At 46.7% G+C, this 288358-nt stretch overlaps 1 protein-coding gene across 1 annotated transcript; it reads right to left on the bottom strand.

The window, feature by feature from the left end:
- Positions 1-52848: 52848 nt before the first annotated feature.
- On the bottom strand, positions 52849-202871 carry EVPL (envoplakin). Its single transcript, XM_086930714.1, has 22 exons — positions 202509-202871; positions 142769-142871; positions 141832-141986; positions 130006-130129; positions 129612-129737; positions 128958-128996; positions 127586-127747; positions 123727-123834; positions 122919-123014; positions 107966-108079; positions 98374-98520; positions 82535-82692; positions 82000-82097; positions 80198-80397; positions 79730-79908; positions 74754-74892; positions 72090-72283; positions 71523-71673; positions 64321-64404; positions 64092-64202; positions 61386-61478; positions 52849-57082 (listed from the first exon to the last, which is right to left on the bottom strand). The coding sequence occupies exons 1-22, from the start codon at positions 202568-202570 to the stop codon at positions 53636-53638; spliced, it is 6090 nt and encodes a 2029-aa protein (XP_086786840.1). The 5' UTR covers positions 202571-202871; the 3' UTR covers positions 52849-53635.
- Between the last annotated feature and the right edge of the window lie 85487 nt (positions 202872-288358).

Genomic DNA, 288358 nt, shown 5'->3' with positions numbered 1-288358 from the left:
AACTCCTCCAGGAGTGCGTCTCAACACTACGCCCTGACAAGGACAAGGACGGGGGCTGGGAGCACAGCTCACACCAACCTCCGTTACTTGGTCTTCGAATGAGACCTTGGGACCGGGCTGGGAGCAGCCGCTCCAACCAGCCACAACTCGGGATCCTGAGCCGGCCTTGCTGACTCGGCCGAGTCAGAGAACGCTTGCTCGCAGCATACCACAGTTCCTTAGTAAATGAGACACGGGGCGTTCCTGCTCACCGTTCTTCCGAAGATCAAGGTTTGGCACACTGGTCGCTGCTCACGGATCGCTCGGCGTCGGGATGCGTCGGCTTAGGATTCTGAATATCCGACACAGCTTCCTTTCCGTTTCCGCCTTATATAGGCGGACCTTCAAGTTACAACACGTGTTACGGGTGTCCCATCATCTCGCCTACTAGGCATCCTGGGATTCGTAGTCCGCTCTGCCAGCGGTGCTTGTTAACGGCGAAGGCAGGACACGGGGAGGAATTCATGACAACTTTTCTCCTTTTTTCTCATATGCTGTAATTGTACTATGCTTTTTTAAATAATCTTCCTTTTATCATTAAATGTTCTTGTATTTTATGTTTTCAGTAGAATCCGATTGGTTCCATACTGAAATTTTAATCATATATTTTAAAATAAAAAAGACTGTCAACGTTATAATCTAGTTTGTGACCAGTGATTTGAGTAATAGATTGAATACATGCGCTGAGTGAGTGAGATATAATTACTGGTAGTTGGGGACCAGTATTCTGTGAGACGAACCTTTCCAGGGATAGTCTTCTGACCTTATAGTGTTTCAAGTACCCTGTTCCCTGGAACAAGTGGGGTCTTCTCTCATACCTTTACTCTCGGTCCTTTTCCACCAGCAGCTCGGCTTTGCTCCGTTCTCCTCCCGGCTCCCGTCCCGCTGGTTTCACTCCTTCCTCTTGCGTATTCTCCGGCTCACTACTTCCCTCGCACTCCGCCTCGACACCCCGCACAGCTGAGGCAGATACCTTATCAGGGGTGGAGCACCGCCCCGCATCAGAGAGTAGAGTCCCCACCAGGTGGAGTTGAGGAGTGCCCCCCGGGGCACTCAGGTGCATCGCCCTCACCGATCCGAGCCGTCGAACTGTCACACCACCTTTGGTTATTTGGGTATGTGCTTCTGGTTTGAAAATTGTGCTATTGCTCCGCATGTTTGAGCTGAGGAGGGGGGTAGATATTTGTTTTTTTTGTACGAAACGGGCAGTGGGAGGATTACAGAGCATTTGGGGGAGAAGATGTTTGTCCTTTGCAAGAAAAGATGCAAAGGCATTGCGAGAGAAGTAATATTTATGTTTTATTTTCTAATGTTTGCCAAGTAGTGCATAATAGTTTCTACTGCACTGGCCTACATTTTTCTTCTGTTTATGTTATATGTGTGAAATCTTATATTAGATGCCAGTGTAATGATGACCCTATATGCAGGATCATTGGAATTATACAAAAATAGAGCACCAAATTAGCTCCGGGTTAACTAAATCATGGGCAAAAAAAATAAATTATGCAGCAGTATGGTGGCCATCGCAAATGAGCTTCGTTAACTGATGAAAAATCACTTTGTTTGGAGTGGTGTGGCTCACTGGTTAGAGGCGGCAGACCTGGAAGCAGAGGACGGCCCGGGATCAGGGTTCAATTCCCGACGCGGCAGGGTTGTGGACCAGGGTCAGCGGACTCGATAATTCTCGCCTCGGTGCCTACTCTAACCAGGGATCACACTCGGCAACTCTGGGCATTAGCTTACAACGGCCCCCCACATACGCCGGGGATGCCTGGTTTCACCTTGGAGATACCCAGTAGGGACCATCTCACAGGGAAAGCCAGGACGGGTTCCCCAGTGGTCTACAGCGCGGAGATACCCCATGTGGGGTGATTCATGCACTTTACAAGACATCATTACAATACATTACATTTATTTTAAATTAAATTGTTGACTGTCAAAAGTAAACACGATGATATATGTTTTTTAATTGATTTGACAGAAACTGTTTGCGTGACAACTACGTTTTCTGTTAAAAGGGAGCATTTAACTTCTCTTGTAAGTTGTGTACGTTTTGGGAGTGTTGGAAACCTCCCATCCTGCTGTCAGCTACACTTGCTGTGTGTTTGAGGAACGAGGGTTGGGGTTTGAGCTGCGCCTCTATATGAAGGAGGCATTCCCTGCTGTTTGTTCCCACGGCCACTGCACCTGATGCTTTTATCAGAGAAGGGCTTAGGGCTAATGCAGAACTTGTCTCTTTATGAAGGAGATATGCACTGCTGGTTGTTCCTACATGCACTGCACCTGATGCTCTTATCAGTGAAGGGCTTAGGGCTGAGGTTTGAGCTGTGCATGCAGGGGCTGCTCCTCCGCTATGGCGGTAGAGCGTCACTCCACTATTTTTAAGCAGTGGAAAGCAGAAACCTAAAATGATAATAACTTTACGTTATTATCAACTTAGTTCTTCTTCCTGCTGCTCTGCAGGCGGGTGAGTGGGTGGGGCTGCTCTGCTGTGTGAGCAGGGCAGGGGTGGAGTGGTTTGCCCACTCAAGTTTGCAATGGCTGCTTTGTCGGATCTCTTGGGCCGCCTAAACCAGTCATGTGCAGTTTCTCCTTCTCCATGCAGGCTATATACAACCCTCATGCAGAACAAGCCCAGGCCCTCATTCCTTGGCTGAGCGTCAAACCAGGACGCTCAAAACCAATCACAACGCTGCTGCAGCGTTGTGATTGGTCAGGGGAACCTGGGTGCTCACCAATCACAACTCTGCACTGCAGCGCTATGATTGGTTATTGGGGCCTGCTTCCTGGTCCTTGATGTGCTCACGGAGAGCATGCGGGACCCGGCTAACGACAAGGTATGTTTATTTAATTTTTTTAATGTAATATTATGTATACCCCCCCACCCCCCCACCCACGAGCCATGCCGGCCACCCCTGTGTTCCTCTATATGACGGAGATATGCCCTGCTGCCACCTTTGCTGTTTGTTCCTACATGCACTGCATCTGATGCTTTTATCAGTGGAAGGCTAAGGTTTGAGCTGTACCCCTATCTAAAGGAGATTTGCACTTCGGCCACCTTTGCTGCTCTTGCTATTTATGTGTATGGGTTGTATGGGTTGGTGTGTGTGTGGCAGTATTGCTGCATATGTTACAACGCACCTGTGTTTGATGGAAGCTTGCATAGTTACTGCCAAGGCTATGCTATTTCTGTGCGTTTTGAAAGCCTTCTCTGCTTCTTCTTTTTCGGTACTTTGTTTTCTGGCTAAGGGCCGTTTGCACTTCCGCTTTGGCTGTATCTGATCAATAACTAGGCTTCTTATACTGTTACTTTCCTTTACTGTAGTGCGAATGCTTTGCTGTTGATTTTTATGTTACTCGTCTGTTGTACAGGTGCTTTGTGTGAGTATATTTTGTTCTGCTACTGCCCTTCTTGTCACTGTTATTTTTGCAAGAACCTATCATTCTGCTGCTGCCAGAGGTGTGCCCATTTTGGGGGAGTGGGAGGATGTGGGGGCATATGCACTGCTGGCACTGATGCTTGCCCTTTACATGCTCAGTGTGTGCACAAGAGCCTTGTACATCTTCTCCCTTTGCCAGTAGTGCATGTGTGTGTATGCATGCATGTTTTGTGTGTATTTTGTGTGAAAGGAAACTAGCCATTTGTGCTATATCCTGTGTACGTGTACTATTGGTTGGGGGCAAGATTGAGTTTCCTGCTGTGGGACAGAAATAGGCCCGGGCATCAAAAGTGGACAACATTACAGGATCAGATAACTAGAAAAAGTGACCCTCATTTGCAAATTGGGGCAGTTTAGAACTTATAAAGACACATTGTATAGTTGTTTTACAAGGTATAGGACACTACATTTTAACAGCCCTAAAGCAGACCCACAAAAGTGACCCTACACACGGAACTGTCAGACCAGCCCATTGGGCACTGCCTGATTGCCCTATAGGCCAGCCGACCCTGGTTTCTTGTTCCGCACATCTGTTGTATGTGTGAGGAAAGCTCACAGTGTTCCCTGTGCTGTTCACCAGGGAGATTTGTACTGCTGCAGACCTTGTAGAGCCTGTTCTGAGTGTTAGAGACGCTTGCAATGTTCCATCCTATAGGGCAGCTGTTCTTAGTTTCAGTTCAGTGTACACTTCTGGACCCATGCTTTCTTTCTTTGTTATGGAAGACTGTACTGTAGTTACCTGTAGTGTACCATTACCATATGCGAAGAAATCATGACCCTATGCTTCATCTGTTCTTGGTGTCAGTGAGGGAAGGCATGCACCACTGTGGCCCATGATCGAGCTGTGAATAAGGAAAGTTTGCACTGCTACTTTTGGCAGAGAGAGAGAGAGCGAGTGAGTGAGTGTATTTTTTATTTATTTATTTATTTATTTGCAAACTTATACCAAGCTGGGAATCAACTCCCGAAGGAGTATCTCCGCGCCTCTGGCATCATCTGTGAGCAAAGAGGACCCAATCATATAACATTCCTCCCTAGAAAGATGATCTAGTGCTGAAAGAGAAAAGTTTTTAGTTTTTTCCTGAAAGGAAGATGTTCTCTGCATTGTCTGATTTCTATGGGGAGATTATTCCACAACTTTGGGCCAGCCACTGACAAGGCCCTTCCCCCTTGTCTTGTCTTCTTAATCCTGGGGACACATAGCAATTCTCGATCTCCTGATCTAAGAGATCGGGAGGGGACATATAAATTAAACTTTTTAGTCAGGTATTCGGGGCCTTTCCCTGTGAGGCACTTGTGAATGACACAGCATGTTTTAAACATCACCCTCTGATTCACTGAAAGCCAGTGAAGTTTGGTTAACAGGGGTTTAGATGGAGTACGGGCAGGGACATTAAGAACAAGGCGTGCAGCGGTGTTTTGCACAACCTGTAATCTTGAAATAATCCCCTCGTTGGCAGCTAGCAGCAATCCATTGCAATAGTCTAGTCTGCTCAACACGAGCGCCTGTACCAAAGTTCTTCTGGTGGTATCAGGGAGCAGGGGGAACACTTTCCAGAGAAGCCCAATAACATGGAAACAGGAGCCGACCACTTGGTTTCCATGTTGTTTCAAGGAGAGCTCCTGATCCAATTTTACTCCAAGATCTTTCACAATCTGTTTGGGCTCAGGGACTGGGCCCAGATCTTGAGGCCACCAGTCAGGAGTCCACAGGCGTTTAGCTTCCCCAAAGAGCATCACCTCCGTTTTGGAAACGTTGCACTGCAGGAAGTTTGATGCCATCCAGTGGGCCACCTCTTTCATCCCCCGGGCTAAGGAGTTTCGCACTTCAGATGTCAGCATTTTAAACGGAAAGAGGAGTTGAGTATCGTCCGCGTACGATACCGGGATGAAACCGTGGGATCTCATGATGTGATGTTAGCCAGGGGGGCCACGTAGATGTTAAATAATGTGGGGCTCAAACAAGAGCCCTGTGGCACCCCCTTTGAGATCTCCACCTCCTCCGACCGGTACGGACCCAAGATGACACTTTGGGTACGCTTTGTGAGAAAACTCCTTAGCCAGGCCAGCGCCTTGCCTTCCAGCCCGATGTCAATTAATCTGGAGGTCATGATGTCATATGACTCAGTGTCAAACGCCGCTGACAGATCTAAAAGCACCAGGATAACGGAGAAACCTCTATCCTGTAGCACATGAAGATCGTCAGCGACGGGCAGCAAGGCGGTCTCGGTGCTGTGCCTCGGCCTGAACCCAGACTGGGAGGGATCTAGCCCCCCAGCACTTTCGATATAATTCGACAGGTGCCGATTAACAAACTTCTCAGTAAGCTTCCCTAATAGTGGAAGGAGTGAGATTGGTCTCAAGTTTGTCAATTCAGTCCAGGGGATGGTGTTGTTTTTCCTCAGTGGTCTCACCAGTGCACGCTTCCAATCCGGGGGAACTTCCCCTGTGCTCAGGGACAGGTTAACTACGTGTCGAATTCCAGCACCCAAATCATTAGCCAATAATGGCATGATGCGTGCCGGGATGATATCTGAGGGGCACCCGCTCTTTATTTGAGTAATTAAGGCAATTACCTCCTCCGTTGATATGGGAGGAAATTCTGCGAGCTTACTGACGCAGTTCATTTGTACTCCAGTGTGTAACTGAGCCATGTTGTCAGCTATGGCCATGTTATTACTATTATCCTTGGAGGCTAATATTTTATCATATATACCCTCAATCTTTCTGGTGAAAAACTGAGAGATATTGTCACAATGTTCCTGGGATGCTATCTCCACGGTCTCACAAGCAGCGGGCTTAGTAAAGGTTTGTAGAACTTGATATCAAACTTTTGCATTTTTACCTGCTGCTGATAATTGGGCTGCTAAATGATGTTTTGGTGCAGCCCGAATGGCTTTATGATAGCTTTTTAGAGAAATCCTGTGGTTCTCCTTATCCTCAGCCTTGCGTGTAACCCTCCATAGTTTTTCTAACTTTCTCGTAGTTAGTTTTAACTGTCTCAGGTCATCTATGAACCAAACTTCTTGTTTGGGAGCTGCTCGAGGTTTAAATGTTCTCAAAGGTACAACATCGTTTATAGCCACTGTCACTGCTTCCTCAAGCTTACACAGTGCAGTGGTAACATTGCCCCCACATTCATCCCAACTGGGTTCAATGTATTTCCCCCTAAAACCCTCTGGTGTTAATTTGTGCCAGGGTCTCCTGATGTCTGCCATCACCCTCTGTGTGGCCTTCGGTTTATAGTTGGTGCGGGTGTAAAATCCAATGATGGAATGGTCTGTCCAGTCCACTTGGGTGGGAGGCATACATTTAATGGCCGTTGAATTGGACAACACTAAGTCCAGTGTGTGGCCTGCCGAGTGTGTGGGCCCCTGATTTATCTTTTTGAGCCCCAATGTGCCCAGGTCGGTTAATAGAGTCTTAACCTCAGCACAGTTAGCGATTTCACTGTGGACGTTAAAATCCCATACCAGGAGGAAATCCGAATTCTCCGGCACATGGGGTGCCAATGCTTCAACAAGTTGAATAGAAAAATTCTCACTCCGGCCTGGGGGGCGGTAGACTAAAGCTCCCTTCCTAGTTTCCCTTGAACTGGGATTAATTCTAAAGATCAGGAGCTCCATCTGGGGAGTACCCACTGTCTCAGTAATGATAACATCCATCTCCTGTTTGAACACAATGGCTATCCCCCCTTCTGTTTTAATTGGGCGGTCCAGCCTCACCATTTTATTCCCTAGCGGTACCCCCAGTGTTATGGCCGGGATAGTATGTGGCTTCAGCCATGTCTCAGTAAGAAAGCATAAATGTGGTCTCTCAGATGTTATGAGATCCCATACCTGGGTTGCATGTCTAACTAGGGAGCGGATATTGCATAATAAGCTCTTACAGTTTAGGGTTGGGCCCTTAGGTGGAGTATCAATCAGCCCTGCATGATGTATGTTAGGGACCGGTAACCGAGACCCTGGCTGACTTGGTCCGGTTTCAGCGCAGATGGAAAATTGCTCATGACACCCCTGACAAGAGAAAGGCCCCTCTAGGTTGTTTCCCACCCTGTGGGTGCATAGTATATGAGCGTACCTATCAATATCCAATAATGTCTGTCTGGTATATGTAAGCCTGCTACTGGAGGATATCTCCTGACGAGAGATGCAGTCCGCCATAGCCCCCTGCCCCTGGTCCCGTCCTCTCGCGGACGGGCGCAGACGGGCTAGTCTTCGGCTCGTCTTAGGCGCTGGAGTAGGCGCCACACATGCGCGTCAACACTGCGCGTTGTAGCCGACGAGTTGCTTTATATCCCTCGAGTAGGGGAGAGCTAGAGCGCTAACCGCTCGCCTCCCTGAATGTGCCTGGCTCTGCCCCGCCTTCCGCACCCGTGATTGGATAGAGGGTCGGACCGGGCGTGCAGGCACAGGTCGAGCTACCGTAGGAGCTGGTCCCTCAAATGCGTGTGAGTATGCGGTATTATGAACAGCGTGCCACTAATAAGTTCAGTTTCAATCCAATTTAAAAATAAATGCAACTTTTAAACATAAAATTTCCATAAGCTCACAGAGCCGATTTAGATATTAAAACACTGAAAGAGCAACTATGCTCAGAGTATGGCGCCAAGCGGAGTCGGGAAGAAGCTGCCACCGTCCCCCTTACCGTGTGTGTGTGTGTGTGTGTTCGGTTATGGGCGTAGGGCAGTTGTGATAGTATTGCCAGGCAAACTTGGGCTGTTGCTGCTTGAGCTGCACCTCTTGCCTTATAGAATGCTTCATTGCTGCAGCCTGAATTGTAACAGTGTAAATGAGGATTGTGCTGCTGTTACTCATATTCTAACTGTTCTTTGTGTGAGGGAAGCTTGCACTGCTGTTGCCCATTTCAGATCAGGTATGCTCTTACATTGCTGCTTGCGCTGTATTCGTTGTGTATGTGAAGAAAGCTTGCAAGATTGCCTCGTGTATGTGGAAACCCCGCATTGCTTCATTGTTGTGTATTTTTTTAAAGGTCAGGGAAGTGTGACCTGCAGCTGCCTGTGGAAGAGATTTTTCCTCACTTGCTACCTGTACTTAAACCAATCATTTTGTAACAGACGTTTGTACTGCCGCTGCTGCACCCACTCTGTGTGTGAGGGACGCTTTCTTTGCTTCTACAGACACATCACTCATCCATTCTATGTATGAAGGAAGCTTGCTCTTTTGCTAGCTGTATTGAAGCTGTTCTCTGTGTCAAGGAAGCTTCATATCTGCAGCTGACCTCCACCTATTTTCAGTGTGTGAGAAAATGAGCACTTATACTACCTGTGCAATATCTGCGCCGCAGAGTAAGGCTCCACGTGCTGTTCGCTTTTGTGTGTTCGTGTGAGGAAGCTTTCATTGGTTTGCCTTTTTGTGCCTAGCCTTTATTTATTCCGTGTGTGTAAGGAATGTTTACTCTACTTCCGGGCATATGTGAATGTAGCTTGCACTTTCGCTTCCATGCCTGTCATGTTTCTTGCATGAAAGAATGGTTTAACACTAATGCGTGAGGCAAGAGTGCACCAAGGCTGCCTCCTCCCCGCCTCTTCATGATTTACAGGAAACCTGCGCTGCTGCTGCTACTCCTGCTGTGTGTAGATCGAAGGTCGCTTTAACTGCTACTGCCCAGGCTGAACCTAGTGTGTGTAAGAGAAGTACTCTTGTAGTTCTGCTGCGCGTGTTGTACCTAATGTGCGGTGAAGGAACTGTCACTGTTGCTGTCCTTGCTGTATCCGTTCTGTGAGTTTAAGACTGCTGCGTTGCTGTTTCCACTACATTACCTCCTCGTCATCCCTCCCCGTCCCAGTCCTAACTACATGAGCATAGCTCCTCCCACCAGAAACTCCCAAGCAACTAAAAACCCATCCCTTCCCTCCAGGCCACACTCACACCCTGAGGCATATAACCATGTAACCCACCAATCCACATCCTGTTTGTTTTTTCTGCGTAATGACTTCCTGGCAACTTTGTCGTGGGGGGTGCTGGCCCTGTGCCTCCTTTCGGGTAAGTGCGAAACGGTCTGCTTGGCTGTCATTACATGTACGTTTGAGTCCCTGCTTTAGCGGGACCATGGGGCTGGGGGGTCCGGACGACCTGGTATGGGGTGATGACTCCCTGCTGCGACCTCCCCTCTTCTGGGTTCTTTCCCTGGTCTAGCGGGAACACCCGGGGAGGTGTGTTGGGCGCGGCCGGCTTCTCTGCACGCCAGAGGCATGGCGGTTTGTCTCCGCCTCGGAGGTGTGTTTGAGGGGCTCGGTGCTCGTCTCGTTTCGAGCCCATGTTTTCCTTTTTGTTTTATTTCCTGCTATTTCTGCATTGATAGGCGGTGGTCTGCGCCTCGTGACACAAGCCGGGGCCGGTGTTTTTTAAAGACGGGGCACTGTATACCAAGGCTGCGTAGCCCTGGTTTCACCGCAGGCCTCTTTAAGCTGCCTAAGTCGCTCCCTGTCCCTTTTAGGTTTAAAGCATTTTTATTATTATAACAAAAGGAACATGGGGAAGGGAAGTGGAGGTCAAGGTTACATACAGTACAATGAAAAGAAAAAAGAGACATGTTGCAGCAGTCCTAGTCGAAAAGGGGGGAGGTCGGTGGTCCAGGAGGGGAAGGGAAAGCATCAGCCGTAAGGCAATAAGGTAGTGCGCACAACCCTCCTATATTCCCCGACCCCCCCACCAAAGCTAAGAGCAAGTAGCTTCCTGCAACACAGTCAAACACAACGCAGTCCCTCCAAGCCCCCCGCCCCCATAAAAGGAAGAAAAAAGGAAATAACACCCCAACATCCCCGTCCAATAGCCCTTAATAAAAAACATCCGCCCCGAACAGCCTACCCCCAACCCCTAAGCCCTCCAGCCCTATCCCTCCTAATCCGCCGGGGCCGCCGGTGGCGTAAGGCTAAGAAGGCGCAGGTACCTCGGACATGTGAGCTCCCTAAATTCTGTGGACAGCAGTGCCAGGAAGGGGTGCCAGAGCTCCTCGAACTGATCCACATTTCCAGCCACTGTAAGCGACATCTTCTCCATACCCAGTACCTGCCAGAGTCTATGCAACCAACCAGTGATGGAGGGGGTCGTGGAGGTGCGCCAGTGGACAAGGATATTTTGGACCGCCGAGCCTAGCGCAATAGCAATCTGCCTACCCCTGCGGGACTTCAGCGGGTACATTAAGTCGTTGGGGAGGCCTAGCAAGACATACGCCGGGAAGCGCGGCAGTTCAATCTCAAAGTGTCTATCCACCTCATCCAAGACCTCCGTCCAGTAAGCAGTCAGTACCGGGCAATCCCAAAGAATGTGTGATAGAGTACCCTCCTGTCTGCAGCCCCGCCAGCATCCCTTATCGGTGAGCTTGTGCATCTCATAGAGCCTCTCCGGGGTGTAATACCAGTAGGTGGACACCTTAGTAAAAGTCTCCGTCAGCCCAGTGTGGTATGCAGAGTGCCTCGCCCGATATGCGATCTTGTCCCACTCCTTGTGGCTCAGGGTCCTGCCCAACTCTCTATGCCAGCGCTCCCTCCCCGGATTATGGAAATGAAACGGCGGAGGTTGAAGAAATTTATATAGATCGGAAATAAGCTTGGCATCCGAGGTCCGAGTCACTAGCCACCGCTCGTAAGGAGTGATTTGACGGGCTGCGACGTCGCGCACCTGGGGTTGGAGAGCCCAGTGGCGGACCTGCATGTAGCGCAATCTGTCCACCTCCGTCAAACCAAATTCCTGTCGAAGGTGCTGGAAAGGAAGCACGCCCTCCGGCCCGTAAATCTGAAAAAGTGCCCTGCAACCCGCACTAACCCAGTGGGTAAAAGCTCCCGGTTCTAAGCCCGGAGTAAAGTCGGGGTTACCAACTATGGGCGTAAACGGTGATGGGAAGGTAGTCAGCTCGCGAAGCTCGCAAACCGCGTCCCACACCCACAGGGGAACCCGGGTGACAAAAGAGGCGTAGAGGTTAGCCGGGCGGTGCGCGCGCCGCAGGAACGGAACCTCCTGAAGGGTACGTCCCGCTACCGCCTGATCCTGAAAGAGCCAATGCTTGTCAGATTCCCACCTGCTCCATTCCACCAAATATCTGAGTTGCGCCGCCTGAAAATACTTCCGGAGATCCGGGATACCAAGGCCTCCCACCTCCGGAGCAAGCGTGGAGAGAACTCTCTTCATCCGAGGCTTGCGGCCTTGCCACACGAAGCGGGAGATGTCAGCCTGCGCTTGCTGTATCCAACCCACAGGGGGCTGGAGAGGTAGAGCTCGAAAAAGGTACAAGATTTGAGGCAGCACCGTCATCTTCACCGCTGCGATACGGCCCAACCACGAGAGCAGGCCCTTGTTCCAGCGGCCGAGTTCCTCCTTAATCTTCTTACTAAGGGAAGAGTAATTTGCCTTGACCATTTCAGGCAGCGAAGGCGCCAGCAGGATCCCCAGGTATGGCACCGTGGATGAAGACCACTGCATGGGGAAAAGACGCTGAAGGTCTCTCCTGGTGTCCGCGGCAAGCGACACGTCCAGGGCAGCCGATTTGGTCATATTCATTTTAAAACCGGCCACGCGTGCAAAGGCGTCCAATTCCTGGACGCAGGCAGGGAGGGACCTCCTGGGGTCATCTAAGGTCAACAGGACATCGTCCGCATAAAGGCTAACAGCATGTGTATACTGACCCATCTTAACCCCAATAGCGTCTGGATTATCGCGTATCCTCTGGGCAAACGGCTCCATATAGAGAGCGAACAAAAGCGGCGAGAGGGGGCAGCCCTGTCTCGTGCCGCGCTCAATGACAAAACTACTCGAGCTGTGCCCATTGACCCGAACCGATGCTGATGGTCTTTTATAGCAATTGAAGACCATGGTGCGGAACTTCTCGCCGATTCCCAGTTTCCGGAGAACCAGCTCAAGGTACGGCCAATGAACTCTATCAAAGGCCTTCTCCGCATCAACCGACAGTAACATCCGCTCCCCCGGGACGCGCGAGGCCTTTTCCAAGATGTGCGTTACCCTCTTGGTGTTGTCAACTGTCTGTCTACCGGGTACAAAGCCAGCCTGGTCCGCCTCCACCAGACCCGGTAGGTGTAGGCCAAGTCTGGCCGCTAGGATCCCCGTGTAGAGCTTAAGATCAACATTCAGAAGCGAAATAGGCCTATAAGAACCACACAGGGTCCGGTCCTTCCCGGGTTTCGGAATGACCGACACAGTCGCAGAAAGGAGGTCCGGCGGGATAGCCCCCGGTTCGGAGAAGGAGTTGAACAGGCGAGCTAGGATAGGCGCCACTGTGGAACAGAAGGTCTTGTAGAACAAGGCCGTATAGCCATCCGGGCCCGGGGCTTTACCATGTTTCAATCGCGCTATAGCGGAGATGACCTCCTCTACATGGATGTCTCTTTCCAGGTGGTCCGCTTGGGCGGGCTCAAGCACCGGGAGGATCACAGACTCCAGATAATCCTCAGCGTCCCCCGGCGAGGAGGGTTCTGCGGCATACAACTCCTCATAGAAGCTACGAAAGGAGTCCGCTACCTCCGCGTCACCGGAAACAGAAACTCCGTCTGCACCCACGAGCTCCTTCACCACATTGCGTTGCTGCGCCGCCCTGAGCCGATGGGCCAGGAGCTTACCGCATTTGTCCCCGCCCGTGTAAAAGGCATGCTTCAGGCGCAACGCCGCATATTCCGCTCGATCTAGGTCTAGCGCAGAAAGGAGTTTCCTCGCCGCTTTCAGCTGCCTCCAAACTCGAGGAGCCCCCGTTCGACGGTGAACCTGCTCAAGTTCCCTGACCTGCGCAGTCAGTTCGTCCCTCTTGCACTGCCGCTCCCTGTTCTCGGCCGAGGAAATGGAAATAAATTCCCCCCTGAGGACCGCCTTCAAGGCTGCCCACTGCGTCGCTTGGGACGTGTCGGAGTTACCATTGTGGACTAGATAGTCCTGAATGATCTCCTCCACTCGCTTCACAACCGACTTCTTATGCAGAAGAGTATCCCGGAGCCGCCATAACCCTCTGGAGGGTGAGGCCGCCGGCCACGCAAAGACACCGGAAACCGGTGCATGATCTGACAGGGACAGGACCCCAATGTCCGCCGTCGTGGCGGCTGTGCGTAGCGGACCACTCACCAGGAGGTAGTCTAACCGCGAATAAGTGCGGTGTGCGTGAGAGAAATAGAAATAGTCCCTATCGGTGGGGTGCATAGCGCGCCAGAGGTCATGCAAATCCATCTCTGCGACCCGATCTTGCACTATGCGGGAAAGCTCCCCCGTCTGTGGAGAGCGCTGGGCAGATCTATCCATAGCCGAGTCGAAGACAATGTTCAGGTCTCCTCCCAAGACAACATGGCGATCGGGCGAGGCAGTGACATCCACCAACACTGATTCCAGGAAACGATCCTGGTGATCATTCGGGCTATAAACGGAGCCAACCGTGAAGGCAATACCCCCAAGCCGCATCCGATACACCAGGAGCCTCCCCTTCTGTTCGGCATATTTGTACAAGACCTCGCCCCTGAAAGAGCTAGCTAGAAGAATGGCTACGCCTGCAGTCTTGGTCGCTGCCGAAGAGAAGAATTGGGTGGGGAACTTGGCAGAGCGCAGCCTATGACAATCTTTGGGTAGCAAATGAGTTTCCTGCAGAAGGCATATGTCCGCCTGCGTCCCCTCTAGTAGGGATAGGATCGCTCTGCGCTTCACGGGATTGTTCAGACCCTTAACATTAAGGGTCACCACTTTCAAGGATGGCATCTCCCCCAGGGAACCGGAGCGCTGTGCAGCAAGCGAGGGATCAGCGGTGGGGGCGCGCGGGGCAGGAGCTCAGGGAAGGCCAAAACCGGCCTCACGCGTGTCTGGGCATTATCGGACGGGACCCCCCCCACAACAAAACAATTCGTAAGCCCTCCCAGAACCAACCCATGGCAACCAGCCAAAAACACAAACAAAGAAAAACACCCCATTGTCTCAGTCCAGCCCGAACGGGCAAGTCTGCAGAAAACAATCAAGTGGACGTTCAGCCACTCACCTCCAACCGTTCCCCCCCAACCTCCAGCCCCAACCCAGCATCGTAGAAGCTAAGCATCTCTCCCCCCGGAGTGAAGTTAGGCCGTCATGGCCACGCCGTTGGATTCAGGCAAGTTCCTGGCCGCTGTCCTCAGGGCTTCCTCCATATCCGCCCTGATAGTAGGGGAATCAGGGCGACTCGCAGTCGCCGACGATTGTCTCCTCGCCGATCTCCGCCGGTTCCGTCTCTCCGAGCGCCTCCATGTGGGCGTCGCCCCGTCTTCCTCCGTGGCCGTGAGTCCCAAAACTCCACAGATGTCTTGGAGGGAGCGCAGCTGATGTAACACTCCGTTCCACCTAAAGATGAGGCGGAAGGGGTGACCCCAGGAGTAGGGCGTTTCGTGCTCCCGCAGAAAGTCTGTAGCAATCCGGAAGGACCTGCGCTTCTGCAGCGTGATGGCGGACAGGTCCTGGTAGAGCGCCACTGGCCGCTCTCTGAAAGTTAGAGGCTGCTTCCTGCGGGCCTCTGCCATGATGCGCTCCTTCAAGGGGAAATCGGGCAGGAACGCCAGAATGTCCGGGGGGGGTGCTGATGACTGGCGCTGTCGGCCCACTCTGTGCGCTCTATCTATGCGGATCGGGAATTCTGCATCTTCTCCCAAAATCTCTCGGAACAAGTCCTGTAGATAGGCCACCTGATCCGACCCCTCGTCCGCGGATGGGACACCCCGCACCCGGATGTTGTTCCGCCTGGACCTGTTCTCGAGGTCCTCAGAGTGGGCCTGGAGCTCGACACACTGCTCCCGGAGACGGAGAACGTCCTGCTGGAGATGGACTATCTCCTCATCTCTGCGCTGGGCCGCCGTTTCCACCGTGTCAACACGTTCTCCAAGGCCCTCCACCTCCCTTCGCACTTCACGGACCTCGCTGGCTACTTCCTTCTTTAGCGTCTGGAAGTCGTCCTTAAGGGAACTAAATAAGTCCTCCATGAAGGACCTCGTAACCGGCGGTTCACCTCCAGTTGCGTCTGCCGAGGCCCGGGAGGACCCCGGCGACGGCTGCGTCCTGTCCCTCAGCTGCTGGGCTCTGCTGAGCATGTCCGGCAGCGTGCGGTCACCCCTTCTCGAGCCTCCTCTCCCAGCCATCGTGGCCGCTGCAATGGGCTAGGACCAGGGCCGGCCGCCGCAGATGCGTCCAGTCACTCGTGGGCACCAGATGTGAGGCCCTGCCGAAGACAAGAGTGCTGCGTCCCCTTCGACAAAATGGCAGCTCAGGCCGGGGCGAGACGGTCGCTGTACCGACCAGGGTGGCAATCGGGGGTCAAAGTCAGGGTCCCTCAGCAGCGCGCCCCTTAGTAAATTAGGTCAGGAGCCAAGGCTAAAAGAGGCACCCGCCCGCCTAAGGCACGGGTGGAGGTCGCCAGCTCCAGCTCCACAGGAAGAAGATGGCGGCAGGGCGGGGCCCGGTAGAGCGGCCCGGGCTGGCGAGACCGCCAGCGACCCCCGGAGCACAAGAAGCAAGAAAGGTCCGCAGCCAGTGTCTCACAGTCTCGCCAGCGGGTCCAACCAGGCCGGCTGCCGCGCAGATGTCTCTGGTCCTCGCCGTCAGGTCCGGGGCCCGCGCCACACCATGCACCGTCGTCGGTATCGAGGGGCCAAGGCGCCAGCTGAGGTCCAGGGTCCGCTGCGTGTCGGTGACACCGGTCACATAGGCTCCGGCCGGGGGGCGCTGCTATTCTCTGGAGCACATCGGGCCCGAACACTCGGGATCGCCAGCTTTCAGCACCAGGCCCAGCCGAGGCGCCTGGACAGCAATGCAATATGCTCCGCCTCGCAGGCTCTCCTCCGTGCTCCGAACTTTGAGCAAACTTTCGGGGTACGTCCCCCGGGGCGATAGGAGTCAAAGTAGTATCAATAGGTGCACCAGGAACTCCGGCACAGTCCCCTCACCCGCAAAGCAGCTGCGGGGGGAGAGAAGCGAAGAAATCGGGGCTCGAGCTGAGCCGGGCCGGAGGAGCTACGGGAGGAAGCGTCCGCTCACCCCGCCATCTTGGCCACGCCCCCTCCCTGTCCCTTTTAAAAGACATCTCATTTGCTTGGAGCAGTGAATACCCGATCGTAGTGAGGGCTGCCTGTACTTTCAAACAAGCGTTTCCGTTTGTCAATACAAGGGGGTGGGGGGCGCCCTGGTGGGGGGGTTTCCCGATCATTTGAGTCAGTTTTCTCTGACGTGTACTTCCTGCCCAATGTGTCACTGTGGCCTTGTGGTTATGGTCTCTGACTCTCGCTCCAATGGATATGTGTTCAAAACCTGGTGTTTCAATTGTTGTGGTTTCTGAGCTACAATTATTATAAATGATATATGGCATGATCTGCATGGGCTGGTTCCTGTGGCTGGGATTTCTGAGCTCCTTCGGGTTCATTCCGGTTGGGCCCTTGTGACGCGGCACTCAGTCATGATCCACACGCTGCTACAAACTGGTGGTCCGCCACCCCCCTTTTACCGTGCCCCTTTTCCCCACAGAATACACCTCCTTCCTGGACCGAAGAAGCCGAGTCAGGCTGGAACACGGTCGACAACTCGGATGGTCCCTTTAAGAACCCGGACCACGGAAACGAGACTCCACCCCCTGAACGCGGACCAGCGTCAAAAGCAGGAAGTGCTGAAGACTCGACGGACGGCGTTTTCCCGGAGGTGGCTGATATCGTGGACGAAGACGGGAGCTATCTGGAGCAGAAAGGGAAGGAGAGCGACACGCCTGGAGGCCAACGTTTCAACGCTTCGACCCCGCCACGTTCCCACGGGAGGAGCGTGGCTCCAAGAGGTACGGGGCCGGGTAGCGGGTTGGGTCGGGCGGAAGAAAAAGCCCTGAGTGTCACTGTAGCTTAACCCGGATTACCCTCTGCCCTGTTCACGTGCACTCCCCACCTTCCTTTAGAGTACTTGTGCACTGGCTCACTGCGGTTCTCCCTCACTCCTGGCCCTTTTATCGTATCAGTTCATTACATTCCTCTGACCCTCGTTTCCTTTTCCTTTATCGGTACCGGAGCGGACTCAAGAAGAGCGACGCCCCATCCCGGAGCACGGCCGCCCTGTCCCTGGATCAGAAGTTCGGAAGCTGGAGAAAGAAAATATTTCTTTGGGAATCTTCCATTCTGCACTGTAGAGTGCTTTAATGAAAAAGACTTACATACCAATAAAGCCTTTGTTGAAACCTTTATTGAAGGCGCCAGAGTTCCTCTTTTCACCGACCCCTACGTCGAGTCCACAGTAGCCAGCTCAGTCCCCAACGTCCCGACCCCCTCGGGACAACTGGTGTCAGAAGTGGGATTTACACCACCCTCCGTCTGTAGTGAAAAGATGGAGGCCCTGATTGACCATATAATTAAGGGACAGAAAAAACTGGAAAGGGCAATGGAAAGCCCAATGACTTCAGCACAGGCAGACCGAGAGATGTTCACAACAACCATAACGGCCCAGCTGGAAAGCATGAGAAGCATTCCGCCTCCCACACAGGTCATCCCCGGTGAGGTTCGCGTGCACAACCCCCATCCCCCGGGTGTAGCCCTCCAGAAATAAGTGCCAGGCAAAGACCCGGACGCTTTCCTTTTAAACTTCGAAAGGGCTGCACAAGCACTGAGTTGGCCAGAAGAGAAATGGCCGTTCTTTTTGGCGCCTCTTCTCACAGCAGAAGCCCAGTCCGCCTATCAGGCTGCTAACCCTCTTGGAACAACTCCATATGCCACCATTAAGATGGTAATCTTGGATCATCTAGGTCTGGACCAGGAGCGGAGGCCTATCGCGTCCGTTTTAGGAAAGAAAGGGGGTTCAAGGTGAGAACCCAAAGACCCACTTCTTTAGATTAAAAATGTCAGCTGACAAGTGGTTACGCCCGGACCTGTGCAGCAAAGAGGACATACTAAACAAAGTGTATCTAGAACAGTTCATGGAGGCATTGCCTTATGCCACCCAAAGCTGGCTACGTCAACACGTAGGACTTACTGTTGAACAAGCGATAGAAATGGCGTCCCAATATGCTAGAGCTCAGCCTAAAACCTCCTCTTGGGAGCCAGAAAAAACTCACAAACCGGTACCACCCCCTAAACTGGACAAAAGGCCTAAGGCAGGGATAGAGCTTCCCCGGCTGTTGCGACCCACAAGCATGATATCCCAGCCAAATAAAGGACCTCAGTGCTTCGAATGTGGGGAGTGGGGCCACATCGCGCGGATGTGTTCCAAACGAAAGCCCCAAGAGGAACCTATGGAGGCCGGCTATCTCCCGAGAACAGTGATGTACTCCGCGGAAATGGGCAGCACCTTCTATGTGAGTATGAGGATGAATGGTTACAGGGTAAGGGCCTTGCTGGATTCAGGATGCAGGCAGTCAGTAATACAAACACGGTTTGTTAAGCCAGAACAGATGAATCCCAAGGGACCTGTTTATATAAGGTGTGTACATGGAGACGTAAAGCCCTACCCTGTAGCATCCATTACTATATCACTACCGAATAGGGAACCCTGTACAGTCTGGGTAGGGGTGGTAGACTCCCTTCCCAAAGACATGATCTTGGGGACAGACAACCCAGAATTCCTGTCCCTCTTTAAAGAGACCCTTGCCCAACCTGTACAGAGAGAGAGTCTTCCCTCATACCTGTCCCCCGAACCTTGCGTTATTGACCGGAGTTTTCGCTTTGCCCAGGGAGAGGATAGGACCCTGAGCAATGCCTGGGAAACTGCCCACGCTACCAGTGGACTCACATCCCCCTCTTTCCCTCGCTTCTTGATTAAAAACGATTTGCTGTACCGACAGAATAGAGCTGAGGGAGAATTACAATTGCTTGTACCCCAGTCCTTTCGAGAACAAGTTCTTTTTTTTGCGCATGCCCATTTGACGGCTGGACATGCAGGTAAAGAAAAAACCACAGACAGTATAACCAGACATTTCTTTTGGCCGGGGATCTATCAAGATGTGCAGGAATACTGTGCCAAATGTGAAGTATGTCAGCGACAAAACACACACCGACCCACCGCGGCCCCCTTACAGAAGATGCCCATTATAGGTGTGCCATTCGAACGGGTCGGTATGGACATCATCGGTCCCTTGCCCAAGTCAAGTCGAGGACACCTGTATGCTCTCGTAATAGTTGACTACGCCACCCGGTTTGTCGAGGCTTTTCCTTTGCGGACCACCACAACAGCCGCCATTGCTGAGAAATTTGTCGAACTGTTCTCACGAGTAGGGTTCCCCAAAGAAGTGTTGACAGATCAGGGGACCCCCTTTACCTCGAAATTGATGAAGGAAGTCTGTGCTTCGCTGGACATTAAACACCTGAAGACCTCGGTATACCATCCCCAGACCGATGGCCTTGTGGAAAGGTATAATCAAACCCTCAAGTCAACCCTGAAGAAAATGCTGACAGCCGAAGGACCTACCTGGGATCGACTTCTGCCTATTGCCCTGTATGTTATAAGGGCCCATAAACAAAGCAGCCTGGGATGCTCCTCCTTTGAGCTCCTATACGGAAGACTACCACGCTCCCTACTGGAGATCACCAAGGACATGTGGGAAAATGAGGAATTGGAAGAACAGAAAAGCATGTTAGACTACACGACACAGCTAAGAACCAAACTGGGGAAGCTACAAGAACTAGCCTACTCCAACCTGGAACATCAGCAGAATAGGTACAAAAGAACATACGACAAAGGAAAGAAGTTAAGAAAACTTGAAATCGGGAAGTGGGCCCTCGTGCTGTTGCCTTCTATCATTAACAAGCAGAAACATGAATGGCAAGGCCCATATCAGATTGTTGACACCATCGGGCAGACTACCTATAGGTTACGCCTGTCTCCTTCCAAGACCCAAACGTACCACATCAACCTACTGAAAGAATGGTTGGGTCCAGTACCTCGAATGGGTCATTCCGTCGGTCAAACGGCTACTACCAACACATCAACCTTGGAGCAACTGGTAGTCAATCCGGGGTTGTCCCCCCCAGGAAAAGATTGAGTTAGCGACACCCTGAAGCCCTTTGCGGATGTCTTCTCCGATCTACCCGGGAGAACCAATTTAGCCGAACACCGCATCGAAACCCTACCGGGAAAAGTTGTGAAACAAAGACCGTACAGGATACCCGATGCCAGAAAAGAAGCTGTCCGAAAGGAAGTTAGAGACATGTTGCAACTAGGTGTAATACGCCCTTCCCAGAGCCATTGGTCGTCCCCTATCGTGATGATACCCAAGCCGGACGGGTCCAAACGTTTTTGCATGGACTTTCGTGCCTTGAATGCGGTGTCACACTTCGATACATACCCTATCCCGCGCGTGGACGACCTCATAGAGAAGATAGGTGACGCCCGATATATCACCACCATCGACCTTACAAAAGGGTATTGACAGGTGCCCCTTCGGGAGGAAGACCGGAAGAAAACTGCTTTCGTGACGGACGATGGGGCCTATGAATTCACAGTTCTGCCCTATGGCTTACATGGGGCCCCGGCGACCTTTCAACGCCTCATGAACCGGGTATTGCAACCTTTCAAATCGTTCAGCTCGGCCTATTTGGACGATATTGTCATTTATAGCCAGGATTGGAAGGAACATCTGCTACATCTGACGACTATCGTCGCTGCGTTACGTAGAGCAGGACTCCACATTAATGCAAAGTAATCAAGAGCCGCATTTCACAGTGTAAACTACCTTGGAAATGTACTGGGGGAAGGGTCTATAGCTCTCCAAAGTGAAAAAGTACGAGCAATTGCATCAGTCCCTTTTCCTTCCACTAAAAGAGACCTACGAGCCTTCCTCGGACTGGTGGGGTACTACCGCAGGTTCATACCACACTTTGCCGAGGTAGCGGCTCCTTTGACCGACCTTCTCAGAAAGGATACAAAGCCCCGGGAATACAGTCAGCCCTCCCCAGAGTCCCTAAAGGCCTTTCAGTTTTTGAAAACCACCATGACTACGGCCCCAGTACTGATTTCCCCTGATCATTCCAAACCCTACATATTAGCTACTGATGCCTCCAACGTGGGCATAGGCGCTGTGTTGTCCCAAGTCAGCAAAGACGGGGTCGAGCACCCAGTGTTATATGTCAGTAGGAAGCTTTTCCCGAGGGAGTGCAAGTATTCTACCATTGAAAGGGAGGCCTTAGCTATAAAGTGGGCAATAGACAAACTAAGATATTATCTGGAGGGAAAACCATTCATCCTTCATACAGACCATGCGCCCTTGAAGTGGATACACCAAAACAGTAGCCACAACCCCAGAGTGTTGAGGTGGTTCTTGTCGTTACAACCGTATTCCTTTACGGTGCAACATCGGAAAGGGAAGGACAATGGTAATGCGGGCTTTCTTTCCCGGGTGTTTCCTCTCCGCGAGCGGGAGAAGCCACGGGGGGAGGAATGTGACGGGGCACTCATGATCCACACGCTGCTACAAACTGTGGTCCGCCACCCCCCTTTTACCGTGCCCCTTTTCTCCACAGAATACACCTCCTTCCTGGACCGAAGAAGCCGAGTCAGGCTGGAACACGGTCGACAACTCGGATGGTCCATTTAAGAACCCGGACCACAGAGACGAGACTCCACCCCCTGAACCCGGAGCAGCGTCAAAAGCAGGAAGTGCTGAAGACACGACGGACGGCGTTTTCCCGGAGGTGGTTGATATCGTGGACGAAGACGGGAGCTATCTGGAGCAGAAAGGGAAGGAGAGCGACACGCCTGGAGGCCAACGTTTCCACGCTTCGCCCCGCCACGTTCCCACGGGAGGAGCGTGGTTCCAAGAGGTACGGGGCCGGGTAGTGGGTTGGGTCGGGCGGAAGAAACAGCCCTGAGTGTCACTGTAGCTTAACCCGGATTACCCTCTGCCCTGTTCACGTGCACTCCCCACCTTCCTTTAGAGTACGTGTGCACTGGCTCACTGCGGTTCTCCCTCACTCCCGGCCCTTTTATCGTATCAGTTCATTACATTCCTCTGAGCCTCGTTTCCTTTTCCTTTATCGGTACCGGAGCGGACTCAAGAAGAGCGACGCCCCATCCCGGAGCACGGCCGCCCTGTCCCAGGATCAGAAGTTCGGAAGCTGGAGAAAGAAAATATTTCTTTGGGAATCTTCCATTCTGCACTGTAGAGTGCTTTAATGAAAAAGACTTACATACCAATAAAGCCTTCGTTGAAACCTTTATTGAAGGCGCCAGTGTTCCTCTTTTCACCGACCCCTACGGTCGAGTCCACAGTAGCCAGCTCAGTCCCCAACGTCCCGACCCCCTCGGGACAGCCCTTTTTAGTTGTTTCTTTTGTGTTTGTGTTGTGGTTCTGAAAATTATGGACCCTGCTATAATGTGGTCCCGAAACCCAACATTCGTGTCAGAAAATATCATCATACCATGACGAATTTGGTATTGGCAGACAGATAATGATTAGGACATTATAACTGTGCATTTGCGTCACGATTGAGTGACGAGAACACCCCTAAATCATACTTCCTGTCTTGAACCCTCAGGTCCATTTTGTGAGCGGCATCCATCTTGTGGTTGCCCTTACATAGTCAATTGACCAAGGCCGAATTCGAGCTGAAAGGACACGTCCACCTTTCCTGACTCCTCTGTGACCTGGGCGAGCTGCCTCCACTGCCTCCAGCCAAACCTGTTCGGGCAGTCCCCAACCCAGTGGCCGAGCAAGATTAGCATCAAGGCACAACATGTCATAAACCATTTACCGCATACAAACCACACTTTATCATACACACACCTGTCCCTGTTTCTTCTTTATGGCCAGTTTTACAAGGAGGAGATGCCCGATTTTATTGGGGTTTCATCGATATCTGATGGAAGTTCTGGGCCTGGCCGGGTAATCTATCACGAACTGGACATACGAAAATGTGGGCTTGCCATCATGACTTTGCTTTTTCTTTATTGTGAAAATATGTTTATGGTCGAATTGTAAAACCAAGAATTTCTGCCTGAAGTGTAATATCGTGTATAAAAAGAGAAGGCCGGCTCTGTAAAAACGAGCAGTCTCCTGAGAATATACACACCGTGTTGTTGTACTTCTAGGACGCCTGTTACTTGGTTGCAGCCAATAAAATTCGATCTTTGACTTCACCTAGAAGACTTGTGTTTCTGTGGTCTGAATCAGGAAAGTACTCGAGGTCTTTGGGTGTTGCCCCTGACACCGCTGGGTTACCGGATCAGTACCGGTTCTGAAAAACCCAGTACCTCAGTGTCCCAGGTGGGCTGGCCTACTGTCCTGTTGGGTTTTGGTGGTTCATGATTGGCCCTTATGAATCTTGCATTGCTTGGTCTGGGATAATTTGTTGGGTGCTGGTTTCTCTGTTCTGTTCACATCATGGAGTAGAGTGGTTCGGGCGTGAATGGGCTCCGCTTTATGGAGGAGGAGGTGGTCGCTGGGTCTTCCGCTGCTCCTTCCCTAGTGCATGTGCAGGGTGCCTCTGCTGACATAGATCCGGACTTGGTTTCGGATGAGACCAGGGGCAGACCTTCTCGGTGTTCTGCTATGTGTTTGGGACTATTTAGGGTTCACTAGGCTCTTGGTGGGTGGAAAGTCAGTAGTCTTTTTTGCCAATCACCAGTTGATAGGGCTTGAAGGCCTCCCTATTCCTAAACTCTGTGAGTAATGTGCTAGAGGGGGAGTGGAAGGATGTTGTCAAACATGCCTTTCCCCGGTTTCTGGCGGTGGGGAATCCTTTTTTTAACTCTTTATTTGCGACTGCATGACACATCATATTATACAATTTGGTATTTCCAGCAGTGTACAGTCTTTTCTCTTTACTCCCACAGCAAATTTCAGCAGACTTAAGCGATATTGATTTCGTCATGACACTTTTAAGACGTACCGGGTATCACATAGTCACAATCCGTATACAAGAAATACAATAATTACCCATGAGGTGAACTGTCCATGCACTGCCGTATATTACATCCTAGGTGCGTATCATTAATCCTGGAAATCTTAAGCCTTAACATTTTCCCATCCCTCCCAACTCCCCCCACCCCATCCCGTACGTCCTCTGTTCTCTCCATCCACCTGGCAACCTGTCCTGGCACTAAAAACAGTCTCACCTGGGCTAGTGTGCTCGTACTCAGCTGACTAGCCTGCGCGTTCTCTGGGCCTATTCCCTGCCTGACAGCCCCGTGACTCTCCTCCACACGTACACAGCTACGGGTTGTCTGCCTGTGATGGCATCAGCTCCATTTCCTCTAGACCAAGCAGCATCCGCTCCCAGTCCTGCGCAATTGGGTATTTTCATTGCCCTTTCTCTTCCTCCCTACGCAAAACAGTTCCCTCAGCTCTGCCCCACCGCAACAAATCGGATCGCCATACCTCTAGGTCTGGAGGCCTGGCGGACTTCCACCTCATGGTTAAAGCTCTGATTGCCAGCAACAAGGATAGATCAAGGATATTCAACTGGGCTTTATGGTTTTTAGGGCACTTCCGGTGCCCTATCAGGCAGTATAACGCCTCCTCTGGCACCTGCAGGGCTGTGACTGTACATATGATATGACAAACATCCCCCCAGTATCTGCGTAATCGTGGGCATGCCCATAGCATGTGGAGGAGGTCGGCTTCATCTGCTCTGCAACGGGGACAGCAATGGGGAGAGTCTGGAACATTCTATGTAACCTTTGAGGGGTGAGGTATGCCCTATGTAGTACCATAGCCTGTATAAATTTGAACTTAACATTCCGGGACACCTTCCTGGGATGTTCAAGGATAATCTTCCAGGCCCCATCTGTCAGAGCCTCTCCCGTGTCCAGTGTCCAGGTGTCTCTGAGTGTGTTGAGGGATATGGCGGCATGTTCCCTAATCCCAGTGTAGAGCCATCGCACTAAGTGTCCTCCGGTTCCCATGTAATAAAGTAGATGTACTAATTCGTGCTGTGCAGGTTTAATCCGTTGTGGGGCCCATGTATGACATACATAGTGTGACACTGTGGTGTGTAGAATGTATAGTCGCGGGGGTTCCCCAGTAAGTTGCAATAAGGAGTCATGGTCTAACAGTGTGTTGTCTCCAAAAAGACCTCACACTGTGTCCACCCCCACTTCTACCCAGGGCTGCAATCTACTTCGTGTCAGTCGTCCATGCGGTGTTGGGATACCTAACAGAGGGACATTGTCTGCGTACAGCATGGTCTCAGATGTGTACGCCAGTGCTTTCCGCCAGCACACCAGGGCAGTGTGTAAAAGAGGGTGGCAATCCTGAGGGATCTTGGTCTTAGGTAAGAGTAGGGAATGTAGTTCACCGCGCGCCAGTGAATCTGTTGTGAAGTCAATCTCATGGAGATTCCTACCCGCCATCCACCGCGCTAACCACTGGAGCTGACTCGCATAATAGTACCGACGCAGGTCCGGTACCCCAAGACCTCCCCGTCCAGTACTTAGTTGTAGTTTTCGGAGACTGATTCTCCTCCGTCCAGAGCCCCAGATAAGAGTAATCAGGATCGTGTTCAGTGTATTAAAGATTTGTTGCGGAAGGAGGACCAGTAGATTTACAAAATAATATAACATGCGGGGGAGCATGACCATCTTGGAGACGGCAATTCTACCCATGACGGACAGGGGCAAGGACGTCTCTAGAATCCTACACTGCCACGGAGACTATTAATGGCCCTACGTACATTGCCCTCGATCTGGTCCTCAGGCAGTCTATAAACGTTAATGCCTAGGTACTTGAATGTGGTCTGCGAGATTGGAATCTGGTACCCCCCAAATTGAATGTGGGAAGGGTGCTCTAGTACCCTAAAGTAAAAGCCAATAGATTTTGCAGGGTTAACGGCCAGGCCCGACATGGCTTCAAATCGCTCAAAGATGTTCACTATGGGTGAGTGGTCGCCATCCAGGTCCCGGAAGTACAATAAGATATCATCAGCATATATCGATTTCAAGTTATGTACCCCCCTAATGGAGATACCCACTCTATCCGCACGAGCTCGGCGGGCGATAGCTAAGGGTTCCAGTGTCAGAACAAATAAGAGGGGTGACAGTGGACAGCCCTGTCGGGTGCCTCTGTGAACGGAGTAACTGTCCGAGATATATCTGCCAGTACGTGCCCTGGCCGAAAGGTCCGTATATAGTAGCCGTACCCATTTGAGCAGTGACACTGGGAAGCCAAAGCGTCTTAATACCTCGAACATGAATGTCCACGACAGGGAATCGAACGCCTGTCAGAGGTCCAGCGCGATACAGCCTGCCCGGGGAAGGTCCTGCGGTGTGGCCAACATAAGGGCATGGGGTCTCCTCGTTTTTTGGAAAGTACTCCTAACCTGGAGAAATCCGCATTGGTCCGGGTGTATCAGGGCAGGGAGCTGGGTTTGTATCCTCAAAGCAATGGCCTTGCTGAGCATCTTATATTCTGTGGATAACATCAAGAGGAGTCTATAATTAGTCGCTCAAGAGAATCCCTGCCAGGTTTGGGTATAGATGTAACTTGGGCTTGCATCGTCAAGACAGGTTAATGACCCGACTCATACGACGTCTTGTAGATTTTCTCTAAAATGGGCACCAGGGTTGCAGAGTAAGTCTGGTAAAACTCCACTGGGAGTCCATCCATGCCTGGCGTCTTACCACGGTTAAGGGATTGGATAGCCATCTCGATTTCTTGCTGCGTGATGGGCCCGTCCATCCCAGCCTGCTCATTTCGAGTCAGGACTGGAAAAGGTAAGTCCTGTAAGAAGTCCATTATCTTGTCCTTGGCGTACGTGGGAAAAAGGGTTTATAATGCTCTCAGGTGATCTCGGAATGCATTATTAATTTCAGACTGTGTTTGCATGACTCTCCCGGACCCACCTCGGATCTGTGTAATTACCTGGGTTTCAGGGCAGTCCCGTACTAGGCGGGCTAGTAGGGCTCCTGATCTGTCTGATTCGGCCTGCTGACGGCGTAGGTACTCTTTATGGTCTATGACCCGGAGTGTTTCCAACAACTCTGCGTGTTCTATATTGCCGGTCTGCAGCTCCCCCCTCTGATCAGGGTCCACGCTTGCCTCCCTCTCCAAGGTTTTCAGACGATCCTCGATCTCGCATAGCTTCTTGTGAATTTCCTGTCTGGCCCCCACCAATTGTCCTATGACCGCCCCCCGTATCACAACCTTCATGGCGTCCCACACCATCAAATTGGACGTTGCTGTGTCCCAGTTCTCCCGAAAGTAGTTATCTAGGGCGTCCGATAGTGACGCGCGAAAGGGACCATCCTCCAACAGCTGTGGGTTAAGCCTCCAAGTAGGCACCGGGGACGGCACCCTACCCCATTGTAGGTCTAGTGTCAGTGGCCTATGGTCGGAGAAAGTTTTAGCCAGGTATTCTGATAAAGTACACTTGGACAGTAGAGAACTAGTTCACAAGAACCTGTCAAGTCGTGTATGGAGGTTGTGTACTGGGGAGTAATAAGAGTATTCTTTGTGAGTCGGGTTTAATGCATGCCATACATCTACCAGTCCCCAACCCGCAAACCAAGTCTGGAATAATTCCGCCAATCTATGCACCCCAGTCACTTGAAGGGGAGGGTGTGACCTATCTAGGTCACCATCTAATACCATATTCCAGTCCCCCCCTAGGATCCAGGGGATATCTATCCAGTCAGCCAGGGCCCATCCTACCTTGGCAAGGAATGCCTCTTGTTCAAAATTCGGGGCGTAAATACTGCCGAGAACCAGCAGCGTACCATCAAGTGTGCCTTTCACCGGGACATATCTCCCCTGGTCGTCAACCATCTTTTCCAGTTCTACAAAGGGAGTGCCATGTCGCACCCAAATGGTAGCCCCTCTGGAGAAGGCGGAGTAAGAAGTAGAGAATATGGTTCCCCTCCATCTCTTTCGCAAAGTATGTACTTCGGACACTGTTAAGTGGGATTCCTGTATAAACGTTTTTTGGGCATGATGGCGTAGCAAGAATGCGTGAATCCTATGCCTCTTCTGTATGACCCCAAGCCCCCGTACATTCCAGGTAGCCAGTCTGTACTTCCCTATAGTGTCAGCCATAATCGGACCCAGGTGAAGTAACAAAAGAGTGCCATGCTCTCCGCAGCATAAGGTGTCAATATCAGCCAGGAGACATACTTCTTCCCACACAAAAACAAAACTATTTTGGCGCAGCCTGAGAACATTGCTGTGCCGAACAAGAAAACTTGAAACATAACAAACCAAGTACTGGTGCATGCGCCATTGTGGGGGGTGGCCAAGCACTGTTCTAGTCCACTTAACCATTCGTTTCTGTGCTGCCGGCTCAACGGCGCCGCCAGGGATGTCATTATCAGGAGATTAATTCCATATAGCTTCTGGGGAATCCCAATCTAGGGATGTCAGGATCCCTTGGGATCTTGTATTTAAATTAGGGTTTACCCTCTTCTAGTTACTAGGTAGAAAGGTGCGTGTAGTGTGTTCTTAGGCCCATCGCATACATTACCGTGCAAAGATAGCCTCCCGACCACCCTATCGCCCACCCAGCTGTGGAAATTAGAAAAATTAATGTACATAAGCGGCGTTCATTTGCCTTTTTCCATTCCCCTCCCTGTAGGCACCATGGCCTTTTGCCCGCTCGTTGGAATCCCCGGCTTCCCTCCTGCGCGACCCTGCTCTGAAAAGTAACCCTCCTGCTTGACCCATGCACCCCCCCCCATTTTCCTCTCGAAGAAGCATCCTTCGCCTCAGCTGACATAACCCCCCCAGCTGTATCTGACTGCCCCCGTTCTCTCATGTACGGGTCATAAGACCTCTCTCTCTGTGCGACTCTGTCCCTGTGCGCACCCTGGCTCCCCCCTCCTCCCTCACATGGGCAAGTCCTAAACCTTCCTCTTCTGCAAGACTCTGTCCTTGGGAGTCACGGCCGCGCCTGACCAACACCTTCTTTCCTTTCATGAATAACCCCTCTGTTGGTAAACCCTCCCTCCGCGATTGACTGTCCACACAGGTCCGAGGCCATCGCCTAAGCCGGGAGATACTGTTTACTGCCCCTTATTGTATGGAGTCACTCCTCTTCAAAGGACCCACTATTGATCCTGGCCTCCCCACCCCCTGGGGTACGATCAGGCGCACACATCCAAAGAATCGGCGGAACACTCAGCTGCGTGATTGCCCCCTCCTCTTATCGGCAGGCTAAGAGCCTCTATTGTGGATGTATGTGGGGTGGGATTGACACGAAGATTATGGGGATGTCTTTCCCTTGTTTCACAATGTCGTTATTGTAATAAGGAATGTTTTGTAAGGTATAAAAGGCGATGTCTCAGAGAACTTGTTAGAGCACCTCCCGAAAGACACTGTGTTTTGTGTCCGAAATGACAGGCTCTCCTCATGAGTAATACATTCTGTTCTTGTGATTCCTGCTTCCAGCGCCCGTCTCTTTATTTGGTAACTATTCAGAATGGGAACTAAGAGGCGACTTGCGCCAGCAGCCCGGGCATCGATAGTAATATGGGCTCACTTTCTACAATTGGCGTCCCAACGCGGGGTCCATCAGTGACATAAGGTCCAGTAAGAGAGATCCAGACGATGAAGTGAACATCTAAATGATTGGAGTATACCTGCCTTGAGAGGGCCCTCGTCCGGCTGCCGATTGAATGAACTTCACCGATTCTGAACGGACCTCTCTCGAGTGACCTATTGTCCTGACTGGAATCCCACAGGAATGCTGCATAGAGTAAGAGAACGATCGGGCGCTGGAGGTGGAAGACGAAGAACTGTCCGCATGGTCCGGTCCGGGTAAGATTAAGTAGGGCGTTTTTACGCCTGATTGGTAGGATGGTTTTATCCATCTGATTGATTGATTGATTGTATTGGAATCGGTATTTAAATGCTGATATTGTTTGTTTATTGGTTCATTTAGCTTTGGTTGCTACTTGAAATATTGGTTCTCTTCTTGAGAACGAGACATTCTCTGTTTGCAAACAGCGGCGAATAGGAACGTTCGTCTCTCTTTGCAGATAGAGAAGGGTAGGTAATGCCCCTTTATGATTCGTCATGCCTACCTTTCTCCCCACTGATTGTTTGTTATCGATTTTCATCGATTGTTGCTCTTTGAGATATTCTCTGTCTGCAAACAAGAGGAATAGGAATATTCCGTCTCCCTTTGCAAGCAGAGAAGGGTAGGTAATGCCCCTTTATGATTCGTCATGCCTACCTTTCTCCCCACTGATTGTTTGATATCGATTAAATATCGATAGTTGCTCTTTGAGATCTTCCCTGTCCACAAACAGAGACGAATAGGAATATTCTGTCTCCCTTTGCAGATAGCGAAGGGCAGGTAATGCAGACGTTTGTCCCCGTTGTAATCCGTCATGCCTGTTTTTCTACCCACTGATTGATTGATTGACTGGACATTGTTGTCCAAGGAATTGTTCGTTTGAGGTATTTTCTGTTTGCAAATAACGTGGAATAGAAATATTCTGTCTAGTCTTTGCAAGTAGTAAAGGGTAGGTTATGCCCCTTTATGATTCGTCAGGCCTACCCACTCCCCACTGATTGACTATTTATTGGGGGTAGCTCACCTGGTCCGCCCAGGAGGCTACCCTAATGAAGGGACATATGCTCCCCACTCATTGACCATTTATTTGAGGTAGGCCATCTGGTCCGTCCAGGAGGCTACCCTAGTAATTGGAGGTACATCATTTGGTCCGTCCAGGATGATACCCTAATGAAGGGACATGTGTTCCCCACTGATTGATAATCTAGTTCCACCCGGACCATTTATTGGAGGTAACTCATCTGGTCCGTCCAGGAGTACCCCTAATGAAAGGACATATAAAAATATGAAGTGATCACCGTACCCTGTTAACAGAAACTTTAGCTTGAAACACGTTAAGGAAAGGAAGGAAAAATAAAAGAAATCGGGCTAAGTCAGTAACCCCCTGATGAGCTTTCAACTTCACTAAAAATAAGAAACATTAGGAATAGTTCGTAATAAGAAATATAAAATGGCGAAAGTTCGACGGCAAGACAGCCACGAGGTAGCTAGGCTCCGTTGCCTATTCCTGCTCCAAACATGTCTGCCTCACTGCCCACCACGCCCAAATAACGGTAACATGAAATAGATACAAATCAATAAACACCTACCCCCATTCCGGAAGCTCCCGAAGTGCAACAGGTCCGCGGTTACGCCCATCCGGAAGGCGAGGCCTCAGCGCGTGCAGAGCAGGGCCTGGCTGGCCGCCATCGGAAGGGGAGGCTGTAGGGCGGACGGCCCGAAAATCGTAATGGTCTCCCCTTTTCCCCTCTTCTGCTGCCCTGCAGGCCACGGGGGGGGATGTCTTGCCTCTGCCACAGACCCCCCCCTCCCCTCCCCCCTCTCTATCGCCAGCTCCGGCCGTCAGCAAAACCGGAGCCAAAGCAAGTAGTCCCGCCAGCGATAACACTGGAAAGTTGCAGGTAGCCCCTTCAGCGGCAACACTTGAGAGTTGCAGGTAGTCCCGCCACAAAAGGGGGGGGATGTCTTGCAGCCTCCGACCCCCCCCACCCCATCTTCATTGCCTGGCACGGCCATACCAAAGCGCTGGAGCCGAAGAACCGCGCGGGGTCGCTGGAAGGGGGAGGCGGCGCGAACGAGCCTCCCCCACCTCCCTCCAGGTGGAGGCTTCCAGCGACACCCCAACGCTCCTGCTTGAAGAGGGTCCATATCAAAAAGCGGGGTTTTTTTGCCCGGGACGGGCACACGCCCTGTGCTCCTCAACCTTGAAGATTCTAAAAGAGCCGGGGGGGGCCGACCTCTCCACGAGGCGCCCCCCGCCCCCAGTCCTCCGATGGAGCCACGAGACGTCGGTGCACTCCTGCCGGCGCCAGCCTCAGTGTGGAAATGACTAAAATCCTGCAAAGATACAGATTTGTTCAGTTCCGGTGGAACACCAGAATGACCCGGTAGGAAAGATTGTTGCCGCCCTCCCCACTTTTTGACTGATGGTCCATATTGCTAGTCTGTTACCCCATTGCGAAAAACTTTTTGAACTGCCAAAAGAGGTTCTGGTCCAACCACGAGTCAGTGGAGGCATTCTGACTATACTGGGACCTGCCTGACCTCGCCCAAAATGGCGCCGATACAAAATGAGACTTTCAAACTCCTTGTTGCACCCTGATTGCTCAGCCTTGATGCTCCAAGATATGTATGCAGTTTTTGGACAATGAAAGTAGAGAAGATGGATATTGATTATGTGCTTGGAAAAGAAAGCGATATAAGATGGATATTGATTATGTGCTGGGACAGTGAACTGATTTAGGGTGGGTACTAATTATGTTTGGAAGCAATGAATTGGTATAAAATAAGCACTGATTGAGCATTTGGACAATAAATTGATAAACGTTAGGTCTTGAGTAAATAGTTGGACAATGAGATGATATTATTGAAAGCTTGAATTCCTGACACGCATTATACTCGCCCCTTAAGAAAGCTCGATACGATTTTATTGCACTGCTGCACTTTATGAAATGAATGGCCACCGACTTCGTTCCTCTTATGCACAGTTCCAGTCTGCTCCGTAGCCGGCCCACTGGGTTGTAGGCCCGTATTTGTGCGCCAACATTTTTAATTAAAGGTTTATTGAAAAAGAAAGTATAATTGTAGCGATTGCATTAATGAGTTTCGAATGTGTTACTACTATCTCCAACATAAGCGAAAAATAAGCAGCCTCATTAAGGTTGAAGGGTAAAAAGGCCTGATACTTAGCAGCTACATTATGTGTCACGGGCAGCCGGAAAAGTGTTTTAGACGCCCTTAAGCGATACCAAAGAAATGCTACTTGACCACCACCCTTGCACATGACCTAAAAGGCCACGATCAAGTGATTCATGTAGATACACAGACCATCGACGATTATCTATCTAAACACTACTGGTCCCTCTGGGCTTAAACGCCGAGATGGTAGAGAATGCACCCCGTGGAGATAGGTCGAGTATGTGGTAGGTAAAAACATGTTCGGATTTATGCGCGTTGATGTGTTCCGAATGCTGCCCCCCACCCGCTTCTTTCTCCTCCCTTCTGCAGGTTGCGCCGGAACATCGGCTGAAGTATGGAGGAGTGATGATCGAACGACCGACGAAAGGGGAAGGAGGGGATCTGAGCATAGTACTTATGCTAACGAGTTTTGAAAGACATAGACTTAGATATGACTGTTCCTCCTTAGAACGTAGCGACTGGGAGGATGGACTGACATAGAAACTTGACGGGTTAGTACTGTATGACGAAATTTGACTCGAACCAGCACGCCAGATAGTGCAACTATGACGTTTAACTAGATAGGGAAAGGACAAGGAAAAGTCCCGGGGTAAGGGTTACCTAGGCACCACCCGTCTGGGAAAGTAGGAATGTTGTTGATGTTCAAATATACCACCTCCTTCTCGCACTCTTATAGATATAGCCAAGCTGTTCGACTGTTCTCCCAATCAATACCCTCTGTTGCCTCAGCCTGGAGAACTTCTCACCAAAAGAAGAAACTCTAAAGTGGTTTAAGATCCAACCGTGGGCAATAGCCCGACCAGGTTAATTTCTGACCGGCTGACCGAGGTGTAAGTATTAGCAATCGAGAACGCTCGCAAAAATAGCAAGCGAAAGGAAAAAGGAGGAAAAGGTAAAAAGAGCTCAGCCCGTAGATAAACAGGATATTAAAGATACGCAGCATGCAAAAAGAGATTTTTTTTTGATCAATAACTGTTCTATTTTTTGTCGTGAATCTCTTGTGTATGTAATACATGTACTGTCTTCCTTCGTCTGAGTTTGTGTGCATGTACTGTATGGGTTTATGTCTCCCCTCTGTTCGCGTCTCTTTGTTACCTGACCCCTGCTGTTCTGTGTTGTGAGCGCACTAAATGACCTATTCCCGTACACGTCTCTCTTTCTCTCTCTTTCTCTCTCTCTCTCTCTCTCTCTCTCTCTCTCTCTCTATCTATCTCTCTCTCTCTCCCTCCCTCTCTCCCTACATGTCATACGTGTACCGAATGGCTCGTTTAGGTTGCGGACGACTCTCACTCTCTGTGAGAGTCCCCCTATTCCATCTTCCTTTTTGTGGTAAAATTGTGCCCCGCTGGCACCAGTCTGATTGGATACTTATTGAACACGAAAGTGTTCAGCGAAATTGACAGAAACTAAAAAGATTGTAACTTGCCATATTACTACCTCTCCTTTCTGCAAAATGAATGAACTCGAATTGGCTAAGAAAGAAAGGACAGGTAAGACGACTAAGGTCCCCTAATCTGGCCTTTTATAGGGGAACTATATGTCAACGGCACCCTATTTTCAGTTCGTTAGAGACAAGCGCCAATGTCCAGGTTGACCCCCCAATGCCCAGATCGCCCCACCCCTTTGCACTCAAGCGCGAATGCCCGAAGCGTCCCCGCCCCACTTGATTGACCCCAGCTGCTGTTCCCGATGTATAACTGATGACCATGAGTAACTGTCGCCCCTCGAGAAAAAAAATTGTTTAACCCTGTCTTTCGATGATTGCCCCCCCCCCCCCCCCCCCCCGCTCTGTTTGAAAGAGTTAGCCAGCTCTAAAGGGAAATGTAAGACTGTTAAGGCTCGGGTTAGAAGGACGAGTCTCCCCTGAATGTTGCCAATTTTGGAGTTTTTGATGAAATACGCAAGTGATAGGAGTCTGACCTCTGTCCATATGTGTCATGAAGGAACGCCGATGAGACTTGGTGCGAACACAGTAGAAATACCCACATACTTACTTCATGGTAATAGACTTCTGACTATGACCAATGAGCATAACCCCCAGGTGCTAGGATTGCGAGTGGAATTCAAATGTAAAAATCTCTTCTCCTGCCAGTTCTCTAAAACTTATATTTACCCATTCAAAGATATACGATCATCGGAGGAGAAGGGTCGGACGTGGCGCACAGCCTGGCTGCAGATCATGAGACACATGCGACCTCGACCAAAGGTGGAGCCGCAGCGCAACAAGATACGGGACGAGGCAGCACTCTCAAATGCGGTAAACGAAAGGACGAAGGGCTGTCCTGAAGCTCTCTGTCCGCTAACCCACGTGTGCCTGAAGCCTCCGGCCCCCTTTTCGAGCCCGATTGATGGGCCTGCTTGTTTGTTATCCTTTGCTCCCTTGGTCCCTTTGGTGTGTCCCAGGAAATCTGACCCCACTCCGCTCTCTCTCCCATCGACTATTGAACCACACACCCTCTTTTCCACGTGACTTTTTGCCGAAAGGAAGAACAGCATTTAGGTGGAAATGGGGTTATGCCACGGAAATATAGGTGCCGAGCATAAGGCGCCACTAAAAGGATTGGTTAGGGAACAGGACTGTGGTCTAACAGCAGAGGACAGACCGCACCTTGCAACGCGAAAGGTTAAATCCGAGCTGGACCTATAGCTCCACCGCCGGTGCTCAACAGCGCCAACAAAAGGACACGGACTAGAGCTTACCAGTGATGGCTCACTGCTAAAAAGACACTGTGACGAAGAGATCTTGTTAGACTGAATTCCTCCCTCAACTACTTGGTCAAAATGTTCATTGGTCACATTTTTTGAGAAAGTCAGAAGCATTTATGCTATGTAGTACGTTTGCAAATGCAATTTCCTATGTGCTGCATTCTGCCAATCACATCAACTGTTCATGATTACATGCAATATGTTAATATTGACAAATGCTATTTCATCAACCACACATGTTTATATGTACACCCATCAATTAGGAAATGAACTTTGTTATGTAAAAAGCGGCGACTGTGGAAATTAGAAAAATTAATGTACATAAGCGGCGTTCATTTGCCTTTTTCCATTCCCCTCCCTGTAGGCACCATGGCCTTTTGCCCGCTCGTTGGAATCCCCGGCTTCCCTCCTGCGCGACCCTGCTCTGAAAAGTAACCCTCCTGCTTGACCCATGCACCCCCCCCCCATTTTCCTCTCGAAGAAGCATCCTTCGCCTCAGCTGACATAACCCCCCCAGCTGTATCTGACTGCCCCCGTTCTCTCATGTACAGGTCATAAGACCTCTCTCTCTGTGCGACTCTGTCCCTGTGCGCACCCTGGCTCCCCCCTCACATGGGCAAGTCATAAACCTTCCTCTTCTGCAAGACTCTGTCCTTGGGAGTCACGGCCGCGCCTGACCAACACCTTCTTTCCTTTCATGAATAACCCCTCTGTTGGTAAACCCTCCCTCCGCGATTGACTGTCCACACAGGTCCGAGGCCATCGCCTAAGCCGGGAGATACTGTTTACTGCCCCTTATTGTGTGGAGTCACTCCTCTTCAAAGGACCCACTATTGATCCTGGCCTCCCCACCCCCTGGGGTACGATCAGGCGCACACATCCAAAGAATCGGCGGAACACTCAGCTGCGTGATTGCCCCCTCCTCTTATCGGCAGGCTAAGAGCCTCTATTGTGGATGTATGTGGGGTGGGATTGACACGAAGATTATGGGGATGTCTTTCCCTTGTTTCACAATGTCGTTATTGTAATAAGGAATGTTTTGTAAGGTATAAAAGGCGATGTCTCAGAGAACTTGTTAGAGCACCTCCCGAAAGACACTGTGTTTCGTGTCCGAAATGACAGGCTCTCCTCATGAGTAATAAATTCTGTTCTTGTGATTCCTGCTTCCAGCGCCCGTCTCTTTATTTGGTAACTATTCAGAATGGGAACTAAGAGGCGACTTGCGCCAGCAGCCCGGGCATCGATAGTAATATGGGCTCACTTTCTACACAGCCTGTGTAGGTACTGGCATCAAACAAGTAACATAAAAGGATATCAGTGGTCCTTAGGACATGCAGTTCACGCCTCCCTAGGAGGTTACTCCTGTCCATTGTCCAATATTTCAGCTGCGGCTCTGGGCGTTACAGTCCAGAATAAGACCATGCTGTGGTCCGAGTCCGAGTGGATTGTGCTGTCGTCTGTGTCTGTATTGATCGTTTCTTGATCTTCTCTGAAGTTGCCCACCAAGGTGACGGCTCCCAGCTGGTCATTCTTCTGTTGCTCTCGGGAGGGTCTCCGCCATCCGGGCCCCGTCGCCCAGATGAGAGATGGCCCATCAGTACGTTCCGAGTCCTCCTGGGATCCACTGGCCGACTCACCTTGGGTCGTGACTTTGCTACCTTCAATGTCCATCACCTCTAGCCACTCCTCCACATCAGTGGGGCTTTCGAAGAAGTGTGTCTTTTTGTCGTACACTATCTTGAAGCAGGCTGGGAATAGTAAAGCGTAGCGTAGCTTGACCTTCTGGGGTCTCTTCATGACCGCAAAAAAAGATGATTGTTGTTTTTGTACCATATTGGTATAGTATGGGTACAAGGAGATGCGCCGGTTTTCGCTACTCTATAAGGGATTTTTCCCGGGCCTTTTGTAGTAGTATATTTCTATCCCGGTAGTTGAGTATCCGGACGATCAATGGGCACGGTGGCTGACCAGGTCTAGGCCGTCCAGCGGGGATACGGTGTGCCCTCTCCATGCAAAAGAGCTGCGACAGGCCCTCAGAGGTGACAAGGTCGCGGAACCACTGTTCCATGAAGTCCGCCGCGTGGGTCCCCTCACTGCGTTCTGAAGGCCAATAACGCGGATATTATTGCGCCGGTTGCGGCCCTCCACATCCTCCACGCGGTCCCTCAGAGATGCCACCTGCTGCTGTAGTTGTTGGACGGAGGTAGTGTGGTCCGCCACCGTCGGGGTCAGGACTGCTATCACAAGGCCCTGGTCCTTGACCTTGTCGGCCAGTTTATTATGGTCAGCTTTAAGTAAGGAGAGGTTGGTAGTGAGGGCCCCTATCTGCGATTCCATTGCAGATCTGGAGTCTCTAATCTCTTTTAAGATCAGGTCTAGTTTGTCCACGTGTTGGTTCCCGGTAGGATTCAGTTTGATTGTTCCCGGCAGGGCCTCCCCTGGAGCATTCACTTGGGTGGGCACCGCAGCAGCAGGGCAGTCCCGGCCATCCAATGGTTTGGCTCCTTTCCGTACCATAGCTACTGCGGACCAGTTGTGTCCAGCACTCCGTGAGACAGCGCTTTTCAAAATATGTCCAGTGGCCCAGGGCGGTCCACGTCGGCCACGTCCCTGTCGTTGCAGCGCCACTCACTTGGTGCGGGGCTCCACTAAATCATGCAGGAGTCGCCTGGGCACCTCTTTGCGAGGTTATGTGGTTGAAGGTCCTACATCTCCTCACCCACTGTCATCACTGGGTCAACAATTGTGGGCCAGGGGGGAGTACCATTCAGGGTGCTAGGCCAGTCGGGGGGGTCCTTTCAGGGCGTGGCGCGTTAGAGTATCATGGGACCCCAGCTCGCCCCAGGCAATAGCAGTGGCTTTGCAGTGTCTCTAGGCCCCGCTTTGTGGCCTTCCAGGGTCAATGGCGGCAGTTGGTACCGGTGTCCCCCATCGGCTATGGCCTTCCGTGCAGGAGAGGAGGGAGGGAGGAGGGGGATGCAAGGCGAGGGAATATGGCTAATATATGTCCCCCTAGATGTCACCAGCCTTGCCCCCCTCCCTTCTGGGTCGCTGCACCGGGTTCGCGCTCCAGCGCGTAGGGCCGCAAGCTCTCCTCGCCCCCTGGGTCTGTCGTGCACGTCTCTCGATGGCTCTGGGCCTCGCCCTCTCCGGGCATCTCTGTGCCTAGGTCGGCCAGTCCGCGGGGCAGTCTCGTCGTCTCGGTGCTCCTGGACAGCCAGCTATGAGTCCGGGTGTCCCCGACTACGCTCCGCGGTCAGACCACGGCACTTCCAGCACCAGGCGCCTGGGGTCTTCCAGACTCACTCCAAACTATAGTCCCCGGCTGTCCTCGGGGGGGGGAAGGCCGCACCTGCATTGGGCCCGTCCACCGACAGTCACCACCCGCCAAGTCACCAAAACGTCCCGGAGCCTCCGGGCGACCCAGCGGTGCAAGGTCCACTCGTTGCAGCTGGCGTTGGGCCCGCCAAAAGTACTCAGCAGGGTGTCAATTCCCGGCGGCTCCGGAGCTCTAGCAGACTCCGTCCGCCATCATGGCTCGCTTGCAACGCCCCTGCGGTGGGGTATCCTTTACAGTCGTTCGCTGAGGTATCCTGGCTGTGGTGATGGTGGATCCCTGCTGGCTGGTGTGGCATCTCAGAACCTGGTGGTGTCCGTGGATGCAGTTCCTTCTTGTCCTGTGGTCATGCAGGTTGAAGGGGCCTTGAAGCGGGCTTTTGCTGCCTCTGGTCTTGCAGTTCGGTCTGCGACTTGCCTCAGCTTTTGCGTTCAGTCACTTCTGTATGACTGTCAGGGTATTTCTGTGCAGTTCTTGCTGGATGTGGATCCCTCAGAATCTTTTTCCGTGTTGGGATTGCAGTTGCGTTTCCTGGCGGATTTGTCCTTCAATTCCCTTACTGTGGCAGCGGCAGTGGCTGGGACCTCTGTGGCTGCTCGGCTGCAGTTGTGGCTTTAGCCTTGGAAGGCAGTGGTGCTCGAAAGGCTACCATGGTGGAGCGTCCCTTTGCGGGCACTATACTGTTTGGGGATCCATTGGAGGCCTTAATTGGTATGACGGATGAGGACAATAATTTGTTGGCTCCGGTCCGATTTCTCGGTATGGGAAGTTTGCAGGTTGTAAGCGGGCTTTTGGGCAGCGTTTCATTCTAGATTGGCGTCCCAGCCCTTTCGTGGTGTGGAACGGGCCCGGGGTGTCCCTTCCTTCCTCCTCATGTCCCGGGATCAATGGGGTGCTTCCTCTTCTTCTAGTCCCTCCTTGTTGGGCTGGGCTACTGGATGTATTCTGTGCTGCCCAATTTCCCAGTTCTAAGATGATGTGTCGGGCTCTATTGCACAGTGTTCGGGACTTAGTTTCCGATGCGGCTGTGTTGTGGGTGCCTGTGAGTCAGCAGGGTCGGGGGGGTTTACTCGATCCTGTTTCTGTTCCGGAGGCCATATCGGGACTACCGTCCTGTCCTGGTTATGAAGGCTGTACACTTGTGTCTCCCTCATCGATCCTTCATAATGGTGTCTCTTCAGTTGTTTCTTCCCTTCCTGTTGGTAGGGGGGGTGTTTTCATGGCTTCTCTGGTTCTCCGGGACGCCTACTTTCAAATGCCGGTACCCAAAGCTTCATGGTGGTTCCTACGTTTCGGTGTGGGAGTTGTTCATTACCGGTTTTAGGTATTGCCCTTTGAACTGTCAGCATCTCCTTGGGTGTTTGCTAATGTTTTAGCACCCTTGGTAGTTTTGTTGCATGCTCAGGGGATCCCGGTGTTCCCTTCCTTGAATGGTTGGTTGATTCTTCCTCATCTTTCCTTCCGGCTCAGGCCCTTTCACTGGGTGTTTGCTGGCTCCTTCATCAGTTTAGAAGTATTCTAAACTTGGGGAATTCCTATCTTTGCACCACTTAGGAACAACTGTTCATTTCAACGCCACATACGGGAGGTATTCCTGTTGGTGCCCCTCGAACTTGCTCTGTTTCAAGAACTGAGGTGGTTGTTGGGGGCTCAGTCTTCCCCTGCTCGCCGCTGCTCCGTGTTTAGGGGTTGTTGTTTGCTGCTGTGGTGATTGTTCCTTGGTTCCCCCTGGTGTATCATGCCCTGGGGCTTTGGGATCCAGCATCTCTGGATTGTGTGCTGTTGTTTCTGGGGGGGTGTGGCCATTGGCCAGGTGTTATCCTGTTAGCTGGTGGTTCAGGGCCTCTTGCAGGGCTCGCCCTTTGTCTCGGGAGCAGTTGGTTCTGAGACTGTCTTGGAATTGAAGGGAGTTGAAGGCGGTTCAGTTGACTCTTTTCTGTCATGGTTCCTCAAGAGGTTTGTGATGGTGCGGTCGGAATGTGCGGTGGTGGTGTGTTATGTCATCCGCCGTTGGTGTGCGTGGATAGCTTCCCTTGAATTGTTGGCTCAGCTGTTCTGCCGGTGGACGGAATCTTACTTGTTGTCCCTTAGGGCTTTCTGTCTGCCGGGGTTTTGTTCTCGGTGCCGGCTCGCCTGCGCGGGGTGTTTCCCTCACTGTCAGAGTGGTGCCTGAGGCAGGTTGTGGTTGGTGTCCTGATGGCCTGGTTCGGGGTCCCGGAGGTGGACCTGTTTGCTTCTCTGGGGATCGCATTGGGGTGAGGTTTGTTCCATGGTTCGGTCTGGAGGGTGGTTGCCCTGTCCTTCCTGTGGAAAGGGGCCTGCTGTGTGCTTTTCCCCCCAATTGCTCTTATTCCGCAGGTCCTGCTGCAGGTTGGACTGGGTTGGGCTTCGTTTGTCCTGGTGACTCCGGTTTGGTCTGGGAGGCCTTGGTTCCCTCTGTTGTTGAGGTTGGCGGTGAGGCCGTGCTGGAGATTGCTGGTGGTCCCTTGTTGTTCTCCCTCTGTCTCGGGGGTGTCTGGTCCGCCTGCGGCTTGCGGGGTGGCTGTGGTTTGGCTGAACTTTGTGGCTTTGGGGTGTTCTCCTTCTGTGGCTGAGTTTATTCAGTGGTCCGGGCGCCCTTCAACTCTCATGTCCTATGCCAGCCATTGGGTTTCTTTACTGGATTGCTGTACAACAAGGGGCATGTCTGCATTGGATTCCGGTGCGCGTCTTGGATTTCTTGGAGGTTGCCTTCGACTTGGGTTGGGCTGTGTCCTCCCGGAGAGCTCTGTGAGCGGCTGTGTGGGCCTTTCGGGGTTCGGACTTTGAGCCGGTGGTCCCCTTTGTGTCCCGGTGGTTGTGGAGTTGTTTCCTCCTGAGACCGGTCTTTTGTTCATTTGCTCCTTGTTGGGTTCTCCTTTGGTTTGGGGCATGGCGGGGGGCTCCATTTGGGCCTCTGCATGAGGTGTCTTTGTGGTTATTTCAGGGTGCTTCCCGGTCGCTCTTACCTCGGCTCTGAGGTTTGGGGAGTTGGGCTCCTTGCTTTGTTCTGTGTCCTTTTTGCTTTTTTTTCCTGATCGGGTTGTTCTGCGGCCTCGTACTTCCTTTGTTCCCAGGGTTCCTTCCTTGTTTCACTGCTCGGAGATTCTGAATTGTTTGCCTGTTTTCTGTCCTGATCCTCTTTCTGGTGTTTAGGTGCGGCTGCTCTGTTTGGCCGTTGTGCGGGCTCTGGAGCTGTGCTTTCTTCATGCTGTGCCTTTTCGTAGGGTGGTTTCCCTTTTTGTGTCTTTTGGGCTGGCTGGTCAGGGTCTAATGCCTTCTGGGGCTGCACTCAGTCAGTGGCTGAGTTGGCTGTGCTCCCTGCGTTTGAGCTTGTGGGGTATTGGTGCCTGGGTCGGTGACTGCGTCCTCGGCTTGCTTCCGGGGGGCTCCCTTGGCCGTGTTCTGCATGGATGCTGCTTGGTGTTCTCCTCACACTTTTATGTCTCATAATTGTTGGGGGATGAGTGGGGCTGTGTCTCCTGGGTTTGGGGACATGGTGCTGTGTTCTGCTCAGGTTGTGTGACTTTCTGCTGGTGCTGATTACATCTGTTTTTGCTACTGAGGGAACCTGATTCTTGCTTTGGTATCTGCTTGTTTAGTTAGGACTGGGACGGGAGGGCTGACGAGGAGGTAATGTCCGGTTACTTACCAGTAATATTCATTACTCTGAGTCGTAGCCCTCCCTGTCCCAGTCCAGTTTCCCATCCCTCCCTCCCTGTTCGACTTCTTGTACTTGGTGGTACTAGATGTGGATCGGTGGGTCACATGGTTATATCCCTCAGGGTGTGAGTGTGGCCTGGAGGGATGGAATGGGTTTTTAGTTGCTTGGGAGTTTCTGGTGGGAAGAGCTATGCTCATGTAGTTAGGACTGGGACGGGGAGGGCTACGACTCGGAGTAATGAATATTACTGGTAAGTAACCGGACATTACCTCCTTGTCAGCCCTCCCATCCTAGTCTTAACTACACGAGCAGATACCAAAGCAAGAATTTGATTGGTTTCATTTTGTATGATGGAGCTGGTGCTTGCTGTTCTATTCGGTATGCTGTAGTCTTGCTTCCGCTGACTGTGCTCACCAGGGCAATATGACACAGCAGCTGCCTCTGCTGTACAGGTTCTTCTGTGAGGGGACAGGACCTTCCTGTTTGTTGCCTTTGTTGTATGAGTTCTGTCGATGAAGGAGGCTGCACATGCTGATGCAGCTGAATGGTGGAACCACAGTCTTATTATGATTAATAGGGTTTTGAAGAGCGCACAGCTACCCAAAATCGGGCTTCCCAGCGCTGACAGAACTGATGAGAAATACAGCTTTACCTGAAAAGTCAGTGTCTTATTTTCATGTTTGCATTTGCAATTATGCAACTGCACTTTTAACAAGTGTGCTGGTAGCCACTGATGTAGTGTGCAAACTGTTCCTGTCTGCACCTCCCAGAACCGTGGGTGGGGGCAGGAACAGTCTTACGGTGAGATTTACAAAATTGTCACACAGTGCTGCGCAACGCAGCAAGTCACCTTGCTGCGCTGCATTGTGTGACAATGAAAGGGCAGGAATGCTCCATATTTAAGTCAATATGGCGCATTCCTGTGTTGTCCCCTGTGCTGGCGCCCTTTTGGCATCCTAGCGCCAACACCGGCACCTACCTCCATTGCATGCACAATTGTGTTTGTGCAGGAAGGGGCACTTTCCTACACAAAAACAATGCTAAGAAGCATATTCCTCTTTCTATATGTGCTGCAGAATATAGCACAGAATGCAGCACAGTTAGAAAGAGGAAGTAACAAGAAGAAATAAAGATATAAAGATAGTTCTTCTCATTACGCCTCTCCTGGGAAGACGTATCTTTTTGGCACATTTCTAGGTTGGCCAATTCTGGTAAATCCGGCAATGCGTCAAAATCCATCAGAGTTGGTTGGGAACATCCACCAACGTCTCTGGAATGCATTCTCAGTACAGAGTAAGGCAATGCAGCGATTTGCACTGAGTTGCTTCACTCCAGATTTATGGAGCCACTCAGGGCCACGCAAAGTTGCCTTATGTGGCTTTATAAATCTCACTTAAGGTTTGCATCACACATGTACAATTGTGCATGGTGCAAACATGACACAAACAGTGCCATAAATATGTCTCATAGTCTTTACATCTTAAACTAGTAGGACAAATGCCACCAAGTTAATGTGCTTACAAATGTCCCCGGACTACTGTCACCACCAAAGAGCACCAGCAGCTAGTTACACTCCCTGCTGTCCATAATGTATCTTTCTTTGTGATGGAAGCTTCACTGTTGACTGTGATGGGGTAGTTGTGTTTCTAGAGGAAGCTTGCGTTTCTGCTGCTTTTGTGTAATTGTATGTGTAAGAAGTAGGAATGTTATAAGAGAAGCGCATCACTGACATGTGGCTGGGTCCATACTATACAAACACTGTCCATAAATAATGAAATACAATTCTGTGAGGCATGTCCTGGGAATATAGCTCTATTCAATTGCAGATATGCACCAGTTGCAGTCAGTGAAAGTCCTTCCAGCTCTTGAAAAATGCAGAACACAACACGACCAATGTTTTTGTTTTACCCTCTTTAGCAGTGTAGGTGAGTGGAGGTCAGATGAGCCCTCCCCTGACCAAGAGGAGCCAGTCTGTGATTAGGAATTACCCAGAACCAAATATAGTCTTTCTTGGAACTGCGCAGCGCTATGTGAGGTTTGTCAAAGATTACGAATCTGTGCCAACTGTAGAGAGCCATTCGGGCCCTCTCATACATTGCTTACAGTTTACACACACTCCTACACCCTTCTGGCGAGTTCGTCCCAAAGGTATAAATAAAGGGGCCGGAGACCGCTCGTGGTCTTATTTATTTATTTATTTTTTGGTTTTTATAGAGCGCGTAGTCACCCTTGAGTATCCCAGCGCTAAAACCTCGAACTCCTAACGGGGGGCACAGGGAGACTTCGAAGAAGAATCAGGGAAAAAGGAGGGTTTTGAGGGACTTTCTAAATCGAAGGAGGTTTGGTTCAGCTCTGAGGTTCGCGGGGAGAGCGTTCCATTTTCTGGCCGTGTTTACCGAGAATCTGCGGCCGCCGATGCGGGTTTTCTTCACCCTAGGGACAACGATGAGGTTTCCCTGTTCGGATCGAAGCGCTCTCGACGGTCTGTATGGAGTGATCCAGGTGCTCAGAATGGGGGGACCCGCATTATTCAGGACCTTGTGTGCCAGACAAAGGGCCTTGAAAGCGACTCTTTCCCTCACGGGGAGCCAGTGAAGTTTTCTCAAGGCAGGTTTGGCCGATGTTCTTGCTGGGGTGTTTGTGAGCAAGCGGGCTGCGGCATTTTGGGTTTTTTGTAGTATTTGCAAGGTGGCTTCCGGCGCCCCGAGGTAAATAGCGTTACTATAATCCAACCTTGCTAGCACTAAGCCTTGAATTAGCAGGAGGCGGGACTGAAATGGCAGTAGGGGGAGCACTTTTCTACATGATCTCAGCAGCCCATAGCAGATGCCGGCTGTTTTCCTGGCCTGTGTCCGGAAAGTGAGATCTGTCTCTAGCCACACTCCCAGACTCTTAACCTCTGTCTTAGGGGAGGGGGGGTCACCCATACAGGTGGGCCAGATGTTAGGGGGGAGACTTGAGGTTTTGTGACCGAGAAGCAAGATCTCTGTTTTAGACCCGTTAAGCTTTAGGTCAGAGTCGCCCATCCATTGATGGACAGTGGATAGGCAGTCTTGCAGGTTGGAGGGCTGAAGCTTGGGGTGGGAGAGGGTCACTACCAGCTGAGTGTCGTCAGCGTAGCTGACGATCGTGACTCCGAAAGGGGCGACCAGCTCCTCCAGTGGGGCCATATACACGTTGAAAAGTGTGGGGCTCAATGAGGAGCCCTGGGGCACTCCACACCGGAGGGGGATTGAGGGAGAGCGGCTTTCTCCTTCCCAGACTTGGAAGGAGCGTCGGGAGAGAAAGGATGTGAGCCATCTCAGCGCACTGTCTTGTACGCCAGTGTTCTATAGGCGCTGGGCTAGGACCTGGTGGCTGACAGTGTCGAATGCTGCGCTAAGGTCCAGGAGGACCACTGCCACTGATCCTCCTGTATCCATGATTTCCCTCGCTTTTTCTACTGCCGCCAGGAGGGCGGTGTCAGTGCCCTGACCTGGTCTAAAACCTGTTTGGGAGTTTTTTAGGCGGTGGTTTGCTTCCAGGAAGTGGGACAGTTTTTTGTTTGCGAGCTTCTCCGCGACCTTACCTATCCAGGGGAGGAGCGAGATGGGTCGATAATTGGATAAGTCCGTTGGGTCTAGTGACGGCTTCTTCAGCAGACCTTTAACAACGGCCTCCTTCCAGCTTTGTGGGACTTCTCCTTGGGCAAAAGAGGTGTTAATGAGGGCCGTGAGTCTAGCTGTGATGGTTCGGGCTATGTTTTTCGTGAACCGTACGGGGACTGAGTCGCTGGGGGCTCCACTTTTCGTGGCTGCTAGAGTGGTTGCCACTTCTTCTTCTGTGACTGGTCCGAATGCAGTTAAACAAGGGGATTCGGGTTTGTCCGTGGGGTTTCCTGGCGTGAGGGTATCATCCTTTGCAATTCCAGAGGTAGCCTGATTAGTAGCAGGTAGGGAGGAAAGGATTTTCTTGATTTTATTATCGAAGAAGTTGGCCAGGTTAACGCATTTCTCCTCGGCTGCTTTGGAGTCCAAGGGTGTCTGCGGGGGGGCTGGGACATGGAGAAGCTCTTTAAGTATGGAAAAAGTCTCTTTAGCAGAGCACGAGGAATTTTGTATTCTTACCTCAAAAAAGGAGCTTTTAGCGCTGTGGAGGGCTTGTTTATACGCCTTCATGGCAGTTTGATAGGTGTTTTTGTCCGTCGCTGTTTTATTTTTTCTCCATGTTCCTTCCGTCTTTTTGCACTCTTTCCTAAGAATGCTCAAGGCCGGGGTGTACCAGGGAGCATGATTGATCCTCTTTACATGTTTAAGAGAGCATGTTAATGGAACGAGGCTATCTAGGGGGTTGGTGAGCCAGCTGTTAAATTCCCTGTCAGCGGTGTTAGGGTCAGTTGAGAGGGGGCCGTCGGAATCCCTGAGCTTCGCTTCCCATTTTTCTGGACTTAACTTGTGCCAGCGTCGGGTTAAAATCCTGGTTTTCTGTTTGGGGACCGAGGCGGGCTGATAGGACCAGTGCATCGGGACCAAAAAGTGGTCAGTCCATGGGAGGGGGGAGGGGTCTTGGGTTTGGAAATTGCTGATGTTGGTGAAAACTGGGTCTAGGAGATGACCTTTCTCGTGAGTGGGTTTCGAGTTCAGGAGCTGGAGGTCAGCTGACGCGAGGTCTGCTAGAAGATTCGCGGCAGTGTAGTCTGCCGGATCTAGGAAGTGTAGGTTCAAATCCCCTAGGAGAAGAAAGTTGGGCGTTGCTATTGTTTTTAAAAGGATGTGATCCATCAGAGTGTTTGAGAAGTCACCTATTGAGCCTGGTGGTCGGTATACCAGAAGACCCGATAGTGAGGTGGTAGGGGAGATCTGAAGGGTGAAATTACAATTTTCACAGTCCTTGACCGTACCGTCGTTGATCCTGCAGCTAAGATGGTCTTTATAGAGAATGGCGAGCCCGCCACCTCTTCCAACTGGTCTGTTAAGGCAGCAGATTTGGTAGCCGGGGGGGGTTGCATTGACTAAGTCTGAGCCGTTGTTGGGGGTCAGCCAAGTTTCGGTCAGAAATAGGGCGTCTAGCGAAAGGGTTAGGGTGAGGAGGTTTATCTCGTGCGAGTGCTTTACTAGCGACCTGCAGTTTAATAGGCCCAGTCGAAGCGTGTGGCTAAATTTCGTGGTTTCAGGGGTGTTGCAGAGGGGACATCCTGTGAACGGGGTGTCATCCTTAAGGATGAAATCACACTGCGGATTTTTCTTTGTATTCCAGAAACGGAGGGTATCCGGGGGGTAGGATAGGAGGGGCTGTGAATCGGGCATAGTGTCAGGTCCTAGGGCCGTCTGGGCCCGGACGGGCCCAGACGGGGTTGCCTTTGGCGCGCTGACGGCGCGCCCGCTGCGCCCGTCCGCTGCGCGTCCGGTGATTGCACATCTTTAATGTGTAGGAAAGGGGCGGGTGGGCGTGGCCTCAAAGTGGGCGTGGCCTCTCTCCCTCGCCGTGAATGGCGGCAGAAATGTTTGTTTGCTGGGTTAGAGTTGCAGCGAAGGGGTCGCTGTTTCGGCGCTTCCGGCCGAAAGTGGAAGTACTGTCTCTGTAGTGTTTATTTGCAGCATAGCTGAGGTCTAATTGACCAGGGCCCCGCCGCGCTACATTGGCGACAAGGGCGGTCGCACCACATGCGTGCCCACCTACCTCGGGTGCTTCGGTCGAGAAGCGGCGGTGTCCACCCGCGTTGCCCTGCTCCCGTTGTGCCATGTAATGTCCGAGGAGGAGGCCGCGGACACCACCCGCATCGCTCCTAGCGGCCCGGTGTCGTCAGCTGAGCCCGCCCACGCGCCTCTCTGGCCATCGGGAGCGTGTTCAGCCGGTGGAGCTCGCTGGTGCGGCGCCCATTGAGGGGGGTAAGTGCCAGCTGCTCCGCCCAACGCCACGATATCCGCGCCTGCTTCCCTGCCGTACCGGCACCACGCGAGGCCTGCAGGCCAGAGCTCCCGCACGCCTGCCTCCGAGCAGCGAGGCCCCGGATCTGGGCTGCCCCTTCTGCTGCCTGCACCCACAGCTGCACGTGCTGCTAGAGCACTCCCTCACCTCACTGGATCCTCTTGGGAGACCCCTTGTGACGCCACATGAGGGGGAGTGCCTCACAGTACTCTTAGGGACTCTTAGTGTGCCTCAGAGACTCTTAATCAAACATTGGCAACTGCAAGTCTAAAGGGATAGGTGGAAAGAGAATCAGGTTCAGGATTGTGGAAGGAAGAAGCAGGTTTTGGCTGGTGGAACAAGCGCCACCTGTTGGATCACCACACTGAGGGGACCGAACCCGCTCACGCTACATCACCCACACAGGAGGGCGCAAGAGGGGATATCACGCCCCACCTGCAGGATCAAGTAGCCATCGCACGGTGACAAGAACACGTGCTGAGAAACACACCCCTGAGCCGCGCGTCAGCATGCATACCGCGCCCTTGCGCACAAGCACCATTGCCCAGCTGCGATGAGCAATACTCTGGTGACAGGTGCTGCCGCCCAGCAAGATGGAGGACCCAATCCAGCCGTTGGTGTCAATCCACCACCACCGGTGCACACTCACACTGCAGTTTCACCGCTACCCCCATTTAGTGAAGCCTCGGATCTGGCCATGGCCACGCCATAGTGGAAGGCCTGGGTCGGACGACTCTTCAACACAGGTAACTAGGACGACTACGAAGCGGCGGTCGCTGTGCTCAATAGACACTTTGATCAACAGCTCAACCATGACTTTGAGAAGTTCATGTTTAAGAGGGCGTGGCAGACTGATGCCGAATCCGTCGATATGTTCTATGCGCGACTACGCCGGCTAGCGAGCAGGTGCCCCTTCACAGACCAGCGAGATTAAATCCGCGATCAGATCATCATGGGCTGCCACTCAAAGCTCCTGCGGAAACAAATCCTTCGGCAACCCGGAATCTCGCTGGACGAGATCCTGGTTCTAGCCCGCTCCCACAAACTATCGGACGCCAGGGCAGAAGAGATGGATACCACCCTACATACACCGGTCGCTGCATCACACACGCCCAGGCACACGCCGATCAAGGAGGAGAAGGTGGATGCAATCCAGAGACGCCCCGCGACGCCTCGCCAGGCGCCTAGACCCCCACCAGGTGGACCGTGTGCATACTGTGGCAAGGATCAACCCGCGACGGCTGTCTGAGGGCCAAAAGGAAAAACATGTTCTCGCTGCGAAAGACTAAACCACTGTGCCAAGGTGTGCCGCGGTGGGCGGTTCCGATCAACAACGTCAAGATCCAGAAGCATTTCCCAGCGCGTTTGCCAAATCTCCCTTGACGACCCACAGCCAGTGCCGGACGACGCCCCATGTATGAGAACGAGGACGATGAAGAGGTATTCGTGGTGTAGTACGTTAGCCGGACAGGGGCTCGGCGGAGGCCCCCTCCCATGTGCTCCGTCTCCATCGAAGGCACTGAGGTGCATGCCCTCATTCACACTGGGGCATCCGTCAATGTGACGGACTCCGACCAGTATGACCTCCTATCACCAAAACCTCTTCTTGCACCATCCACGGCATGGATCTTCACTTATGGAGGGATGTACCCGCTCCCTCTCCGTGGCGTCATTCAGACCACTGTTGCAAGTGGAAGCTACTCCACCGAGGCGAGGTTCCACAACACTGAGGGCAAGAAAGGAACTCTGCTCAGCTGCCACACGGCCAAAGACCTCGGGCTTGTCTTCTTCGCCAACCAAGTTCATGAATCCCATGCAGAGGCAATGTTAAAGGAGTTTCCGACTCTCTTCGAAGGACTAGGAAGCTCAAGGGCAAGAGGTTTAAGCTCCACATTGAAGCCTCAGTGCGGCCTGTGGCCCTCAGGCACCGTCGAGTACCTTTCAACTAACGTCCCCAAGTGGAGGAGGAGCTGAGGAAGCTCGAAGAGCTAGGGGTAATCGAGAAGGTTTCTGGGCCTACACCGTGGGTGGCCCCGCTGGTCGTGGCACCCAAACCCAAGCAACCGGGAGCCATTCGACTCTGTGTCGACACGAGACTGCCAAATACCGCCATGAAGAGGGAACATCACATCACCCCCACAATGGACAACATCGTGGCCGACTTAAATGGGGCGAAGTGGTTCTCCAAGTTAGATCTGAACGCCGGCTACCATCAGCTGGAACGGGAACCGGAGAGCCGGTATATTACCACCTTTTCAAAGCACGTGGGCCTACTCAGATACAAAAGGCTCAGCTTCGAAATGTCCTCAGCCGCCAAAGTTTTCCAAAGTGCCATCCGGGAAGCAAATATTTACAATAGTTCAAGTTTTGTTTTCAGCATCTTATGGATTGTGTTGTTAGCCATAAGATGTTGAAAACAAAGCTTGAACTATTGTAAATATTTGAAGTCTTATGTTCAAATTGATGACTATGGCTGTGTATAGAGATAGGGACTAAAAAGTTTCATAAAATGATAGGGTGTATGGGTTATGTGCAGCGAATGAATGAAAAGGACGAGTGTGTGGAGACAGGATTTGAGTGAATGAATGGGAGAAAGTTGAATGAGAGTAAAAGTGATTTTTTTAGGAGTGCGATGCTAGAATAGGATAAACAAATAAGAAGAAAAGGAATACTAAAAATTCTTTTGATATGTTAAAAAAGTGAATAAAAAAATAAGATTTAATTCTGACAGAAAAAGAAGTCTGTAGTTCATGTTGTTGGATTGTCAGTAGGACTACACAGAAAAAAAGTGTTTAAATAAGGAAGCAGTATTGGCATGTGGTAAGTTCCATATTTGTTCAAGGCTTGGCGTTACTGTTGGGAGCCTAAACCGAGTAGTGTTCTTTGATATTTCATTTTTAGTCATAAGGTGGTGGAATTTAGCTACTAGTATTGTTTCTGGGTAGGTGCTTAAATTACGTTTTTTATCTTTTGTTGTGGGAAATTTGTATGTTACATTTTTTATGTTTGGGATGATCTGAATGAATACGTGCATCAGTTAGAAGACTGGCATCTTAAACTAATTTCACATTTTTATTCCATTTATCCCAATATGAACATATATTAATGCTCTACATTGAGCTCAGTAAAGATGGAGGGATACCATAAAACAAGAGTGGATGAACACTGTTTAATGCATAGTACTTATGAATGCATGCAGCAAATTATAGACAAGGGTCACATTATGCGGCTCGGTGTTTCACTCTCTTTTGTTTCGGTTATTTTAAAGCTGCTGCCTTATGTGAAAAAACGACTTCTGGTTATTGATCTAAAAAAAGGTAAATACACTAGTTTAATTTCCTGAGACCTAGTAACATTTGCTTCTCTTTTAATGTCGGGGAAGAGTTTAGATCATTTGAAATGTGGTCAGATCAAAATATTCATCATGTCAGTTATGGACTTGGAGTCTAGTACAACAAATATTTTGTGCATTTTATAGTTACTGAGGCACACAAACCAGTTGCAATCCCAAATCCTCATTCTATAAATCTGAACTTGCTGACTTTTCTGGCTGTGAGTCAACTTTGGTAACTTTGCAAGTATAGCACAGTCCGAAATATGTGGCTTAATTTACAAAACAGCTGTTCACAGTAGAGTCGACCACTGAAAAGGCTGTGCACACCCACAAAGTCATAGTATTGTGGATATTCAACAAACCTTCATATTGGGTTTCAAGGCTGCAGAAGTTATGCAAACTGGGTGTGAAAAAATTCCAAACAACGACATATTTTAAGGGGGTGTTACTGGAGTATTTTTGTGGATTCCCTAATGGTCCAAAATCGATGCAGATTGTAAGAGGAAACCTATGATCTATTGGTTTGTAACTTTTGCTAAACTCTTTATGAAAACAAATACGTTTTCAGTGAATTCTATAACAACATAAGCGACTTCCACAAAGGAGTCTTGCAGACATACAGAGAGATGCAACAAAAGATGATACTAGTCAGAACCTGTGGGAAGCCTTAAGGAGGTGAAGGTAGAGGCCGGTGAATGTAGAAGGAAATACGCTATAGGACAACAGAGCTGCAAGTGATATCTAACCTCAAGTTCTTCTAAAAAAAAGACCTTTCAAAAATCGTGGCACGTTTTGTTTATTGTATGCATAGAAAGAGATACACATTCACAGTGCTTTTTACCACTGTGTGAGAGAGGGATTCAGCGACGTTAGCACCAAAAGCATTTTTAATATATAAAGAACTTGCCAAGCACTATTGAAGTCAGAGACTCCTGATCCCACCCAAGAGAAATCAATCATTCCATACACTCTCCGGCTACCCTGAAACAACAGTGATTGGCAGCATTAATTACTGGAAATGCTGAATTGAACCCTAAACCCTTGCACCTACCCGAAATCCAAATAACTGTAATGTGTGTAGGCCAAAGTCCTCTTTGGGCCAGTTTCTGTAGCAGGCCCTTATGTAGGTTCAGAAGTCGATCAAATGCACTGATTTACTCAGAACTTCCCGTCTTGCACCATTCATATTTGAAAAGTCTTGTGTAGGACAAAAAGTTACACATTTTTGGAAGTGTGCCCTGAAACTGTTCAGCAGACAGAAGAATTGCAAGAATGGGAATTTATTGAAGATCTGATGTGGGAGAACCAATGTAACTGGAACATATTCTTTAATTAAACTTGCAAGCAAGGCACAGAGCTGAGAGAACAACCAACTTGCTGTTTGAATATGCCTCTTTGCCACAGGTATGTGCTAGACTGAAGTCTTCAGAAAGACAATTCTCAGAGGTTTTGGCCCACCATAACTATACAAAAGTCCTACATTTCTTGCTTGGAGTTAGTTAACATGGCTTTATGTTATCCTAGGCTGGTGAAGAGCCCATACATATTCATGTCCAAAATGTGATTTCTACCTGTAGATGAGACCAGAGGATTTGGGGCGGTAGAGGGGCACCTGGTAGCTGTCAGAAGCTGTAGGTAGGAGCAGAAAGCCGCTCAATGGATCTCTCTGGCAGCGTGCCATGGCTTCCTTGTAACTCATTTTTTCTTTGGTGATAGGGTCAGTGAGATCCTTCTCATAATTTTTATCGTCTTGAAGCTTTTTGGCCATGTCACTATCAATCATGCCCATCTCCAATGCCTCTGGTACTGGGATTCGGCCAGTTTTCCTGGGATCGATCAGCCCGCCTGTTAAGTGTTGGACCTGCATGTAGGGGAAGGCATTCTCCTTAGACATCATTCCTTTCTGTACAGCTTCCCCAACTGACAACCTCTTCTTAGTCACTGGGTCCTCTACTCCTGTGAAGGCCTTCTGTGCAGTTAGCAGCTTTTGCATGCTGGTATTATCGATCTGTCCCTTGTCAAGGGCCTTATGAGCAGAGTATCGTTCCTTTGTGCTGATGTCCACAATGCCCCCAGTTGCTGCTTGTGCCTCAAGCAGCTTTTGAGCAGTTATCGGATCCAGCAGGTTCCTGTCTAGTGCGTTCCTAACAGAAAACTTCCTGTCTGTGGTTGTGTCATAAACACCACTGATGGGGAAGTTGTCATCATGGGAAGGCTTGCTAGAACTTTGAGAGAAGAAAGTTCTGGACTGATTTTGATGACTTGTTGGTGATGACAATGGTGACTTTGACCCAATAATAGACCCAATAGAGACAGGGTGCTTTGATTCTCCTGCCACCAAAAGAGCAAATTCAGATATTGGGATCTTGCCATCCCGGTACATCTGCAATTCCTCATGTGTGATTTTCTTTGCCCTTAAAGCATCTTCAATAGAATACTTTTTGCCACTCTTCTTATCCAGAAGGACTGAGATCTCTCCGCTGGACCCCATGGTGCTGACTTCTTCCCAGTCACACTCCAGTTCTTGCAACTGAATATATTGGTTTCGGTCTATGATACCTCGACGATATGCTTCAAAAGGTGACATATCTTTTCCTGTATCTGGGTCAAGAATTGAAATTCTAGTGGAAACATTAGTCTCCCTCATGTGTGTGTCTTGATTCAGTTCTTCGCGGTTGACTTTTGTTTGGAGATCACGTATATTGCGTTCTTTTTCATAAATCTGATCCTTTTCATGGAGGATATCTGTCTCCAGTGATGAGAGCTCTTGCGAAAGTTGCATCTTCTTCTGCCGGTCATTCTCTGTTCTTTGAGTAAGCAACTGGGATTCTTTGCTCAGAAAGACAGACTTCTGCTGCTTCTGCCTGCCCAGCTCATTGAGCTCACTGTCCAAGGAGGCCCTCTCCTGGAGGGCTTGGTTTCTTGCTTTTTGAAGATCAGCCTCCTCCTTGGACCCTGATCTTTGCATAGCTTGAGCCCTGTCAAGCTTTTCCTTGATACGTCTCAGTTCATCTTCTGCATCTTGTCTTGCATTTCGCTCTCTGTTATACAGTTCTCGAATCTGTGAGCGCTCCTTCTCCAACACTTGGTCCTTCTCCACCCGAATAACTTCCTTATAGACCGTCTTCTCAATCGACTTCTCCCTATGCAAGATATCAATTTTTATCTGCAAGTTCTTACACTCCCTTTCCAGGTTCAAGATTTTGCTCTTTTCGATGTCCAGGTCTTGGCGCAGTGTGTTGGCAGATTTCTCCAGAAATGGATCTTTTTCGATTTTGACCACTTCTTCCATGACTATTTTCTCTTGTACTGGAGTTGGGCTTTCTTCAATTTCCTTGATCCTCAGAGTTACCTGTCGCAGCTCTTGCTCTGCTGCAAGTTTCTTGCTTCGCTCCTCTTGGAAATTCAACATCTTCTCATTTTCAGCCACCAGAGCTCGAAGTTGATTCACAGTGCGTTCCATTTGGCGTCTTTTGTTAACCTCTTCATCTAAACTTCTGCTTAAACGGCTATGTTCCTCTCTGAGCTTTGGATCCTTTTGTAAGAGAACCACCTCCTGTACTACAACCTTTTCTTCAGGCTTTCTTCTCTCTAACAGCATGTACTTGTTTTGCAAGTCGTAGACTGCATTCTCCAACTCCCTTCTCTGCTGAGACACATTGCGTACCTCGTCACGGAGATACACAACTTCCTTTTCCAAGGCTGGATCCTTTTCATACCTTATAACCTCCTTGTTAACCATTTTGGTCTCAACTTTGGATCTCTCCCTCTTCCATTCTTCACGCTCTGACCGGAGTGTAACCACTTGTTCTTGGGCCTTCGTGCTTGCAGTGACCAAATCGCTCAACTGCCTTTTCAGTCTTTCAATTTCTTTAAGGATTTCTGGGCTCTTTTCAAGCTTTACAACTTCTTGAACAATCTCTTTGTACTCAACGACTGGCTTCTGTGACCGCAGCACATTCACCTGAGACAGGGATACATCTATCTCTCTTTCATAGTTTGACCTTTTGCTAGAGGTCTCCTGGATCTCCCTTTTCAGACGCATAATCTCTCGTTCTGTTTCTGGTTCTACATGGAAAACTTCATTGACTATTTCTTTGATCTCCACTTTGGGTTTTTTCTTCTCTATCACTGTGTAACTGCTTTGTATCTCTGTTAGCTCCCTAGTGATGGTCACGCTTTTGGTCCGTTCTTCCTCAATAAGGCTCTTCAGCCTTGCAGCCTCTTTCAACATCTCTGGATCCTGCTCCACCTTCTTCACTTCTTTCACAATAATCTTTGGTTCAACAGATTCAATCAACTTTTCTAGTTCTGCTATGCGACTTTTTATTTTTGTAATGTTGTCTTCAGCTGCCTTTCTCCTGAATGACTCATCTTCTGTTTGCAGCTGGAGGGTTCGTGCAGCCTTGAGCATTTCTGGATCACGTTCTAGCTTCACCACCTCTTTCACCACTACCTTCTCCTTAATGTTGGGCTGTTTCTGCTCAAGGATATAAAGCTCTCTCTTAAGGCGTTCCAGGTCGGTGGTTAGAGAGGAGTTCTCTTCCTTTAGTAGCTTGATCTCCTTAGTCAGGTTGCTGGCTTGACTCTCAAGGTTTGGGTCTCTCTCAATCTGTGTCACTGATTTAATTAGCAGTGGAAGCTCAACTGTCTTTTTCTGGCTCTCAAGCTGAACAATTCTTTTGTTCACAACCTCTATTTCAGACTGTGCATTCTCACGCTGCCTGTACTCAATCTCAATTTGGTTTTTCAGTGATGCTAGGTCAGTCTCCCTCTTGGGGTCCCTGTAATACTGCACCACTTCCTTCTCCTCAAGCCTCTCGATAGGGCGCTTTGTTTTCAGCATCAGGAGCATCTTCCGGTTTTCCTCCAGCTCCTTCTGAACACTCGAGACTTTTATCTTCTCCTCCTCCAGCTGTGAGGACAGGAGCTCGGATTCTCTGGAGGACCGCAGAGTGTTTTCAGATCGCAGGCTATGCTGTGTTTCCATAGGGATACCATCGTGCACATCTTTCTGTAAAATAGCAGAAAATAGGGTATATTAAACCAAGAAGTCTAGCTAGTTAATTCATTTAACGCACGCTTAACAGCAAGACTGTCTGTAAGCAATGTACATCAATACCGGGTGTCTTACCTGGGCTATAAAACAAACAGGCTTGAGAAGGTTGCGAAACAGGCCAGTAGAAAGACTCTGCCTGATGCCAAGGGGCAAAAAGCACCACACCAGTATAGTCTGAATAAAGAACCATTGGTTCTCCAGTCTCACCTTAGCACACATCTTATGCCACTCAGAGCCACTACACAAACAATTTCAATATATATTATGATGAAGCATACTAATGCAACTCCTCAATGAAGAATGTTAAATTGGTGGCATTGAAGATTTTAGTAACCTGTTATGGACTTACATTTCCGAAATATCTCACATTGAGAGGCGTAACCAGGCTGCTATGCAAGATGACTGCTTACATCCTATTCTCCCAGATTCAGCTACATTAACAGATGAAAAATGGGCATTGTCCTTGGATCCCAAGGGGCATGGAAATATGATAAACAAATATCCCTTGGACTACTCAAGGAGATTTCAGGCAGCGCTGACTACTAGAGCGAAGGGGAATCCTACTGGAGACCTCCTTGGCATTGCCATTCCTTGCATTGGGGGTAGATTTCTGAAACATCTTCGTGATCGTGGACCCAACCTAGAGCTGGATATTGCAGGAGTAGAGCAGGCAGAAACAAAGAAAAGAGCTGTATTAACTCCTTTCATATGGCCGCAACAGGGTGAGAAGCAGGCTGCAAAAAGCAAATGATCTCCGTTGGGTGGTGGTTTAAGTTGTAGCAGGAGACACGGCGGGACATTCAATTTTATTTATTTATTTATTTATTGAGCACACTTTCCTTGAAACCTCTTCGAAATAAGAACAAAAGATAGCCATTGAAAGAAGAAATGTGAAAAAAAGGCTTAAGAGTGCATAATCCAAAATATACCACCTTGTCTCAGGTTAGCGCCCTCCCCTCCCCGAATCCTCACTCCCTGCACGAATTTCCCCCTATTTCCTTGGATACTTTTTTTTCATTACTCCAGGCTGTCGGCTCTTGTTCCCCTAATGACTGTTGCCCTCCTTCAATCCTAAGAGATGCCTTTATGGCCTGTCTCGGCCCTCCTCTTGACCTTCTAAATCGATCACTCTCTACAGGCTCTGTCCCCAATGCTTTCAAAAGCGCTGTGGTGGTACCTATTTTAAAAAACCTGGTTCTGACCCTGCGATCTTGGGTAACTATCGACCTATCTCCCTCCTCCCCTATTTGGGGAAGGTCTTGGAGACCTACGTCACCCGCTGCCTGAGCACTTTCATCGAGGAAACCCATTTCCTCGATGATCAACAGGCAGGTTTTAGACCGGCCCATTCCACGGAGGCAGTGGTGGTGGCGGTTATGGACATGCTGAGACAGGGGGCTGATAAGAACCTGGCCCAGGACCTAGTGCTACTTGATCTCTCGGCCGCTTTTGACACGGTCGACCATGACATTTTGGTCGACCATGTCAGAAATGCTGGCATCTCGGGCTGGGCCCTGTCCTGGATTGTGTCCTTTCTCCAATTCCGCTCCCAATCGGTTCACCTGTCTTCCTTCTCTGCTCCCTGAATTTCACTTTCCTGTGGTGTTCCCCAGGGCTCTGCTTTGTCCCCTCTTTTGTTTAATCTTTATATGCAGCCCCTCCTTGTCTGTCTCCGTCACTCCTCTGTCACCACCTTCAACTATGCAGATGATCTGCAACTTATTTTTCCCATCGACCCCTCCCCTCTTTCCTGCTCCAATTTTCAAACCACAATGCTTACCATCTATGAGTGGATGAACTTCAGCCAGCTGAAGCTCAATCCTAGCAAGACAGAGCTGGTTTTGATTGGCGGGCTCCCACATCCCTGGACTCCCAACTTTTGGCCCCCTGTCCTTGGTCCCCCTCCCTGCCCAGTCAACTCTGTGAAGAGCCTAGGTGTTACTATCTCTAGTGACCTTTCGATGCGGCCGCACATCAACGCTGTTACCTCGGCCTGCTTTTATCATCTTCGCAGAATCGGGAAGATCCGAAGGTTCCTATCACCAGAGGCTCTCACCCTTGTCATCATGGCCCTGGCCACCTCACGTTTAGACTATGCCAACTGTCTATACGTGGGGATTCCTGCATACCATCTCCACCGACTCCAACTGGTGCAAAACCAGGCAGCCAGATTAATCTTTCAGCAGCCCAAACACCAACACGTTACCCCGATGCTAAAAACTCTACACTGGCTCCCGGTTGCGCAACGTTGTATCTTTAAATTGGGATGTACCATTTTCAAATCTCTCTTTGCCTCTGCTCCTGTCTTTATCTCTCTCTGCTTGCACCCCTATGTTCCCTCTCGACACCTCAGATCCTCTGCTCACAATCTTCTGATTACTCCTAGGTTCAATCGCAAGAAGCACGGTGGTGCCTGTTTCTCTTTTCTTGCTCCGTTCACTTGGAACTCCTCTCCTCTCTTAATCCGTCTCACTCCTGACTACTCTACTTTCCGTAAATTCTTGAAAACATATCTGTTCCGACTCGCTCATGGCTAGCTGCATTCACTTCCCTGTGTCCTTCCACTGGTCTCCGAGCGCCAAGAAACCAATTGGTGTATGTGTGCGGTACTAAATTCCTTTAACATAACATAACAGGAATATAGCAAGGTAGTTTAGGTAGAGGTCATTCCATAGCTTGGGTGCCACGGCTCTGGTAACTCTCCCTCTGCTTCTAGCATGGTTGAAGCGTGAGAATTCTGAAAGGAGCAAATTTCTAATTGGTCCAAACTCACCCTTGCAAAATAAAAAAGGTGTTGTTTAAGTCTGTGAGGCAGATAGAATTGCACTGAATTCTTTGTTTTACTGGCAGTCAGTGAAGGTTGTGGCAGGCCTGCGAAGCATGATCTTATTCTCAAAGCCACTCACGAATCTGAGAAATACTGAATCCAGTTATGTGTGGCACATGTCTTATGGTCTGGTGGGGAATGCACTGAATGCCATTGTGAGCACAGCAAGAAGGGTCATGGTAGTGGATAAGTAGAAGAAATAATCACTCGACAGCATTTTGCTAGATTGTAACAGTAGGTTAAACTGAAGAGTACAAACAGTTGGAGGCTTCTAGATGTAAAGCTGGAATCTAGCCTATACCTGATAAGAATTCCAGAATGAGAAGAGGATTAGATTTGTTTTTACCGAGTAGACGGGTATGAGGTTTGTCATGTCCCTCATTCCCATTCTAATATGCATATAACAGAGATGTTACAGAAAATAGAGAAAACCAAAATCAGGACTCTTGCAATGCTCCATAAACTCCTTGCAATATTGAAGAAACTAAAGAAGGGTGTGACTGTGGCTACAACAGATTAATACTGCTATAAAACAGAGCACTTTAGAGCTGTACAGCAAGGCTAGACAATTGCTTGCAAGAAGTGTACCTGAGAATTATAGTTCTTCCCAACAGGATATAAAGAATATAGGTCTGAGGTATTGAACGTAAGTATAGGAGGGCAGGATCCATGCAAAATGTACAGGCATACTACAAATTAATGTATCTTAAAAGTACCTCATGCATGTATTCTATGATGAACCTGAAAATCTTGCCTGGATTTGGCCTTCCTGGAACTGCATGAGACACCCATGATATAGAAAGAAGGCTACAGGAATACACCAGAGTTGAACAAGAATGTTTCAATCGGGAGTTGTTAACATTCTAGCACACCTATTCTAGGGCAGAGTGAGCTACAGCACGGAGGACAGACGTATAACGTGATAGTGCTAAACATTTAATTTACCGGCAAGCCATTCCTAAATGAGACCAGGAAAGAAGGTTACTGTTCAGTGACTCCCAAAGTCTGGTTTTCGCTATTGTTCGTGTTGTGACTTGGCAACGTTCTTAAACTTATCAAGAAAATACCTTTATGCCTAACACACGGACCTGTGGTCATTTAAAACACACATTTTTCCGTGTGTATCCCCTTAGTGCAAACGTATAAACTAGACCTAAAGAAGTGAAGGAGTGTTGCTGGGAGGATCTTGTTTCTGTTCAAACGGTGGCTACCCAGGCTACAAGCCTATGCCCTCTCTGGTTTGGTATTTCCAATGACGGTCCACACTTAGCATCCCACTGAATCCTACAATTTCTGCAGACTCACACCAACCACAGTACTTGGTCCACCTGTGGTGGGTTCATAATCACACTGGAGGTCCTATCGCAGACTATCTTTAAATCCACTTCAACCATTCCCCATGGAGTCCACCTGATCACTTGCACAATGTACCTTGTCCAGCACCTTCTGGGCGAACTCCAGCTGGTTCAGCTGCTGCTTGCTTTCCACTGTAGCCTCTGTGTAGCGTTTAACCAGGTCCTTTTCCTGCAGATGAACCAAGAGAGAGATGGGGGAGTCGGACATTTGAAGCACAAATAATGTATCTCAAAGCCATATCAATATTCAAGCAAGGCCAAGACGTTCCACATACTAAGTCTGGATGGGATTCATGATCCAGACTCTCAAATATGTACTTCTGTAGTCTGACTAGAATAAGCCAAGTGCAACCTGTGACTGATTTTACTGCTGTTCCCTCTGTTTACCTTCCTCCTCACCCCCTTAGTCTTCCCTCAATTAACCTGGTCTACAATTTCAACCGTGTGCACCTCTCCTGAAATTGTATTTGAAAACAAATGTTATCGACTTTACCATTTTTCTTGAAAAGAAACAAGAACTTATTGGAGAATACAATGACTATGTGATTCCAAAAAAGTAACAAAAATATAGGACCAGAATACATTAAAGTATATGTGAGAATTCCCATGTGTCTCTTCTTTCCAGGCATTCTAAGAGTGGTGCACCTCTTCACGACATCCCTCAGGATAACTTGTTATACTTGTTGAACTCATGCATGCATTCTAATAGCATTTGAAGTCTTAGGTCAATTGCCCAGTTTGTCCCCAAAAAGGATGCCTGCCCTTATCCCCTAAAACAGAGGTTGAGCATCACTCCTTCCCGGCCCTTGCTATTTCTGTACTGTTCTACCTGCACCTGGTGCAGCTGCACGGATATCCTAATTAAATACGAGCCTCTTGAATTACCAAACATTTGCACCGACAAAGTTAGTGAGTAAGCGGCTATAAACACCTTCGCTTCACATTTCTGTGTTAAGGCCTTCCTTGTTTGATCAGACGTATGATCATAAAAGGAAATGTAAGGACAAGAAAAAAATACAACAAGCACTGGCAACGGCAATCGGTCAGGTTTACCTGTCTTTACAAGCAAGCGTGACCAATAAGCATTGCCGATGCATGTTTAAAACAGTCTTCAATGCCTGTCAAGATCGTTGTTGAATCTTCCACATTTCTGTTGCAGTTTTCTACTGACCACCAGGCGGCACAAAAATGCAGCTAACTAGTGTTTAAACGTGGCCTTGTTCACGATTCTTCGCTTGGAACAAGACAAGTGACATTTCTATCGATAGTGAGGGCCAAACACAGAATGGGAGAGAAACAATACATAGGAGCAAGCCAACTGATATTGACAGGAAATACATCCAGTCCTGAGCAGAAATTGGCTCGACATAGTTTGGAATACAAGGCTGTCTAATGGACACACAGCTGGAGCGGTCTATAAGACTACAACAAGGAGGACATCAAAAGGATATTGGGAGGAAATTAAGCACATTGCAACCAATACTGAAAATACTGGTAATAGTGAATCCGGTGCCTCAACTGATACAGGAGTTGGAAGTTAAACCAGTTCAACATACTGCCAATGATTGAGCCTCCAAGTGCACTCTTAAATGATTCAGAACCCTGGCAGGAATTTGAATCTTTTGAAGTCTTTACAGTACCTTCTTAGGTGTTTTTCTTAACTCATCAGGATTTACCTTGTACACCTGCTTTTACACTCGAAGACTGAACTTCAAAAACTGATGAAGGTTGTTATCTCAGATAATATTTAAATTCGATCATGGCACTGTCAAGAAGAGAATTTAAGCAATGTTCAATCCTCCTTCTCTAAGGTTATTTAGATACCAATATCGAGTGGCTCACCTAAATACTGTTCACCAGCACCCTTCTAAGAGCTGACCACCCAATCTGTGGTCAGCTCTGAAAACGTCAGTTCCAAACAACCTAGAGTTAAAAGGCATGTTCATGTGACAGAAACCTTATCTTTCTATGGAGGAAGGCAGCAGAGCCCTCACAGATAACATGCCAACCATGTTTGATGTAAAAATGTGCTAAACAAAGTTGTAGTCCGTGTCATCGGGCTGGTCGACTGTGTGTGTTTGTGATCCAGACAGCATCTTCTGTATGGCTTTATGTCTAGAGATGAAAAGCCACCCCAAGCAAAGAGTACTGTGATCCTCGCAACTGGGATATGAAGCAGACAAGCTTCAGTCTTCCACAAGTGCGATTCCCCAGATAGGTGAAGAGGTAAATCTCGTCTTGAAGCGGGAAAATTCTCCAAGGGGTGTTCTACACCTGGATTGGCCGGACAAATTCCTACGCCTTTTCATCACATCCAATGGCCTACATTGCTCTACAAAAGGTTAAATGTACAGCAGTTTTAAAATAATTCTCTTAGACTTATTTTACCCTGGATAAATTTGGCCTTAATTCAGGCTCAGACATAAAATACTAAAACTTTTTGTAGAGCTAGGTCTCTTAAATGCGTATGAGTGAAGAATTCTGCATATTTATCTTCTGTGGCCAAACTGATTTCTGATACACTAACCCATGCTCTCCTAATTATGTCAGACTCTTAACAGTACACATATGCGGAGCCAGAAAGAACTGCAGTTGATCTAGTCGGGACATCTAGTGTAATTGTTGACTATTCAGAAAATTTGCCTTGGACACAGTCCTCTTGAATGTATATTACATATCCATGACTAATCATAGTTTAACTCACAGTATGCGAAACGATGGCTGGTGTCTGTTGAGCTTAACTACAGCTTGTATACCCATTACCCTCTCCTGCTGGTCTCACCTGAGCATCTATGCTCTCCTGCAGTGGGGTGATACGGGATCTTTTGGGGTCTGAAGCACTTAGGCCAGGGTCCAATGTTGAGCGGTATCTGTCTGCCTGGCTTTCATAGTCCTGTGCGGAGAAGCAGAAAACAAATCACAGCATGAGGAAGGCTCTTGACCACATGTGGGAAGAGGAAGAAGAACTGAGAGGCAACAGGTAATGGAGAAGGCAGTGGTGAGGTTCGTACATTGAGCGCAGACTGGATGTTCTGCGAGAGTTTGACAACTGTGTTCTTGTCATGCTCCTTCCTCTGGATATCGTCCGCTTGTCGCTGAAGGTAAAACAAACAAGAGTGGAGGTTAGAAATGGACGGTGACGAATCCTAAGTTAAAAGGCTCCATAAAGATCAAGGGCCAGATGGACCAAACAGTTTTTCCCATTCTGTGCCTATGGGAAAATGTGTTCATACATCTGGCCGAAAGCTTCTTTAAGCATCAATCCAGTCATCTAGTCTATGTAATGTTTTCCTCTAGAATGAATAACACGGGCAACAGTTGCTACGGACATTTTAAAAGGTGCAAAATAAAAAATTACATCAAGAGAAAATTGCACAATAAAAAATACAGCATATGACATTATCACTAAAAGCAATAACTAAGAAATCGAGCTAGGAAGTGCATCCTAGAAACAATTAAGGAATGTATTCCATAACTCTCAAAAGGCAAGCATTTAGACATAATTATGAGCAAGGACTAGCAAGTATATATATATATATATATTGCATGTAAAGAGTGTTGATCAAGACTGAAATCCCATGGCACTACTGCATGACAACAGCCGCTTTAATCAGGCATTCATTCAGGCATGTCAAAGAATGCAGACCTAGATGGTGTGGGAGTTAAGGACTGTTTAGCCCATCTTTGGTGACCCTACTTACAATCCAGCCATATCTTTGCTCTTGCACTCTCCTTACTCCTGTGTGTATAGCGCAGGTTTTTCTAAAATGTGTTACTCACTAGACCTGCTGGAAGGTGGTAACAAGTTGCCCCGTAAAAATTTACACAAAACACTGCAGAAGTAATTAAGTCGAATCGCATTATTGTCTGTTTGATATTGTGACCTGTTTTTTAGTTTTTTAATTGTATTCAGGTGTCTGTAAATATGTTGCATCTATTATGTAAACCCTTTACTAAACAACCACCCCTCCTCTTTCTTACATTCCCTATATGGAAGATTGATTGCCATAACAACCTTGCAGTCGGTGACTTTTTATCCTCAGGACTATTGCCGTGTTTAAACTACAGGCCTTTCTTTTATTTCTATTTTACCACATTCCTGGTAGCTAGCCAGCTCCCACAGTGTGCCTCTATTTTATGATGTGCCGGCTCCTCTTAGAGCTCCTTTTTAAGTCGATCGAGAAGTTATTGTTTACAATAAAGGGCTTAGAGCCTGGCCATTGCTTACTATTTGTTGGTTTCAGTATCACTCTTCTATGCTGCTTCCTAATTGGCCAGTGCAGGCCAAGCTCCACTTCCGTTCCTTTCTGTGGAACATGGATCAAGCGAGACTGATTTAACTTAAATTAAGGGCCTGTCCACTGCTCGTGCTGTGACTGAGGTACTATTTAATCTTTCCCCTTCCACCCATCCCTTAAATGTGCTGCTGCCCATTTGGTGCTCCCTTTCATGTCCATCGGGCCGTGCTCCCTTCCACGTCCATCGCCGCTCTCTAGAGTTTTTAAAAGAGGCAGTCGGAAACTGCTAGCTGAACTTATCTCGCTTTAGCACCGGGTGTGTGTGAATGTCAAAACCTGTATACTTGTTTAAATAGTTTTTTTTCCTTTAGTGGTTCTTTTCCTGTGTTTCTTGCTAGTGTTTTCATCATTACTGGGAGAGCCAGTGCTAGTCAGTTTCTGAACGGTGGAGATAGCATTTTGTGATGTTGCCTACTACTACTATTTTTGTTGAAGGCATGTTTTGTACCTACTATTTATGGATTTCTTTTTGATAATGTTGCACTTTTTTTAGACTTAGATGCGTAAGGTGTGTTGTCCTGTCTGGTGCTCTTGCAAACTTTTACCAGTTTTGGGGGAACCTACCATCCTGCTGTTTTGCTTAAATTATGTGTTTTCCCCACTGCCTCACAGTTACAAATTACAGTATTTCTCTGTGCTTTAGTTGTCTTACTTGTAACTAGGAAAGTCAGAGTATGGAAGATACTCCAAATTATTTGCGTGCAGAACACCTAAGTCTCACTGACCTGTAGAGTTGTTTTTCCCGTGCAAACGTTGTTCTTTAGTATCTTTAATATGCATAAAGTCCGGGTTATCCCTCAGCTGCAGCTATTTGCATTGCATATCTCAGCATAAGTAAGTTTACATATTACAAGTATATTCTTATATATGTAATAGGGAATAGATAAGTCTCAATGACCGATGTCCGCGTAATGTCGAATTAGGTAGTGACTTACGTAGGTCCAGTTTGCACTTACTGCTCAATCAATCAATCATAACACTTGTATAGCGCGCTACTCACCCGGCAGGGTCTCAAGGCGCTTGGGGGAAGGCTGTCTGCTATTGCTCGAACAGCCAGGTCTTGAGTTGTCTCCTGAAGGCGAGATGGTCCTGGGTCAGCCGAAGATGGATTGGGAGGGAGTTCCATGTCTTGGCCGCCAGGTAGGAGAAGGATCTGCCACCAGCGGTGGCTCTTCGGATGCGGGGAATGGCGAGGCTTGTCGAACGTAGCTGGCGGGTGGGCGTGTAGAAGGTGAGGCGGTCGTTGAGGTACGTGGGGCCCAGGTCGTGGAGAGATTTGTGTGCGTGGGTGAGGAGCCTGAACATGATCCTCTTGCTGACGGGGAGCCAGTGCAGGTCCTTCAGGTGGCCGGAGATGTGGCTGCGTCGGGGGATGTTCAGGATGAGTCGGGCGGAGGCGTTCTGGATGCGTTGGAGTCTTTTCTGTAGCTTGGCTGTGGTTCTGGTGTAGAGGGCGTTTCCATAGTCCAGTCGGCTGGTGACGAGTGCCTGGGTGACCGTCTTCCTGGTTTCGGTCGGGATCCATCGGAAGATCTTGCGGAGCATGCGTAGGGTGTTGAAGCATGATGAGGAGACGGTGTTGACTTGTCTGGTCATCGAGAGGGAGGAGTCCAGGATGAAGCCCAGGTTGCGTGCGTGGTCTGTTGGCTTGGGGGTGGCGCCCAGGATGAGGGGCCACCAGGAGTCATCCCAGGCGGAGGCCGATGGTCCCAGGACGAGGTCTTCCGTCTTGTCTGAGTTCAGTTTCAGGCGGCTGTTCTTCATCCATTCGGCGACGTCTTTTATCCCTTCGTGTAGGCTCGTTCTGGCGGTGGCGGGGTCTCTGGTGAGGGAGAGGATCAGTTGGGTGTCGTCGGCGTAGGAGATAATGTTGAGGTTGTGCTGGCGTGCGATGGCTGCAAGAGGTCTCATGTAGATGTTGAAGAGGGTGGGACTGAGTGATGATCCTTGCGGTTCGCCGCAGATGACTTCGGTGGCCACGGATCGAAACAGGGGGAGGCGGACTCTCTGTGTTCTTCCGGTGAGGAATGAGATGATCCACTCCAGTGCCTTCTCTTGGATACCGATGTTGCTGAGGCGTTGAACTAGGGTGCGGTGGCAGACGGTGTCGAATGCTGCAGAGAGGTCCAGGAGGATGAGGGCCGCTGTTTCCCCGTTGTCGAGCAGGGTTCTGATGTCGTCGGTGGCTGCGATGAGGGCGGTCTCGGTGCTGTGGTTGGCTCGAAAACCATACTGCGAGGGGTCGAGGGATCCGTTCGTCTCGAGAATGGCTGCAAGCTGTCTGTTGACTGTCTTCTCGATGACTTTGGCAGGGAAAGGGAGTGTCTTCGGTGGTCACCGTGGTCCAGGTGCGGAGGGTGGTGGTGGGGGGCGTTGGTTCGATGGTTGGGTGCGTTGATGGTGCGCCGAAGCTGTTGTGGATGTCGGCGATCTTGCGGTGGAAGAACGAGTCGAGAGAGTCGCAGAGGTCTTGTGAAGGAGTGATGTCGTTGTTGCTGGTGCTGGGGTTGGAGAACTCCTTGACGATGCTGAAGAGTTCCTTGCTGTCGTGGGTGTTGTTGTCCAGTCGTTCCTTCAGTGATTTCTTCTTGGTAGTGCGGATAAGCTGGTGGTGCTTGCGGGTGGCGTGTTTGAGGGCGGTCATGTTGTCTGTGGTCTGGTCGAGGAGCCAGGCTTTCTCGAGGGTGCGGCAGTTTTTCTTGGAGTCCTTGAGTTCGTCGGTGAACCAGGAGGCTTTCTTGCTTCTGGGTCTGCTGGTAGGGTTCTTTAGTGGCGCAAGGGGGTCAGCGCAGTCGGACAGCCACTTCATGAGGTTGCGTGCTGCTTCGGTGGGGTCCGTTGTGCTGGCGGGTGGGTTCTGACTGAGGGAGGTGGTGAGCTGATCGGCGGTGATCTTGCTCCAGCTCCTGTGAGGAACCTGTTGTGGGTGGTGGTGGGTCGTGGTTCTTCTGAAGCTGAAGTGGACGCAGCTGTGGTCGGTCCAGTGAAGTCCTGTGGAGTGGCTGAAGGTGATGTGCTTGCTGGATGAGAAGACTGGATCAAGCGTGTGGCCGGCGTAGTGGGTGGGGGTGTTGACCAGTTGCTTGAGTCCGAGGTTGGCGAGGTTGTCCAGCAGGGTGGTGGTGTTGCGGTCGTTGTTGTTCTCCAGGTGGAAGTTGAGGTCCCCGAGGAGGATGTAGTCGGCGGAGGGAAGGGCGTGTGGGCTGATGAAGTGAGCGATGTCTTCGCTGATTTGTGTGCGGGGTCCTGGGGGTCTGTAGATGAGGGTGCCTCTGAGGGTGGTCTTGGGGTCGGTATGGATCTGGAAGTGCAGGTGTTCGGCCGCCGTGAGGGTGTCGTCGGAGTTGGTCGTGATGCGGATGGTGTTCTTGTGGACGATGGTGATGCCTCCTCCAGTTTGGTTGACGCGGTCCCTCCGGGTGATCTTGTATCCGTCCGGAATGGCGATGTCGGGCGCTGAGGAGGCGTTCATCCAGGTTTCTGTCAGGAAGGCGACGTCTGGAGATGTGGTGTCGAGGAGGTTCCAGAATTCCACGGCGTGTCTGTGGACGGAGCGGGTGTTGAGCAGGATGCACTTCAGGTGGTTACTGCTGGTGATCGTCTTGGCGGGTGCGGTGCAGGTCCGGATGCAGGAGAAGTTGCAGGATCGGCAGCAGAAGGGTCCGTGGGTGCGTCTCGGGGTGGCTCGGTAGCATCCGGGGGTTCGGCCGGTGTTGAGTGTTGCGGCGTCGTAGGTCCGGCGGATGGGTTGGCCTCTGCGGCGGCCAGGGTTCTGGCGCTGGGCGCGGGCCAGGCGCGGACGGGCGCAGACGTGCTTGCCTTTGGCGCGCCATCGGCGCACAATCGGCGCGCCCGCTGCGCGTGACCGCTGCGCATTCGCGTGGGCGACATAAGTGAGGAGCCGGGAGGGAGGAGCAGCTGGGTGGCGGGAGCGGGGCGGCGTGCTTTGCACGTACTGCCCTGTAAAGGCTAAACTTTCCTATCTTTCCTGTCACGTGCACAATAAACAAACTTTGAAACAACATTCAAATTGATCCAAACATCTCGGGGGAGTGTAAATCTCATCCAAAATCTATCTAGAATGTTTATACATCCTGACAAAATAAGTGTTATCTAGGTAACGTAAGTTATGTAACTTGGGTACTAACCTTGCTCTAGCTGGTGTGGTAGGTTTGCTCTGTGGCTCAATACAGATTTATGTTTGCAAATCTTAGGTTTGTTCTAATTTGGCAGGACTGAGTCGATCTTTTCATCCTACCAAGGTTACATTCACTGTTTCCCCAAACCTGAGTCACATGTAAACTACAAACCCTCAGTGGTTAACTCAGATGCGGCAAAAACCAAAATGTAACTATATTTACTTCTGTGTTTTTTCTAACGTAGACAATTGTTCTCTGTTGTATGACTTCTCACCAAATCTTGGAAACATTTCCATACGGCTCAATTACAGGAATACGTTTTTCTAGCAGCAGATGCTTTTGTAATATTTAGTACTCAATACATCTTTTAATGTCATTACATTCCTGTCTATGACAGGCTTGTTAGAAAACAGACTGCTGAAAACAAAGGCAAAGTTACAGCTTCAGAAAAAACATTTATAGTTGCTAGAAGCATGAGTTCGTCATACAGGTGAAAGGGAAAGGCTAACTATGTTCTTTGCCCTGGTTAATTTGCCCATCCTCGTCACCCCCACCAACCCCACTCGAGGGGTTCATGGAGAAAACAAGCTGGTACTAAGTAAAAAGTAATCAAGGCAACTCTGAATGTGGCAGGGGAGGAGATGCACAGTATAAATAGTCACATTCTTCTTAAATGCTTCTGGGGTTTGGAAATGTGGCCTAACACTAGGTTTTTTGAACCCCGTACCTCTCTGAGCAAGAAAATCGTCATATCTCAAAATAAAAGACATATAAAACAGAAACATACCATCCTATACAATGACAGTAGATTCCATGCCTCGCCATAATACAATATACACTAACAAGCCACACCATACCCTGCAATACAATGACAGGCCGTACCATACTTTACAATGACGATCCGCACCATACCCTATCAAACCATACCATACGATTGCAGGACATACCATGCCACGCCATACTATAGTATGAGAGGCCATAACATGTTATATAATGACAGGCCTTACTATGCAATACAATGACAGGCCATAGCATACCATACTATTAATACCATGCCATACTATTCAATGACAGACCATACTATACAAGTCTATAGAATGACAGGCCATAATTCGCCAATAAACTTTTCAACTCTGGAGAACAAACCTTTGTAAAATATAACAGCCTCTGTTCTACAAAGAGAAAGTTAGCAACACAACTTGCTCAATGTATGTTTCAACACTTTTGGACTCACTGCCCATCCTTCATAGTCTTATCCATCCTCCCTGAAATTCAAGAAGGAGCTAAAAATGGCTTTTCAGACAGCATCTGCCGAACATTCTAGCGTACTTGCACAAAATCTAATACACTCACAATTCAGATGGTCAATCTTAATTTCATTGACTCTAAAAAAAAAACAGTACATTATACAATGCATATTGTTCCACAAATTTGTATTGATCGGTTATGATAAATAAGAATGTGTACTGCACAATCATCAATTATCACCTCCATCCTTGAATGTGGAATGTGTAATTTTCAGTGGCTACAGCCATGCCACGAACTAGCACAATACAGCTACTCGCCAGCTTTCCCTGTCTCCCTATGTAACCCGGCATTGGACACACAAGCAGCCCCTGCACACCCCAGTGGTAGACATGTTGGATTATATGTCTGTGCCGAGTGTTCCATTGCTTTTGAAGGTGGATTCTCGCTCCACAAATCCACAAAATCCACACTTCCTCTTAAACAGCAGGCTATGCCTACCCACGCTGTCTTCTGGCCCTCGTGACTCACCTTCACTGACTGAAGCTTGTAGTTGATCTGGCTGGGGCCATCCTCGGGGTTCACCTTGTTCTTAGGCAGGCTGCTGAGCCACTTGTCCAGGTTGTCGCTGGAGGATGTGAACTGCTGGTAACTGAGGTTGGTGTCCCTCAGGATCTTTTCCCTTCAGAGAGGAAAGCATGGAGCTGATTATGCAAGCAAATACATCAAGAGACTCTCATGCCAGTAGCAGATGAGCAAACCAGCCATGGGGAAAGCAAAAAAGTGATAGATTGAATGTGTGAATCAATTAATCTCAGCCATTGGTAATGAGTTGGTGTCACATCCCAGTCCATAGTTGTTTTGTCCACCATACCATCTCAGACAAGAACCAGCCAGAGGCATATTAATCTTGGTTTTGCTGCAATAGGAACACTCCAGGTTCACACGGGTGCTTTGGGCCTTAATGCTAAAAAAATAATTGACCCCCAAAACCCTTGGTTTGGTAAAAACAAAGAAAAAAATAGGCCCTCGCTTCCCTTGTCCCCAGGGACACTGTACCTGCTGCACTATTGATAGCCACTCCACCGGTCCTCTCACCTTTGGTCCAGCTGGTCAGCCACAGCATGGTAGCGATCGTTCAGCCGCTGCACCTCGACCCTCTGCCGGGGCAGGTCGGGGCTGTACTCCTGGAAGTTGTTCTGCAGGGTGCTGCACGCCATCTCCGTGTCCTTCAGGCTGCGGTTCACCTTCAGCAGGTCATCCTGCTTGTCCACCAGTCTGCGCTTCATGGCCTGAGAACACAGGGAGGGGCGTCACAAACAGCCAGGGGTGACAGCTAGCGGGGCAGGGAGCCCAAAGGGGGGGGAGGGGACAGATGGCGAAGCTTTAGAGGGGTAAAAGGCCGCAAAGGGGGAGCGAACGAGTGTGAGGTGGAACACCTTGGAAAGAGAAGTATGCCAAAATAAATGTTTGGGCTGGAGCAGCAGTTAAAGCACTTATCTCACATAAAAACAGTGTAATGGTGTGACTGTGTATCTGGTTCAGTAGAGTCAAAGCGCCAGGATACCCTCTGGGTGACAGTTCGCGCTATACAAATGTGCAATACATACATACATACAAAACTATACAATAGAGATATAGGTAGTGTCAGAAACGGAACGTACAACAGATAAAGAACTGACAGTAGAACTATGTGTTAGACACACACACACACACACACGTTATCCCTTCCAGCTATGATTAACAGTGTAAAACTCGCAGCAGTGTGAACTCTCTCACCATATACACACTGTCCACCAACAGGCAGCAACTTCCTTCACAATCCAACAAAGGCTGTACTTTATTACATCAAATCGAATTTATTTAGCATTTACTATTTCTGATGAGGTTTTCATAACAGAATCCATTCAAAATTCTGTCACACGTACAAGGAGCAGCAGCTAGTGTAAGCCTCTCTCCCTTGCGCGCGCACACACTCACACACACAAAACCGAGGCCACGGTGTAAATCGGCTCATCGGGTGGGCAGGCGGCGAGGGGCTGCCTGCCCTGGGATCACCCATAAGATAACCCACCATGTTGGCATATTTATTATGCAAATAAACCTGCAGCAATTTACTCCACAAAGAAGGTGTCTTGTCTGTTTATTTCTCCAGGATATTGCATTGGGAGGGATGGAGATTGTTGCCAATATTGGCACTATAATGAGCAGCAACAAAATAACAGAGAGCAATGCAACCTGCTCTCTTACACACACACATACAGTGATGTAGCAGCAGTGTAAGCCTCCCCTACACAACATGGAAAACGAACAACAACAATGCGAGCTTGATCTTACATACATACACACAACACACACACTCACTGCACCAGCATTGCATACCTCCTCGCCCACAACACAGAAAACGGGTGGGAATAATACCAGCTTCTCTCCCTCACACCCCAATCAGCAGCAGTAGCTTCTCTCTCTCTCTCTCTCTCTCTCTCTCTCTCTCTCACACCACACAGGCAGCACAAGTGCAAGATTCCGCACACAAGCAGAGAGCACAGGCTGTTCCCGCGAGACTGACACGGCAGGCACAGCTAACTTTTGAACTGCTTTCAGCATGGATGAGAATGTTCCTAAAGCCTGCTTAAAGGAAATTTGTAATTTTATAAAGGGCACGAAGATCAGAATCCCATCACTCACTGAATAGTCTACTTCCCCCCTCGCACCTCAGAGCAGAATGATTTATGTTTTTACTGCTGATTTAACAGGGCAAGAGGGAGACCAGGGAGGGTGGGACAGTGAGAGAGAGTGCATGAATAATGGCTGGGCCTGTCTGTGATGCTGTGAGAAATCGCCGCCTTGTCTATGGCGATTGGGTACAGCACATAAGAAGGCCATATTATCCACTGTGTCAACAACTGGATATACAGGACTGCGGGTAAATGTAAGGCTTTTTGGCAAATGTAGTGCATATAAACCTCATTTTCAGAACCCAAGGCTACTGGTTGATTTTGTGGTTTTTGGTTAGTGAGTTTAGCCTTGTATGTATGTATTTAATATTTATAAAGCGCACTGTAAACCTACGGGCATCCTGGCGCTGAGACACAATAAAAGATAGGGACAGGCGGCAGAGGGCTACAGCTGCTACAGTGTTCTCAGAAGAAACCCTTACATGCATTACCCAGCTGGAGGGTTGGAATCAGAGGGAGTTACATGTCATTGCTAGCGGGTGAAGGGTTAAGGACTGGTGATGTGACCAGATAGGTTGACTAAAGATTGATAGATTGCAGCCAATTGATTACCAGATTGTGCGAAGGAAGGGGCATGGACTGTGGGTTGAGGCATGTCAGGACACACAAGTACATATAGAAAAGTAATCCAGAGCACAAGCAGCTTTGAGGAGGAGTCGAACAGGGACATGCAATGTGGACCAGCAGTTGAATAACGCTGAGGATGATAAGTATTCAATGGTCATAAATCAAAGTATTTTTTTGGCACAGGGGCGATGCAGTATAGTAGGAGGAAGGTTGTTGGATCATAACCACCTTCTAGAATAGATTATATCAACAGAACGTAAATGGATTCCGGGATTGGCCATGTATTATAAGCGTTTGCTTGGCAATCTCTGAAAGGGCTCTGAACACAGCAATCGTCAGTAGAGGTGATAATGATTTTGGAAGCCTATGGATGTCAAGAAGGGTGTTGGGTTCAGTAGCCCCTCTCTATGCAGTTTCATCCCACACATCCGAGACCCCTGTTCAACAGGTGACATACCTTAATCTCTGCAGTCCGCTCCTGAAGAGCATTGGGAGAAGAGGGAATAACCGCATCCTTGGCCAGGTCACTCTCGAAGGTGGTCAGTGTCTCGTCCATGATTTTGATCTTTTTCTCCAGATTCAAGGCAGCCTTTGCTCTAAAAAGCAGAGGAGAAAGATTCTAAAGAACTAGCTGTCAAGCTTACTTTGTTTTGAGGCACCATAATTGGAACTCAACAGTGACCCTCTTTCCATCAAATTCACTGTATTTTATGTATCTAAGCTAAATATATGCATAGGACTTCCCCACCCCACATGGGCTTGAGCCGAGCCTAAAAAGACAGACCCTGCCCCAGACACTCCTGCCTCCAGAGCAGACTTTCATAATGGTCAGAGTGCATCCGATAGGCCCCAGACCTATTAGCAATTAGTGGCAAGAGTGAGGAACAGAACCTATGAAGGCTGGGATTGAAAGAAAGGTGACTCCACCCCACCAGAATGGAGCAAGTTGGGGCACTGATATTTCAGTGATAAAATCAGTAGCAGACTTTAGCTTTGTGTGAAATACTATTGCCAAAAAGGGGTGGCTGCAGACAATGGGCAAAAAACATGTGTAATATTTCTATTCGTAGTAGTTTTTGTGAAAATTAAACACGTTTACATGAACAGAATTGTACTTAAGGGTCTGCCTTGATTATTAAACTCAAACAAGCCACCGCTTGCTGTTGCGCAATCCTAAATCTTTCTTAGCATCGCACAAACATGCCACTACGTATATTTGCCTGGCATCATCCAGACATGTTGTAAATATAAGGCCCTGCATATTTTACCCATTTGTGCTAAGGAACACGGGTCAGTTTCATACAATTTCAAAGAGTGCTGTATTGTGCAATTCTTGGCATGTCCCATCTCCTTTATTACATGTTTAATAGATTTATTTTTCATTTGAGGTTTGCCCAGTGAATTTTTTTAAATAATGCTGCCTTCAGTAGACTTGCTTTGAACAGGAAAGAGGTGTGACGCCACAGCCAGTGCGACTGACGCTGTAATCTGGGGCTCACGGTTCGATGACCAGCGGCAGGTCAGCACAGCACCATGTGACTCTGGGCCATAGCTTGCTTAATCTTCCAGACGGCCCCCAGCATTGGGATGCCTTCGGGTAGCTGTTCACGCTTTACAAAATACTGGATTTACTAAGGAATGCTTTCCTGCTTCTAGCTGTAGTGTGCAGTAGCTTACAACAAGGTACCCTTAACATTGACCTGAAGTATCTATTGTGCACTTTTATTAAGGCATCTAGGGGGCAACAGGGCAATATCTCATTGATGTATGAACTTGCAGATTAAATTTTTGCATCAGGGAATTTTAAGCACAATTTACTAACTTGCCCTCCAAATTTATATAAAAACCTCAGGAACGAGTTTACATTTTGTTGTGCTCCCTGGGCATTTCTATAGAGATTGGATTTCAGCTGCACAATTCTCCGAATGGCGTGCCAAAGTAATAATACTCCTTGGGGTTCTCGACTTCTTTTTCATTGGTTGACCACTTAAATGTTGTTTTGGCGCGGCAGGTTTCTGGACCAGGGTCAGCGGACTCGATAATTCTCTCGCCTCGGTGGCCAGTCTGATCAGCCATCACACTCGGCAACTCTGGGCATTAGCTTGCCTCATCTTCACTAACGGCCCCACCAGACCGCCGGGGATGCCTGGTCTCACCCTGGAGATACCCATTAAGGGACCATCTCTCAGGGAAGCCAGGAAGGGTTTCGCAGCGGTCGAAGTGCCTTGGGACCCTCCGGGTAAGTAGTGCGCTATATAAATGCCTATACATTTACATTTACTCTCCAAAAGGAGACCACTTTTGTTATGTCTAAATTTAAGTGCAACGTTTTTTTCAGAAAAAGACACTGGCAGCCCTAGAGAGAGTATTTTTTGTCCCGGGGAGGTGGAAAGATCTTTAGGCAGTGCTGGATTCAGAAAGCAGTGAGAGGAGCCGCCCTCAAGGTTTGGGGTTTTGGCCGTTTCCTTAAAATTTCTCAAAATCTGTGCAAAACAGCGTGAACAATGCGGATGCTGGTGAACAGACCGACCACAATGCTCTGTGTCATTTAAACCATTTTGTTCACTGTCCAATCTGTGAAAGCCCATTATTGCCGTTGGTCTGTATGAGCTTTCTGCCCATCCTTAGCCTTAATGTTCCTGGTAGCACGGCAGAGTAGTAATATTGGGCTTCAGTATCGATTGTCCAAACCAGAAGAAGGGTGGATTGTGGCTGAAGAGGCTGGATTGGGAGCATACTATATTGTAAAGATGGGGCGGTCCTCCTAAATCTCAGCTGCTAAAATACAGCCGAAGTTTGGGAAGTAATGTTTTTTTTTTCCTCTTAGAAAACTGATTCCTACCCACCTCCTACTGACATTAGGTTTAAAGAAAACGAGTCTAGCTGCTGTCGGTATAGCTTGTTTGCTCTCACATACTTTTTGACGAAGCGTTGGCCCACTTACCTGCTTGGGGAACCTGCCTGCTAGGCAAGGCTTTCCAATAAAAGAGAATAAACCAGTTGGTAGAGTCTTAGCAAGTGCCAGTGGGAAAGCAGACTTATGTCATAACAGGCAGTCTAAATTGTCTGAAAAATATGTAGAGATTTGTTGCAAGAGTATAACATTTCTGGAGAAAAACAAATTAGATCGTAGGCACAACCCATGAAATCTGCATATTCGCTGGAGAAAACACATGCCAGTTTTTATAAATTTGATGCCAAATGAAAGCAAACAAACAACATCAAATTGTGTTCCCTGGATTTGTTTACTTTCAAAATTCCCAAATGTTTGGAACGTAAGCAAGCAAGCGAATAAAAATAGGGAGTATCTTTGTTCCATTCAAAGTTCTCCTCTGCCCCAGTTTTGTGCATCCTGATGTTAAAGTCTCTGTGCCTGTCATCTGCATTCTCTTGTCAGCCTCTTTCTGTGCTCATACAAGGTCATGTAGATGTCCTGTTGATCAGTTCTCACTGCCTGACTGTTTCTGCCACACCACTACACAGCTGCTTGCGGCATTCAGTTATAGGGCCCAGGTGTGAGCTTTTATACTCACTTTTGTTGTGCCTGAAAGTTGAGGCAGACATGAACTATATTTGGAAATTTCCAAATATTTAAAAATTAGCGAGAAAAGGGGCAGGGTCAGTGTGAGCCCAAAGTAACCACAACCACTTGGAGCTCCTGCATTATGCACTGATAGCCGGTCTGTCATGCATGTGAGGTGCCTGGAGACGACTGCAGAGGGGCACACACTATGAATGACTCCATTCTTCTACTGTAGTTGGCATCTGGGGGGTCTGTGAAAATGAAACAATAGATCTCCCCCCCCCCTCTGCTAATGCTCTGCAGAGCTATTCCCATACATAGTGAAAGGTCACGACGGTTGAGTCGATTCCCTTGCGGCCATTATCTACTGTGGATCCCAGGAGCAGGTGGTGAGGCTCAGGCAGATCTTGCACATGAGATGAGGAGAGGGAAGTAGAGTCCCACTATGCACCAGGGTATATCTGGAACCGCAATACAACCAGGATGTCCCGTGTGTGCTGGTTTTGTCTGGAAAATATGTTGAAAGAAGCCAAATAATAGTCCATGGCTGCGGACATCATCAGGGGTGGCTGACCCTTGCTTCAAGCTCAGGCCCCTTCCTGGTTGGCCCTGACTGATGCATCATGTCTTCCTGTAATACCTCGCGTGATGTGGGCAGTCCTGATCTCTCCAGCGTGTCCCCCTCTTCATTTCTTGTATAAGCAACATTATTAGACTGGGCCACCACACTGGAGAAAAGACAGCTGCAGATGGATTTTTGTCAAGCCACGGGGAGGGTTGTCTATGAACGTCATGTGGAGCGGTACTACAACTCCAGTGGAAGGACAACTCACAAGAGGGCTTCCCAGAGGAACTGAAGGTGCAACACATAGGACAGTAATACGTGTTTGCACACAGTTGAACTGGATAGAGCTTTTTTGGTGTCCTTGTATTTGGAGATCTGTAAAGAAGTGTCGGGACCATGGGCTTATGGATGTCTCTTGAATACAGACTGAAACTGAAGTTCTTCTGCTAGAGGGGTGTGGGAGCCTGATGTCTTTACCTCCTACTGAGAATGCAGTGCGCTTCTGTTTTTTTTGGCGGGGGGGGGGGGGTTGAAGGTTACGGAGACCGGTCTGCTTCAAAATGGGCATGACTATTCTAAGTTGAAATCGGCGTTTCTTACTTTTAATGAGCTGTGTGTTTCATTAATAAACTTAGTTCAATTAAATAAAGTGCAGCAGATTTGATTAGATTTTGGGAATTGTATATCACATGGCTACCCTCAGGCTTCCCCGCGCTGATGATGAGTGCTATGGTAAGAACGGAGCTCATTCGTGATATAAGGGAAACAGCCTTGTCTTAAGTTTTTTCATGAAGGCCAGTTCGTTTTGCAACGCTCGTTGGACTGCGCTCATCGTTAATTAACAATAAAGCTACCCACTATTGTTGGATTGAGCATGTGCACAATCTATTTTCTTCTTTGGGCCACCGGTCTGGATGCTACCTATGCTTGAGGCGAAGCACTATCTGGAGCATGGATGAAGCACTCTCCAAAGGACCAGAGGCTCATTCAGACAGTTACTCCTCAGCTGCCACCTCCAAGCTGTGATCAAGCACCCCCTGAAAAGCAACCACCCATCACATAGCCCACATCTCTGCCGCTGCCCATCAGCGGTGATAGAGCGTTGCCTTCCTCTGCTGCTCTTCTTGGTTACAAAGGATCCATTAATGTATTTTGTTTACTATAACAGTTTCTTTTTATGACTTAGGCGAACTCCCCTCTACAGCTAATTTTGGGCTGTGTTGTTCTGTTCCTCCGTATGCATCTCTTCCCACCCCTGAAGACCTCCCTCTCTCTAGCTGTGAGGTGGTACCCTGGGTTTCGGTCTGATGTCCCCCCCTCCATCTTCCCCTCTCGCTGTACTCACTCCTCGTCGTAGAGGCCGCAGAGGGACTTGACCTCATCATACTTGTTCTTGGCACACGTCAGGCTTGAGGGGATCTGCGCAGCCTCGGCCCCAGATGGTTTCTTCGCCAGGTAGGATTCACACTCCTTCTGGGCCGTGTCCTTTTCGGTCCCTATGGCCTGCAGCCTCTTGCTGACCCCCTGGAGTGCAGAAAGAGTATTAAGAACCAATGGGAAGGCTAAGGCCAGCTGAACCACCGACACACCCATTCCTAAAAGGGACCCTGTCCCCACTTCCGGTTGGGGCAGTGGTATTCCCTTCCCAGAGATTAATTTCAAGCATCTGTCTCAGGCTGTCCCAGGTCAGGTGTGAGTAGCTCATTCATCTTCTGACACCTGACCTGGAATAACTTGAGATCTGTGTGCGCGGGAGGGCTATTGGGTCTCGAGGGGTTAAACTGCCCCCGCGGTCTCAGCAGGTTTCTCTCACCTCCTGGGCCTTCAGTCGCTTGGTGAGGTCCTCGGACGGGGCGCTACGGCTCACGGGGGCCCGGACGTGGCTCAGGACCTCCTGCTCGGCCTCCTCCAGCTCCCCGTTGATGTCCTTCAGCTTGGAGAGCAGCTGGGCACCCTGGGTATCGGGCACCTCTCCATTGACCACCCGGCCAGCTGCGCCACTGCCCAACGGGGCTGCAAAGAAACAGAATACAGGCATTTCATGTCTCACTTCTTGGCAGCAGTCTCAAACCTTGTGCGACAGTCTCACTCACTAGGTATGAATTTCAACTCTGAAGCAGTGTTGTTTTACTCTCTAAAGGTACATTTGAAAATGTCGGTGCACAGGGTCATTCACTAGGTGAGAGTCCTGCAGCTTGGGGCTGCCTCATTCAAGCATTGTCTCGCACACACTGGGGTCTCAACACCGTCGCACTCACAGGGTGGACGGGTCACCCCTGACAGCACGGTCTGAATGAACTCATTGGCTTCAATGTAGTCTCTGTTAGAGATCGCTTTTGGTCTAGAACCTTTGAATCAAACTCGGATGGACTTTAGCTTTTGAACAGCACTGATCCAACAGCAGCCTGTCTGGAAGAATATCAGGGCAGAGCTCATATGTAAGTATTAGCTCTCAGCAGCAGGGCTTTTTAAAAAATCAACATACAGGGAATGAAAGATAAAGTTGTTAGCTTGTAACTTTTATTTCTGACCTCAAGGTTACACACATTCATACGGTCTAGGGCATTAACGTTGTGTCAGGTTCCCTACGTATTACATTTTCAGGCCACATGCAGTGTAATATATTAAGTTAAAAAAAAATTCTGCATGCTCCGGCATATAGACATTACAGCTACCGTAATGTCACAGAATCAGGACTTGGAAAGCAGGGATTTTTGTCAGAATCCATAGATAGGACAAACCCCGGCTCCAGCTGAGTTATGCCAGAAGTTCCAAGACGCTGGCCTTAGACAGGAGAGGCTAATCTGATGTCAAAAGCTAAGGCCACAAAACAGCCCTCCTCCAAGTTAAATATTGGGCTCAGGCCTCAGACAGTAGATCTGCCGAGCAAGTTAGATATCAGAGTTAGGTTTAAAAAAGCTGAGGTAACCATCCGGTCACAGAGATGTCACAGACTCACGGTTACTTCAACAGATCTGTGAGGCTCAGAAAGTGGCATTGCTGAGGCTGCACAGATCTTACAGGCCAAGAAAGCACAGCTATCTTTGGGGTTACATACATCTTGCAGGCCTCAGACAGCGAAGCTATCTTTGGGGTTACATACAGCTTGCAGGCCTCAGACAGCGAAGCTATCTTTGGGGTTACATACAGCTTGCAGGCCTCAGACAGCAGCGCTATCTTTGGGGTTACATACATCCTGCAGGCCTCAGACAGCGAAGCTATCTTTGGGGTTACATACATCTTGCAGGCCTCAGACAGCAAAGCTGTCCTTTATCTGATATTTTTTTCCGGCTCTGGCCTCAAGCACTGCAGCACTTTCTTTACTACTTGTTCTCATATCTCAGGCTCAGGCTTCATTCAGGATGTTTATGACAGTATTACTCAGTGCTTAATTTACAATGTAATACGGACATGGCCCCAAGCCCGCATCTGGTGCTGCCAAATGTTGGGGTGCGAATGCCAAGGCTGTCAAGTCTTGATTCCACTGTATGCCTCCTTCCTTCACCACTCTTCAATTGTCTCCTTTTCTCTGGCATATTTCCATCCCTGTTTTTCGCCCTTTCGTTCCTGCACCCACCGGCCCGCAGGGTTTCCCATCGTGTACCCATCACTTACCGAGCTGGTTGGGCCTGGTGGTCTCCGTTCTGGAGGACTTCAGAGTGCTCTGGACTGCAGCCTGCTTCTTCTTCACTTCGGCCAGCTCACCCTCCAGCCTGAAAGGGGTTGGGAGAGGGTTAGATATTGTGCACACACCCACGCTTGTGTGTTGGTTTTTGTATGTGTGTCAATGGTGTCTAACCGTGCATACGTTTTACTGTGTATGTGGTGGAATAAGAGTGTCTGGTATTTCTGAGTGGGACATCCGTGCACTAGGGTTTGCACATGCTTGTCTATTTCGGTGGCAGTACTAGCCTTGCAAAGCCACTAGCCTGGCACATGACTGCACTGCCCCATCTCTCCTGGCATTCCACGACACTGGGCGTTTTATTTAAAGTGGGTGCACTGGTTCATCTTAGAAGAAGTATCAGGCTGGGAATAGCCTAACAGTAAACCCCAGAAAGATAGAACTCTGACTGAAATGTCACCTCTTCTCCTTTTTCTCAAGAGTTCTTCCCCACCCCACCCCATGGCTCCAGCCGCACCCCCTCACCTCTTCAGCTTATCCATGGACTCAGAATCAGGAGGTGGAATGACGAAACATGCTCCCGGCACTACTTTCTTCTCTCCGCCCTTTGGACTCTCCACCATCCAGGCGTCCAGTTTGCGGGTGTCCTTCAAAGCGTACCTCTCTCCCTTGAAGAGCTGCATCTGCGAAGACAAAACAGGGGGATAAAAGGGCCTTGCCCATGACTTGACCAGACTCCTTTCTGCCAATCGTTGCCAGCGGTCCTCTGTTCCACGTGATAGCGACCACCCCCTCAAGCTCCAGCTGTCTGGTTCAACTGCCTACAGAAACACTAATTTTTGTGTAGATTAGTGATCCCTGAGAGGCGACTAGCACTGGGCAATGTCTTTCAGCAATTATTGAAAGTCTCCCATTTCTCTATATGAACGCCGGCTCTGCTTCTGGCCAATGTGGCGGGCAGACTGGTTGGCAGGAGCGTACACAGGCCCCAAGCGCAGCAACACACACAAACGACATAGCTTATAGGTTATAGTGTCGGCAATGGCCTCAAGCGACCATCTGCCCTTTTATTTACCTCCTCCGACCAAGCCCAGCCCTCGGAGTGTAAAGTGGACATAATGTATTGTAGAAGTCGGGTGACTCTCTACAGCTGTCCCTTGAAGAAACTGACCCTGAGTAAATGCAGTGTTTCCGAACACTGCTGATATCGCTGGTTGGGACGTGATACTGGAGCATGGGTTACAGCTTGGATAGAGTTCTGTTTATCTCTTTGGACTATTTGCCCAATCATAGTAAGTAAAATATGTTGATTAGAGTTTAGCAGAGAGAGTACTCCATCACAACGGTGACGGACATCTTCTCCGCCAAACTGAAGACCCACTAGGCTGAGCAATCGACTGGTGGACTTAAATATGTCACTAATGGAGACTACTCTGCCGCCATCCCTGACCTCCGATGGAGTTTGGGCCGTCGGAGGTTTGGCGATTCAACCACCCGCCCCATTTAGAATGGCCAGTTTCCGTAGCCCCTTACCGCTAGGTAAATCCCGGTGGTAAGGGGCAGTGAAAACTGTAAAATAACCCCCACACTATGGGAGACAACTTCCTTATTGGCGGGTCGTTTTTTTTTGTATTTTCAAAAATTACATTCCGCTTTGGAATTTTGTTTTTGAAAATATAAAAACATGTTAAAAGTTTGACCGACAGTACTGTCATTTTGATTGTTGGTTAATACATTGACAGGAACTGTCATGACAGCGGTTCCTGCCAATGTTAATAGATTTCTGCTGGGCTGGCAGATATCTCTAAATTCAGAGTATGTTTACTCCATCAGCGCATCAGAGCACTGTGCTCCATTGCCCTAACAGAATAAATACTGTATGATCGGACCCATTATCTTTTACCGCATTAATATGATAATAATTCATATGCTTTATACATGCTTTGTAACAAGTACTATGCCACTGACTGGGTAGGTGTGAGGGGTGGTAGATTGGCTGCCCAGGTTCCTTAATATCTCTTAGGCACATCTTGATGACCATGGTTGTCAGCAGTGTCTAAAGAATGTACGAACTAGGCGTCATCTTGCCCCTTCACACAGATCTGTCAGTGAAACCGTAGCTGAGTATGCACCTGTAGCTGCTTGTGGAATGTGCCTTTGACATAATTGGCAAGTGAACTGACAACACCAATTAATACACGCCACACTCCATTTTGCCTCATACAGCTCTTTATCTTTGACTGCATTGCAAAAGGCAACAATTAACAGGCTTCTGAGGTCTGCTGTCAAGTCAATGTAATATGATAATGCTCTGTCACTCGGTGTATGCCACCATCTCTTTCCAATGACTGACAATTGAGGGGAGAACAGAGAGCTCAATTGTTGATCCACTATGGAAATTTACTTGAATCTGGTTCAGCAGGGATCCTGATCTCACATTATCGTCAGGGGACTTTTTGTAAACAGGAGCACACGGATGTCTCAGAAGCTGAGGTTAGGGCCCTGAGATGAAGTGTGCTCTTTTACTAAAGATATTCATAATTCTTTAAATAAAGACTGTGTGATAAGTCACTTTCTGTGGCAATCCAAAGCTTCTGCGTGCACTGCCGCACAGTGGTACACAAGCCCTTAGTGACCTAAGTGAAGAAAATAAAACAGTTGACATTTAACACAAAAGGAAAACACGCTTCAATATTTCCAGTTGAGGGATTGGGACGTTCTAGCTAAAGGACGGCAGTTTTGCCTGGAAATGCCTTTATGATGTTGAAGTAAATTGAAATGCCTTGATTCCAAAACCTCAGGAACCATTGCCAAGTTCATTGTCCCTCGAGTTGGCTGACACGTCTGTCCATCCATCTGGACAATATATGTTAGGATATGAGAAGCTTTGTACCGGGGCATACTGAGAGCTGCAAGAGATTTGAACTCCAGCACAGAAGAGAGATTGACCAACCTATTGATCTTTTGCATCTTGGGCTTAGCCTGAGAAACTAGCAGCAGAAGTAGAAAATTGGACGCAAATCTGTGGACCAATCAATCAAATGAGCACTACTCAGTACTCTGTTTTGTGATTATCTAGACAGAGAGCATTGCTATTTTATGACTTGCTTTGTTGCATAACAAAACCTCTGTGACAGTGACATGATGAATGTAGATATAGTCTTCCAGTGGATGATGACTTTATTGGTCGCAGCAGGTCATGAAGATGGCCTAGTAGGTGAGCTCAGTAGCAATGTTGTTACTGAGGCCACCTACTGGGCCAGCTTCTTATCCTCGTAAATATTATCTACACAGTAACTTCCTCCTCAGCTTTTCCCAGTGACATAACATCTGCACTTACTGAGAAGGGCAAGAGCTAGTTCTGTCCTGCATGAGGATGGACTACACTGTTTGGGCCCTGCCGGTCTTCATAAACACCTTTCTTTGTCTCGACTGTTCTCCATTCCACAGCCATTCTCTCCCCTCTTACCATTGCCAATGTCTTTCATTCTCAATCTCCCTGCCCTCTATACATCATTCCTCTCTATTTCTCAATTGTTCATAGCTACTTTCTTTTTCTTGTTATTCCCCTGCCCATTGTCTCTCTGGGTCCATCTACAACACCTTTTTATATTTCTCCATATCTCTCTCTGCCCTTCTCTGCCCTTGTGTCTAGCTCTCTTTCATCTATTACCCCTCTGTCTCACTTTATGGCTCTAACTCACTTTTCTGTCTTGCCCAATCTCATCTGCCTTTCTCTTCTTCAATATTTCTTCTTGCTCTGTCTTTCTGCCCTCCTTTTCATGCTGGTGTTTAGTTTAGTTCAATAATGCTCTATTTGCATGGCATTATGATTAAATTCATTAGAAAGCTTTATAGAATTCTGAGTGTTTGAATTTAGTCTCTGATACTATAAAAGTCTGACTAGACAAGTCCTCTTTCCAGTGCCACCTCTGAGGCGTTCCAGTCACATGTGGACCTTGTGCTGACCTCACACAGTAGCAGCATCCTGTTTGCTCATACTTTGAGGAGTGTTCCAGGAAAGTGATCTAATTTCCCACCAAGACAGGATCACAGTGCTCACAAATCTGGTGCTGCTTCCTTTTGCCGTGCATTATATTAGCTGGTTCAATCTCCAGGCTGTGGTCTTGAACCATCATGTAATTGGTTATTATTGGTCTGCACTTGGGCTTCTTCCCTCTGAGCTGGTATTCTGCTGAGGTTGAGCTTTCACCTAGCACCCTGTTGTGTTCAATTTTAACTTGTGTGTGCATCTGGGTGTCCCAGTAGGTTGCAAAACGTTGCTTGGCTTTTGTCAACATCAGATTCATGTAGCGCGTTTGTACATGTCTGTTTCTCTTACTGTGAATGTTCGATCTGAGTGTATATCATATGGAGTTCTTCAGTGATCTGAGAATGGAAAGGGGCGACCACTCGGTCCCCCCGAACGTATGGCGGAGTACCACGATCCCCCCGGGAAGCCATCTTGGGCGGGAGGCGAGTCTCGGCTGGTATGCCCGAAGCGGCGTAGCCGGGGCGCGCCTTTTTCCCGCCCTAGAGTGGGTTGGCCTAGACACTGACGCGGCCGGCCACGCCCTTGGGGCAGGCAGGGGCGGGTTTACGCCCGCCCTGAAGACGGATAAAAGGAGCAGCAAGCCAAGAAAGCATCCTCTTGTTCCTGTGCTCTGAAGCTGCACCTCCTCGCTGCACGTGAGCTCGAGACGGAACGAAGAGCCAATTTTGAGCGTTATAATCGTTCTGGTTTGTCTTTCAGATACTCTGTTGGAGAATGCCGAAGAAGGCGGGAAAGCGCATGACTACCGACCAGATGCTGCGCGTTCTCATGAAAGAGGTGACCGACCTAAAGAGGCGAATGGATAAAGACGAGGAAGGGGGGCCGAAACGTCCTTTGGCGGGAGCAGCCCCGGGAGGAAAAAGCAAGAGGCCCAGGAGGGGAGCAGCTGGGGGAGACATCCCGGGTCCCAGTACCCCGCTCGAGGCCCCCACTCCCGTGCCGGAAGAAGGGAATCCGATTCCCGTTGTGGTCACCCCCGTGTCCGGGGAAGATATGCCGCCCGAGCTGGCAGCACAATTAGCAGCGTGGTTGGGTAAAGGTAGCGAGGGCGCCACGGCTGTCGACGCGCAGGTGCTGATGAAGCAACTGCGTGAGACACGGGAAGCAGCGAAGGTGTCCACGCCGGCTGCAGCAGTAGAAAAGCCGCAGGGGACAGGTTCAGTCGCAGAGACAGCGTCCGGTTCAGGTAAGCGGCCATTGCCGATTGCGAGGGATGAGTCAGCACCCTCTCGTAGGGAAAAGTTGGGTCAGCATGTCCCTTTAGCTATTAAAGAGAAGATATGGGCAGGGGAGTATGTAAACATCTTCTCGTTGCTTACTGATCATTACGAGATGGAGCATGTGAAGGGCCAGAAGGACCTCATGCATCCGAGTGTTTGGCGCGCAAAGATGGCCGCCTTTAAGGTAAATGAAAACATTGGCAATTGGGGCAAAGCGTGGGGGGTTTTTACATCGATCTTGGGGGAACGAAGGCCCGAATTACTGCCCGAATTGCCGATTTATCAGTCACGGATCATGGGGTACTCGGTATCACACGAGGGTAATCAGTGGTTCTGCTATGATAATATTTTCAGAAAGGCTAAAGAACATGATAAAAACTTAACTTGGGATTGTTATGATTCTGTGTCATGGTCCAAAATGGAGGATACTGGTATGTTGAAATTGCCTTTAGTAGGGAGTAACGTTGGCGAATCCTCCCGCCAGTATGCGGGGACGCCCTTTCGATCAGGTACGGGTACCGACAATCACTCGAGGCCTACCGGCAATACAGGTAAAAGGGGGGTTTGTTGGAACTTTAACAGGGGTAAATGTACTAGGCCCCAGGGGTCGTGCAAATTTAGACACGAATGTAGTGGGTGTGGGCAATCATCCCATCCTGAGTCCACGTGCAGAGCCAAAACGGGTGATAACGGGGGTAGAGGAGGCGCCAAACAGGTCTAACATAGTCCGAGGGGCGCCTTTACCTACCCCGATTGATACCTTGGCAATGATTCCCTGGCTCAGCGAATACCCGGATCGTGCTTCCGCTGGGGTGTTGCGGAACGGGTTTTCATATGGTTTCCGCATCCCAGTGGGGGACTTTCAAGGTGTAGAGAAATGTAAGAATCAGATTTCGGTCTTGCAGCATACGACCGTGGTACAGGAAAAGATCCGGAAGGAGGTTACTCGAGGTCGAGTCGCCGGTCCGTTTAGTGTACCACCGGTTGCTAACTTTGTTTGTTCTCCTTTAGGGGTGGTCCCCAAGAAGGACCCGGGTGAGTTTCGGCTGATACATAATTTATCAGCCCCACGTGGTCTTTCCGTAAACGAAGCGATAGACCCGGAAGTGTGTTCGGTGCGGTACGCATCCTTCGATGAGGCCGTAGCCATTTTGAATCGCCTGGGGCCCGGTGCGCTGATGGCAAAATCTGATATCGAGTCAGCGTTCCGGTTGCTCCCGGTACATCAGGACGATCAGCGTCTCCTAGGTTTCATGTTCCAGGGCCATTATTACATGGATAGGTGTATGCCGATGGGGTGCTCTATATCTTGTGCCTATTTCGAAAAATTCAGTAGTTTCCTACAATGGGTCTTCACAAAAAAGACGGGTTTTCAACACGTGATGCATTATCTCGATGATTTTTTGTTCCTGGGGGCAGCCGGGGATCCGGAATGTGGGCAGGCTTTGGCTGCTTTTTGTGTGTTAATGAATCAGTTTGGCATGCCATTGGCACCAGGTAAGACTGTGGGTCCTTCCACTTGCCTCGAGTTTCTGGGGATCGAGTTAGACTCCGGAGAAGGTTGTTTTCGTTTACCAGGCGACAAAGTGTCAAAGTTCAGGGCATCCCTGCAAATGTGTATAAGTAGATCTAAGGTTAAGCTGCATCAATTACAGCAGTTAGTGGGTCAGTTGAATTTCGCCCTGAGAGTTATACCAATGGCCCGCCCCTTTTCCCGTTCGATTGCTCAAGCCATGGTCGGCCTGAAGGAGGGCCATCATCGCACAAGGCTCTCGGCAGAGGTCCACCAGGACATGCGCATTTGGTTGGCATTTCTGGCAGATTTCAATGGTCGAGTCGTCTGGAACAAACCGGCCGTGTCCTCTGAGGAGCTGGGGCTGTGGACAGATTCGGCAGGGAGCATAGGTTTTGGTGCTATCTTCGGCACGAGGTGGTCTGCACAAAAGTGGCCGGCATGGTGGCATGACAGTGGACTGACAAGTAACATTGCTTTCCTGGAACTTTTCCCCATTTTGGTGGCCCTGAGAACATGGCCCGAAGGGTTCAGAGATCACTCTGTGGTATTCTGGTCTGACAATATGACCGTGGTCGAGTGTATCAATAGCCAGGCAGCACGATGCAAATGGATTTTGAGACTACTGAAGGAAATCGTTTTACTGTGTATGCAATTGAATGTGCTATTCAAAGCAAGACATGTCCCGGGGGTAATGAACCAGGCGGCTGATGCCCTGTCTCGTTTTCGTATGCAGGCTTTCTGGGGTTTTCTTCCCACAGCGGACCCGGAGCCGGCACCCTTTCCCGAAGCTCTCTGGTCTCTCGGTGCCCCGAACTTCGTAACCTCGTGGGAGAGAGTTTAGCACCCAGGACAAGGAAGGCATATGAAGGGGCGTTCCGGTCCTATTTAGCCTTTTTGGGGTCTGCTAGAGGGGAGTTTTGGGGTCAGGAGGAATGGGTAGTGAACTTTCTGATGTCTTTACATCTGGCAGGGAAATCGGTGGCCACAGCCCAGAGGCATCGGGCTGCCATTTCCTTTGTTGCTAGGGCTCATGGGATCCAGGACCCGACAGCGTCTTTCGTTGTACAAAAAGCGCTACGGGGGTGGCAACGCCTTGAGGGTCGCAGAGTAGACGAGAGGCGCCCGATAGGTTTGGAAAGGTTGGCCCAGTTATTATCCAGACTCCCTGCAACATGTTCATCTCAGTTTGAGACGGTGTTATTCCGAGCCGCTTTTACGCTGGCATTTCATGGGGCTATGCGGGTAAGCGAACTAGTGGCGAGGAACAAGCAGGATGTGACAGGAGGACTGTGCCAGGAGCACGTTCAGATCAGAGGGGAGACAATGACTGTCTCATTTGTCAGGTCCAAGACCGATCAAAGTGGGATGGGTGACTGCATAGTCATACGCAGGATTCCCGGGTCCTCCATGTGCCCGGTAAAGTGTTTAGAGGATTATTTAGCACGAAGGGTGGCATCATGGGGGGGGGACCTTGTTGAGACACGCTGACGCCACCCCACTGACAAGGTTTCAGTTTCAGCGGGTGCTTGCGATGTCGATTACCGCTGCGGGCTTGAACCCGGGCGAGTTTGGGACCCATTCCTTTCGGATAGGGGCTGCTACAGAGGCTACAGCCAGGGGTCTGAATGTGGAACAAGTTAAACGGGTGGGGCGTTGGTCCTCCAATTGTTATAAAAGGTATGTGCGGTTGCACATGTTGTGAAGCTGTAATGATGTACTCACGCTTCTTATTTTTGTTTGGTTTTTCAGTTGCGCAAGCCTACGAGGCGGGGCGGACTATGCAGTCGACCCAACACCGGGCCAGCGGTCAGACATCACCGACTGTGAAAAAGGAGGTGTGGGTCGTGGGCCACTCATACGTGAGGCGTGCCGCGGACGTATTCAAGGCAGGTGATATGATTCACGTGGCTGGGGAATACGGGTACAGTGTGTCCTTCTACGGAAGAGGCGGTCTCTGTATTGACCAGTTTCAATCATTTTTCGAGGGTTTGCTAGGGCGGACGAGGTCACCGCCGTCTGTAGTCATAGTACATCTTGGGGGCAATGATTTGGTCACCACTGGTAGACGACTTCTTCTTGGGGCGATGCTTTCCACTGTAAGTTGGTTAGCGAGGAGAGTTCCAGGGTGCACAATTGCGTGGTCCCATATGATCCCACGAAAAGTGTGGCGGGGGCCTTTTCTGTTTCTGCTTTGAATCATTCTGTTAGAAAGCTTAATAGCAAAGTGAGTAGGTTGTTCCGTTCCAAGACACTGCATTCTATTCCGCATGGGTGTATTAATGATGACAGTATGTATTTGGGGGATGGTGTGCATTTGTCTCGGGTGGGGAATGAGTTACTCATAGGAGACTTCTTAGCATGGCTAAAGACGTTATAACATGACCTTTAGGTAGGAGTTTTGTGGGGGGTCCGGATAGCCGGTCAACTATCCGGCCTGTGGCGGTAAGGTCATGATCGGTGAGCACTAATTGGAAGATCCCTATGAGTGGGCGTCACCCAGCACGGATGGGAGCGCTCGGGGGAGGTGGCCATTGGCCCCTCAACGGGGAGGCGGTCCCTTCTAAGGATGGGTCGCCGAAAGGAAAGGAAAGGCGGTCAAGGCCCCTTCCTGGGTAGGAGGGGTTACAGCCCCCTCCTGGGGAATTTCCCGGGGCCAGGACGTCTGCGACGGCAGATGTGGTAAGTTGTGTGGGGTTTGGGGGGGGGTCTACGCTACCTTCTAGATACCTCACACGAGTCCTCGTACGACCTCTAAGTGGCGTCGAGTTTTATTGGGGCCCCCGTCAAGTCAAGGGAAATTGGTAGTTGCACTTGAGGTACGCCTCTGTGCGGTCGCCCTTCACAAGTGAGGGGGATATTTCGGGGTTAGGGATCTTGACACCGGTGACGACCTTGCCGTTGGCCCTTAAACGTTAGGATGTACAATTTCAAAATTTCAAGTAATGTTTTGTAGGATGTTAGTTCGGCTAGGAGAACCTTTGTATTAGAGAATATGTTAAGGTTAGCCAAACATCGCAATGTGGTAATGAAATTGTACATATTATGAAACTGTTTATTTTATGTTTTAATTTTGTTTCATATTTTAATAAATACGGCCGGGAGGGTCACTCCCTCCCGTTTTCCAAAAACTTCATCACCGTTTCCAGTTTCCCATCCTTGGGGATTGTGTTGAGAGGGGGTGGCGGGTATCTCAGCCATATTACTCATCTGTTCGACCAGTTTTCAGGAAGCTAAACTTAAAAAACATATTTCTTTAAGATGCATCTAGAATTTTGTGTTGTGTTTCTCTCTATTCAGCTGTAATGATTATTGCTGTAGCAGTACCCAGCATGAATTGCCGGGGACGTTTTGTGGGCCTTTAGAACCTTTTTACAGAGTATGCATATTTCATATTGTGTTTAAGCCCCAGCTGCAGTAAATGTTTTTGTCTGCCAGCACTGGTCGAATAGTTGTATCCAGATGTTTATTCTCGCAATGGAGACACAGAACAAGGAGGCGGTGGGACCTCCTCAGGGTCTAGTTGACATTTGCAGTGTGAATCTTTTCATGGAAGTATCTGATGTCCCACTGCTTCAACAGCAGGAAGGAGGTGTGAGCAAAGCAGGGTTTTTAACTCTGTAAAGGGGAAATAATCCCGTCAAATGGCAGTTCACACTGATATGTCCTGATCTGTGTTTCTTGGGTGCGCCCCATCATGTGAGTGTCTGCCTTTACGGTCACTTATGGAGAAAGGTTCTTATTTCTCTTGCCATCATGAGATTGCAGGACGTCACTGATAGTGAGCCCACAAGAGTGATAAAGGTTAATTTGCACGCTTTCAACAAGTGTGCAAGAACAGTTATTTAGGGTAAGAGAGAGAAAATATATGCAAGTGTAATTACTATCTTGGTACATTATCTTTTAAATTTAACATACCAGGCATAATTTGTTTTTCTTTGTACCGATTTACAAAGTGTGAAGCATGAGACAATACACTGCAGCAGAAGAAATGCAAATACTTAGATAATAGTGATGGTGTGAAGACTCCTGAATTTAGGGTGGTGAGCAAATTGATATCATTTATCGTTAAAATTGGAATCGAGCCATCACAAGCACAACACTCCCTTCCAGTATTTTTAATATTCCTTGCCTGCTGCTTTTCAAGAGTCCCTAAATTCTAAATTCTCAACACTGCAAGTGGAGAGATAAATTGCTTGCTATTTTACGTCAACGAAAGATTTTTATTGGTGGCTAAGGCCATACTTGCTGTGTGCTCAACGAAAGGCCTCCAAAGCATTAGCAAATGTATGGTTGTGATCAGAGATGGGTGCGGAGGTTTTTTCCATAGCAGGGTATTTTGAAGTAGATTGCATCTAAGTGAGAGAAGGACGACATTCCTCATGATTGCGGTAGGTTACATTAAGCTGCTACAAGAATATGGACAATCAGAATCCCCCGGGGGGGGGGGGGGGGCTGCAATTTACATTAAATTGTAAGAGGAGGACCTCTTACTAAAGATTTGTACCTTTTTGCTGTTCCATCAAATGTGAAACATTGCTCCCAGAGGCCCCAATTCCTCCAGCAAAGCTTCCTGGTCTCAAGACATGTACTTCTCATGCTGTCTCATGCACAGTACCAATGGTAAAATGCCTTACAGGCATTTATTTTGATACCCTAGAGCCTAGAGGATATTCCCACCCTCTGCCAGATGAGGTCCAGAGACCTGACAGAGATGTCAGACTGATAGCTCCTACTCCCATTGAAGAGTACAAGCCTTCTGAAACCTGTTAAGAGCTTTGAAGATATATTCAAGATTCTGAAAGGTGCCATGGCCATACACCTCTCCCTCATCTGTGGGCCTTTGCCACACTGTGGTAGGTGTAAAAATTGGAATCCATCTGCTTCCATAACCTCAAATCCACCCTTCCATTCTTCAAAGAATAGAGCTAATGGTGCCTTCTTCCCAGGTTGCAAACTAAAGGGCCTACTCACAACCTATATTGTGCAATACGCAGAACTACAACAGCCTTACGATAGACTACTCACTACTATACAATGCTATTCAAAAACCTATTAGTAATTGTAGAATAAACCTGGGGAAGGGGCTCGACAATGGGGAATACTTACTACTGAATTGTAGAGGGTTAGTGAGGGGTAAGGAGGGCTTTAGGGCAGAACAAGCAAATATAGACATCCATCCACAAAAGAATAAACTCATTGCTATTTTCAATCAGCGTTTAAAAATTATTAGAGATAAATAGGATCCAAAACAATAATAAAGGTTCTCCAGCCCAGTATTGAAGTATGTCCAGCACTGCAAATGACCACTCACAAGTACTGCATCAGATTCTCATAGAACAAGTTTGAGGCAGGTACCTAATATAACACCCCATAGAAAATAATGTTAAATACAATTAATTATTTCTATTTTTATATTACATATTTGGCGTATAATATATATACACACACACATATGTATACATTATGTTTTATATACATGTGTGTATAGTTTTAAATGTTTATTTTAAAAATTATGTTTTATTTAATTGAATACATTAATATTTAATTGTTGTTTAAAAATAATTAAAACTTTTAATAAAAAAGAAAATGAATAAAACAAATATGTTTTAATAAAATTGACTAAATAATAAATATAAAAATTATTCTGAGTGGGATGTTTTAGAATATTTTAAGTAATAAATATAAACTACATAATATACTGTGTTTATTTAAATAGTTATTAACCATTTAATTTAATGAATTAATCTGCTGTAACATTTCAGTTCTAAGTTAATAAATATTTTAAGTTAGTTATTTTTTTTTATTTCACATTATAATATTACAAAAAATGTTTTAATGATTATTTAAGTTTAGATTTTTTCCTAGACTTTACCACAGGCAACTCTCATTCCTGGTTTCAGAGACCTTCGCCTATGTGTGAAAATAAACTAGTATTAATTTTGCACTAGTAAATGCTGTTGCATCAGACTTTTTCACATCCAGTGTTGAGGGGGTAGAGACATGTAAATGTGTACTAAGACACAGCGAATAGCAATAAAGTGTTAAGTTATTACTTGGTACAGGAATACATTTACACATGAGTAAATCCGCCTGTGTAAATTGACCTTTTGAAGAGGAACCTTGGAGTTGCTTAGCCCCGGTGTAATCAGCTTTAGGGCAGTGTGACCTCTGCAGCTGTACCTGATGCTGACTTTGGTGTGGGGCGCAGTGTTTGAAAATAAATTATAGGTTTAAAAGGAGAACATCTGTGAGTCCATCAATTTTTCAAGCAACAATAAAAATGTCAAGATAACCTTGGTGATTAATTTTACTGCTGGTGAGAGATCAGAGTTTTGTCTAGTGTCAGTTTTTACTTATCATAAAGTAGTGCAGATGGATAATGTGCTTGCTGCAAAGAATGAGTGCTATGCAGAACACAAAACGGTGTGAGTCCACTATGAGTAGATATTTAAAAAAAAATTAAATGTATGTTAAGGGGGTGTTGGAGAAGTGAGGGGTACTGTTGGAGAGCGTTAGTGAGAGAATTAGTGTAGAAGGAGGTCAAGGGGGGGGGGGGCTAAAAAGACGGCCCTGAGTGGAATATCCTCCTTGAAACAGATTGGGACGGGAGGAGGGGTACATGATGTATATATGATGCATATATTCCTTACATGACCTATTCCAATACCACAGGTTTGCTTTGAACATGGGACATTTTATGGTCTGGTCTTCATCTGTGGGCCAGTGTCTGATCATGATGCACAGGAGCGTTTTAGATGGTTTTCTCTACATCTCAATTCACAATATATTCTGAGATCTGTCAACCCAATCCCCTATTTGTCAATGAATAATTGAGCTAAGCAATTCTGCAGCTCCCAAGTTATTTTGAGAAATGTTGAAGTTTAATACAAAATCTGAAAGTTTGCACAATGCATCAAAGTCATAGAAGAGTGTGCAAGTAATCTGACATGAACATGGCATTGTGAAATTGCACTGCCCTGTCCCGTACCATAATTGATGGGCTCTTTTATACGCTGGTTGTCTGTGGCGTGTTGTGCTGACAGCTGCAGGTGTCACTGTGAAGATGAGTAGGGGCAACAGGCACCACTGTGTTGTTACCCATTTGCACTTGAAAATCCTATGATAAATACCATTTCAATTTTCGGTTTAGTGGTCCATAAATTTGTCAAACTGTAAAATTGAAATTGGAGCATCATTTTTAAATGGTCAGTTACCAATCAATACAATCAAGGTTTCTCAGAGTCTAGCAACACAGGCCTTGAAAAATCATAAAATCTTTACTAGAAATGCAGGTCAAGTCACTTTAATAATCTACTCAACCTAACTGTAATGTACTTGACCAGTAAACTTGTCTCAAATTGTGTGATCATTGGCAAATTTTACAGAGTCGCCCTTTTCTTCATTCTCACATATGAGTGCACCTTCAAACATGTGAGTTCAGAATTTCTGCTGTACAAAAAATACTTTTGTTTGATTAAATAGACTAAATGTTAGCTCCATGTGCATCAAGAATCCATCCCGCATATAGGGTTCACCTGATTGCTGACTTTCCTCTCAGTTTACTAATAGCATTGCCATCAGGGCAGGGGTAGGAGTGTTTCTCAGTTCATGTTTAAAGACACATTTTTAATAAATACATTACTAAGGCATGATGTGCTAGCACACTGTCACTTACAGACAAGTAGATTTTTCAATGCCTGCAATAATATAAGTAGGCAAGTTTCACCTTCATTGCATGAATCTGTTATGTCAAAGACCCTCAAAATATGATGAAAAGTTTATCATTGCTTAATAAATCTGGTCAGATGAAGAAAGAGTGGTAGAATCTAATGCGGCTAATTATCTATCACTGTGAGTAGTTTTTAGCACCTTAGGGGCCTATTCACAAACTGCATTTTGTAGTACATTTAACAGAACAACAATATTACTTCTAACCTACCGCAAAATTATATTGTCAAAATTACGTGCAGTGGTTCTTCCTCTGCCTCTCCTATCCTTTTCTGTACAGCAATCTCTGTCACGACTGTGATGCTTTCGCACACAAAAGTATTCATTTTAGTAGTAAATGTAAGAGGGAGAGATAGCTGGAAAATGGGGGAATACTTACCACTAACAGAGAGGGGAAAAGGAAGGAGTAAAGAGATGTTGAGGGTGTGTTAGGAATGGTTATAGGGAGGTATGTGCACCCATCCACAAAAGAGTAATCTTATTTATATTTACAAACTGTTCTTATAAAGTTACTTCATGCAAAGAGTACTCAAATCAGTGGTAAATATACTCCAGCACAGAGCTGGAATAATGAAGTAAGCCCAGCACCACAAAGGCCAACCAATGGTACTGCAACATCCTCTCATTGAAAATAATGGAGGCAAGGACTTAAAATAAGTATTCATAGGTGCTATTGTTAAATTATATTAAGTTATTCGAACATTTAAAAAATATAAATACATTTAATTTGATGTTAAAATTACATATTAATAAAAAATAAATATTAACTTATTATAAAATGTTAACATCTTAAAATTCAAGCAGTAACTTAAAAAAAATTATTGTTTTGTTTTCAATCTATTCATAAGTAAGTATTTTCACTTTATATTAAATACATATAAATGGTATGCTTTAAGTGTTTTTTAATATTTAAATCTTAAGAAAAATTATTTTTATTTCATTTGATATATTCGAAATAATTAAATATTAAATTCAAATTAAGTTAATATTGCTGTGGCTAGTCTGAATTTAAAATGAATATTTTAAATTAATTTACAATCATATTTAACATTATAATATTTTTACTAATTTAGTTTTAGGCTTAATAAATGTTTTAACTTTTTTCTATACTTTACCATTGTATACTTCTACCTACTTGTGAAAAGTCACGAGTATTAACTTTATACTTTGAAATTAGGCTCTACACCCTGAATTCATCGGGTGGGGACATTAAAGGTTGCATTTCTGAGTAACTTTACACTCCTAAATGATGAATACACGAAAGTACGGTAGTAAAGTTAATCAAAAGTGTAAGAGTAAACGTACACGTACAGATTTACTCACATGTAAGTTTACGTTTGTGAATAGCCCCCTTAGTATTTTAATGTGGCTTGTTGTATTACAGGATTTGTGTTATCTGTGTAGTACTATCATTTGCAGACCCTGGAGTGGAGCACAGGAAGAAATGTAAATTTGTGTAATTTTAAATGGGAGATAAGAACCATCTGTAAAGGCTTCTATGGACGACACTTGATGTGGCATCTTCATGGTCCCATTAAGCGACTTCCACTCATGTCTCGACTACAAAACATCCAGTTCCTTACCAAAACATCATACAGGTAGAACTAGAAGTTTGAAGTCAGGGGTACACTGCATAATGAAAACTGGGTTAAGGTGATCTTCAATAGGCAGGGACCTTAAAACGTCTAAGTATCATGTTATGGCACGGGCATGCTTAGCATCCTATTAGCTTTCTTACAGCCATTACTCCACTGCCAAAACCACTGAAAATAGGATTCATCCAGTGACTTTGGCTCTAGTACAATTCTCCCCGTCTGCAAGTGATAATGAAGACAAGTCTCCTTACCTCTCCCTGGTCGAAGTCACATACAGTGTCCACCATCGTAGACTGTGAGGGTTGTATCCTGCGCTGCTTTAGTGGTGCGATCTCAGGGCTTCGCCTCTTCAGGTCAGCCACATCCCTCTCCACCTCGTGCAGAGTCTTCTCATCTTTCTAGGGAGAAGGAAATGAAATGGGGCCTTGGAAATCTGTACCCAAAAACAAACATCGATTTTCCAATAACATTATGAAAAAAAGGCTCACTCTTTTAGCCATTCTGGAGGAAGAGCCACTACATTTATCTAAGACACCTGAGTGAGTTTAACTCTAAAAAGTAAAAATATTGCATTGCTGAGAGGTAAAATGTAAATAAATGTAAATCCAGTACTTGTATAGCGCACGGCTCACCCTATTGGGGTATCCCGGCGCTGGGGGCCGTTAGGAAGATTAAGTGAGCTATTGCCCAGTCGCATGGTGCTGGGCAGACCCCTGCCGCTGGAGCCGGGGATCGATCCGTGATCCCCAGCGTCTGGCGCAGTCGCCCTAGCCGTGGCACCAGACCTCTACCACTTGGGTGCACAGAGTGTACATTAACTAACATGGTCAGCATGCGAAACATTTACTATCAAAGGTTTGATAAGGGTCCAGGCTTCCAAACTGATTGCATTGCTTAAATTGTTCAAAAACTCAAGATCCCCCATTATAACACTTTTTTTGCTGACTATCAGTTTTTTAACCACCTTGCCTTCGTCTCTCAGAGGCTCCAAACTGTCAGCTATCTCAGTCTGCCTTGAAATGTTTGTGTGCATTGTTAGCAGTCATCTCCACTCCTTCTCAAGACAGGAGGAGTTAGAATGACTTGAGAAAAAAGCACACTTTTGACTAATAGGTGTGAGTAAAACAGATTTCTGCTACGGTCCACATATAGCATTCTCTTGGACCTTTCTTTGGAAAAGGATAGAGATATTTTTTAAACTGTGGCAGAACTTGGCTCTCTGCTGGTCTTTTAAGTTACTGATACTTGAGAAAGTTGCGAACATTAGATACAAATTGATTCATTGTGTCAATTATCATTGTTAGGTCTCGCCTTTACCATTCCGCAGGAATGGGAAATGGGGAGAATTCAAGTCGGCTATTTTCTCTTCAAACCAGAGGGCTTTCAGCCGCGGTTTTCATGCAGTTCACGTGAATCACGTGATCAAACATGAACGAGCATTCACGTCCAGGGCTTCTCCTCCCCTAGCAGCACTCCTCCCACACCAGCAACTCCCCCCTCCCACACCAGCACCTCCCCTCTCTCTCCCTGCAAACACAGCCTTGTCCTAGCAGCACTCCTCCCACACCAGCACCTCCCCCCTCCCACACCAGCACCTCCCCTCTCTCTCCACGCAATCACAGCCTTGCCCTAGCAGCACTCCTCCCCCCTCCCACACCAGCACCTCCCCTCTCTCTCCACGCAATCACAGCCTTTCCCTAGCAGCACTCCTCCCACACCAGCACCTCCCCCCTCCCACACCAGCACCTCCCCTCTCTCTCCACGCAATCACAGCCTTGCCCTAGCAGCACTCCTCCCCCCTCCCACACCAGCACCTCCCCTCTCTCTCTCTCCACGCAATCACAGCCTTGCCGTCTGGTATCTGCCTCATCCTTGTTTCTCTTTATTTTCTCTCCCGGTCTTGTAAATATGCCCCCTCCCCCATGCACTAAATCGCACTTTTCTTTTGATCCACATACTTGTTATCCTATGAGAGTGGAGGCAGATGTGGCAGAAGGACATTAATCTTCCACTTACTGACACTGGTTGTCTTGGTGTGGAACTGAGGTTGTGTGTGCCCACTGTATCTAGGGAAATCACAACAGGCTTGATCACGAATATCGAGAAACCACCGTCTCGAATTAAGCACTGCCAGGCAGACACCACGTGCTAGTCTCTGTGCATATCACTTATTGTACTCCATGTAAACCGCACTTGTGCGCCAAGCATGCAGGAAACCTTCTTGTTTTTAACCTAACAAAGCCAGACTTTGATGTGACATCACCAAACTAAAGACGTAATCCAGTGGGGTGTCTGAAACCTGTATCCCAAGAGACCTGGTTGCAGAATGTATTTATTGTTGTTGCTTTTTACAGGTTTCTAGCATCTCAAGGTGGTCTGGAAGGTTCAGCCCCGCCTGCGCGTAGCCGTAGATGCAGTTTTTGATCCCAATATTAAAATCAGATGTCCTCTTTCGGAGGGCGCAGCTGGAGCGCTGAGGTCATCAGAGGTCTATTTCTACCGCAAACACGCTCTGTTCCTCTTGCGCTTGCAGTGAAACGGAGCCCCTCTCCAGGCACGTTTCTCAGCAGCGCTCCTCTATCTCAGATGAATGCAGAGGAACATTCGGCGCACAGCTGTTGTTTTCATTCCCTCGCTGGTGTGGGTTTAACAGGCGCCATGGTGTGATGGGCGCACAGACCGAGTCTGTGCAGGCGCAGGACGGAGCTGTGCGCTCTTTCAAACAATTAAGTTACTTCTGTTAACTCAGCAGAGGGGTAGCGCAGCACTCAAATCAAATGACAGGTTTTCGAATACCTTGCGCCAGCAAAGAGTCATGCAAAGTAACGCCTCCTTGAAGCAGGCGCTAATCTGGAGAAATGTTTTTATTTCTCAAACAATTTCGCGGAATTTATGTGCACATCTTCATACCATTCCGCAGGAATGGGAAATGGGGAGTGCATGTGAAAAACAGGAGAATCACGTGACCACAAGCCTCTCGTGAACGAGCCCAGCCAGCCCAGCCTCCCGCACACAGCTTCTCCCACCCCCTCCCTCTCCAGCGCCTGCCTTCCTTGACTCGCATTAGATCATCAGAGGCAGCCCAGCCAAGCACACGCATTTCCCCACAGGCTTACCCATTGCATCACCACATCAAAGCCAGCCATCTGTTGCTACCCCAGCGTGGTGCCAGCAGCTTCACTTCAGGCATCCACTCCCCCCGCCCCCTACTTCACACTTCTCACGGTCACCAGGCTGTGTTTGCACTCCCAAACTCTCTTTCTGTATGTAAACTTCTCCGCGAGCACACTCACATTTCAAGAGTTCTGTGGAAACTTCAGAATTGTATTCATTATTATTTATATATTTAAATGACTCATCAAGAACCGAGAGAAAGTGTAGCCGAGTATCAAGCGATCGCTTGCTTGCGGTCAGACATACTTATTTGTTTGGCTGTTTTTTTTTCTCGGGTTAAATTTGCTCTGCATGGGAATTTGACATGCTCCAGGGCCCGTCCACAAAGACGGGCAGACAAAAGGGTAGGAAGTGTGTCCTCGCGGCACTTTCACGGGTGCAAATGTGCGACACAGAAAGGGCTAGTGTAAGCAGAATCAACTCCACACTTTCCTTGCAAATGTGGTGTTTGCTTTAAACGCAGTTTGCACCAATGAAACAGAAAGACACGGACACACACCTACACAGAAGTCCCGAGGAGCCATAATTATAAATGTACAGCTCGTGTGTTTTCACTTGAGGGTTGTTTTTCGAGTCCGCTCAAGCGTGGCCACCAACACGCCCGAATATGTCTCTGTAGGGGCAGTGGGTGTTCGTGTGAAGGAAGAAACGCTTTGCGGAGAAGTGCCCCCCTCCGCCCCCACCAAGAGGTTTATGTTATTGGAAGAATGTTCTAGTTTGGAGGAGGAAATGCAGCTCGAAAATGGCCAGTGCAAGCAAGGCATTTCTGAGCTCGTGTTTGTGCCTTATTTAGGACCGGGGCATGGTCATTTATAAGGCGATGTTTACGTGTTAAGAAGTGTTATGACAAGCTGTTTCGGATTCCAGGGAAGAGGCCTCCACGGCACTCAGGGACACCACCACAGCCCTTAGGGACACCAACACACCACTCAGGGACACCACCACATCACTGATGTACACCACAAAATCAATCAGGGACACCACCACATCACTCAGGGACACCACCACACCACTCAGGGACACCACCACACCACTCTGGGACACCACCACACCACTCTGGGACACCACCACACCACTCTGGGACACCACCACACCACTCTGGGACACCACCACACCACTCTGGGACACCACCACACCACTCTGGGACACCACCACACCACTCACGGACACCACCACATCACTCATGGACACCACCACATCACTCACGGACACCACCACATCACTCACGGACACCACCACATCACTCGGGGACACCACCACATCACTCACGGACACCACCACATCACTCGGGGACACCACCACATCACTCGGGGACACCACCACATCACTCGGGGACACCACCACATCACTCGGGGACACCACCACATCACTCGGGGACGCCACCACATCACTCTGGGACACCACCACATCACTCTGGGACACCACCACATCACTCTGGGACACCACCACATCACTCTGGGACACCACCACATCACTCAGGGACACCACCACATCACTCAGGGACACCACCACATCATTCAGAGACACCACCACATCACTGATGTACACCACAAAATCAATCAGGGACACCGCCACATCACTCAGGGACACCGCCACACCACTCAGGGACACCACCACACAACTCTGGGACACCACCACACAACTCTGGGACACCACCACACCACTCTGGGACACCACCACACCACTCTGGGACAACACCACACCACTCTGGGACACCACCACATCACTCTGGGACACCACCACACCACTCTGGGACACCACCACACCACTCTGGGACACCACCACACCACTCTGGGACACCACCACACCACTCTGGGACACCACCACATCACTCACGGACACCACCACATCACTCACGGACACCACCACATCACTCACGGACACCACCACATCACTCACGGACACCACCACATCACTCACGGACACCACCACATCACTCACGGACACCACCACATCACTCACGGACACCACCACATCACTCACGGACACCACCACATCACTCTGGGACACCACCACATCACTCTGGGACACCACCACATCACTCTGGGACACCACCACATCACTCTGGGACTCCACCACATCACTGATGTACACCACAAAATCAATCAGGGACACCGCCACATCACTCAGGGACACCGCCACACCACTCAGGGACACCACCACACAACTCTGGGACACCACCACACCACTCTGGGACACCACCACACCACTCTGGGACACCACCACACCACTCTGGGACACCACCACACCACTCTGGGACACCACCACACCACTCTGGGACACCACCACACCACTCACGGACACCACCACATCACTCACGGACACCACCACATCACTCACGGACACCACCACATCACTCACGGACACCACCACATCACTCACGGACACCACCACATCACTCACGGACACCACCACATCACTCACGGACACCACCACATCACTCACGGACACCACCACATCACTCTGGGACACCACCACATCACTCTGGGACACCACCACATCACTCTGGGACACCACCACATCACTCTGGGACTCCACCACATCACTCTGCACCATAACAGCATCACTCAGCACCACAACAGCACTGTCCTTGCTGGCTAACAACAAGCATTCCCATAGCCAATAGGACTCGCATTAGGAAAGTGCAAGCTATTGGCTTTGTAAATAACAATGCTATTAATTTATATATTTTCAATGCCAACACATATTAAAAAAATAATTGTCATTTACAATACCAATAGCTCACACTTTCCTAATGCGAGACCTATTGGCAACGCCAGTGCTTGTTTTTATAATTGTGTCTGTTGAAACAGTAGAAACACTGCTGACCTACTTGATATCAGCTTCTCTGTTGGACTCCTGTCCTGCATGCTTTGTTAGTTTTATTGTCAGATGTGTGGCCACTGCTTGAAGTCCTTGTATCAATCTGTCTTTTGCTTCTGGTGCGCTTCTAGACTATTTAGAAAGGCAATGGTGCCACCAGGCTATTCCTATGCTACCCGATGTAGCTAAAGTCTTCGAAATTATGCTTGTGTCCCAATTACTTGACTATCTGAAATCTTTATCTTAATACATTTCAGGAAAGGTCTGGTCCCTAAAAGGGCACTTATTGCTTACAAAAGTTTATGACGATGTAAGTTAGTGGCTTTGTCTTGGCTTTGGTCGTCTGACTTTTTTTGACCATTATTGACACTGTTGCACCTTCAAACATGAGTTCAGCATTTCTGCTGTCCATGTGATTCTAGTTGGCTTCCTCCAAGATTTAGGATGGGAGGTTCTGTCCTCGCTTAGTTCCAGTCAGGCAGACTCCCTACGCCTTTTACTTTTTTGTTTAATCAATGGTGCCCCTAATGTGCCTCCCCAGGACTATTAAAAGTTTATGTTGAGCTAGTTGCTCAGATGCCACAGTGGCGATGTTCATATGCACACTAGTGCAGGTACTCTGCAATTTCAAGGGTTAAAGAAGATCACAACAGGTATGCTACAACATTGTATTTTAGTTAATAATAAATGAATGGCCTAAGACTGACTATAACCAAATACAGATAAGATCTAAATCATAGGGGTGGTGAAAGAGTAAAATATCCCTTCTGGGCCTTCCAACGTGTGCTACTTTCCCATGCACAGAGGCACAGAGTGCCTATTTTAACATGTGGCTTGCCTGGTATTTCTCAGACATGTCTCTCATTCCTCAGGTCAATGTAAAAGCGTCTTCCTAATTCTATCTCTTCAAATCCTTCCATTCATTATTTTTTTGTTAGACCTCTGAAAGTCGGGGAGCTGATGCTCCAGATGTAATTCTAGTGTGACTTGACCGGGGCAATGCCCTTTATTTGAGTCTTCCCAAATGGCGGGTACAGAGACTTGTGGTGGAACAAATGTGACTTTGCTACTCCATCGTAGTTGTCTTTCCACTGGCTTCCCATATCTGAGTGAGTAGAGTTAAGGTTCTGTGCATGGTTCAATTGCACTTGTAAGGCCCATTAATGAAATGCAAGCTCAGGCCATATGGATGGAAATGAACACACTTTGTTCTCAGCAACATGTGCTACTGTAAGTCAACCACCACTTTTAGAAACAAGGGCTTAGGGGAAGAGCTTTCTCTGTCCAGGTTCGATCAATCTAGAGTAGTTTAGCTCCGTGGGCCAATTCTAATTTCTTTAAATTTATAATTGGTTACTGAAGCTTTTAATCAATTTTGATTCAACGTATTCTGCTGTGGTGCCAAGGGCAACCCAAGTGCTTGATTATAAGTTCAAGATTGAGTCCTGATACATGTGCACGCAGAAATTAGCACTGAGGTCAGAAATCTAAGTTATGTGATAATTAGATAAATTAAAAAAGCCCTATTGAAAATAGAAAGTAAGAAATTTGATAAGTTAAATACCGATTTACATGTCATGCCTCATTTCCAAGTTGAAACATCAGAATATGAGGTATTTTCCACATCAGTTAAATACCTCACACAGGAAGAATGGCAAATAATCCATCCACCACAGGAATCTGTGTTACACTACAGGTCTCTAGTTAGACTTTAGGTCAAAAGTTACACTTCGAGTCTAAACTTATACTACAGGTCTAAGTTTACCTTTGCGAATCAGCCTCTCAATGGCCACTGGTTATCCATTATTGTACTCCAATACAGATTCCTGTTGTGAATAGATTAATTACCATTCTCCCCGGTTGAGGTATTTACCCGGTGTGGCGAATGCCTCCTATTCTGATGGTTCAATGTGGAAAAAAGGGATACGGTGTAAAACAGTATTTAACATATCAAATTCCTCATGGTTTCCCTTTCCTAATTATCACATAACTTAGATTTCTAACCCCGGCGCAAATGTAACTAGTCTAACTTAGACATCAAGTATAAAGCTAGACTACCGGTCTAAACTTAGACATCATGTCTGAACTTAGATTTCAGGTCTAAATTTAGACTTCAGGTCTAAGTTTACCTTTGTGAATCTGGGTCCTTAGTCTTTTATCCTTCTGAGGCTGATAACATGAGTACCATTGTGTTGGGTACAATGATTTGTTATTCGATGCCAAATGCCCCCAGGGTTGAATGTGTACTTTACAAATTAGAACATTTATTTCAAATCCACATATTTTGAGAAATCAACAGTTAGTGCACGGACAGTTAGAACTGAATGTTTTTAGTCAGTATATGCTTACAAAAGTAAGTCTGTATGCGGTCTAACTGCTGTTTGTGCAAGTGATAAAAGATAACTTTTCTAATCGTATTATCTGTGGTTGTCTGACATTATGAACTCTCACCTTCCCTTAAATGAGGTAGCTGCTTGTTTAAGACTCAACAGCCTTTTCCGGGTAGCGTAAAGGCTTGGCACATCTAGAATGAAATCTGAAATGGTAGCTGCGCCAATATAAAAGTCAAGTATCCACCTGTGTGCTTTGTTTCCAAGCCTTTGCTTCTGTGTCTATCAGTGTACCAACCTCCCATATCATATTTGTTTTTAATATTCTTTGTATAGTTTTTAGATGTGTTGGAGTGCAGTGACCAGGGGATGCCACTGTGATAATGGTCATGGACATTCTGTGACCTCAAATAAGCAGAATGTGTTAAATGTGCATTTATCCAATGAGCACTTATATGCCATGTAATCCGGGCATTCTAAATGAGCAATTACTCGGTAATTTTCTTCTCAACAACAGATTACAGCCAAGAGGCCCTGTGGTGATCATCCGCTGCAGACCTTCCAATGTTAGATCTGTTTTGTTGGAATACATGCACAGTTCCTCAAAGGCTATCCCCATGTCCCCCTGTCTCTTCAATAGCTCCTGAGACTGCATAATTTCCATTCCAGAGGCAGAATCTCCAAGACTGCCATCTCTCTTCAATACCTCCCCACAGCTTAAAACTTCCACTCCAGAGGCTAATGCTCACAAACTCTATAGCAGAGCTTCTTATCCGATCCCCACCATTCAAACTGAATAAAGAACACTGATGTGCCCGCAACTAATCAAAATCAAAGTGAGGAGCCAATAAACAATATGGGATGCAGATATCAGCACCAACAGCCGAACAGGAGTGGTAGTAAAATCCATATTCTACCACTTGAAGCTTCTGAAAAAAATACTCCGCTCTCCAATCCACTAAACAAAACACCAACAGATTGTCAGTGCTCTAGTCAACTTGACCTAGCCTACATAATTCCACTCTTCACTGCATATTTAATAAAAATACTACAAAATGCACAAAGCAGAGCAGTTTGCTTCATTATGAAAGACAGCCTTGACCGACTCCAACTATTTTAAGAATTTCGTCAAACCACTATGCCTCACCTGCATAAGCATCTGCAGCAAAATCACATTGCATCAATCAGTTTGTTTGCTCCACTCAGACATGACCTAGTGGATCCTAGGACCAAATGCAAAAGCAGAGAAAAAAGGTGCTTTACATTGCTGGCCCAGCCACCGTCTACAGAGAATCTCTGCAGTCACCTCTACGGCTGCAGTGCCCTACGTCTGATGAGGTTTAGGTCACAACATAAGATTAATTCCGACTACATGTCAGACTGTGATACTGGAAATGTCCTATCAATCTGTCGCTCATACAAAAATGTTCATGTGGTATCCTATGATGAGACACAGTGCCCTTCTGAAGACATGAACTACGCCTGTCCCATGTAATAGGTAATGAGAGGGTCTCACCTCCAGTTGGAGCAGCAGGTTGGAGACACCACCGGGGGCATCCTTGTTGTATTTGTCAAGGTTAGAGTTCAGTTTTCTCACGGTCTGGGCTGCAACTTCAGCATCCTCTTGGAACTATGTGGATAACAAAAACAATCTCTGATTAGATCACAAAAAAGGAGAGTGTTACTATAACCCTGCATGCCCCAAACAAGTATAAATCAATGGGAACAACCAACATAGTATTACAGAGGCCCTACCTCCCACCAGCTCAATAACCAACAACACCAGCGTCTAAAAAAGAGACTCAAAAGTGACCAAGCATTTCAAGCCGTCAAAACCTCATTCACACCAGCCTTTCAAACCCACTAGCCAAACAACCACTCAGTTTCATAAATGTATTTAAATCCAAATATTTCCACGAAAACATTTGAAGTAATATACACACAAATAACAGAATGTATTCAAACAATATCACTCAGTTACAAATCAGGAAATGATTTAAAAAATGTATTCAATCGATAGCAGACATTAGAATGTAGGTTTTCATGTACAAAGATTCTTGGTAGAAATCATGAAATGCAACATTTACCGATTCACAATTTGGGATTTCTTATAAATGTACTAAAAATTAATTCAGTAGAGCAACCCAATTTTTCCCAAATGTATTTGTATTTTGTGTACTGATCTATGTACTAATAGGTCAGTTCACAAACTACAGAACGTTTGTGCAGGAGGTAGTTCACAAATTGCGACCCACTTTGATTGGCTACATTCACAGGAATGGTGGACTGCTGGGGTAAGCAGACCACCATGTCTGTGATTGCTTCTAAATAACGTAATATACATTTTTTTTAATGCAGCACATTTTCCTTAAAGGTGTTAAAAAACAAAAAAAAGACAAACGATATAAAACTTTTCTAGGAGCAGTCAGTGTTTACATGGAACACAGCCTGCCCCTAAAAAATATTTTGTGAATATTAACAAAGGAGAAGGAGTCCTTTGGGGACCACTTCCTGTTTGCGAATGGCTTACCACAGCCTTTGAGAAGGTGTAAAATATTAATGTTTTGGAAAACATTAATATACCCCTAAAGGAATCAGTATCTGGAAGGGACCCCCTTAAAACATCTTTTCCTAAAACCAATTAAGTATCTATACTCCAAGCAGAGTGAGATTCTGTAAGATTCCTTAGCATCTTACAGAATCACTGTTTGGGGTTATGGGTTTGATTACCTAGGAGAATCAGAAGGTAAGGAATTATAAAAGCAGATGCTAGACGTTTTGAAAAGCAGAGACTAGGGTTTTCCGCACAATTGCTGATCACGACAATGATTACTAACGCCGCCCGACCTCCGGGATGTGGGCTAAATGGCTGCGCTATACTTATGTTGTATTGCAAATGAAACGGGATGCCTGGCTTTCACCTTGCAGATACCCTGCCGGGGTTATCTCACAGGGGAATACCAGGATGGGTTCCCTAAGCAAGCGCTTAGAGACCGGTTGGTGATTTGCGCTATATAAATACCTGTACATTTACATTTACATTTACAAACGTGGCGCTGTATGCACTAGCGGGTAATCCAGAATGGAAAGATGTACAATGTCTAGCTTTGCAACAAAAATAAAGTTTGAAAAAAAAAATCACTGTTTGGGGTTTAGAATAGTAAAATGCAATTTTGTGGTCAGAACGGCTCCGATTTTACGTATTGGAGTCTTACCAACTGAAAAGATAATTTAGTACAAGGGAACCCAAGAGCCTGATTTAGATTACGGCAGATGTGTTATTCCATCACAACGGTTTTGCATATCCTGTCCTGATATCTCATCTGCCGAAAAATAAATCCCATAATATTCTATGGGATTTATATTCCAGCAGACGGGATATCCGGAACCGTTGTGACCATAACCCGTCTGCCGATACCTAAATCAGGCTCTAAGTCTCGAACCTCACAATTACAATAAAATCATCCTTTGTGCCTCATACAGTTTGTACCAGAAAGCAACATATTTTCACCTAATTTAAAAATGTATTTAAATTCATTATTGTTCTTCTCACTTCAGAAAACAGAATTGTTCTTAAGTACTTCACGAAAGTACAACTAAAGTGCAATTGTTTGTTATTTAAGCAAGACCGTGTTTTAATGGCATCGTTGTAAACCCTGTTTCCCTTTGGAAGCTGGCCTTTTCATGTACTCATGAAGAAAATATCTATATGAAGGCTTATATGTAGGCCATGACTCAAATATGTGAGAATTTATCCCTATTACGGGCCGTCTTTTAATTGGACCATTGAGGGGGTGGAGTTAAGTCAGTTCTCATTTTTTGATAGTGTTCAGAGTTCTTCCATCAGATCAGTCAAGCGCACTAATGACTACGATGACTGAAACGTTTTGCTACTATATCACAGGAACATCACCAGGCAGATATCTTTGGAAGCACCTAAACACAATTCATACTCACAATAAAAAAATGTTCATCATGGTTGGTCAATCTAAAAAAAATATATAGGAACTACTATGTTGCGAAAATAAATCTGTAAATATCAGTGACCCACAGGAGATAACAGGTATTGGAATACTCCAATGGTGGGAAGCCATGTACACTCTATATGACACATCAGTGAAACATCACAGGATCCTACATTCTCTGACATCAGCTGAGAATATACTTCTTAAAGTTACAGGATTGCAGCAAGGTATCCAAGATATATTCTGCAGAATAAAGCTACATTATGGTCAACTAACACTGGATACAAAAAACGTGTATCTTCAAATGGAGTGTAATGTGTGTGCGTGTGTGTATGTGGCTATGTATATTTCTGACAGCTAACTGTTTAGTGAGTAGCTTAACCATAGAGGATAGAGTGGGTTGAATTGAAAGCATCACGACAGCGCTTGGAGAATCCACTATACTGGGCTGAGCAGCGTTAATCTCAGGGAGCAACGGAAATTCCAATTGATCTTGTAAGGAAGCATTTAGCAGTATGGTAGACTCATAGGTCATTCCTAGTGATAGAGCTGCAATACCCCTTTCCACAAGGTTGTTTGTATGCTGACCTATGATCGACAATAAAAGAGATGGAAAGGTTAATGGGACACGAAGATCAGCTTCAGAAACTTGAGGCAAGGGAGTAATACCAGAACAATGTAGTACAAGAGCCTGTTTTAAGAGAGAACGAGACTTCAAGAAAACTGTGGTAGGGTTTTCCATCAGCTAAATTAGGGGAGATAAAGCAGTTTATACCTTGTAGCCTTTGTCGATTGTCTGATTATATGACGTGGTATGCTTTGAGCAAGCAGATCAATTTGGTTTAACCGTTTGTATGTCTGAAGCAGAAATATTTGGAGTTGTATCATAGGTTGTAGTATCTTAAGACTATAGTTTAAAGCAACATATTAAAACTTAATGCAGAAAATGTTCAAAATGTCTAAAAAGAATTAGTGAAAAATATATGTTCAACTCACCCACTTAAAAATAAATTTAAATTAAGCACAATATAGACACACATTGATTAATTACAATTCTTTTGGTGGGTCCCTCAACGCACAGCCCTTAAAACTGATGTCTTAAATTGGTTCAAATTGTATCCACCATGGCTTAATTTGTAGCTTAATTATTGCTGCAAATGCTGGAACTGAGAACTCGGTACACAAAGCAGAAGACGTACTTCCATAAAGCATCAAACAATTTAAGGGAAACCAAAGAGCAACTTAAAGCATAAATGCAATAGTTTATATTAAAGTCACACTCAGGACTCTCCCGTTTATCCTTCTTCTCAAAGCTTCAAACACTGTGTTCATCTAGCGTTCATAGTGCTTAGTGATTGCTTACACAAGTCCTCAAAAAGGCACTCCAGGTTTGAAATCATGCTTCGGACTTTCTTTATCCTCAACGTTTTAAAGAGGTTCAAAGAGCTTAGTGAGAGCTTAGTAGTTTCTTGCAAACAGTCTTCAAACCACCAGATCTCCACCAATAAACTCACAGGATTTAGCCAGCATTAACAGACATTAAGAAACAGATGCTGCAAGGCTGCAGGCTGCTCCAGACGCCACCAGGTCTGCTTTAACATGGCGAATCCACAAGTCTGTTCTCCACTGCTGTACAACAATAAACGTACTCCAGCACTGCTGTACCGCTGCATACTCCCAGCAATGGAGGACCCACCCAGCCTCTTCAGCCTTCTCAAGCCTCCATAGCCAGACGGCTGCTGGGCTAATGAACAAACCAACTAGCTGCAGTGCTGGCTACCTGACAGCTCAGTCTGAAAAGCTTGAGCACATGCTACAAGCAGTGTACGTGGGAGAGAGGGCGCAAGTGCTAGCAGGGGCGCTGATGAAGGGTACAAAGCTAGCATCCAGTAGAATCCAGCAGTGGATAGATAGCAGCAATGCTAGTGGTGGTAGACTTGAGGGCTAGCATGGCCATGGGCGCAAGCTCAAGGAGTAGTGCAAGCTTGTAAGGCCACTTCCACAAGCCTCTTCTTCTTTCTCTATGTCACACATACATATTGGGCGTCTAATCCCAATTTCCACATTTCAATTTCTCTATGAACCACTCCTCTTCTGGAGTCGACACACCACGCCACACCTCTTGTTAAATCAGCAGTGCAGTATCTAACAGCAAGGTATCACTCCAATGCTAAAATCAGGGCTCGAGTCGGGGGGTACACGCAGGTACACAGCATCCCCCCACTTTTTTCACAGGGTGGACGCCGTCCCCCCTGTCAAGAAGCTGGGCCCTACAGAAATATGCTGAACATGTTCCGGTGTAATTTTCAGACACCGGACATGTTCAGGACGTGACGTCTGAGGTCATTTGCATATTGTCAGTCCCCCACTTCTTTTTATAGGACTGGTGCCCTGGCTAAAATGCATTTTGCATTATTTATTATTTGAATACACTTTGAGTGGAGGGTAACCTGGGTCCTTTGTTTTTTCCTCTATGCTCCTGATTGTGAGGATAAAATGCATTTTGGACCAGCAGTAACAAAGACAGTCGTTTTGGCCTGTGTACAGTGAGAATGTTTTCTCAAGAGGCACTGAGACAAGAACAGAAGGTCAAGCATTACAAGCTTCACTCACAGGAAAAACAAGCAGAGAAGATGCAGCTCAGGCAAAAGAGTGAGAGCTTGCTTCACTCAGAACATGTACAGCCTGGTTTCTACACACATGCACGCACAAGCACACACACACACACACACACACACACATGGGTGCACACATCCGTTAAGACTGCAAGTTTCCTACACACACAGAGAACAGTTACATCACGTGCAGGACTGGGTACAGCATGGACAGAAGTAGTGCAACTGTATCAGATTACAGAAGGGAGTGGAGATGATTACCCAGTAATACAACAGAAGGACTCTCTGCACCCTTTACATTGGTGAGGGGTTTACAAAAAGGCTCGCAAATACTGTGCCAAAGTATTGCGGCTATTCTCGCTTTGTCTCACTTGATGTCATTACCACATGTTGATTCTATATGTAGGTACAATTAGCCTTTTGAAATTTGCTTGTTATGCAAATGTGTTTCAAATATACATCATCCATGAGAGGTGATCTTTAGGGGAATGTCTAGATAAGATTACATGATATGGTGTATCTTGTGACTTAAGGATATTTATGTAACAATGAAAAACAATGCATTCCCAATTTTAACAGTAATGTAGGAGCCAAACCACGGTTTGCCTGGACTTAATAAGCAACATGTTTACAATATGATAATCTTCATACAGGAGGGGAGACAGGCTTAACACATATGTAAATAAACATGGATACATACATATATACTTTCCTGAATTACTCTAGAGGACTTTTTTAAAACTCTGTCCACACAAGTGTGCAATGATACTTCTTTGTCCGTACTATTTCTACTTTACCATGCATTAGATTATTTATTCATTTATTTATTTATTTATTTAATTTATATGGCGCGTTATAACCACCGGGGTCTCTAAGCGCTGTTTGTCCAGATTTACATAGTGAAGTATTGCATTCCCTTGATACCTCCTGTACACCTAAGATCTAAATTACTATAATTTTATCACTACATATCAGTTTAAAAAAGATCATTCTGATGCTGCTACCATTTTTTCAACTATTAAATAAATATTCTGATTACATCACTCCTTAAAATTGTTTTCGAATGACATAAATGTGTCCTTCACTGGATCAGAACATGTTATTATGTTGATTTCGTTAACAGCCAATATTTTACAGGGGTAATGTCCCTGTGTCCTATGCCAGATTACAGAATGATCTTAATTTACCATACATTAGTTTGAAGGAAATTGCCCCATTTATATTGTACCACGTGTTTGGTTACGGATAGAGATTTCCATGGTTACTCTTTGGTGGATTCTAGATTACTCTGAACGCTTTACTGTGCATTACACTACAGAAAGATATTGCACTGACTGCTTTACATTGCATTGTAGTGCAGAAACAAACTACTGTGATTACTCTACTTGCCATTATCATGGATACGTTTATCTGTCCTTGCATTTGATTGCAGAAGTACATTGTTATACCCGATTCTCCATGCAATAGATAAATTACTCTAATTACTTAACTTTGCATCTAATTATAGGAGGTTACATTGATTGTTTTGCTCTTTTTAGATTACAGAGCACTCTAATTTACTCTGCATCAGTTAAAAGAAGATTACTGTGACTACTTCACACTGCTTTTGATTACTGGAGAATTCTCTGACTACTAAACTATAATGTAGTAGATTGCTCTGAATACATAGTCCTTTGGTATCTCATAGAAGAACATTACAGGGATAGCTTTACCTTGAATTGGATTGCAGGAGTAACATACTTTACCCAGCATTACATCACAAAGCACTACTAGGATGACTTTGTCTTGCATTAGGTTATGTAACATTTATCTTGTCGAGAGATTACTTAATCTGCATTGTATAACAGCAGGTGAAGGCTTTCCCTTGCCTGAAATAGATCAAAGAAAGACAGAACTCAAATTTATTTACTCTGAATATATTACAGATGGGATTATTTCCTGTCTGGTTTACTTCATCTACTTGCCTCATGCCGATATTTCGATTTTACTCTCTAAAATGAACATGGTGCCTAGAAACCGGCAGCATTTTAAAAGCAATACCCTGCTGTACATGACATGTTTGCCCTGATTTCAAGGTGTGGTTGTGACAGCAAATGCTCCAATTTCTGGATACACTGCAAACTCCAGAGGAGATTATGCCAGCAGGGTCTCCTCCCCATTTGGGTAGCATGATCAATGATATTCCACTAATGGGGTAGCCCTTCCTCTTCAAAATGTAAGACTCTTTAGTACCACCTAAATCCAAATCTTGCACAATGTGTTTTTTTATCCTTACTTCTGCCTTAAGATCCATCTAACAAAGATTGTTAATAGTAATTCATTTATCTAAAAAAGCAGAGTAACTTTGGTTACACGACACAGAATATTGTAAGCAGCAATGTTCATGAAAATAATAAGAAACAAGGTTTTCAACACTCTGTTTTCAAGAATGTTCCAATTTCCTTACCGGTGCATTAGAGCTATTGCTGCCTTTATGGCTAAGGGCGATTTCATTTATAAGAGTAAACAAGCCAACCACAGGGAGGTTAAATGCATACAAGAGGACTGATTTGCTCTGCTTGACCCGCTGGCCAATGCGGCACAATGCTCTTTGAGAGCAGAGGAAACATGCAAGGCAGATAGGATTCATATGCTCAGGAACCACATCTCTAATACCACTACAATGTCTTCCCCTTTGTGGCGCTACCTACACTAACATCTAAGCATGACTTCTGTTCTGATTTTGCTTGATCCTAGTCTGGATTTGTGGATCTGGCTCGACAAGTCTTTGAAAATAGTCTTTGTCAGTTGGCAAGAAGTCCCTTGGACATCTCAGCTCCTGTGATACATCACCCTACTGGCCTGATTTGAGCCAAGATGAAGGGCTAGAGAGAAGAGAAAACCCTGCAAGAAACTCAGCAATGCTGCAGGATATTTTAAACATTAAGAACCCAAATGTATTTTCAGAAACGTGGAGCAATGGACCAAAGTCGGATTTCATCGGATAAACAGCAAATAAAATGTGAGCCACGTATCTTTAAAATGTATATTTCTGGGAATGTGTTTTAAGGTGGGGAGCTCTCACGACCTGTTTTCGCCAGAATGACAACTCCCTGTGCAGGGTTAACCCTCTTTAAATCAAGAAACACAGGTTATGTGTGGGTGGAGTTTTGTGTTTAGCGCCCGCTCCCAGCCAAGGGTGTTTCCCACTGAATCCACAATGACTGTACGTGCAGGACCTAACACATTAAGTACTCTACACACAATGGGTGGCAGGGTCTGTCAGAAACCTTGTAATGATAACTACAGCTCTCCTTACCTAACCTTCCTGCTGTAAATTAGCTTATGAGTGTTTCTAAAATCAAAATATACTTCGGATAAATGAACCCCTGAGGATTTATAACAAGAAGTCGGGGACTAGCTTCTCAACGGAGGCTGCTCACTGGTAAAAGGGCTCAGATATATCTGGTATAAAATAAACTTTGCACTACACGACCTAGTGCTGGAATAACAGTAGCAAGAAATTCAGAAATGTATCTTTAAGCATCAGTGTCAGATCAAGGAAAGCAGGGGTGGCAGGAAAGATATGTGAAAAAATGTAAGCAATGATACAGCACCCAAACCCACCAAATCGCATCCATCATCAGAGCATGTCCTTTTTGGCCACTGTGCATACCCATAACCTTTATTCTACGGGTATCCAACCTCTTTAAAATCTACTTCCAATCAACAAAAGTGTGTGTGTGTGTGTGTTTGTGTGTGCAGGCATGTGTGTTTGTGTGTGTGCGTGCATGTTTGTGTGCTTCGCAGCATTGATAGAACCAGAAAAAGACTATCTTTGTGAGGACCGGTGCGTTATGAGAATAGGTCCTAGAAGTGTATTTAGGTACTTTAGTGAGTGTATCAAAAAACTAAAAGTGCAGTTAGACTTGCTTTGATGCGCTTTATAACCTACCCCACAATCAAAGCGTGTGTGGAGTTAGAATAGTAATTACACACTTCAATTCTGTCAATGCAGGTCCTCATAAGTATAGGTAAGTTGTTTTGTGTGTGTGTTTCTGTCTGTGTGGGTGTGCGTGTGTCTGTTTTTTAGGTTGAGGATGGGCAGCGCGCATGGGCTGTCAGCAGACCTGTATTAATAAGTAAACAAGGTAGCTCCCGCCTGCTGCTTACCATTTGTTCTGAGCAGTGTCGGTCTTCTTTGCTGTCGCGTAATTGGTTTAGGCTGGGAACGTAATTTCCGGTTTTTTTGCAGTGCAGCACCGACTAAGTTCAGTTTTGTTACACTTAGACAGTGTAACTGTTATTTGGGGAGCTCTTTTTTTGTTCATTGCATTGCTCGATGCACTTCTGTGTCGTACCCCCACCGTCATCATCCCTGCCGCCACCATCCCCTCCTATTTGTTTTTATTTGATGCTTCCTGCCTTGACACGGGCGCTGCGCTATATGTTTTAGCAGGGCACCCATTTTTGTCTTTCTTGTGTCTATTTCTTCCATTATTGTGTTTTTTTATCAGCATAGTGCCCTTTCCTGGACCATCATGCGCATAACTTTAAGAAGCACGGGCGCCGCGCTATACGTTGTAGCACGGCGACAGCTTTATTATTTTTGTGGTTTTTATTTCCTTGCTTAATGCTTTTTTCTAATCAGCATGGCGCCCTTCACGGGTCGCCATGCGCATAACTTTAATAGGCATAGGCGCCACGCTATGGGCCTCATTTATGAGGCCTTGCGTCAGTTTTGCGCTGCGGATGCGTCACTTTTTGTGACGCATCTGCGGCGTAAAACATGCGCCTTGTTGCGCCATATTTAAAAAGTGACGCATCTAGGTAGATGCGTCACTTTTTAAACCCCTGCGCCACATTATACCTGCGTCAGGTATAATGTATGCAGAGGGGGCGTTCCCCCGCAAAAAGCCTCGTAATAGTGACGCAGTGAAATCTATGAGATTTCACTGCGTCACTTTTAGGATGCGGTTGCGTCAAAATCTTGCGCCTGCCTCACAGCAGGCATAAGACTGACGCAAGCCCTTTCACATGGGGCTTTCCCCATGTGAAAGGACGCATTGCTGGAGATGCGTCACTTTTGTGACACACTCCAGCAATGCGTCACTTTTGCGCTTACAGATGCGTCAGAAATACTGACGTATCTGTAAGTCCTTGCGACATGATGCGTCATACATTAAATATGACGCATCATTGGTGTCGCAAGGAGTGCGCAGTGAAAAGTGACGCATCGCTGTTTTCACGCAGCGATGCGTCACTTTTCATAAATGAGGCCCTATATGTTTTAGCAGCACGGCGCCCACTTTCGCCCTTCTTTAGCAAGGGTAACGCCGGGCCTTGCTGAACAGGTATGAGCAACGCCACTATATTCAGCTTTTAGCGGGGAAGCGGCCAAAGAGCTTCGTGACCCTAGCTGAAGGAGGCGGCTCTCGCAGGCCGCTGCGATACTTATTTGTGCTGCACGGCTGCTGCTTCAGGAACCGGAGGAGGAAGCGGAAGCAGAAAGAAGCAGCGGTAATGCTGCCACTTTGACATATGCAAGTTCAAGATACTTGCTGTACAATTCTTCTCGTGTCTAATGAACTAGATTTTAATGTTACTCTGAATATAAATAAGAATCTAGGCCACATTTGGGGTATGCAAGGCAACTAACGCCTTTTAGTTAGCAAATGGCATTGTTGTCAGGTGGGAGGAGCAACAGTGTTTTAATTCACGCATAAAACTAGCACTTTTAAGAACTTCCTCCCAATTCAGTATTATAATCTTGTGTTTGAGGGGACGCACTAAATAAATTAACTTTTTTGAGTTCAGAAGAAACTTTATCGCACATTTACACCATGTTTATTGTATGACTAACATTCCGAACATTTTCACAGCTCGGCTCGTGCACTGGCTCCTATACGCTTGGATCGTCTCCAGCTGGCTCTCCCAGCTAATGTATTAGCTTGCCCACCTCTAATAAGGGGCGATGAAGGGATATGTGACAGTGAGCTCGGTGGATGGTAGAGAAATAGAGTGGTGTAGACAAACAGACAAAGTCTGTCTCCATTGCCTCGTGTCTGAACCATCCCTTTCAATAACCTAGAAATCTGCCTGGAATGCCAGCATGCCCTAACCTCCTCCCCCAACCTATCCTTAGCAGAAGCGGCAGATTCTGAGCTGCTGTGGACTGCTAGTGCAGAGGGGCAAGGCAGAGTCTGTAGAAGCGCTCGGATCCCTAGCCTGACCGGACGTGCACCTAAGCTCTCCGAGTGCCTTCACACTGAAGATACAAAAATACATTTTGTTCTGTGCCTTACTCGCTCCTCAGTAAGCACTGCCTGGCAGATGGAGCTCTGTGTTAATTAAACACATTCAGAGAGGTGGTTGTGTACAAGCAACCAACTGCCACAAAACCGTAAATTTTGAATGTGTAGTTAAATACCTGCTCATCGAGTAACCTCATTGGCTGATCATTCCATGGCACTACCAAAATTACATTTGAACACATTTTCTGAACTGTAAAACACTCCCTTCTATGGGTTATTTAACAACTCGGGGCTTAAAGGTTAGGTAACCTACTTTGAATACTTCAAAATACGGTAAACACAAAAATTTATGCAATGAAACTAAGCAACCAGTATTGTCTAAAATACAGCCATTACAGTACTTTTTTTTGTAATGTCAATGCAATAGGTCTCGCTTTTACGAGAGTTTAGGCTATTAGGATTGTAAATGACAATGCCTTTTATTTATGTTTTAAAAACCAAATCATAAATAAAAGGCATTGTCATTTACAATGCCAATAGCTCAAACTCACGTAAATGCGAGACCTATTGAATGAATGAATGAATGAATGAATGGCGATTTGTAAAGCGCAACTTAGCCCGAAGGCATCAAGGCGCAGATGATGGAATGTAGCCAGGTACAGATATCGAGATATAGGGAATAGGGGCCTAAGAGTAGGCTTCAGTAAAGAGCAGAGTTTTAAGGCCCTTTCGGAAGAGAAGAAGAGATTCTTGGTCCCTGAGTTCCAAAGGGAGCTCGTTCCAGAGTCTAGGGGCGAGAGAGGAAAAAGCCTTACCTCCCCATCTCGCCTTAGCGAATCGGGGGACGGTCAGCAAATTCTGGCCGGCAGAGCGCAAGGCCCTACCGGGGACATAGGTCGACACAAGGGACCTGATGCCCTCAGCACCCGCACCATGAAGAGCCATGTGAGTGAAGGTCAGAATTCTGAATTTTATCCTGGCATATACCGGGAGCCAGTGGAGAGTTTTCCTTATCCGGGTACCTGAGGAGCGCCTGGGGGCATTGACGACAAACCTCGCTGCAGCGTTCTGGACGACTTGCAAACGGTGGAGTAATTTATTGCTCATGCCAAGATATAGGGCATTACAATAGTCCAGTCGCGAGGATAGCAGGGCGACCGCAGCCAGTTTCCGGGCATCAGGGGAGAGGTAATGGGTAAGTTTTCTTAACACCCTTAGAACCCCGCAGCAGGTTAAGACCGTTCTATTTACTTGCCTGTCAAAAGCAAGTGAGGTGTCAAAAATGACTCCCAGGTTACGGGCGATGGGAGAAGGCTGGGGACAAGTTCCCAGTATCTGTGGCCACCAGTCGGCAGACCAGATCTCCTTATTTCCACCAAATACCAGAATCTCCGACTTTTCCCCGTTTAATTTAAGGAAGTTCGAGGCCATCCAGCCTGCCACTGCTCCCATACAATTTCGAAAATGTAGGGCCGTGGTCTCAACGGATTGCGACAGAGAGACCATGATCTGGGTGTCGTCGGCGTACGAGAGCACTTCCAGTCCAAAAGTTCTAACAAGCCTAGCGAGTGGGGCCACATAAACGTTGAAAAGTGTAGGACTTAAAGCAGAGCCCTGCGGGACCCCACCCTGCAGAGGTCTGGCGTTGGAAAGGAAGTCACCCAGTTTGACCCTTTGCTCCCGATGGTTAAGAAAGGAAGTGAGGAGGCTCAGAGCTAGACCCTTCACCCCCGTCTCACTGAGACGGGAGGCCAAGATGGTAGGGGACAGGGTGTCAAATGCTGCTGTAAGGTCGAGCAGGATCAGAAGAGTAGTCTGACCACTGTCGACCTTTGCGTGGATGTTGTTGACCACCACTGTAAGGGCTGACTCAGTGCGTTGCGCCTTTCGGAAGCCATGCTGAGAGGGGTCAAGCAGGCAGGTCTTATCGAGAAAGGCGTTGAGATGGGAATTCAAATGAGCCTCCAACATCTTAGCTGGAGCGGGAAGAAGGGAGATGGGACGAAAGTTCTTCAAAATCCCAGGATCCAAGGAAGCCTTTTTCAGGAGAAGCTTAATGATGGCAGTCTTCCAGGATGCTGGAAATACACCACTGGAGACGGCCCTATTCATAACTTCCAACAGAGGGGGAAGTAGAGTGTCCCTGCAGTTTTTTAGGATTTTAAGAGGACAGGGATCAAGGGGTGATCCTGACTTGATCGAATCTAGAAATTTATCTAGGGCCTCAGTCGTGAGGAGGGGAAAACTGGAGTAGTTATTGTTGGAAGCTGGGGTGTGCTCTGGGCTAGGAGGGGGGGCATGAATGAGATTATGAGTCTTTATGAGCTTTGCAAATGCTTGTCCTCCCTGCTGCGGTTTTGATTGACTGTCACTTTGAGTAACCAGAGCTGAGCAGCACTTCCTCCAAGATGCTGGAAAAAGCAGTGTCACTTGGGTCCATATTCCATGAATGACAGACCGTCTGTCCTCCAGCTTAAAGACAGTTGATGAGTTCCTGGTGGCTCACAAAATGCTCACTGGAGACTCTTCCCCACTGTCACACAACATACCTATAGCATTGTCTTACCTCCTGTTCTCTCACTAACAAACATCACACACTTAAAATATAGCATCCAATATTTATCATCCCCTGTCCGCACACTCGGGGTGAAATCAAACGTGTACACCACATACTACCCTCAAGATAATTACCACATCTAAATTATTTTGCTCATGCTTTGCGAGATCATGCCTGCCACCTTCCCTTCTGGTCTTGGTTAAAAATAGCATTATGAACCACTTCTCTCCATCCTAACGTCTCTTCTTTTTAACAAAACGGGGGACTTGTAAAGCAGTGCTGCGATGACTGCGACACTGCGCTGCAGCACAAATGCTACCTTTCTTACGTTCGATATGGCAGCTGAATTCAGTGGAATCCGTGTTGCTCGATGGTCTGTGCAAAAGGTGGTCAGGTTTGCAATTCAAGGGGCTACTTGAATGTACTACATTTCACAAACACTGCAAATGTACTCCGTCACAAATTCAATGCAGTATCTCACCTGCCAAACCCTTGGTCCACCCGCCTCATTTACAGATGAATGGACCTTAAGTATTCTATTGGCTGAGCCCCTGTTGGTTCCACTGTCATGGCAGCTTCTTTCAACGTACAGAGATGAACGCTGGTGTGGCAGTCATCTCTAAATTGGGCAGAGTTCCCCCAGGATGGTACCATGGCCATCATAATGGGCGCTACTTCATCTGTCAAACCCGGCCCTAAGGATCTTGGTAAGGTATTCAAACAAAGTTGGAATCTCGTACTTTGGTAAGCCTACCTACACACATTCACAGCCTCAAATGCCACAAGAACCAGACAATAAGGGTCAAATTAGGAGCTGACAATACAGAATCCTCCAATTTCTGGTTGGATTGCTAAATCCAAGAGAGTACCTCAGGCAGTTGAGGAAAATTACAGGTGGATTCACCTATTGGTTAAGCACTTCTTCTACAAGTTGTAGGATTTTTCCTTACCATCTAATGATAAGCCAAATAGAACGCAGTTAGTCGATTCCTGGTTACCTAGCTTTATAGGAAAATGGAGCGGAGGTCACAAGATCACACATACATCAAAACTGTGTGCCACAGGAGAAGCACAGGGGTCAAGTCCTCTGCAATATTACCTTTTTGTAGTTCTCCACGTTTTTCAGGTGGCTCTCCTGGCAAATGCAAAGGTTAAGAAAGTTCTGCCATTCGGTCTTCAGGGCTTCTTGGTGTGCCTGTAGAGGGATACACAAATAATGGAATGAACAGTAGCTGAGAAGATCGAAGGGCCTGATTTAGATCGCAGCGAAAGGGGGACTCCATCACAGTGGTGACAGATATCCCTTCCGCCGAAATATAAATCCCATAGGATATAATGGGAATAATATTAAGGCAGATATCCATCACCATTGTGACAGAGTAACCCATCCGCGGAGATCCAAATAAGGCCCATAGTATCTTTTCTGTGACTTTTGCTCTCACGCATTGTTTTCTTTCACACATTCAAATACTTTTCTGACTATACAATGTCATGACTTTGGTTGATATCTAAAATGGCAGGTAAAGCTACAATAATCCAGTGCTAGACAAGATGTTCCCTCGTCCTTCATTGAACCAGGAACATCATTAACTGGTATTGCCTGACATTTCATCCCTGTGTCCCATCTGAGGCAGACTGCTTGGCTCTGGAGAACTAGAGAATTTCGTGTTAAGTGGGTGTCTCTGAAGGAGCGCAGTCTATAACCCCTTCACTCAGCCCTCGCGCTCCTTTACAGATGTTGGCAGGTTGTGATAGCTCCCCCATCTCTACATGCCAGTCCTCTTCTGTGGCATTGCTATCCTTTGAAAGGTGCCTACCGATCCACTAGTAACCTTCCACTATGAACATGGGTCGATTCTCCTCACCAAGCCACTCCTTAGAGTGCTTCGTCAGTCCATGCTTCGTACCTGGATCGAGCTCACCGCTGGATGCTGCAGATCAATCATCCGCTCTCCATCATCCTGTAGGTTGTTGACATATTCCTCTTGCGTCAGCAAATCCTGAGCTTTAAAATTCTGCAACACACGAAAGAATGTATGTCACTATACAAGTAATCACTCCATTTACAGAGTCAATGAGACACTAACTCACTTAACTGAACATGACTTGATCCTCTTGACACCATAGGTGGTTGCAGCTTACCTCCTGGCAAAGGTGGCCTTGGCATTTGCAGAAGGCAGGCAATTCCATAGGGCGGGCTACAGTCACAGAGAGGCCAATTATACCTGCATCCTCATCTGCCTGGACCATATTTTGCATGTTCCCCATCCTTCCAGACTGCCCGTCCAGCAGACCCAGAGGCAAAATAATGAGTCTGCCATGCCACTCAGGACGTCTCAGAGGAATAAGTTACTAACTAACCTTGCCCCTAGCTCGCCAGCTTTTCTGAGGTACTATCTTGTTATGAGGAATTTCCATGTCTTTAGAGGACAATACTAGCCCACTTCGGCCTCCAAGTTTCGGTATGGTGGAGCAGACGGGTACCCTGGCCCCTGTGGCATGTCATGCTCAAATCTTCTACAGCCTTTCACTACTCTGCAGTCTCAACCCATAATTCACTCTAAACACCTACTGCTGCCTCGCCATGCCCTGCAGCCACAACCTGCAGTGCAGGTCCAACCTTGTAGAATCCTCACCCAGTACTGCGACCTCACCCAGTACTGCGATCTCACCCAGTCCTGCAGCCTCACCCAGTACTGCAGCCTCACCCAGTACTGCGACCTCACCCAGTACTGCATCCTCACCCAGTACTGCGACCTTACCGAGACCTGCAGCCTCACCCAGTACTGCATCCTCACCCAGTACTGTGACCTCGCCCTGTACTGCAACCGTACCCAGTCCTGCAGCCTCACCCGGTACTGCATCCTCACCTGGTACTGCGACCTCACCCAGTACTGCAACCTTACCGAGACCTGCAGCCTCACCCAGTACTGCAGCCTCACCCAGTACTGCATCCTCACCCAGTACTGCATCCTCACCCAGTACTGCGACCTCACCCAGTACTGCGACCTCACCCAGTACTGCGACCTCACCCAGTACTGCGACCTTACCGAGACCTGCAGCCTCACCCAGTACTGCATCCTCACCCAGTACTGCGACCTCACCCAGTACTGCGACCTCACCCAGTACTGCGACCTCACCCAGTCCTGCGACCTCACACAGTCCTGCAGCCTCACCTGGTACTGCGACCTCACCCAGTACTGCGACCGTACCGCGACCTGCAGCCTCACCCAGTACTGCAGCCTCACCCAGTACTGCATCCTCACCCAGTACTGCGACCTCACCCAGTACTGCGACCTCACCCAGTATTGCGACCTCACCCAGTACTGCGACCTCACCCAGTACTGCGACCTCACCCAGTCCTGCAGCCTCACCCGGTACTGCATCCTCACCCGGTACTGCATCCTCACCTTGTACTGCGACCTCACCCAGTACTACGACCTCACCCAGTACTGCGACCTCACCCAGTACTGAGACCTCACCCAGTTCTGCAACCTCACCCAGTCCTGCAGCCTCACCCAGTCCTGCAACCTCACCCAGTACTGCAACCTCACCCAGTACTGCGACCTCACCCAGTACTGCGACCTCGCCCTGTACTGCGACCTCCCCCTGTACTGCGACCTCACCCAGCACTGCGACCTCACCCAGCACTGCGACCTCACCCAGCACTGCGACCTCACCCAGTAGTGCAGCCTCACCCTGTCCTGCAGCCTCACCCAGTCCTGCAGCCTCACCCAGTCCTGCAGCCTCACCCAGTGCTGCGACCTCACCGAGTACTATGACCTCACCCAGCACTGCATCCTCAACCAGTACTACGACCTCACCCAGTACTGCATCCTCGCCCTATACTGCGACCTCACCCAGTACTGCAACCTCACCCAGTACTACGACCTCACCCAGTACTGCGACCCTACCCAGTATTATGACCTCACCCAGTCCTGCAGCCTCTCCCAGTACTGCAGCCTCACCCAGTACTGCGACCTCACCCAGCACTGCATCCTCACCCAATACTGCAACCTCACCCAGTACTACGACCTCACCCAGCACTGCAACCTCACCCAGTACTGCATCCTTCCCTGTACTGCGACCTCACCCAGTACTACAACCTCACCCAGTACTACAACCTCACCCAGTACTGCGACCTCACCCAGTACTGCGACCTCACTCAGTACTGCATCCTCACCTAGTACTGCGACCTCGCCCAGCACTGCAACCTCACCCAGTACTGCATCCTCACCCAGTACTGCATCCTCACCCAGTACTATGACCTCACCCAGTCCTGCACCCTCACCCAGTACTGCGACCTCACACAGTCCTGCAACCTCACCCAGTACTACGACCTCACCCCGTACTACGACCTCACCCAGTACTGCATCCTCGCCCTATACTGCGACCTCACCCAGTACTGCAACCTCACCCAGTACTACAACCTCACCCAGTACTGCGACCTCACTCAGTACTGCATCCTCACCTAGTACTGCGACCTCACCCAGTCCTGCGACCTCACCCAGTACTGCATCCTCACCTAGTACTGCGACCTCGCCCAGCACTGCATCCTCACCCAGTACTACGACCTCACCCAGTCCTGCAGCCTCACCCAGTCCTGCAACCTCACCCAGTACTGCAACCTCACCCAGTACTGCGACCTCACCCAGTACTGCGACCTCGCCCTGTACTGCGACCTCGCCCTGTACTGCGACCTCGCCCAGCACTGCGACCTCACCCAGCACTGCGACCTCACCCAGCACTGCGACCTCACCCAGTAGTGCAGCCTCACCCTGTCCTGCAGCCTCACCCAGTCCTGCAGCCTCACCCAGTCCTGCAGCCTCACCCAGTGCTGCGACCTCACTGAGTACTATGACCTCACCCAGCACTGCATCCTCAACCAGTACTACGACCTCACCCAGTACTGCATCCTCGCCCTATACTGCGACCTCACCCAGTACTGCAACCTCACCCAGTACTACGACCTCACCCAGTACTGCGACCCTACCCAGTATTATGACCTCACCCAGTCCTGCAGCCTCTACCAGTACTGCAGCCTCACCCAGTACTGCGACCTCACCCAGCACTGCATCCTCACCCAATACTGCAACCTCACCCAGTACTACGACCTCACCCAGCACTGCAACCTCACCCAGTACTGCATCCTTCCCTGTACTGCGACCTCACCCAGTACTACAACCTCACCCAGTACTACAACCTCACCCAGTACTGCGACCTCACCCAGTACTGCGACCTCACTCAGTACTGCATCCTCACCTAGTACTGCGACCTCGCCCAGCACTGCAACCTCACCCAGTACTGCATCCTCACCCAGTACTGCATCCTCACCCAGTACTATGACCTCACCCAGTCCTGCACCCTCACCCAGTACTGCGACCTCACACAGTCCTGCAACCTCACCCAGTACTACGACCTCACTCCGTACTACGACCTCACCCAGTACTGCATCCTCGCCCTATACTGCGACCTCACCCAGTACTGCAACCTCACCCAGTACTACAACCTCACCCAGTACTGCGACCTCACTCAGTACTGCATCCTCACCTAGTACTGCGACCTCACCCAGTCCTGCGACCTCACCCAGTACTGCATCCTCACCTAGTACTGCGACCTCGCCCAGCACTGCATCCTCACCCAGTACTACGACCTCACCCAGTCCTGCACCCTCACCTAGTACTACGACCTCACCCAGTCCTGCACCCTCACCCAGTACCACGACCGTACCCAGTCCTGCAGCCATGCCAGATATTCCAGCCTCACCTCATACTCCAGCCTCACACTGGCTGGGTCTGGCATCTGGTCGCTCCAGTCCTGCCTCAGGATCTTGTTCTGTTGCTCATTGAGGTACATGAGCTCCTTGGTGCAGCCATGGAGGTGGTTGTACAGGCTGCTCAGGTTCCGGCTTCTCCAGGTAGCCACCTCCTGTGTGTTGTTGAGAGGGTAGCGACATAAGGGAAACAGTCAAGCAACTCGAGAGTCAGAGAATTATTTACATATATATGCAATTAAGAATGAAAGACTAACTAAAGCGATTCTGTCCAGCGGCATGCATCTTTCGTCTATGACTGTGAGGACACCTTGTTGCGCTTGTGGTCTTTTCTCTATGTCTACTACTGGTGCCAGAAGACCTGCACATTTTTGCAACTAACTGATAACTCTCCACGAAGTGGTGGGCAACTGGGTGATACATCTTCGAAGCTTGAAGTGGGGTTGCTTTTTTATTTTAAGTTGGAATACTTTATTTTCCTAAACACTTTGTTGGGACAAAGGGTGCCTCTTTAAGGACCTCAAACCTTAGTCGATCAGCAGGGGCCCTAGTGCTACCACGCTTCATCCCATCACAGTTCCTACTTCTTAAAAGGGGATATAAGGAAGGGTTTTGGTGTTTATCAGCTTATTGTGCTATCTGGCTACACTAACTGCTGAAAAGGTGCCCATAGGTTAACTGCATGTACGCAGGATTGAGTCACATACCCAAAGTGTACCCCAAATCACTCAATCCTACTCCATTTACCTGAATGCCAATCCTGCAAGAAATGCCCCCTCTACAGCACAGCCACTGCAGAGTGGTAGGGCTCTGCTTCAAAACACGCCATTCCAGGAGCACCTCTTAGTGGAGAAGTGTGGCTCACTGGTTAGAGCAGGCAGACCCTGAAGCAGAGGTCAGACCCGGGACCAGGGTTCAATCCCGACGCGGCAGGGTCTTGAGCTCAAATGTCCATGGACTCGATAATTCTCGCTTCGGTGCCTGACCTAATCATGGGTTCACACTCTGCAACTCTGGGCATTAAGCTTGCTTAATCTCCACAACGCCCCCCCGCGGCGGGATGCCTGGCTTTCACCTTGGGGATGCCCTGTAGGGGCTATCTCACAGGGAAAAGCCAGGACGGGTTCCCAAGGCAAGCGCGGAGATACCCCTTCGGGGGTCGATGCTGGCGCTATATAAGAAACATAATAATAATAATAATAATAATACACAGCTAAACCAGACAGTAGAAAGGAGACGCGAGTGACAGTCTGTATGAGTCGAAACGCCATCAGGGCCCTATCGGTCTGTCTTTGACTGAGCAGTCAGAATGCACAACTTTAGTCAAATGAATGCTGAAATGACACTCATGGACTGAATACATACCAGGAGTCCTTGGTATTGTCTCTTAATGTCGTCAGCGTCCTGTGTTCCAGCAGAGGAAACAAAGGAAAGATGGTTGGTTAAAAAAAAAGTATTTTTTTGTATTACATTTTGAAAATTGGGTTCCTATAAACAACGAAGATTCCCACTGACGGCAGAGAACAGTTTGCGTGGTTGAGCAGCCCCCTATTTGCCCCTAAGATCACAATGTGGACCCCCCCCATGTTTCCACCAGGGTTGAGGCCTTACTCCATGTCATGGACAAAGATCCCTGCCCCCCTCACCTTCCTGTGAATTTCCATCGAAACAATTCGCATCTCTGCCCCATGGTGGGTGTAGCCATTAGGAGGACTGTATGCAGCCAAGTGGATACGTAATGGACCTCTCTACCAGCCAACGCCCTATGTTTCCCCAGGGGTTCTTTACAACCCCCGCAGAGATTCTACTCACTGCATGAACAGGTCTTGCATCTCTGCAGTAAGTTCCTCCCTTGAAATCCAACCAACTCCGGCTCTAAAAGTCTCCACTGGGGTGCGGTGCTACTTACCACAGTGGATACATTACGGAACTCTGTCTGTACCCGCTCCCTTACAACTCCCACCACCCTACTCCCAATTGCATTCTGGAGTGTCTCCCATGTGACTGGATGCTACTCACCCCCGTGGACAGGTTTCGGATGTCTGGCGCGTACTCTTCGATCTGCTGTTGGAGGATATTGTGCTCCGCCACCTGCTTCTCCACTTCGGCCAGGCCAGGCCCATACTGCCTCTGGTCCAGCTCTCTCTGGGGCAGGACAAAAATCAAGAAGGCCAGATTACTTGCTTGTTCCTTCACAAGGTGTTTCTCTGACACAAGGAGCGCCAGCTGGCATAGGCCATGAGGTTGGGAAAGGTGGTAGTTTGGCCGGCAGATGACAGGGTTGGGATCGCGTACACTGCATGTCAGAAGCATGAGCCTTCTAGCCTACCTGTTGTTTTCCCTCACCTGCTCAGTGAGATCTGAAGGGTTCCTTGGCTCTAAGTGTGCTTAAATCAACGCCTATTGAACGTACCTGCTTTTCGTCCAGCACCTGGTGCCAGTTGACCTTGGGCCCCACCTGGGGCAGGCTGAACTTCTCATAAATTTCCCGGTAGTCCGAGCACTCTTGGCTCAGCCGCTCATGAAGGTTACGGATGCTGCCAATAAGGAGAAAGAAGTTGTGGTCAACTGTGGAGTCAGCCTGGTCTCACTCAATGTAGAACCCATATACCTCTAAAATGACCCTTCTAACCACACCCAGATTGAATGACAATGATAACCGAATAAACTAACCACCAGCCTGTTGTTTCAGAAAGCAGAAGTCTCTGCCACCATTCCTCATATTCCTCCACCACCATCCCTCACGTCTCACACCGCACAGCAACTGAACAACAGACTTATAGGGCCAGATGTAGGTCGGTCGGTAACAGCCGAAAATCGGTATTTTTGGCCGTTACCGATCGGTAAATAGGTGATAGGAATGTAGGGGGCATTATTTTACCGAATCGGTAAAATTCGGTAATTAAAAATCGGTAAATCTATTTCACCTACATCTGGCCCATAATCTCAGGCAAAGTCCTCTTCCATCATCTCTCAAGACCTCATTCTAAGCTCTTGCAAAACACCCGGACTCCGATGGAAGATCAGCCACGGTCTCGGCTGCTGGCCCCAGCACTAAGGTCTTTTAGTGACACCCTGTTTATCAGTCCTACCCCCCTTTTAGCAGCACTGGCATATCACATTTTGTGTGCTGTCAGTGGTTTTAGAGGGAGATTCATTGCTTCTACATTCATCCCCTTCCACACCCGACACTGTACGGCTACCCTAACCCCGTTGAGCACCCTTAGAAATGAAGTTGTATAATGAAGCAAAGTAATATAAGGATTTATTGGGCAGAGCTGGGTCAGGCACTGTGTTTCTTTTTAGGTCTGGCCTGACTGTGCAGCTTGGCCCAGACTTTATGCAATCAGTAGAAAAAGAGCTTTAAGATGATTTACTGAGAGAGAAAATGTGGTTCTGCCCAAAATGTTGATTACCTTAAGTACATAGTCTGATTGGGCAGTAGCTGTGTGCTTCAGCTCAAAAAGACTGCTTGTATTTCTCCTTTGCCTTGTGAGAAAGCTTATGCTGAACCCAGCAGGGCTGAGTTGGTTATGCCGACAAGCCCCTGATGGGCTTGATCTGTCTATTATGAAAAATGATGACAAAGTCAGTAGGCCTGTCTCATTTACTTTGAAAAGCATATGTTAAACCCAATAGGCCTAGAAAGGTGCCATGTCATTACACTGTGCTGAAACTTGGGACAAGTATTTTATTGTAGGGAATCACAGAGTGTGTGACAGGGAATCTCACAGATTTCAGTAGTAGGAAGGGTTTTGGTGTTACTACGTGCTGTACAACCTGGAGAAAATTGGGAATTTAATGAAGAGGAGAAAAGCAGACATGCAGACCCTACTGTGCCAAGTGCTTATAACTGGAGAAGGAAGTAGGGCTTTAGGCCTTTGTTTGGTTCTTTGCAAGGTCCTCATCAAGCTAAAGAGGCACAGGAATAGAGATCCAGAGGGTTGATTCCCGGGAGTTCAGGGATCTCCTGCCAAGTGATTGATATGTAAATGGGAGCCGTCCCATGTTGAAGGGTTCAAGGTAAGTCTTCATTTTTATTTCATGGTAAAAAAAGAAATTCCATCCTATTTGTACCAATCCAGATACTTCATAAGTCATTATAATCAATGTAGCCATTTATTGCGAATTGTTGTAAGGAGGTATTCAGCCAATGCAGTTGGTATGTGCCAAAGTCACAAAATCTGGTTCAATATGTTCACTATTGGTTGGGGTGTTAGCCCCCTCACATAGTGTAAGACTTAGACCAGAGAATCTTCCGATTTTCAAGCTCTGTAGCTGATATCCTACCTCATGTTGTTCTTTCCTGTGTTCAGAGGGTCCTGCTTATCTTACAGGATATTTTCTAATGTAACTTGTCTTCAGCCAGTTGTCCTTTGCCTGCTCTGTAAAGAGGGCCCGGTAGTGCTTTTTCTGATACTTAGTTGGCTTTTAAATCCCAAATTTGGGGGGCATGGTCTGGCCACGCAGGAAGATGGCCGCCTGCTAGGAGAACTCCGCCGAGGGACGGACCCCTGACAGGCTTCTCCGACTTGCCTGCTCGAGTGGGGCGTCTCTTTGGTGATGGCAGAGCTCCGGAGACCGTGAGGGTTGCGGCGGTGTTCTTATTTGCTGGGCAGCGGCTTCTACACCCATGGCAGCGGAGTTACGGTGAGGCGGCCGGCTTCCACAGCGTACGCCTCGGGAGTCGCGCGCTTCTGTGGCCGTGCTTCTCTTCAGCCGAGGCGGCGCCTGCGCTACCACAGGGCCGCGCCTCCTTCAAGCCAGGGCCGCGCCTCCTCAGACGGTGGGGGCGTGCTCTATAAACGCTGTAAGCTGCCTCTCCACATCTTTTAATGTAACTGCGAGCAGCCAGCAGCACCCTCCTCAGGCTATTCTAATGTTGGTTTTCCTCACAAGCTGCAATTAATGCTTTTTTGGACAGGAAAGGCACCACAACAGGAATGAAGGGAAACTTAACAGACTGGCACACTCGTTTTTCATGAAAACATGTCTACTTAATTAAATGTGCACATGTGCCCAGCGGCTTTATCAATACTGGTGGATCTAATATTGCATGAATTATCAATTCTAACATTTATTATTCCATGTGGAAGCAAACAGTGACTATCATTTGAAAGGGCAGAGATACTGGTACTGGCAGATTTAAGTGCAGGAGTACTGGTTCATTTCTCCCTCTCATTTTCACCACCTGGTTTTGGCACTTTTGCTTAGCTGTTTTATGCAACATAATTGAAATTTGTGTCAGATTGACTTGACCTTCTCATTTTTCCTATCCCTGTGCTCTGTCTTATTCTCCCAATATGGTATCTTACTAGTTACTTTATTACAGGGAGAGGCAGATGGAAAAGATTGACGGCTAATTTCTCATTTACAGTCGCTATTTTCTACTGTAAGCTCCATGTACTTTGTTCTTCTTTGCAGCCATTTACTGTATTTACATACTTTGCCTATGAGGTTGTTTATGTACGCAAGACTGGCTACTCTGATATCTCATTCGTTTCGTGGCATAATCATTTTTCAATTTCAGGAACTACTTGTCTGCTGGTCGTATTGGTTATTTTCTTGCTGCGTACACTCTATTGCCTCATTGTTATTTGCTACATTCCTGGCTTCACCATTGCCTCATATTCCAATATTTCCTCTATTCGCTACTGCAGACCACCATTGAAACGGTGTACGACCATGTCTAACAACAGAAATGGGGGTCGTGGACCTAACCAGCCACTTTTCAATGAAGTGGTGAAACAATCTTCTTCTGTGACAGTTAAAGGTAATGGCTCTACGTCACCTCCTTCATCGCAAGTTGCACTTCCTCCGAGCGACAAATCCTTATCTGACACTATGCAACGTATTTTGCAAGAACTCTCTGGGGTCAATCGATGGTTAGAGGGTCTGGATATTGCTATGACTTCATTGACTGCAGAAACGAAGTCTATCAGGGCAGAACTTACTACGTTTCACTCCAGGATTGATGTTATTGACTCTAAAATAATTGACACAGAGGGTCGTCTGGATTCTGTTCAGGGTTCAGATCAAGACTTACTTTTCCTACACAGTAAGATCATCGACTTGGAAGATCGCAGTCGTAGGGACAATATCCGTTTTTTTTGGTTTTCCAGAAAATGTTGAGAAGCAGGACATGAAGTCCTTTCTTTGTGATGCTCTTCCCACTATGACTGGGATTTATTTTACTCCTCCTCTTGAGCTCCAACGTGCTGACAGATTGGACCCACCGTGTCCGTGATCTTCGGCAAGACCTAGACCAATCATTGCTTGCTTCCTTCGACATGAGCAAACCAGACAGATTCTATCACTGGCTCGTACACATGGTTCCTTTCTGTTTCAGGGTCATACCATCCATATGGCTGCAGATTTCTCTAAAGAAATGAATGAACGACGGAAGGCGTTTCTTTCCATTAGACCCCAATTACGTCAAATGGACATCAAATATGGATTATTTGAGCCTGCTCGTTTTCGTATTACTAGGAATGGTGAGTCCAAAGACTTTTACGAACCTGCACTTCTACAGCAGTTTCTGAATGATATCAGGTCCGATGATATGGAACGCAGTCTCCTCCCTATGCTCACTCTTCTCAGTCCAAACCCTCCTCTACGAATCTTCCAACATCTCAATTGTATTTGTCTCCTGAATCTAGACAGTGTGGCAGAGATCTCACTCGTCTGCCTCGCTCTCAGGATGGCAAGGAATCGGCTCTACGTTCTGTCTCTTCTCACACTACTGCGCAGCAAAGAGACAAATCCAGATTGCCTCTTAAGACACCGTCTGATGCTGACTGATTTTTTTCGATGCTTTAATGTTTTATCACTTTTTATTATTCTATAAGTGTATAGCAGTGTTTATTGTTCATAATGTTTTCACTGCTCGTTTAGCTCACCGAGTTTTTAATGCATGTTATAATAAGATCCACTCTCCTTAGTGTCCTATATAGTATTCTGTACCCGTTTGTTCTTCTATATTTCCTAATAATATGTGATTTACAGTTTGCAGTTATTTAATTATTACAGGTTTTGCTTATTATATACTATAAGATTGTTCCCCATTCCACAAGAGATCTTTCTCTCCTCCTGTTCGCTCCCCTAGCTATGGTGCTGTTCTGTTGCTACGCCTCTCGCCATTTGTTTCATGTATTATCTAGTCCGGTTTTATATGACATTCTTTGTTTTACTGTTTTCTTGGTTTAAATTGTGTTTGATCATTTTTCTTTTATTTCTTCTCTGTTGTATGACTTTAGGGGGTCCTTCCTCCTCTTCTTTTACTTCCTATCTCTTTCCTTTTCTATGACAATGTTGCTTGTCATGTTATTCTTGTCTAGGTTTTATTCTAACGGTGGGTTCTTCTTTGTGGTGTGCTTACCCTTGTTCTCTGTTTCATAATGTGGCTTATGCCTCCTTGTTCTTTTTTACGTTTTGTATTAGGTGATTGAATCCCTCAAAGTATTTATTTGATTGCAGCCTTTCTTCAAAGTTGTTCCCTCTTTTATGGTGGTCCCTTTTCCAATGCATTCCCCTTCCTATGATGTTGTACTTGTTGTTAAATGTGACATTATCTATTTCCTTTATTCTGATATGGTTGGTTTCACTTATTTCTTTAAATAGATTCTAATATTTTCTCCTGCGTCTATTACTCTACCTTTCTCACGCTTTTTCTTTTTTGTACCTTATCTCCCCTTTGCTTTTTCCTTGTTGCTTCTCTTCCCTCTTCTCATGTCCTTCTCATATACTCTTTAGAATGTTTGGGGGTTTTGATGTATTGGTTCCTCTTCTTATTACATTTCGTGACAGTCTCCTGTGGGGACGTACAATAGTTGGTCCAGGCTTTTATGATGATATTTTATTCTCTTATGCTTTATGTATTTCATGTTATCATTTGTCCTCTAGATCCCCATTCTTCTTTACTCGAACGGGGTCCGGTTTCCCCTGGCGTTGCTCTAAGTGCGCCCAGACCCGCAGTTAACAGTCCAGGTTGCTCTTTTCTCCTACTGTTCTTACTTAATGTTCCTTTTCTTTTTCCTTCTTTTCTTCTCTTTTTTCCCTCCCAGAGTAGCATTTCTCCTCTTTTTCTCTCTGCTTTTCCTCACTTATTGTTAACTCAATCCTATTATCATGCCTTCTATCCATCCATTGTCTGTGGTTTCTTGGAATGTTAATGGCCTCACCCATTACATAAAACGTAAGAAAGTTCTTTCCTATTTACATTTTAAGCATGTGGATATTGCTCTATTGCAGGAGACTCATTTGGATGATATTGAGTCTAGTAAGCTCAGCAAATACTGGGTTGGTAAAGTCATTCATAGTTCAGTCTCTAAACCTAATCCCACCAATCCTAATCCTATTCGTAAATGCGGAGTAGCCATTCTTTTTCAGAAGTCACTTCCTTTCACAATTTTAAAGACATGGTCGGATCCGGAAGGTCGGTATGTTTTTGTTAAATTGAAGCTTGGCAACTCCTTCCTTTGTCTTGGTTCTGTATACGCTCCGCTTAGTTCCAAAAAGCAATTTTTTCTTCGACTAAATTGTCTTCTTACGGAAATAAATGCTTCTCAATTTCTCATTGGTGGTGATTGGAACTTGGCACTGGATTCTGCTCTTGACAGAACAGGTTGCATTGACACTGTTAACGCTTCAGACAGAGCCATCTTCTGTGACATTCTTGCTGACGCTGGTCTTGTTGACCACTGGAGACTAAGTCATCCACAGGATGAAGAATATTCTTTTTTTCTTCTACTCACGGTACGTTTTCACGTCTTGACTGCTTTCTTCTTTCGCAAGATTCAGTCCGACTGGTTACTGATTCTAAGATTTTAGAAGCAGCTATATCTGATCATTCTCCTGTCCTTTTGTCTCTAGATCTGGGTCTTATGAGTCCGGGGCGCAAACCGTGGCGTTTGAATATCAACAAATACAAATCGCCAGCGGGTAAACTTCTTTTGCAATCCCACTTACATGATTATCGTCTCAATAATGCAGATTCGGTTTCCTCTAGACGAACGGTTTGGGCAGCTGCTAAGGCAACCATTAGAGGCCAAATTATGCGGGACGCTGCTCTTTATAATAAAAAGAACTCTGCCAAGCAGATTGAACTGGAAAAGGATATTCGCCCACTCTCTCAATTATATATTTCGCAACCATCTCTCCACAACCGAAAGTTATTGGAACAAGCGCGTATGTCCCTCAATACTCTTTATACTTCTAAGGCGGAATATGCCTTACAAAAGATGAAAGGCCGTCATTATGAACAAGGAGAGAAAGCAGGTTGGTTATTGGCTGCGCAGTTACGTCAAAGAGAGGCCGCTATGGCTATTCCAGCAATAAGATCAAGTGGTGGTGATATCCTTACTCGGCCACAAGAGATAGATGAAGAATTCGCCTCATTTTATAGATCTCTATACTCCCCAGGCAGTCAAGTAGATACAATAGCGATGTCTAAATTTCTGGATGAAGTTCATCTTCCACGGCTCTCCGATGATGGCAGGGCTCTACTTGAGGGAACTATCACGAAGGAGGAAATTTCTTCAGCTATATCTACCTTACCGTACCATAAAGCTCCGGGAGATGATGGTTTCCCTCCTGAGTTTTTTAATGGACTGGTCAGAGTATGCTTGATACTCTTCATGCTGCCTTTGAGGAAGCCGTGAAGGAGTCTTCTCTTGGTTCTATCTCTAACAAAGCCATCATAGCAGCCTTGCCAAAACCTGGCAAGGATCCTCTATTGCAGGGGTCTCTAAACTGGTCCTGGAGGGCCGGATCCATGCCAGATTTTTAAAATTACTACATGTATCTCAATGGGGATATCCAAAAAATCTGGAATGGATCCGGCCCTCCAGGACCGGTTTGGAGACCCCTGCTCTATTGTGTAATAGTTATCGTCCTATATCTCTTTTAAATTCTGATGTTAAGATTTTTGCCAGCATTCTAGCATCACGACTCCGCAAGGTTTTGCCTTCTTTAATCCATAACTCCCAAGTAGGTTTTGTTCCCGGTCGTTCCTCCCGCAATCATTTACGTACTCTCTCCCATGCCCTATGGTCCGCTAAACATCTTGCAGATGATGCCCTTCTTTCTTTAGATGCTGAAAAAGCATTTGACCGTATTGAGTGGAAATACCTTTTTACCAAAATGCAGAAATTTGGATTAGGTGATCAGTTCATAGCCAAAGTTCGACTACTTTATGATAGCCCATCTGCCCAAGATAATTATGGAGGTTTTCTCTCTACTCCATTTCCTATTCGGCGGGGTATCCGTCAAGGTTGTCCACTATCCCCTCTTCTTTTTCTTTTAGCTATGGAACCTCTGGCTGCTGCAAATCGTCAATCGGCTGCTGTGGTGGGTGTTCCTCTTCCAATTGGTCATTCAAAAATGTATTTATATGCGGACGATATTCTTCTTACACTTACTAACCTTCCGCAATCTCTCCCTGCTCTCCTTCGTGTCATTGATGATTTTTCTTCTTTTTCTGGATATAAGATAAAATGGGACAAGAGCGAAGCCTTGCCTATGTTCCTTGGTACTACAAAGGATGCAATCTCTGGTTTTCCATTTCACTGGCAACCTTATCGGCTTAAATACTTAGGAATACTCCTCAATAGGGGATTGGATAACGATGTCGCAGACAATCTAAATCCCTTGATTACGCAAATGCAAAGGGACTTCGATAAATGGAAGATCCTGGGTTTATCCCTTTGGGGACGGGTTCAGGCGATTAAGATGGTCACCTTACCGCGTTTTCTTTATGTTTTGGGTATGCTCCCTTTGACTATTTCTCTAGCTACTCTTCGGTCCATTGATTCAAAAATTTAATTTTTTATATGGGGTACAGCTAAACCGCGTCTCACCTTTGCTAAATTAAAATCCCACCAATTGCAGGGAGGTTTGGGTCTTCCCTCTATCCAGCACTATTCCCTTGCCCTACATCTTTCCTATCTTTCTTTCTTTTTACCTAAATCTAAGGACATCCCTCAATGGGTGCCACTTGAATGCCATTTATTGGCTTATGGTCCTGGTTTATCCCTTTTATATGGCAAGGGTTCCAGTTCTCTTGACCCCAAAAATCCTATCTTGTCTGCCATGTTTAAGTCTTGGCAAAGAAGTCACCGTCTCCTTAACTCTAACTCGCGAATTCATTTTAATGCTCCTATATGGTCTAATTCGGCTATTCGGGTTCGAGGTCGAACTGTATCCTGGCCTCTATGGCAGCAAGCTGGTATTCATTCCCTGGAACAACTGTTCCATGGTGACAATTTTAAATCCTTTTCCCAGTTAAGTGAGGAATTTCATCTACCGCCCACACAATCCTGTAAATACTCTCATCTTCAGCAAGCTCTCACAAAACATTTAAGTTCCCCACCTGAGTTGTTGCCCGTCTCTCCTATTTTATCTTATCTGAATTTATGGGGAACTTTTAAGGGTGTCACTTCCGGTCTTTATAAGACTTTCCTGCTCCCTCTATTTTCGCAACCCCTTTCGAAAGCTCTTCAATTGAAATGGCAAACACGCCTATCTGTGACTTGCTCAGATACTCAATGGGATCTCATTTTGGAAGGATTACATAAGGGTGTTCGAGAAGCTCGCCTTAAATTTTTTATTTTTAAAATTCTCCATGAATGGCACTGGTCTCCGATCAAATTACATCATGCTAAGTTACTTTCGCATTCCTTGTGTTGAAGATGTTCTGCTTCCGGCTGTGATATAACGCATATTATATGTGAGTGCCCTCGTACCAGATCATTTTGGCTTTTTGTACGAAACACTTTGGCTCATTCTATGTCATTGCCCTCACCCTTTACCTCTGCAAATATAATTTTACATGACTTTCGTGGCCTTTCCAAGTTTATAAACCACAGACCCGTCTCCTCCATACTGCTTTAGCCACGGCAAAAATTTGTATATTGCGTCATTGGAAGTCTTCCTTACCTCCTTCTCAGGAGGAGTGGTTGGTGGCAATGATACAAACAGCTTCTTATGAACGTATAATCTATAGTCTACATTTTTCTTCAAGTATGGTCCCCATTTCTGGAAACCACAGTGGATAATGACTCTGTCTCTACTTCTTCTTCTTCTACGACTTCTCTTCCTCCTTAATTTCACCTTCCTTGTACCATGCTTACTTTCGCTTCCTTCTCTCTTTTCCGCTTCTTATCACTCTTCTTGCTTCCATCTCTCTTCACAACTAGTTTGTTACTCTGGGGCTCCTTTTCTTTTTCTTTTTCTTTCTTTTTTCCTTCCTTTCTTCTCTCTTTCTTTTCTTTTCTCTTTTACCTTTAATTTTGCCTTATGAATACTAGAGGATGCGTTGTTTTATGCCTCCTTTGTTATATTTAATGAATGGTTTCCTCATTTATACTGTGTTTCATTTCTTCCTCTGCATATATATCTGCATTTGTGATTTATTTGAAATTTTATTAATAAACAATTTCAACACAAAAAAAGAAAGATAGTATAAAAAAAAATTTCAAAATAAATAAAAATCCCAAATTTGCAAAAACTTTCCGATCATAGAGGGTTGGCTCATACTCAGACAGTGAATGGGTTAATGTGTTTGTTATTGGGGGGAGTACTTTCTGGAAACTCGCTCAACAAGACTGTGGTGAGGAACTCTGCACTTTTAAGACCAGGTATTAGGGACATTTTTTCTCAGCATTTTGAAACTAATAGATATAGTTAGTGATTTGTCTGTTAAAGTTTTGAATATACAGTTATGTTTTTACCCGACAGGATAATTCCTTCATTATTTGAACCTGTAATTCGTAAGGTGCAATGTGTGTATTAGGATCTCCATTTTACTACCAGTTGAGGTTAATATTGCAATGGGTTCTGTAGTTGGCTAAGTTCTAACAGTTAGCTTGCGAAATTGACCCAATTAAATCCGTTTGTCTGCCACGTGTATCTGAGTTGTTACCATAGTTCTGCTTCTGTTTCACGTAGAGATGTAAGTAATGGGTTTGAGGACGCCAATTTGTGCTTCTCTAATACTGAGAGAAGGAATCGGATTTTACTGGCCCTTCATTCCTTTAATACTCTGCATAATATAATATTGTCCTTGCTTGCCTTGTGGAGTATCTTCCCATCATAAAAAGAGATTTAGCAAGTGCAATGTACGGCGCACGTGCTCCCGACAACCAAACCATTGATGGAGAGTGTCTTTTTACATATCCATATCTGCTTTATATCAGATCTTTTTCCTCACAATTATCTCTTAACGGCAAAATCTAGTGTCTTGTACCCATTCCTGCATCCTATAGTTTCTACATTGCTAAGCTTCATGGTCCAAATAATTGGTGCAACAGGATCACAGAAAAATACTGAGGCTGAGAAGTAAAGCAAACCCTTCCTTGTTCATGCCAATTGTTCAACTAAAATAATACCCCACCTATAGCAATCCTGAAAAAAATCTTGGATTGACATTTGCTCGACAAAGGGTATAATATCCTCAAATTAATGCAGATTTGTCCAGAGGCAGCCTCCGCCCTAAATGACTGTAAGTTGAAACCATCTTTTACGACACGCCCAGGCTGTCATCTCATCTGAAACTGGTTGTTGTTATGCGCTTTACGAAGGCCTTGATGACAAAATGTTAAACTACAGATTTTCTAATAAAATTCGACATACTTGGTGACCCATACAGAGAAACCAAAATATGAAACCTGTATTCAAAAAGCTGCACAAGTTCCCCATTCAGATTGTTAATTTACTCCCTGGGTAATGACGCATGAATTCATGCTCTGCGAAACCACTGATTACGTGAAAGCCTCGCCCAAGTACACATGGCACCAATAATGCTCAGGTCAACGCAACTGGAACTAGAACAGAACGTCCAGTGTAAACCCTACAAGAAGGGCCTTGTTTGCCCATAGAAGGGGCTTTGTACCAAATCCCGGATCTACTCCACGTTTTAAACTCTTTGAGGACATCGCTTTTCAGAAAAACTTACATAATCTCTTTGGCCTTTTGCGCTTCCATTGATGGTAATGCTACCTGCACATGGTTGTGTTCCGTACACAACGTCAACAATGAAATGTTATGCTTGTGTTTTTACCAGAATGTGTCCCGTGTATGTTCTGTCACCAAAGATCAATGACTGCAGCCCTTGTTACTTCCTACAAACCATGAGACTTGCACGCAGTTTAGATTGGGCTAATTGTAAAAAAAAAACAATAATGTATGTGAATACGGAAATACTGTCTTTGCCCGTAGAAAAATGTCACTTTGCTTGACTCACTCCTTTTCGATTTCTGGCCCTTGGGGGTGCTTCAATCTCTTAGCCTTGTCGACGTCAAGGAAGAGGTCCTTCAGTAGGACCTCGGATTCTTTCAGACATTTTGCATTCTCTTGCTGGTACTGGAAGGCTTGCTTCTGCTTGGAATGCTCAGCATCCTGCAGGGAAAGATAAGAAGAACATGGGTGTGTGCAAGCCAGGAAGCACAAACCAGTCTCTAAACGACCAGTGCAAGACACGGCTAACTCCTGCTCTGAGGCACCTGGAGAAGAGCTTACTGGCCTCATTCCAATCTGGACATAACCCCTTCCAAGCCATCGGCCTGCACAATAGTTCAACGACCAGAGGATTTAAGGCTCAGTCTACAAGCAGGGAGAGGAAACCCATGAAGAATCTGCACTGAATGTAGGAAGGACACAGAAGTGTAGGTTGGTGAGGGGGGTTTCAAGTTTCAAATACCCTTAAATATCAGCCTCTGCCTCCCTTTGGAATGTGTGAGTTGAAGGACAGATTCTTTACCATGGTAAACATTATGTCAAGTGAAACCACACTTGGGGAGTAGTGAGACCCCCCAGGCTGGTCTCATGAGATACCGCCAGTTGCTGTCCTTGTATGTTTCACACATGACACATCTGTGTATGCTGAGGGTAAATAGCTCTGTGTGATCAGGGCAAACATTTTGTTTTCTCTCCAAGGAAAATATACTCTGTTGGGTGGGAGAGTGAAATATTCATTTAAGGTGTACCAGTAGAGGTGGCGGGGTGGCGGATTTGAATGGCTGTTCTTCTATTTGGCAGATGTGCCATCAGTCTAGAGGAAATAAGCTGAAATGGAAGAGGGCAGTTTGCATTTCTAACCTCCAGCCCACGTTACCTAAATCCTTCTCACCAATCATCGATACACCACCTATCTTAGCCGTTTGTCTCCTTTCTAGAATTACCTTTTTCAATTTATTCTGGGTTTCCAGGATGTTTCTCTCCACCTCGTCTGCATTCTTCTGCATGCGCGAGATTAATAGGGCCAGTTCATTGGGCACCGAGGACCTAATTGAGGAAAAAGAAATGTCATTACCATTTTTGGATATCTCGAAAGAGCAGTCCGGTGCATCATGGAGTCTCCCAATGCTGCTACCTGTCTCTTCACTCCTGTGACCTATCGCCAAACTGATGGCCCCCGGGTGAAACAAATGGTACATCCTAGTGAGGACTGGCCTAATGTGAAGGAAAATTCTGCAATACCTCCGAGAGGTTTGGGTCTCAGAAGCCAGGGTAGGACGGATTCCCAGGGCATTTTACTTGGTCAAGCCAGGTATACTTAGAGACTAGGTTACAGCATGATTTATATTCTGAAGCAATGTCCAAACAAAACTGAGAATGCATTCCAAATAAAGGGCGGTATTAAGCATTCAGAATACTGGTTGTTCATATGGACACTTCAAAGTGCCCCTTCAGTGCATTAAAAGGTATAAGTCTGATGGATTTCCCACAGTTAGGTGCTACAGAAGACCATGGTCTCACAGATTTAGGTAATCATCTCTGATGATCAAGAGCACAAATATCCTGAAGTCCTCACTTCTGACTCTGAATGTGTTTCAAGTGGAAGAGGGCCTGCACCATCTGCTTATAACCGTTGGAACAGATGGTCCTTGAGGTGTAATGTGACCAGCAGTGAGATAGAGGTCCCCCATGTTATCATGGTTCACCTTTTGTTCCAAACACCTGTGATGGAAACATATATGACAGCTATATATGGTTTAACAACACAAGCTCAAACACGTGTCTTCGGGGATGGCTTGATTTCCTTCTGGAGTTTCGCCCTAATTGCTTTGCTCATTTCTACCCTATACTGGTTTACCTGAGGGTGAGAGCACACTTGGGATGTGAGGTTGGCCCTCTAATGAGATGCAAGTTTATTGCAGGTTGAAACTGTAATGAGAGGTGAGTAGAATAGGATTCAAGGGGGAGTGTTATTAGGTGCAAATGGAAGGAGATGAGAAACTGGAGATGCACATGCAATGAAATACAACACTGAAAGTGTAAGGACGTGAATATAATAGACGTAAGAGCAATGAAATTTAAACCTGGACATGTACTTGATAAAAGTGAATGAGCTTTAGGGATGCTTCCAGATTTCAAACAAAGGATGCCATGAAATATAAGCAGATCAATATGCAGAGTGTAAGAATATTATGTGTATTTGTACAGCTCCCCATCACCATCGAGGGTATCCTGGCGCTGAGCAGGTAGGTGCCCTGCCTAGGGTATGTTTGTTATTAAGAAGCCAGGACTTCAGCCTCTTGTGGAATTCAAGGAGACAGGAGAAGGCTCTGAGTTCCAGGCTCTGATGTCCAGTGGGAAGTTGTTCCAGGCTTTAGGAGTGATGTGGGAGGACACCCATCCTCCTGGCCTGGTTCAGTGTATTATGAGATGTTTGTGAGTAGGAGTCCTGCGGAGCAGAGGTGTCTGGGTGGTTGGTGGAAAGAGATGTGACTGGTTGGGTAGGTGGGGCCTGAGTTGTGCGGTGCCTTGAATGTGTCTGAGTGAGGGGTTTGAAATGAGCTTGTTTGTGTATCAGGAGCCAGTGGAGCTTCTTGAGCGTACGTATGATACATAGGCGCATGCAATCCCTGGATAGAAGCCGGTCTCTAATTTTTTTCACTACAGCGACTTGTGGCTTGTCTAGTCACCTGTAAAAACGAAATGAAGTGCAGCTGGTCACGTGTACTAACTTAATCTAATGAGCTGTGAGTGCAAAGACATGTATGTATAATCAGACCCTCCAGCTTATCGCGATTTCGCGATTTGCAAAAAAATCGCGAAATTGGCCGATTTGGTGAAATGCCGCGATATTTGGGCAAAAGCCCGCGAAATTTGCCGTTTCCGCCGTCTCCGCCGTTTTCCGCCCGTTTCTGCTTTAAAATCCAGCCCCATGCGCACCCATTTTCCCTTCCCCAGGATTTCGCGGCGAGAGAAGGAGCGAGAGGAGGTCGAGGACGGCGACTGAGAGAAGGAGAAGACCACGGCGGCCGAGAGAGGGAGAAGACCAGCAAGAAGCGGCAGCGACACACACACGAAGCCTCTTACATTTTAAGCTTTTGTTTCATTATAATAATGAAACAAAAGCTTAAAATGTAATGAGATACATATGTAGAAAAGTGTGTTTTGCGTAAGAAGATGTGAGGTTGCAGGAGGTGTGAGATGAGAGTGTCATTAGCTATGTGGCAGACTGTATAATGAGATGTAAATAATGGGTGTAAGTACAATGACGTGCTGTTGAAAGTGTAATAAGATATTTTTTTAAATGCCAATTTGAAGGTGTAATAGCTGCGTGTGCAACAAGAGGCAAGGTGACATATGTGTTAAGCTGCAAAATGAATTAGTACAGTGCAATGAAAAACGGTTGGTGGCGAAATTAAATGTGCGTTTACGAAGATGTAAGGCTGATGACCGAATAAGCTGCAAGTGCAAAGAGAGGCAAAGATGAACATGGAGAGAGATGCAAGACATGAGCGGTTGAAGGTGTTTGAGATGCAAAAAAATAAGGTGCAAGTTAAGTGAGCTGCAAATGTAATGATATGTGAGACTGAAAGTGTCTAAGATACAGCTAAGATACCTGGAGAAACAATGGAGGCAAGCGCCCTCCACCGATAACTTAGCCACGCTTCGCTCTGCAAGATCCAAATACCATAAGAACATCTTCCTTGGGAAAGCGTCGCACTTCAGAACCCTCCTTGACTCTGCCAAAAATAGACCCAAAAAACTATTCGATCTCATCAAGATTCCCAACCACTCTCCCCCAACCTCCAAGCTGGAGGACTCTACCAAGAAAGCAACGGACTTTGCTCTATTCTTTGACGAAAAAGTGAAATCCCTTGTGGCTCAGGTAGCTCACCCTACCCCTCCTGAGGAGCGCAAATCCTTAACCGTTTGGCAGAACTTTGACCTCATCTCTGAAGATGCCCTCCTCAAATCAGTGCCATTGCTATCAACTTCTATTCCCATTCACTATCCTATTGGACCACCCTCGTCAACCTCTCCCTCTGCCAAGGCTCCCTTCCTGTCTCCTTCAAAACAGGGCAGGTCACCCCTCTGCTTAAAAAACCCTCTGCTGATGCGAATGACCTCAATAACTACCGCCCCATCACTAACCTTCCCTTTCTTGCGAAGATCACAGAAAGATGTGTTGCGAAACAACTCTCTCGTTATATCAGGGACAATGATCTTCTTGACAAATGTCAGTCCGGCTTCATCCAAAACTGCAGCACTGAAACAGCCCTATTGCAAGTGATTGATGACGCACTGAGGATACTCGACTCGGGGGGGGTCCTGTCTCCTTATTCTCCTTGACCTCTCTGCAGCCTTTGACACTGTCAACCACGACACTCTCCTCAACATTCTGCAACAGAGAATGGGCATGGAGGGTAATGTGCTTAAATGGTTTGCTTCCTTCCTCTCAGATAGATCCCAAATGATCAAAATAGCGAACAGCCTTTCATCTCCTCTGGTGGTAGGTCAAGGGGTTCCTCAAGGCTCTATACTTGCACCTACTTTGTTAAACCTCTACCTAGAACCCCTGGGAAATCTCCTAAGTAAATCTGGGATCAACTATCACCTCTACGCAGATGACACTCAAATCTACCTCAAAGTTGCCTCCACCCACGATCTCACTTTCCTTAGATCAACTCTCGACTCCATTCAAAACTGGATGTCAACTCACCAACTGATTCTGAATCCCTCCAAAACTGAATTCCTCCTCCTCTCCTCCTCACTTGCCCCTCCCCCGGTTCAATCTTGGATGGATCAGACAAATCTAGTCAACAATAAGCATATCATTGTTGAAAGCGCAAAATCCCTTGGTGTCTTACTCGACAAGAATCTCAATCTAATCCCTCACATCAATTCCATTGCAAAGTCTGCACGATACCAACTGCGACTTCTTTGGGGAATTTGTCGCTTTTTTCCTGAGCATGACCTTAAAACACTGGTGCAATCGCTGGTCCTCTCCAGACTGGACTACTGCAATTCTCTTCTTACTGGCCTCCCCAAATCCCACCTATCCCGCCTGAAATCGGTCCTACACTCAGCAGCCCGTTTCATCTATGGGGCTAAAAGAAGCGACCACATCACACCGCTGCTATCCTCCCTGCGTTGGCTTCCCACCGAGGCTAGAGCTATCTACAAGACTGCCTGTATCACCCACAAAGCCTTGCACTCCTCCTCTCCTCGCTACCTGTCGAATAAACTGAAACTCTCTGGAGGCTCTAGACATCTCGGAATGCGGAAAATCTTTTGCTTGAACCCCCCACTTTCAAGAAGGAAAGATCGATGGCCCAATCCTTTTCAGGCAACGCAGTGAGAATCTGGAACTCTCTCCTGCCTCAGCTCCGGACTACCTCCTCCTCTCAGGCCTTTAAACGGGACCTTAAAGTTCTCCTCCTCCAAAGACACCTTCAAGTCTAACTCACACCCTTGCCTTCGTTTGAAGGAAGACCTCCCATTACTGGAAAGTCTTTTGGCCAGGAGTATGGTCTTCCTCCCCAGTGTGTTCTGGTAGTATAAATGTTTAGTAATATCCCAATACATGTGTATGGTACCCTTTTGGAACTTGCACACGTCACTTTTGTTTTATAACACACTGTTTGCTACCTCACACATTTTGTTTGTTTTAGATACTTGCACAAGTGCCTCCATTGCCTACGTAGCGTTTGTTCTTGTGATGGTGTCTGCCTTTAATTGCAGTATTATTCTTCGACTTGTATTTTGTACATCTTTGTAACCTGCACCCATTTCACTTTTTTCTCCTGTAATGCACCGATTGCTACCTCATGTATTTTGGTTGCTCACTAGTGTCACTTTTGATCCATGTAACTTATTGTTTGCATTTGTATTTTGTTCCTGTATATCATTATTGGTCCTTATGTGAAGCGCTCTGACACCTTCGGGTAAAGTCCGCGCTATATAAAATTGCATAAATAAATAAATAAATACTTAAATGCAAGTGTCCTCCTCCAGTGCAAGGGTTGTCAAAGCCCAAGCAACGGCCACACTTTCATACGCAAGAGGCCATTTTTTTAAGCTCGTTTGTTTTAATCTAGTGCCCTCTTGTGGGGTTTTATGGTAGTGCCCTGCGACAGCTAGTTCATTGGCTTTACCATTACCCTCTATTAGCGTGATGTAGAGTGGTTGGGTTGGGAATTGCTCACAACACCAGAAGCTTCAAATCTTAACACAGGTGCGCAGCTCAGCCAACCCCTTTCTCAGCTTTTATTTCATATTTATCTGCAGCCCCTGCGAGAGATAATAACCAGTTTTGGCTTCCATGTACTAGCATATGTCGATAAAACTGAAATTCTGTTATCCTTTGAAAAGAAATCTGATGCACTGGGTAATGCGCTAAGAAACTGCTTGGTGGCAATTCACTGCTGGATGGCTAATAATTATCTTAAAATGAAAGGAGATATAACAGAATTACTTTTTTTCGGGGGAGAACCACCAAATTGACTCGGGGGAACTCGCCCTCTTTTTCACCACTCTCCAAGTTAAAAACCTTGGCATTTGGGCTGATGACAACTTGTCCTTTGAGAACTAGATTTGTAAACTATGGCCTTCAAGCCTTCTCACTCTACATATGCTCAGAAAAAAATGATTAATTTATCCCTACTCAAATTCCACGCCTATGTTGTGGGTGCAGTGGTTCTATCTCCTTTGAACTGCTACAATGCCATCTATCTGGAGCTTTCAGCCTGTATTTCTAAACTTTCATACTCCATGCCCAGATACATTTTAATGTACTCTGCCTGAAACATAAAGCCAGTGCTTAATTTGAGAAAGTGGTTGCTGGTGGGGGCCACCGCTACTTAGTTTTGGGGACCAGCACTTATTTTTCTGCAAGACATTTACAGAAAAAGATAAAAACCGCCACAAAAGGAGAACGCAGGATGCTGCATAAGTGAGATAAAGGTGCAGAAAATGTATGGCTGTGGATTATAGAAGCCTGAGGGGAATTTGAGACTACAGAGCCTTAGTATTTGGTGTGCCGACATTTAATACCATCAGCTGCGGTCTTCTGAGCAGAGCATAAAGCTGCTCAGAAAACTGCAAAGTATTCTCCAAATGAATCTCCCCATATTTGCCAGCAAAACACTTCTGTCTGTGTTGGCCATTCTACTTATGTCACCTGATACAAAAAGGAAAAAACAGAGGCAGTTCTTGGTGCTGTGAGTCCCAAACTTTAAAATGCCCTCCCGCTTGACTTGCATCAATTCATTCATGCTCAATTCATCATGCTCTTTTTTAATAATTGTGTTTTACGTATTTCCTCCTATATATTGTTGTTAGTTGTTTCAAACACAGCTTTTATTCAGAAATCTTTTATGAATTTTTTATTTTATTATCCACTATGTTGCTTGACAATCTGCACTATGCACTTTAATTCTTTGGTGATAACAAGCATATTTGAGCCTCTCCCTGAGGGTTCTATCTTAGTTGGCTCGATGGCCCTAAAGATCCATTTGGAGATACCATAGGGCATTTTTGAGATTTTTGCTTTTCTGGCACCTTGTTTTAGTATGTAGGTATCTTACTGGGGGTACTCAATTGGATCCATCATGTATTTGTGCTAAACTATTTAATCTTAACTCCGACTTATACCAGTCTACACAACTGTATTGCAGCAAATTGAGTTTTGTTATTAATTGTGTCTTTTTGTAATTATTCCATCTGTTCTTATTAGCTTTTATGGTTCTTTGAACCGAAATAAAGATGATGATGGTGATGATGACTTGCACCAGAATGCCAACTTTCAGGTCTTTTCGCATGACGGTGGCTTCTGGTCTCTAGCCTTGTCCTGATAACCTCTCTTGATCCTATATATGGGTCTAGCGCCATGATGAAAATGACTGATCAAGCACTTTATACATAATTAAATTATGATATAAATATTTAGGATACAAAAAAAATCTATAACAGCAGATCAGTGTGACAATCGACTTGCCGATATCCATTGCAGCATCGATGCACTCTTGAATGCTGTGGCCGAATGTACAGTGTTGTGTAGGTTTATTCCCCGTCCCACTAGTGCAAATCCAAAATGCCTCCTAAGGTTCCACTACAACAAAACTAACAAGCATTATCAAAGCTAATAGGTCTGGGTTTAATGTGTTAATGTATGCAGCAGGAGAGAACAGAGAGGGCTATGGCTGTAAAGTAGCCCCTTGTGCTGTTGAATGCACCCACTCCAGTGGAGACAGAAAGATACACTCAGACAGCCAAAAGCATTAGGAGAGAAAAGAATATTACCCTGGGCTGAGTCAAGATGTGATTGACGGAGTCTCAAGCCAATGGCTTAAAGTAGCTGATAAAAGAAAACCAATCGTTTTAAATATGCTGAACCAAAGCCCACTCTATTTATATCGTAAGTATTAAGTCATTTTGACAGCAGTGCTGTCAAAACCTAGACCTAAAAACAGATAGCTACAAAACATTATCACCTTCTTGGGAAAATGCCATAAACCGCGGGGCATTGTCAAGAAATCAGCCTAGTAAGTCAATGCTCAAAATATGCGTTTATTCATTGGATGGATCTACTTTCGCAAAACAATCTGGCCTTGTCATGCTTTTAACCTATTTTGTATTGTGCTTTACTGCTGTGGTACAGAGTAATCACATCCTATGTGTAATTTTTTATTTTTTAAGTTTTATGTAGCGCGAACAAGATTCCGAAGGATATCAGAGCGCTTTACAAAAATGATGGAAGGAAGGACATAAGAGCAAAGCCAAGGGCTCTCACTTAAAACGTGTTTTAAGTGTTTACATACCAAAAACTCCTGAACTGAGAAAAGAACTTTTGTTGCACAGTGCTCTTTGTTGCTCACTGATGCTGAGTGAGTTGCGAAGCGAAACAACAACAACTAGAAGTGAAGAACAGGCACAGTTGTGTCTCTTTCCGCATGATTGAGCCTTGTTTACTTACTGTGAGTAAAGGTTTTCCTCATCACAGTCCTTACCGTGGGCAGGCTAGATTTCACTCTTCACCCACGAGACAAGACATGCAGAGCATAAACAGGCACCAAAGTGTGAGGTGAGACCCAGTAGATCTCAGGCATTGAAACCCCATGACAACACGAGGAAACGGGCAAATCAGGAACCGCATAAACCAAAGTGATTGCCAATTAGACCGCACTGATGGTAGACATGGCAGGTTTCCTCCCCTTCACCCTAAAACAACAAAAGCAAACAACAAGTCTGCAAGGGCTCACTGCAGTCCAAATGGAGCAATAAAGCCTCTTTTACATCCAAGGCGTGCTGGACCACCTCCTCAAAGGTGACCGGGTCCAGGTAAAGCACAGGCAGAACAATTTCCTATTCTAGATGAAAACAGGAACTCGCTTTAAGGTGGCATCTATATCCAGGTTTCAAGACCTTGGTTGAAGAGAACCCCGAGAGATGCTCATCCCTCATTGGGACCCAATGCCCTCCAGAAGTCAGGCCAAGATAATACCCAGTAAAATGCAGACTTTGCCAGGCAATAAAGAAAAGGCCCACATAGAGTCCCCTAGTCACAGGATGATCCCAAAACGCCACAGTGAATGAAGCACCCACATACAATATGCAAATGTGTGACAGCTAATCAAGTTATGAACCTCAGCCACTGAAGTAACATACTTCCGAACAATCCTAATGACTGCCCATTTGAATGAAAGGGGCGACCCCCAGGACGAACTCAGGAAACTGCTGAGAGGGCTCATGCACTGGAATGTGAATATCTGTGTCTTGCACGTCTAGAGTTGACAATGCATCCATTGGGCTGACAAGACAAAAAAGAGTCTGCATGGACACCATCTTCAACATCACCGCACTAATGAATTTGTTCATCCGCTTCAAATCTGGAATGGGGTGCACATTTCCTGACAATGTCAGAGCCACACACAGGAGGAAGTAGTCTCCGGTGCACCATTGAAGAAGGGAACCTGGTCAACCAACCCTTTCTCGAGCAGAAAGGAGACCATGTTGAGGAGAGTGGAGAACGTCTCCATCCCAAAGGCAATAGAGTGCCATAGAACCGGGGATCCTGAGGCCCCATCCTGAACTGCAAACAGTAATCCTTCTCCATCCCATCACCTGCAGCACCCGCCAGTCCCGAAGGCAACCCTTTACCAGCTTTCAAAGCAGAAGAACTGGTACATTCAAGCCTTGAAGATCTGCTCCGTGAAAGGGCAGAGTGTGGTTGAGATTTGTCAACAAAGGTGTCCCCGACGAAGAGCCCACTCATGAAAGGGCCTCCTACCATAACCCTACTGCTGCTAAGGCTTCTGTGGGTGTTGCATTAGGGAAGGAATGTGAGCGTGATGTCTGCCCCTTGAAAAGCTGGAGGTGTTTCTGGTACTTCGTCAACTGCTTCACAATTTATCCACCTGGAAGCATAGAAATTTAAGGCTCAAGAATGGGACTGAATGTATATAATGAGGGGCTTCTGAGAGGCATCCAGTTACCAAGCATGCAACCATATATGCCTGTGATCAGAATCGGAGGGGTCAGCCGTGGGAGAAGGAGTCGCAGCATAAATGCCATCAAAGAAAGCGCCACAGAGGAAATGATCCATAGATTTCATAGTCCCTCCCCCAAAAATCTGCACATTTATTACCCATCTCTATCACTCATAGTTGGATTCTTAAAAGTGACTGAGAAGTAATTATTAAATATAATCTGGGGCTTCAGGGCCTCTCTGTGTTTTTCCACTATGTCAGGGAGTTATCTGATGTTAAATTAGACACATGCTAGTCCACAGTAACTGATCTTGGTGAACTGTTGGAACTCAGACTCAAACCCATCCAGGGGATATCTGCAAGTCAGGAAAAGGAGAAGGTCAGACATATCAATGTTGTTCCACTCACAAACAGGAATACCCCGAATGTTCTTATTCACCGCTATCAGATCCAGTTCTTTACAGCCATAGGTGCCAAATAACCCAGAGTCGAAATCTGGCAAATTGGAGACCATCTGTCCCAAAAGTGGTGCAATACCTCCTGTAACTAAGCACCTGAAGCAATTTTCCTCAGTGAGGCTCAGACTGTAATACATCAGCAGCCCCGTCAGGCACCTGCTCCAGACGCAGTCACATAGCACCCTTCTGGGTATGTAGGGTGCAATGCCATAGCCTGAGCAGCACTAGCACCTCTTGCGACAAGCCACAAGGAAGACGTTCAGGTGAGGCAGAGGGAGGACGTACACGTCTTCCCTTGTCCAAGCACTTTTTCACCACCAATCTTCCAGAAATCGGAAGGTATCCAATTGAAGCTGGAACTATTGAATTTTACTTGCCACCATCAACAGCCGCGGCGGTCCTGTACTCGTGAAAGCACATCCCCATGGTGACAGGGCCAGGTCCAGCATTTTCATCCCCAAAGCACTGACAAGTCGAATGCCATTGCTGACAAGTGTAAGAATATTTACAACAAGGGGTGGTGAGGGACAGAGTCTCTGAATTAAACAGAATACTCTCACCCAGTCAAGAGATCAGGGCTAGATCCAACACCGTTTTTTAGCTCACTGCACCATCCCAGTTTCAGAACCTGGCTGTATGCAAATTAGTCTGTTCCTGTCCCAGTGCATGATGGGAACAGGGCAAACCAAACTACAAAAGCCAATTCTTACACTGGGAAGGAAACAAGCTACCGGGGACCGGTTTCTGGCATTTCAGCCGTCTTCGGCCCGGCTTGCTTGAATCCTGATGGTGCAATGAGCAAGGGACTCACATCTGAGTATACCCTTCCACGCTTAGGGTGGACAAAAATATTTACAACAAGGGGTGGTGAGGGACAGAGTCTCTGAATTAAACAGAATACTCTCACCCAGTCAAGAGATCAGGGCTAGATCCAACACCGTTTTTTAGCTCACTGCACCATCCCAGTTTCAGAACCTGGCTGTATGCAAATTAGTCTGTTCCTGTCCCAGTGCATGATGGGAACAGGGCAAACCAAACTACAAAAGCCAATTCTTACACTGGGAAGGAAACAAGCTACCGGGGACCGGTTTCTGGCATTTCAGCCGTCTTCGGCCCGGCTTGCTTGAATCCTGATGGTGCAATGAGCAAGGGACTCACATCTGAGTATACCCTTCCACGCTTAGGGTGGACAAAAATATTTACAACAAGGGGTGGTGAGGGACAGAGTCTCTGAATTAAACAGAATACTCTCACCCAGTCAAGAGATCAGGGCTAGATCCAACACCGTTTTTTAGCTCACTGCACCATCCCAGTTTCAGAACCTGGCTGTATGCAAATTAGTCTGTTCCTGTCCCAGTGCATGATGGGAACAGGGCAAACCAAACTACAAAAGCCAATTCTTACACTGGGAAGGAAACAAGCTACCGGGGACCGGTTTCTGGCATTTCAGCCGTCTTCGGCCCGGCTTGCTTGAATCCTGATGGTGCAATGAGCAAGGGACTCACATCTGAGTATACCCTTCCACGCTTAGGGTGGACAAAAATATTTACAACAAGGGGTGGTGAGGGACAGAGTCTCTGAATTAAACAGAATACTCTCACCCAGTCAAGAGATCAGGGCTAGATCCAACACCGTTTTTTAGCTCACTGCACCATCCCAGTTTCAGAACCTGGCTGTATGCAAATTAGTCTGTTCCTGTCCCAGTGCATGATGGGAACAGGGCAAACCAAACTACAAAAGCCAATTCTTACACTGGGAAGGAAACAAGCTACCGGGGACCGGTTTCTGGCATTTCAGCCGTCTTCGGCCCGGCTTGCTTGAATCCTGATGGTGCAATGAGCAAGGGACTCACATCTGAGTATACCCTTCCACGCTTAGGGTGGACAAAAATATTTACAACAAGGGGTGGTGAGGGACAGAGTCTCTGAATTAAACAGAATACTCTCACCCAGTCAAGAGATCAGGGCTAGATCCAACACCGTTTTTTAGCTCACTGCACCATCCCAGTTTCAGAACCTGGCTGTATGCAAATTAGTCTGTTCCTGTCCCAGTGCATGATGGGAACAGGGCAAACCAAACTACAAAAGCCAATTCTTACACTGGGAAGGAAACAAGCTACCGGGGACCGGTTTCTGGCATTTCAGCCGTCTTCGGCCCGGCTTGCTTGAATCCTGATGGTGCAATGAGCAAGGGACTCACATCTGAGTATACCCTTCCACGCTTAGGGTGGACAAAAATATTTACAACAAGGGGTGGTGAGGGACAGAGTCTCTGAATTAAACAGAATACTCTCACCCAGTCAAGAGATCAGGGCTAGATCCAACACCGTTTTTTAGCTCACTGCACCATCCCAGTTTCAGAACCTGGCTGTATGCAAATTAGTCTGTTCCTGTCCCAGTGCATGATGGGAACAGGGCAAACCAAACTACAAAAGCCAATTCTTACACTGGGAAGGAAACAAGCTACCGGGGACCGGTTTCTGGCATTTCAGCCGTCTTCGGCCCGGCTTGCTTGAATCCTGATGGTGCAATGAGCAAGGGACTCACATCTGAGTATACCCTTCCACGCTTAGGGTGGACAAAAATATTTACAACAAGGGGTGGTGAGGGACAGAGTCTCTGAATTAAACAGAATACTCTCACCCAGTCAAGAGATCAGGGCTAGATCCAACACCGTTTTTTAGCTCACTGCACCATCCCAGTTTCAGAACCTGGCTGTATGCAAATTAGTCTGTTCCTGTCCCAGTGCATGATGGGAACAGGGCAAACCAAACTACAAAAGCCAATTCTTACACTGGGAAGGAAACAAGCTACCGGGGACCGGTTTCTGGCATTTCAGCCGTCTTCGGCCCGGCTTGCTTGAATCCTGATGGTGCAATGAGCAAGGGACTCACATCTGAGTATACCCTTCCACGCTTAGGGTGGACAAAAATATTTACAACAAGGGGTGGTGAGGGACAGAGTCTCTGAATTAAACAGAATACTCTCACCCAGTCAAGAGATCAGGGCTAGATCCAACACCGTTTTTTAGCTCACTGCACCATCCCAGTTTCAGAACCTGGCTGTATGCAAATTAGTCTGTTCCTGTCCCAGTGCATGATGGGAACAGGGCAAACCAAACTACAAAAGCCAATTCTTACACTGGGAAGGAAACAAGCTACCGGGGACCGGTTTCTGGCATTTCAGCCGTCTTCGGCCCGGCTTGCTTGAATCCTGATGGTGCAATGAGCAAGGGACTCACATCTGAGTATACCCTTCCACGCTTAGGTTGGACAAAAATATTTACAACAAGGGGTGGTGAGGGACAGAGTCTCTGAATTAAACAGAATACTCTCACCCAGTCAAGAGATCAGGGCTAGATCCAACACCGTTTTTTAGCTCACTGCACCATCCCAGTTTCAGAACCTGGCTGTATGCAAATTAGTCTGTTCCTGTCCCAGTGCATGATGGGAACAGGGCAAACCAAACTACAAAAGCCAATTCTTACACTGGGAAGGAAACAAGCTACCGGGGACCGGTTTCTGGCATTTCAGCCGTCTTCGGCCCGGCTTGCTTGAATCCTGATGGTGCAATGAGCAAGGGACTCACATCTGAGTATACCCTTCCACGCTTAGGGTGGACAAAAATATTTACAACAAGGGGTGGTGAGGGACAGAGTCTCTGAATTAAACAGAATACTCTCACCCAGTCAAGAGATCAGGGCTAGATCCAACACCGTTTTTTAGCTCACTGCACCATCCCAGTTTCAGAACCTGGCTGTATGCAAATTAGTCTGTTCCTGTCCCAGTGCATGATGGGAACAGGGCAAACCAAACTACAAAAGCCAATTCTTACACTGGGAAGGAAACAAGCTACCGGGGACCGGTTTCTGGCATTTCAGCCGTCTTCGGCCCGGCTTGCTTGAATCCTGATGGTGCAATGAGCAAGGGACTCACATCTGAGTATACCCTTCCACGCTTAGGGTGGACAAAAATATTTACAACAAGGGGTGGTGAGGGACAGAGTCTCTGAATTAAACAGAATACTCTCACCCAGTCAAGAGATCAGGGCTAGATCCAACACCGTTTTTTAGCTCACTGCACCATCCCAGTTTCAGAACCTGGCTGTATGCAAATTAGTCTGTTCCTGTCCCAGTGCATGATGGGAACAGGGCAAACCAAACTACAAAAGCCAATTCTTACACTGGGAAGGAAACAAGCTACCGGGGACCGGTTTCTGGCATTTCAGCCGTCTTCGGCCCGGCTTGCTTGAATCCTGATGGTGCAATGAGCAAGGGACTCACATCTGAGTATACCCTTCCACGCTTAGGGTGGACAAAAATATTTACAACAAGGGGTGGTGAGGGACAGAGTCTCTGAATTAAACAGAATACTCTCACCCAGTCAAGAGATCAGGGCTAGATCCAACACCGTTTTTTAGCTCACTGCACCATCCCAGTTTCAGAACCTGGCTGTATGCAAATTAGTCTGTTCCTGTCCCAGTGCATGATGGGAACAGGGCAAACCAAACTACAAAAGCCAATTCTTACACTGGGAAGGAAACAAGCTACCGGGGACCGGTTTCTGGCATTTCAGCCGTCTTCGGCCCGGCTTGCTTGAATCCTGATGGTGCAATGAGCAAGGGACTCACATCTGAGTATACCCTTCCACGCTTAGGGTGGACAAAAATATTTACAACAAGGGGTGGTGAGGGACAGAGTCTCTGAATTAAACAGAATACTCTCACCCAGTCAAGAGATCAGGGCTAGATCCAACACCGTTTTTTAGCTCACTGCACCATCCCAGTTTCAGAACCTGGCTGTATGCAAATTAGTCTGTTCCTGTCCCAGTGCATGATGGGAACAGGGCAAACCAAACTACAAAAGCCAATTCTTACACTGGGAAGGAAACAAGCTACCGGGGACCGGTTTCTGGCATTTCAGCCGTCTTCGGCCCGGCTTGCTTGAATCCTGATGGTGCAATGAGCAAGGGACTCACATCTGAGTATACCCTTCCACGCTTAGGGTGGACAAAAATATTTACAACAAGGGGTGGTGAGGGACAGAGTCTCTGAATTAAACAGAATACTCTCACCCAGTCAAGAGATCAGGGCTAGATCCAACACCGTTTTTTAGCTCACTGCACCATCCCAGTTTCAGAACCTGGCTGTATGCAAATTAGTCTGTTCCTGTCCCAGTGCATGATGGGAACAGGGCAAACCAAACTACAAAAGCCAATTCTTACACTGGGAAGGAAACAAGCTACCGGGGACCGGTTTCTGGCATTTCAGCCGTCTTCGGCCCGGCTTGCTTGAATCCTGATGGTGCAATGAGCAAGGGACTCACATCTGAGTATACCCTTCCACGCTTAGGGTGGACAAAAATATTTACAACAAGGGGTGGTGAGGGACAGAGTCTCTGAATTAAACAGAATACTCTCACCCAGTCAAGAGATCAGGGCTAGATCCAACACCGTTTTTTAGCTCACTGCACCATCCCAGTTTCAGAACCTGGCTGTATGCAATGTATGTAAGAAGGCAGGGTCAGGGGCTCAGGCACTGAAAAGGCCCCCTCCAACCTCATCCTTTCACTGGTAAACGCAGCCTTGCCCCGCTGTAATAGAAAGATATAGCTGCCAAAGAGAGCCTGTGGTGACATCAGCCTCCTGCACACAGCCAGCACATTAATGTAAAATAATTCCAAAACTGAACAAATGCACCAAATACCCCAAAGGCCTGAACTCAAAAATCCAGTTAGAGTTCATGCAGCAGGTCATGAAGCTGCCTGGCACCAGATGGAGCTTGGAAAAAATAAGCCATGCTGGGGTCTGGTGGGGCATTAAAGGTGAACAGAGTGAGGAGCAAAAGGTGTAAAAATAGAAATGACTATGCCTAAGATTGATGTATTGGTCCATCTGCCCCGAGATTAAAGTTAAAGGCTTACTGGAAGCCTTATGTGAGCCAAAGAATAAAAAGCATTGGCACATTGACAAGAGGAGCACCTGAAGACACAGCGCTCAGTGCACAGCTAAGACCAGTCACATTTGTCTCTATTTTCGAGGAATATTCAGAGGTGAGTCCCTGGAGCTGCACAGTGGTCAGTAGAAATATAGTAAAAGCCGGTTCACTTCCCATGTGAATGCCATGATCACATGAGTTACGGTGTGGTCATGTCCTACAATGAGTCCTTGTCCTGATCACGGACAAGGTTAAAGAGGAATACAGAGGTGGGCTCATGAATGTAATAAAAGGGAATGGAATATTACTCAAAATTCCTTATCACACTCCCATTGCAGGAATTTGTTTGCAGATATGCCTCTTCCAGGATGGTGGTTGTTCTAGACATGGTTATGCCACAAGGAGAAAGTGAAACTAAAATGAAATTCCACAAGACTCGGAAATCTCATCTCAATCATTTGTTTGGTAGTTGCCATCTATCTTCAATCTTCAGTATTAAAGGAGAAAGAGAAGTGAATCACACCACTTCCCAAACTTTCTGCTGGAGTCTTGGAAACCATGGAGTTTTTGTAGCCACGCTTAGTTCTTCATGTTGCCTTGAATTCTGCTTCTCTTCCAAATGCTAATGGTATTGGGAGTTGGGTAAGAGGGAAACATTTTACAAAAAGTCAAAGACTGAACTTTCTGCATGTTTTGTGAACTTTACCAATTGTGAGTACTGCTAACTCACCTCCTATTATACTGTGTTATTTCATTTGTTATTCTAGAGAGTGTTAGTAGAAGGATACACATGCATGTTCTTAGAAATTTAAGGAGAGTATCTGAGAAAGAGGTGTTTGCAAACCAGACCAGACTGTAGAAGTTGTGCTTACCAAATTCTGTCCAATCGCCCCAGCTATTATTTCTCTTTTATCCCAATACCCTTTTCCCTTGTATATTTGTGATCCACTTTGAATTTCTGTGGGTCTGGCGCTCCTTTTGGGAAAGCTGGAGCCAGTCTCAGTGTATTCATGGTACGTCCGCAGAACAAAGATTTCTGGTAAGTCAATGGAATTCATGACCACCCTTTCCAAGATGTTGTCAGTTCATAGCATGTAGTCTGGGAATCCTAATCCAAGATGAAGTATGATCCTTTTCCCTTTGATGTCAGTTCCTATGAGACCATATGTAAGGAGGCTGTTCTGCATGAAGGATGGGTTGTAACACATTTCCTTTTTTTCACCTTGTTCTTTGTCCCCTTGTTCGCATTTTTAACCCTGATTTTTGCTTCGACTAGCCTGTCTCATCGTTAATGACTCTCATGCGGTAAGATCTGTGAGGAAGATGAGCGTAATAGTTGATAATGTCAGCACCTTGTCTAGTAAACACTTCTCACACGTCTAGGGTTTACATGCAGTTTTACAGGACCCATGTACAATGCGAGTAGCAACAGCTTCATTCTGATACTTGCTTACAGAGCTCAACCACTCTAGTCTTTACTCTTTTTAGAAAATGTCCAGCGATTTTCTGTGCCCCCTTTTGATAGATCATAAGTCCATCCTCAAAGAATGATTCTACCAAACAGATCATGGTGTACATTCGTAACAAGTCATGGTGACTGCAGTTCCAGGGAGTCTCCCATTCAACATGTTCATGATTTCCAGGAACCTACATTTCACCAAAGTGCCTCAGAGAGCCCTTCATCTTATCACCATGAAGGCTCGAAGGTGTTATTAGATTCACATAGCTGCTAAGTAGGCCCATCTCACGTCTAACAATTTGTGCCAGCCCTGGCTTTCTTGCTAACAGCACTTAGCAAGCTGAGATTTTCGAGCCCAAACACTCAAAACACATATCCAAGAAAGGAATCAGCTTTTGACTACAAAGCTAAAACTGCATGAAGGTATCACACAGAAGAATAATGGACAAGGTATTCACAACTTTGCATCGTCAAGATCAATAAAGAAGCAAGTGTTCATGGTACTGGTTATTCTTAATATCTCTAGGTTGAACTTAACCCCCTTACTCACCACTAAAATATGGGTAGCTCAAAATTAATGGCCCTTGATACAGTATCTCCCCTTTTTCATTGATGCAAAATTAAAACTCCATATCGATGGTTGTAGTCTTGGCATTGACTCATCTTTTTGGACAACCTACTTGAGTGTTCTGTGTCTCCAGTCTCATTTATGTACTGCAGAGAGAACCCCATATGATGGAATATCCCCAGCAGAAGCTGTTCTAAGGTGATTCCACATTTCCACCCTCCACAGTCCAGATCTCTGGATCTGCATGCTTACTTTGGACTTGTTTGAACTGTTGCAGGGAGCTTTACTGGTTTCTGCCAGTGCTCCATATTGTTCTCCAGTACGCGATATCTTTGTGCCCTTCCTGGTACAGCTATATATTTGGTCAATCATACCCTGGGATGCATTTACTTGTAACAAGGTGCATCAGGTTCATTTCCATTGTGTCAACATTGGTGTTCAGATCAGCGATCAGAGGCTTCAGGTCAGACTCTTCACAGGAAGGCTCATTACACTACTTTCTTTAGGAGTGTCTATGGTGCTAGCAAACCCTTCCTATATTTGTTTATTATACTTTCTATTTTCTATCTACAACTCTGTAATACCTTCATGATCAATCATTCTGCCTAGGACTATACGCTTATTCATCCAGGAACCAGCTGTGATCAGCTCTCATGAGGACTTGCAGCTATTTTAATCACTGCTTGGCTTCATCATCCATCATCATCCAGCGACACCTGGCTCTTTGAATTAGGAAGCTATCTGTGCCCGTAGACATCAATATGGAATAGCCTGGACTAGCAATTACTATTTGTATACGCCACACGGCAACCCTAGAAATGTGCCCGATATATCTGGTTGATCAGGTCATAAAGGCTGTGACAGGAACAAGAAAGTACAGAGGGCTCTTTAAGTCCTGGTGCCTTCCATGGTTTCCACTCTATAACAATCACTAGCCTCTAAGAAGCAAAACGTAGACTATTGAGGGAACAGGAGCTCAGCACTTCGAAATAAGTAGGAGTCGAAGTGTTCACAATGTCACTCCTGATACTTCAGAATGTTTGCCCATGTGATATCATGTTATGTTGTGTTATTAATTTTTATGCACATTTACTGAGGTTTCTTGGCACAGCAGAAGAACATAACACAAACAGAAACAAATAAAACTGTATACATTTGATAGGGACCGTAAAAAAAAAAAAAGCTTTATTGTCTTTCGAAAGATAAACAATGAAGTGGTAGGGAAAGGGAAAACTGGAAGTTTGTTCTATTTTATTGCATCTGATACTGAGAAGGCACTGCCACCCAAACTTTAGCATTTTGTTTTTAAGAATTATCAAGCAGAAACTGACCGATGGATGATAGAGTGCGCTGAGGATGATGAAGATGGAATTTAGAGACCACAAACTGGGGTACTTATCCATGTATATCCGATGGAAAAAATACTAAAGCTTTAACCGAAACCCTTATTGATGGGAAGCCAATGGAGGTGTTCCAGGATGGCTGAAATATGGTTGGAGCAGTGAGAGCCTGTGTTAAGACGTGCTGCTGGCACCAGCTGAAGCCATACCATGAGCGTAACCGAGCCAAAGTAGCAGAAGTTGTCATAATTGAGGTGGCATTGGACTAGGGCCAAGACAATTGAAGTGTGTTAGTATGCGATTAATGTAGGTCAGAATGTTCTTCTAAAGTTTTAGTTGCCATAAGCAGCCACTGCCTACTTTAGAGATCTGGGCCATTTTATTCAAAGTGCCCTCAGATGCGCACCAGGCGTGTGTGCCTGCTTTGTGCGCACACAGGGCACTATGGTATTAATGAAGGGGCGGAAGAGTCTTCCGCGACCCCTTCTGCCATGCTTATAGCACTGGAATACATGTGCGTCAGCGCTATAGTGAGCGGGTATTCTTACATTTGCTTGGGGGTCTGGACTTATGCAAATGAGGGAATCATTTTGCCTCTCTGTCTGTGCCCTATTACGAATGCGGGCACAGAGACAAACAGGCCTTTAGGACGCGCACTGATGTTGTGCCACACATGGTGGCACTTTATCAGTGCCCCCACCGCCTCCACCCCACTCCCCGAGGGTAGCCCTCTGAAGGGAGAAAGGGTGCCCCGTGGAACCCTGGGTATCATCCTACAGGAAGGTGCAGTCGTGCACTGCACCACCTGCGGGGCGATTTCTGTCCTCTTTTGAAAGTGCAGACAGCCGAGGGCAGGAGCACTATCGCAGTCTGTGCCAGGCTCACCTTTTAAAAGGTGCACCGCGGTGCACACTGGCACAGTGCGCCCTATGCATAACACAGGTCGCGGGAAAAGATCAGAATCTAGGAAGATACCCAGATTGTGAATACTTTGGAAAGAGTGCGAGGGGATTACATCACTTAGGGTCAACCAGCGAAGTTCAATTTGTTGGTATCATTTTTGATGCAGAGGAGCTTTCTTTTGCTGGGCTAAGCTTTAGAAAGTGTGCAGCCATCCAATAAAGGCTTATGGTACAAAACCATGGTAAGGGGGAGATAGCCACTTGTAATTTCACTTTGTCGCATGCATTCTGAAATGACAAGGCTGGCTGGTAAACCCGGAGCAAAGCTATCATGTATCAATAAGTGATCTTAAAAAGGTTTGCATAGAGACATTGTCGGCCCTTGAGGCATGATTTTTCATTTAATAGTAAAATAATTATGAATACTTAAGTCTTGTCTTCGATGGGTGAGTGGGCGCAGAAATCCAATATTAAACATCCAGCATTTCAAAAGACTTGCCAGCACATGATACAGGACATATTAGCATATGATTTCATTACTGTGCCTGTAGAGTGGTTTTTAGGCAATCATTTTTTTTATTACTGGTTTGCTTGTGCATTTTTTGTCTTCGTTCAACTCCATATAGAAAGAAATGCTATTTATTATGATATTGTCACCTTTTATGCTTTATCTGGTTATGTATTTTGTTTCTAAGATTAGCCCGATGACAAAAGTTCCTTATGAGGATATAAATGATGGTGTATGCTGGGTCGCAACTGTGTGCTAATGTATACTCTAGTGTGTACAAGGTGAGGGTTACAGTTTGCACTTTAAAAATCAAATTACCAATTCATAATAATATATGTAACATTATTACCTTGGTGTGACGTTAAGCTGTGTACATGTCACAAATATCAGAATAAAAGGGACAGTGAGCAAAATAAGATTTTTGCTCGTTTTGAAAATTTGGCAGCCATTACATGCGATGAAGGCAGAGAGCCGCAAATCGTTGCTGTAAGAAGAAAATAAAGTTTCTTTAAGGCAATCATATTCTTGAACAAATAATGTTTTGGGGAAATTCAACTGCGAAGAAATATGCCTCAATGAAAGTATGAAAGGGTTAAATATTTGTTATCATATTTAGTGTGGGCCCTAGGAAGGTCTTGCAGGCACCACCACCCCGAAAGCAGTGGAATGTCCTGGTCACAGAGTCGGCTGCCTGACCAGGTTAAGAGGACCCCACCCAACAGTAGGCCCACTGCCTGTCTGGACAGGTCGCTGTCTTCTTTCTGGGAGTAGCCAGGTGTTGCACTATGATCACTTCTTTCTCATTGTCTCAGCAGTGCCATTAAAGGGCAGACTCGGGGCGTTCTCTGGGCTTTGATGCAAAGAAAGCCTCAAGCACTCGATGATTCATGGTGTGGACACGCAGGTAGAGGAAGACCTCATGGGCACAGTATTGTCCAATACAACGGGGTGTACAGCACCGCCGAGAATCCATTCACCAAATAGCACAACAGAACATTTTTCAAATAATCTTATCGGTGGGAGCCTTTAAAAAAATTATTTTGGTCTCAAGAAACAGGCATTGGCGTAGTAGTCCCTGGCATTAAAGGGAACTGCTCGGAGTGCAGATGTGCCTCTGGTGAAAGAGCAGAATGCTGTCACTTAAAGTGAAGATAACCAATGGTTGGAGTGGGCTGACCCATTGCCCCATGCTGCATACATAGTAGGCATGACAAAAAATGTGAATGCCACAATAATAGACCAATGAATGCAGAGGGCTGGATGAAAACCCCTATAAGTAAGTGTATTATACATATAATGTTAGTAAAATCAAAACGACACCAGATCTAAAACATACCAACAGAACACAGCAACTGCAGAGCTAAAAAGAGATAACAGCATACCACTAACTTAAAAAAGGTGCATGTATCGCTCACTGTTCCATATCCATCACACTGCCAAACACAGTGTCCCATAACATGATAACCGCAACTCGGTGGTCATAACACATGACATGGCAACACTTTCCACATGTAAAGCCAAAGACAACACACTTCCAACCACAAAACCTGCATGTTTTAGCAGGGTAACTCTATGGATAAGAGCTTGAGCACTCCACATGGGGTAGTTAAGCGCTATACAAATGCTACAATACAATACTCTACATTTAAGTGCTTTTTTAATTGTGTCTTACCATAGTGCAAGGGTGCCTGCGTTGAAGGGGAACATTGTTTATGTGCAGGAAGGTTCCCCTTATATGCATATATATTTGAGAGCAACAAGGGGACCCAATCAAGTCGGCAAGGGACCTTGGGAGTAAATTCTTTCAGACAACAGTGGTCCCTTACAAGAGAGAGAGTTAGAAACAATAAATATAGACTCAGTCATTTCTATATTGATTCAACCCCTTCGCAGCTGGGCAAATTCCCATGCTGTGCTGGGGGGCGCGCACAGCGCCCCTGTGCTCATGACGAGGTCAGGTCGTCATGAGACACGGTGGTCGTGTGCTCATGACGAGCTGAGCTCGTCATGACCACACCCATTTCTTTAGAACGTTCGCACAGCAGAGGAATTAGCCCAGCGTGCGAGCGTTCTAAAGGTCATGACAAGCTCAGCTCGTCATGAGCACACGAGCACCGTGGCTCATGACGAGCTGAGCTCGTCATGAGTTTCGAAGGGGTTAACATGTCCAGCTGGACAGAGGTCTGATATTTACTTGTAAGTGATAGAGAGGTGGTATTTACACAGCAATACACAAGGTGGGGCACAAGAAGGGGCAAAAGTTTTGCAATGTATAAGGTGTATACAATTGTATACACCTTATACATTGCAAAACTTTTGTATACTTTAAGTGTAAAGGTGTAGGTTGTGTTCTGTTGTACTTTGACACTGTGCAATTACCAGTGCAACAAACTTTAATCTTTTGCCTAAAAGCCCTTTGTTCCCTGTTTTGTCCTTTATTGTATGCTATTCATGTTCAACGCAGCACACAAGGAAACAGCAAAAACAGGGAGAAATTAAAAATGTCTCCTCGTTGCGTCAGGGTACGACTAGGTGTTCCCTGGTCTTAATTTTGGCGCTGCCCCATATTTATGCCACCCTTGTAAATATGGGCAAGTGTCAAAATCAATGGGTGTTGCTGTGGAACGCTCACCACAACACCGATTGCCCGCCCCTTTCACGCTAAGTATAGCATGAAAGAGTGCCTTATTTACAAGGCAGAGTTAAGCCACGTTAAGTGGCTTAACGCTGCCTTGTAAATAAGGCAAAGCACCTTTAGCCACCACAACGTCAGAAAAAGTGACGTTGTGGTGTCGATAGGGGCTTGTAAATATGCACTTAAATATTTCCCACCTTCAAAAACAGCAAAGCAAAATTTGCGCTCATTAAAAGTTTTGGAACATGGAGTGATGTCAGTCAGTTGTAGCCTTTCCTGGGGTGATAGTTGCGGAGTGCTCAGGTCTGATGTGGTCTTCCTACAGAATGTGATGAGTATAAAGGAACATCTTGGACCATTTGAGGAGAGGCCCAACTCATGGTCAGGGACACTGGAATTATGTGGCAAGGAAGGACCAAATTAGGCGCAGAGTTTACAAAATTATACGGCAAGAAAATACAAATTATGCAGCACAATGCGGCACGTTTTGTAGTATTATCAGTTCATTATTTTGTCATTTCTACACGTTAACACACTCTAGACGAAGGTTTCACCTTATTAGTACTATTTTAACACCCACATTCAGTAATTTGCAACTCAAAGGTGAACAGTCAACCTTTGTGAAGTGCCCTCCGCTGCACAACAGCAAGCGTCACTGCTTTTTGTGTAACTTTTGATCCATTTGAGCTAGAAACTATTTTCTTGTTTTACTTTAAATAAGAAAATTGTGCAGCAGATGATGGATTTTGTGGCAAGCCATAAGTGTGCAGAAACCACTGTGGCTGCTGAATGGCATAATTCCAGTAGCCCTCATCGAACACCCGCCACTATGGGTAGGGGAGCCACGCAAACCACATATGTGGTTACTACAAGGCACTTTATTGCCTTCAATCGTCGCTTGTAGTTGAAATGAAGACACAGGACACAAACCACGACAAAGGCAGAGCTCTATTCACATGTCTAACAGTTCTTCGAGGTAGACATGTCATGGTGTGGCACTCGGTGACATTTGTTATCTGTACATCACAGGAGCGTGAAAGGTATGCCCAGTTTCTTGAAATTCAGCATTGTCCTGTAGTGGTACGTGCGGTTCTTCAGTCCAAGCTCGTAACGTGGTGTAAATCAACTCCTCAGCTGCAGGGGGTGACCGCGCAGCTAAAAGTCTTCTAAAGGCCTCCTTAGCATTAAGATTCGAAACAAAGTTAATTTCAAGTGTTCAACATTAACTGCACATAAGACATATATTATTTCTCACTGTAACAGTGAGACTCCCACATCTCAGAGATACTTTGTGCTGGAAGTTTGGCCCTTGAAGGGCGGGGGTAGCACCGCAGGGGGCTGCGTTACACCCCAGGTGTGCACGGACATGAGTCCGGCTGTACAACAGCAATGCGACAGATTCACAGCTGAAAGGGCCACTCTGCCCCTCTGGGAGGCCTTGTTCAGGGTGCTCGCCTTCTCGGGAGTGATAATGCTGCACATTGGAATCCTAATTCACTAAACGAGGCAGCTGCGTCCAGTGCCACTGCGCCCTGCTGACGCCATCGACAGGCCTCCGCGCGAGGGGGGAGCGCTGGCACGACACATGGCCTTATCTACCCGAGCCCCGCCAGGCGCCCGCCATGAAGGACCGGACGGCCTGTTTGTCTCTGTACCAGGGTCCGCCGAGCTCGCCCCTTGCCCCGCTGGTTGTGTGTGCTCCGGAGCGGGTTATACCGGGTCTGAGGCTGCCACCTTCACTGACAGCTCCTCCGCCCTGGAATGGGGCGGCGCCCTCCGGCCGCATACCTGAGCAGGGCCCGGCATTCCAGCTCGCTGGCTCACTCACACCTCTCGGGGTGGGGAGGGTGAGTCATCCCGCGGAGCAGGTGTTCCCACTAGGGAGGGGACAACAGGGCGTTAAAGACACTAACAACCAAAGCTGACTTCTGTAAGCGGAAATCACTGTACTCTGCTCAAAGAAAGGATGTGGCGTAGGGTTCAGAGCTGCCGACTCTGGCGCTGGGGAACCAGGTTCGAGTCTCGGCGTCGACTGGCCATTTAATCTCGCCAGCCTACACAAACGAATAAGTCATTATGTGATGTAACTCGTGCTCGTGTAAAGCGCTTAATACCTTCGGGTGGAGTTCACGCTATATAAAACTGGGGGGAAAAACGCTGGTACGCAAGGAAGTCAACCAGAAACAGGACCGACTGGGGAACTAAAAGCAGCCCTGGCAAAAACAGTCAAATCATCAAACCAGCCTTGCTTCTTTCGTTTCCTTGTGAAATCCATCCATCCATTCATTCTCTCTCCTCTGATCTCTTTCCCAGCGCCTGGCCATTAACCCCAGGGAGCTGGGGAAGTGACAGAGGCAGCCCTGGACTTTCTAACTAACCTGTTAGGGCTCAAGCCTAGCGGAACATGCCCAGTGGAACAAAAGCTCTGTCCAGAGGAGCACAAGAATTAACAGACTATCCAGGCTTGCGCTGTGAATATACGCCCCAGCAACCACATTGCTGCTAAGCAGTCTCTTACAACAGGACATCATCCCACGTGCACAGCTGACAGGTTTCCCAGATCCATGGAAGATGAGCTGCTCCAGACCAGCATTTTTCCTTCGATTCTGAGACTTGTAGTCATGATTGTATAAGGAAACAACATGGCTACAAGTTCCAGAATTCAAAGAAATAATACCTAGCTTGGAGCAGCTCGTCAGGCATGGAGCAGGGTACTTGTCAGGGCTTCATGCCATCTGAACATAACAGGCGCTTCGAGGGGCAAAGAGTGGCCATGGCTTGTAAATTCGTTCCCACCTTTATAAATCTGGGCTTGAAAAGTGTAAGTGGCTAAAAACCCAGGAGTGGCTGAAGTAGTGAGAGTAGTGACACTTGGCAAGTATGTGGGTGCTGTTCTCATCTGGGCGGGAGTTTTTCATCTGCAAAAAGCCACCTCTCTGACTTCCAGATAGAACAGGACAGGCCCATTAATGCTCCTTGAGAGTGAGGCTGAGAGCAGGTGTCTGTTAAACTGGGAAAAGAGTATATGCTGGACCATTGCTATGCAAGGCTTTATATGTGTGTGTGTGAGCAGTTTGAATTAGCTGCGTTTGTGAATGGGGAGCCAGTGGAGCTCTCTGAGGTGGGGTGAGATGTGGGTTAGGCGAGGGTGGTCGAGTATGAGTCCTACAGTAGGATTCTAGATGGTCTGGAGTCTGTCTCGGAGCTGATAAGAGATTCCGGCATAAAGTATGTTGCCGTAGTCAAACCTACTGGTGAAGAGTGCTTGTCTGACAGTACGCCTGGTGTTCTGTGGCAGCCACTTGAAGTTTTGTTGTAGCATACATAGGATTTGGAAGGCGGCGGCTCTTACAGTGTTGACTTGTGCTGTCATGTTGAGTTTGTCGTCCACGATGATCCCCAAATTCATGGTGTGGTTGGTTGGTGTTTGTCCTAGCTCCGTCACCGAAGACCAGTACTTCTGTCATGTCAGAGTTGAGCTTCACGCAGTTGGTACTCATTCATTCTGCTACCATGATCATCCAGTGGGTGAAGTTGGTTCTGGTGGTGGATGGATTGTTCATCAGAGAGAGGATGAATTGTGTGTCATTAGCATAGTTGATGTTGATGCCCTTGGATCGCATGATGTTGGCCAGTGGTGTTATATAGACTTAGTCTGAAATATCACAGGGTTTCATCTGTGTCTTGGTATAAGGTTGCACCTGTGTTTTCTATCACTATTCCAATGAGTTTTCTGTACAGGCAAGAGTGAAGAGATGAAGACTTGTGATATTTCATACTGTATTGGTTTGCTGAGGGTTTAGTTTCTGACAGATTGACTTATTGAGCTCTTTTATGAAACAATGGGCCCTATTAAAATTAATTAATTAATTATGTGCTTATATAGCGCAGGAATCACTCCCGAAGGGGTACCTCCGCGCTTCGACCGCTGCGAAACCCTTCCTGGCTTCCCTGAGAGATGGTCCCTTAATGGGTATCTCCAGGGTGAGACCAGGCATCCCCGGCGGTCTGGTGGGGCCGTTAGTGAAGATGAGGCAAGCTAGTGCCCAGAGTTGCCGAGTGTGATCGCTGATCAGAGTGGGCACCGAGGCGAGAGAATTATCGAGTCCGCTGACCCTGGTCCAGAAACCTGCCGTTTTGGGAATCGAACCCTGGTCCCGGGCCGTCCTCTGCTCTCGGGTCTGCCGCCTCTAACCAGTGAGCCACACTACTTCTATCTGAGCAGTCAGTCATCACAGACCCTGACTATTTTCAGTGTGTCAAGGAATATTCCATAGCTGAATATGTGAAACACAGCTAAGAGAGGTCTAGGAGAACAGGTCAGCCTTTGCTTTGTCCACAAAGCTTGCAAAATTAAAATTGTCGTTTTTGTCCTGCATTCTGGTTGCAGCTTTTGATTGTTTTAATCTAAAACAGAGACCAAACCAGCACTACAGCAACAGTTTTTGAGGTCAGCAATGTTTAGGTTTTGCCTGGCGAAAGCTGCGCTTTCTGCGCAGCTTTTTCGCGCAGGCGAAAACCTGATGAGAACAGTAGTGTGGCTTTGGTTCGGCCCTCGTCATTGATTGGCTGGCTCCGTAAACGGAGCCTTGCCATTGGACGAGGGGCCTGTCCGTCAATGCCGGACCAGACACGGGGGCGTTCCCGACATTCTTTGGCTTTTGCCGACGTCACGCGACGCCGGGAACGCCCCCGTGTCTGGTCCGGCATTGCCGGCACTTCTGCGTCTCTCCTGCCCCGTGACTGGCCGGCCGGCCAATCCTAGCGCGGCCGGCCGGAAGTGCCCGCCCCCCGCAACAAGAAGGAAGACGGCAAGCAGTATGGCGGCGCCCGCGGGGCTCCCGTGGCCTGGAGGGAACCCCGGGAGATGCGGAGGACGCTGCCGGTCTCCCATGCCGAAGAGGGAGACCGGAGAAGTGCCAGAGAGATTGTCGACGTTGCCGGTCTCCCATGCCGAAGAGGGAGACCGGAGAAGTGCCGCCGTCGCAAGGTGCAGGTGAGTCGATTTATTTGTTTTTTTTTTTCCCTCCTCCCCTACCCTCCGAGCCCCTGCCCCAACCTGTCTTCCTCCTCGTTGCCGGGGCTATGTTTAGGGGCGCTAGGCCGCCCGCATGGCCGGGCTTTGTGTGCCGGTTACCGGCCTCACCCCGCTGTGAGGGGCGAGCTTGTCAGAGAAATAGCTGTGTGGATTAGCATCCCCCTATATGGGTTACCCGTATGTTGGTCGGGGAGGTGGCATGGTATAAGGGGCGCACGAGCCAGCAGGGCGCTATCTGAAGAGGACAGCCTCTATCGGAGCACGTGCGCCGTGTCAATGGAGTCGTGAGCTGGGGAGAGCTGCTTCCTCTCAATTGCGGGGAGTGGGTCGGATAGGCTTTCATGTTGCTATCGGCTAATGCTTTGCACGTGACACGGGAAGAGGAGGGTCAGTGAGTGTCAAGCCGGTTTAGTTTCACTATTCGACCCCCATGCGGGTGACCTAAAGCCCAGGTTGACTGCCTTTTCCGGGGTCTAAAACTGAAAGCTGTTTGGTTGACACCACCTTACTTAAGATAGGTGAAGTGTGGATTCTTCTGTGTTCTCAGAAAGTTTACAAACTTAGTAATGACAGTGCTTTGCAAGTACAATGACCAGGTTACTCTTTTGTTATATTGTCAGCAGCTCCGCCGCTTCACTTAACTAAGTCAGTGCATCGGGCGAGCCTTCGTTGTAGATCCATTTACCTGGGCTGCACCTCGTGATGCCTGATTCTGTAAAAGGCGAGCCCGAGATGGGAAAAGCGTTTTCCAGTTGACACGGAGAGGAGTTATGTGGTCACTCTAACTGCAAAGCGTGTTCACGGTCTATCGTGCGATTTCTACTAATTTGACTCAACTAGGACATATTAACGGCAGGGTTTACTGTACACATTTGTACTGGGAAGTACTCTTGGAAACTGGAGCAGCCCAGGGGAGGGGGCAGGCCTCGCTCCCCAGAGGGGTCTGCATCATGTTGCTGATTTGTGTGTCTAGTGTGCATGTCGTTGTGTTGTGTCTGTATATGCTACCTCTAAATCGGATGGGTTGTCTGTGTGTGTTTGGTGCTGTTTTTTGTCTATGTCCTGTTTCCTACGTGTCACCAGGTGGTGTAATATATTGATGGTCCTGTATGTGGGTCTGTGGGGTGTGCTGTTCTTTGTGGTGTCTGTCTATGTTCTGCGAGTGTTGCACTGTCTGTGTGTTTGAGAGTCGTGTGGGCCTGTAAGTGCTGTTGTGTGTTGTGTATGCCTGTGCCCTGCTTGTGCTGTGCGTGGGTTGTCTGAGAGACTCGTCTGTTCACGTGAGTTGTGGGTGTTTTACTCTTTAAAATATGATGCCTTTTTTATTTTATGTTTTATTTGGACATTTATATTAGAGCATTGTACTGCGCATTGCTTTAATGCACGGGAAGGCAGTAAGTGATTCGCAGGGTGTGGCACTGAGGCACTGGTTGGCACCTGGCTGCTGGAGTCCGAAGTGGTATGTCTGCCATCACCAGGCCACGTCTACGATCTCCCCCTGTGCTACTCTCGGCTCCCTCCCTGTCGCTATCTCCCCTTGCGCTGCTCTCCCTCCCTGTGTCACTATCTCCTCCTGCGCTGCTATTCCTCCCTGTGTCGCAATCTCCTGCTGCACTACTCTCCCTCCCTTTGCCATTATCTCCCCCTGTGCTACTCTCCCTCCTTGTGTCACTATCTCCCCTAATCTGCTCCCCCTCCCTGTGTCGCTATCTCTCTCTGCAGTACATGGGAGGAAGAAATGTTCAACTCAACACTGGAAAAAGTGTGGGGTTCAGAGACCGTGAGAATGAGGGGCCTGAAATAGCGTATAGCAAGAAGTGGTGGATAGTTCGGGAAAAAAGGGGAGAGTTGGTTTGTTATAAGTGATCCGCCTGTTGCCTGCTTGTGACCCTGTTTTCGTGCCTCTGTTGCCTGCTTGTGGCCCTCTTTACGTGCCTCTGTTGCCTGCTTGTGACCCTGTTTTCGTGCCTGTTGCCTGCTTGTGACCCTGTTTTCGTGCCTCTGTTGCCTGCTTGTGCCTCTGTTGCCTGCTTGGGACCCTGTTTTCGTGCCTCTGTTGCCTGCTTGTGACCCTGTGTTCGTGCCTCTGTTGCCTGCTTGTGCCTCTGTTGCCTGCTTGTGCCTCTGTTGCCTGCTTGGGACCCTGTTTTCGTGCCACTGTTGCCTGCTTGGGACCCTGTTTTCGTGCCTTTGTTGCCTGCTTGTGGCCCTCTTTACGTACCTCTGTTGCCTGCTTGTGACCCTGTTGCTTGCTTGTGACCCTGTTGCTTGCTTGTGACCCTGTTGCTTGCTTGTGACCCTGTTTTCGTGCCTCTGTTGCCTGCTTGTGACCCTGTTTTTGTGCCTCTGTTGCCTGCTTGTGACCCTGTTTACGTGCCTCTGTTGCCTGCTTGTGGCCCTCTTTACGTGCCTCTGTTGCCTGCTTGTGGCCCTCTTTACGTGCCTCTGTTGCCTGCTTGGGACCCTGTTTTCGTGCCTCTGTTGCCTGCTTGGGACCCTGTTTTCGTGCCGCTGTTGCCTGCTTGGGACCCTGTTTTCGTGCCGCTGTTGCCTGCTTGGGACCCTGTTTTCGTGCCTCTGTTGCCTGCTTGTGGCCCTCTTTACGTGCCCCTGTTGCTTGCTTGGGACCCTGTTGCTTGCTTGTGACCCTGTTGCTTGCTTGTGACCCTGTTTTCGTGCCTCTGTTGCCTGCTTGGGACCCTCTTTTCGTGCCACTGTTGCCTGCTTGGGACCCTGTTTTCGTGCCTCTGTTGCCTGCTTGGGACCCTGTTTTCGTGCCTCTGTTGCCTGCTTGTGACCCTGTTGCTTGCTTGGGACCCTGTTGCTTGCTTGTGACCCTGTTGCTTGCTTGTGACCCTGTTTTCGTGCCTCTGTTGCCTGCGGGGGGGCTCGCAGCGAGCCCACAGTGTGTGGGGTGGGGCTCGCAGTGTGTGGGGGGCTCTGTGTGGGTGTGTGTGTGGGGGGGCTCTGTGTGGGTGTGTGTGGGGGGCTTTGTGTGGCTGTGTGTGGGGGGGCTCTGTGTGGGTGTGTGTGTGGGGGGGGGGGTTTGTGTGTGTTGGGGGGGCTCTCTGTGGGTGTTGGTGTGTGCCATTTGCAAGAGATAAAGCTAGTGGCATTGTAAATGACAATGCCATTTATTTATGTTAAAAAAAAACATAAATAAAAATAATGTCAAGAGCAATGCCAATCGCTCTAACTTTAACAAAGGCAAAACCATTGCATTGTAAATGCTTGTTTTTATTTGGGAGAGAGGGATGACCTGGACTACAGTCAAGTTGTTGAGAACTCTTATTGTTTCACGAGGAGCTAACTATTAAAACAGAATAGGCCCAATGTTGGACATCTCCTTTTACCCCATAGGATAGGATGGCGTCTTTAGTGAGGAGATGAGTCTTTGAATGTCCTCCAGAAAAGAGAAATAAATATAGACTATGAGGTTGTGCTCAATATCAGTGAGAAAGAGGTCGTTGCTTGTGTTTTTTCGCATGAAAGTGGAGATTTCTTAGTTTACTGTGTTTGAAAAGAACTCAATACATTCCAAACATTTACTGTCATAGTGGGGAATAAACACAGGTAAAAATTGGCATGAGGTGTGTCTCAAAACCTCAAATAGCTTTTTAGGGCGTTTGCTTCGCTCAGCAATTTGTGCCTGGAGAAAAGAAGGTTCAGCAGGGCTGATCATTCACATGGGGAGCAAAGTGCATAGTGGGTCTAGAACTGGCTTCTGGAGCCATATTCTTGAGCAAGTAACATATTGTATTGTAATTGTATTCATATAACGCTTACTACTCCTTACGAGGCGTTGAAGCGCTTTTTGGCAAGTAACACGCTACTCCGGAACCCAAAAAGGATTGGGGTGGATTAGTATTGTGAATTTTGAGTTCATTTAAGCGGTGCACATTTGAGTCTGTTAGTTGGATTGAAAAGGATAATCGGGGGAACGGAAGAGGAAAGAGTCTAGAAAGTGTTTATTGGGAGATCATAGTAGCAATATGAGATTTGGGATGAGTATAAGGAGAGATGGAGGAGGGATGAATCTCTAGAAATGGATTAGTAGATGGTTTGGAAGAGGTTACCCCTTGTCTGCCTTTTTGCGGCTCACCACATTGAATGATTTGTACTGGTCAGCCAGCACCCACTTGACTGACTGACCCCGTTGAGCCCTGGTTTAAATTGTTCTGGAGGTATCAGCCTTGTGGACTGGTTGTGGTTTCTTACGCTTCTGCTAGAATGGTTGAGACAGGGCTGGGCGTTATTGGTGGTAGCATGTTTAGTTGGGCATAAGTGGGAATGGGGACGGAGATGTCGCCTTCTGGACCTGTACCTTGGTGGCCTGCATTGGAGGTGGTTAGGATTGTGTCAGGCAGCTGGTTTCTATTTGCATGAGTCCTAGTAGGACCACAGGCATTCATGAGCAGACATGTTCTTATTCTTTGTGTTTTTCACTCCAGAGCTATGCATGAGTGACATGTTCTCGAGAATCACTATTGGACAATTTCTATACTACTGGACACTTGCAATATGAATGGTTACATTGGATAAGGGTGCAGGGCTTGAACGAGTAGCCTGATGTGCAACTCCCTAGGCAGCCTGCTTTTTTTTGGAAAGGCGTAAATGTGTGGGCATTATTATCCATCAACAAAAGACTTTCTTTCGGCCTGTTATTTTTTTTTTAAATCTTAATCCACTGGGGTCTAGTTATCAGTACGTTAGGGAAGAGGATGACTTTGGAGTCGGGTCTGGGCATAATTAGCTAATAAGAGGCTTATGGCATGTGACCACCTGGATGTAGTTCTATTTTCAAGTCAATGTTAACTGCTAAGTGGGAAAAAGTATCACTAGGTATAGTTAATCCCTAAACAGAAAAACAGGGGTTGAAGTTTCAGATGCACTGTCCGGATATATGACAAACTATGACCCTTCTCTAACGGCCTTTCAGAGAAAGTTGTGAATCTTTCTGTGGGGAAAATAACATCAGTCTGTGACATCCTCCCATACCCTGTCATCAGACTGTGACATCACTAAAGGAACCGGACGTCTTTCTGTGACATTGCAACAGAACCCGACCTTAAACTGTGACATCATTACCTTTATTATCATCAGATTGTGACAACTCTATGGGAACCCGAGAAAAATACTGCTCTGATACGAGGATTAGCTCTTTTAATTTAAGATGTTAGAAGTTAGAACACATTTAATATCCAACTGAAATTCCAGTCCCTTACAGAAAGTTATGAAAATATGAATTCACAGGACATGTATAAGTACTATAATATTCAGACAGTTCAAAGTCCCCAAACGAACCTCATCTGCCATGGAAAGGAGACAGTGTTGCCAATCTAGACTATTATATTATGCCTGGGACAAAAAAGGAAGCCACAAAAGGGATCATATATTTTTGTTTACATACAATGTGAAGGGGGTCCACATTTGTTAAAATTGTATATGTGTATCTTGGATCGTCGCCGTTGGTTACTCCTTGGTGATCATTCCATAATGTGGTCCACCATGACCCAGTGGCAGAGTGGACGGACAATGTTGTAGGAGCTCATGTTCCCCACGGGAGCATACGTGTGTCCTTTTTTCCACATCCCAGTTGCAAGCCCATTGTAGTTAGGCTTGGATTGAATGTGACTCATATCAATGGAGAGAGGCCGAGTAACAGGGGACCAGGTCGCATCTCTACGAATAAACTTCAGAAATAGACGTATGTGATCTTGGATTCAGTTTATTGAAGTAACTGGAACACAAGTGTCAGACTACAGGCACTTCCACATCTAAACAGGAAGCCTCGCCGCTAAAGAAGTTGTGTGGAAGTGACGCAATCGTCACCGCACGTGTTTCATGGGGCCCACATCCTGACGGCCCCTCCAGCTGCATTTTGAAGTACCGAACATTACCCCTAGTCAGAATGGGGTGAAATGTCAGTGCAGTAACAATATGAAAGAGTATTATTTGTGCTGCGGGCATCTCAAGATTTGTAGCAGCTCCTCCATGTAACTTACCGTGCATCATGTGACACCTCCCTTCCTGTTTGAGTCTCCCATCTCTTCGTGTGCTTGTGCTTGTTGTTCGTGTTCGAGTCCCGTCAGATAGCATTAATGACTCTAAGTTGCCCCGGTCTGGGCTCTGACGCCCCTGCGTGCTTTGATTGGCGGCAGCCGTGATTTTGATACTGCGTCATCGCTGCACGTGGCGTCTCGTCAGCAGCAGCTCGAGGGAGCGTGGAGCGAGCGCCGCCCTCTCCCTCGTCTCCCCTTCCCGCTCCCTCCGTGTCCCGGCCCGTGCTGCTCTGACAGCAGCCTTCGGCGGCGGCTCTTCTTGCTGCCACGCTGCCTGGATTTTTCATCCGTGAAACGTGCGAGCGACGCGCTCAGTCTTGGCTCTCCGAACACCGGCTCGTGGCTTACAGGAATTTCAGGTGATGCAGTGAGTGAATAAAGTGAATGGCCTAGGTCCAATCAGCCTCTTCAGCTGGCCCTGAGTTTATGAGGTCCAGGGGGTCACCTGAGGAGGCAGGCCTGCATCAGCAGAACCCCTTAATAATATACAAGGGACCAAAAAACTTTTTCCAGAAAGCACTAGTTTGTATGACCAGTCCTTGAGGAAATTATAATTCTGAGGTGTTCAAAATCTCTTTTCTCAGATAGTTTAGTTTAGTAACTCATCCATCCATCTAACTCTTCAGCCACTAGAGATGTGCTCTTCATCCATCTGCCTCCTCCTCCACCCGAGATTTGCTGCCTACCCATCCATCAGGCTGCTGGCGGAGCCAAGATCCGTCATCCATCTGTCGGCTCCTCAACTGTTATAGGTCCATTTCATTCCTCATTTACACGTATCTGCTGCCAATCCATCTCACTCCTCATCCACACAAGATCCCAAAAGGTTCAGCCTGAGCACCACTGTTGAGTATTGTGCATTTGTAACTGCTAACTGGGATAATCGGACAATACAAGCCGAATTTGCAGATGGACACGGACGATTCTCATCATGCCATGCAGGTGAGTAGATCCAGTGATGGGTACCATCAGGGAATGCTCAAAGGCTTGTAAGCGTTCTAGCATGTTGTCAATAAATAAGTGAAAGTCTGAGGTAAAGACCTTTGGAGTGGACTTGTGATCTAACACTACTTTCAGCTTAGCAACTTCTCTGAATCCATCACTGTTCACTGTGCTTACGGCTAAGATCTTGGGTATTAGGTGTGGCCGCAGGCTCTCTCTGCAGAAAGAAATTACGGAGATGATCAAAACCTCTAATTTTCATCTAATCTAGTCCAAAAACATTTTAATATTTTTGAACATATCAATCCGAAACTCCCTTGTCAGAGTTACCATTCTCCCTAGGATTGATTCTGTCAGCCCCAGTATGCAGGGTTCCCGTTATATTTTATCACCCCTTCACAGCAGGTTCAGAATAAAAAATCTGAGTCGTGACCAGCCTCCTCTGATACAGTTTGACCATACCGGCAACAGTTGGTGGCCAGCATGTAATCAAGGCCTTTACAATGAGCAGTAAAGCAATCTAGGGAAAGGTGCCAGCAGACGACCCTTTCTAGGAATATGCCTCTATAAGACCTCAGTAGGGTACTGGCACGACTTTGAGCAAGAAGAAGCCACGACTAACGTATCTGAGTTGATTTAAATCAGGGATGACTGCAGCCATACTACCATATGACAAGTTAACGGGTACGTTGACCTACACACCCAAATAGAGCCCATGTGGAAGTGAGCTAAAAAAAAACGAACATTACCAATAGTTCACCTAACACTCAACATCTGCCACTGGCCCACGTAACACTTCATTGACGCAACATCTTCTATGGTACTGATACATCTAACACTTCAACCACTCATCTTTCACTTGCCCATCTAACACTACATACACCCAATACGCTTGGTCATATGACCCTTCATCGACCCAACACCTGCCACTGCCTCCATCTAACATTTCATCCACCCAACATCTTCCATTTGTTCATCTAACTCCTCACCCACCAAAGAGACGACAAAAGTTCATTTGAAGGCTCACCCAAGGATGACTTGTTTTGAGTGGAGGGGACAAGATGTAGCAATGCAGACTAGGCTTCTCCTTTGGGGTTGTATTTGGAATTGTTGTGCTCCAGCGGCACAAACAAGCTAACCATTGGGTGGTGGCAGCCTTGGGATGTTCCCAGTGGTTTAAATCTTATTTCAAGCATGGTTTCTAGTTCTCATATGACTCTTCTTAAGTGGAGCGCGAATGTCTAGACATGGGGCTGATTCACAAAAGCATTTATGAGTACAGGAAGGAGTACTACGGCATACTCTTTTACATGCCTTTGTGAATTTGACCCAAAACTTCCTATTACCCTTTAATAAATGCTCGAGGGGTTGTATGACGCAACCACGAATGCACTAACAACGCATGCCCGAACAACGCTGTCTTAACAACGACCTCGTCTTTACCATGCATGCCTTTACCATGCATGCTTTCACAAAACATTTCAATGTAAAGGTATGATTGGTAAATGAGTGGTAAAGGTTACCAAGCCCTAATACCCGGCCCCAGCTCATAAAACGACCCTAACTCCTAAAATACCCCAGTCCCCCCACCATGAGCCCTAAGCCCGGGCCTGGTCCTAATAACTACCCAACCCCTGCCCTTTAAACACCCCAGCCCCCTGCCCTGACTCCTAAAACTGTCCTTCAGCCCTAAAAACGACCCTGACCACGGCCCAAAACCCGGCCCCCAGCTCTAAAAATTACCCTGGCCCCCCTGCCCTGAGCCCTAAATTCCAACCCTCAAAAAGACTCCGACCCACCCCCCTCCGCCTGAAAACCGGCCCCCAGCCCTGTAAAATACCCTGACTCCAGCCCAACCGTTAAAAAAAAAAACGTACTCACCAAGCTGCCGGAAGTCTCCAACATCTCCCACCCCACCCACTCGCTCCAATGCCAGAACGCTGACTGCACTAACCATGCATATGCCTTTATCACCGTTACAACGGAAATCGGTGTAAAGGAAAATGCGTGGTCAAGGCATATGTGTGGTTAAGGCATATGCGTGGTTAAGGCACATGTGTGGTTAAGGCAAGTGTTGTCCAGCTTGCGTAGTAACGGCACACGTGGTTTATCCCGCATTGTTAATGCCGTTTCCCAAAAGGAGGACACCATTATTTTTATTTATTTGAACTATATCTGAATATTTCAATGTTTGATGTTGTGAAGCCACACAAAGGCATGGAAGAGAATGTAAAGGAGCACTACTGCACATAATGCCCGGTTACTCACCGGTAATACACATTACTCCGAGTCCTGGTCTCCCCGTCCCATTCCTGACAAGTGAGCAGCTAGTCTGCTCTACAGAAACCCCTACCTAGCTGAGCTGTTTGCACCTACCCCTATGATGACGTCACCATCACGTGACTATAAAGGGGGAAGTGCATCAACAATCATCCTGAGAATACCAAAGAACCCAGAACAAAAAACAGACAATCACCCAAAGAAAACCCAAACCAGGGAGGGAGGGAAGGGCTCAGGAATGGGACGGGGAGACCAGGACTCGGAGTAATGTATATTACCGGTGAGTAACCGGGCATTACCTCCTCGTCCTGTCTCCCCGTCCCATTCCTGACAAGTGAGCCCATACCCAAGCACACGTTGATTGTAAGAAAAAAACATACCAAATAGTTCGAGAAAAATCAGGCCCCGTTTTAATCAAAAGAAAACAGTACATTTCACAAATTATGCACCGCAGAAAGGACACGAGCCCCAAAAGCAGCAGAGGGTGCCATCCCTAACTGAAGCCGGTAATGGGCAACAAAAGTATGGGGAGAAGCCCACGTGGCAGCATTGCAAATGTCCCTCAACGAGGCCCCCTTGAACATGGCCCAGGAGGACGACACGCTCCGTGTCGACCGACCCTGAACAGAAGAAGGCAGAGGACAGTGGGCAGAGTCCTAAGCAGTAACCACAGCACCCCTGACCCACCGAGACAAAGTGGACAAGGAAGGACGAAGCCCCAGCCCCGACAGGCCATAGGTGACGAACAGGGAATCAACCTTCCTGAAGCCAGCCGTACGCTCCAAGTAGATGCGGAGAGCCCTCAGCACATCCAACGAATGGAGGAGCACCTCCTCAGGAGAGGCAGGAGCTTGAAAAAACACCGGGAGAACAATATCCTCCTGACAGTGAAAGGAAGACACCACCTTAGGAAGAAAGAACTGACTCGGACGCAGAATGACCTTATCATCGCAAAAGCGCAAGAAGGGAGGGGAAGCCATCAGCGCCCCAATCTCACCAACCCTCCGCCCAGAAGTAATGGCCACCAGGAAAATAACCTTAGCAGAAAGGAATTTCAGGGCCACGGAGTCCAAAGGCTCAAAAGGAGGACCCGTCAAAGCCTGGAGAACCAAGGGAAGATCCCAAGGAGGCACAGGAGAACGAGAGACAGGCCGCTGAAGCAAGAAACTCCGCAGAAGGCGAGCCACCAACGGGGAGACAGAGGAAACAGAAGAACCCCGGAAAGCAAGAATGGCAGCTCACTGGGCCCGAAGGGAAGAAACCGCAAGCCCCAAGACGAAACCATCCTGCAAGAAGTCCAAAACCTTCACGGCCTCACAGGAGGCAGAAGAGAGACCCCTCACAAGACTCCAGGAGGAGAAATTCTTCCAGTGACGGTCATACGACTTCAAGGTGGAAGGACGCCGAGAAAGCTGGAGACAACGGGCAACCTCAACCGAGCAACCCAGACCCAGCAAACTCAACCTCTCAAGTGCCAAACCCCCAGCCGGAGGCGACACAGGGAGGCAACTCCGAGAAGAGGAGCCCGCAGCGGGGAGGGAGACAGGGGAAACCTCCAATGAGGGCAAACTGAGTAGGCCAGCAGAAGGGGGAACCAAGACTGCAGTGACCATTGCGGAACCACCAGAAGAACCTCCGCCCGATCCCAACGAATCTTCCGGAGGACCCTCGGAATTAAGGCAAACAGAGGGAAGGCAAACAGAAGACCCCTCGACCAAGGAATCGAGAAAGCATCGGTAGCCCACGCCAACGGAGAGGGAACTATGCTGCAAAACTGAGGAAGAAGGGCGGACTCATCCGAGGCAAACAGATCCAGCCAAGGAAGGCGGAACCGGAGGACAATCAGGTCGAACAGATCCGGGGACAGACAAAGGGACACCGAGGAGGGGAACACCCTGCTCAAAGAATCCGCAGGCCCATTCTCCTTCCCCGGAAGATAGACCGCCGTCAGAGACAATAGACTCCACTCGGCCCAAAGGCCGATCCCCCGGGACAGGAGAAACAGAGCACGACACATGCCCCCCTGGTGATTCACATAAGAACGAACCACCTGATTGTCCCTCTGCACAGAGACCGCCCGACCCCGAAGGAGAGGAGCGAACCAAAGAAGAGCCAACCAAACCGCCCTCAACTCCTTCCAGTTCGACGACTGGAGGGACTCGAAACTGGACCACCGACTCTGAGCCTTGGAGGCACCCAGAACGGCACCCCACCCCAAAGCACTGGCATCCGTGGATTACACGATCACAGACTGAGGAGGAAGGAGATCGAACCCCCGGGAAAGAGAGAGAGGGGACAACCACCACTGGAGATCCGCCCGAATCCCCGGAGTGACAGGGATCAGAGTCTCGTAGTTCAAGGAGGCAGGATCCCAGTGCGACAGGACATGATGCAACAGGGGGTACAGATGGAGCCTGGACCAAGGAAGGAGATGCAGAGTGGAAGCCATCTCCCCCTGACTCCGCAACCAGAGACGGGCAGACACCCGGGATTGGGACAGAAGCCAGGAAAGGTGACGAAACAAAGTCAACTGGCACTCCTGTGAGAGAAAAACCATGTCCAAGTCCACGCGGAAGAGAGCCCCGAGGAACTTCAGGGACTGGGAGGGCACCAGGGATGACTTCCTGTGGTTGATAAGGAACCCAAAGGAACCTAGCAGAAGACACACCTGGTCCACATCCGACAGAGCCTGCGAAAAGGAAGGAGAGACAATCAACCAGTCATGTGAAGTAGTGTGGCTCACTGGTTAGAGGCGGCAGACCCGAAAGCAGAGGACGGCCCGGGACCAGGGTTCGATTCCCGGCGCGGCAGGTTTCTGGACCAGGGTCAGCGGACTCGATAATTCTCTCGCCTTGGTGCCCACTCTGATCAGCGATCACACTCGGCAACTCTGGGCATTAGCTTGCCTCATCTTCACTAACGGCCCCACCAGACCGCCGGGATGCCTGGTCTCACCCTGGAGATACCCAGTAAGGGACCATCTCTCAGGAAAGCCAGGAAGGGTTTCGCAGCGGTCGAAGCGCCTTGGGACCCTCCGGGTAAGTAGTGCGCTATATAAATGCCTATACATACATACATACATACATCCAGAAATGGAAACACCAGAAGACCCCTGGAATGAAGGATACCCACCAGAGGGGCCAAGAGCTTGGTGAACACTCTGGGCGCCGAGGAAAGGCTGAAAGGGAGCACCCGGAACTGATAGTGAAGTGCCCCCACAGCAAATCGGAGAAAACGCTGGTCTTCCGGATGTACAGGAATGTGCAGATATGCATCCATGAGATCCAGGGATGCCAGGAAGCCCCTCGGCAGGACCAGAGGCAGGATGGACTGGAGAGTCACCATCTTGAACGGATGGTGGACAACGAAGCGATTGACCCGCTTCAGATCCAGAACAGGACGAAGATCCGAAGTGTCCTTCTTCGAGACAAGAAAGAGGATAGAATAGCAACCCCTGCCCCTCTCCAGAGGGGGAACCGCCACAATAGCCTGCTTCTCCAACAGGAGCCGCACACCTGTCAACAAAGCAACCCTGCGCAGAGGAAGACGCGGCAGGGGAGTCTGAACAAAACCCGGAGGAGGAGGGGAGGAAAACTCGATCCGGCAACCTTCCGAAACAGTCTGAACCGCCCAGGCATCCAGGACCGACAACCACTGGGCGCGGAAGGACTGGAGGCGACCACCAACTGGCAAAGGCAGACAGTCATTGAGAAGAGGAGGAAGCGGGGGTGGCAACACTGGCAGCGGCCCGGGGCTTGGCACTTCCAGGGGCCCCCCAGCCACGACCCATGCCACGAAAGGGCTGAGAAGCGCCACGAGCAGGAGGCCCAAAAGCGCGACTGTAACCAAATCCACGACCCCGAGAAGGAGGGCGGACCGGAGCCACCAGCTTGCGGTTCTCAGCAGACTGCTTGACCATACCCTCCAGCTGAGGACCGAACACCTTGGAACCTGCAAAGGGCAACTTAAGGAGGACCGACTTCTGTGAAGAGTCCGCCTTCTAGGAACGCATCCAAATATGACGACGGGCAGCGATGGAAGCACCAGAAGCAGCCGCCGCCACCCCCAAATTGTCAAAGGAAAGATCCGACAGGTACCGAACCTGTTGCTCCATCAAAGACAAAAGAGGCGTGACATCCTCGCAGTCTTGCAGCAGAACCGACAGGGACTGGAAATACTTAAGGAGCGACTGAACCATATAGTTCGAATAGGCAGTCGCATGGATGGAAAAATTGGAAGCAGCATAAGAACGCTTCACAGCTCCTTCAACACGCTTATCCACAGCGTCCGCAGGAAGGGCGCCCTCAGAAACGACCAAACCTTGAGAAGAGAGGCCAGCCATCAGATTATCAACCTTCACAGCCTGAGGGAACTCAGCAGCAAAACCCTCCAGAGGGTAACGCCGAGACAGGAAACTAGGAAAGGCAGACTTGTCCACCTCCTGCCATTCGTGAGACAACACCTTGCGTATAGCCCCGTGCAAAGGCAAAGAGTCCGGAGTAGCATATTGTGTGAAGAAGTCATCCTCCAAAACATCAGCGGCAGGAGGAGAGAACCCCAAATTGGACCTAACATGTGCGAACAGTTCAGTGAGCTCAGGACCCTGAACAAAACGACCACGCACACCCTCATCCTCCTCAGGACCCAAGTCTTCCTCAGGGTCAGCCTGTGGATCCACAGAAACACGAGGTCTCTTGGGAGGAGGCCCAGCCGCATCCCTAGCCAGGAAAGCAGCAGCCACAGCCTCACCGACAAGGAGGCGCAGGGCATCCAGAGGGGCCCCAGAAGATGAAGCCTCAGAATCCATCTCAGAAGTACCAGGACAAAATCCAAACAGGCACACACAAGGACAAAAAACCACACAAGAAGGACCCCATATATAGGCCGAGGACCCGAACACCTGTGGCAGGAAAATTAATGGGCCGGCATAAAAGGCCCAGTCAGCAGCCAGCACGCCCCCTAAATGCACAAACCACCGGAGTGTCCACAACACTAACTCCATAAAAGCCTCCGCCCGCTAAAGCAGGGCGAAAAAGGACCAGAGGAAACCCAGGAACAGCCGCTGGAGCAGGCCAACCAAAGCCCGGTGAGTGAAATGAGCAAAAACGGCCGCTAACGCGAGCCGCGTGTGTCATCACAGCCCAAAACAGAGACGGCCGCTAACGCGAGCCGCGTGCAAGATAACAGCCCCAATTTAAGAGGCATCGCGGGGAAATCGGCAGCGCGAGAACCAAGGCGGCCGCTTAAGCACGCCGCCGCACCAAGAAAGGAAACAGTAGGAAACTTACCCAGAACACCGGCAGCCCCCGAAAAGCACAACCAGGAACGCTGTCGTAGATCGCAGAAAAAAAAGAACAGGATGATTGTTGATGCACTTCCCCCTTTATAGTCATGTGATGGTGACGTCATCCTAGGGGGAAGTGCAAACAGCTCAGCTAGGTAGGGGTTTCTGTAGAGCAGACTAGCTGCTCACTTGTCAGGAATGGGACGGGGAGACAGGACGAGGAGGTAATGCACGTTGCCTTTATGAATAAGCGCAATCGTGCCTATAGTCTCAAGCCGTATACCACCAATGAGGACCAGTGAGGATTGTTGTCTGGCTCAAGGGTTGAAAAGGATGGACATGCTGCCTGGATATGTAGTGCAAGCATTTCTTTCTAGTCACAGGGGTATCAAGGCCCAGAGGTGAGGCAGAGAGACCGAGCCAGAGGTCGAGGGAAAAATATATTGCCAGTCCATGGCGACGAGAGGAATGGAAAACCCCGAGTTAGAGACTATTAAATAATCCAGTCACCATCTTTCTTTGCAGTCTGCGCTTGCATTTGAATAGCACAGTACAGGTGCAATGTAAAAACGAAAAAAACAGGAATGGAAAACCCACTCGCACGACTTGTGACTAGCTGAGGTCTGAGACTGACATAGTGTTTGGGTTTTCCATCTAATACCCAACCCCTTCCTACTCAATCCCGTTAAGATCTCTTGGGAGAAAGAGTGTTGAGAGGTTAAAGAATTTTGGCAGGATTCGTGGCTGTTGGCTGCCAAATGCTGGCTGTGCACTCGCCCTGTTTGAACGAGGCTTTGTGTGGGCGCATTCCAGGGTCAATGAGTGCCATAAAATGCCATTGTGAGCGGCTACATTCCTGTCCTGGTTGCAGTCTTGGCAACAGAAAAGAGAGGCAAAGAGCGATAAAAAAACACAACACGAAGTAGCAGCGTGTACAGTAGCTGCTCCCTGGGGGGTGGTGCAAAGTTTCAACAGCGGAGCACTGCAGCACATCTGAGCACTGAGCAGCCTCAAGTAGTAACGGCTGCAGCACTCTAGCTTAGGCGTGAGGGAGCATCTCCAGCGCCCTGAGGGCAGCGTGCAGTGCTGGCACTGTGGGGGCAGCGCCCTGAGGGCAGCGTGCAGTACTGGCACTGTGGGGGCAGCGCCCTGAGGGCAGCGTGCAGTGCTAGCAATGTGGGGGCAGCGCCCTGACGGCAGCGTGCAGTGCTAGCACTGTGGGGGCAGCGCCCTGAGGGCAGCGTGCGGTGCTAGCATTGTGGGGGCAGCGCCCTGAGGCCAGCGTGCAGTGCTAGCACTGTGGGGGCAGCGCCCTGAGGGCAGCGTACAGTGCTAGCACTGTGGGGGCAGCGCCTTGAGGGCAGCGTGCAGTGCTAGCACTGTGGGGGCAGTGCCCTGAGGGCCACGTGCAGTGGTGGCACTGTGGGGGCAGCGCCCTGAGGGCAGCGTGCGGTGCTAGCATTGTGGGGGCAGCGCCCTGAGGCCAGCGTGCAGTGCTAGCACTGTGGGGGCAGCGCCCTGAGGGCAGCGTACAGTGCTAGCACTGTGGGGGCAGCGCCTTGAGGGCAGCGTGCAGTGCTAGCACTGTGGGGGCAGTGCCCTGAGGGCCACGTGCAGTGGTGGCACTGTGGGGGCAGCGCCCCGAGGGCAGCGTGCAGTGCTAGCATTGTGGGGGCAGCGCCCTGAGGGCAGCGTGCAGTGCTAGCACTGTGGGGGCAGTGCCCTGAGGGCCTCGTGCAGTGGTGGCACTGTGGGGGCAGCGCCCCGAGGGCAGCGTGCAGTGCTAGCATTGTGGGGGCAGCGCCCTGAGGGCAGCGTGCAGTGCTAGCACTGTGGGGGCAGCGCCCTGAGGGCAGCGTACAGTGCTAGCACTGTGGGGGCAGCGCCTTGAGGGCAGCGTGCAGTGCTAGCACTGTGGGGGCAGTGCCCTGAGGGCCACGTGCAGTGGTGGCACTGTGGGGGCAGCGCCCTGAGGGCAGCGTGCGGTGCTAGCATTGTGGGGGCAGCGCCCTGAGGCCAGCGTGCAGTGCTAGCACTGTGGGGGCAGCGCCCTGAGGGCAGCGTACAGTGCTAGCACTGTGGGGGCAGCGCCTTGAGGGCAGCGTGCAGTGCTAGCACTGTGGGGGAAGTGCCCTGAGGGCCACGTGCAGTGGTGGCACTGTGGGGGCAGCGCCCCGAGGGCAGCGTGCAGTGCTAGCATTGTGGGGGCAGCGCCCTGAGGGCAGCGTGCAGTGCTAGCACTGTGGGGGCAGTGCCCTGAGGGCCTCGTGCAGTGGTGGCACTGTGGGGGCAGCGCCCCGAGGGCAGCGTGCAGTGCTAGCATTGTGGGGGCAGCGCCCTGAGGGCAGCGTGCAGTGGTAGGACTGTGGGGGCAGCGCCCTGAGGACAGCGTGCAGTGCTAGCACTGTGGGGGCAGTGCCCTGAGGGCCTCGTGCAGCGGTGGCACTGTGGGGGCAGCGCCCTGAGGACAGCGTGCAGTGCTAGCACTGTGGGGGCAGTGCCCTGAGGGCCTCGTGCAGTGCTGGCACTGTGGGGGCAGCACGCTGAGGGCAGCGTGCAGTGGTGGCACTGTGGGGGCAGCGTGCAGTGCTAGCACTGTGGGGACAGCGCCCTGAGGGCAGCGTGCAGTGGTGGCACTGTGGGGGCAGCGCCATGATGGTAGCGTGCAGTGCTAGCACTGTGGGGGCAGCGTGAAGCAACAGAAGTACAGATGGAACGGCGTGAAGTAGCAGCACCCTGTGTGAAGTGTAAGCTGGCAGCCCTCCGAGTTGCTGCATGTAACAGCACCCTGTGTGAAGTGTAAGCTGGCAGCCCTCCGAGTTGCTGCATGTAACAGCACCCTGTGTGAAGTGTAAGCTGGCAGCCCTCCGAGTTGCTGCATGTACCAGCACCGTGTTAGTAGTGTAAGGTGGCAGCCCTCCGAGGTGCTGCATGTAACAGCACCCTGTTAGTAGTGTAAGGTGGCAGCCCTCTGAGGTGCTGCATGTAACAGCACCCTGTGTGAAGTGTAAGCTGGCAGCCCTCCGAGGTGCTGCATGTAGCAGCACCCTGTGTGAAGTGTAAGCTGGCAGCCCTCCGAGGTGCTGCATGTAACAGCACCCTGTGTGAAGTGTAAGCTGGCAGCCCTCCGAGTTGCTGCATGTAACAGCACCCTGTTAGTAGTGTAAGGTGGCAGCCCTCCGAGGTGCTGCATGTAACAGCACCCTGTTAGTAGTGTAAGGTGGCAGCCCTCCGAGGTGCTGCATGTAACAGCACCCTGTTAGTAGTGTAAGGTGGCAGCCCTCCGAGGTGCTGCATGTAACAGCACCCTGTGTGAAGTGTAAGCTGGCAGCCCTCCGAGTTGCTGCATGTAACAGCACCCTGTTAGTAGTGTAAGGTGGCAGCCCTCCGAGGTGCTGCATGTAACAGCACCCTGTGAGTAGTGTAAGCTGGCACCCCTCCGAGGTGCTGCATGTAACAGCACCCTGTGAGTAGTGTAAGCTGGCAGCCCTCGAGGTGCTGCATGTAACAGCACCCTGTTAGTAGTGTAAGGTGGCAGCCCTCCCAGGTGCTGTATGTAACTGCACCCTGTAAGTAGTGTAGGCTGGCAGCCCTCCGAGGTGCTGCATGTAACAGCACCCTGTTAGTAGTGTAAGGTGGCAGCCCTCCGAGGTGCTGCATGTAACAGCACCCTGTGAGTAGTGTAAGCTGGCAGCCATCGAGGTGCTGCATGTAACAGCACCCTGTGAGTAGTGTAAGGTGGCAGCCCTCCGAGGTGCTGCATGTAACAGCACCCTGTAAGTAGTGTAAGCTGGCAGCCCTCGAGGTGCTGCATGTAACAGCACCCTGTGAGTAGTGTAGGCTGGCAGCCCTCCGAGTTGCTGCATGTAACAGCACCCTGTGTGAAGTGTAAGCTGGCAGCCCTCCGAGTTGCTGCATGTAACAGCACCCTGTTAGTAGTGTAAGGTGGCAGCCCTCCGAGGTGCTGCATGTAACAGCACCCTGTGAGTAGTGTAAGCTGGCAGCCCTCCGAGGTGCTGCATGTAACAGCACCATGTGAGTAGTGTAAGCTGGCAGCCCTCGAGGTGCTGCATGTAACAGCACCCTGTTAGTAGTGTAAGGTGGCAGCCCTCCGAGGTGCTGCATGTAACTGCACCCTGTAAGTAGTGTAGGCTGGCAGCCCTCCGAGGTGCTGCATGTAACAGCACCCTGTTAGTAGTGTAAGGTGGCAGCCCTCCGAGGTGCTGCATGTAACAGCACCCTGTGAGTAGTGTAAGCTGGCAGCCATCGAGGTGCTGCATGTAACAGCACCCTGTGAGTAGTGTAAGGTGGCAGCCCTCCGAGGTGCTGCATGTAACAGCACCCTGTGAGTAGTGTAAGCTGGCAGCCCTCGAGGTGCTGCATGTAACAGCACCCTGTGAGTAGTGTAGGCTGGCAGCCCTCTGAGGTGCTGCATGTAACAGCACCCTGTGAGTAGTGTAAGCTGGCAGCCCTCCGAGGTGCTGCATGTAACAGCACCCTGTGAGTAGTGTAAGCTGGCAGCTCTCCAAGGTGCTGCATGTAACAGCACCCTGGAAGTAGTGTAAGCTGGCAGCCCTCCGAGTTGCTGCATGTAACAGCACTCTGTGAGTAGTGTAAGCTGGCAGCTCTCACAGGTGCTGCATGTAACAGCACCCTGGGAGTAGTGTAAGCTGGCAGCCCTCCAAGGTGCTGCATATAACAGCACCCTGGGAATAGTATTAGTTAGAAGCCCCCCATAGAGCAGCATGAAGTAGTAGCACCCTGGGAGTAGTGTAAGCTGACAGCCCTCCGTGACGCTGCACGAAGTAGCAGCACCCTGGGAGTAGTGTAAGCTGGCAGCCCTCCATGGTGCTGCACGAAGCAGCAGCACCCTGGGAGCATTGTAAACTGGAAGACCTTCCTAGCGCTGCACGAAGCAGCAGCACTCAGAGAGTAGTGTACGCTGGCAGCCTTCCGAGGTGCTGCATGATGTAGCAGCACCCTGGGAGTAGTGTAAACTGGCAGCCCTCTGAGTTGCTGCATGTAACAGCACCCTGGGAGTAGTGTAAACTGGCAGCCCTCCGAGTTGCTGCATGTAACAGCACCCTGTGAGTAGTGTAAGCTAGCAGCCCTCCAAGGTGCTGCATGTAACCGCACCCTGGGAGTAGTGTAAGCTGGCAGCCCTCCGAGGTGCTGCATGTAACAGCACCCTGTGAGTAGTGTAAGCTGGCAGCCCTCCGAGGTGCTGCATGTAACAGCAGCCTGTAAGTAGTGTAGGCTGGCAGCTCTCCAAGGTGCTGCATGTAACAGCACCCTGTGAGTAGTGTAAGCTGGCAGCCCTCCAAGGTGCTGCATGTAACAGCACCCTGGGAGTAGAGTAAGCTGGCAGCCCTCCGAGTTGCTGCATGTAACAGCACTCTGTGAGTAGTGTAAGCTGGCAGCTCTCCAAGGTGCTGCATGTAACAGCACCCTGGGAGTAGTGTAAGCTGGCAGCCCTCCAAGGTGCTGCATATAACAGCACCCTGGGAGTAGTATTAGTTAGAAGCCCTCCATAGAGCAGCATGAAGTAGTAGCACCCTGGGAGTAGTGTAAGCTGACAGCCCTCTGTGGCGCTGCACCAAGTAGCAGCACCCTGGGAGTAGTGTAAGCTGGCAGCCCTCCATGGAGCTGCACGAAGCAGCAGCACCCTGGGAGCATTGTAAACTGGCAGACCTTCCTGGCACTGCACGAAGCAGCAGCACTCAGAGAGTAGTGTAAGCTGGCAGCCTTCCGAGGTGCTGCATGATGTAACAGCACCCTGTAAGTAGTGTAGGCTGGCAGCCCTCTGAGGTGCTGCATGTAACAGCACCCTGTGAGTAGTGTAAGCTGGCAGCCCTCCTAGGTGCTGCATGTAACAGCACCCTGTGAGCAGTGTAAGCTGGCAGCCCTCCAAGGTGCTGCATGTAACAGCACCCTGGGAGTAGTGTAAGCTGGCAGCCCTCCGAGTTGCTGCATGTAACAGCACTCTGTGAGTAGTGTAAGCTGGCAGCTCTCACAGGTGCTGCATGTAACAGCACCCTGGGAGTAGTGTAAGCTGGCAGCCCTCCAAGGTGCTGCATATAACAGCACCCTGGGAATAGTATTAGTTGGAAGCCCCCATAGAGCAGCATGAAGTAGTAGCACCCTGGGAGTAGTGTAAGCTGACAACCCTCCGTGGCGCTGCACGAAGTAGCAGCACCCTGGGAGTAGTGTAAGCTGGCAGCCCTCCATGGTGCTGCACGAAGCAGCAGCACCCTGGGAGCATTGTAAACTGGAAGACCTTCCTGGCGCTGCACGAAGCAGCAGCACTCAGACAGTAGTGTAAGCTGGCAGCCTTCCGAGGTGCTGCATGATGTAGCAGCACCCTGGGAGTAGTGTAAACTGGCAGCCCTCCGAGTTGCTGCATGTAACAGCACCCTGGGAGTAGTGTAAACTGGCAGCCCTCTGAGTTGCTGCATGTAACAGCACCCTGTGAGTAGTGTAAGCTAGCAGCCCTCCAAGGTGCTGCATGTAACCGCACCCTGGGAGTAGTGTAAGCTGGCAGCCCTCCGAGGTGCTGCATGTAACAGCACTCTGTGAGTAGTGTAAGCTGGCAGCTCTCCAAGGTGCTGCATGTAACAGCACCCTGGGAGTACTGTAAGCTGGCAGCCCTCCAAGGTGCTGCATATAACAGCACCCTGGGAGTAGTCTAAACTGGCAGCCCTCCGAGTTGCTGCATGTAACAGCACCCTGCGAGTAGTGTAAGCTGGCAGCCCTCCAATGTGCTGCCTGTCACAGCACCCTGGGAGTAGTGTAAGCTGGCAGCCCTCTGAGGTTCTGCATGTAACAGCACCCTGGGAGTAGTATTAGTTAGAAGCCCTCCATAGAGTAGCATGAAGTAGTAGCACCCTGGGAGTAGTGTAAGCTGACAGCCCTCCGTGGCGCTGCACAAAGTAGCAGCACCCTGGGAGTAGTGTAAGCTGGCAGCCCTCCATGGTGCTGCATGAAGCAGCAGCACCCTGGGAGCATTGTAAACTGGCAGACCTCCCTGGCGCTGCACGAAGCAGCAGCACTCAGAGAGTAGAGTAAGCTGCCAGCCTTCCGAGGTGCTGCATGAAGTAGCAGCACCCTGGGAGTAGTGTAAGCTGGCAGCCCTCCAAGGTGCTACATGTAACAGCACCCTGGGAGTAGTGTAAGCTGGCAGCCCTCCAAGGTGCTGCATGTAACAGCACCCTGGGAGTAGTGTAAGCTGGCAGCCCTCCGAGGTTCTGCATGTAAAAGCACCCTGGGAGTAGAGTTAGTTAGAAGCCCTCCATAGAGCAGCATGAAGTAGTAGCACCCTGGGAGTAGTGTAAACTGGCAGCCCTCTGAGGTGCTGCATGTAACAGCACCCTGTGAGTAGTGTAAGCTGGCAGCCCTCCAAGGTGCTGCATGTAAAATCACCCTGTGAGTAGTGTAAGCTAACAGCCCTCCGTGGCGCTGCACGAAGTAGCAGCACTATGTGAGTAGTGTAAGCTGGCAGCCCTCCAAGGTGCTGCATGTAAAAGCACCCTGGGAGTAGTGTAAGCTGGCAGCCCTCTGAGGTTCTGCATGTAACAGCACCCTGGGAGTAGTATTAGTTAGAAGCCCCCCATAGAGCAGCATGAAGTAGTAGCACCCTGGGAGTAGTGTAAGCTGACAGCCCTCCGGGGCGCTGCACGAAGTAGCAGCTCCCTGTGAGTAGTGTAAGCTGGCAGCCCTCCGAGGTGCTGCACGAAGTAGCAGCTCCCTGGGAGTAGTGTAAGCTGGCAGCCCTCCATGGTGCTGCACGAAGCAGCAACACTCAGAGAGTAGTGTAAGCTGGCAGCCCCCCAAGGTGCTGCATGTAACAGCACCCTGGGAGTAGTGTAAGCTGGCAGCCCTCCGAGGTGCTGCATGTAACAGCACCCTGGGAGTAGTGTAAGCTGGCAGCCTTCCGAGGTGCTGCATGTAACAGCACCCTGTAAGTAGTGTAAGCTGGCAGCCCTCCGAGGTGCTGCATGTAACAGCACCCTGTAAGTAATGTAAGCTGGCAGCTCTCCAAGGTGCTGCATGTAACAGCACCCTGAGAGTAGTGTAAGCTGGCAGCCCTCTGAGGTGCTGCATGTAACAGCACCCTGTGAGTAGTGTAAGCTGGCAGCCCTCCGAGGTGCTGTACGAAGCAGCAGCACCCTGGGAGTAGTGTAAGCTGGCAGCCCTCTGAGGTGCTGCATGTAACAGCACCCTGTTAGTAGTGTAAGGTGACAGCCCTCCGAGTTGCTGCATGTAACAGCACCCTGTGAGTAGTGTAAGCTGGCAGTCCTCTGAGGTGCTGCATGTAACAGCACCCTGTTAGTAGTGTAAGGTGGCAGCCCTGCAAGGTGCTGCATGTAACAACACCCTGGGAGTAGTGTAAGCTGGCAGCCCTCCGAGGTTCTGCATGTAACAGCACCCTGGGAGTAGTGTTAGTTAGAAGCCCTCCATAGAGCAGCATGAAGTAGTAGCACCCTGGGAGTAGTATAAGCTGACAGCCTTCCGTGACGCTGCACGAAGTAGCAGCTCCCTGGGAGTAGTGTAAGCTGGCAGCCCTCTGAGGTGCTGCATGTAAAAGCACCCTGTTAGTAGTGTAAGGTGGCAGCCCTACAAGGTCCTGCATGTAACAGCACCCTGAGAGTAGTGTAAGCTGGCAGCCTTCCGTGACGCTGCATGAAGTAGCAGCTCCCTGGGAGTAGTGTAAGCTGGCAGCCCTCCGAGGTGCTGCATGTAACAGCACCCTGTTAGTAGTGTAAGGTGGCAGCCCTATAAGGCCCTGCATGTAACAGCACCCTGTGAGTAGTGTAAGCTGGCAGCCCTCCGAGGTGCTGCATGTAACAGCACCCTGTTAGTAGTGTAAGGTGGCAGCCCTGCAAGGTTCTGCATGTAACAGCACCCTGGGAGTAGTATTAGTTAGAAGCCCCCCATAGAGCAGCATGAAGTAGTAGCACCCTGGGAGTAGTGTAAGCTGACAGCCCTCCGTGGCGCTGCACGAAGTAGCAGCTCCCTGGGAGTAGTGTAAGCTGGCAGCCCTCCGAGGTGCTGCACGAAGTAGCAGCTCCCTGGGAGTAGTGTAAGCTGGCAGCCCTCCGAGGTGCTGCACGAAGTAGCAGCTCCCTGGGAGTAGTGTAAGGTGGCAGCCCTCCATGGTGCTGCACGAAGTAGCAGCACTCAGAGAGTAGTGTAAGCTGGCAGCCTTCCAAGGTGCTGCATGTAACAGCACCCTGGGAGTAGTGTAAGCTGGCAGCCCTCCAAGGTGCTGCATGTAACAGCACCCTGGGAGTAGTGTAAGCTGGCAGCCCTCCGAGGTGCTGCATGTAACAGCACCCTGTAAGTAGTGTAAGCTGGCAGCCCTCCGAGGTGCTGCATGTAACAGCACCCTGTAAGTAATGTAAGCTGGCAGCTCTCCAAGGTGCTGCATGTAACAGCACCCTGAGAGTAGTGTAAGCTGGCAGCCCTCCGAGGTGCTGTACGAAACAGCAGCACCCTGGGAGTAGTGTAAGCTGGCAGCCCTCCGAGGTGCTGCATGTAACAGCACCCTGTAAGTAGTGTAAGCTGGCAGCTCTCCAAGGTGCTGCATGTAACAGCACCCTGTAAGTAGTGTAAGCTGGCAGCTCTCCAAGGTGCTGCATGTAACAGCACCCTGTAAGTAGTGTAAGCTGGCAGTTCAACCAAGGTGCTGCATGTAACAGCACCCTGTAAGTAGTGTAAGCTGGCAGCTCTCCAAGGTGCTGCATGTAACAGCACCCTGGGTGTAGTCTTAGTTAGAAGCCCTCCCTAGAGCAGCATGAAGTAGCACCCTGGGAGTAGTGTAAGCTGACAGCCCTCCGTGGCGCTGCTCGAAGTAGCAGCACCCTGGGAGTAGTGTAAGCTGACAGCCCTCCGTGGCGCTGCTCGAAGTAGCAGCACCCTGGGAGTAGTGTAAGCTGACAGCCCTCCATGGCACTGCACGAAGCAGAAGCACCCTGGGAGTAGTGTAAGCTGACAGCCCTCCATGGCACTGCACGAAGCAGAAGCACCCTGGGAGTAGTGTAAGCTGACAGCCCTCCATGGCACTGCACGAAGCAGAAGCACCCTGGGAGTAGTGTTAGTTAGAAGCCCTCCCTGGTGCTGCCCTCAGATACTGCACCCTGGGAGCAGATTAAAGCTGGCAGCCCTCCGAGGTGCTGCATGTAACAGCACCCTGGGAGTAGTGTAAGCTGGCAGCCCTCCGAGGTTCTGCATGTAACAGCACGCTGGGAGTAGTGTAAGCTGGCAGCCCTCCGAGGTTCTGCATGTAACAGCACGCTGGGAGTAGTGTAAGCTGGCAGCCATCGAGGTGCTGCATGTAACAGCACCCTGTGAGTAGTGTAAGGTGGCAGCCCTCCGAGGTGCTGCATGTAACAGCACCCTGTGAGTAGTGTAAGGTGGCAGCCCTCCGAGGTGCTGCATGTAACAGCACCCTGTGAGTAGTGTAAGCTGGCAGCCCTCCGAGGTTCTGCTTGTAACAGCACCCTGGGTGTAGTGTTAGTTAGAAGCCCTCCATAGAGCAGCATGAAGTGGCACCCTGGGAGTAGTGTAAGCTGGCAGCCATCCCTGGCGCTGCACGAAGCAGCAGCACCCTGGGAGTAGTGTTAGTTAGAAGCCCTCCCTGGTGCTGCACTCAGATACTGCACCCTGGGAGCAGATTAAAGCTGCTGTGCCCTCGGAGCAGCACGAAGTTGCAGCACCCTGGGAGCTGTGTAAAGTATCAGCACCAGGGGAGCACCATAAAGCTGCAACACACTGGAGCAGCACAGACCTGCAGGACCCAGAGAGCAGCCTACAGGTGCAGCACCTGGGCGGAACAGCTCAGGAAGTAGAGTAAACCGTACACAGATATTGGGTTTGTTTCCTCCAATGCGCTGACTGTCACCAAGCTGTAAATTCTACTGTCCAGAATCCGCCCTGACAGACCCAACCAAAGCCTGTGAATGAGTGAAAGCTGACACTGCGGTTTGCAGTGAGCTGCGCCCGATCACGCTCTGTTCACTCACAAACTCCTGGCCTCTCACCTCTTTACACTCCGCGAGCCTCTCTGTGGCTTCACTTTTATAACCTGGGGAGAGTAGGTGTGAGTTTAGCACATACTCTGGGTCCCTTGTGGTGCACAGAAAGCGCCTCGATCTCTCTTTGTTTATAGCACCCCACAAACTGCGTGACTTTGAGTCCCAGGTGTATGCTCGGATGGGGTTAGGGACGCAGGTGAGCTCGTGGCTGCTAGGGGCCCTATATCAGATGGGACAGCTCCTGCCAGCTTCGAACCCAACAACTTCAAACGGGGATATCTGACCCGGCACTTGGACTATAGAAAGGGAAACCGCAGGTCTCAGAACATAACGTGATGATGGCTAAACTGGCCGCATGACATGTAGCCACTTGGTAGCTATGGTGGAGTACTGCAGGGTCGGATTGGTAAGGCGGGCAACGGGCCAGTATCAGATTCGCAGCTCTGGGTCGCTGGTTTGGTCAGTGTGGTGGCCGATTGAGGCTGTGTCTGTGCAGTTTAGATTCCGCCAGTGGCCCAGCGGGGACCCTAAGCGGCCTTTATGGAGGCACATGGGACTATATTACCTCCCTTTTACCAGTGGGCGGAGGTGTCATTCCCAGCCTGTCACTTGGCCAGCCCATTAGTGTATGCAGATTAAGCAGAAGTGGCCTCAACTATAGTCAGGTGTGGCTCACCAGTGTGAACTAATCCATGCACAAAGAGTCCTGACAACATCTGCATTTTTTTTTTATCTGAGCGAAGCTGAATAAACATAACTCTTTTAGAGAATCCTCCCTCCCCCTTCCTTCTTTTCATAATACTTAAACCACTGAAGCAGTGTTTTGTGAAGAGGTGCAATCTGCAAATGTGGGACACTTTTTTTCTTTTTAGAGTGCCTAACACTGTCGTCACTGTAAGGCCCGCACAGTGCTCACTACTGCAAACTTAAACTTCTCACACTGCCTGCTACTGCCAGCTCATAACACTGCTTGTTACTGCAAGCTCCTTACACTTCTAACTGTTGACTTCAAACTGCCCATCATTGCCAGCTTCTCAAACTGCCCGCCACTGCAAGCTCCCCACAATGTAAACAACTGCAAACTCCTCACACTGTCCAATACTGCAAGCTCCTAACACTGTCTGTTACTGCCATCTAGATTCTCACACTGCCCACCACTGCAAACTCCTGACATTGCAAACTACTGCTGTCACCTCTTCAGAGGCCTTACTGCTGCCAGCTTCTCACTGTGCTCTCAGGGTACAGCTTCTCGCACTGCAAACAAATGCTCCCGACACCACACTGTCCACTGGGATCTCCTCACACTGGCAACTACTGCGCGTTCCCCACACAGGCCTACCATTTCCAGTCGTAATCGTTTCAGCACATCACACTAGCCACCACTGCTTGCTGCTCACACTGCGGGCCTTTTCTAGCTTCGGATACTGCCCACCACTGCATGCTGCAGCTGCTCACACTGAGGGCCTTTTCTGGCTCTGTATACTGCCTACCACTGCAAGCTGCAGCTGCTCACACTTCGGGCCTTTTCTAGCTCCGGATACTGCAGCCACTGCATGCTGCTCACACTGCGGTCCTTTTCTTGCTATGGATACTGCAGCCACTGCATGCTGCTCACACTGCGGTCCTTTTCTTGCTATGGATACTGCAGCCACTGCATGCTGCTCACACTGCGGGCCTTTTCTATCTTCGGATACTGCCCACCACTGCATGCTGCAGCTGCTCACACTGAGGGCCTTTTCTGGCTCTGTATACTGCAGCCACTGCATGCTGCAGTGCAGCTGCTCACATTGCGAGCCTTTCCTAGATTCAAGCACAGCCCAATGCTGCACCTTCTCACCAGGGCACGAGTCAGGGGTACACGCGGGTGGACTGCGTCCACCCACTTTTTTCACAGGGTGGACGCCGTCCACCCTGCCAAGAGGTTGGGCCCAACTGAAAATGATGCTGAATTTGTCCTGGTGTAATTTCCAAACACTGGGACACTTTCAGCAGCACCTGAACGTTGTTGTCTGCTTTCGATCCACAACAATGTGCAGGCAGGGACGGGGCTCTCTAATTTCTAACTTCTGCTGGGCCCATTAACAAAGGCCAATCTGAGGGGTCATCAGGCCTCCTTTTGTTGGAGTCTCCTGGTTGGCAGCAGTAAGGAGCCTCACACCTTGAAGCAAATGCAGTGGAGGGGAAACAAAGGCTCACACCTTGTTAGTGCTTCTCACATACTTAAGAAAGGAGGCATTTCACTTTGTTCAGGCTGTTTAGGAGATATTCATGCACTGTAAGAACGTCGGATGTGTTGATCTTTCCCAGTATTTGCACAAAATAAATAGCAGTTTTATAGCGCTTACTACCCCTGAGGAGGCGTTATAATAATTTAAATGTCACTATTTCCTTTAAGGCACTATGGCTAGAGGAAGCTTTACACTAACAAAATGCAACTTTGTTTTATGTGTAGCGTACAAAAGTGTGAATCTTCTGCCTGAATCAGCAAGTATACTCGAAATGTCCTCAAATGTACTCATGGCAGATCGTTCTCCTACCTCGCCGCCAGGTCCTGGAACGCCCTCCCCATCCTCCCGGCTGTTCGAGCAGTAACAGCATGCCCTCCTCCCACCCCCTCCTCAGCGCCTTGAGACCCTAGCTCGCTCTGTAAATGCACTGATTGATTGATTGATGATACACCTGCTAAAAATAAACGTATGTATTTTCTCTTTTGTTTAATAGATACATAAGCTGGTCAGGACTCATATGTTTTGTTTATTATCAAAAGTAATGTTCTAGCAGAAGGACGGGCCCTTTAAAGGGCAAGGCTCAAGGCAAAGATCCAGCCCCTTCCCCATATGACGGTCCTTGGAGCTCTGGGAAAGTGCATCTTCTTTTGGGATCTCTTAGGTTTCCTAATTTAAATAGTGCAGGTTCAACATTTGCTGTAAAGCATGTGAGTCGATTCCACATCACCTGTGTGCACTGTGCCGCTGGTGAAAAGTCCCAGCACTGCCCTCCAGGCCAAACTTGGCGCAGTCTCATCCTCCCTGTGTCACCCCGGCTCTGTGTTTTAATTATTCAGTGGGACCGGGTTGGTTCAAGATTAAACGTGATAATTTAGATGCCTGTAAATGTTCCGTCTGCGACCCTCTAAATAACCGAAAATACAGTTAAAACGAGCAAGCTTTCACACTGCCCACCAGCGGGATTGAAACCGGTCCTGGCTGGTGATAGGATCTGACTGCCCATTCAGTCCATGGCCTCTCTGCTGAAGCCAGCGGAGAGAGGTGCAACGCTTTGCCACAGAGCCATTAGACCTGGCAGCTCTTCTACACCCTCTAGTTCGTTCGTACCCCTCGCAGAGTGACCCACTCCGCGCACACTAGACTTTTACGAGTATTTGAGCGCTTTGAAGTGGCTTAAAGGTGACACAAAAGGTATGCAAGTAGCCAGACCCCCATAAAACAACAAGCACTGCTGGGTTTTACGTCACACTTCATGGCTGTGTATATGAGCGGGTGCTGCACTCAAGTAATCAATTTTAGTTATTTATCAAACGATATGTGTGCTGTGTTTGGATTAGTGCCTGCACACTATGCTATGAACTGTATGTGGCCTGGTGCCTAAGGCCACCAGGACTCTAACACGCACTACGAAATTAAATACTCCTTTTGTCAAGTTATTATTCACTTTATCCAATATGAGTCATCAAAAATTCATGTCATTACAGTCATCATGAACAATTAAAACAATTAAACAATAAATCATTTGAAATGTTCAGAATTTTGCGTTTCTTTCAAAGAACAAGACATATAAATTTATCCAATAGGTTCTACAAAACAATACAATAACACCCAATGCATTTCGGGGCACCAGGCCACATACAGTACACTTCATGGCTGGCCACACAGTATTATCACAAATGCGTCGACTACAGTCCACTTGTTGCTTAATGTTATAATTATTTCAAAAATATTCACTCAAAATCGCAAAATGAATTGTGTTCGAATTGAAAGCCTTTTTTGTTTGAAGGGTATTTGATCTAAACACATAGATGAACGTAAACCAAAAACACATGGTTCGAATGTGAGAAGATGTCAGCGTCCTCCACAGATTAAAGGCAGCACCCCCGTCACCCCGCCCCCACCAATTTGCAATTTGCCATACATTCGTCCAGAGTACTTTTATAAACAGTGCATTACCAACAAACATTATAATTCCGATTTCGTGCGAAAAGTTGTTTGAATAGTGTATCTCACAAGTTTATCAAATAGTTTACGGATGCTTATGCGTACGAGCGACTTCGTTTATTTTCAAATGGAATTTCTGATTCATGCACTTAGAACATATGTATTTTATCAGACCGAGAGCACACACCTGGAATGCAATTGACACCGTTCTACACCACCACTGGTCCCTCACTGTCCTACAATATCCTGGACTCGACTGCGCCCCCGTGCCATCCCCATCACTGGGTCCGCACTGTCCTACAATGTCCTAACTCTGCTGAGGCCCCCATCACTGGATCTGCACTGTCTTACAATAACCAAACTCTGCTGAGCACCCCATCACTGGGGCGGCACTGTCCTACAATGTCCCAGCTCTGCCGAGCTCTCCATAACCGGGACCGCACTGTCCTAGAATATCCCGGACTTTGTTGCACCCTTCATCGATGAAAGGTTCCTCACTGTCCAAAAATATCCAGGACTCGACGCGCCCTTTATTACTGTGTCACTCACTGTCCTACAATATCCAGCGCTCTACAGCTACCCCCGTCACGGGTTCTCACATTGTCTTAAAATGACCTGGACTAGCGTGCACTCTTCACCACTGGCGCCTCACTGTCCTACAACAGCCTTTACTCCACCCCCATCACTGGGCCCCTCACTGTCCTACAACGGCCTTTACATTATCCCCACCACTGGGCCCCTCACTGTCCTAAAACAGCCTTTACTCCACCCCCATCACTGGGCCCCTCACTGTCCTACAACATCCTTTACTGTACCCCCATCACTAGGCCTCTCACTGTCCTACAACAACCATTACTGTACCCCCATCACGGGGCCCCTCACTGCCAACATTATCTGGACTCTACGTCACCCTCCATCATTGAAACCCGCCCTATCCTACAATATCCCGGTCCCTTCGCACTCTCCCTCACTGTCCTACAGTACCCTGGACTAGGCTGCACCCTCCACCACTTGGTCCCTCACTGTCGGCCCACACCCTGGATTCCATTGCACCCTCACTCACTGGTCCCTCAGTGTTATCCTGTGCCGTGGATTCTACTGCACCCCCCCCCCCCTCACAGGGCCCCCTAAAGTCATACAGTATCCCGGACTCCAGGGCATCCTCAGTCTCCGGGCCCCTCGAGACCCCATGAACTTTAAAGTCCATCTCGGACTGCGAGTGTCCGCCACTGCCGTGCACCCAGCGGAAGCCTCCGTCACTGCCCTGAGTGGCCTGGTGCCGCTGCACTCTCCGTTCCCTGCCCCCTCGCTGTCACTGGGGGCCGCTGCTCTGCCCATTCTATCAGCGGCCCCTCGCTGTCCCGCACTAATACTGCTAGACTCCACCGTTCACCACGCCGCTGACACAAACCTCCCCTGCTCTACTCTTTGCTGTGGCATTATCAATGCCACGCCCCTACCAACCACCCCCTTGCTCCACTCCAGCAGCCAACCTTTGAGACTGGTTTTCAGTGCTTTAAAGCTGCACCTCAAGCGCTATACTGAAACCCTCGAACATAACACAAAGCGCTGCTCTCACTCACTTGCTGGTTTTGGTTTTCGTCGGGGACGACTTTGTAGGCGATCCCTTGGAGCTCTTGAACATCTTGGCGGCGGCCGGGGGTCTTGGAGGGTCGGGGTGGCTGGCGGGCCCTCGGCTCGGCAGGCAGGTCTTCTCCGTCGGCGGCGGGGCGGCGGACTGACGCAGACTGCCCGATGTGCGGGGACAGGCAGGCTCTCGGCGGCCCCTCCCCGCAACAGGTGATTTAAGATGTGCACCGCGTCAACCTGCAAAAAAAATCTGACAGGTAAAACCGGTTCAGAACGAAACAGAGAGCGACCTGGGCTGGGAAGAGACAGAGACTGCGGCCCGCCCTTCCGCCTCGGGGCCTAGGCCGGGCTTCCGTGGGGCCGAGAACAGCCTCGGCAATCAAAGTGCAGCCACGCCGGGAGCGGCGGCGGCAGCTTCACACACCTGAGAAGCCAGGAGGGTTGGGGGGATTCAGTCACTTGCTCAGACTGTGTATCAGGCCTACTAACACAGGAGCGACATCAGTGTCTCCTCTGACTGACTTTACCCCAGCTCTTCTCGTACCTCAGGGGGCAGCCTCGCATGCGATCCTGGCCGATTCAGGCCAGGATCTCTTTTAAGCTCCTATGCCTGGCTCACAGGGCAGTATATGGCTTAGGCTCAGAAGAGATCAGGTCCCTAATCAGCATTTATACCCCTAACAGAACGCTCCGCTCAGCCTCCAGAAATCTACTCACGGTCCCTAGATTCAGGAGAACCAAATGGGGAGGAAGAGCCTTCTCCACCTTGGCACCTAAGTAATGGAATTCGCTCCCCCTTGAACTCTCCAGCCAACCATCTCTGGGGATCTTCCGTAAACATCTGAAGACCTGGCTCTTCTCTCAGGCTTAATACATTTTGTGGTATCAGCCGTTTGGTTTCCATATGTTTGTATGTTGCATGCGCCTTGATGCCCTTGTGGTTAAGTTTGCGCAATACAAGATACCCTTCATTCATTCATTCACTGACGCTGCTTTGGCCGTTCTGACCTTTCAGGGGAGTAAGAGAGACTGACATGTGGCAGCCTCGGCCCCACTGGCCTCTTACATACATCTTGGCCTATATGTACAACTCTGACTTAACAGCCTCTGTCTCATTTCCCCTGCTTTTCCTTAGCACAAGTCTGATCTTAAACAGCCTATGTGCCAGCTCTCGAGACCTACAAAAGGAAGAGTTCTCCCAGTATAATTTCAGGTCCAGAGGGGGGAGAGAAAAATAAACTAAGCAAAGGGGTTACCTCTGACTAGACCTATATTACTTTGTCATAGAAATTTATCAGAAATGTTATAGAGAAGGATGCTATAAGGAAGAGGAAAACCTATAATTTCTTCAAAACATTATTTTATTATTTTTCTTTTTTTCTGTTTTTGTTTTTCAGTTTAGTAGTTTATACATAGATATAAATTATTTTGTGACATGCAAACATTGCAATGGCGCCCACATTAAGGAACCCCAAGTAGCAGTTTGCACCCTGATCATAACGATGATGAGATGACACATTGTTTCCAACTGATCTCTCAAAGTGCGAAAAGAAATACGCTCTAAACCTGTCACTTCTCACTGATTATAACTACAATCAGCAACAGTAGAAGAATTTTGCCTGCAAAATACTTTGTTACAAAAACTGTGAACGATTTGGCTCTCCTTTAATCCCTGGCATTCAAGATTAAATCAAATTATACCCTTTATCAGATGTAAACGCACCTGTGATAAACGGTGCGTCCTATAAAGACCACAAAGTAGACGATCACGGACTTGTGCCAATAATACGAATAGAAATTGAAGAACTCCCCGTTTTTTACTTCATGTATTTATGTTTCGTCCTAATTGTTCTTTTTATGATCTGGCCCTGAAGAAGGTGATTTAATTATCATCTATCACCGAAACGTACGTAGGCCGTACACATCAAAGAATTGGACATGTATCACAATTTTGATAACAATGTATAGAGCAGTAAATGACCAAGCAGTAGGACCTCTCTCTTTTACATCTATAGAGGTATACTTAGTACATCTTTTGTGTTAGTTGTATGTAAGGTTTTGTCATCATGTTCATATTTGTATTTTTAGAATGGTAGTGAATGTAGAGGTATGCATGATAGAGTGAATGACTATAGGACTAGATGAATTGTTAGGGGTGTTTTGCTTCAATTGCACTTTATAAAATTTATATTTCATTTAGACGGTTTGTTATTTAAGACTATGTTTGCATGTCACAAAATAATTTATATCTATGTATAAACTACTAAACTGAAAAACAAAAACAGAAAAAAAGAAAAATAATAACATAATGTTTTGAAGAAATTATAGGTTTTCCTCTTCATTATAGCATCCTTCTCTATAACATTTCTGATAAATTTCTATGACAAAGTAATATAGGTCTAGTCAGAGGTAACCCCTTTGCCCAGCTCTCGAGACATGTCAGAGACAAACGAACATAGCCTGCATGTATGATGTCTCATGCACACAGGTTCAAGTCCTCAAAAAAGAAGCAGGGGACTAACCTAGTTAGGCAGTGTACAAGTGAGATCACGGCGCGCAACATCACGGCGCTCGACATCACACATGGTATCACAAGAATTGACATCATAGAAAGTGGCATCACAAGCCACGACTTTACAGGAAGTTGCATCACAAGAAGTGACATCACATCTAAAGCACTAGCTAGGTTCTTTGGCGGAAGGCACACCTTGGCACAAGTGAGACCACCCCTCCCATGGAGAAAGTAGTTTAGGATTCTTGGGCTAGACTTGGAGCCCCATACTAGTGTAGAGCGATAATTGACACCCCACCAAGTGGTTAATCTTTATTATTACTTTATAAAGACGGAGCCCACTGTAAGACAGGTCCTGATGTATGCCGCATACCCTGAGGGGACAGAAGGCAGAACCATGTTGATCATATATATCACTGTGAGGGGATAATTAATTCCCTAGGTCACCGCACACTTCTTTTAATACCATACAGTTGCATAGTTTATTACAATTATTTTTTTTGACAACTGCAATGGTTTTTAAGTCACATTCACCACTCACGGGCCACCACTTAGTTTAGAAGTGCATCCCTGTTGTCAGGTGTATGCCCGCCCTCTATCAAAGCAAGTTTTTAGAGGGTGAGGACAGCCAATGATGAAGCATGACACCAGGTGGTGTGTGAGGCCAGTCCTTCACTTTTTGTGAGATGTCCACATTGACTACTCATTTCTAAGCACCTGTAGGTCACTTCACTAGGAGCAGCGCCATTTGTGTTTAACATTATGTGTTGGAGGCTGGCTAGCTCCTAGAACCCTGTGCCTCTAGTTCCCTTCCCCGGTTATACACTGGGGCTAGTGTATTTTATTAATAAATTATGCTACTGAACATTTCCTAAAAATAAACATCTCTAAGAGCAAATTTATGGTTTTTAGGTCTTGGGGTGCAGAGTTATGAAGAAGTTGTACCGCTTTTGGGGAAAGACAAGTTGGAAGTGGTGAAACAGTAGACATATCTAGGTAGAATTTTTTCTAGTGACTGCTTCAGTAGTGATCATATCAGTCAGTGTAGAAGGAGGGCATTATCCCAGTCCTCAGCCATTCACAGGCTTTGCAAGTGTTGTGGGCCAAGGCATTTTGCCCATGTTTTGGCAGTACACATGGATTAAAATTCCACCTTAATTGAGTTATGCCTGTGAAGTAATGGAAGAGCGGTATTGCTCTTTTTTGAGAAGTTGAAGGGCGCATCTGGTGCCAAATATGTAATTTGAATTAATCAGTTGTTTCTTCAGCCCTCAGGCTGGAATTTGGGCTCCTTTCTACAAATGTGTTTGCAATGGCAGCAGTTCTAAGGTGGGGGAATAACATACTGAATAGTGACGCAGGTTCTGCACAGGCTGCATCAAAATATGAAATCTTTATTGTCTGAAGGAAAGAAGTGCAGTCTTCTCAAATAATATGAAAGCTTTGGGTAAGTTTGTGAAATTGGTTAGAGTGAGTTGGCATTCCTCTCAAAGCTTATTTTGAAAAATGTGATTAAGAAAGCAATTTATGAAGTTAGTCGGAAAAGAAATAGATATTATACTGTGTAGTCAGCACATAAGGAATTACATTGTAGTGGAGAGTAGCAGATGCAAAAAAAACATCTGTACGTTCTAAGGAACCTCCTCCATGGTGTGTGCAGAACAATTTTGCAATTAGGGCTAAGTTTGTGTCCGCTACAAATTATTACTGGAGCATGGTAAAGATTACCTTGGAACGAGAGGCTATGTGACCTTTGTGAGAATTATGTGAAAGATTTAAATCATGTGTTACTTGTCTGTCCTCTCATACATTCATTACGACGTCAACTGTTACGACCATTGTTTTTAAAGTACAATATTACTTTGGCAGAGGAGGGCCAGAAATGTTTTCTTGCACCTCCGTTGGAAATAGTCTGGTTAAAATGTTGTAATTTTTTTAAACAATTCATAAATATTTATTATATATGTTTGTATGTTGTAATTCTATATTAGGCGTATACAGCTCCACATTTGTGGAATAGGGCTTTTCAGGTCACAAAAAAGTTGGCACAGCATAAATAGATTTACAGTACATGTATTGTTCTCTAAAGCTGACTGCACTGTTTTAAATAGAAGTGCTGTATTAGTGTTGTGCTGTAAAATATTCTTACACTATTTACTATATGCTTGGATAGTATCCGGTATTCTTGAAGAATTGTTTTTCATTGATTCAAGTGCGCATTTGCACTTTATTTGTCTGTGGGCATCTTATAAAAACGAAGTATGTTTGTATGCTGAATGATATTTTGGTGTATTTTAACAATACTGTATATTGTATACCATGTGAATTGTTTTTATAACATTTTGTGAGTATTTTATGTGAACCTCTTTGAGTGCCAAAGCATAATAATAAAAACTTTGAACTTTGGACACCTTGGGAGTAGATGAGGAATTTGTATTTACACGTAACTTCCCCCTGCATACTAGCACACCAAGAGCTCCCTGGACACGGTTAAGCCCACCCTGACTTTTAGGGGTCACGGTGAACCCGATGACGAAACATGTCACTACCAGAGTGGGTGAGGGTTGTATAAAAAACAGGATAATTTTTCCTTTTCCCACTTCTCAATGAGGTGGTGTTTAGTCGCGGAACAGTATGCTGTATACTTTATGCTGTAATGGGTGGAAGAAAAATGGGAATGATGCAATAACAGACCAATGGATGAAGAGGGCTGGCTTCAAGCTCCATTAGGTAATTTTTTTTACATATCATTTTAGTAAAATCAAAAGATCTTGGTGAACACTAGACCTAAAAGTTGAAAACACAAATATGCATACTTCAATGACGATAGTACAAATCAAAAAGTATACAAGATAAATTATGCATTCAAAGGCTTAACAGGATGCAAGTATCCGTCAAATTTCTTCACCTAAGCAACACCTTTAGAATGATATGTAATAAGCAAAATATACTGTACTCATTCTGAGCACAAGTATAAAGGAATTACATCAGAGAGAAAACCATTGTCCCCTTCTAGAAATCCATGACCTGGTGAAAGGCAGTGGACCAGTAGGATTACTCTCATATCCATGCCCTCCATAAACATTCAAGAAAATGCTAATTTCAACTTCTGATGCAAATCCAGCAAAATATATAACCAAGCCTCTATCTGGCCTTCGTGGACCTAACCGCAGCCTTCGATTCAGTAAAGCACAACAGTCTAAGGGAGGTCCTTGAAGGGGTAGGGGTTGACCCAAAATTATCAAGCTCCTACCCCGATTGTATACTGACGCATCAGCGAGCGTCCGTTTTGGCCAGAAGGGAGAATGCACTAAAGCCTTCCCTACTAGGAGAGGGGTCAGACAAGGCTGTGTGCTGGCCCCCTCCTTTTTAATCTTTACATAAATGGGCTTGAAGGTGCACTGTTGTCTCAAGGCAAAGAATTTCCTCAAGTGGGCAGCCGACCGATTCCCGCGCTCCTTTATGCGGACGATGCCGTATTGACAGCTCATACTCAAAACGGCCTTCAGAGAGCCATGGATATTTTTAGCACATTCATGGGTGATCTTGGTCTTCAAACTAATATAACCAAGACATATGTAATGAGGTGTAAGCAAGGGTCGCAGAAGATCCGCAAAATGTACATTGATGGGAAAAAGTTAGCACGTACAATAAAAATTTCATACCTAGGTGTATGTTTCCATCATCACGATACCTGGGCCCCTGTCAAATCTGAAAAAAACAGCCTTTACTAGATCAATTGCGGCACTATCAAACTTCGCAAAGAAGTTAGGTAGGAAACCGCCTTCAGAGTTGTTACACATTTATAAAGCCAAGTGTATTTCTATGGCTATTTATGGAGCCGGGGTGTGGGGCTTTGCAGATATAAACCCCTTGCAAAAGATTGAAAATGCCTTTATAAGGTACATCCCAGTACTTCTACATTTGCTTGTCATGAGGAGTTGGCTCTCCACCATATATCAGATCTGGCTAAACTAGAGCCAATCTTTTTGTGGCTTAGAGTTTGGTGTAAGGATCAGACGGAGTTGAACAGAGTGATTTAAAAAGATATCTTAAAGCTGGATGGGGCCCTTAGAATACCCAGGATTTAAAACGTATACGACTTTATGAATGAATTGGGTCACCTCGAATACTTCACTACCCCATCGTCAATGATGATTATTACAAGAAAGTCCTTAAGATACGAAAACATGCAGTTCTTAGAAGCTAAAAGATTATACGAAGAATCTGCAACTAAAATACCTGTGAGAAATCATCAGTTGGTACGTACCACCCCAGGAATGGAGCCCTATTTATCTTATGTACCTGGAACTTTTGATCAATTTTTTATAGGCTGACGACATTCTCAAAAATGTACGATTGGTCTTGTATTCTTCCACCGTGCCCCTGCGACAACAACTCTACCCAATCTACTATGCACTTAGTCCTATTTTGTAAATTGTATCATGAGCATAGGAAAGTATGTATTATACATGTTTTAAGAAAAGTTGGGCTCAGGCGGTGCCATGAAGCATTGCTCCACCTCCAATTGCTAGAGAATGAACATATAGCATGGAGGGTAGCCCTTTTCTTAAAAGCTGCATTTTATATTAGGAAAAGTATCGATTTAATGGAATAGTATTGTAAAAATTGGCTTAATTGTGTTTTTTATTTGTAAATAACATGCTGTGTTTTTAAGTTAAGTGCTTTTATGACTGTTTTATACAGCAGCCGAATAAAGCTTTCCTTGAACTTGAACTTGAACCAAAACTCTTTAAGAACAGGCATGTTTACAACAGAACTCAAGACACGTTGATACAATTACTCAGTAAGTAAAACAACCTGGGCAGTAATCAGCCAATGAGAGTCAGCAATTGCAGCTGGAAGTGTAATTTTCTACACCGGATATACTACACAAGGACTCAGCGGTAGCAGGTGCGACACGATTCTTCACTGATTTGCTTGCAATGCTAATCCAAGTGGATTTACTCCACAAACTATGAAGATGCCCGGTCATTCAGGCATTTTAGGAAGGAGTGGCTTGGACATTATCAGAGACACTGAGGCAAAAGCTTGTTCTGACCTCTCAAATAGCATGACAAAATATACTGGTGGTCTAAAGATTAACCACAATGGGAAAGTGATTCTGTACCTGGGTTTGGTTTTAGCCAAGAGAGACACTGCCCAATAATGGAGGACAGAGGAGGCACCACTTCTGACAAAGTTGCCTATCTGCGAATTGCACAGATCACTGTATAGTTAAGGCTGTTACTAAGGAATGTGTGATTTTGCATAAATCACGGGATGGAGTGTAATAAGATCACTCTATATGTTTTGTAGTAATAACGCAACAAGACAGGCAAAGAATGGTTTCATGATTTTCTTCTTGTATTTCTGAAATGCTAATAAAACGGTTTAATAAAAAGAAAAGAGAAACAATCTGGATACAGTAAACCCTTACAACTACAGGCCAATCTCAAATGGCCTGTCATCATTAGATTTTTTTTTCAGATCTCACACTTTCTGAAAGATAACTTGTTACTATCTGACAAATAAACAGTTTTCGGTCCAGGGAGGGGTACTGCATGAGTCCAGAGGTCCATCTGAGATGATCTGGAAACAGTGATAGATACAGATGATGAAGTAGCAGCACTACTACTCCTCAACCTATCAGCAGAGTATGACACTGTGCTTCATGAAACATTACTACATAAAATCTAAGAACAGGGATTGATGGATCCTTCCTTGATGGCATCACCTCTTACCGTATGGACAGATAGATCATGATCTCAGTAACCTACATTCAGCTTGGAACACCACCACCAACTTCAAAAGAAGCAAAAAACCTAAGAATTATCATTGAATCAGTCCTCTTTATAAACCCTCAAATTAACCAAGTGACCAAATCTACATTTCACCCCATGACATTACGGAATATTTTCCCGTATCTAGGATTCCTACAGAAGGCCCTGGCAACTGCTTTCTTTGATGAATGGAGGTGCAGAGGAAGATTAGAAGGATGGTAGAGGTTGATAGGGGCAAGAGGGATCAGCGCGTATCTTCATTGTTACTGATGACAGGGCTGTAAGTGCAAAAAGTGGTGGCGTCTCTAAATGAGGCGTGGCCCTTGTAATTAAGGTGGCGCTGAGTGACGCTGTGGTGGTGCTGAGTGACGCTGTGGTAGTGCTGAGTGACGCTGTGGTGGTGCTGAGTGATGCTGTGGTGGTGCTGAGTGATGTGGTGGTGCTGAGTGATGCTGTGGTGGTGCTGAGTGATGTGGTGGTGCTGAGTGGTGCTGTGGTGGTGCTGAGTGATAATGTGGTGGTGCTGAGTGATGCTGTGGTGGTGTTGAGTGGTGCTGTGGTGGTGTTGAGTGATAATGTGGTGGTGCTGAGTGATAATGTGGTGGTGCTGAGTGGTGCTGTGGTGGTGCTGAGTGATAATGTGGTGGTGCTGAGTGATGCTGTGGTGGTGTTGAGTGGTGCTGTGGTGGTGTTGAGTGATAATGTGGTGGTGCTGAGTGATAATGTGATGGTGCTGAGTGGCGCTGTGGTGGTGTTGAGTGATAATGTGGTGTCCTGAGTGGTAATGTGGTGGTGCCGAGTGGTGCTGAGTGGTGTTGAGGGGTGCTGTGGTGGTGCTGAGTGATGCGGTGGTGGTGCTGAGTGACGCTGTGGTGGTGCTGAGTGATGCTGTGGTGATGCTGAGTGACGCTGTGGTGGTGCTGAGTGATGCTGTTGTGGTGCTGAGTGACGCTGATTGGTGCTGTAGTGGTGCTGTGGTGGTGCTGAGTGATGCTGTGGTGGTGCTGAGTGGTGCTGTAGTGGTGCTGTGGTGGTGCTGTGGTGGTGCTGAGTGGTGCTGAGTGGTGCTGTGGTGGTGCTGAGTGGTGCTGTGGTGGTGCTGAGTGATGCTGTGGTGGTGCTGAGTGGTGCACATAGCACAAATCAACAAGCATATTTCCCAATATCACAGAAACAAACCCAATCTATGATCAACAGTCCTTTAGCCAGAAAACAAAAAAAAATAAACTAGAACAGTGATAATAAGGGGAACACTATATTGGTGGTGACAAACCTTGGGGTAGTGTTTTTTTGCTCTCCCAAACGTGGAGACATGGATTCTTTCTTTAGTTCTCTGCTGCTTTTTTATTATTCACCACACACAAGGTTATTTCATTAGGTTTACTTTACCGACCTTTGAAGGTTGATAAACTGGCTGCCTGTGTAACTTACACATCACATACCGTTTTCGGCAGCAGCACAATAACTCGCTGGGCTATCTTCCCAGTTAAAATGTAAATCACAACATTAAGCACAGTAGATGGATAGAAAACTGTAGTGGGAAAGTAGAAAGGCGCTTGGGAGATAGCAGGTAGTGCAAATGCACAAATACTGTAGTTGCATGGTTACCTAGGTGTCATAGATTAAAGGGTGGCTTGTAATACAAATTGCAATGTATCGTAGACCACAAGATAATCATTTCTGCAGCATAAGAATTCCACACCTATTGGCTTTGCCATTGCTTTTTAAAAATGTTTGATTTGGAAAAGGGTTAGTCGATTTAGGGGATGTACTCGGATTCTCAGGTTTTTATAAAGTGGCAGCGCTAGAATTAGAACAGCCGTGTCTCGAAGTTGGGATGTAAGTCAGTGGATCATACCTTTCCTCACAAGTTAGCCTTTTTTTAAAATTCAAATATCAAATACTTTCCGGACTGTTTTGACGAAAGTAGCCTTGTGCGTTTGCTTATACAAATCGAGAATTCAGCTTTAATTTCCCTTAAGTGTTTACATTCCAGAAATTTTCTAGTGCAACTTTCTTCTCCATAGAATCCCACCGCTTTTCACTCTCGCCCAGTGCTCTCTCTCACTCTTATAGTTTGAAAGTAGCCTGGTGTGTGACGACGGTGTGTTTGACTAGGCGGACAGTATTCATTTACACCCAGTTCAAATGGGTTAGCGAGGGAAGCTTTTCCTGTCTTCATTTGTCTGTTTTGGTTGTAACCCATTACAAGCCTAATACCTCCTGTTTTCTCCCCTCTGACTTTTATGCGGGATAACTTTACTTGTAATCATTGCCTTAGAAAGTCTTAAAGAAAATATTTTACGAAGCCTCAACACTGCTCACGCTGTGAGATGTGTAACTCCAGAGGACCAACATCTGAGGCCGTATTCTGCGCGAAGTAAGCCAGACTTTAATAAGGAAATGCTGGAGCCGGGAGGACTCACGGGGCGCGTGAGACAGGGGCTCGATTCCTGACCAGTCATGTGGAAAGTGGCAAACAATTAAGACAGGCGCTAATCAGAAGGCAACTAATGCATGCTCTTCTTCTATAATCTGCTAGTTTTCCCATTACAATTTGAGGTTTCTGCAAAATGAAACAAGTTGAAGGGAGCAGTTTAGTGTCTGTGCTAAATTTAACCAAAAATAATAAAACATGAAATGTGCTCTGTCTTCACTTCTGTCACATGAGCCCCCCGAGCTGTCCAGCCGGGCCGGCAGTGAAAAGACTAGCACATGCAGTCAAGAACTAAAGAAAGTTACAGGAAGTGTATGTACAGTTTGTGCAGCAGCCTGCCTTGTTGCTCTGCTGGTGGAAACCACAGGAGAGTGCGCTGTGCATGAGAGAAGTTTTATTATAAGCCTCCTGAAGGTTGCAAGTGTGCGGCACGAAGGTTATGTTGTTTTATGATGTAGACGCCACTTGTGTTTGTTTTATTGCCTTTGAAGCCGGGTTTTACATCATTGCAGAGCAGACAGCATGTGCACCGACTCTCTCTGTGGATGTGCCTGTGAGTGAATAACTCGTTATTTAAAACTGAAATTGACGGATCTTCAAATGAGACCTGGTTCATGGTTGACGTTTGCTCCCAATTAATAGAACACGACAATTACAAAAGTCACGAAGAAAGAAGGAAGAGGAGAAGCTACTATTAAAAGGAATTAAACATTTCTGAAAAAGGGAAAGGCATACTGTCAACGGTTTTTGATAGCTTCCGAAGTGGTGAGAAAAGCTGTGATCAAATGTAATAATAAAAAGGGCCAGCAGCATGAGATTAGACAAAGCAGTACACTGGGAGGGGGGAGGATGTTAAAAGAGACACGGCCTGGCAGCCGTGAAAGTGAAAGTACGGCCGGCCGTGGGCAGCAACAGCAGGGGTGAATAATTAGGGGGGAGGAGAAATGCCTGAGGCCGAGCGCACGCTGGGGGAAGCTTCAGATGCCTATGGGAGGAAGGCTGATGGCTTTGATGTGGACGCGCTTTCCGCTCGAGTGCACCACACGAACTATAGAAAAACCCACGACGGTTTCAGACCTTGGTTTGGCCTCTATACTCTCGTCCTATTATACTTTGCTGGATTAATAGGCGAGACCTAAAAATGTCACATTTATGGCAAGATGTTTACTTTCTGCAAGCTATAAGACACTACAGAAACGATCGATCTCTCTGCATGTTTCTAGATATTCTGAGCTACAGCGTTTTTGTTTTTTAACCTGGCTAAAATATTATTGAACACAGAAAAGGTGAAGGGAGGAATACTTGCATTAAGAGTAACCATTTGAAATCTTGTGGAGGGCACCATTCAGAGGCTGACAACCAAAGCACTGGTGTGATGTTAATTCAACATGAATCATTTAGTTCAAATAAAACATTTAAATTCTTTAATTAGCTGGAATTCATTAAGAAAATAATAGAACACAATTGATCTTTTCAATAAAAGAGAAAATATAACCGATCTAAAAATATTTTCCCCTTCTGTCTAATGATTTTCTTTATGGTTTTTTCCACTTGCATTTAAAAAACACAAAAGCAAACCGTTCAATTAATAATCTTACTTTTAGGGATAATCAATGCTAACAATATAAATTCAACGAAAATATGGTGGTACAAATAAAATGCAATATTTGCTAACTTCCTTTAATTTACAGCAAATCTTTGGATTTTTTGCATTCAAAACGCGCCTGTCTTTTAATTTACGTGAAAATGATAAACTCACAGACTGGCTACCATGGACATGCGGTTTGAAAGGTTTCTGCTCCATTCATGCATACAATGACTGCCTTCTAAACAAACATTTTCATAAATTACAGACGAGAAAGAAATAGAGGAAACAGAGGGATGTTGGTACGCAGTTTTCTACTCTCTCCCTGGGAGGAATTGATACACCAGTGCTCATCCCTCTGCAAAAATAGAGCCATATACCAAGCTAGTATTGTAAGCCTTACACTTGAAATCCCTAAGTTCAAACACACAAAATATTGGGCAAGTTTCCTCAAGATCAGCTCCCAAAATATGGAACATGCCACCAGACTATCCGAAAATATCCAAAATCGCCCAACAAATTGACAAAGAATCTGGACAAAGAATCTGCTATTCAATACATGCTTTGTGACAATATCGATATTATGTCACGAGTACACAATACATAAACGAGACTCTAATCACAAAATTATTGAAGGCATAGGGAAATTACAGGTACACAACAACACCTCTCTAAAAAAGAATTTCCTCCAACCTAAACCTACGTATTCCTAGAAATAAGACCAGCCACTTGAGGTAACGTACAGATATGTAAAATATACGAAGCGTTTATTGAAAACAAGAAATGTATATTTTATATTTCCACAAAGTGAAGAAAAATAATTCCTTCCCAAAAAGTAAAACATCTAATGTAAATGAAATTGTACCCCAATGCAACAGGTCTTCAGGTACTGTATCTTTATGCAACCATACCGATGGACTCCTATAAGCACTCACTATGGGCACTCTCCTGTAAGTCTTTGCCATTGCAAACTCCCATCTGGATTTCAGCCTAAGGAGTTCCAGTTCATCTGGTTGGCGACAGAAGCACTTTCTCCTTTACAAAAGGTTGACCTTGTTGTCAAGACACGCTTAAAGTTAGAGCATGTAGTAGGCAAAATGCACTTTTAATTTCTGGAGAACGGTTAAATGAAAGTAAAAATAAGACAAAAAAACGGAAACATGTGGTTAGTGCCCGTCAACCACTGGGAGCAAAACAGATGCGAAAAAAAATCTACATTCTACAAGCTTTCAAAATGAATAAAGTTGTTGAAACCACACCACTGAAGGTACAAATAAATATCCGAGTTTAAGGGGAAAGTTACACCAGTGCGATCCAGCGTACGTTAGACTATCATGGAGCCATTTCCTACGTGAAACCTGGTATGAAATTTCCCCGGAGACCATAAACTAATATTGCCCAGCAAAAGAACACCACAAACACCACAAACAAATGGTAAATTACAATTTAATTGCATTTTCTAATTACAGTTCACGCTGGGGCCTATGGCTTAATAGGTCTGCTACTCTTAAGGGCGTGAATGGGGTTTAAACGGGTGAGCGTGGCTGAGAGGGCGCCTACTGTGAATGCCACATGGGCTGAGTGCAGGCGGCATGCGTTGTAAGTGCGCTGCTGGCAGGGATGGCGCCACTAGAGGAAGGGGAGGGGTGATTGCCACCACAGCCTCTCGCCACTAGCCCTGTCTCCCGGTGGGAGAGGAGCTGCTTCTGCACAAGGGGCCCCGCCGCCGATGGTCATGTGACCCTTTAATGCAACCGGACGGGAGCGGAGCGACAGCTCCGGCGCTAGCCGCCGCCCGCAGTTAGCCGCGAGCACCGGAGATACGGCAGTACGGAGACCTGAGGAGTGATACGGAGAACACCCTATGCCCCCCAGGTAAAAAAGCGCATGACAACCAAGGAGAAAGAAAGGGGATAAAAGCACTAATTACTACCGCGGAACCAGATGACCACATCGTTTATGACACGCACACTTGTGCGATTATACTTTCCAGTATCCACAGAAAATTACACTGCAAAATCCATATTGCCATAAGAGTCGATAGGCAATTCTTAAAATTAACTTGGGTTGAACTCATTACCAACAGGCGCAATTATTCTAGAACACTTTAAAATTTGCTATGCCCTGAAACGGACGAAACGCGTTGGCTATTGCTAAGAAAGAAAAAAAGAATTGAATAAAGATCAAGCTTTAAATATCCATTCCTCAAATCTGTAAATTGTACTGTATATGGACTGTGATTTAAAAATACTTTGGAATTTTACTTATTAGAAGGGTGCGGAGCAAAAAACATTGTGAAGAAGCGCATGATCTCTGGGGGTGAGGCAGTGACACATGCTGCGGCCTCGGTACACAGACGCTCCACCCCTTGACGCCTTGTCCTCCAGTGGTGTTATAGGGGGCTCGCTGCCTGGTGCGGGGAGCGTCTGAGACCTGTGGTAGGGGAAGTGGGGATTCCGAGAGATTTTGGGACCAGATTGGGAAAGTAGCGGGTGAAAACAGTCTACAAAACAAGAAGCAAAGTAAAACAAGACGCACGGCCGCGATACGCACTCTGTGGTGGGGGAGGGGAGGAGCGGTGAAGCGCGAGCAAGATGGAGAGGCGGAGCAAGGAGCACACGCTTGGGACAGCAGTCTGCTCTCCCAAGCGAGAGGAAAGCCAGATGGCACCTGTGCGCGTAACCGTTCGCTCTAGGCCACACAAAAAGTGTGTGGTCGGATTTTTGAAGTCCACTTACTAAAAGTCTCGCCAGAGCAGCGCATGCGCTGGTTCAGGCGAGACCTAAAAAACACAGTGGCTACAAAAGCGCTTAGGTCGAGTCAACATGGTTGACTCTGATAAATATCAGACAGCCTTTTAATTCGACAAGGTAGTCAGTGGTTCTTCCCACAACCCCCCTTTAGCCCTATTTGGGTACCGATCGGAAAAGGCTTACTAGCACCACCAGCTAATATTTTATCAATTATAACTTCTCTCTAAATAAACGTACCCCACTCTATTAATTTGTGGCTACCACTGTCTCAGCTCTCCTAAAATTAGATGCCACACTCGAAAGTAAAATGCAAAAATCCTCCTTAATATCTCTATGTAATAATAAACACATTGAGATTCTGGGCATACTTATTCATTTGAACAACTGGATGGATAAAGGTATATCATTAGTAAAAGATCTGCTTCACCCTCCAAGGCCACGTTCATATGCAAAAATTAAATCCATGTATGGCCATGATAACTTTTAATTTTATATTTTCTTAATGGTAAAAGCAACCATCTTAAAATTTGTTGATTACCTGATGAGACATGACAGACAGAAATCGTACGGTAAATAGCGAAACAATGCTATATGGTTTCCAAATTATACAAACATCCGTCTCCTAACTGATGGAATTTGACCATTAAATTGCAAAAAGACTGGGAAAAAGACACAAGCCCAGTTGGAGTTCCGCTAACAGACCCAAATAGATGCCTAAAATTCTGGTATTTGGCATTCCAATCAAAAGTCACCCACGTCTAATGCAGGCATTCTATTTTGTCATGAATACAGCATTCTGGACCCCTTCTAAACTCCACAAAGGGAGTGCACCTTCAGCAGAGCATTGGTGGAATTACCAAGTTTGAAGAGGGAGCCTGGAGCACATGCTCTCTTCTTTGCTGTTATTCTCAACAATTATGGGCTGACATTAACATATATATGAATGGGATTTTCCCATCTTTGGACCCAATAAGCCTATGCCTGGGAACTCATGCGTCATCAAACCTACCTGAAAAAAAGAAACAGATCTCAAGTCGTTAGACCTACTACTAACTTATCAAAATATTCCGTTCTATGGGGAAATCGTTGAGTAAAATATTTGTTCACACATCGTAGGTCTGGCTGTTTTTCTATAAAAGTGCAGACAAAATGAGACATAATTAGATACTACAGACCCTCTTTCCGCAATTACAAGAGTAATACCCTCTACATACTTTCTAATTATACTACTCTTTAATTATACTTTTTAGAATGATAGACATAACAATGAAGTGTGTCTGATGAAGATGGTACTTATTAATCCTTTCTTTTGGTGCTTATATTTTTCCTAGATTGTTACTTAAATTATTTATAGCTTTATTTCTCCCTATTTTGTCATATGCCTGAATGCAAGTAATGATGCTTTCCTCTGATAATACACCACTAGTTTTGAATTTGCTTTTTTATTGTCTGCACTACACTCTAAAATCAATAAAAAACACTTGAATTAAAAAAAGGACAGGGCTGAGATTAAGACTGGAAATGTAACTGACAGGTTAATGTACTATGCATATTTAGTTTCCCTTGGCAGTATTGCTAGAACAAGCGTTGTAAATGTAAATGTTTCATACAAACCAATCCACTCAAATGCGATGTGGAAGAATGTTAGTGTTAAGAAAGTGCATTATGGCTACTATTTCACTAAAGCGTTTCTACATGTAGTAAAATGATTAAACTGATAGGATTGTACTCTTAGAGAGGTCACAGACATAGTTGCATTTAAAGTATAAAATATCCTTTATTTGGAGATTCTTCTATCACTAATCACTTCTAACAGGATTTAATGTCAAAGGAAACTTTGTGTGCATAGTTTAATTTCAATAAATAGAATATGGGGGGGAGGGAGCTGCATATTCCCAACAATAACGCTGTTTAAAATACATTATATGAGAAGCAGGGCAGGAGGGGGTGCTTAAAGAGTAGTAGGAAGGGAGAGGAGTGCAGATTGTGATGGGTACTTAAACTCAATATTTTGTAAAATAACCATTTTTAATATATTTAAAACAGAGACTACAGTGTGTGTGTGTGTGTTTTGTCTGCATGTGTATGTAAGAACCCCAAGGGAACTCTGACAAACACCTTACTATACCAGATTTAAAGGACCCGTATCCAACTATTTAATACAGAATATATGTATGGGGGGGTGGGGTGGAACACCCCAACCCCCTCCCAAACTACGCCCCCAAATGTGTTGCATCAATGGTGGGTACAGCCATTCTTGAGCTGCTTATGTGAATGACATTCTTGCGTAAGGTCAGGTGGTAACTCTGTCACTGTACAGCACTCAGTTAGGTACAGGGTGGAGCCATTTTCTGTGAGTGACAGTGCATACTGGTATCTACACACACATATATGGGTTTACATATGCAAGGTCATGCTAACTATAGCTTTAACAACTTGAACCTCAAGGGCTCAGGACGACTTAGCCTCATGTGGGAGAGAAAGTAAAGGCCATGACCCCTTGTTTTTCTAAACACGGTACAGTACCTGTTTCTAATCAGAATAGAATGAGTAAAGGATGTGCCGTACAAAGAGTTTAATTTAAAACACCAAAACTTACTTTCACATAGCAAGATTGCATGAGGAAATATTCATAGAGATACCTGTCTATAAGTCGGAGGTTCCAAGTGGTCAAGTGCATCGTAATATACTGGTAGCGGCATTGGGTCAAGCGAGCCTGCAGCATTGATACCTTCATTTCTCCCCAGAATACCTAAGGCCCTTTTTAATGTAGTTTGTTTTGAGGTTCAAGTCCTATTAATGGCACTGTCTACGGCAATAAGCTTGCGTCCAACTAACGCCTGTGAGCGCATCACTGTATTTGAGATCTCACCTAAGTGATTTAGAGACAAAGGTTCCTTCAGACATTGTCAAGGCGCTGCTCTATTTGCAGTGTCTCTCAGTGGGTGCCTCTCTAGCCACCATGTTTTTGGCTTGTGTTCATGCGCAGACAGTGTCAAGTAAAGTGTCCCTGTGCTGTTGTCAGATATGGTACCTGCCCCTATATCCAGGTTAAAGGTAGTGGTTATTATGTCCTAAAGCAGATATATATCAGGGCTATCCTTGAATACGATGAATGTACATGGAACAAGAACATATAATCATGTTGGCCCAAATGTTGTCCCCTTTAAAACTTAATAAACGCCCTGACCATTAGAAGTTATCTACATTACTTTTTATCAGTCCATACCTTCTTTATATCCATGTCTTTTTTTTTTTTTACATAATCCTAAAATAGGAATCGCTGTGCATTCGCATGCTCGTTTGCTCGCCCCTTAGGAAAGAGTATAGATTTTCTCCTAGAGAATACATAGTAGAGAAGTGGGTTCCTTTGGGTACAACAAACTCGGATATGGATTCTCTTATGAACAATAGCTTTCTGTCCCTGGCAGGGGTCTACAGGATTTTCACATTAAGTTTTAAAAATATGAATGTGTGGAATGTTTAGCTGACATTCCAATAGGGTGCTATAATATTAATGTGTCTTCCGGTCAGGGTACTACTCCCCATTGCCCTTTTCCCTGTGAACGTCAAACAATGTAAGTAAAACTCGAAAAGATTATAGTTTCGGCCTTCGTCTTTCTAAACTTTGTGTGGGTGGAGGAGGGCGGGGTCACATCTGCATGTCCCTCTGCTGCAGTTCAACCCACAAAGGTTTGACCAAGAAGCCTCCACGGCCCACTTCCATCCTCCTTTGGTTCTTGATACAAGGTTGTCGTTCTACTCCTCCCCTGTAGCTTTGTTCAGTCTTCCCTTCAGTTTTTAGGTCTCGTGACCTACAATGCGCGCAAGCGCATTGAGGGAACGAGAATTCAAGTGGCCAAAATCCTCTTCAAACCACGGGCTTTCAGCCGCGGTTTTCTTTAAGTTCACGTGAATCACGTGATTAAACATGCACGCGCATCGGCAGCATTTCTCCTGAAGGCTCGCAAAAGGCTCTCCTCCCTCCCCATATCAAAGGCATCAATCACCTTCCCACAGGCTTCCCCAGCGCTGCCCCGCCCCCTGCTTCACAGCCAGGCCATCTGTTCCCTGCCAGACCTCTCACACCTCCGTCACAGCATGCCTGTGTACTTCAAAGGCTTATCACTTCACACGGCCGGCCGCAGGCCGTGCAACCAGAGCACTTCAGTTGGTGCTCAGCCCCCCTCCCAGCACTGCCTTGTTACTCTCGGCAGCCGTGAGTCCCTAAACACTTTTTATATTTAATTAGCAGCAGCAGCATTTCTCCTGCGCCAGGCCACATCAAAGGCTCTGTGCCACTTTCACCCACACAGCAACACTTAACAGACACGCAACGCCACTCACACCCACGCAAGCCCACTATCATCCACGCAACACCACACTCACCCACGCAACGCCACTCACCCAAGCAACACCACTCACACACGCAACGCAACTCATCCACGCAACCCCACTCATCCACGCAACCCCACTCATCCACGCAACCCCACTCATCCACGCAACCCCATTCATCCACGCAACGCCACTCACACATGCAACGCCACTCACCCACGCAACGCCACTCACTCACTCACGCAAAGCCACTCACACCCACGCAGTGCCACTTTCACCCACACTTTAAAAAAACCAAAAGTGCCTGGTCTCGAATTTGATGCTGTTTTTTATTTTGCAGCAAATCAGAAGCTTCTAATTAATCGTAAAGCTTCCATGATTTATCAGATATTTACCTCTTTTCGCAATTTATTGAACTAATACGAGGTTTGAACACAACCTTTAACAAAAAATGTTTCTGACATTCAGTGAAATACAATTATACTCAAATTATACAACATTTCAAAAACAAAGTAAATAAAATACTCATTTTTTGACAGTGTAAGAAAAACAAGTTAGTAAGGTACACCAGAGAAAGTTATAACAGTCCTATTGGCCGAATTTCTTTAGCTATTTAGGACTGGGTTCACCGTAGGCTTTTTATTTAATTAGAATCGGGTCCCACAGCCTGGGACTGGTATTTAGTGCCTTTGGTGGGAAGAAGGGATGAATCCTTTGGGAAAGCCGACGCGTTTCCAAACCCGGACCGTGAGTTTACGGGTTTTTCCTCAGGGCTACCTGGGTACGGTGTAAATAATAAAGAAAGCTTCTTTTAGTGCCTGCTCCTATTTAGTTAAAACTGGACTTAGCGCTATAATGGACATAGGAGTACCTTTGTGTTCCAGCGCTTCGGTTTCTTCTGTTTTCAGGGGAGGAAGGTTTTCAGACCTGTGTTTGTATAAAGAGAAACTGTTTGACCTTATTTCCTGAACGGGGGGCATTTCTTGTTGATTCGTAAGTGTGTGAATCACTACTTACTTGAGAATAGGCTTGTAATGCAGTTCGATTTTAATGGTTCGTCTGTCTTGAAATTAGCACCGCCTGTTAAAGGGAGGCAGGTTCTACTTATATATGGATTTTATATATATTGAGAAGTGCAAAGCTGATTTGAAATGGACCACACAGCACCACTTTCAGACACGCAACGCCACTCACACCCACGGAAGCCCACTATCACCCACGCAATGCCACACTCACCCAAGCAACGCCACTCACCCACGCAACCCCACTCATCCACGCAACGCCACTCATCCACGCAACGCCACTCATCCACGCAACGCCACTCATCCACGCAACGCCACTCACCCACGCAACGCCACTCACACATGCAACGCCACTCACACATGCAACGCCACTCACACACGCAACGCCACTCACTCACGCAACGCCACTCACCCACGCAACGCCACTCACCCACGCAACGCCACTCATCCACACAACGCCACTCACACATGCAACGCCACTCACACATGCAACGCCACTCACCCACGCAACGCCTCTCACCCACGCAACGCCACTCACACACGCAACGCCACTCACCCATGCAACGCCACTCACCCACACAACGCCACTCACCCATGCAATGCCACTCACACACGCAACGCCACTCACACACGCAACGCCACTCACACCCGCATCGCCGCTCACACATGCAACGCCACTCACCCATGCAACGCCACTCACCCACGCAACGCCACTCACCCACACAACGCCACTCACACACGCAACGCCACTCACACACGCAACACTACTCACACCCGCAACGCCACTCACACACGCAATGCCACTCACACACGCAACGCCACTCACACATGCAACGCCACTCACACATACAACGCCACTCACACATGCAACGCCACTCACCCACGCAACGCCACTCACCCACGCAACGCCACTCACCCACGCAACGCCACACACCCACGCAATGCCACTCACACCCACGCAGTGCCACTTTTACCCACACAGCACCACTTTCAGACACACAACGCCACTCGCACCCACGCAAGCCCACTCTCACACACGCAACACACGCAACGCCACTCACCCAAGCAACGCCACTCTCACACACGCAACGCCACTCACCCACGCAACGCCACTCACCCACGCAACGCCACTCACCCACGCAACGCCACTCACCCACGCAACGCCACTCATCTGTTGTGTGTTTATCTAGGTTCCTGATCGATACTGCGACCTTATGCCCCTATTCGGCTATAAATCCATTTATTCCCTATATTGGCATAACCGTTCAAGTGCGATATTCAGAAAGTCATCTCTGGCCTCACACGAACAGAGCCACATTCCAGAATAGTTCTCTGCCACTTCCTTTGCAACCAATTAGTGCAATGACAGAGCAGAAGTCACTATCTGATATTCCTAGATTAACACTCCGAGTTCTTCAACAAGATAAAAACTCAGCAAACCTGGAAATCCCCGCTTGCTGTGTTTTGATTAGTAATGGAACTCTAATGAGCAACTGATAGCTATCACTTCCTAGTGACATCTTTAATTGACGTCTTATGTCCAGCAAACTTGCGTCAAACCAGGCACCTGTCAGGTATAAATACTACCAATGTTGCCTTAAGCAATTGCTGGTGTACCATTGCTGTTGTATGCTGTATGCAGTACGCTGATGCTGCTGCTGTCCCCTTGGTGGTGAAGCTACTGATACCATTATCGCCGCTAAAGCGCGAACGATGGTGTGGTAAGCTTAGGAGCTGAACAGCCGTCCCTCTGCGAAGAGCCCAGCAGATTCCAGCTGCCGCGGACGCTGTCCCCCGCCTCCTCCTCCCGACACGCTGAGAAGAGAACCGCTGCCTTTCTCCTGCAGAGAAATCCAGCTCCAGCGTTTCCGGTCTGCCCTCGCGGGTGACTGGGATATTGAGTTCCTCCTGAAGGAAATACCAGACTTCCATCATTCTATTCAGAGGTATGGTGTTGACTAAACCCTTAGATGAGAATTCTTGAAGCAAACCTTGGCAAAACCAACTTAACTTAAAGCTACTTACTTACTCCCCTTCCACGTGTTAGGCTTAGGTCAGGCACACTGGGGTAGGCGTAGTTAGAAGCACCAGTTGAGTATTTTAGCCTAATGTATATATGAATGTATATATGTTTTATTACTTTTAACCATTGTATGGCTAAGAAACCATATCAATGCTTTTACAGTTCTATTTCGCAATCCTTATCTTACTGTACGTACTTTTTATAATAATAAGTCTTGCAATTGTGGCAATACATTTCTCTTGTACGAGAAGAAAGACTGTTCAATAAATGTTAACCCTTTATTGACAAACGCCCGTCTCTCTATTCTCTACATCTCGTGAAAGTAAACTGCACTACTCTGACTGAGTGAAATACATGTCTATTGTTTCACATGACCCTAGAGATTGACTCTTGATCTGAGGAGCAAAGTTGTCATGTTGCACGGTTGTTGGAAAGCTGAATCCCTTCTTGTCTGTGCCAGGGAAGCTGATCACTTCCTATGCAGAGAAGAAAGTTTCCAGTGACCTCTGAGCTAGTTGGTAACACACCCAATTAAGTTTAGCATAGTCAGTGGAGGCCTGTAATATACGCAGTTCCACGTCGATACTACTGTTTATGTTATTCCAATGCGCAGGGCCTAGTGGGAAACTAGGAACTACACTACATGGCGCCCAAACGTTTGGTAAGGCGATAAACTAACGCAAGACGTTAGAGTAACTCAGTCGTGCATTTTTCACACAGACCCCTTTCTCCCGTAAATACTCCAATAGACGTCTGGAGTGGGTGAAAGGTTAAAATCCGCCCGACCTTAGTAGGAAGAGATTCCTATGTAAAGCTCTGGTTTATTCAACGTTGAAGGATACAGTGTTCCAAAATATTGTGCACCTAATCTTTGTCTCCTTGGAGACCAACTCTGCAAACCTTGCATTTTAACAATGCCAGGAGAAAACGGAACCACTGGGGCCGCAGCAGATGCGACTCAGCAAGGTCCCGAATACACAGACCCGGATGCTATTATCATCCCGGTCCACTTAAGAAAGTCTATAACGTTAAAACTTACAGAGAACGGACTGACACCACAAGGTGGTACAGTAGTCTTCGTGATAGAGGCTCACGAGTATCGGCAGACAGAGGTATTCTATTCATGGATAAACTTTCCAGCGGCAAACGCTACAACAAAAGAGTTTCACTATTACAAAATAGAGAAACCTCCGGAAGAGTACGCTCCTTTCGAGGAGATTGAAATTCCACTTAAATTTCAAGAGCACCTGCTCTAGTTTAATGGCGCCCTAAAACACAATGATCACATTACCAGGCTCGGTCCACTAGGTAGACCAGGAGCAACGTGGCCGGTTCTAGCCAGCTACACACCACATCCAGACATTGCAAAAATATCTAAAGAAGAACTCTTAGTTAACATAGGAGAGTTAACAAAAGCATATAGAGAGTTAGTAAAATTATTTAAAAATAATTCAAATACTCCTAAAAAGAGCTGGGAGGGAAATAAACAATCCACTCCCAAGGAAAAAGTTTTCCAGTCCAGAGGAAGGTCTCCTCGACGGGGGGAAAGAACTCCGACTCGAGAACGCCAGTCTCCCCAGAGGGAGCCCTCTGAGAAAAGATATAACCTTAGAAATAGGGATAATCTGAAAAAACCTGATAGATATCAAAGTATTGATACACGTCCCTCTCGATCTTTTCCACAGAATTCGGAAAGAAGAGGACGGTCAGACCCAGGAGAGCACACCAAGTCCAAAGACAAGGAACCTGCTCAGAGTAAAAAATCTCAATTTCAGAAAAAGAAGGTAGCCAGTATTAGAGTAATCAACCATGCCGAGAATACTGAGGACACAGTTGAAAAACGGGGAGTGGGCATTGACAATGTTGGACAGTGCAGCAGAAATCAGTATAGCGCGCAAGATCTTGATGAGTCATCTGGAGACAGTGGACACGAATGAATACATTCAGGTTGAAACTGCCGACACCAGACTTAGCGAGCCCCATAAAATATACGAAATAACATTGCGTATAGAGGGTGATAAGACTAGGAAAATAAAGGGTCTATTTTGGGATAAGCTCTCACAAGGCTATGATATTCTGTTAGCTGAAAAAGATTGGCCCCCGGAGTTTGTCAGGGAGTGCCCTCGTGGCGAAGAAGTGATTATGCCTGCCTTCTCGAATCACATTCCGATTCACAAAAAATATACATATGCAAGGAAATGGGCAGTAGCGCAGGCACCTGCATTGTATAAAAATCATGTAGGATGGGAGGAGGACTCTCCTCCCCACAAAATACAATTAAAAAGTGAACCAACTGCCCAACGGCAGTATCCCATTAAGCAAGAAGCTAAAAAACAAGTCAGGGAGATCTTAGATCAACTTGAATACCAGGGGGTGATTGAAACATGCACCTCTCAAATGAACAATCCTTTGTTTCCTGTCTCCAAACCAGACAATTCATATCGTCTAGTTTTGGACTACAGACACCTTAATACATGTTGCAAAACTTTTGCAGTACAAAACTCGCATAGTACAGCCCTAATGAATAACATAGTTAGGACAAAATATAAAACAACATTAGACATATCTAATGGTTTCTTTTGTCAAAACATTGCACCGGAAAGCAGATATTTGACCGCTTTCTCTGCATTTGGGTCACAGAAAAATTCTGTCAACTCCCACAGGGGTTCAAGAACAGCCCAGGACTATTCTCAGCTAGGGTAACAGAGTTACTACAAATATATGATAATGAGGCATTATCTTACGTAGATGATATCTATCTCACAGACGACGACTTGGATAATCACTTGAAAAGAGTGAACACCATTATACTTGGGTTCGCAGCAGAGGGTTACAAATTGAACTTTAAAAAGTCTCGAATTGCCCATCTGACAGTACTGTTCTTAGGGTACGAATTATCAAGTGAAGGGAAAAGCCTAGCGGACAACTTCTTAGAGAAGTGCGCTGTACTCCAAGCTCCAAAAACGCTGAAGAATTTACAATCCATTCTAGGTTTTCTGAATTTCGGAAGAACTTACATCCTAAATTACGCAGAGAGGGTTAAACCTCTCTACGAACTAATTAAAACTGATTTTAAACAAATCAATTGGACTCAAAAACACACAGAAATTTTGAGATCACTGCAAACAGACATGTTAGCAAAAACAAAATTAGATACACGTGACAACACACGTGATCTTGTAATCCGAGTCATCCCAGGAAGATGCGGATTCACGTACCTAACCTCTAATGAGGGAGAAAAGGTACCAATTTCAATTAAATCTCACTTGTACACACAAGCAGAAAAAACATTCAGTCCCACAGAAAGAACTGTGAAAGCAGTGCAAATCGCATTGGCAAATGAACGAGAACTAGCACACGGCAAAAGGATTAATATCCTCACAGCGGAATCCGCCTTCGAGGCGCTATTCAGCCCAGTAAACCTGCCTACAGTGTCACTGGATCCGAAATGGATACAGTGTGTAGATTCTCTAGGAGCGGAAGACGTGAAATACTATTTCGCCCCGCAATTCGAAGAACTGAATGATTTAGAATATGAAGAAGAATATCCTCTGCCAATCGAAATTCTGCCTCTCCCACAATACGCCTGTATAATCTATACAGATAGCTTTGTACAGCATTTCAACGTAGAGAGAAAATCCTACGATGCAGCATGTGCGATCAATAAAGGTCGTTGGCTGTGCGGTAAATTCAGACCGAAAGTAACAAAAACTGAATCTGTAAGAAACTGTTCGGTTCAGAGAACTGAAATCAGATCTTTAAAGATGGCGCTCGAAAATGCAGAACGTGAATTCCCGACACTTATCGTGTGCGATTCTCATTTTTGCGTCAACTCTTACAACAATAAACTGCAGAGGTGGATTGAAAACGACTACAAAGATGACACAAGTGCCACAATAAAGCATAAATTGCTCTGGAAACAGGTAGCTCTTTTACAGAAAGAACTACAAAAGACTCACGTGATTCACGCACAGAGTCTTCAACGTGATGGCGTTCACGTTGCAGGGAATTCATTGGCTAATACAGCCACAGCGGAAGCAACTAAACCGGCTTCCGTAGCCACAAAAAAGCGTATAGATAAATACATAGACGGGGAAACCATGCTGGCAGTAAAAACGACCGTAAAAGGCGACTGTGCAGCACTACCCGTGAACTATCCACTCAATTATGCATACGTAATAGATGCAAACTCCGTTCCTTTTGCTCGAATCCCTGGAGTGGGGGACAGAGTAATTCCAAACACGAACAGGAGAATATTTTTAATAGCAGACGCACACATGGGTTTGGGTCCTAGGCATAGAAATATCAAGGAATCCCTGACTGAATTGCAATCAGTATACTGGTGGCCGGGAATGAGTGTAGAACACCAAATATATGCAAACAACTGTGAAAACTGTAACAGGGATCGCAGTAGTGAACCATGCTACCGGCTACCGATCAGAAACAGCGTAACGCTGCCTACACCCCATCCTGCGTCCTATTAAAAGTTAAGGCTAAACACACTTAAAAATGTGGCTCCAGCGCTCGGCTGACGCCTAGAACTGTTATAAAAGATTTGCGAGTCTTTATCGGCATATACGCAATTACCACGTTCCATTCTGATCAGGGTCCTGCTTTCAGCTCTCGAGCTTATAAGGAGGCCATGGCCAGCATGGGAATTGGGTTGCGGTATTCTTGTCCGTCGCACCCCGAAGGGAACAGTGTGGTAGAAAGAAAAAAACGTGACATAAAGCAATCTATAACAGCGAAGGTATTAGGTTCAGGCGCTGGGTGGGTCAAACATTTAATAAGCGTCCAAACTAGTCTTAACAACTTACCAAGAAATTCTCTAAAAGGTTTCATCCCATACGAACTATTGTTTGGAATTAGAATGCGTAATCAGGACCTCGATAGTCAGATGTCAGTGGTACAAGAAGAAACAACGCACTTTGATGTAAAGGATCGTTTGGCTGTTTTACAGGAACTGAATGAAACAAGAAAATCCTTAAGCAACATAAAGTTAAAGCAACAGCCAGATACCACTGACGAGGCACCACCAGCAACAGCCCCAGCAAGGCCTGTCTGGATTCCAAAGATTGGGGATCTAGTCAGAGAAAAGATCGCGGTTAAGAAGGAATTTGGGCCTTCTTACAGAAAAGCAGTACCTGTCTTGGCAGTCACCGGAACAAGATCAGTTGTGCTACCGCCCCTTGCTGGTAAAAAGGAGAACAGAGTTGTGTCTATCGATCTGGTAAAACCACAAGCATGTGGCCTATAATCAACAGTAGGCCCAGTGGACTCCCAAGAAACAACAGAATACCCAAACTTGCAACAATCCAAGAGGTTCAAACTGAAAGACTAATCACATTCGATCAGCCTGCAGTGCACAATGAAGGACTATGCAATAATGCCATGGAACTCGTGCCTCTTGAGACACAGATTGAAACAGTTCGTCAAGAAACACCAGTCTACAATGATGTGGCATCAGAAAGTGCTACCGAGAGACAGATTGAAAGAACAATCCCATCAATTGACAGAACTGCCTCTGGTTATTTCATCGACTTCGACAACTTCTCTGAAGATCAAAACGACCCCGAAGTGATGCCAGAAACAAAAAAGACTTTTAAAGAAAAAGCAACGGAGCTCTTTCATCAACTAAAAGAAATCTACCTTATTTCACCTTGGTTAGAGTTCTGGTTCGGTCTAGGTGTATTTTTCCTCCTGCTTTGGCTCATCATGGTACTTTGTTTGGGAAAATTCATTGAGGGAAAATATATTACAATGGACACAGCAAGTCAGAACATCAACCTAGTCCTCAAACCACACAGATCATCCCACGTGAAGAAAAGAGAACTGTCAACAGTAAATGTCACAGCAATTCCAATACCTGGTGGGGTAGTATGGGAGAAAACAGACTATGAGATATATGGTCCGGTCGAAATCCTGAAGTATCCTCCTCAACTGAAGGTTTCCTTAAGTGACTTCGTAAAACCTAGTACATTCTCTGATGATTGGGACTTTAACAGTATTAATGACATGATGTCTGATTTAGTAATGTCAGCTAGATTCACAGATCATGATTATTTACAAGGTTCATCTAGTTATGAGCAGTTATTCTGTTACACACACTATGGTGATCATTACTTGCATAAATCTGCACAGCCTAGAAATGTTTTATGTATAATCAATGGGAACATTGTGCTACACCACCTAAAAGCAGTTCTAAAGCATTTTTTGAGAAATTCAAATACTTTTCAGGGTTTAACACCAGTGATGCAGAAACGTTTTATTACAAACTGCTAGATAAAACAGGAATGAAAACAATGCTGACAAATTCAAAATTGATATATTCAGAAGCATTTTATGACAAAATGATGACATTTGGTTTTGATTATTGGAAAAATAACATTTAAACGAAAACAATTTGGGGTACAAAAGATTGGCAGGTACAGGGCATTGAAGCACTATTCAGAACCTGCATGATACCAGAACAAATGTTGTTTTTAAATGACACAATACACCAAACATCCTGTCTTGGCCTAGCTAAGATCAAAGACCTTAAAACACCGTCTATTCCAAAGCCAATACCTGAAAATGCAACCACAGATATTGAGTTAGACGTGTCACAAATTTTACATTTTAACAGAACACATCCTGATTGGAAAAAGTGGTTAATCTGGCCTATTGACACAAACAGCTGTCAAGATAGATTCCTGAATAAAACACAGGGGTTAAAAATGACCAGACTAGACCCGAGATATTCCCAGAGACAACATCCAGGTATAATAACAACATACAGTGTAGGGAAACTCTGCCTTGAATGGCTAACATCATCCACACTGGCTGAAATTAAGCAACACTTGTCTTTACTAAAAGATGGTGCTGATTTGCGCGATTTCAGTCTTGGACCACGCAAACAGCGTCAAAAGCGTTTCATAGCGACCAGTATCTATGCTGCGTACAACGAGGCTTGGAAAGTCAAACAAATTGAAACAGCTGAAAAAATACGAGAAATTGATCGTATTAATTTGGAGAAATCACTTTCTGTAGTAGACAATGGGTTAATGACTCTGTCTTCCAGAATATATTCGTTGGACAATATTGTATCCTCTGCCTTTGATGTGATAGACAGAGACTTGCTAATGTTACAACATGGCCAGTCGCAATTACGTTCTATTATAGAATTAGGCTGGACGCTGCAAAATCTTCGTTCAGGCTATGTGCCTTGGCGTTTAATCAACACAACGTCATTATTTTCCATCTTTAACCTTACTGATAAACAGATCAGTTTGGCACAGAAAGGAGCAGACTATACAATCCTGAGCATCGAAAAACTTGAGAGATTACCATTGACAATGTCAGAAAGTCCTGTCATTGAATGGATAATACACGGAATTATCACAATTCCGATAACAACTTTCCGATTTAAAAAGTGCCTTGAGCAGATACCTGCTGGCCAGTATGAACAATTGGGTAAAGGATATGTAAAATCTGAATGGAAATTACCACACACACATTCTTGCTATAGTGACAGCGACAAAAATGTATTTCTTAGTGGTGACAACTGTAAACATTCACTAAGCGGTATACTTTTGTGTCAGGGTATTAATTTACACGGAGCATGTGATGGAAATTCTAACAACCTTTCATGCCACCAGCTAGTCACACCTGCAACTCAGATAGAGCCCTTCTTTATGCAACTCGCGAACGGGAGTTACATTCTTAGAACGGATCACAGATGTTGTGGCCTTGTGCCAGGGAAAAGTTATCTAGTAAGAGTAACATCCATGGTCAAATGCTGTATGCAAGCATTGTTCCCAAGTGGGCCTGCAGACACAGTGACTCCCATCTGGCCTCGTCTGAATCTCTATTCTATACGAATTGATACTTTAAGCAAAATGAAATCTGTACTTTTACAGACAACAGTGCCTATAACGTCATCAAAAGAGACGTATGATCTTCTAGTTGCAAGGACAGCTACTGAAGTTCAAGACCTTTTATCAACAAATTGCCCCGTGCATTTCGTACAAATGCTGAGCCAACTCCTTAACATGTCTAGTGCCACAAGCATCCCAGGCATATTTAAGACAGTCTTTACGGGACTGCTAACACCTTTTCAAGCAATTTTGGGAATCGTTCCTAATTTTGTACACTCTGTTTTTGGCGGCATACCATTATTTTTGGGACTTGTAGCAGGGATTTTATTTTTGACCCTCTTGCTTCGTTATGGCAAGCCTCAGCTCAGACATAGCTCCCATGGGAATGGAAGAGACAATCCTAGCAATGCGCTACCGGGACAGGATAACTAACGTCCTCGGATTGGCCAGGCTGAGAGATCTAAACATGACCTGGTTCCTTTCATTCAGACCTATATGGCAGAACTGTATCTTACCGGTACTTAGATGTATGCTTTGCGGCGATGAATGCATGTTGGACATCTGTCTTTCACTTCCATCAGCAGTACCAATGGACGTCGATACTTTGCTCAGTCCAATAACGGCTCACGCATTGTGTTGTCCCCAGCGGCTACCAATCCTGATGACGGCATTCGTGGAGACACCTGTACTACGACTAGGTGGTAACAGTGGAGCGAGTGACAAAAGCAACATCATCCAGGTACAACCTTCTGTGAGCATTGCTGCTCCTGACTATGATGACAGCAATCATTCTCACACCTGCCAAGTTACAGCACTATCTAATTTCGTTGAACTGTCACCTGATTTTGTAGACCAATTCTTTGAGAGCCTGTCTGATATGATGTTCTCACCCGTACAGAAACAATAACTTTGGAGAAGCTTTCCGACACACAGCGTTCCCATGAACTCTGAATTCGGCCTTCAGTTTTGAACAACAAAAACTGCTAAAAGCGTTGGAACTTTATTTTTCCCCGTTCAAGCAATAATTCTTTTGAATTGAACATTTTTTAATATTGACCCTTTTTGGCACGAACAATTCTTTGCTTAAGGTAAAATCTATTCTTGAAGAACAGAAGTTTAAACTTCTATTTCTAAACACATCTAGAGACATAACAAACTTACATCAGCCTCTAGCACCTGTTATTGCAATGCATTTATATGTGATGATTTATCTCGCCCTTCTTCTGTCAGAGATACTTCATGTGTAATTTCTTTTTTTGCATAATTGTTTCGTTAATTTCATATGCAATAATTTTTGAATGATTTCTATGCTTCAAAGACGTACAGTACCTAAATTTCACGTATTACAATATACGCCTATTTCGAATGCATTTATGTATTTTGGGGTGGGCAATGTTACACATGCATCTTATTTGCTCTAGTTTTAGTAATTTGATGGACATGAAAACGTGGAGTGGGTGTTGCGTGTTTATCTAGGTTCCTGATCGATACTGCGACCTTATGCCCCTATTCGGCTATAAATCCATTTATTCCCTATATTGGCATAACCGTTCAAGTGCGATATTCAGAAAGTCATCTCTGGCCTCACACGAACAGAGCCACATTCCAGAATAGTTCTCTGCCACTTCCTTTGCAACCAATTAGTGCAATGACAGAGCAGAAGTCACTATCTGATATTCCTAGATTAACACTCCGAGTTCTTCAACAAGATAAAAACTCAGCAAACCTGGAAATCCCCGCTTGCTGTGTTTTGATTAGTAATGGAACTCTAATGAGCAACTGATAGCTATCACTTCCTAGTGACATCTTTAATTGACGTCTTATGTCCAGCAAACTTGCGTCAAACCAGGCACCTGTCAGGTATAAATACTACCAACGTTGCCTTAAGCAATTGCTGGTGTACCATTGCTGTTGTATGCTGTATGCAGTACGCTGATGCTGCTGCTGTCCCCTTGGTGGTGAAGCTACTGATACCATTATCGCCGCTAAAGCGCGAACGATGGTGTGGTAAGCTTAGGAGCTGAACAGCCGTCCCTCTGCGAAGAGCCCAGCAGATTCCAGCTGCCGCGGACGCTGTCCCCCGCCTCCTCCTCCCGACGCACTGAGAAGAGAACCGCTGCCTTTCTCCTGCAGAGAAATCCAGCTCCAGCGTTTCCGGTCTGCCCTCGCGGGTGACTGGGATATTGAGTTCCTCCTGAAGGAAATACCAGACTTCCATCATTCTATTCAGAGGTATGGTGTTGACTAAACCCTTAGATGAGAATTCTTGAAGCAAACCTTGGCAAAACCAACTTAACTTAAAGCTACTTACTTACTCCCCTTCCACGTGTTAGGCTTAGGTCAGGCACACTGGGGTAGGCGTAGTTAGAAGCACCAGTTGAGTATTTTAGCCTAATGTATATATGAATGTATATATGTTTTATTACTTTTAACCATTGTATGGCTAAGAAACCATATCAATGCTTTTACAGTTCTATTTCGCAATCCTTATCTTACTGTACGTACTTTTTATAATAACAAGTCTTGCAATTGTGGCAATACATTTCTCTTGTACGAGAAGAAAGACTGTTCAATAAATGTTAACCCTTTATTGACAAACGCCCGTCTCTCTATTCTCTACATCTCGTGAAAGTAAACTGCACTACTCTGACTGAGTGAAATACATGTCTATTGTTTCACATGACCCTAGAGATTGACTCTTGATCTGAGGAGCAAAGTTGTCATGTTGCACGGTTGTTGGAAAGCTGAATCCCTTCTTGTCTGTGCCAGGGAAGCTGATCACTTCCTATGCAGAGAAGAAAGTTTCCAGTGACCTCTGAGCTAGTTGGTAACACACCCAATTAAGTTTAGCATAGTCAGTGGAGGCCTGGAATATACGCAGTTCCACGTCGATACTACTGTTTATGTTATTCCAATGCGCAGGGCCTAGTGGGAAACTAGGAACTACACTACAATCCACGCAACGCCACTCATCCACGCAACGCAACTCACTCAAAGCCACTCACACACACGCAGTGCACAATAGGTCTCACAGTAGGAACGTTGGAGCTATTGGTTTTGTAAATGACAAAGCCCTTTATGTTTTTAAAATGAAAACAAAAATAAAAGGCATTGTTATTTGCAATTGTAATAGCTCCAACTTTCCTACTGCGAGACCTATTGGCAACGCCAGTGCTTGTTCTTCAAGTTCCCCATCAACCCTTCCTCATTGATATGCCAATGTCCTAGAGAATCTCCCAGTGCCATGTTCAATGTAGGGAAAACTAATCTTCTCCTCTCCATTCTCACTCTCTCTGTGGGATCAAACAAGACCACTGGCAATATTAAACCGCTGCTTTCTGAATTACAAAGAACCCCAGTCGACAGGCTCTGCTCCTGCATCGTATCAGTCTTTTTACATTTCTGGTACCCCAGTGCTGCATTGGAACACCCCTGTATGTCAGTGTCTCGAGGACACCTGTAGACTGGTGCTCAGTGATTTATTCCTCTGATATTTTTCGAATCGGCTTCCCATTGTCCATCTGCAGTGCCCCGAGGTCTTTTAATGTGCAAATATAATTTGATTTATATAGAAATGGAGGCTTCAGAGAAATATCTGTCTGTCTTCAATATGCCATAGTAATTTAACGAAAAACAGGATAACAGAGGAGGCATAGAAAATCTGTTCTAAAAGGGGAACATGATAGTCCGAAGGAATAGTAAGAAAAATAGGAATTGGAAATGCAATAGGTCTCACATGTGTTAGAGTTAGAACTTTTGGCATTGTAAATTGCAATGTCTTTGCCTATGTTTTACGGAGTGTATGTATGTGGTGTGTAATGGAATTATGTAGATTGGATTAGTTATATGTGGAATTGTATGGAGTAGATTTGTGTAGTGGAATTATGTGGCATGGTGTGTTGTGTAATTATGTGGTATTGAGTGTACTGGAATTATGTGTAGTTGGATTGTGTGGTATCAAGTGTAATTATGTGGAATGGTATTTTGTGTTGTAGAGTGGTATATTTACAGCGGCCATGGCAGTATTGTATATTAAACTGCACATTAACACCAATGGCCACATAAGGATGAATGGCAAAAGCAAAGTGCAGCTTTCACCACAAACCTACAAGTAGTCTGCTTACTAATACCTATCACTGACATCATTCAGAAAAATGACTTACTTAATCTGTCACAATACAATGTCATCTGGGAGAAAATAATTTCTTCATGGGTGAGCACAAATGGGGAAAGAGATATCAACTGCAAAGTTGTTTCTTGTTTGTAACCAAGAGCCTCTGTTACTAGCATGGCAGTAGTTATTCTGGACGCAGCAACGATTTTATAACGCTAAAGAGAGTTCTGCTTCAAAGCACTGAGAGATACAACTGAAGACATATGGAAATGCTGGACTGGGAGTGGGTTGGTCGCTATCACATCTCTGATCTGAGCAAAGTCGTGGATTTGCACCATGTTCTATTATTCCATTTTACCATTAACACTTCTTCATTTGTGAATCTGTTTTTAACATACACTGTCCTAATATTGACATACACAATACTGACTTGGGCGCCGGAGTCACCACCTTACTCACTCAGTAGAGAGGGGCACTTGGACTGACTGAAATAACGCTGTTCACACTTTACTGTTGACTTGCAGAGTCGTTGAACTTTAAGCAAAGTTGTCAGAAGCTCACGTTTCATTCCTTTAGAAAACACTGTATTGAACTTTTTAAGTATGCCTATTGCATGTGGACTACCTGTTAGCGCTAGCAGTACACGACTACCTTTTGGCACGAGTAGCATGCAGCCTTATTGCATCCATTGGCTTCACACTGATCAATGGCGTAATAAATCGGACCAGACTACAGCAGCCCACGAGTGCATGATGCTCACACTTGCACCCACGTAAATAAGCAACAGGTGTGCCAACCCACCAAGCTGCCTTGGTAATTGCGAGGTGGAATATTCAGTGACTGGCTATCTATGCAGTAATGTCTGTTGTGGGTTCAAAGAAAATGCGAGGAGTGGTTTCCTTGGTGAAAGGCAAGCCTCCGAGCGCAGGAGATGTGGCCACATTGCCTCCTCGGTACTATAAGGCATGTATTGCACAGCAAGCTGAGAAGTTGCTCTGCTATTACTCATAGTCACTTACTGCTGCTGCTGGTTGCCAAACAAAATGCCTTCAGACGGAATGGTCCTGGTTCTGTGAGGGGTTAGCACTGTAGGGTCTGGGATTGTGAAGCACATGGTACAAGAGTGATGGGGAGCTGGAGGCTGCGGGTATTGAGAGAAGCATACAATGGCAAACAGGTCGGGGAATGGGCCGAAGAAATAATACCTGCATCAAAGCGGACAGCCACTAATCAAGGGAAATTAATATGTAGTTGAGCGGTGTACCCTAGCTACAAATGGAAGTGAGGTATCAGATGTGTGAACTAATTAGGAGGCAGCACAGAAGAGTGACGCTGGAGTTAACCTTTGGTGAGCAGCAGGCGGGAACAAAGTCCTTTTAGTGAATACAGCATGGCCTGCTGCCAGACTCGACCTAAAAATAAAGGGCCTTTTAAAAAAAACACAAAATCACCTGTCACTCCTGAGATGTATTATCGGGACTTCTCCAGATAAATTGGCCAAAACCATTGCTTCTTTTTTAGCTAAAATGGTTAACCAATCGTTTAAAGTAAGTATGATGCCAGCTACTTTAATTAAATTATTCCTAATTTTCTTGATAAAAAGTCCTCTCTTGATCATGATATCCTTCACAGCTAACACCCCAGTGGTGACCATCCCTAGGCGTCAAATACTTTGGAGAGGGAAGCAGTATATTTTAGTTCTCAACCTATGCCCTGAGACAGGAATAGGTTCACTGCTTGCCATGGCTGACAATGGTGATCAATCTCTGATGATACTTTTAGATCTATTAGCTGCATTCACTAGGATGGACGACGGGTACTGCTTGACCAACACAAAACAATCTCCATTGTGTCGGTACGGCTGTAGGATTGTTCCAATAATTTCTGACAGGGTGGACACGATGTGTTAGGTTTGGAGCTTTCTAGCCATCAGCAGTGTAAATTGAATGTGGGTATCTTCAGGATTCATCCCTGTAGCCTCCATAATTTAATATTTATCAAGCCACTATCTTCTATCAAGTGGGCCAGAGCCCTGAAATGTCATTCAAATGCTGATGACACAGATTTATCTGCATTGTAAACTGCCCAAAGGACATTTTCGCAAACCATAAGGTCTGAACAGAGTGGCTTTTTGGATGAATAGAATCAGCCTTAAGTTAAATGATGCAAACACTGAGGTGCTCTTGATAGGACTAAAGCCACATTCTCCAAACTATTGAAAATCCCCTCAGCTACCCGAGTTGTTTGGGATTCCAACATCTTTCACTAATAAAGCTAAAACCTTGTAGGTATTTGGGAATTTCGAGGCTAAGAACATCTCTATGGTTTATTCAGCTTCCTTTAGCCTTTGTCAATTAATAAGGCATTGCCCTTTATCCAGATTATATATCATAAAAGTATAGCTCACTAAATGATTAATTCATAACAGGATTATGCCCATGTTTTAATGAATGGGCCCCTCAGAAAGAAATAGCCAGACTGCAATATGTACAAAACAGGGCAGTAACACCTATTCTCAAATTACGGAAATAGGATGATACCTCAGCAGGCCTGTTATGTTATGTTATCGGATTCTTCTATAGCGCAACGGCTACTCCAGTAGGAGTGTCCCGGCGCTTTGGTGAAGAAGTCCTTTAGGGAGAGGAGACATAACTGCAAAACATAAGGAACAGCAAAATTATCTGGTAAAGAGCCAGGTTTTTAAAGCCTTTCTGAAAGACATCAAACTAGGGGCCTGTCTGAGAGAAAGGGGAAGCTCATTCCAGGCGCACGGGGCCAGGTAATGAAAAGAGCGCCCCCCTTGTCTGGTTCGCTTAATGGACGGAACAACCATTTTGGACAAGGAGGCAGATCGCAAGGCTCTGTTCGGTTTGTAAAGAGCAAGGCGTTTCCTGATGTACCTAGGGCCTGAGTCATGAAGGGCCTTGTAGGTCAGCGTCAGGCTTTTGAAAAGAACCCTCTTGGCTATAGGAAGCCAGTGCAGTTCCTTTAACAAGTCAGAAGCACTAGCTCGTCTAGGGAGTCCATAAATAGCCCTGGCAGCTGAATTTTGGACTACTTGAAGTCTCCTCACGAGATATTTAGGGAGTCCTAGATAGAGGGCATTGGCGTAGTCCAAACGCGACCCAACAAGTGCTTGAACAATGACCCTTCGATGGTTAATAGAAATCAAGGGGAGAAATTTCCTGAGCATCCGAAGGATCCCGAAACATTTCCCCGAAAGACAGGATATTTGAGGCCCAAAGGTTAAATCATTGTCAACAATGATACCTAGATTTTTGGCCTTGGTACTTGCGTTTGCAGGTGGAAACAGATCTTGTGGCCACCAATTTTTCCAATTTGGTTCAGAGGCACATCCAAAAAAAAGCAGCTCCGACTTATCGGAGTTGCATTTTAAGCCGTGTCGTTTGAACCAATCAAAGACTGCTTCTAGGCAGCCTCTGATGCGGATCCCATCGAACACCTCATTCTTGTCATATGTGAACAAGAGCTGGGTGTCGTCAGCGTAAGACACGATCTGAGCGCCGAACGACTCCGCAACCTCTGCAAGGGGGGCCAGGAAGATGTTAAAGAGCAGGGGGCTAAGAATAGACCCCTGAGGGACCTTCACTTCCAGAGGTGCCATAGCTGCGGAGTGAGGTGGCGCCCAGATCGTTTGCCGACGGCTGGCTAGAAATGATTTAAGCCAGTTCCACACCGTCCCCCGAAGACCACAATCCCAGAGTCGTATTAGGAGGGTATCATGGGGAACGGTGTTGAACGCCGCCGACAGGTCCAACATGACCAACATGGCCTTTCCTCCAGTATCCAAGACCTCTCTAATGGCGGTGGTGACTTCAAGTAGCGCGGTCTCTGTGCTGTAATTCGCACGAAACCCAGATTAAGTATTGTGCAACAGATTGTTATTCTCGATGAAGTCAGAGATTGATCTGTGCACATGTCATTCCGCCACCTTCGCCAGAGCGGGGAGGAGAGAGATTGGCCTGTAGTTGGCATGTACGATGGGATCCAGGGCTGGTTTTTTTATAAGTGGAAGGATGAGAGCACTCTTCCAAGCCTGGGGGACTACGCCAGAAGACAGTGAGGAATTGAGAATGGAATTGATGGGGCCATTTAGCACAGGGGCTATTTTGTTGAGACAGGATTTGGTCAGTCAATTCCCCGTTTATTAATATTCTGGCTTTAGGTAGGTTGTAGATTTTTTCTACCATCTTTAGGATATTATTTCCAACATCAAACTTTTTTAACACCTCACTTAAATATATCCAATTAACTCTGTTGAACGCTTTTGCAGCGTTGACAGTAATTATGGACAGAGGTATTTTCTCGCTCATAGCTATATCCACTGCTCCAATTAGCTCATGGGTTAATTCTTGTAGGTGTCTTCCCGCAACAAAACCTTTTTGATTGGAATTAATCAAAGTGCCTACTACTCGTCCAAGTCTATTTGCCATTATTTGGGTGAAAATTTTATAGTCACAGTTTAGTATGGATATAGGGCGATACGACTCACATTTCTTAGGGCTTTTACCTGGTTTTAGGAGAACTGTGATAGTTGCATCATTCCATGATTCTGGGAGGCTGCAATTTTCCAGAAAGATTTTATTAAAGAGTGAAGTTAGATGTGTCACTAAATTATCTTTTAGTTTGATATATAACTCATTTGGAAGGGCGTCTGGCCCTGCAGCCTTACCTCTTTTTAGATTATTTATAATTCCCATTACTTCATCCGTGGTTATTTCGGTGTTTAACTCCTCTTTCATTTCTTGTGATAAATTAGGAAGATTTTGTGTGTCTAAAATTGTATTTATCTCTTCCACCGTTGGATTACAGTTCTCAGAGTAAAGATTCCCGAAGAAGGCTGTAAATTCTTGCCTTATTGTTTCTTCTTCTGCACCATTAAGTGCTGGATTACTAGGGTCTATGTAAGCGATTTTATTTCTGGACCTTTCTGTTCTTATTTTCCATGCTAATAATTTTCCACAGCCTTCCCCGTATTCGTAATGAGCCAACTTACTGGAATCCCATCTTTCTTTAATTCTGTCTTCCAGGATCTCAGACAGTTTTTCTTTTTGCTTGATTCTTTCTGACTCTAATTCCGTCTTCCCAGCTTCTGTTAAGATTTGTTGATCTATAGAGATAATCTTGTCTTCTATTCTTTGGATCTCTTTTTTAAGCTCTTTTGATTTATGAGAGGCCAGACCCATAATCTCTCCTCTAATCACTGCTTTATATGAGTCCCAGACTATATGAGATGAAGCACTTCCATTATTTATCTCGAAAAAACAGTTAGTTTCTTGCCCCAGTTTAGTGATAATATCGGGATTTAGGAGAACCGAGCGATCCAATGTCCATCTTGGGGGTTTCTTTACATCTTTTAATGATAGTGTCAGTTGGACCGCTGAGTGATCTGAAAGATGTGCTGGTAGATGGGCCACTTGTTGAGTCTTTTCTACCAGATCTTGGTCTATTAAAAAGAAATCTATTCTGGATTGTATCCCTAATTTTTTGTTCTTGAACGTAAAGTTCTCTACTTTATCTCCTTTTTCTTTCCATATGTCGATTAGATTTAGGTCTCTTTTATAGATTTTCAACCATTCTCTCATTTTTGGCAGGTTTGCTTGTTTTCCCCTTGGGGACCGGTCAGTTCGCGGGTCCGGGATAATGTTAAAATCCCCTCCCATAATAACCAAGCCTGGTACCGAGATTAAATGATTAAATAAAGACTGTAGAGGAGAAGGGTCATCTAGGTTTGGGCCGTAGTATCCCACCACCGTTAGAGACTGATTGAGCACTCTTATGTTGGCTATCGCCCATCTTCCCTTAGGGTCCATTTCTGTAGATTCTAATCTAGCTTTTAAAGAAGTTTTAAATAGAATCCCAATTCCCTTTGTGACACAATCTTGATTAGTGCATACATATGCGTCCACCCACCTCAAATCTTTCATTATTTCCTCCCACTCTTTCTTCAGAAGGTGTGTCTCCTGTAGGATTATTATTTCACTATCTATTGATTTTAAATATTCCAATATCTTTCTCCGTCTACTCTTCATGCGTAGCCCGTTTACGTTCCAGGAGGTTATCTTTATTTCTTTTACCTTCTGAATCATTTCTTTTTTCTATGTCGCCATTTCCCGGATTTCTCCTTTTTTGCTTTTCCAAAGTTTTTACGAGGACATTTTTATTTTTTTATTTTTACCCTATCTTGCTCCCCACCCACGTGTATTTCCACCTCCTTTTGTCCCACCTCTCTTTCTTTTTTTTTTAAAGTGTGGTTATTAGAGTTTAGGTGAAAGTGAAAAAGAAGAAACAACAAAAGTGGGGAGACACACCCACCCACCCTGGGGAAGCCTCCCTTTCCTCCTTTGGGCTCTATTTTTGGCCCCTTTGAGCTCCTTACCTAAATTCTTATGTTTTGAGGTGCGCTACTACAATTTACATTTACAGAGGTAACTATATACTCTGCCTTTAGATTTGTGTTATAGATTGAATCTTGATCTGATCACGCATAAGCTCCATGAGTGCTTCTACTTCTTTTGGGTCTTTGAGATTATGCATTTTATTCCTCCACATTATTCTAAGAGAGGCAGGAAATTTCATCTGTACTGTTGCGCCTAGAGATTTTAATTCTGGCATCATTTGACCTAGTTCCCACTGTCTGTCCTGTGTAGCTTTTGCGATATCAGATCGGATTTTAAAAGACCAATTATCTTTACTAATGTCTCCTCCTTTCAGTGCTTCACTCAGGAACCTTTCTTTAATAGTATATGTCTTAAAGTTCACTAGGATTTTCCTCGGGTTCTTTCTCTCTTTTGTTTTACCAAAGGGGTCTCGGTGAACCCGTTGGATGTCATCACCTAGCCCAAGTGTCTTACTCCATGGAAAATGTTCTTCCAATAATGCAACCACAAAGTTTTTTATATTTGAGCCCTCTTTGCCTTCCGGAACATTAAGAAGTCTGAGGTTGAATCTTCGAGATTGATTTTCCAACGCCTCCAACTTCTCCTCAATATTTCTGTCCTTAGCTTTCAGGGATCTAATTTCCTTCTCAGTTGTTTCCATCTTTTTGTTCATTCCTTCCAACACTCTTTCCGTTGTAGATACTCTCTCCCCTAAGTCGTTAAGCTTAGCGTCCATCTTCTCGAACTTATCATGCATCTTGTTTTGGTTGCTTTCCGAGATCTCAAATCTTGCTCTCATCTCTTCCATCATCTTTTCTAAAAGGATCTCTGTGTTGTTACTAGGAATAGCTTGTGTGGGTTCCGAATCCGTAACCTGATTCCAAGAGGCTGACTTAGGCAGATTTACACATACATTGTTACCAGGACTTTGTGTTGGGCTTTGAAGAGGGCTTTGAAGTGAGCTCGAGGTTGGGCTAGGGACCGAAATAGCTTTGGGATTAATACCTTTATTAAACTCAGGACTGGAGAAGTGAGCTTGGACTGGTTCCTGGGTAGGGCACCGGTCCTGTTCAGTCGTCACCCCTCCCGAGCTTGCTATGTCGGGTACAGATTCGGTATCATGGCTGTTTTCCATTTCCAAATCCAACTCCGTTCCTACTTCTCCTTCAGATGCAACTGGTGTATGATTGCTATTTTCGCCGCTACTATTTTGGATCTTAAAATAAGACCTCAGTGAAGGAGTAACTTTAACCTTAGGAGCTTTACTCTCTATACATGCCTCTTTATTGTCCCTTACCTGACCTTTTCTATTGTTAGATTTATTTATTTGGGGCTTCGAGGCTTTACGAGTTACTCTCCTGGTAATTTTAGGAATCACCGGTTGTTTAACGACTGGTAGGTGGCTAGTTTTAAGAAACTGTCTATTTCTAAGACAATAAGCAGACCTACCCTTATCGTCGCAATTACCTAAAGCTGGGGCCGAGCTAAAGTCTTTTTTATTTATATCTTTTCTATGCGTCTCCTTAGTTTTTTTCTCAACATCCCCCGGGGGGGTCAGACCGGACCGTACCCCCTTCTTCTGGGTTGGGGCCGCCCCTGTTGATGCCACAGTACAAACACTAGCTACAGGGGCAGGGGAGACCGTTTCATTAAAACTCACATTTTCCCCTCCACTTTTGCTGAGGTTACACTCACTTCAATCTGATTTGGACTTATAAGCAATGGAAACTGGGTAGATAACAGGTCTTTTATGTTTTTGCCTAGAGAGGGACAATTCAAACCTTTAACTATTTCATCATTTAGGCTCTGTAAAGTGCTAGGCAGTGTTATTAGTTCTGATGATTCCCCTATTTTCAGATTATTACCTTCTCTGCCCAGAGCCGATCTTAGAACAGGGAGTCCTCCTACAGCCCTCCCAGCCTTTCCTCGCAGGAAGACAGCAACGCGGCTAGCAGCCTTTCGACAGCGCCGTCGAGCCTCTGAAGCCGCCTCCCACCAAATCCCAGCTGTGTGAGGCGAGGACGGAGGACCGGCTCCACAGGGTCCCTGCTCCGTCAAATTTGCTCCTGCTCCCTCTCTCCCTCGAAGACAAACCGCTTCCTCCACCAGCGTACCAGTCATCACCAAAATGCGCGCTGACACTCTGTTATCAGATCCGAGGCAGACACGCCTCGCTGCACCGGACCTCAATCTGACTCCCCGGCCCCCGTCTCACCTCCTATCTCTCCCGTCTCGCCTCCTGGCCAGCTCCAGCTCCAGCACAATCCCGAAACTCTTGCTTGCTTGCAGGTATGTCCAGATCGCAGGACTTTTCTTTTTCTTTCACGGAGAGAGAACTCCGAACTCTGCTCCGTAACGGCGGATGCCGTGGGATGCAGCAAGGGCTCAGCAGGGAGATTTTCCCGATTCAGACTCAGATCGGACTCGACCACGAACTTCTGTTTTTTAATTTTAGCTTATATACTACCTAATTTTGACAAAACTAGTCATAGCGCCTTCATTCTGCAGCAGTTCCCGCGCCTCATTAGGCAAGGAGCTCCCGACCGGCTTAACGTCCGGCCGCCATCTTCCCCCCTAATTTTAGGGAAATCGAATATTCTAAAAATGTCAATCTTGCCTAAGTTTACTTTTATTTTTGGTGCAATCCCGTTAGAATTTAATAGGGAATACATAAAGAAAATCCAGGGAGAGTTATCAAGTTTTATATGGTCATCCAAAAAACCTAGAATTGCTTGGACTAAAATAAGAAGAAAGAAAAATCAGGGAGGGTTAGCTACCCCGGACATCCTGGAATATTGTAGAGCATTTCAATTTAAAAATATAAGAATTATGCTAGGTCCATATGAAGATTACCCATTATATTTACAGAAGTTAACCAAGAATACTAGCCACTTCCTTTTTAAATTCGGTCACCCGAAATTTTTCAAAAAAATCAAATTGAAGACTCTGAGGGCAGCGGCTAAATCTTGGTATTGTGTCAGATCGACAGTGAATATTCCACTCTATAGTGATAAAGCCCCAATATGGAACTCACCTACTACACCGGAGTGTCTTAAAGACTCCCTTGCAACTCCCCTAAAAACAGCAGGAATAGCGACATGGGGACAACTGCTATATCAGAACAAACTCTTGGAGTGGGAGCTTCTGAATCAAATCACGAATTCCTCACTTTCTAAATTCAAGTATTACCAACTATTGAGCTGGACAAAGTCTGTGAAGGAAAACAAATCTGGCAATATCCCATTGGAAAAGAAAATGTTGGAAAAACCTTTCAAGAAGGAAATATCATTCTGGTATTGGGCTCTCATAGTTGCAGGGGAGGAAGAATTTCGGATTCCGGAGAAAATTTGGGGGAAAGAGCTGCCAACGTTGGATATGAACTATTTATGGCAAGTATCAATGAGTAAATGCTGGTCAATAGTAACATCTGCGGCATTAAAGAGAAACCACTTATATACCACCCACAGAGCTTATTGGACGCCGGATAAATTATCCAAATTCAGCGGAGCTACGGTGAAGTCATGTCCAAAATGTGGTTTAATGAAGGCCAATGATCTACACATGTTCTGGCAGTGCCCCCATCTCGACGGTTTCTGGAAGGAAGTGGGTAAGACTATCGAAGAGGTATTGGGAAAACGGCTAACTGTGAGTATTGATTTAATATTATTTGGGGTATTTGGCTCTCCAGTAGTCAAATTAACAAAACATGAAGAAAATCTACTGTTTATATTAATCCTCTTGGCTAGGAGGGAGATTTGTCTAAAATGGATTATGCCAAATCCACCTACTAAGGGAGAGTGGCTCAAGTCAATTCTAAGAATTTACAGGTTAGATAAAAAGAAGAAACCTTTTTCTAAAAAATACAAATTTTGGGAGTTATGGGAGAATCATCATACTAGCGGTTAAAGACTTAACGAAAATGAGATGGATCTTTGGGTGTTTTTTTTTTTCTTCCCCTGAGTCCTATGATTAGTGCAAGCAACAATTCATGTGAAGGCCAAATAGAGTAGCCAGAATGGCTAGCTCAATCAACCCCGGAAAGTAACCTTCAAAATAAGTAAATGGAAGTAAGGGGACCCAATTTTCCCATTAAGATAAATTCCGGAATCCACCAGGAAGGTGGGAAGGCAAGAGAAGAAAGGGAAAGGGTGACCCTCATTCCCCTTACTTAAAAGTTGCAAAATGAGGACTTAAAAAAAAAGAAAAAAAAAAAGACCTCTCTAATGGCGGTGGTGACTTCAAGTAGCGCGGTCTCTGTGCTGTAATTCGCACGAAACCCAGATTGAGTATTGTGCAACAGATTGTTATTCTCGATGAAGTCAGAGATTGATCTGTGCACATGTTTTTCTGCCACCTTCGCCAGAGCGGGGAGGAGAGAGATTGGCCTGTAGTTGGCATGTACGATGGGATCCAGGGCTGGTTTTTTTATAAGTGGAAGGATGAGAGCACTCTTCCAAGCCTGGGGGACTACGCCAGAAGACAGTGAGGAATTGAGAATGGAATTGATGGGGCCATTTAGCACAGGGGCTATTTTGTTGAGACAGGAAACAGGGCAGGGATCTAGAGGAGAGCCCGACTTCAATCCTGTCAGATGATCTAATGAGGCAGCAAGGCTCAGCTGAGGGAATTCCCAGAGGGTGGGTTGTGAAGAGGAGAGGGCACCAAGAGAGACATCCTGAGGCTGTTTAGAGTAAACAGCAAGGGAGGCTTGAATAGATGTTATCTTGTTTACAAAATAATGCGCCAGTTCAGTCAGCCAGGGTTCTGAGTGAGACTGAGCAGGGATGCCTAAGGACGGAGAAGTAAAATCCTTAACAATTTTGAAGATTTCTTTACAGGAGTTTTCTGATTCGTCTATCCGACGTTCAAGATAAGATTTTTTCCCACTCCAAATCGTCTTGTGGTAGGATCTAGTTAAGTTTTTAAATTTTTCTTTCTCAAGAGGATTGTAGTCTTTCCTCCAGGCTCTTTCTGCTCTCTTACAGTTTTGACGGGCTTCTCTAAGCTGAGAGGTAAACCAAGGGGCGGAAGGCCGTTTGTTTCCGGATTTAGCGGCTTTCTCGGGCACGAGATCCGCCAATCTTGCCGTAAGCCATTCAGTAAAATGAGCTAGATCAATTTCCACATTACCTGACAGAGCGCAGGGTGAACATGACATGGCCTGTAGTAGCATCTCATTTGAGAGCAAATGAAAAGGCCTGGAAAATCGTTTGGAAGAGGTAGTGGGATTTGGTCTAGGGGGAGGGGCACTTAATAGGAAAAAGGAGATTAAATAATGATCCGACCATAATACTGGCTGTGGAGCAAGTACATTAATAGAGATGGTAAAAAAAACTTGGTCCAGAATGTGGCCCTTATTGTGCGTAGGATCATGAATGAAAGGTATAAGTCCTAATACTGTGGTGACATCCATGAGTTTCATTGTGTCAGGATTAGTGGCCTCATCCATGTGTATGTTTAGGTCGCCTAGAAGTAAGCAGTGTTCCGATTTAAGACATGGGACTGAAAGTGCTACCTGTAATTCGTCCAGGAAAGAGCCTAAGGGACCGGGCGTTCTATATAAGAGGATGCCGGTACATGCCTGGTAGCGTGACAAATGAAGTGTGAAGCCGAGGGCCTCGGTATCCTGAATATTGTCTATCGGGAAGGTAGTGCAGTGCAGCTGGTTGTTGACTATGATAGCCACACCGCCCCCGCGCCCAGATGTTCTGTCCCTCCTAATGATGGAATAATTAGGTGGGATGGCGTTGATTAAGTCAGGGGCCGAGGTGTCACTAAGCCAAGTTTCTGTAAGAAAAAGGCAGGATATATTACAATTATTGAGCAAATTCCAAATGTCCAGCGCATGACAGCCCAGGGAACGTGTGTTAAGAAGTAGGCAAGCAGTAGAGATAGGTTGATGAATCAGTTTCGGCTTATTGAGTATAGGAAAACGCCATCCGCATTCAGTGCAACCTTTTCTTAGGGCACGGCAACCAGGAAAGACATAGTGGCAGCGACCTACCGGAGGACGGAGATTTAAGAGGGTCTCTGACGAGTAACAAAGAGACATAGCCAAAGCCGAGAGAAGTAGAGCACCGTCCAAAAGAAAATGCCAGCCGGCCGTCCTGCCCCGTCTGCTGCCGGAACGCTGACGGGCGCAGACGGGCAGGACTCTGGCACGACTCAGGCACAGAGAAGGCGCCACCCTGCGCGTCACCGCTGCGCGTTGAGAAAGGTGGAGCTTTAAGTAGGCCGGCGGAAGTTAACTGAACAGGCGCCACGACCCGCACCAATATGGCGGCGTCAGGCTTCAGTTACCAAAAAAATATGGCGCTCCCTCACCACCCCAGAACCGGACCCGCAAAGTAGCGGTGCTTAGGTAATTTTTACGTGCAAGTGAGGGGCCACAAGTAGCGCTAAGGCGAACAAAGTAAGAGCAGTTCTGAATTAAAAATATCAACAAAGAGAAAATGCAGGCGCTGTAGTAGCAGTATTAAAATCACTGCAGTAGCGCGGAACGCGCAGTCCTTAAAGCGCAAAGTTAAGCAGCCTATCCTTTAGGCACCTATTGCCAGGGAGAGTCGTCGATCAGGTTCCGCCTTAAGTAGGCCGGCGGAAGTTAACTGAACAGGCGCCACGACCCGCACCAATATGGCGGCGTCAGGCTTCAGTTACCAAACAAATATGGCGCTCCCTCACCACCCCAGAACCGGACCCGCAAAGTAGCGGTGCTTAGGTAATTTTTACGTGCAAGTGAGGGGCCACAAGTAGCGCTAAGGCGAACAAAGTAAGAGCAGTTCTGAATTAAAAATATCAACAAAGAGAAAATGCAGGCGCTGTAGTAGCAGTATTAAAATCACCGCAGTAGCGCGGAACGCGCAGTCCTTAAAGCGCAAAGTTAAGCAACCTATCCTTTAGGCACCTATTGCCAGGGAGAGTCGTCGATCAGGTTCCGCCTTAAGTAGGCCGGCGGAAGTTAACTGAACAGGCGCCACGACCCGCACCAATATGGCGGCGTCAGGCTTCAGTTACCAAACAAATATGGCGCTCCCTCACCACCCCAGAACCGGACCCGCAAAGTAGCGGTGCTTAGGTAATTTTTACGTGCAAGTGAGGGGCCACAAGTAGCGCTAAGGCAAACAAAGTAAGAGCAGTTCTGAATTAAAAATATCAACAAAGAGAAAATGCAGGAGCTGTAGTAGCAGTATTAAAATCACCGCAGTAGCGCGGAACGCGCAGTCCTTAAAGCGCAAAGTTAAGCAGCCTATCCTTTAGGCACCTATTGCCAGCTTGCTCCATTGGTTTTCTGCAGGCCCGGACTGGTCATAGCGGGCACTGGGCACTGGGCAATCCCCCGGTGTGCCGCACGGGTGGGGGCCGGTTCTTGTTTTTGTTACAGGGCCGTTTTTGCAGGCCCTGTACCAAAATCGTCTGAAACTGGCCCCGGCAAAGAGCTCGGCGGCACCTCCAACCCCCCAGGCTCCCCCCCCCCAGCACTTTGCCAGGGCCGGTTGTTGTTCCCAGTCCGGCCCTGGTTTCCTGTACAAAAGCACGTAATCTCCGGATTCAAAGTGGTGTGCCTTACTTTCAGCTGCATCAAGGGAATATAATAAAATTATCTACATGACAAAACTATTCAATATCTTGCATCCTGCTAATGATGGTCAAGCAGCTTAGGCCTTTTCCACATTCAAATAACTAAGCTGGGATGGTGGCTTAGTAAACTAATGCATCCACTGCAGGGACCTGTGCTCGACCACATGATCACAGGTTCAAATCCCAGCGGGTCCACTCAGCCTTTCATCCATTTGAGTACCATTGAGTTGGGTAACACTAAACATCTGTTATTCAGCGCCTTGAAACCAATGGGTGATAAGTGCGCTTTACAAATACATGTGATTTGTTATAAATAAAATCTGATTGAAGGGAGACAGCAGACTCTCATTAGTTGCCCCACAGATCTGGAATTCACTCTCCACAAATATTATAAATAAGGCAACTCTTCTAACCTTCAAAAGAATTCTTAAAGTATTCCTTTTCGGCACATATTCGATTTTAGACTTACTATATAGCATTCCTATGCTTTTGGCTTCATGCAGCACTTACGTATGTTATTTTGCATTATTTACAATGGATTCTAGCGCAAAGAGACAATCAATTTTAGAATGTTCACACGAAATAAATAAATATATATGGGATACCCCCTGCCGTTCATTATAAGGATATTCTAAGTCGCTGAGGAGTTTCAAAAACATATAGAGGAACAAGCCCGAAGGCTGAGTTCCTTTATAATGTTATGGAACTAAGAGGTGACTTGCAATAGGGGGTACTTTATGCCATATAATACAGTCATACCATCACCTTACCCACAAACCACTTAAAACCTTGGTGCTTAGCTCTTTCATGTGGAAGAGGGAGCATGTTTGCAAACACCAACAACAAAAATAAAACATCTAGCACCAAATTAAATACATTAACACCTGTTAGTTATTTGTTGCAAACAGACATTAGAAACAGTTCATTACAAGCCAGTTAAAAAAAACGCACCAGCTCTGAATGTGTAGAAACATGCAGAAAGATTCTAGCTTTCCCCTAGCTATCTAAGGAGTGCAAAAATAAACATGTTCTTTAAGCTTGTCACTGTAAGCTAAAAAATAGAGCAGAAGAAAGAAAAGTCACTTCAATTACGCTCCGTGACCTGCCCTGCCTTTGGCCTGGCAGCAAGCATTGTGCCTCGGAACTCGACTGTAATAACTTATAATAGTCAGTTCTGACGTCTTTTCTGGGTGTGAAGAAAGCAGAGACTGGTATTTATAAACAGCGATTAAAAAAAATCCATGTATTATACATCCATAATGTTTTTGTTTTTCTTCTATGGGTTGTCTGTGATGAGCTTGAGGGCTTTCCTTTGAAGAAGACTTTATTTGGCCATAGATTGCAGGAGAACATTCTGTTGTTCCGATAGTTCAATTGTAATTTGTTTTGTTTCTCTGATTCTAGCTTTCTTTCGTTGGCAAGAAGACATTTTACAGTGAAGGCTGTTTGTCTCTGCTCCTTGCTATCTTCTGACCTATCCTGTGGGGTGTCTGAATTCCACCATGATTTTTAGTATCTCTGCAAACATCGACAGCAAGAATTCCAAAATATTAGATCTGTCAATTTCTTAAGTTAGATTGCTGATTCCTGGTACTGTCAATTCCAACTCTATCTTTCAAGTCTCCACAATTTAGACGAAGATCTTTTATTTGAGCCTCCGCTGTGGGTATTCAGCCTGTTTGGATCTAGTCTGTGCCCTTCAGCGTTTGTCGTGCCTCTTAAAGTTCTACTACTAAATCCACTATTATGTTCCAGATCTTGTCTCAGGGTAATTATTTAATGTGTAGTCCAATCTAGTTTTCCCATATGAAGGAAAGCACACTCATTTGAATTGTGTCAGCACTACAATCATGTGCGACATTTAGGAAGAGATGGTTGTTTGTGGCGGGAGGTGCAGATCTTTTTATCGCCAGATTGTTAAACTAATAGAAACTAAAATATATGGAGGTGGCCAATGGGATTAAATCATTTCCCCTACAGATGAGAGGCGGGGGGGTCTCAGCTTATCATCATGCTGCCACAGGGTCACCTATTGAGTGTTGCCAGCAGAGTCGCTGACAGCATCCAATGTTTCCATCACCACTCCCTTATGGAGGGAGAAGCACGCAGCTCCGCAGTGGTCTACCTGCCGCTATGTCATTTTGTGGTGCCAAGGAGCAGAAGCAAAAGGTCCTCAGATGATCTCTTATGGTTCTTGGGCTTGCACTTCACCCATTAATTCAGGGAAGGAGCAGTGCTTCATAGGACTGCGCTTTGCCCTATTCCATCTAGCCCCTTTTGAACTGCTCCAATCTTCATGCCGGCGGCTGGGTGAGCCTCACCCATGTTGGCATTCTCCTCTCCTTGCATGGGTCTCCTCATACAGGGATGGGCTCCCAAAGTTGGAGGCACACCATGTTTTGCCTAGTCACTCTGTGCAATGTGTCAGCCAGCACCACCGCCTCTTATCAACGCCCCCTATATCTCTAGAATAATATCGAGATATAAGTCACCCCCTGGGGTCTTCAAGTTTCTCCAGCCCTTTCCGCCAGCGAGTTGCATGATCAGGAGCTATATTAACCAGTCTCGTGTCGGTCAGGGCTTCCGTAGAGTTCCACTTTTTCAGTTTTCAGGGAGGATGAGGGTGATTTAGTTCTTTAAATGAGGAGGGGGAGCTGTCAATTGTTGGAGCTCCCCTTGCACTCATATACCCCCACTGCCAACACGCCTACATGCCATTTTAGCAGAGGCGGTGCCACTGAGCGTCTCCCTTCAGGAAGCTCTCATTGTCTCCTCCTCTTTGCTGCTTGACCTCCTGGTGCAGCGCCTGCAGTCTGTCCCTTCCTCGCTTGCTACTTCCGGACTACTGTGGAGCTGACGCTGTCAGCCTGCCACTACCCTGCCTGCCTGCTTGCTACTCTGCTGCATTCCTGCGCTGTAAGAACATGTACGGAATGCTCACCAGGGAATTCACCTGCAGCAAAGAAGCTGCTGTCAATTAACTGCAAACAAGAAAATAAATTTTTGAAAAAAGAAAAGTATAAACCTTTGTTCAGATCCTATTGAAAATGTTATTCACCGATAATGATTTGGTTTGTCAGGTCTAGCCCACTGTACATGCCTTCCATACCTCTACTTCCTATATACTACTTCTGATGACTCCCTACATGGCTTCTACCTCTCTGTGTGCCCTTGCTCTATATATCTGCAATGCCTGTCTGTGCCATATGTCTCAGTAGGTTTATGAAGAGGTAAAACCCCCCGGAACAGTAGCAATTTATCACTGAAATCCCAGTATCTCTATCCAACGGACGCACTATGTTTTCCTGAGCAGGAGACTTATTTCATGGGTCCCCTAATAGTGGCTGTACATGATTTAGGATGCTAAACACCAGTGGAGAACTACACTTTTGTGGGTGCTACACCCAAAGTGGTACTTTTTCTATCATGGGTGATTGTCATCTCATGACATGACCAATGGTTGGTGGCAGCTCAATAGTAGTCAGTGGTACAGAGCTCTTTGCATGCATCCCAGTAGAGATCTGCCTACTTGCCCCCTATTGTAAATCTGTGCAATATTTCATGACTGGACGTCTTGTTTCCCCTTGATTGTATTAGGTGTGCACGAGTAATACCTGGGTACACCAGAAACTTGGTAGCTCTAGTTTGGGGTTCTCCATACCAGCGCCCTGCGCTGCTCTTTTCATTTTCCCATTCTCTGTAGAAACCATTGTAATGTCATGAGTATGTCTCTTGGTCCAAATCATAAGTGTTTAGTATACACTTTTCCCGGAACCAAATCTACTAAGCTAGCCTTTGATCAGAAAAGTGCAAAACAAAGGACTGTGGCCAATGGCATGGCCAAAGTCACACACTGACACAAAGAGATGGGGCTGTCTGTCCATCCTCCACATTCTGGTCTGCCGAAGAAGCTGGGATCCAGCATCAGCCCCTGAATGGAAAGAGGTCATCTGGTTCCAATCTACAAAACCAGAGAAAACGTTCACCTTGGCAGTTGATTGTCCAGGCGCTCTGGGCTGAGAGAAAAGCATATCAGATTGGTTGACTCTACCCAAGATTTTGGTCAATTGGGTTCAGATCAACTGTTACTGTTGCTTGATGTTAGATGACTCATTTGGATTAGTTAGACTTCACATTTTTGCTTGTACTAGCTCTGCACACCTGAATAGAGAAAGGCTGAGACCAGAGTCAGGAAACCATGGCCGTCTCCCCTTAAGGACTAGGGAACTTACTCACAAGAGTAAAAGGTGCATTTGCTGCAGTCTAAAGAAAAGAAGATAATAAACTGCCTGGCATGTAGAGAATATGCATCACTTCATGTACTGCCATAAGAGCATAGTGTGGCAGACGCTGTTGAGACCAAAGGCCTGCGATCACTGCCCCATTGCTCAGAAGTGCGTCCTCCACTCCTCATCATGCAGTTTGTGCTCAGATCCCCCAGAGACTAAGGACCAGATGTAGGTAAATCCCATTTACAGAATTTTAAATACCGATTTTTACCGATTCGGTATTTCAAAATCGGTAAATGGGATGTAGGTACCAACATCTGGATTTTTTACCGATACCTTGAAATTCGGTATTTACCGATTCGGTAAATACCGAATCGGTATTTGCTATTGAATCCTATGGGTCTTGAAGCCCATAGGATTCAATTCAAATACCGATCGGTATTTACCGAATCTGAAAATACCGAATTTGTCAAGGGTGCAGGGGGTGTCACTTTGACACCCTCTAGCACCCCCAAAACGGGCATGTGTGCAATGTGGCACACAGACATGCCCTAAGGGCACGTCTGTCTGTCACATGGCACATGTGTACATGCACAGAGGTGCATGTACACAGGAATCAGTATTTTACCATGGATTTGTATTCCATGGTAAAATACCGATTCTGAAAGCCATGTGCCAATGGAAAATTGGCTACCCACATATCATTTTCGGTAATTTTACCGAATCGGTAAATATTACCGAATCGGTAAAATTACGGATTCGGTAATAATACCGATTCGGTAAAATTACCGAATATGTGCACCTACATCTCCATAGCCCTTTACCGATCGGAAACGGCCGAAAATCGGTATTTTCGGCCGATTCCGATCGGTAAAGGGCTACCTACATCTGGCCCTAAGGTCCTGATTTAGATCTTGGCAGACAGGTTACGCCATCACAGCGGTGACGGATATCCCACCTGCAGAAACATAAATCCCACAGAATATAATGGTATTTATATTTTCGGAGACGGGAGAGCAGCCAATATCTAAATCAGGGCCCTTAGTGTGTTTCCTGGCCTGCATCATGCAATGGCAATGGTTCGTGGAGACCGCAAACTTCCATGAAGTGCAGGAAATGCTGTGAGGCAATTGTGTCTCCTTCGTTTGCACCCAATTGTTGGGCTCAAGACTCTTAATACATATTTTTTTATATAAATTGTTTTTGTATATAAGCCTTGAGGGGTGGTGTTTGAGGAAAGGTAGGGTTTCTCCTGAACTGCGAATGGACTAAAGATTTAATAATAGAAACATTGATATTGAGTGGATGTTGGAAATGGCCATCTCTGCAGGTTCAGTCCCAAATGTTTTGCCTTCCTCCTCCCATTTTTGCTGAATTTGTTTTTGTTGGCTTTAGGACTCTGTGCACGTTACCACTGCCAATCAGTGCTAAAGTACTTGTACTCCCTCCCTAAAATGTGATAAAATTGACTTATCCACAATAGGCATATTTAATTTCCTTATAAGCCTTTAGTAAAGTGCACTAAAGTGCACTAAATGTGCCCAAGGCCTGTCAAATAAATGCTGCTGGAAGGTCTGCAGCACTGGTTGTGCCATCCTCTTAAGCAGCACCTTAAACATGCCTCTGGCCTGCCACTGAAGAGCGCTTGGGAGCAGTTTACACTCCCATGTCGACCTGGCATTTAAAACTACCTGCACGCCTTAAACTCCCCTTTTATTACATATAGGCCCCCCTAATAGGGACCCCCGATAGCACACAGGGAAGGTTGCTATGTAATTAAAAGGTAGGGCATGCACTTTTAAGTTTGACATGTTCTGGTAGTGAAAATCTCCCAAATTCGTTTTTCACTACTGTGAGGCATACTCCTGCCGTAAAGTAACATTGAGGATAACTTGCTACACCTAAAACGCTGTAATTCCCAACTGGAAGGAGTTAGAACTGTCTTGTTTAGTACCTTTGGAATTGTAATGATCCCTCCTCTTCTATGGTAAAGTCGAATTTATCATTACAATTTTAAAAATCCAACTTTCATAAAGATAGCCTTTTACTGCTCTAAGCCCTGTGGGCCTGCAGCCTGTCTCCAATACACCTCAAGTGTGGGTGATAGCTGGGCTTTGTGCATTCCCTCTAGACAGCCACACACAAAGGGAGCTTAGGTGTGACATTGATATAAGCTCAAATACAAAAAATACACACATCCACACCCTGATGGGACATCCTGGGCAGGATGGGCAGAGGAGCGGTGAACAGACTCACACTGAATAGTCTATGTCCTGTCCCCACACAATGGACTCTTTAAACCCTAGTAGTGCATCTGGAGCCACAGCAGAAAGGGAGGACCTCACTTCAAAGCCCTTTTTTGAAGTCTCCCCCACTTCAAAGGCACCACTGGGTATGAGAACTGGACTTCTGACTCTACCACTTCAATACACTTCTGGACCTGTGGATACTCTGTCAGGAAGAACTGCGGTGCTGCTGAAGGACTGCCACTTTGCTGGATGGCTGCTCAGGAAGAATTGCTTTCTTGCTGTGCTGACCTGCTGCCTGATGCACTCCTTGCCTGGGTGAGAAGGACTGGACCCACATTACTTGAACAGAGAACCAGAGTGACTACAAGGTGTGCTGGCTTGTCTCCTGATTGAAGTCCCAGGGACATAAAAGACTTCCAACTCATCGGCCTCAGCACTGGGACTCTGCCATCAGTGAGTCTGCGCTGTCAAGTACGGCCAATCCAGTTCTGGGCCCTTGAAAGTTTGAAGGGCTGCTCCAGCAGAATCCACACATCACCGTCATTGCAAAGAAGTTGAAACTGGCGCATCTCTACCAGTGCTGAGGATCGACTCCGACTCAATGACAGCGTAGCGCATTGACTCCATTCTCAATGCATCCTCACCGTTGCAAGGCTCGGAACTGACGCATCACCTTCATTGGTGGATCAACAACGATGCATCGCCACACCTGCACCTCACATCTCGTCTTCAAAGACGACGCAATCAAGGTGGTTTTCGACGAGCCAAGGCTGGTCTCTATATCCGACTAGCGATCTTTTGCGGTCGGCCTGAACATTTGGACTTGACCCAGTCTAGTGCAACCAGATAGCCCCGGTTGGCCTTTATGCTTTTAAGCACTACATTTCAGTTTATTCTTTCAAAATTCATAATTCCAGTTCTACTTATTGGATTTTGTCATTCTGGTCTTGTTTTATTCATTAAATGATGCTCTATTTTTCTAACTAGGTGTGGTACATTTCTGTGCGTTGTTTTTACTGTTTGAAGTGCTGCACAAATACTTTACACATTGCCTCTTAAGTTAAGTCTGACCTGTGCCAAGCCATCAGGGGGTGAGCACAGGTTAATTTAGGCTGTGTTTGTGACTCACCCTGACTAGGATTGTGGTTCTTGCTTGGACAGGGTGCATACCTCTGCCAACCAGAAACCCAATTTCCAACAGTTGGTTTGTGCTCTTAATGTTTTTCCTTCTCCTTTATTTCTGCATTGTTTTAGATGTATTGATTTATTCTTGTGCGCCATCAATTTACATTGTTAATTTAGAGTGCCTGAGGAGCAATTCATTTTTTTTCTGCTGATTCAAGACCTACTTGTGTCATCATCATGCCCAAGCCTGCCACTGTGACGCTTGCCTGTGACAAAGAGAATGAACCGGAGTGGTACAGTAGCTCTTTGCACCTTATGGTAGGCACGTCCTCAATGAACTGTCGCCTTTTTACCATACACTGCTCAAGAACTGTGCTGGAGCACTGTAATCCCCTCTGCCAAAAGAAGAACCCAGTCAGACTTAGCACTCTTGCCCAAAGCTCGGTAGGAATTTCATGCTGCTAAAACTATTGTCCCACAAACAGTCCTTTGGGTGTATTTTTCTATCTCGAGGCAGATTCAGGTTGCAAATAGTCTTGTACAAAGGTTGCAAAGTATCTGTTACCCCTTATTCAGAATCTGTTAGTATGTGGGCTTGAAATCAATTTTACTAAGCTAATTCGATTTAATAAAACAAAGCGGGCCATTTAATACAAAGTAGCCTGAACGTAAGTTGCAGTGGCTGCCTCGCTTCCCGCCAGCTCTGCAGCTATTCTGTGACGCTGTTACACATACAAGGACAATCGAGCGAATTGGAGAATAAATACAACCTTTACTCACCTTTGCTTTGGAATATGTCATTGGTGTATACAAATAGTTTTGGACATTGGCTTAGGTACTTTTTTTGTATAAGTTTATCGTTCTGGGACTTCACTCCACTCCACTTCCTTTCGTCTCTCCTGTCCTCTCCTCCCGCATCCTCCCTCTATTTTATGTCTCTCCTTCTCTTCTCTCTCAATGTATTGAGACTGAACTATTTTGTCTGATGCCCGATGGTGCTACCTGGTTTAGCTATAGAGGAGATGGGCCGTGGATTCCCTCCTTGGTCGTCATCTACCCAGTTGGTCTTTAGACAGACTTCTTTTCGTCTCTCCTTACTGTCTATTCCCTTATCCTCCCTTTCTCACCTCCCCTGCCCCCTACACTACTTCTCTCTTTCCTTTCTCTCTCCTCCTAATTGTATTGCTTATTTTTTGATGTATTGTGTAATTTGTTGAACTTGTTCTGTTACATTGTTGATTCTCATGTAAAGTGCTCTGATACCTTCGGGTCTAGCCAGCGCTATATAAAACTCTTTTAAATAAAAAATAAATAAATAAATAAACAGTGATTGTACCATGACAGAATAGCCATCTCTCTTTTGTAGTTCTACATCGTAAATTATTGTTGTGACTCTTTGCGACTCTGTGACCAATTCTCATGTCAATCAATCAGGGATTTGTAAGGCGAGGCAATCACCTGTGAGGGTCTCAGGATTCTGGAGTTTCTAGCTGCTTCTTGGTGAACTGCTCATTCCAATAGCCTTTCCTGAATTGTCTGAGTCGGAGTATCACTCAAAGTACTCTGCCACATTTTGCATGTTATGCCACTTTTCCTCTTGCATTTACTTAATTGTTTCCTTTGTAGGTCCTATATTATTTTTCAAGAATATTGTTGTTGGTATTTTACATAGAACAAAGTTGGAACATAATGCAATTGGATACAGTCGCTCAGGGGTGTCCATTTCCTAGGCCAAAAACATCATCTTGTCTAAATGTAAAATAATATGGCCTATTCAAATGCTTTCATTCAGAGCCTCCAGCATTTTGCGATTTCGCAATTAACGAAAAAAACACAAAATCAGCTCACTAGCGTAATAGCCGCGATATTTACAATTTTGGCCACAATATTTTACAAAAAATTGTCTTCCAGGAGACAGCAAAACAAATGATGCCCTTTTATTGGCAGTGCGTGCACATGTCACTACTTGCTGTGGTCTAGCCGTCCAATAGCTGCTTTCTCCCGGCCAAAATACAGTTTTTCAATCGGCCTCTTTGTGTTTTGCTGGTGCATAGCTGTCACCAGGGCTTTAAGTGGGGTGAAAAAACTAGGGGGCTCTCAAAAAGGCGTGGCCACCGTCATTATGGGCGAGGCTTAAAACCACCAGCTAAAAATCTGTGCTGAGCAGAGTGTGCCGCCCGACTTGTATTTTGCTATTTATGTCATTGCATCCAGATATATGATACAAGTAACATCATACCTACAACAAGTTAGGACTATTGGCATTGTCAATGGTTGTTAGTTGCTTAAGATAAATAAGTAGAAAGTATGGTTTGTATAGAATATTGAAAAAGGTTCCACTGGTGACACCACAACAATGTTGCTGCATCTGAGTTTCAAAAATAGAAAGAAAATCCAGAGAGAAAATATCTCTCTTTAAAGGATTTCCCTTCCCGAACAATGCTCCCCTGGCATGACGTCATGCCGTAACTTCTCCACTACTGAGAAGTGAACAGTGTCAGCATGCACACATGATGTGCCTGCTGTCACTGCAGTCTGGAAAAAAACTGCCTGCCTGTGCCAGGGCACAAAACAGGGCCCGATATAGACCCGTTTCAAGGCTTCGGTGCTCAGACCTGGTGAGACCCGGCCCACTTAAAGCCCTGCCTGTCACTATACCTGACTGTTGGAAAGTGGGTTATTGGTAGAGGCAAATGTAGGTCTGCCACTGCCAATAAGGCCACTAACAAATGGTAGGACTCAGCATAGGTCTTAGAAAATTATTCCTATGCTCAACCCTTGGTAGCTTGGCTGCGAGCAGACAGGCTTAACTTCAAAGACAGGTATGTAAAGCACTTAAAAACATAATTTCAGTGAATAATTAAGACACAACACAAAATAAAAATCCAACACCAATTTATAAAAATAGGTAATATTTTTATCTTTTAAATGACACCAAAACGAAAATAATCCACTGTAGGGAACCAGAGATATGATTTTTTTAAAGATTAGTCACTTTCTAGTGCTTAGAAAGCAACAGTGCCCCTTTTAGTCATTTCGTTTTCTCTGACAGGTACACACCTTTAGAAATCGTTCTGGAGAATCTCACCACTGTGGTGCGCCACCTTCTCCAGCATGCGGGGTCCAGTTAGAACTCCTTCCTGAAGTTCTGCTTGCGGGTGCCAAAGTATCCAACACACATTCCAAGGTTCTGGAATCTCCAAGAGGGTCCTTGAAAGTGTGAAACTTCAATTCCGCAATCCACTTGAACAAAACCCTTACAAATCACTGGTACTCCAGGCTGGGAATTCTTTGTGGGGATGTCCAGGTGAGCCCTGTTAACCTGTAGCTTGCAGGGAGTCCACTCTTTATTCCTTTTGAAGCAGGTTTGATCCTCAGCGCTGTAGTTTCCAATGGTGCAAAAAGGCGCAAACTCAGAGTCCTGGCCTTTGGAAATGCACTTCAGATCTTCAGCGCAGACAGATCCTTCTGATTCTCTTCAGTTTCAAGTAGCAGATCTGGAGGGCTCTGCCTCTCTCAGATCCTTATTCTAAGTTCTATGGGTCATGCAGGAGGCTACTTCTGATCATTGGGAGCGGGGTAACTCATCAAAGTTATGACCACATCCTGTAGAGTGTGGCATTATTTTGTCCCAGAGTGCATCAAATCTTCCAAATCCATAATGGCTGATTTTCCAGCAAGGAGGTAAGAGCTGGCTAAGCACACCCCTAGGATGGCTAATTTACTTAGACTCTCCCCCTGCATCTGCTCATATCGTCCTTAATCCTACCATCTGCCTAAGGTCGGAAGTTCAGAGCTGTAACTGACAATGGTCTCTGCTCTCCCCTTTGAAGAGCATATTTTACGACCCCTCCCCCTGGCGTGGAACAGCATACTGCCCTGCCAGCAGAGCTGGTTAACCCCAGGGGCTCTTAACCCCAGGGGCTCTTTATCACCTCTTCAAGGCAGCCTGGCTAATCCACTTAAATCCGACCAACCAGGGCAGACGTTGGAAGGCTGAATTTGAACCTATAGACAAGAACGTCTTATAACTTCTTGTATGTACACTTTAGGAGAAATTCAACAATATGATATTGTTGGACTTATTAATACTATTCTGGGAAGTCTTTGAATGGCATTTGTATCCCTCTCCTATCAATAGTTATTAATCAATAACTTTCTACCATGTTACCCTATGTAACAGGGGCCATTTTTCCAACACCAGGACTTACAAAAACATATGTTATAAGTACTTGCCTTATATCTACAGGAACCGCACCCCATATTCAACTAGGGGAGACTTTAGGGGTACTGAATCTGTAGAAATATTGCAGATTCTCCCTTTACAGTGCTCCTAGAATCAAAGTCGAATTTGAGCAGCACTTTACCACAATGTGGGGAGTGAAATGTGAAATTTCACTTTACCCAGGCATATAAAAACTAATTTTATAAGGGTGTACCTTATAAATACCTGACACCCCACCCGTGGGATACCTAGGGGAGACACTGAGGGTCCCTAATATGCCAAAACATTGTAGGTTATCCATTTTTAAGTGCCCCAAAAACCAAAGTCGAATTTGGGTACAATTTAATTTTTAAAAGTAGTCCTGGCATCGAAGGCTTTTTTTAAACTGATCTCAGGCTTCAGTAGTGCACACATTCAAGTGCAGAAAAAGGCTGCTGGCCTCTAAACTGCCATGCCCCAGGGTATGAGGGGTAGTGTCAATCCCCCAGACCTATTATATACTAGGGCCCTATAGGAGAAGTCATGACAATCACAGGGGAACCCCACCATACCATTGTATACCCTAGTGTATGTTGGTATTTTAACTGTATTCTAATGTGTCTCTTCCAACATAGCACTGGCTTTGGGCCTGGTTAGGCACAGCCCAGAGTCAGTCAAAATCAGTTACCACCAGTATCAGTCAGGACAAAGTTGAGGATTGCCCAGGGCACAGGATGACTTAGCAACACTGACTGAAATAAACACCTCTCTCGTGTACTGTCCCTTTAGTGGATATGTTGTTTAATTACAACTGGGTGACTGTATCCCACTTTGTAAAACAGGACAGGGATCTCCCTGTTGTAGAAGGACCCTCACTCACCACTAGCTGGTGACATGCTTCATCACGGGGTCCTCGCTGGGGCGATCTAGTACCACCCCAGCGTGCTACAACGCCTGTTTTGCAGCGGAGCAGGATGTGGTGGATGCAAAAAGTGCCCAAATCAAAGTGTGGTGATAATAGGTGCAATTTTTAAAAAAAAAATACTAGGTTGTAGTCTTTATACCTGTTTTAATAATGACCAACCTGTATTTGTTAAAAGCAAGTGAGCGGACAGTTAGGTTCTGTGTTACGAAACCACGTGTCCTTAGTAATTAAACAAAAATACTGGTCAACATGTTTCTGCTGTTATACTGCCATTTGCTCAGCATTCGTCAGGACCTAAAATTAGACCCCCAGTGGTATGCGCGCGCTAAGGCGCACTCTACTGTGAGGTTCAAAGTGTGAAAAATATATATAACATACAAATATCACCAACCCTAGACCTACCAGGGTATTCTGATATTTATTAATATCAATCTTTGCCAGTATATTTAAGTCAGGGTGATGGTATGCTGTACGACTTCTAACAAAATCTCGCCTATTTCCCCTAGTACCTTTGAATTACTCAACATTTCCTGGTCGAGTGTAGGCATTTTAATCATGTGGTGGGGGGTCCCTGTAGAATCTCCATTGTTTCTGTCTGGTTTAATAAATACTGTGAAGATACTTAACCTGTATTAATCTATAGCAAGTCAATATAGCTATCGCTCTAGGTGCCACCAAAGCCATTTGCCAGTGAATATCATCTATCTGCCCCACATCTTCCTCCTTCTTTTGAGTTCCAGTAATCTGAATGGGACAAATATGACAGCCACTTTTGTAAATTCTGGATGTCTTCTTAGCTGGGAGGAGTGCCATTGAAATCTTTTCCTTGAGAGGGCTAAACTTGGGGATGTCCACAGTATTGATTAGACCTGTTGCCATACTATTTTTGTGCTGCTGTTTATATCACTACTTTTCTTGTCCCTTTCCATTTTTTTCTATTGATGGTTGTTTTCCACTTTCTTTCTTACTTTTCATGTCTGGCAACGCTTTTCACACACTATGCCTCTCTTTATGCCCCTAACTCTTTCCACACTGTGAAACCCTCTGCTGCCGGACACATCCTTTATTTCCATTAAAGACTTGTGCTGTTTTGTGTACTCTGCCACTTTTGCACCAAGTGCAACTATTTGGGCCATCAGGTGATGCCTGCTACATCAATTTAAGATGCTGTTGTGACTGATAATGTTTTTAGTGCCCTGTGCTTCTTCCTGTGGTGCTTTACGTGCTCTGGATCCGTTTGGCATGTTGCTGTTCCAGACTTGTCCTTTTTAGGTCGAGCCTACTGGAGAAGTGATGTATCCAGTCTGGGGGCATAGACCACGCCCACCTCTTTCCATTTGTTCCTTCCTGTGCCTGTTAAAATTGCATTCTTTTAATTCATGAAACGCAGCTCATTGTCCTGCCTTTGGGTATGTTTTAACTATCGCGTGGACTGCCGCTATTACACGTCCCCTTACTCTTGGCTTTATTTATTGTGTGTTTGGTGCACTCTTTTTTCCATTGAATGGTCTCGCTCCATTTCTTGCTTGCCCGCAACGCACTCGGCTTTAGATGTGGCATAAGTTTTCTTTCCGATCGGATTTCGTACCGTCCAAACCACTCCAAAATCACATTTATATATGGTATCTCTTTTTAAAACTAACATTTAATTATTACTTCTGTAATGTTCCTGTGCCCCCTCACCCCTCCCACAACACTGCATGCCCGACCCACGGCCAAGAGATCACTGGTTTCTTAAAATTTTCAATAAATACATGTTTATAACACAGGCAGGGGAAAGATTAAGGGATTTGCCCAAATTCACACGATGTTGAGCCAACGCAGGCTCAAACACAGATCCCCAACCCCCAAGTCGGCAGCTCTGATCCAGCTTTGCAACAATCAATTGGCGGTCAGGCTGTGTTGCTGAACCGCTCTTTTTATTAGGTACCCATTAAATGTGTCCCCATGAGGCTGGGCAGTCGTGTCTTCATGGCACTTGAGATTTGGCCGTTATTTTAGTTGTTATGGATTTACCTCATCATCCTTTGCATCTGGGTAGCCTGTAAGCAGGAATTCCTTATTTTTAGTTGAAAGTTGGACGTAACACTGATAACACACCCATTTCTATGTGTACGGGTTGTGGCACTGGATGTTGACTTTGTGCTTTCCCAGTGAAATTTAAAAGCAGTAAATAGAAGTAACTGTGTGATAAGAAAACGTCCTGGGTACAGGGTTGTTGTTATTGAAACGTGTTGAGTGGGCGGCTACCCTGTCCCTATTTCTCCCCCTTGGCTCCTGTGTGGATTAGCCTGTAAGCAGGCCAATTGTCAGCAGGGCAGGCAATTAATACATTTAGTATTTTTAATTCGGTGAAACCATGGCCGGGTAATACCTAGATTACCGGGGATGGTTGCAGGACTACACCTCCCAAGAGGCTAGGCGGCTGCGCCACACCCGCCGCATCATGAGGAACGTGCCAAACTCAGAGATTAAATCTCATGCTGCTGCAACCCATGGCTGCTTTGGTAGGAGTACGGAGGCACATAGGCAGGTTAATCCATGAGAGCAGACCTTTGATGAAGTAATCATGTTACTATGTTTTTTTACGTTTGAGTATTGCCATTATGAGGCCCCCGGGGTTGATCTATTTAATATGCTCCTTGTCTGGGGGGTTTTCTCTCCCCCACAAGTGTGTGACTACAAGGCTTCCCTCTGCCCCTCCTCCATGGGGTTTGAAGTTCCCACAGCTATGGTAAGATTATGAGTGGATGGGATGGCATTTGTTTGAATTACACATAAACCACTGCATTACTGGTTTGGAGTATGACTGAAGATTGGGCTCTCACTTGCATAATTGTTATACCATGTGCCTGTTTACTTGAGGGGCACAGTTTATTTTCACTGAACCGGCAAAAAGAGCCGGCCTTCTGTCAGTATTTATGTGTCCCAGTTATGTACTTAATGTTAAACTTTTCTTTTCCGGTATAAAAACCGCAAATTCGATTATTTCATTTTGGCACTATATTTTGCACATGTTTTTTTACACTTCCACATAATCGCAGTGTGTTGTTTTGTTTTGTTTATGGGCATTTTGTTAACTACAAGCTTCATTGATATCAGTCACTCACAATGCTTTATTCATGAAAACCTCTCCTAATGTATGTTTTAATAAAAAACAGAACAGCGAGGCCGGTACTCCCCCAAAAATAAAACTAATAGACATTGTCATTTCCAACGTCAATAGCTCTAACTTTCTCTAATGACCGATTGCATTGCAAATGCTTGCTATTACTGTTGTTAGGTTTTGCTTACCAGACAGCCTAAGCTGGCTGGTTGCAAAAGACATACTGTGGGCTTACCAAGAACATATAGCAGCTTGGAGCGGGAAAGAGCCATTGCAACGCTGCTGTTTCCCCAAATATACTTAACCATGCATGCGTTATAATGCATGCACTGTTATCGCGCACAGCCTTTATCACGCATGCCTTTACGTTGTAAAGCTATGTGTTGAAACGGTATGTGTGTGGTAAGGATGGTCTATCGGCGTCGTTAGAGGAAATGGACCCTTCCATTTCCTCTGTAAGGCATGCTTTGCATCTCAGAAGAGCTGGAGAGGTGACATTGTGGATAAATAAGGGGAATTTTAAATGTGTTTGAACGTATTTAATGTATGTATGTTTTAATGTATTTAGGACAGGGGAGTGGTAGTTTGTAGACAGACTGGGGCTGAGAGTTGAGGGATAGGGGTGCCCTTCTCAGGCACAGGGAGGGGTACTTTGAAGTAGGGTAAGGGAGTCGCGCAGGGGTCCGTATTTAGGGTTCAGGGCAGGGGAGGGGTATTTGTTAAAAGGTCTCCTCTTAGGGCTTAGGGCAAGGAAGGGGTAGTCTCGCATTTACGTGAGTGTAAGTAGCTTAAACTCGGGACCTATTGCATTACAAATGCTTGTTTTCCGTATTTCAGCCTGTCCATGTCCATCTTGTCTTTGTCTCTTTCTCTGACAATACTGTTTTTAGGTCTCGCCTAGCGGACGCTGCGCATGCATTGCTTCGCCTTGGCAAGACTATTGTTGTGGGTTTGGTGCGCGAAGGGAGGCAAACCATGTGCCCGCACGGGCAGACGATGTGCACGCGCATGGCATCTCCTCTCTGGATTACACGCTCCCATCGCGCGCTCACAGGCTCCCACCGCGCGCTTGTTCACCCCTGTTTCCCGCTGCTCCGGCACTTTGCCCAGTCCTTTCCCCGGGCTCCTCGCAGCCCACCGAGTGCCCAGCCCGCTCGAGCTGGCTGCAGAACCAAGCTCAAACAATGGCTGTTTGCCGGGGCCCTGACACGAGAGCGGTGCCCGTGTACTCCACCCCTGCGCTGTCTGGGAACCAGAGAGTGCCGGCCGTGTGCATGAACGCGTTTTGTATTTGGTGTGCCCATTTTTCTCCTTACATTTGCTTTTAGTGCCTGTCATTTGCCTTATTTTCCAAGAATCTTATAAGATATCCCATAATTAGGATGTGGAACCGAACTTGCATTTTCTTTCACAGATGCAGTAGCAAATTGATGCACGCATTTGCAGTAAATCCGTGGAAAAAAACGCGATATGTCTAATGTAAAGTATACCTTGAACAAGACGCAAAACCAACCCACCTTATATACTGCTGGCATTTTCTATGCCTGCGCTGAGGCAATTCAACAGATCCTAGTAGTAATACAGCCCAGATGCTTACTCTTTGAAAAAATAAACCAGAGAACTGCATGTAAGGCTTACAGCTGCTGTACTTTGGGTGAGTGGGCACTGAGAATCTGTGTTATGTCGGGGCTGGTGGAGTGGGTGTGGTGGGGTCAGAAGAGCACATTCGCAGCCAAGATCAGCTCTTGTTTATTACAGTGAAGCTGTCTCTTTTGTGAAACAAAATTCGCTTGTAAGTACATATACAAGGTTGTTTCTGCAGCTTTTAACACCTCAGAGTCAACAATAAAGTGCGGCTGCTTGTAATAGCAATTAATGCAAAACTATTTTCATTTGCATAAAGATTACTTTATTGCAAACGAGCGAAAACAAGAGAAGGAACTGCTTGGAGTACAGAAACTTGGTTGGCAGTAAGGAGCCAGTTTGGTTACTTTTCTCCTTGCTGCCATTCGTAGGTTTAACTTTTAATCACTTTGGAACACTGAGAATCTGTTTTTTGTTGTACCAGTATATATTTTGTATTTTACATTTTTTTGTGTGGACTCTTAAACTATTTTATGAAGTGCCGTCTAAATTGTTTTTTACACAAACGGGTTTATATTTAGAAATATTTTGAAATACAAGCATCGAATTGGCTTCCATTCAGTAATGTTAAAAATCGGGGTTTGCCAATCCTACTGTTATGTTTAATGAGTTCTGAGCTTGCAGGTAAAGGGGGTCTTAATCCATATAACGTGCAAATCGCATTAAAAAGTTAGGTTTGTATCAGTGAAAATATTCCGTAGCCACCAGTATACAATATTTAAATTATTTGGACCTAGTTAATCGCAGATAGAGAGACTGATGAGAAAAATCATCTGAACTTTCAAGAACTTGTCATGAAATCCAACAACACAGTGGTATTGGATTATCTCATGGTGAATGACTCTGGCTCAAATTAAAGGCACAAACTGGGTTGCAGAAGAGCAGATTTTTGCTTTTAACAGCTGAATTAAATTGCTTTATGCCCGCAATTAGTACTGTTTTGTTATGAGAAAATTAATCCAATAAGTGCTGCATTCCATTTTGCAATAAGCATATGTTTTCTCTATTTTTTGTATGGGCAGAGTATAGTTGATATAATTCTTCATTTAGGTGCTTGATATCTAGCTGAGTCTTCAATCTTAGTTTTCAGGTACATTTAGTAGATTCATAAAGAATTTTGATCTTGGAAATAATGTAGAGCACATTGGATTGCATTAAAGAGGTCTTACACATCAGCTCAATTTGTATTTCACCCTGAACCCCTATGAGAGATGCAATAGTGGAGTAAAGGTCTTGAACGTCTTGTTCCATATTAGAAGTAGAGAACGTGACGTCTATTCTTAACACTGTCTTTATCCTCAGACAAGGACATGAGGAGTGTTCATGGAGCTAGTTGCACGTTTAAATGTAGAGAATAACGTTTTAAAAGAAAACGCTTTAATAAAAGAAATTGGAATTTCCTGTTTACTTTGGTTAGCCAAAAAAATTTGAAACCATAAATGTGAATAAAAAATAATGAGAATAGTGTTTACTCTTATTTATCAACTTGCTATGGCTTTGTCTTTTTTCACGTAATACTTTAGTGATGTTCTCTTGTATATGGTTTTGTTACTTTATCACCATGTGCTGCTCTTTACACTGTCCACTTTTGTTTGCCTTTCATACAAGTGAAGCACATCTCTTTGAGTGGCTGTCCCCAAATGACCTGGGTCTTCAAGCGAGTGCTCCCAAGTTCCCCTTCCCCAGACATGTTTGGCAACTGCTACCCTCCTTTTAGCCTGTCTTTTAAGGTCGAGCCTAGGCAGTGCATGTGCTGTTCTGTGGCATGCTGTATTGGAGCATGGAATAGAAGCCCGCCCACTTTCCGCCCATATTTGTCTTTGGCTTGTCTTGTAAATGCTGGCTTCTGATTCGTTAATAGGCTTGTTAGTTACTCCTTAGTACCGCTTTGTCTTCATTTGTAACCTCCCATGAGAACTGGTCCTTTTACTTCGTTTGTTACATGGTACGTCTTTTTGAGTCTGTAAGCACTATTTTCTTTAATGAGTTTCTCCTACTGCAGGCACAACATGCTTTCCTGCAACATTCCGCGGGCCATGCGCGCTTTCACTTTTCGAGCAGCCCGGGACAATGGCGGCCACTTCTTTGAATAGGCCTTGCATTTACAAGAGTTTGAGCTATTGGCTTTGTAAATGACAATGCCTTTTATTTATGTGTTAATTAGTAAAACAGATAAATAAAAGCCAATGCCATTTACAATGCCAGCAGCTTAAACTCTCACAAATGCAACATCTATTGCATTGAAAATGCTTGTCATACATGGCTCATGGTGCACGCTGGTGGCGCACATTCTGATGTTCGTTTCTCACATGGGTGTTTTTTGTACGAAGATACTGGTGCACGCTCGGGTCTCAGGCTGCACAGCACACATTCTTGCACTAATTCCCTTACTGCCTTTGTTTGGACTGGAATCCTGCTGCACACTGGTGGCTCATGGCACACGTTCTGGTGCTGGCTTCCTACGTGGCAAGCAGGCTCAGACTGGCCGTAGCGGGCACCGGGCAATCCCCCGGTGCGCCGCATGGGTGGGGGCGGTTTCGTGACCCTGGGGGCCGTTTTTCTTACAGGCTCGTTTTTGCAACATAGCTTTAAAATCGTCCCTGTAACAAAATCAGCAGAAAACCGGCCCTGGCAAAGAGCACAGCGGCACCGCCAACCCCCGCGGGGGGGGGGGGGGGCTGCTGAGCACTTTGCCAGGGCCAGTTTTGGTTCCCAGTCCGGCCCTGGTGGCAAGTTTTTGTACGGGGATTCTGGTGCACGCTCATGTCGCACGCTGCACAGCACACACTAATGCTGTTTTTCCACAGGGCAGGTTTTCCTACACAAATCCTGGTGCATGTTTGTGTCGCATGCTACACAGCACACTCTAATGCTTCTTTTCCACATGTCTGGTTTTCATGCAGATTCCAGTGCACGCTTGTCTCATGCTGAACATTACACTCTATTGCTGGTTTTCCTCAGGGGTATTTTTCATATACGGATCCTGGTGCACGCTCGTGTCTCAGGCTCACAGCACATTCTAATACTGGTTTCCCACATGGCTGGCTTTCGTGCACGGATCGTGGTGCACACTTGTGTCTCAGGTTTCTCAGTACACAAAAAATGCTGGTTTTCCACAGGGCTGGTTTTAATACATTAGTCCTAGTGAACACTCCTGTCTCACGTTACACAACACTCTCTAATGCTGGTTTCCCACACGACTGGGTTCCATGCACAGATCGTGGTGCAAGCTCATGCCTCATGCTGCACAGCACACACTCATGATAGTTTTCATACACGGACCCTGGTGCACGCTCGTGTCTCACGCCGCACAGCATACTCTAATGCTGGTTTTCCATAGGGCTGTTTTTAATGCACAGATCGTGGTGTACGCTCATGCCTCACTGCACAGCACAATCTAATGCTGCTTTTCAAATGAGTTTCTCCTACTGCAGGCACGACATGTTTTCCTGCAACATTTAGCCTGCCATGTGTGCTTTCACTTTCCAAGTGGGCTGGGAGTATGGTAGCCGCTTATGTGCAAGGGAATAGGTCTCGTATTTACAAGGGTTTGAGCTATTGGCATTGTAAATAGCAATGCCTTATATTTGTGTTAATTAGCAAAACTGATAAATAAAAGGCGCCATTTACAAGCCAAAAGCTTAAACGCTCGCAAATGGGAGACCTATTGCATTGCAAATTCTTGTTTACCATCTCTTTGATTGGCTGGCTTCCATGCGTCCTCTGCTCGTTTTTAAGGAACTACTATTTCTCATTGAAAGCATTGCTTTAGCAATGCTTGTTGGCGAGATAATAGTAAGGGGCTTTCAAAAGTCTACCCAGACGGATTAGGTACAGTTCATGTGAGCCAGGCGCGTGCACAGAGCCACCCACATCGCACACCCACACCATTTGTCTGAGCCTCGGCATCAGACTTCAAAGGAACCGCTCCCCCGCCCCCCAATGCTGAGAGCTTGTTTTTGTACTGTTTGAGATCAGGTGTTGTCCGTGTCTTCAAATAACCGTCCCTCCCCCGCCGTCTCTCACATTGTTGTGATGCCTTTTAATGCCCGTTAAATGTTTACAAAAATTATTTTATAAAACGCAGGCTTGTCTGGGCGTTGCTTTTGCCAATGCCTTTATATTAAGAGAGTCAAAAAAATAAATCTGGTGTTGTAGTCGTCAGATACATGCTTCTTGTTCTTTCCCTCTTAGCCCTCAGTCCCAGGTACTTATACACCCTGTTCCTTGCAACAAGTCAATGCTTGACAGGTTTCTTCTCGGCAAAGGTCTGCTTTTTTTATATGCGTATGTCTGTGGTGTCAAAAAGTTCAGCATAGCATTCCCCATAGCTCCTCGTGACCCCCTCCCTCCCTCCTCTCTCCTCGCTCCTTGTGCTCCCTCCTTCCACTCAACATTGAACATGTGCCCCGGTGCCTTCAGAGGAAACCACGACTCTTCAATCTTTTTAGAACAAAGTCCGCTCATCTCATTTTACCTCTCCACCCCCCCCCCTACCCCCCCCCCCGCGTTGGCCCGTCACCTCTTGCTTTCGGAGACTGTTATATGGCTGCAATAAAACACAGCAATGCACCATTATCAGCTCTTCACAGCACACTCTCTAGCTGTGCTGTGACAAAAGGAGTTGGAAGGGCCCTCCGCCCGAACCCAGGGGGCAGCCAGTTATCCTGATAGCGGGGCACTTACTGGGCAATAGTATCTGCGTCCCTGTGAAGAGGATTTACAGAAACGAGGATTTAATAGCAGATAAGCACATGCAGCCTGCCCATTTCCGGTCCAATTGGACATCAAGGCCCCATATAGGCACAAAGCTTTAGTGAACAAAGCTAGGAACTACTGCACAGGCCAACTAGATATGGCAGGGGTCAAATTTTTATTCGTTCAACCTTTCAGTTTTTACATTCGCTTCCTGCCCTACCTGTTACGAAAACGTAGCCTCCCTGCCCGTGAGAGTGTGTGAACATAGTGTGGTCGTCAGCCTGGCTTTTAGCCAGCAGCAAGTTGAGGTCTATGACTTGTAGTTTTACTTTTAAAATAACCAGTTTGCTAAAACATTGAAAGGTCTGACTGAAAGTGCCATATACAGCTTTTCGGCTATCAGCGGGCCAAACGTGTTCCTGAATTAAAGGGTGTGCTCCTTTAATTCTAGACACATCTTCAGTGCCTGGATACCCTACTGGGTGATAAGCCGCTATGCAAGTCTTGATTAATTGATTGTAAATAGCTTCTCTTTAATCCCTCCTCCTGAAGCTACATGCTTATTACTTGATGGCTAGAGTAAACATTAACTTTTCACTAAATATAACCTGTAACCGGCCAGCCGGTCCGTCCCAGAGTCTTTCATTTTTTCGTTTTTATTTATGTAGCACCTACTACCTCCCTGACGAGGCGATACATTTGGAAACTAAACGCTGTATTTTCGTCTCCATATTTCTACAGCTTATGGCCTGGGCAGACCAAACCTCGCAACAGGGGAAGCATGCATGGCTTAGAACTGCGTTAAAATGCTAATACTCCCAAACTAGAACGATAGTTCAGTAGGAGAATGTGCCAGCAGCAAAGAGCTGCGTGCTACCTTCAGCCACGCACTCTACCGCCCTCACTCTACCACTCTACGGCCCTCACTCTACAGCCTTCACTCGACCACTCTACCACCCTCACTCTACTACTCTACCACCCTCACTCTACCGCCCTCACTCTGCCGCCCTCACTCTACCGCCCTCACTCTACCACTCTACCGCCCTCACTCTACCACTCTACCTCCCTCACTCTACTGGCCTCACTCTACCACTCTACCGCCCTCACGCCATCACTCTACCACCTTCACTCTACCACTCTACCGCCCTCACTCTACCGCTCTACCGCCATCACTCTACCACTCTACCGCCCTCACTCTACCGCCCTCACTCTACCACTCTACCGCCCTCACGCCCTCACTCTACTGCCCTCACTCTACCACTCTACCGCCCTCACTCTACCGCACTCACTCTACCGCCCTCACGCCCTCACTCTACCACCCTCACTCTATCACTCTACCGCCCTCACTCTACTGCCCTCACTCTACCGCCCTCACTCTACCACTCTACTGCCCTCACTAAACCGCCCTCATGCCCTCCCTCTACCGCCCTCACTCTACCACTCTACCGCACCCACTCTACCACTCTACCGCCCTCACGCCCTCACTCTACCACCCTCACTCTATCACTCTACCGCCCTCACTCTACCACTCTACCGCCCTCACTCTACTGCCCTCACTCTACCACTCTACTGCCCTCACTCTACCACCCTCACGCTACCACTCTACCGCCCTCACTCTACCACTCTACCACTCTACCGCCCTCACTCTACCACCCTCACTCTACGCCCTCACTCTACCGCCCTCACTCTACCACTCTACCGCCCTCACTCTACCACTCTACCATCCTCATTCTACCACCCTCTCTCTACCACTCTACCGCCCTCACTCTACCGCCCTCACTCTACCACTCTACCGCCCTCATTCTACCGCCCTCACTCTACCACTCTACCATCCTCACTCTACCGCCCTCACTCTACCACTCTACCGCCCTCACGCCCTCACTCTACCGCCCTCACTCTACCAGTCTACCGCCCTCACTCTACCGCCCTCACTCTACCACTCTACTGCCCTCATTCTACCGCCCTCACGCCCTCACTCTACCGCCCTCACTCTACCACTCTACCTCCCTTACTCTACTGCCCTCACTCTACCACTCTACCACCCTCACTCTACCACTCTACCGCCCTCACGCCCTCACTCTACCGCCCTCATTCTACTGCCCTCACTCTACCGCCCTCACGCCCTCACTCTACCGCCCTCACTCTACCACTCTACAGCCCTCACGCCCTCACTCTACCACTCTACCGCCCTCACGCCCTCTCTCTACTGCCCTCTCTACCACTCTACCGCCCTCACGCCCTCACTCTACCACTCTACTGCCTTCACGCTCTCACTCTACTGCCCTCACTATACCACTCTACCGCCCTCACGCCCTCACTTTACCGCCCTCACTCTACCACTCTACCGCCTTCATGCCCTCACTCTACCGCACTCACTATACCACTCTACTGCCCTCACTCTACCGCCCTCACTCTACCACTCTACCGCCCGCACTCTACCGCCCTCACTCTACCGCCCTCACACTACCGCCCTCACTCTACCGCCCTCACTCACTCTATCGCCCTCACTCTATCGCCCTCACTCTATCTATGGCCCTCACTCTATCTAGCACCCTCACTCTATCTATCTATCTGTCGCTCTCCCTCACTCTATCTATCTATCTATCTATCTATCTATCTATCTATCTATCTATCTATCTATCTATCTATCTATCTATCTATCGCCCTCCCTCACTCTATCTATCGCCCTCCCTTTATCTATCTACCGCCCTCCCTCTATCTATCTATCGCCCTCCCTCTATCTATCTATCGCCCTCACTCCATCTATCTATCGCCCTCCATCACCCTCCCTCTATCAATCTATAGCCCTCCCTCTATCTATCTATCGCCCTCCCTCTATCTATCTATCGCCCTCCCTCTATCTATCTATCGCACTCACCCTATCTATCGCATCACCACAGCATCACTCAGGGGCACAACAACATCACTATGCGCTACCACAGCATCACTCGTCGCCACCACAACATCACTCAGCGCCACCACAGCATCAATCTGTGCAACCACTCAACAACAACTGGTTCAAATATGTTCTCTCAATGTTTCAAGCTTTATTACAAATGTCACAAAAAGATGTTAATATTTCACTTCTGTTCTTGGATTTTCGTCACAATAAAATAGACTGAACATAATCTTCACAAAAGTTATTTACAAAAGTTTAAGCTATTGCCATTATAAATTACAATAACTTTTATTTAAGTATTATTATTGAAAAAAATTAAAAGCCATTGTTATTTGCAATATCAATACATCTAAGTCACGTAAACACAACACATATTGCATTACAAATGCAACAGGTGTCACATTTGCGAAAGTTAAAACTATTGGGATTGTAAATGACAAAGCTGTTAATTTAGCTATTTTCAAAACCAACACATAATTACAAAATTTGTCATTTACAATACCAATAGCTCAAACTTCCCTAATGCGAGACCTATTGCATTGCAAATGCTTGTTCTTTTTGTTCATTCCCTTGTCCTTGTGTGCTTCTCTCAACTCTCCTGCTCCTTATTGCTCTCTCTCGTTCCCTCTAAACCACTGCTGCCACTCGCTCCGCCAACCTTTCCCCTATGGTTTCCCCACAGGCCTTCCCTTCTCGACTTCCATCAGGCCCCTGCAGCTGGAGTTTGCTAACATGCTGAGAGACCTAACAGTTAGCAATAAACTACAAATAGCAGACATTGAAAGGGCACCACAAATCTCGCATTGCAATCATTTCTCAAGTTTCTGTTTTGTACTTTGTGCACTGTTTGAGGCACCCCTTTCTAATGTAGCGGCTATTGGGGGGTTTGTTAATCAGTGTTTTGAACTTAAATGACGTTGACTGCTATTTTGCAGGTTTTGGTTATCGTGGAAATTTAAAATAAACAACAAATAAAAAAAGAACCAGGAAATGAAGAAATGTCTAATAGCCATGAAAGAGAACTATACACCAAGTAACACTGCCACCATACATTATTCTCACAAGACTTTCCCAAAGGATAGACATGTAATAAATGCTTGATCTAAAATTGAATAAAGGCAAAAACCGAAAATAGAGTTAGCTTCTGTCGTGAAAATCGCAGTAAATATCTGTATGCTATCTCCTACAGTCAGTATTTGTAGGTTCTAAAATCTATTATATAAATGACTAAGGGCCCAATGTGGGTGTTGGTGGGCAGCTTATATCTCTGCCAGGGCGACGGAGTAAGGGACTTCGTTGCCTTGAATGAGATGCCACCTGCCAAATTTATAAATGCCCGCAAAGCGGTTCCTGTCAAATGCCTGTTGCAGTTTGGTGCAGGGCACCCTGCACCAAACAGTTTTCTTTCTTTCTTTTAAAAAAGAAACTCCGGAAACAGGATTTTCTTTTTGAAAATAAGAAAGAAAATGTCGCCTCCCCACAAGTCTTCTCCTATGGCGAGGCGAGCATTTCGCAGTTTTTGCTGCCCCTTAGCAACAGGATTTTCACTGCAGTGACAGGCAGTGGAAACTGACCTCTTATCTGTCATCCATCACGGTTTACAATGTTTGATGCTTCTCTTTTAATTCTCTGCTTCGCATTTTGGTTACCATGGTAAGAATCATAAATATGTCTTCATTTCTTTCAAGTTTTAATCCCAACCCTGGATGTGCTAAATGCTAGTTTCCTGCAAGTGCAATAACTCTGGTGATAATTACAGGCTGAGAACGCTGTGCTCGAGCCAGGTTAATATCCCAGATATTCTGTGTAGATTGGGGTTCACCAATGCAAATCGTTTTCAGATTAAGCCTGCCAGACACTACAAGCTGTTGGTTACAAAATGAACAGTGTGCTTTGAGCCCGCCAATTGCCTACCCTAGGTTGGCTTTATTGTCACTCTCATTAGCTTGTGTTTTATTTGCTGCCATGTGTGGACCTAACCTCCTCTACTGCGTTTGTCCCTCTTCTGGAGCAATGCCTCTTAACATGTGTCCTTTCGCTGCTTCAGTGTTTTATATGCGGCGCAACTTTTTCCAGACCATTATGTGGGTGCTTTTGAGATTTGTACATTGCCCTCTCTGTACAGGTTGCATGACCCTTTGTGCCTTCTACTGATCTTTGTGTCACTTGTTGCTGTTCATCTTCATTTATGCTTTTAGGTGCATCAGCTTTTCTTCCTGTGCATTGATCTTTGCACTCAAGGTCCTGGGCCGAGGTTCGTCCCCTGTGCTTCTTGTCTTGCCTTATGTTGCCATTCGCTCCCAATGGAGTTTGAAGTGCACTTTTATTCTTTTCGGGCATAGTCCACTTTTCATGTCCAATGCCACTCCAGTGGCTGCTGGTTGCTTTTTATACCCCGTCCTCCTTTTAGTGGCTCATACTTGTTTTCATGCTGCTTCCCGAATCCTGTGCTTCGCTATTTGTTCTCCACTTTGTTTTAGATGTTCCTCTGCCACTTTTATTGTTTTTTTTCCAGGCACCATACCACTTCTTTCGCAGGTGTTATTGTTTGTAATACGTTTTGGGTCTTGTTCTGTTCTGTCTGGTCTACCACATTTTTACACCTCTTTATACCCCTCTGCTCTGTCTGCAGTACCACACATGTGACCCCTCTATCTCTGTTTCTGCTGCTCTTTAGGCCTGTGGCTGTTTTTATGCTGATTTCCCACCCATACCTCCCTTTTTTGGTCGCAGCCTACATGTCTGGTTTGCTATAGACATCTTGGGGGCTTTCAGAAAGTTGGCCTGGGAATGCATTTCGCCCGTTGCTTACTATTGATTTTGAGGTTTGTAACTCACACATTCTGGCTTTCTATTTGCGGGCTTAGTTTGCTTTAGGCTGTCCAGGTTCAGTTTGTCCCTCCCATTGCCTAAACTGTGTTTACTGTATTCTCCCACAAACCCACTTTCTGTAAACAGGCCTTTAAATCTTGCTCTTATCTTGTCACATTTGCTGTGCATTTAAAGACAGAGGTCAAATGTCTGGCTCTCTCTTACAGGGAGCTTGGTGTTTATTTTTCTTTCTCTGACTTCAAAGGAGAGAATCTATGTAATAATCCTGCTGAGTACCCATGTAAGACAAGAAGGGGTGCTCTTTTTTTCTAGCACACAATAAAAAATGAACTGTGCTGATGTTTCAGAATGTATCAGAATTAGTACAAATGAAGCACATTTTCTTAGTAATTCTGAAGTGTGGTGGAAACAAGTATTTGAACATGATAAAAACACATCAATACACTAGGTGATAACATTTGAACACACTATTGTTAGTGTGCAGTAAAACCGTATTTCAGTGCAAATGTAATTCTCATTTCAATTGAAATGTGTTTCTATAATGGCAGTGCTCTACACACCATGCATACTCCACACTATGCCACTCCACTCAATCTAACTCAGTCAACCCACCCCACTCCAATCTACTAGACTCTAAACCCACCCCAATCTACTGCACTCCACTCAAATCTACCCCACTCTGCTCCTCTCTACCCCAGTCTACCTCACTCCACTCTAATCGACCACGCTCCAATGTACCCCAACCCACTCAACTCCAATCTATCTGAATCCTCTCCTATCCCCCACCTCCAATCTACTCCTTTCCACTCCAATCTACCAGAATCCACTCCAGTCTACCACACTCCAATCTACTCCACTCCAATTTACCCCACTCCAATTTACTCCACTCCATTCCAATTCACCCCATTCCAAACTCCACTGCAATCTAACCAACTCCTCTCCACTCCGTTCTACCCCACTCCACTCGAATCTACTCCACTCCCCCACAATTGAACCTACTTCAATCTACCACACTCTACCCCACTTCGCTCTACCACACTTCACTTCACTCTAGCCAAATCTACCCCACTCTAATCGACCACAGCCTTCACCCATCTACTCCAGTCCATTCTAATCTAACCTCTCTACCCCACTCCAATCATCACTCTTCAATCTACCACACTCCAATCTACCCCAATCCATTGCAATTTAACCTACTCTAATTCACACAATCATCCGCACTTCACTCTTCCCCAGTCTCTCCCTCCACTCCTATCTATCCAGCTCAATTCTGCCCACTCCATTCCAATCTACCACACTCCACTCTACCCCAATCTACCCCACTCGACTCCAGTCTACCCCACTCCACTCTACCCCACTCCAGTCCAGTGATGGCCCGTGCAGGTAAGTGCGGTGGGGTCCGGGCTGGGGCTGGGGTGGAAGTGACAAACGACGGAATAGGGAAATCAAATTAAATAAATAAATGAAACTACTTACCTTGCGCTTGCCACATCGCTGACTCAACGTTATGGCGAGCACAAGGTAAGTGGTTTTATATCTTTATTTATTTAAATTTCCCTATTCCATTGTTTACCACTTCTACCCCTCTGCACCTGCCCCGCCCCACCGCGCTTACCTGCACGGACTGTCAATGCTCCAGTCTACCCCACTACATTCTACCCCAATCCATTGCACTCCACTCTTCTCCAGTCTACCCACTTCGCTCCAATCTACCCTAATATATCTCACTCCGTTCTACCCCACTCCTCTCTACCCCACTCCACCCCAGTCAACTCCACTCCACCCCAATGTAGCCCAATTCAATCTACCAAACTCCAATCTACCCCTCTCTACTCCACTCTACCCCACTCTACCCATATCTACCACACACCACTCCAATCTATCCCACTTCGCTAGTCAATCCCACTCCACTCTACCACACTCCAATCTACCCAAATCTAACTCACTCCAATCTACCCTACTGAAATCTACCCCACCCCAGTCTACCCTACTCAAATCTACCCCACTCTGATCTACCCCACCCCACCCCAGACTACCCAACCACAATCTACTCAACTCCAATCTACAGTACCCTATTCTACTCGGGTCCACCCCACCCTGCTGCAATCTGCCCCACCCCACTCTAGCCTACTCCAATCTACCCACTCCAAACTACCCTACTCCAATCATCCCTCCTCATTCTACCCCACCCCAATCTACTGCACTCTATTCCAATCTACTGTAATCTAATACAACCAAACTACCTCACTCAACCCTAATCTACCCCACTACACTTCACTCTTCCTCAATCAATCACACTCCACTCCAATCTCAACTCCACTACAATCTGTCCAACTCCACTCCACTCCAATCTACACCGCTCCACTCTACCCCAATCTACCCCACTCCAATCTGCCTACTCCATTCTAGTCTACCTAACCTACTCCACTTCACTCCATGCTACCACATGCCACTCAAATCTACCCGCTCCATTCCAATCTAACCCAATTCACCCAAATCCACCCCACTCCAGTCTAATTTACCCCACTCCACTTTAATTTACCCCACTCAACTGTGCTCTGCTCCATTCTTCCCAATCTACCTCACTCTGCTCCAATCTACCCCAAAATATCCCAGTTCAAGCTACCACATTCCACCCTACCCCAATCTACCCAAATTCAATCTACCCCATTCCAATCTACAATGCTAATCTACCCAGCTTTGGCATATCAATCTACCTCAATCCACCCCATTCCGCTCTACCCCACTCTACCCCACTCCACTTTACGCCAGTCTACCCCACTCCACCCTACCCCAATCTACCTTATTTCACTCTACGTCTATCACCAATCCAATCTCCCCCCCCCCCCCCCCCACTCCACACCGCTAGTTTTTAGCCATGCTGAACAGCAGCTGCACTGGTGTACAACATGGTTAAAACACATTTGCATAAGCGAGACCTATTGGCTATATCAATGCTTGTTTATGTCTGGCCTTTGAGATAGCTTTTGCTCTCTTGCCAGACTATTATTGCTCTAAATAGTTCATAAATAATATAAATAAATGAATGGGTTGATGGTTAGCAGGCTACATACTTTGGCCTTGTACATTTTGCTTCCATCTACCACTGCATACAGCATGGGGCACCTAGCCAGTTCACTTAACCTGTTGGCTCACTTCACTTTGAGTAACTGCACAAAGCTCGTGCATTGGTCACATCCACCAAAAAAAAGTTTATTTCTCTTCAGTGACAAGGCTGGTTCAAAGTGTGCTAAATATATTTAATTTATTTTTATATTAACTTTAAAAGCTGGCTATTTATTTTGTTTGCGCTTTGTTTTATTTTCAGTCTCATTTTTAATGTTGGTGTTAGAAAGTGTGTAAGTGAGATTGTAGTTTGCTGCGATAAGTAACATTCAATTGGCCTGTGATTTGAGTGCTTGGTTAGGTGGTGATTTAGTATTGTCTCCCTCACAAATAATAATGAAATGCATAGCATAACTGAAAGGCTTGCTATTTAAAAAGAACACTAGTAGAACAGCCACACCAGGGAATGTCGTTTAAATGTAAAATTTTTAGTTAAATCATAAGCTGGCTGTTTATAGGTGGCTAGCTAACCACAGAGGCAACCCTAGAACAAGAGCCAGGGGTTACAATAACTGTTTTCCAAACAAAGGCTCTTACGCTGTATTTACACACTATATACAACTAAACACCCATTGAAATATACCAAAAGCAGAAAAGGAAGGCCAAATATACCCAGAAGTTCACAGAAACCCTTGTACAAAATATAAATAATTTTAATGAAAAACGGGCGCTCAAATAGTTACACTCTTAACATACAAAGAACAGCACATAATCTCTGAAAAATCAAAAGACACACACAATGGCAGAGGAAAATATACATACAACAATTTACACAGTACACAATCAAACAGTAGTGTCCTCTGAAATTTAAGCCATGCTGGAAGCGTCGACGACCTTTCAACCCAAGGTTGTTTAGAGGGTCATCATCAGGACAATGAAACTTCAAGAGTGATAAGTGACCACTTAATAAAGTGTTTTTAAATCCATGTTCAACAAGATACTCCTCCTTAGATCCAATGCAAATGGTGGATGTAGTAAAAATTATTTGCTATAAAGAAAGAGTCCTGTTAGTGGGGAAATTACACACTAAATGAAAAGCTCTTTAATAGCATTGCTCATTTTTTCTGCCGGCTGCTGTAGGACAGAAGGGAGCTTTCGAGCGAAGTAAATGAATTAATTTCACATAATACTCTGATTTTGCAAAGATTGACATTCCCTGTCTGAACACTGCCTGACTGGTTCCATTAGTTGACGCCTGCTATTGAAGAGCTTTTCATTTAGTGTGTAATTTCCACACTAACAGGACTCTCTCTTTATGGCAATTTTGTTTACTACATCCACCATTTGCATTGGATCTAAGGAGGAGTATCTTGTTGAGCATGCATTTAAGAAAACTTTATTAAGTGGTCGCTTATCACTCTTGAAGTTTCAATGTCCTAATGATGACCCTCTAAACAACCTTGGGTTGAAACGCCGTTGACGCTTCCAATATGGCTTAAATTTCAGAGGACACTACTGTTTGATTGTGTACTGTGTTAATTGTTGTATGTATATTTTCCTCTGCCATTGTGTGTGTCTTTTGATTCTTCAGATGTTATGTGCTGTTTTTTTGTATGTTAAGAGTGTAACTATTTGAGCACCCGTTTTTCATTAAATTGTGTACAGGTGGCAGCACCTTTATTTTTATTTTTTGTGTGTGTGCAATAAAAAATTAACCATTGCACCATCTTGCCCATGCCAGGCCTTCTGGCTTTGTCAATGGTTATTTTGTTTGCTTTTTATACCTGTGAAGCTTGTTGTGCTCCAGCATGCCAAACAGCACCACAGCACAGCAAGACAAAGAAGGGATTGATCATTTTTAAAGTTTCTGACAGCGGGGGCGGACTAGTGCTAGGCACATCAGCAAAGCCATGACCTCACAGCTGGCATCAGACCCAGACATGGCAGGAGGGGCTGCCAAGGACAATCGACCCACAGAGCGCAGGCTTTGCTCTGAATACAGCTCTGGCAGTGGCTTCTTTGTAAAACCATCAAATGTGATCCTGTTAAAGATGGGGTCTCTAAACATTTCTGTATGAAGCGCTACTTATGTTTAATGGAAATCATCCGTAGGTTACTAATATTATCAGTTTTGTACTAGGGACCACATCAGATAAATACATACATTCGTGACCACCATATACAAGATTAATAACAGTGATCACCCCAGTGCAACAGGCACAGTTGTAGTAGTAATTTAAAAAAGAATTTGTCAATGTGGAATGGCTCCATATGGCTATTTGGGTAATACGTAACAGCCGTAGCTGCAATGCCTCTGGCGCTAAGGTTATATTAGTGATAAGTCTCCCCAACCCTGCCTGATTTATCATTCAAATATCAGCTTTAAATATATTTTGCAATTCGACCATTTTTTTCCAAACATCAGTTTATGAGTTCTGAAATAAGCAAAATGTTTCTGTCTTGAATACATATTTATTTATTTATTGAAAAGTTTTATATAGCGCGAACAAGACCCGTTGGTATCAGAGCGCTTTACATAGAGGTAAGATAAGCAAATTAATAATATGAAGTCCATTAAACAGCATATAGGTGTGAGGTAGATAATTATAAGGCCTTAGTGAATGCATAAATAGCTACCTTCCATTCTAGCATATAAGGTGTGAGGTAGATAATTATAAGGCTTTAGTGAATGCATAAATAACTACATTCCATTAGAGAGGTTATCTATTACATTATATCGTACTATAAAGCATAAGATATTAACATAGTCATTTTCGTCGTACATAAGAGGTAGTAGGTTATATGGTTTCAGGAAGAGATAATGGTATAAGTTCACTTTAACATGAGGTAGCAGTAGGTGTTCGGATTAATCACAAGAGGTGTCATCAGTTTTGCCTCATTGTTTCTCTTTCATCTAATTTCCGTCAAACATTCTCTTTCGAGGACGTAAGTGTTTAGTTTGAGTACAGGAGTGTAACACATAGAGTTCCATGAAATTTTCTATGTAAGGTATTTACTCATTAAGAAGCTCTTCGCTTCCCGCTTAAATGTTGAGGTGTTCGGAGTCTTCCTAATGCTAGGGGGGAGTGAGTTCCAGATTCTAGGAGCCGCTCCGGAGAACGCTCTGTCATAAGTTTTTTTCTTTCTGAAGATGGCTGGTCTCAGCACCAACTCCTTGGCGCTCCTTGTCGGTCTGTTTCCTCCTGACAGTTCAATTTTCTTGGATAGGTATCCAGGAGTATTGTGGTGAAGTGCTCTATGGGTGATACATGCGATCTTTAGTTGAATCCTGGCCTCATAGGGTAGCCAGTTTAGAGCTTTCAAGTGCGGGGATATGTGGTCAAACTTCCTTGATCCAGAGATGAGTCTCGCCGCAGCGTTGAGGCAGGCTTTTAGTGGCGCTGTGGAGGTTTTTGGTAAACCCGCTAAGGTAGTGCAACCATATTCAATTCTCGAGATGACTAAGGATTGGGTTGCTAGTTTCAGATCAGATTCCGAGATAAATGGTTTCAGTTTTCTTAGGTAGTTCAGGTGGAAGCGGGCGCTTTTAGCCATTGAATTAATGTGAGCTTTCATGTCAAGGTTCTCATCTAAAGTAATTCCCAGTGACTTGGCTGAGTTGACGAGCGTCGGTGTGCAGTTGAGCGCCGTCACCAATTTGGTCCACTCTTTTATTTCTGTAATGCTCCTTGGTGGAGAAACTAGTAAGAACTCAGTTTTCTGAGCATTTAGCTTCAAGTGGTTAGTAGTTAACCATTCCATTGTCATTTTTAGTGTTTCATTCATACGCTCAATGTCATTAAGGGAAGATATCTTTAGATATATCTGCGTGTCATCTGCATACATATGGTAGGATATCTTTGAGTTGCTGAGAATTGCTGTAAGGGGTTCTACATACAGGTTGAACAAGTCAGGGGATAATGTTGATCCTTGTGGGACTCCAATCGAGTTGGGGCAAGGTGGTGATATTGATTGGTTGACCAGGAAACGTTGTGTTCTGTTTCGTAGGAACGAGTCGAACCATTTCAGCACATTTCCAGACAGTCCCATTCTGTCCTTTAGCCTGGCCAGTAAAGCTTCGTGGTTAACTGTGTCGAATGCAGATGACAGGTCTAGGAGAATTAGTAAGCATGCTTGATTTCGATCAAGCGCCTGTAGTGCGTCATCCACAATATGGAGGATCGCTGTTTCCGTGCTATGCCCTGATCTGAATCCTGATTGACATTTATCTAGTAGTGAGAACTTAGAGATGTGTTGGCTCAGTTGGCCCTGCACGCATTTCTCAATTTGGCCAATAGAGGGATGTTGGTCACTGGTCGAAAGTTATTCGGGTCAGGAATATCCGCAGTTGGTTTTTTGATCAGAGGAACCACTTGACCTGTTTTCGGGCAGTCTGGGAGGATCCCTTGTGATAGTGATGCGTTTATTATTTTGGTCCAGATTGGTACCACAATATGGCTAATTCCTCTTACGCATTTCGCTGGTAGGGGATCTTGGTAGTGGTTGTTAGGTTTGATTTTGGAAAGCGTTTTGGCTATCGTGGCCTGATCATATAGTTCGAATGTGTCCCAGTCTGCCTTATTTTTTGTATTTCTACATCCTGCAGTCGGGTTGGCCTCGCCTATAGCCGTTAGTTGGTTGGGGGGTTTAGTCGCGGCGCTTAAGAGTTCTGTTTCCAGCGATTTGGCCTTCTTTGTGAAGAACGTTGAGAATTCCTCACTGCTAAGCATCGTTTTTGCTTTTTCATGTGCTGTTTTGGCTAGTTTGTTCGATTGTTGCTTCAGGATTTCAAAGAGTTTTCGTGGTCTGTTTTTGGCATTGTCCAATTCCGCTCTTATAAACTCCTTTTTGGAATTGATGATCTTCTTGTTATATTCGTTTCTCATTTTTCTAAGGGCTTTCAGCTCAGGGGATGATGGGTGTTGTCTCCATTTTCTTTCCGCCATTCTCAGTTTGCGCCTATCTTCCTTTAGTGATCCATCAAACCAAGGATTTTTCATCTTCTCCGTGATTCTTTTTAGTTTTAATGGCAGGGTGTTGTTGACTATATTTCCGACTGAGGTTAGATAGTGTTCTGTCAGCTCATTTACATTCTGCAGGTTGTTAGGTGTCTTTAAGTCTCTCTCGCAGGTTTCTATTAGTAGCTCAATGTTAGCCTCTCTTGTGTCTCGGATCCATTTTTTGCAATTGGGAGGTTGGATGGTCTTGCCTTTTTTCAATATCGGTATCGAGAAGGTTATTGCATAGTGATCAGACCAGTCGCACGGGTCAATTGAGAGGATTGATGTGTTTTTGTTGCCTGATATAATCCAATCCAATGTTGCTCCTTTAGTGTGTGTGGGTTCCGTGCATGCTTGGTTAAGTTTTAGCTCAGCAAGGAAATCCTTAAGTGTGTTGACTAGTTTGTCGTTGCAGTCATCCCAATGTAAGTTAAAGTCTCCTAGGAATATGTTATTAGCATCTGTGTTTGAGTTGATCGTGATGATCTCCATTAGCTGCTCAATGAACTTTGCATTCTCTCCTGGTGGGTGGTAAAATGCGTGTATATTGCATCTTTGGTTGGTAGCTGATCTTATATTGATACCTAAGTATTCACAGGATTCTAGCGGGTCGGCTTGAACTTGGCTGACCTCTAAATCTGCTCGGTGAATGCAGGCAATTCCTCCTCCTGACTTTTTTGGTCTATCCAGTCTCACAATGTTATATTGAGGTGGTACTAAGAGATCCATGGTTGGAGATGATGCTTCCGATAGCCACGTTTCTGTGAGGATTGCTAGATCAATTTCCTTGTCAATGATGAGGTCTGCTATGTCTGATGCATGTTTAGTAGCCGATCGGCAGTTGAGTAGGAGGCAAGACAGTTGTTTCCCCGGGTTAATACTATTCGAGTTTTCGTATTCAGAGTTAAACTGGACTTGTTGTAAATTGTTATGGTTGGGTTTTCTATCCTTCTTTCTTGTTGTGCTATTATAGTCAATCGGAACTGTTTTGATGTTCTCATCATTCTTCCGGTCTGGTGCTTCATAAGTTCGGAGTAAGGCAAGGGCATCCTCCTTCGACAAGGCTTTCGTCCTATTTGGGCGGTTGGTCCTATTCGCTAGGGATAGGTCCCTCTCATTGCTCTTTCTATGGAAGGAGTGTACGAGATTTTTTATATTTGTGATCCTTGAATAGGTGCTTGCCGTCACTTCTCGTATATCTTCAATCGCTTGTATGGTACTCTTTGTGACTTGAGTCAAGTTGCAGACTAGTTTCTGAAGATCTTTGATAACCTTCTGATTCCTGAGTGAATACTTAGGGATGATTAGTCGGTGTGTCCGGTGGTTGTAAAATGCTCTTCTCTGTTTTTGATTTTTATTTAGTGCCACAGACATATTCTTTTTACCATCTGTTCGGTTGTTGATTCCGTTTCTTTTTGAACTGTTGTCAATTTGGGTATACATATATTAATTCAACCAAACAAAAGC

The sequence above is a fragment of the Lissotriton vulgaris genome, chromosome 7 (genome assembly GCF_964263255.1).
Source record: "Lissotriton vulgaris chromosome 7, aLisVul1.2, whole genome shotgun sequence".
NCBI classification, from domain to species: Eukaryota; Metazoa; Chordata; class Amphibia; order Caudata; family Salamandridae; genus Lissotriton; species Lissotriton vulgaris.
Note: the sequence above shows the minus strand (reverse complement) of the source record. Positions and strands in the feature narration are given on the sequence as shown.

What these genes read in the sequence shown, in the direction of transcription:
- EVPL (XM_086930714.1), bottom strand. Translation starts at nt 202,570, where the DNA reads ATGTTCAAGAGCTCCAAGGGATCGCCTACAAAGTCGTCCCCGACGAAA. An exon ending in AGGTGCTGGACGAAAAGCAG is followed by an intron (nt 129,738 to 130,005) that starts GTACGTTCAATA and finishes GTCCTGCCCCAG; the next exon opens with AGAGAGCTGGACCAGAGGCA. An exon ending in GTGACTTCGACCAGGGAGAG is followed by an intron (nt 82,693 to 98,373) that starts GTAAGGAGACTT and finishes TTGTCTTCGCAG; the next exon opens with ATGCAGCTCTTCAAGGGAGA.